The 250,526-nt window shown below is 40.0% G+C and overlaps 4 protein-coding genes and 1 long non-coding RNA gene across 5 annotated transcripts; 2 read left to right on the top strand and 3 right to left on the bottom strand.

Annotated features, from left to right (window-relative positions):
• Positions 1 to 16,721: 16,721 nt before the first annotated feature.
• On the top strand, positions 16,722 to 20,658 carry fitm2 (fat storage inducing transmembrane protein 2). Its single transcript, XM_069179566.1, has 2 exons — positions 16,722 to 16,921; positions 19,309 to 20,658. Exons 1-2 carry the CDS (start codon positions 16,755 to 16,757, stop codon positions 19,913 to 19,915), a joined length of 774 nt encoding a protein of 257 aa, XP_069035667.1. The 5' UTR covers positions 16,722 to 16,754; the 3' UTR covers positions 19,916 to 20,658.
• Positions 20,659 to 25,751: 5,093 nt separating this feature from the next.
• Positions 25,752 to 49,734, bottom strand: gdap1l1 (ganglioside induced differentiation associated protein 1-like 1). The gene is made up of 6 exons (XM_006639402.3): positions 49,231 to 49,734; positions 37,378 to 37,570; positions 30,636 to 30,809; positions 27,871 to 27,965; positions 26,903 to 27,017; positions 25,752 to 26,208 (listed from the first exon to the last, which is right to left on the bottom strand). The coding sequence occupies exons 1-6, from the start codon at positions 49,408 to 49,410 to the stop codon at positions 25,865 to 25,867; spliced, it is 1,101 nt and encodes a 366-aa protein (XP_006639465.1). The 5' UTR covers positions 49,411 to 49,734; the 3' UTR covers positions 25,752 to 25,864.
• Positions 49,735 to 53,378: 3,644 nt separating this feature from the next.
• jph2 (junctophilin 2) lies at positions 53,379 to 100,627 on the top strand. Its single transcript, XM_006639466.3, has 6 exons — positions 53,379 to 54,483; positions 66,193 to 67,003; positions 83,787 to 83,905; positions 88,663 to 89,648; positions 95,083 to 95,178; positions 97,259 to 100,627. Exons 1-5 carry the CDS (start codon positions 54,105 to 54,107, stop codon positions 95,161 to 95,163), a joined length of 2,376 nt encoding a protein of 791 aa, XP_006639529.2. The 5' UTR covers positions 53,379 to 54,104; the 3' UTR covers positions 95,164 to 95,178; positions 97,259 to 100,627.
• On the bottom strand, positions 83,873 to 208,189 carry LOC107079558 (uncharacterized). Its single transcript, XR_001480505.2, has 3 exons — positions 207,726 to 208,189; positions 107,091 to 107,209; positions 83,873 to 83,958 (listed from the first exon to the last, which is right to left on the bottom strand). It is a non-coding gene; the product is annotated as an uncharacterized lncRNA (long non-coding RNA).
• An 11,293-nt stretch (positions 208,190 to 219,482) lies between these two features.
• LOC102696009 (thyrotropin-releasing hormone receptor-like) lies at positions 219,483 to 231,554 on the bottom strand. Its single transcript, XM_006639406.3, has 3 exons — positions 231,453 to 231,554; positions 230,073 to 230,956; positions 219,483 to 225,671 (listed from the first exon to the last, which is right to left on the bottom strand). The coding sequence occupies exons 2-3, from the start codon at positions 230,868 to 230,870 to the stop codon at positions 225,255 to 225,257; spliced, it is 1,215 nt and encodes a 404-aa protein (XP_006639469.1). The 5' UTR covers positions 230,871 to 230,956; positions 231,453 to 231,554; the 3' UTR covers positions 219,483 to 225,254.
• Positions 231,555 to 250,526: the final 18,972 nt, after the last annotated feature.

Genomic DNA, 250,526 nt, shown 5'->3' with positions numbered 1-250,526 from the left:
TAAGAAATTGTACTGTATATGGCCAATAAAGTGATCTTAACTTATAAAATAACCTTAAGGTATCTGGTTGAGAGGCTGCAGTGGCTGCAGTTGTTGGTCAATGGCAAAATGTTGACAGCACTCACTTTCCCCTCACTTGTCAAGCGATTTTTAATACATTTTCAAACAGTTTCAATACAGTTTCTTTATTATTTGTAAACAGATACTGTACAATCTACTAATCCTGACCAGGGGTGAAAAAGATTTAAAGATGGTTTAAACCTTCATTCATAACAGGATGTCTTGAATTTACATTTTAGATTATGCAAAAAATCAATCTAGTCTAGCTGTATTTTTTTTTTTACTTTTTGATTGTATTAAAGTTATTGTCTTATCTACTTTGTATTGGCTAATAACCTGGTGTTTTTTTGTTCCTAAGTGCGAAGTCTTGATATAAATCAATATAATAGTTACAGAAACAAGTTTTAGTTCTTTCCTTCAAAGGGCTTTATTTTTCTCAGGTCTTTGATCTCTAAATTAATCACCTCTTGGCAAATCATCAATGATGTAAAATGAAGAGTTTGGACCCCCAGCTCCCTCCTTCTCTCTCTGCCTTAAGGACAAAACTTGGTGTGAAAAAAATCAGGCATAAAACATCTCTATAATACCACAAAACTACCCTAAAAAAGTAGTCCAATTAAGTGTAGCTTCCTTTACTTTTTGCCTCTCTTAAAAGAAGGACACACCTGTAAATCCCATACAAGAGAGACTCTTTTAATTCTTGTACAAGAGAGACTCTTGCAGCTCCAGTACAAGAGAGAGACTCCAAACTCCCGTACAAGAAAGAAACACTTGTAACACCTGTACAAGAGGGTTACTCTTGTACCTGCCAGAGGGCTGTTCTTTTTAAGTATTCATTTATTTTTAATATAATTCATATTTATTTGGGTTTGTTTCTTCTTAAAGTGATATAGGAGGTATTTTTTGTGCATTAAAAATATACCTCCCTGGACTATTTTTACTGCATAAGCAATTTTTCTCATCTGCAAACGAAGGAAACTTAACATGCTCCCCACCATTGCAGACCACTAGTTTATTTCGAAATGATAGAGTTTCATTCAGGTTCGGTCTCAGAAACTCATTCCAAGGTACATGAACCAGACCCAAAGCCAATTAGCTGTTTGGCGATATTTCTGGCTTCCCCAGTAGTTTTGATTCAAGAAGACCAAACTACATTTCATCAGAATGGGAAAAATGTGACAGGCATATGAAAACAAGAATCCGCCAGACCATGAAGCTTTCGGGAAGAAAAAAAAAAAGGTGTATGCAAAAATATAAAATAAACCTCACACATTTTCTCTATGGCTGATTCATGCTGTTGAGGTACATTTTTAAATTTTAATCATATTGCCGAAAAAGCAGCCACACAGTTAGTAGTAGAGGAAAAGTGGAAATGTCAATAAAGTGTGGAATAGAAAACTGAATTTTACAACCCAAGACATTAAAAGCGGTGTGAAGGTGAATCATTTTCCAGTAGTGGATGCGTTTAGAAAACAAAGAGAAAAAAAATTCCACAGATTGAACCGGGAGCGAAGTCCAGAATCGAATTAGTGGCCAATAAAACCCCAGCTTACGTAATTATGTTAATATTTCTTCAGCTTTCTTTTTTTCATCACAAACCCATCTGAAAGTTAGAATTTTTAGCATGTTTCTTGAAAAACGCTGGGCTGTCAGTTTCAGAAACCCGACTAGCTTGTTCCGGACTCCAACAACACATGTAAACAAGTGCCTGTTCTCAGTTTTTAATTTAATTTACAGCAAAATTAAAACTGAGAACATTTTGTTTTAATTGAAAGTAAATTCAATTTAAATCACACTTCCTTTTACCCTCTGGTTCTTGTTTCAATATTTAAGAAGTGCAATGCCATGAATTGGCTCTTCTCTCTTCAAGACTTAATAAATTAAGAAGTTTTAACCTGTCAGAGCAGGACATTCCATCCTATGGGTCTTGTTGCTATTCTCTGGACTGATTCTGGAGCAGCAATATCTTTTACCTTGGTAATCAAAAATACACCCAGCATTCAAAACGAGGTCTTTCATTTGTAGTGATTTAATTCTTTTAGCTACAAACCCTAATATTCTGTTTGTCTTTTTACTGCTTCCCCATAGACATCCCCAAGACTTCCTCATTAGGAGCCTCCTCAAGGTAGTCTTTCCCATTTTATATACATAGTTTAGTTTTTTTTTCTTCTTGCATGCAACAGCCTGGTCTCGTCTGTATTAAATGTGATCAACTAGGTATTTTCCCTTGGTGTTTTTGACTGTCTTTTGCAGCTTCTACAGCATTTCCTAACCTATTCCTAACATTGATCATTCTGCTGAAAGATACTATATTACTATTATGAATAATAATAATAATAACAATAATAATAATAATAATAATAATAATAACAATAAAAACAGTGTTTTATCTCTGTTTGCTTTCTCCCCCTTCAACCAGGCTGTTTAAAAGTGATTCCTGTAGGATTCACACATCCCTCTGAAATACAGATCATCTCAAATACATCTGAAGAATGTATGAAAGGGAGGAAATATTTGTTCTTTCCTTGACTGCACTCATCCCTAACCATGTTCTCTGCTTTGAAATCACAGTCCATGCGGACAAATATACAGATCAAAAACCTGGTCGTATCTTTACAGTTCCACTCTTTCCTTTTTCGGAGACGGGCGAGATGACCTTTGGAAACTGAAACAGGAGGTTACTTTCAGGGGTAGCACCCTATAAGCCATCTGAAGAGTACAGTACTTCAAAGAACTCCGACGTGTGAGAGGGTGGTCTGTGAGAGCGCTGACAGACCTTGTGATGGAGTGCTCACAGTCATGGGTGATCTCCTTCAAAGAGGCAGCAGCAGTGAACCAACAAGCAGGCCCTTCACCTTTTCACGTCTGGGCTCAAACACAGCTGAGGTCGCGACTGTGTGGTGGTCCCCCTGCACGCACCGTGCTCTTTCGGGGGGTCCCATGGCGTCGTTCATTAATGAAATCCCTCGAGGTAACTCTTGCTGGAGGCCTCAAGCTGGAACCGCAGCTATAAAAAGGGGTGACGCCTGAGGAGAGGTTCCAGAAAAGGAGCAGCTCTGAAGATGGTGATCTTCCTTCCTTGATCTCACTGAACTGAGAAATAAGCTGAGAAGAAAAATTGGACGTGAACAACTACAGGAGACAGAGGTTTACTTACACAAGGGGACCTACTCCATCCGCCACTGAAATGCAGCCCCCTCCTGGGCACCAGCATCCCCACTACACTGCAAATCAGGCAGAGAAGATACATATTGATTTCATCAATTGAATTCAATAAGACCTTTAGGTAGCCCTGGTGCAGTGGTAAGGATTGCTGCCTCTTGCTCATTTCTGCACCTGGGATGCTACTGTATCTTGTATGTTCACCCCATTTTTTGGAGGGGGTTTCCTCTGGATGATCTGGTTTCCTCCCACATTCTAAAGACATATTAGTAGGTTAATTGGTTGCTGGCAAAATGGGTGCTGGCATGAATATGTGTCCTTTGATGGACACCCATCCAGTGCAGGGTGTCTCCTTCCTTGCTCCTGTCACTTGCTGGGTTAGGCTCCATCTCCTCCATAATCCTGAATCGGAGAAAGCTTAACTTATCTCTTAAACGTTTTTTTCCAGCCAACCTCAGATCTTTATCACTGAATATAAGAAAATTGGCTTTTATATCCGCGTTCTCTTTGGTAGGCTATGTTGGGATGTTGCTTATTGCTTGTCTTCAATGGTGTAGGTGGGCTGAGTGGTGTCCTCTCGTTTTCTCAGTTACTTGCTGTTGAGAGGCAAGGTGGCGCTGTGGTGTAGAGGTCAGGACTGCTGCCTGACAGCTCCAGAGTCAGGGGGTTCAGCCCCGGCGCCAAAATTAAATAGCTTAATATAAAAGATACTTCTTGTTATAATTGCTATGTCTTTTATTCATCAAAGGCATCGCACAAGATTGTAATATTTTAGCTAGGGCATTTATGTGTGCATTAATATCCATATCTGCTTAAGCAGATCAAGGCAGAACAGCTGCTTACAAGCTATTACATTAAGGTTTAGGATGGCACAACTGCTATTTAGTATTGTCACGTGGAGAAAAAGGTGAAAAACTGAAATTCTATGTAACCCTGTATCTAACATCGTTCCCAACATTTATATCTGCTGCAAAATACCCCAGCAACACTACAGTGACAATGAGCCCTTTGGAAAGGCAGGCATTAAATTTAGGGACAGGCACGCCAGTGCAAATTCTATCATGTAGTTAATACTTCTGTCACTACACATGAAAGCAGTGAAAAAATGTTGAACGGCACTATAAAAGGGATTCATCAGAAATGAAGGACAGGGAAATGCACAGGAGTGGGAAGGGGTGAGTTTTAGACTCAGAATTCATTGGACTCAAAAACCTGATCAGGGATTAACTGATTTTTCTGTAAAAAAAAAACCTGCAATACTGTTTCCAAGATAGAAGATATATTAACTCCACAGGATTGTGGATATGCATTTGGGGGCTGGCCATTTCATCCAGTCTAGCCCCTTCATCTTTCGGAGATCGACAGTGGGGAGTAAAACAAGCACCTATTGTGCAAGGGACAGGAGAGAGAAGAGAAGGCACACAGCTGCTTAGAGTCAACATCTCCTTCTCTGCCCAGGAAACAGGGAAGCAACGCCTATCTCAGCCCGAAGCACGTCACACAGCATAAATCCAGGACTCTGGCTTCTGCTGTTGCCATGTAATGACACATTCTTAGTGTCAGCCGGGGCAGTTACTTTGTTTTGGCAAGCCGAAAACAAATTTGCCTTGCCATGTAGCCCCTTCGCAGTGATATACTGTATATATAATGATGATGCTGACAATAGGGTTGTTCCATAGGACATTGCTAGGCACATGTAATGTTTGTTGAGAAAAGCATGGTTTAAATATTCCATCTTTGCAGTCATCTGTTTCTGACATTGCACCTTACTCAGAAATCATATGGGACAAAAAGTAATCAACTTCCGAGAATCTATTGAAACCCTCGCAAGCTCATGAATCCGGGTTGTTGTACTGCAGCACTTGATTAGGTTAGCCTATGCTACACAGCGGTGCTGTCTTACCATCGAACCAAGGGCTTGATTCCCAGATGATGCACCAGTAGGGTTTTATTGCAACTCAGATAGATCATCTTATCACTGGCCTAATTAGAAAGGCCCTTCTCACAGCTCATCCCATGATGCTCCTGTGAAGAGATCTAGAGAACTTGCAGGCACACCAGTCCTCCAGGGCTAGGATTGGACACATTTGCTATACAGCATCCATAAGACCTTAGTTTTTCTGTGGAGAAAGTCTGTGTCTAAACATTGGTTCATCCTTGCATAAAACTCAAATACACTGGAGGTTTATTTAAAAAAATCTTCCAAATAATGCCAGTACTCTACAGATAATGGAAGAACTGCTGATAAATGTATGACTCTTTCTGTTCAGATTACCTAAGACAGGACTATTCTGTATATAACAGAGTTGCCCATATGCACTGACTATTAAAGATTCCCCAGTAGTTCTGTTTTTCTGTTACGGAACACGTTCTGCAATTAAGAAACTTATGTGGAAAGACAGAACTATAAAAAGCTGTCCTTTGTAGCATGGATGTTTGGACAAATAGTTCTTTAAAAGTCTTACAGACACATTTACAAACATTGTTTCAATTTCTTCCTCAACAGCAACCTCAGACGATTTCAGAGTCTAGGTTATTTTGTGCTTATTTATGAGGCAGGTTTACCGATGGTTTATAAGGAAGAAAAATTTTAACTATGTATGTCATTGGCTTGAGTTTTATTGGTAAGTCCTCAGACACTTGCAGGTGATGGAGTTTGCTCCAAACACAAAGTTTAGGCTTGTACAGTAAAGCCCATACAAGCAGCAAACACACCCAACTGTGTCAAAACCCTGTCTCCCACCACAGAGACCAACGGCGCTTGGGGGGAGGGTGATGTCAGCACCACAGACTCATCCTAGACTCAGCAAAGCTGTTTTATATACAGGCCATGTCTAAAATTTCTAGAATGTTTCAGAATGCTGGAAATTCACAGATGTCATTAGTAATGATATTTAAACACTCTTACAAGCTTTCCATTTCATAACAATTTTCTTGTTTCAAGGCTGGTTTTATGAAAGAAAATTGTTTATACTTCTAAAACTGTTCAAACTATTTTAACAAACAATATCATTTATAATTTTCTTAATTACATCAGTTAACTTGATCAAAGATATTCAAAACAGAGTGATGTGCTCATCAGTTTTGTTGGCAGAATTCACTCTCCCATCTGGTATTTATGTTAGATATACAAAACAAATATGGATTTTTATTGAAAATCTTAAAATCTCTTAAGGCTGAGAGATAGGGCTTTCAGGCATTAAAATTTTTAACACTTTAGAACCCTGACACAACCTCTGAGATCCTTGAAACCGATCAACACTCAACTCAATCAATGGATTGATAATGCCCTAAAAAGTGACTCAACACTGATTTCAAAGGATAAACCCCAGACTCTAAGGACAGCAGCACTTTGTGACATCACTGCTTCAAGTCTAGACACTGTGCGCGCGGATTCACCCCCTCTATCCCGTAGCGCAATGTTAGCAAGAAACCTTCTACACAGCTCCAAACGGCTTTTAAGTTCTCATGCGGGGAACATAAAATAAACCTTGCTCAGGACCTGTTTGAAGTTTCCACCACAGTGCTGCAATGTTAGCCTGACCTAGTTCCAAAGCCTCCTTGTGCGTTCAGAGGAAGACAGTAGTTTGGCAGTGGAAAGAGCCATGGCTGGCGAGCTCCACCTACGTGCGTTGCACTGGCAGACACTCTTCAAAGATTCTCTATGTACCTTTTACAGTTCCTGACGGTCTGCAGGCTCAGCTCTTACTCCTGGATGCCACTGTAGGTCTTCGGGCCAAAGGCAACAAGGCAGTAAATTGCTGAATGCCGTTTATATTGGACTGTGTTCTGAAATAGGGGGTGCCTTGTGGAAGATTATTGGATGGAAATCCACCATTCCATGAAAATTATCTACTTCTGTTCCAGAACACATTCTATTCTCCTTTAGAATTTTAGAACGTCTGCATTTTTGCACAGGTAACTGTGTAACTCTTGTGTGAAGAGTAACATTAACAAAGTATGTTAATTATTGTATGTCTTATTATTGTATTAAAGTAAATTACAAGTACTTATCATTCCACAAATTCTGGAATGAAAGTTTACCAGTGTAAATTGGCAGAGTATGTTTGCAGTTGTCCCCAACATTTACTAGGTATTTTCTTTGCTATGTTTTTTGTCAGTTCCTTATATAGTTCTGCACTATGTTACCATACTTTCACCATGTTAGTGTGCATTTAACTTCTTTAAAGGATCTCAGCATATGAGTGATGCAGTTATGTAGTAGACCCTTTTTTGTGGGTTTTTTTGTGGGTTATTCTTTTGTGCACATTTACCAGTTCTCTCTGTTCATTTTGACCATTTGGTCAGTCGGATTTCTGTTTTCATTTTCATTTCCATAACTCACCTTGTACACCTACTGTACAAGACAGGGCTGAGTAAGTTTTGAAATTTTCACTGCAATATTTTAGCCAAATAACCCTTTGAACTCTTTCTTGTAGCACGTAACAAGTTACAAACCATCAGATTTGCATTTTTGAAGCTAACATAGTATTCATTTTAAATCGACGTTGGTTTCTCTCCATTTTTCCTGCACTCTTTATAAAGTCACAAATTTGTTTCTTAGGTATCTTCAGTCCTAACAGGTTTTCTCCATTGTTCAAAGACATGTCCACGAAAAAAGTGGTTTTATACTCAAGCTAAGGAGAAGACTTGAGATTAGTGTAAGAATGCACTGTTTGGAAAGTATGATCTGGAGGCACTCAGCCTGTAATTTCTCTAGATGTTGCAGATGCTAGATGTCCTGGCTGATTCAAAGTATACGCAAGCTTTCCGAAACAGGAGTTTGAGTTAGAAACTCATTAGTAACTAATAAATTCAGAGCCTCCGGTCAGCTCCAGGCAAGCTTCACTGTTCCAGCTCTGCAGACATCTTTTCCAAGTACTGCTGAGCTTTTACAGTTTTAGAATTCATGCCTGTTACACCTAGCCCTTAGCAAACACACAAATGCCTTTTTGATTATTTCTATTCACTGGAGGGAGTTCCTGCAGAGATTGAAGGGACACTGACTTGTTTCTCAAAAGGTTTGTGGCTTTGATCTTTGATCAAAAGAAATGTGTAACGACTAGACTTGTAGTATATGGGCAAAACATTGGCAGATCTACAAATGAGTCCAAGACATCTGACCCTGCACCCACACTATAACACTGTATACTGCAGTTCAGATTGAATGAAAGCTAATTTTTAACCAACATAAAGAAGGGTATTATAAATGTGCATGAACTAACATCTGGGGAGCGGATGTGTTTGCTTCTCTGAGGCAATGTTAGTAATAAAAAATAATCCTGAGATGTGCAGTACTCCACCTCCAAACTCCTGCTCAAGTGAAGCACCAGGCGTAGGATATTCTGCGATGAAAACAGCAACTGGATTTTTACCAACATAAAGAAGGGTATTATAAATGCTATTATTATAAATATTATAAGTATTATAAATGTTATTTAGATTGCAAGTTCTGACAAAGATCTGTGATGATTTGTCCCATTTGCAAAAACGAAGGCAAGTCTAACAAAAATTGCTGGCTTTTTTTAATAATACAGAGGACTTGTCTGTGCTCTTGAGACCTGCAGGGATTTTGAACTTTTAATTTCCACCTTGTGCACATTCTTTGTGGAATTAAGTAAAATGGTACCACTTGTCCTATGAAACATTTTCATTTGGATCATCTTCATTAATCATTTATGTAACAGGGTGCTTGTTAAAAGACTTGTTCCCGAAAAAATAAATTAGCACCTTACTTTTAAGCATAAGAAAATTGTTGAAATTTTCTTGAATGCAGACAGCTCTTTGGGTTGGTACCTGGTCACATTTGTAACAGTCTGAAGAACTGGCTGCATCCCCTGGGTTTACAATCTTTCCAACATGCCCTAATCAGGCAAGCAGGTGTAGTAGAAATCTGTACATCAGTCCAACTTCCTGACCTTTCAGTGCATGCGTGGATGTGTACATAAAATATTGGCACCCTTGCACATAACTCGCAATTTTCTCTAATAATATTTGTTCTATAAACATGGAGAGGGTGTGCTTTTCCAAAAAGCCCGACTGCAATTTGCCAAAACATACTGTACCTGAACATGCCAAAATCCTTCTGGTAGAATGTCCTGTGGAAAGATGCGACCAAATTAGAGTTTTTTGGTAAAGCATACCCTCTCTGTGTTTACAGAAAACAAAATGAAGCCTTCAAAGAAAAGAACACCTTCCCTACAGTGAAACATGGAGGAGGTTCAGTGATGTTTTGGGGTTGCTTTGCTGCCACTGGCACTTGGAGCCTTGAATGTGTGCACGGCATCATGAACTCAGGAGAATAAGGCATTTTGGAGTGCAATGTCATACCCAGTGTCAGAAAGCTGGGTCTCTGTCAAAGGTCATGGGTCTTTCAGCACGACAATGACCCCAAACACACTTCAAAAATGACCCAGGAATAGTTCAAGACAAAACACTGGACTGTTCTGAAGCGACCAGCAATGAGTCCAGATCTAAATCCCAAACCTGTGGAGAGATCTGAAAACAGCAGTTGGGAGAAGGCACCCTTCAAATCTGGAAGAACTGCAGCAGCTTGCACAAGAAGAGTGGGCCAAACTGCCAGTACAGAGGTGCAGGAAGCTCATCGCTAGCTATAGGAAGTGTTTGATTGAAGTTATTTTGACCAAAGGCTGTGCCACCACATATTGAGTCTGGGGTGTCAATAATTTTGTCCATGCCATTTCTTTTAATTTTCTGTTTTGAAAGGATATATTAAGATCTGAACCAAAAACAAAGGTTCTGTAATATTAACAGTGAAATAAAGAATTGTAGAGACCAAATACTTTGGTCAATTTCAACGTATTTTTAGGAAAAATTGTGAGTTACTTGCAAAAAGTGCAAGGGTGCCAATATGTGTGTCCACTCATCCATCCATCTGAAAAGCAGAAGCATGGGGTACAAAGCAAGCAGGTGATTGCAGGACCATGGAAAAAGACGCATTTTTGAACAGTCAATCAAGCCTAGTAAGCAAAAAAAAAACACACACAACCACGGAGAGCATGCAGACTCCATACAGACAGACACTCAATATTGGAAAGAAACAAAGCTGTGAGAAAAACAGCACTAACTACCACACCATCATACCGCTCCCAGTGCTGAGATAAAGGTGTAAAATGGTAATTCAAATTTGAGGGGAAATATGGAACAAAACCTAGATTTAAACAACAAGCAACTGGCTGGGGCTACGATTAGATCAAACCTGACTCGCCAGTGGTCAACTGTAAGTAAAATCTCTGACAGTGGGTTTCCATCCGCTCTTGTAAATCTCTGACTAGCGGCAGGAAGGGAACAAGTACTTATTGTGTCTAAAGGGTGGGTTGAAGTTTGGAAAATGAAATAACCTAAATTTGGATTCTAGTAAATAAACAACAACAAAAAAACTATTTACAATATAGTTGAGTATTCCTTATTTGGATGGAGACATTTACAGACATCCATCACCTGTGAAGCCTGGTCTGACTGACAACCACCGTGACTCATTTGAGGCAGACACACAAATAAAATGCTCTTTAACACACACAAAAATAAACAAATGTGGCTTCCAACCCATGCAAAATATAAGAAACTTCAGTATTCCGGGCCATAAACCACTTTCAGATGAAAACCAAGAAGAAAGCTAAGTCAGCAAACAAGACAGAGCGCGTGGTCATGAAGACATATTTCATTTCAACCCACTGTATCGTCGGCCCAGTTACCCATCTGATGTTTTTAAGTCATAGACCTGAATGTAAACAAATGCCCAGAAGATATAGACTTGTAATTTCAAAAAGAAATAATTTAATGCCATTACAAACTCTTATAAAACTAGAGCCTGTCTCTATACTGATAATGCCTACTGGATTTTGATCGACGAGGACAGTGGGGACAGTGAACGAGAATAATGTCAACTGGGCTGCCACTGGAAAACGCAGAAGACAGTTAAAATATTGCTGAAATAAAATCTAAAAGCGTATTTCACATTATTAACATTTAATTGTTATTTTCTATTTTTGTGCCCCACTATCAGTGCCTCATGGGGTTTTACATTTGCATTATTGCATTGGAAATAAGTATCCAAAGAGAGACAATTTTCTAATTAAGTATAATATTGTCTGTCAAACTAAACTTTTTTGTTAATGTTAATTCGAACAAACATTCATCACAGAAAATATCAGTTATGTCAGTCTGATTAATTTAAAATACAGGGTGCCAATATATACTGTATGCTCACAACTCTATATTATCATAATAATTGCTTACACTTATATAGCACTTTTCTGGACACTCCACTCAAAGTGCTTTACAAGTAATGGGGACTCTCCTCCACCACCACCAGTGTGCAGCCCCCACCTGGATGATGCGACAGCAGCCATAGTGCACCAGTACACTCATCACACATCAGCTCTCAGTGGGGAGGAGAACAGAGTGATGAAGCCAGTTCAGAGATGGGGATTATTAGGAGGGGTGTGGGAAATGTGGAAATGGGAAATGTGGCCAGGACACTGGGGTTACACCCCTACTCTTTTCGAGATAGGCCCTGGGAGTTTTAATGACCACAGAGAGTCAGGACCTCGGTTTTACGTCTCATCCGAAGGACAGCGCCTGTTTACAGTATAGTGTCCCCGTCACTATACTGGGGCATTAGGACCCACATAGACCACAGGGTGAGCGCCCCCTGCTGGCTCCACTAACACCTCTTCCAGCAGCAACCTTAGTTTTTCCCAGGAGGTCTCCCATCCAGGTACTGACCAGGCTCACACCTGCTGAGCTCCAGTGGGGTTGCCAGTCATGAGCTGCAGAGTGATATGGCTGCTGGCAATTATTTTGGCTATTCATTCCAACAATGGTGAAGTACAGTAATTGGTCTTATTAGAACTTTTCCCAGTAAACTAGCTAGCTAATAAAGCTTAGACAAACAGGCACAAGCAACATCGCTGAGTTACTGACAATCCACATCATCAGCCACTGTTTAATCTGCAGCATTAAGTAGGTCTGTAATTAGTTTGGCTTCTTAACTCTGTAAACCCCAACACAGCCCAAGAGACTTGAATTATTCCTAAACTACAGTAAAACTACTGCACTGATACTGGAAGCCATTGATGGCTCATTCAGAACTGCAGTATTTCACTTCACTGCAGACAGTACTGTATAGTCAGCCAGGATTAGTGGAAACTGAGTTTTGAGAGGAGCAGCCAAACTGGAAGATGACTTTGAACAAATTTGGTTTCAGATGAAATATAAGCACCAATGGTCATTCTACTGTTTTCCAGATTGAAGAGGGGAGGCAGGGCATTGATATCATTTTTGTAAGGCCGGAGAACTATTGGGAAGGACAGAGAATTGGCCTGTCCAATGTGTTTACAATGCTGCCTACCAAATACAGTATATGTGTAATTTCAGGTGGGGCCTTTAAGGGACACTATTTTGTAATAACTGATGCCTAAGGAGATCTTAAATAACTAAATTAGTTTTGACTGCTTTCTCCCCTTTGGTGTCAGAAATGATTTGCTTCAGCTGTACTGTTGACAAGACATTTAGCAAACTGACAAGTAAAGGTTTATTCCAGGCTGACAAGAGAAGAAAATCTGTGGCTTCACAGCTGAAACATTGTGTTTCTTTTCTTCTCTTGTCAGCCTGGAATAAACCTTTACTGGTTCCTTTGCAGCCTACGCATGCTGATGCAACTACCTACTTGAACTATTTAGCAAACTGGTTGGTCTGTCCTCAACTAAATAAGCACATTGTTGCTCTCCTATGACTGTTTAAACCACTTCACCATTCATTCAATCACTCTTATAATAAGCACTGTTAATGTATTGTGTTTAGCACTGCGACCTCGCATCCCTGGGGCCCTGGGTTCAATGCCAGACCCCCATTGCTAGACTTGAACTGGATGAAGCACTTAGAACATGGATGGATGGAAATCTACATGATTTTACTATTTAAATTTCAGATACATAGTCACTGAAACACCCTTCAATAATAAGGGGGACAAGGAAAGTCAGCAGCTCCGAAGGAGATCCTGCTGATTTCTAAAGGTCCTGCACATATGCCTTGTTTAAACGTACAGGATTTCAGACCAACGGTGCAGTTAAAGGACTTCACTGATTCAGAGGTCAGATAGGTCTGGTCAAAGACCAGAGGATGACCAGCACAAAAAATAAAACAAAACACCAGTTTAAAGGGAAGCTTTTGTTGTGTTTTCCCACTGCCCAGGTCTTTGTGTATGGAACCATAGTGGATCTATCTTCATTGTTTTTTCTGAAATTAACATAAAAATGATTCCCGAAGAGATCTTTCACAGCAGAAGTATAATACATGAGGGATGGGGGTGAAAGTCAGCACAAAGCAGGTATCGGTTCAGAATTCCTCGCCAAGCAGCACGTGAAGCCTATCTACACTTGAGGCATAATACTTTTATCTGTACAAACACTTTCAATACACATTCCTCTTACTTCTTGACCTGCATGATGACCATTTACTAAATGATAGTGCACTCCTACTTTCAAGAACTGTTAAGAAAGTTCTATGAGCTCCCATTTTAATAACAGAGCCACTGTGATGTGAGCACAGTCCCCAGGGTTCGATAGCAACTGAATATAGAAATTGGTGACAATGTACTGAGTCTTATCAAGCTCCATGTTGTGAGTGCCACTTTAATAAAGCCAATGGAGGTACGAAGTTAAAGAAATTTTCCCTAGTAAAATTAATAAATTAACTCAAGGTGTCCAATATTGTGAATAGAGCATAAAATGTTTGATCCTTTACTAACAGAGACCATCCACTGTCAGTAAAGGTCCTGCACATGTGAAAGAGCAGGGGAGTGTAAGATTCCCTGGGCCACTGTAGTACTTCTTACATGCAAATCTCTGTTGCAGAAACAAGCTCACAGGAAAACAACAAAATGGAAAGAAGAAAGACAGCATTTCAAAGAACACAACACTTCTCTTAAATTCACAAGGTCTTGAGGTAAAAGTGAGCACAAAGAAACCAATTTACCACACTGAAATATGTCCAAATACATCAGTTAATGCAATAACAAACATGATTTGAATAATGAAAGATGTTAATGTTAACAAAAGGCACAAATGGTGACCCCCCAATTCATTTGTTTGTGTGAAGCTAAATATGTTTATTCTCCTTCCTGCTTGTAGGTGTACTGTTACACAGTGCCACAGCAGAGTGGAGCTCACAGTGACTGCCATCTTTGTCCCAGAACTTAGAGTGCCACCTGCTGGAGCTGTCACACATGGCATCTGACAGCACTGATCAGTCAACGCCCAGCCTGGTATTCTGTTCCAATGGGCTTTACCCTTTATATACATCAAACCCGTCTTTGAGGCAAAACAAATTGGTTGACAAAAACAAAGAATATGAAAGTGAATTACGTTTGATACATGTGTAGCAAAATACTGCAGCTGGGAAGCAGACCTGCATTTTTTCAGTGCAAAGCAATTCCATTAGAGGGTTAGAATACTGATTTGCCAGACAGGTACTTCACATTTTATTTTCAACACTCCAGTTTTTTGGATCTAGTGCTCAGTTACAGTGTACCACTTTATTGCAAACTCGAATTCATCCTTGTAGGGCTCAGAGTCCTAAGGAACTTAGAAAAGAGCCCAATGGACCACTTTATTTCCTCCAACATACACAGTCAATTGCACAGTCTGTTGGACAGGGATATACTTTAATACAGTCCCAACCTTTTCAAAGTACAGCTCTGACAATGCACATGAAATATTCCCAGCATATTTTTTTATCATAAAAATCAAGTGACCCATGAGCGCCTATTTTATAATAAAGACCAAATCACAATTAATCCTACCGAAGAATGAAGTTTCCTTCATTGAGGGTTAGAGTTAGCTCTGTTCTGTTTAAAGATTTTAGCCACCATGATTAAACCAACAGCCAGGATGCAAAAACATGCTACATCAAAGAAATCCAAACTGTTTTTAAAGAACTTTTTTCGTTCCTGTTACATTTTGAATACTCAGACACATTGCCCAGTTAAGACAGAATCCCACTATTTGGTTTCTGATAATCCTTATATACTGTATAGAGGATATATAGGATAATCCTTATATACAGAGTATTTATACAAAAGCGTATCCAATCTGGTCATTTCCCCCAGAGCACAGGGGCTGAGGCTCCACTGTCCTGAGGAAATGGGGAATAATGTTCACACCAGCGGAACACTAAACAAACCGCTGCATCTGAACCAGAGGAAATGTTATGTAACTCCATATCTCCAACAGCAGGTCAAATTCAATTCCACAAAACCAGAGCACTGGAACTACAGAATCTCTCTTGCATTCTGCTCAAGCTTTGTTCTCAGACAAAAAGCCAGAATCAACTAACCCTACAGCACAAACAGATGTATATGGGGACAAACGTTCTTTTAGAGCATAGCAAGCTACCACATTATAAATACAATAGCTTGAGATATGGTCAGTAATCTCTCCCAATAAAGGCCAGAGTACAGGATAGTTTACAGGTGTCGTTAATTCAGGAATGACTAAAGACCATGTGTAACAATATTAAGTTTGATGGGTGAAGAAAACATCCCTAGAAACCCCAAAGATCACCTCGGATAAAGCAACTCTCCTCAACAACAGAGTGCCTCAGAAAAAAAAGACATCTTTAACAGTAACGCTTCATTTTAAAAAGTACAGGGATATCAGGGTACATTTCACTTTTAATCTGTTTGAAAGCCAATCCTGTGAGCCTGCACACCTCTGTCTACACTTCTGTGCTCCGTGGTCAATCGTGGTCAATCACCTAATTGATCAATGAGCCTGTGGCTTTGCAGCTAGCTGTTTAGATGCAAGACACATCCTTAACAGCTAACTGCAGTGCCTCAGACTCAGTGATCGTCTACACTCTGCACTTTTTGCATGGTCTGGTGTGTTTTATTTCCTCACTGCTACATATTTATTGTTCTCAACAACATATTTGTTGTTCCTGTTGTTAATATTTATTATGTTTGTAATGTACTGTCTACATTGTGTGGTATTGTCTGCTGTACTGGATATGCTGGTACAGCAGGGGACTCTCACTGCACCGTGTTTTAAACAGCGCTCTTACGCAACCTCCAAGTGAAGGTTACCGGTAAATTATTTTGAGATACATTTACATGAGTTTACCCATCTCCTTTTAAAACACAAGTGCTTTTTGCTTTAGAAACCACGAACACCCTCTGCGTGCAATGCAACAACAGAGCCTCGTTAAGGCCTATAGTGCTTCATAGTGAAATACACTGCATCTTTTAATACAAAGAGATTAAATATGACAGTTATAGCCGCCAAGGCCGGTTGCTCGGACCAGCACCAACAGCCCCACGCCACCCTTCACACAAAACCATTTTCCGCATCTGAAGTTTGTGTGTAAATGAAGCTCATATCACGTGTCAGATGCGCGTCTTTGATTGGCCAGCCAGAAAAGCTGATGTATTTTGCAGCCAATCAACGTACAGAACCTTTAGCACCACCCTCCTGCCACACTTTCCCCGTTAATGTACACTACAGTCGGCAAAAATGGCAGCTCTGGGCGATTGCGTGGACCGGCTTGTTAGACTGTGGGGAAAAGCTCATCATTATTTATGTTACATGTTCATACTGATTTCATTCACAGGGTCCTTGATAAAGGAGATGCAAGTGCTCCCGGATGGGTTTTTCAGTGACAGACGAAATTTCCTGAACGTGTAAGTCAGTGCAAAGTGTGCACTTAAAATATATAGTACTCTGCGTGATCTACCTCAGACCGACATTCATTCACAATTTATTTATTCCAGTTGTCTCAAGTTTTGAATTAGCCGCTGTTGTGGACAAGGAACGGGCGTTACTCCCTGAAAGGTCCGTCGGGATTATACAGTATGTTCTTCTGTTGTCTTTAATGTGTTAGGATATGACCAGTCAAAAAGTTAAAACGTCCACAACATTGGATGGCTTTAAATCCTATGCTGTTAAAAAAAAAAGTCTAAACGATTTTTAAAAAAAAAATAGGAAATACTTTTTAAGCGATTCGATTTATTTTATTTTTATTTTATTCATTTATATGTTATGGTACCCGTGTGACACTCGGAACAGTGAGATGGGACACAGTGAGACTGTGTAAAGCCTAATTTCTGAAAATGCCCAGTGAAGAAACGCTACTAGTCCATGGATTGCTGAAATGGGTCTTAGTTGGCTACTGTAAAAGTTATTTCATCACGTACTCTAACTAAAGCCACGGTAACTATTGCATCAATTTGCTGCCTTTAGTAGGGCAAATGTCGCCACCCCGTTGTTAGACAAACTCGTTTTATGTATTTAAGTGTGCAGTATTATTATTTCTAGTGCACAATATAAAGATTTCAGTAAAATCCTTTCAATATTAATCTGCAGGTAGCACAGCGACCTCGGCTGGCCAAGTAAAAACATAATTCAATGTGCAGTATTGATCTCCATCCAGAAGAACAGCCGATATGATTACCTTCGAAATAATCTATGATCACTTCGCAAATACTGTACTTCCAAGCTAACCGGTCATATATTAAACCGCAAACACGAAAGAAGACACCTTGCACAATGGACAAACACACACCAAGGGCAAACAGGGCACGGTTATTTCTGCGCGGAGGGGCTCTGTCGTTTCTAAAAATAAAGTTGCAAAATCCGGCCTCTTTATGCAGCAGTAGCTGGTATGCAAAGGCTGTTTTAGTTCTCAGTCGCGGTGGTGGGGACGAGTACAGGGTAATGAAAACCAGACAATTGGGAATGCACATTCTGGGTTTACAGTCTGAAGAGCAGTGTATGAACAGGGCTCTCGCAATTTGACATATTAAGACAATCTATCCTTCCGTTTTCTAACCACTTCATCCAGTTCATGGGAGCCGGAGCCTATCCCTGGCAAACAACAAACGGGAGACGAGATACACTGGATAGGACACCACTTCGTGGCAGGGCACAAACACAGACAGGCTCACACCACGGCCAGTTCTCCCAGAATCCGGTTAACCTACAGTACCAGTGTGTATTGAGACAGTGGGAAGAAACAGGAGCAACCAGAGGAAACGCAGGGAGAGCATACAGTCTCCACCCAGGGCCAGAGTTGAACCCAGGGCTGCAAGGCAGCCACGCTGACTAGATTTTCAGTATAGCAGCCGAACTGGAAGAATCCGTCAAGTTAGGGAAGCTGAACCTATGTGAAAATGACATTGTTGCAGAATGAATACAACCCCTGTTCAGGTCAGTTTAAATGCAAAAACTGGAAACCATTATTTTTTTTCCATCACGATCAAAAGGATAGCAACGTCCTTTTAAGATCATTAGAATTGTACACAATTCTGGGCTGTAAGAAAATCATGTTCTGTTGCTCCTAGATACATTGTATTTCCTCTTGCTGAGCATAGCTATTAATGTTCTAAGAAGAAAATTTCAGACGGCAATATCTTTGTAGCAAACTGCCAGTGATAAGTTCTAATAATAGTAATAATAACTGCTTACACTTATATAGCGCTTTTCTGGACACTCCACTCACAGCGCTTTACAGGTAATGGGGACTCTCCTCCACCACCACCAGTGTGCAGCCCCACCTGGATGATGCGACGGCAGCCATAGTGCACCAGTACGCTCCCCACACACCAGCTCTCAGTGTGGAGGAGAAGAGAGTGGTGTAGCCAATTTATAGATGGGGATTTTTGAGAAATGCCCTGGGATTTTTAATGACCGCAGAGTCAGGACCTCGGTTTTACGTCTCATCCGAAGGACGGCGCCTTTTTACAGTTTAGTATCCCCATCACTATACTGGGGCTTTAGGACCCACATGGACCGTAGGGTGGCCCCACTAACACCTCTTCCAACGGCAACCTTAGTGTTTCCCAGGTACTGACCAGACTCACACCTGCTGAGCTTCAGTGGGGCTGCCAGTTGTGAGCTGCAGGGTGATATGGCTGCTGGCCATAATATACTGTAATGTATCCTGTGTATAGTAGTTTGTACGCTGATGGAATAGAATGTGAATTTGGTTGTCTGGTATCTAAGGAAATTACGAATTTAATTTAAGTTACTAATTCGAATTAATTTTCTGCTGGCGTTTGGCCTTCCGCAGGTACTTTGTCAAATTTGCCTGGGGGTGGACCTTGTTTCCCCTGCTGCCCTTCATTGCCATCTCCAACTACTGCTGCACCAGGGACGTGAGCTTCGCGCTGCGGCGGCTGGGCGCGCTCGCCGTGGGGACGGCGGTCTGGTACACGTGCACCCGCGCCTTCCTCTACATCGAGGACCTGACGGGCGCCTGCTACGAGCCGCGGCCCGGGGGGGCCCTGCGCAGCACCCACGCGTCCAGGCACGCTTGCCGGGGGGCTGGCCACCACTGGGCCGGCTTCGATATCTCTGGCCACTCCTTCCTGCTGGCCTACTCGGCCCTGCTGATCGGGGAGGAGATGGTTCCCATGGGGCACGTGAGGAGCGGCCAGGCGAGTGTCCCCCGCCTCTGCGGCGTGCTCCTCGGCGTGCTGTACCTCGGCTTGAACGTCCTAGTCGGCGTCTGGGTGCTGATGTTCGCCTGCACGGCGGTGTACTTCCACGACGCGGCCCAGAAGCTCCTGGGAACCGCGGTCGGCCTGCTGGCGTGGTACCTGACGTATAAACTCTGGTATCGGCAGCCATTTTCTCCGCGGCTCCCTCCACAGCCAAGAGAACGCAGAGCAGAGTGACACCGAGGCACCAGGGCGGTCAGGGCCTCGCGGGGGTCTTTGTGTAACACTACGCACATCGGAAACGTTGCCTTTTGTTTTCATAACCGGGTCCAGAACAAAACACCTTTATTTATTTTATGCCGTAGTATTATGCAAATGTATCATGGACAATTGTGGAGATGAGAATATTTGCAGTTTACTGCATTATATAAAAAAAGATAGCTAACTGCCTAAAAAGGGTGAAGAGCACTGTTTTAATAAGTACTGAGCATTGCTCCAGCTGCCTCAATTACTGGTTTTAACTAAAAATGTATTTTAATGTCATTGGGTCCCATATATCCAGTACTGAAACAGAGGGGTCAGCTATGTTTCCAAATTGGGAGTAGAAAGTTACTTTACTCTTTTGAAAAATACTCTGCATATTAAACCATTGACATTGTATCAGTGTCGAAAGTGGCAGATTGGAGTGTTGTTTTCGGGAGCAGTTGTTTCCCAGCTGTCTAACGTGAGAACGACCTGGGTAAACGTTTTATCTTGCCAACCAAAATAAAGAGTGTTTTGTATTCTTTTATTTTTTAAATGCAGTAGAGGGAGTAAGAGAGGGTAATTTGCCTTGTTCTTGTAAATAGTGGTAGGCTTCTTAAGTATGTAAAGTGCAAATGCCTGTATGAGGCAGTACTCCAAAATGAAGTGGGAACAAGATTAAATTGTAAAGTGCAGAATGGCAAAAATAAAGTCTGTGCGGTTATCAATTTTTAAAAGTTTGAAATGTGAACTTGTTTTTTTACTTTTCTATCATAATACACATGTGGGAATTGCACCAGTACACTATGTCAACAGGCAGTACAGTATCCAGAATGTCCATGGTTGGAACATACTGTAGGAGAAAACCCATGCAGATGTGTGAACGTTTTACCCTTCCACAGAGATGTTAAATCGCCTCTTGAAACACGTCTAGGTTATGAAATGATGGAAAGCCTGGATATTTGAATTTGATAGCAGATGTGGTGAAAACCTGCAAGTACCAAGTTGCAAATAATATGAATTTATTCTGCTGCCACTTACAGTTCTGTGAAGCAGAGCGCTGAATACCTAAGAATTTAAAACTAGGGTGCTGCAGTCGGCTCCAATTTATTTATAGCTTGATACAATGTTGCTGATAGCTGGTTTGAAAAGTGTGGATGTGATATCTGTTCCAAAAGTATACAGAAGCTTTCTAAAATAATTGCAGATGTATTTCTAAATATATATTCCATGTTATACATGGAGAATATCTCTGGCTTCTGATACTATGTCTCCTGCTTTCTTTAGTTCACACCCTAAAATGTCCTATTAGATTGAGGTGTGGAGAGTGACATGGACAAACAATAACAGTGATTTTATGCTCTTTTAACCATTTGACAGTAGAATTGAAGGTGTGCTTGAGACTTTTAACCTTATGCAAAGTCTTTGCAGGCTAAGCTTAAGCTTCTTAAGCAGGGAACCGGGATTCTGGATAAAAGATCTCAGTAGACTTCGGTATCCATCCATCTTTCAATATTGAAAAGAGAACCGGGCTTACAGGTGCAGCAGGAGAACTGTTATGCCTCCATACTTTACAGAAAGGATGAAGAAAGGGCTTTTTTTAACATGAACCTTACCTTTCTGTGTCAATTGTTCCACCCCGAGGCTGCCGAAAAACTCAATTCCTATTTCATCCAGCAACAATTATTTGGTCCTATTTGCCTTAGGTTCTGAGCCAATTAGTTGCATTTGTAGATTCAAACGTTTTCTTTTTATGTCGCCATGGAAATCTGTTGCACACACCAAAGGTCAACTACGAAAGGTAGTCTTAGAGATATTGTATCCTAATTATACCAGTTTTGTTGTGAACAATTTTCTATTCCCAGACAAACCATCCTTATATTTATTTTTTCTTACCACTTTGCCAGCAGTGGGCGCAAGGCAGGATCCATTCCGCCAGTCCATTGCAGGGTAAGCACCAGGGCCGATTTCCCCAAGAGCCAATTGAATGACCATCACGTCTTTGGACTGTGGGAGGAAACTGGAGCACCCAGAGGAAACGCACATGAACATTTGGAGAATGTACAAACTCCACACAGATAGCACCCAGGGCTAAAAACACGTAATTAAGTACAATTCCAAAACAACAATATCCATTTCTCATTCCACCTGATCTCCCTCATTATCTCAGGACTTCTGAAAGATTTCGGTGATTTTTGAAAGTTCCAAATAGCTGTCCATGAGTGTGAGCCAGGCTCACAAACCGCTTTTCAGCAGTTCGGTCAAACTAATTAAGGCAGACAAGGCATAGTGAGGATAATTGGGGTGACTCACCTGGATGAGGAGAAAGACAGTCCAGCTGTAAGGATGGAGGTGCTGGTCCCCCCCCCCCAAAATGAGGGATAAACCAGCAAGATGATACAAGCATGAAGCCTGCGAACGAGTAAAAGCAAGAAGCATGATGTTTTTACATACTGTAGGCAGGTAGAAGTGAGTAAGATCAGGGCTTGACCTCCACCTGAACCTTTGTTTAAAACTCCATTTCCCATCAAGCTTCAGTAAAACATTCATACTTCCTCTTCTTTATGGGAGAGCAACCACCCATTACTCTTGAGTGTCCGGATGATGGGGACACCTTAGTCAAAACTAGGATATCTTATGGCTATGGATCTCATATTTGTAATTGTCACAAGTGTCACAGAGATTGATAATCATCTATGTCAGATCTCTGAACAATCCTTTGACTCCCCCTGTGATGTTGTCTTTCTGAGTGTTTTGCATCTTTGTTCAACTTCCTGGAATACCCCATGGTAATGGGGTATTCCAGAACAAAACACCTTTATTTATTTTATGCCGTAGTATTATGCAAATGTAACTATCCAGTATTGATAGCCTTACAAATGATCATATGTCCAATTATGTATGCAATCAATACTGCACATACAGTTGTATTTCTATTTAAAACCAATAAATGGAAATTTCAGTTCAGTCTCTTTGAATCAAGGGCAAGAATACATTTGGAGCCAAATGTATGCTATGTACTGTAAGTACGAAGTCAAAATGGAAATGGGAGTTGTTTTGATTTAAATGGTAATATATTATACTGTCATATTGTATTGATCACTACACTTGGCAAACTGTGTAATATGTAAGGTTCAGTAACACTCAAGATATTACTGCTCCTTCTAACTCTTTGTTCAGTGATTTTGACCATCTGGACACAAAAATCAGATGGAAGGTTTAGAAGCTGAACTGCAAGGGAACCTGTTTCATCGAAAGATCATTCCCCTCTGAATAGAAGAGCTTTGATGAATATTTTATATTTTGCTTTGGATTCAAGATGAGATGCAGCTTCTCATCACAGATATCACAATGTTAGGAAGCAGATTTTATCATTTGTTTTGAAGAATGAACTTCTAATATGGAAAAAAAAAAGATCTGTTCCCATCCACCATGTAAAGTAAAATAGAAGAAACTGTTTGGAAGAAACAAATCCAGATAAAAATCAGTGTAACCACCCAGTTTCAGTAAAACACAATGTTTTAATTCTAGTTTAAAATCCATAGATGATCCAACTTTCTGAATTGTCAGAAGTTTCTGAATCTTCTGTTGAAAATAACTGGGAAACTCAAGTTACATTCCTACAGGAGAGTTTCTCTTCTGAGCTGTAAAATTTAAATCTAAGATTACTGTAGGTTCAATAGTATCCATGACATCAATAGACAATCACACTGCTTTTTGCCAAGGAAAAAATAACAAGGAATTGGACCTAACATATTAAATGTATAAGTCACATCAATAGCTACAATACAATCTAAAAGAACTTGTACACATGGCGATTCCTCCTTTCTGGCTTCACTAGCTGAAAACAACAAGAACAGATCATCCCAATCAATGTGAGGATTTTTTAAAATCTTAGCCATGGCTTTTCACGAACATGTCTCAGTTGGATCGTTTGTCCCCGCATGACTTGTGATAAACCCAGCATTCCTTTAAGATGATGATCCATCATCAATGACCCGGTACCGGGTGGGGTAAATCAAGTCACAGTAATGTTGGTTAGAATGCTGCAGAGGTTTAATCTCAGAATTTTGCAAAGGAAATGTTCCTGAATGAGCACATGCAGAAGGCGTTAGGTGTGACCCAAAACGACAGATCTTCATCCAGCTGTGCAACAACACATGATGAAGGGCTTAGTGTTCATTTGGGCACAAGGCCATTGAAAATACAGTTTTCAGCAAAGATGATGCCTAATCCTTGGCACATGCCAGTTAAAAGTTGTAGCACAGTGAAACGGAGATTTCTGCTGCCTGCCACAAACTCCCTATTCCAGATGATTCCAGGGATGTGACTTGACGTTTTTGTCGGACTCAAAAAATAATGGCTATAATCCATACTTTCTCCTGCAGTGTTAAAAAAAACCCTGGTTGTCTCTTTCCTGAACCCATCACATTGCGAAAATAAGCAGACACTGTACTGGCATTCAACCAAGTGACCAAGTCAGCACTAAAAAAATATTTCTTACTTGTGTATGTTACCTTTAGTTGTATGCTCAGTATGCTTTTTTATTTTTGCTTTCTGCTCTATTCCTTTTCAAAAGATGAGTATGACAAGGTAAAGAACATATGATGGTGAAGAACTGGTAAAGAAGGCAACACCTGATGACTGGGCCATAGAAGATTTTACTCATGCCCACTGTCCTTCTCGGCACTTCTTATACACGAGTAACAAAGTTCACCTGGAACCTAGTGTCGTTCCACTCCACTAAAATAACTGCAACACTTTCAGGAGAATCTGTTCTACAGGCTAGTTGACGAGTTAGAGGAACAGAAGTACTGAGAGATCACCCCTGGGGTTTATTTCACACTGAGACCATGATAGGGTTTCATCTGACCACACTGCCTATTTAGATTTTTAATTTCAAGACTGCACCAAGGCTTTAATACCTGTCTGTACAATTAATAATCATTCACTGCAATGACTACAGTGCTTCCCAAGTTTGCAATGTGCTGCACAAGGCCTGCTGCTTAATTTGTTTTAGATCCTCCCAAGAACACAAATCATCATTTCTGAGTAATAAGTCACATTAGTCAGCTTATAGAACAGTGTCTCCCCCAAGATACTGCTCCCAAAGACAAAAGCACTATACCTGAAGGACTGTACTTCCATAAATGATTTGTATAAACAAAAGGAAAAAAATACAAAACGTGTAAACTGTTCATGGTTTTACATTCTGTACCAGGACAAATTGTACAATTGGTACCTACAGTGTAAGACTTTTGCATGTCCTTGTTGATTTAAAGAACCTTACCTATCTCACAGTGCTCAGCCAAGTGCGTCATTACAATATGTCACCTGGCAAAAATAGACCAAATGTGAAACAAGAAACCCAACACGACTCAGATTCTAGTTAACAGACCTCAATGGAAAACCTGAGTGAACCATATTATTTTCAAGGAGAGGGATTTGTCAGGGAAAGTCGCTTGTGCCTAAAAAATTAAACAAAATCAAGGAGGGATTAAACCGGCATTGAGTGATATGTTCTGTGAGGCCCACTTTGGAACACCCAAAAACCGGCTAAAAACACCCTTCCTTTCAATTCCAAACACTGACTTAATTTATCCCACGCCCCCCACCTAAGAACCACAGAGAACTAAAGAGAAATGTGGCTAACTCACTGCGTTTCCCAAGAAACCACAAAATTAGTGTCTGAATCTCAAATACACAGGTTTGTCACAACAACCGAAGGCATTAATCATCAGAAAAGCATGTGCTGTAGAGAATTCCGTGTAATGGAATATACCTTTTTTTTTGTCGTTGATGTGTTTCTTATCCCAGATAAATATGACTATTATTTATTTACGTTTTTTTTATTTTTTGTCGCCGTCGCCAGACATCGTTACAGTTATTAGGCTTGAGACGTCACACAAGTACACAGACTCTAAACACAACAGGAAGCGTTTACTACATGTATTTCTTTTTTAAATACCAATAGGCAAAATATCCCATTCCGCCCAGGGAGCCCATGAGGAAGGAAGCCCCGAAGAAGGAAGGGGGCTTTCTCTTCACCATTCGGAAAGCGTTGGGCAGCACGGCCGACAGCAGGGTGGTGTGGATGTCTCCCAGGACCTTGCGGAAAGCGTAGCGTTTCTGCACGCGCTCAAAGAAAGACTGGAGATTGGGCCGGCTCCCATCCTCCCAGTATTTCTTTGAAAGTCCCAGGAATTTGAGGCGGTGCAGTGTGGAACCCAGTGAGATATCGGCGAGGGTAAAATGTGGCCCACAGAGCCACAGCTCACACTTTTGACCTGCGGGGGAAAATGAAGCACATTGCTCTTATCTGTCTCCCCACATTCCTAAGCGTGTTCTCAGTTGTGTCGTATCAGGCCAGTTAAGATTCCACACCTGAGGAGCAATGTAAAGAAGACGAGCAGGAAAGCGAAAAGAGGGATAAGGGACATTATACAGTATCAGGATATCAGGTGGTCAGACTGACAGTGTCTTCGTTTACTTCAACAAAGTGACAGACAGACACACGTCCCTGAAGTCCCACAAGGAATCCTGTGTGATTCTCTGACACATGTGAAGAACACATCGGTGAGGCGCACACTTTTCCCCTCTTAGCAAACACAGAGATGAGTTTCCTTATTAGATAAAGACATTAGGACACTAAAAGACAACAAAGATGGACACCTGGACATAAAATAACCACTGTTATCCAATGCTTTTGCTGATGTTATTATATAAAGCAATTTACAGGTGTTTCAGATACCTATTTTCTGTGCATACAAATATTAATGCTAATTTTAACAGCTGGGTTCGCTGGAGCATTGTGGGTAAGGTACCTTGCTCATTGAGCCAGTAGCAGTATCCCCACCTGGGATTTTAATCCTCGACTCTAACCCCTACTCCACAGCAGGGACAGAGAAGTACAGACAGACATGAAGCCAGACACAGGCAGTTGAAAAACTACAATAACAAACACTTCAATTAGTAACCAACCTTGATATTCTAGTTTCCTCTTCTCCAGTTCGGCTTCTACTTGATCAAGCACCATGGCGAGCTCACTGAGGATTTTCTTCAGGTAGTTCACGTTGTCATGGTCAAGAATCTTAGCCTAGACACAAAGACAGGAATAAGCGGCAGCCCTGCAATTGCACCTATCACTCCTAGATACTGTCATGCCAGCTGTCAGGGAAAATGCTTGTTTGTTTGAGCTAACAATTCATTTTAAGAAAGGCAGGGAAGTAATGCAAAATTCGGCCTTGTACAATGTCTGCTGTTGTAGAGAAAAGCTTTCCTTTCATGATCAATCTAGTTTTTAATTTCTAATCTTTAATGTCTGCATCAGAGTTCAAAGAAAATAAAGTCCCGAGGGTCTACAGTATATTTTGTGTTTTCAAGAACTTTCACCAGCCTGTAGTAATAAAAACACAATTCTGACCCTTTTTGTGGTCAAGACAGTGAAACGTCTACCACAATTAATTACTGATGCCTTGTATCTCTCTTTCCTCTAAAGAATCTCTTTATAGTTACTGTGCAGTATGGTCATATTCGATCCAGCAGCCTGTGATCATAAAAGACACTGATTGTTCTGGCTTTTCCTAAGAGCCAACAGTTGCTGCACAATTAAGAAGTGCTGCCTTACACACTGCAAAACCCATCAAAATGTCCCCTTTTCGCAGCTCTTATAGTGCAAATTGATTTTTTATAACAGAATTCAATTAATTTCCAATGGATAACAAATTCCATCTTAATTAGAGCACAAAAAGGAGTGCTTTGAATTTAAAAGGAAAAGGTGTTTGAATTTATGAGACTCTCCAAATTGCACAGAAGCAACAAGAGTTTTCCTCAAACTTAATAGCTTGAATTATGTGGGTACAACTGGATGGGCATCTGTGTATTGGTGCCTGCTGCTGCTGTGAAGACTCTACCACATGTCTACAATGGAGGATGAACCATTCCCTTACCATGAGTTTTTTTTGCTTGGATAGATATGGCTCTGTCAACTGAGGCTCCTCGTGGTCCAGCTTCATCAGTTCTGAGGCAGCGTTGGCCAGGTGTCCTGAGCAGAGACAGGGAAACCACTGTGACAAGGATCATGCCCACCTGTTCCTCAGAACACCTGGCTTGCCCTTTCAGAAGCCCCCCTCCTTCCCTGCGGGGGGCTTTGATCAAATACGACAATAATAATAATAATTAATAATAATTGCTTACACTTATATAGCGCTTTTATGGACACTCCACTCAAAGCACTTTACAGGTAATGGGGATCCCCTCCACCACCACCAGTGTGCAGCCCCACCTGGATGAAGCGACGGAAGCCATAGTGCTCCAGAACGCTCACCAAACATCAGCTATGAGTGGGCTGCAGAGCAGAGTAATGAAGCCAATTCATAGAGGGGGATTATTAGGAAGCCATAATTGGTGAGGGCCAATGGGAAATTTGGCCAGGATGCCGGGGTAACACCCCTACTCTTTTCGAGAAATGCCCTGGGATTGTTAATGACCACAGAGAGTCAGGACCTTGGTTTTATGTCTCATCTGAAGGACGGCGCCTGTTTACAGTACAGTGTCCCCGTCACTATACTGGGGCATTAAGACCCCCTGCTGGCCCCTCCCACCTCTAAAGCCATTTCTCCGGTCAGCAAGCCCTGAAAAAGTCATGGACAGAGAAAGAGGACCTGAGTGTAACAATGAGAGACATAAGTGTGGAAGCACATCTGCTGTAAATGAAGAGCTTTGGAAATGATGAAAAATACATTAGATACACAGAGCACTTGAAGGCAGTTGCAGAGAAATCTGAATTGCCCTGGCAGAGCATAATTAGGCTTTTTTGGAGCTTTATTATTATTTTATTTGTTATCGTCCAGAGCTAAGTCCCTGGGAAATGCAAAAGACTTGGCCAGGATCACACTGAAACTGAATTGATCAAGAAACCTGGGTTTCCTGATCATTTCTTTCTATGGAAATTGATAACATTTGTTTAAGGAACACCTCAATTAGACACACCAAGTAGATTTTGCCATGAAGTTACAAAACATACTGCCAACTTTGCATTTTCCTGGAAGGGAAAATTGAAGAAGAAACCATTGCACAGCATTTTTCTGAGGCTGAGCACAAGTAATACATTTTGTATTTTGCACAAGTGCTCGATGCCAGTGAGTGGGTTGTGGGCTCGGTCGACAATTCTGAAGTTGTAAACTTCTGAGAGATCTTTGCTTTAATCCAGTTTATGCTGCATTTGTCGTTGATCAATTAGAAAAAAATGAAATTAGTATGTAACTCAGTCTCTAGCACCAAATAAATTCTAAACAAATAAATAAAAAAGAGACAAGCATATATTATGTAGTATCACATTTTGTCTCGGTGCCTGCTGTCAGACATCTAACTGCAGTAAACAATGGCAGGATTTGGGCATGAGAAGGATATAGAATAATTCATTTAATAAGGAAACAACCTCCATGCACTTAACGTCATGATTTGGTACTGTCTGGTAGGTCAAATACATGTACAGTAGTGTGTCACTGTGTTATCCTTCGGCAGAGGAGGGTGCATTACGATATACTACTTGCCTTCACGATACGATATAGCAGATCCACTGCTGTGAGAACTGTTTTAACTGCTTCTTCCAGTGCAGGGTTGTGGGGCAGCCAGACACAAGCACACTTACACCTACAGTAGGACTCATTTTCCCAGAAACCAATTAACCTATCAGTATGTCTCTGGCCTGTGGGAGAACATGGGGTGGACATATAAACTCCACACAGCAGCCCGGGTCCAGACTTGAACCCAGGGTTCTGCACAGTGAGGCAGCAATGCTACTCACTGCGCCATGGTGCAGCCCTAGTCTTTAAAAACTGCCAGACTTCACATGTAGCTCACAACTACTTTTAGCAGAAAGCCCAGATAGGCAAACGAGTTAACCACAGTAGAGAATTGAACATGTACATGAGAAAGTGTCATTGCGAGTCACTATGTTCTCCGAAATATGATATGCCACTGGAAAAATAAATTAAAGTAAAAAATGTGTTCCTGTCTTATTTTTCATACAATATTATATTTCATCTAGAGTATTCATAGTGGTCGCTGGGAATTCAAAGTAAATGACCTGTCAAAGGTAGCTAAATACAACCTAAACATGATTAGTTGAAGGATTTTACCCCCACAATTCCTTGTTTGAGCAGGTTTGGATGTCCAATTGCCATTTATTCTTTTGCACTTTCAAAGCAATGAACTGGTGCCAAAAATGCCACTGTTTTCTGAATAGCGTATAGTGCATAAACATAAATTTTCCATTTTGGGAAAAAAAGGACAACCCTGAGCCACCACAAAAGACTCCATCGTAAACGACATGCCTTGCGTGCACATTGTGATCGCGCTGCCTACCCAGCCTGCTGACAAGTTCGCAGACTGCTATGGAGTTGTCATAGGAACACAAGACGTGTTGCAACTGAGAGAAGGCCAATGCAGAAGCTCTTCCAGCTGCTGAAATGCACCAGGGTGTGGGCTGCACAGCTTGGCAGGAAAATCCAGACCAACGAGTGTAAAGAACTGGAAGTAGGTGAATTTTGAAAAACTCTCCGAGATTCCTTTGTGACTGGGAATTGACGAGGTCACTCTTCTTTGAGCTTTGGGCCCGGGCAGCAGTGCCTGTTTTCCCACAGGTCGGTCAACACTGAATAGATGCTTCGCAATCGGAAGGCACTGAAGTCTGCAAACTGGCATCACTTACGACGTATTTCAGCAGTGGCGTACTTTGGGATCATGGAGTCGGTGGTCAGCTCTGGGTGCAGGATGCAGCCGTGCGTGTAAGCGTCCATGGGCAGTGTGTCCAGGAGCTCGCGGTACTGCAGGACTCGGGCATTGAGAGGAGATCCAGGCTCGGGGATCAGCTGGGGGACGTTCTCTGAAACCGAAAACAGACACACATACAGTCACGGGATGCACGACAACGTAATTTCTACTTCAGAACAAATACACTGTTTATTTAAAAGATCAAGCTAGTCTAAATAGTTCTTGTGGTTTTACTTCTTAAATTGATTGTATGTAGTATCTGCACCTTCATCAGCATGAAACCAGATGGTGATGTCCAGCACTGCCACTGGGGGATCACAGCTACTGGCACTTCCCAGGCTGAAGCTGGAGATGTCTGGGCTACAGGCTTCAGACTGCGCTCTGTAAGCGGTCCTCTGCAGCTTGAGCCATTCAGGAGTCCATCACTTGTTCCTCTTTTACACCTGTAACCCACACCTCACTTCATGGCAATTGAAGCTGCTCGGCTTGGCGGTGTGTGCAGGGGAGACTAGAAAAAATGACTTCCTATTTCTCTTCACTGCTGTGGCAATGATGGGGTATTTTCTGGTGGCTCACCTAGTAGACTCCTGCCTGCTGTAACCCACACTGTCTCTCACTCAACAATAGTGGCCATATCTGTGCCACAGAACAAGCTCCAGCAGTAGAGAGATGTCCGACCGTCTGCACAGACACCCTTGTCTAAATGCAGAGCAGCAGCTCGTGAGAGACTAGTCAACTTAGAGGGTGCAGCGATGTGAACTGTGGCTGGCAACTGCCTGGCACTTCAACTTCACTGTGTTAAAAGACACCATTTCCCGGACAGTCGTCCGTGAACGATTCACTGCTTATATTCTCATCCACTCCTTTTAGAATATATTCACTTACACTCTTGGAGGAGCTTACTAGTATATAGAATAAGAGAGCATTTACTTCCTTTATACCTAAAATCATTCAATTATTGAACAATAAAAAAAGTGTTTGCAGGCAGGGATCTTCATATTATTGATTTAGACTCTTTACAAGCACATTGTTTTTATTAATCATATGGCCCTGGAAGAGTTCTGATTGAGTGATGTTGTTGAATGTTGTTTTGTATTATGGTAGTGTACCGTGGTTTGTATTGTATTGTTGTCGTACATGTTATATGTTTATGAGCTCTTGAAGTGCAAGACAAATTCCCTTAGGGGCAATAAACGTTAATTCAATTCAATAATTCAATTGTCTTCAGAAGTCGAATGGCAAGGGGGGTATTATGGTGATGTAGGCTGACAAATAATAAGCAGATCTGATTCTGGCAGACAAAAGGTGATGAGTCAGAAATAAAGCATTTAAAACAAAAACGAAAAAAATAACATGTTGTGCCTGTTAAAGCTCTTAGCTGCTTGACTCAATAAAATAATAAGTGAGATAATTATGTAAGTTAAAAAAAATAAATTAGTAGAAATCAGAATTCTTCCTTGAGGTCCGCTTTTTTAGTAGTATTTAATGGTTAACTAATATCAAGTAATCTTGCTTGTGTACCTTAGTAAAACAATTTGTATGCAAAAATAATTGTGTAAGTCAATTTTGGATAAAAGTTTCTGACTTCTGAAGTGATAATGAATTCATAATAAAGTTGTTTACCAGCTAGAATCAACACTTAATCAACACACTCTACACATGCTGACATATATGGTGTTGCACCCATATGGCTGATTTGTGATTAAAAAACAGTGGACATTTCTCATACACTTTACTTTTTTTAAACATTGTGAAGCTATAAGATAAATGTTTCAGAAACTAAAAAATAATTTGAGGTGTGCTGCAAAATGACTTGCAGTATGAGTCACATCCCAAAACCGACTCTGGTCTTCTGCCTTCCTCCAGCTTCCACAAGTGATCTGTGTTTCTGGCAGGAAGGCCCTCATACATCTTCATTCACCTCCAGCGGAAGACCAGAGTCACAGGTGGACACCTACTTCCTTAGGAACCAGGTGTTTTCAGATTGACAAACCTCCAGATTTTCAAATGTACCAGCTCCACAAGATCGATAGTCTGTAGGTCCTGACACCTGCAGAATGATATCTGAAGTAGGGTTTGGGAAATTGCATTTCTAAATATTTTGCAAATAAAAGAAACCAACATAATATGCATTATGTGCTCAAAAAAACTCAGACCCTCTTCATAATAAATGAAACCTTGCAGATCTGACCAAATCTACTAAAGACAGAAGTTAGATCTTTAAGTAGAGATCTTTAGCTCCTTTTATCATCACTTAATGCTAATGGATGCAATTCAGGTATTTCCCAGCCGTATTAGAAATGCAGTTAGGATCCTATAAGTAGATAATGCACAGTCAGTTGAGAAAGCTGACTTCAGTCAGCAGGGATTGCATTTAAGTGTAGTCCCCTGGGTTCAGGTCCATATTTCTTCACAGCTTTGAAAATCATTAGCACAAAATAATATGAAGATTTTTTGTATATATAAATGAAAGACCTTTTTCTGAGATTTGAACGAAGATGGTGACTTTTGGACGATATCCCTAGCCAAGAGTCTAGTTAAAAATTGCTAGGCATCAAGGAGGACACTATTATACTCAATGGAAATGGATTATTGTTCATCCCTGGGTGAAACACATTACATTTCCGTAGTGCCAAATGATTCATTCATCCAACGATTATCAAGACACTGCTTACTCCTGATTTGGGTCTCAGCAAACAAGAGTCTATCAGAAGCACTGGGTGCAAACAGGATTAAACCTGGAAGAGACTCTGGGTTTTGGCGTCTCAGTTGAAAGACACAAAAAGGAACACACATAAGCACGGAGACAACAATTATCCCAGCGAGCACAGTCTTTGTAAGGTAGGAGGAAACATGATAATCGGGCAGCACACAAAACCCACAGAGACCATGCAAACTCCACACAGAAGGCTCCCCAATCTGGAACTGAACCCTGGACACTAGAGCTGTGAAGCAGCAGTTGACTTTTATGAAACCATGTTGGCCTACAATGATGTTCAGCTGACTCTTATGAAAATATTTTGTTTTGTATTCCTTCACAACCGTTGGTTTTCAAGGGTGTTCAGAAATCACAGTGATTAGAACACTACCAAATATTAGCAGCAGTTTATCAATGCCAGCTCTCTGATCTGCTGTGTCAGCTCTCTCTAATCTTACCGATTACAAGTTATTATCCATTCTTAATTTGCTCACTGATGGATTGATGAGGTGTAATAATTAAGACGCAGTCAGCGCTAAGATGGATGGTGAAGACAGACATCATGAAAATGCATTATTCAAAGCTGACAAAAGGACGTGACTTCTTCTAAATGTCTACAGTAAAAATAGTCCTTCGTGGTCCTCTCCAGAAGCATTGATGACTTTACAAAAGTTACTGAACTTTTCTCTTGTTTCTATACCCTCCCAGTGTGGAAGTACTATCTGTGAATTAAACTGTGTTATTCCTACAACCTCTGTACCAAGATTGAGGGATCAACGCACATAGAAGCATCTTCCTAGCAGGAGACTCCACCTGGACTAAGGAGCAATACTGCTCTCACAGCCAGCTCTGCCACGTGTGACTGATGGCTCACAGGGGTCTCTGGCTTGGGGCAGAGCCAGTATCTATCCTCTTGCACTCCCAGGGGTCTCCAGTCAAGTGTGCACCCAGTAACACTCAGAACACTGGTGTCTCTGGACTGCAGACAGGAGCTACAGACAAGGGCCTCTACTCGTTGAGCCATTTGGGACCACTTAGTACATTTCCTTTGGAATTAGTAATAATTTTTTATTACGTACCCACTCAATTTGTTTAATAGTTGGCTCTCAAGCTATGAGTCCTGTAACTGCGGTCAGAACACAAGACTGGATGCGAATGAGAAGAGACCATTCAGCCCGTCTATAATGTCTGGTAATTAACAGCTACAGTAATTAATTAAGGCTAACAGCCTCCTGTTCTTGGCTGGAAACACATTCCACAGAGCTTCCACCCGTGTCCCGTGTCCCGTGTGCAGTGTTTCACATCTCATTCAGAACGCAAACTTGTTCACCGACCTACCAGAACTATTCGTCTTGGATGGTTGAGTATGAGGATCTGGAGGAGAGGTGCGTCTCTCCCTGTGGGCAACCAGCAAGCCACAAGTGTTGCAGTTGTCCTAAAAGTCCAGAACATACAAGCCACGTGGCACCCATCCCATCATACTGTATTTCAACACCTCAGCCAACTGTGTACTTTTATTGGGGAATCTCTGTCAGCCTATGTTATGACCCTGGCTTAACTCACCAATATCCAGGCCACTGAGAGTTCACGCCGTGCTCAGAGTGAACAATTTTCCTGTATGAGATACTCAGGAGCTAATTTTGTAATGTTCAATATTTTATCCCATGACGCAAGAACCTACTAACGTGGGCCAGAATAAAAATCAGGAATGAAGCAACTGGAAACCCCATCTAACACACACTGTATATCTGGGCTTACCCCTTGCTGGCATTTTTATTTCAGATCTGCATAAAATACTATATCACGTCAATGGGCTTTTCTTTAAAATCCATCCATCCATTTTCTAACCACTGTATCCACTACAGTCTCTCCTGCGATCTCCGGCAAGCAATGGACGCAAGGCAGGGCACTTCCTGGACGGGACACCTGTCCATCAGGGGAAAGAAACAGATGCAAACACATACACTCACACAGGGCCAATTTGTTTCAGAAGCCAATTAGCCTACCTATGTCTTTGGACTGTGGGAGGATCCTGGAACATCTGGAGGAATCCCACGTCAACATGGGGAGAACATACAAACTCCACACAGATAACAGCCTGGGACCCCAGCACCATGAGGCAGCAGTGCAAACCCTTATATCTCAATCTTGCGCTCAAAAAATCCCTACCAATTGAATTTATCAGTAGACCGTAAATAAGAGTATTACAGTTCTTGGGTCTCTTATATAAAGAATACCTCTTGTGTAGTATATGGGGCTGGCAATGACTAGCACAAAAGCATGTGGATTCATAACAGACAGGTTAAGGGTTCGAGTCCTTGCTGCAGACACTACTCTACTACCTTGAGCGAGGTACAAGGATCAGAGTTGCTGGGGGCAATCCATGGACTGGTGGTGGACTGGTGTCCCATCTGGGGTGAGATCACATGCTTTCATTATGCTTAAAGCTTACCAGACAACCTGGATGAGCTCTGTTCCAGTGAGCCACTGTGATCTGGTACTGACTTTGTCCTCACCTTTGCCTACATAACGTAATATCTGAAAGACTGCAAATATGCCTAAATTATCAGTGATCCTGGGTTTCCCATTCAATCCATTTAATGTAAGAAACAAAATGAAATGTTAATCAACTGGGGTTGATTACAATAAATAGTTATTCTCCCCATGCAATGGCCACACCAATAAAAATTATTAGAGTTGACAAAACAATTACCTTTAAAGGTAATATGCGTGCTTAATATGCACGAGCATTTTAAAATCCAGCTCAGAGTAAAATTCTTTTGTGCCTGCAGGCACAATGATTTTGTAATCTTGGTAAAGAGAATAACTTCAGAAACCCTTAATCCCCAAATACTTTGTTTAATATACTGGATGTTCAAATCAAATTGGGACAGAAACAAGCCTTTGACCACGTTTTCCGTAGCGCTTAAAACATCAAATCTGGAAATCTGAAGCTAACCTCTACTGAAATCGGAACAATTCAAAGTTTGGCTGTTACTACAAATTGCCCTTTTCAGCTGGGCTTGGTTCACCTGAAATGACTACAGAACAGTAACAAAGGACAGGAATACTAAGGCATGCTTAAGCTACAAACCAAAACCTCTGAGGTCTTCTATAATAGAATACATAGTGTGCCAACACAACAGCAGGCTTGTGATATCACCGTGTAATTTTGTTGACTGTCGACTTTATTAAGCCTCTTGGTGTCAAGGACATCTTTCAATGTCTTAAACATTAGGGTTTTTAAGTTGAAAATAATCATTGCAAAGACTCCTAATTCAAGGTAATTTCTTGGTATATTACTGTCCTTTAGAGTGTAGATGGTCAGGGGATACATAGAGAGCTGTCTCATTTCTTTTCCTCACTCACATATAACAAAAAGAAATGAAAGGGGCATTTGAATATCTAGGAACACATAAAAGTCAATTGTGAATAGTTCTAATAGTTGAAATGAGATCTGCGTTACCTTGCCCAGTCATGAAGTTTTAGTTTGTATTGCAAAGCTGTTAAAGCAGAGCTACCTCTCTCCAGTCAGTTCTTGTCATGAGTTACTTCTTCTACAAGAGGTTCATTAGGCCTGGAAGTGTGTTGGAACATTTTAAGTAAAAAAAGATCAACGTTTCCCCCTATATTTTAGTTTTATGAACAATATCTGCTACACAACACGAATGATTATCTGTAAGGAAAATTAAATTAATAAATAATAATGAACAAAGTCAAATTCAGCACAAGCATTACATTTAAAATAAAAAAAAACAATACTTAAGTGTGAAAATACATCAACAGTTCCTTCTCTGATTCTGCAAAATTGCTATTCAGGAAAGATACTTTTCCAAGTCGACCACATTAAGGCCTGTAAATTACTGATCACTCTTGCCAAGCATAAAACAGTGGTGCTGAAGAACAGATTGCATATACTCATACAAAATGCAGAGAGAAAAAAAAAGAAACGGTAAGACTTTGTTATTTTGAATTTAAATACCTCCCACAAAGTTTTTCTCTAAGTAATCAATAATCTGGTTGTAGTCACTGACAATGGTGTCGCCGTGGATCAAGACGGGCACCTCCTCGCCCAGGTTGAGCCGCATGAACCAGGGCTCCTTGTGCTCGGTCAGGGGCAGGCTCACGTCGCGCTCGTCACACAACAAGCCCTTCTCGTTGATCACCAGACGCACCTGGGGCACAGGGACAAGAGCAGAGTCAACCCGGAGGCCAGAGCACAGACCCAGTAGCGCCCAGAAACCCAGAATCACCACACCTGAACTCCTCGAAACCACTTCCTTTTGCCTTGTTTACAAATACGCTTCTGACGGGATTAGAATTAGCCCCCGCTGTCTTGAAGACAGTCATCATCTACTCCTTCCAGTTACCAGACGCTCTACATCCCGGTTGTCTACTTTTATACAAAGTGACTTACAGCGTGTATGCTATGCAACACGATGCAAACATTGTATAGAGGAGAGGACAACTGCAAAAGCAGAGCAGAAAGAGGTTCAGTGCTTCTCTCATGGTGATGCAGTGAGTCAAGACGAAGGCATAGAAGGGGAAATTGTACAGTGGCGTGGGCATTAATCATGTCAAAAGAATTTTTTTAATCTACTTTTATCCGAGGAGCAGTCACAGTGGCTATCACCCTTTTGTTCTAGCTGGAGTAGAGGGAAGATACTCTTTATTGACCATATACAATTTCTTGAATTAGGAGTTTGTCTTTTCACAGACCCCAGCTTCCATGAGACACACAGACAAGGGGGGAGACGCTTGGGGTCAGAGCGCAGGGTCAGCCATTTATACCAGCGCTCCTGGAGCTGTTGGGGGTTAAGGGCCTTGCTCAGGGGCCCAACGGAGTAGGATTCCTCTGCCGGCTGCGGGATACGATCTGGCAACCTTCCAGCCACAGGCGCAGATCCTTAGCCACAGAGCCACTGCACCGCCCAAGAGCACAAAGAAGCACGAAGGAGATCAGGTGATGACTTAGAAACGATACTGCTGGACACCTTCTACACTTTTTGGTTGAGATGAGATGCTGACGGACGATGGCAGATGAGATCCAGCACTGGAAGGTGGTCAGGGACTGGGCAGTTCTGATTTCTGTACTGTTACAATTCAGCTCCAGCAGGATACAAGTACACAATAGCCCGAAACGTACTAACAAAGTCAACTCAGCAGATTACCCCAGAAAACATGAGCACAAAGCAGAGTAATCAGGATTAGGAACAGGAGACACTTTTTTTACATATAAGGAGCTGGGTACGTGGAATAAGATGCCAAGCCATATTGAAGTAGGGTCCTGGGAATCTTCATGAAAAGGTGGGTAAACCTCGGTAAATGGCCTCCTTTATTTGTATCCTTCACATGTACTTTGTTGCCAACAGAAAACAGGTGTGTTGAAAAACCTATAATTGTATTTAAACCTTCTTTGAAACTGTGGCCATCCAAATTAAGGCAGGCAGAATACAAGGTTACAATTTCATGTGAGGTGAGCAGGTGCCCTCAGAAGCCGACCTCATTTAAAAACACACCACTGCAGTCGAGTATCAGATTATGGATTATTAAGTCATTAAAAATTGAATTGACAGTTCCTATGAGCAGCAGGGTTTTCCACAAGAACTAAATAATTAACCCGCAACAAAAAGATCACATATTTCTGACCTACTTAAGGTTCATGTTACAGACCATCCTAAAATGTAGTCCAAACTGATAAAGTTCGTACACTGCAGGAAGATTTCAAGAGCAATTTGAACTAGAATTTCCTCTTGTATCTATAAGGATTACCTACTACACCTCTACATCCATCCATTTTCAAACTGCTGTATCCAATACAAGCTCACAAGACAACCAGAGCCTAACTCAGCAACTCAGGGGTACAAGGCAGAATGTAACTTCCCAGTATGTCTTTGGACTGTGGGAGAAAACTGGAGCACCTGAAGGAAACCCACCCAAACAAATTCAGTCGTCTCCGAAACCATTTGCACCTTTGATAAAGTTGATCAAAAAAGGCTTTATAACATAAACAACACAGGTACTGAGCTGTATTGTATGCCAGGAAATATGGAAAAACTACATTTTTCATATTGAAATACAATTGCTCGGAGAAAAAAAGTTTTTGTTAATACGTTTTATGCTCAAAAACATAGGCTTTATTGGCACCCCTGAAGTTTATAATAAAATTCAAGAAACGTCAATCTGCATTAACGTTTTAGCTTTCTATGTTCATCTTAGTCTTAAGGAACGATACTGTTACCCTCCATGGCTTCCTGCTTGTGATATAAAAATCCAGAAACAAAGTCAGATTACTTTAGTCATCCGCCACCATGGGGAGAGGCCAAGAACTCTCACATGAAAAAAGACAAAAGGTTGTTGACCTTTATAAATCAGGCAATGGGTAGAAACTTTTAGTAAAAAACTACACATACCACTTACCACTTTTAGGGTAAAAATTAAGGTGTTTAAAATCACTGCAACAGCTGTAAACATGCCTGGTAGAGGATACTAATGTATCTTACCCTTCTGCACAGTGTCACTTGGGAGGCAAAACAATCCAAGGGCCACATGCTGCTGAGTTAACTGGATTCTGGGTAAACTGGCCCTGGTGTAAGTGTGTGTGTGTGCCTGTGTGTGCCCTGTGATGGGACTGGTGTCCCATTCAGGGTGCATTGGATAAAGTACTCAGAACATGGATGAATGTGTATATAGATATAAAACAATAACTACTTTTATATTCAAATGCTAATATGCCAGGGACCTTTAAAATGTAAATGTTGCCAATCTAGGCAGATTAGCTCCAAATGGGTTAATGAAAGCATTAATCATTTCCCTAACACTCATTTTTCAGGTTACATCAAAATCGTATGGCATTCCAAGCCATTAAACTGTGCTTGTGCCTTCATCTTCATAGTAATCTTTCCCTTTGTTGGATTGGCATGTTGTGTCAGATCATGTAAATACAGTAGGCATCAGTTAGTCTCTGGGGAGACCTGTCTTTAAGGTGAAAAGCACTCTACTGAGCTCTTTTTCAACAACACAAAATCAGGCCTTGACAGAATTTACTACTAAACATTTAATCTTGTGGAGTACGACAGAGCAAACCTGAATGATTCTGAAAGATTTAGAAGTCCTTCCTGCAACTATGCCATTATTTATTAGAAATAACACAGTTTAAAAACGTCTCTGTTTTTGCTTCAAAAGACAGATCCTTTTTTCTCCTGAAGGTTTTAAGAAGGAATGGTTTTTCTCAATGTCTGGCATAACAATTTACTTTTTAGTGTTTGTCTTTTTGCATAAACCATCAAATGAATTTACAATTCAGTGCCCTGGGTGTATATTACTTGAATAATACTTTATATTGCGATGACATTTATTTTAAATGTGCATTTTGAGAGAGTGTGTGTCTTTATTATCCCCATGGAGCAATTTGTTTTGCAGCAGTGGACAACAGAAAGAAAACACACACACACAAACAATATACAAACGTGCACAAGACAATCAACTATGGCCACAGATACAGTACAAATGAGGACTTGAACCTGTTTGTTTTTAAACTGGGAAATCTGAATATGCATTCTAAGGAGAATAACTGGACATTGTCTAAAAAAGTGATGTTTGTCTGAAACCAACACACAAGTATTTATTTATAGTAGTTTAAGGAGGTAGCTACGTCAGCATGCGTAGGCTGCAAAGGAACAAGTAAAGGTTTATTCCATGCTGAAAAGAGAGGAAAAGAAAAACAATGTTTAGACTGTGGAGCCTTAAGACTGCATAAAGGAATGCACTTGGAATATACAGTAGGTATGATTTGCCAGACAAAGCCTGTACTGCCATGATATGTCACTATTTAACTTTTCCCAAAATGAGCACCGTAGTATTGGAGAAAGGCAGCACGAGCCCAGTCTATCCTAGTTAGCCACACACGTGGACTAGGAATTAGGATCACTGATCACAATGTACCTTCACACAGTTCAGATTATGATTCAAATAAATAAACTCAATTAATCAAAACAAGTTTTACTTTCAGATATTTTGGCTTATCCTCCTCGAACTAAAAGGACATGAGTACATGTTAAAGATTACAAACAAGGCCATGCCATCGAGCTTATTTGGCTGAGGATCTGAGGATCTCATCTAGCTTTGGTCTGGAAGGAAACCAAGGTGTCACCTTCACCTACTGGTCCACATTTGCTTGTTCAAGGACTCCCTGCCCCCCGTTTGAAATAAATAAATAAAGCCAGCAGCCATATCACCCTGCAACTCACAACTGGCAACCCAGCAGGTGTGAGCCTGGTCAGTACCTGGATGGGAGACCTCCTGGTAAAAACTAAGGCTGCTGCTGGAAGAGGTGTTAGTGAGGCCACCCTACGGTCCATGTGGGTCCAAATCCCCCAGTACAGTGAGGGGAAACTAATACTGTTAACAGGTGCCGTCCTTCAGATGAGATGTAAAACTGAGGTCCTGACTCACTATGGTCATTAAAAATCCCAGGGTGTTTCTCGAAAAAGTAGGGGTGTAACCCTGGCGTCCTGGCCAAATTTCCCATTGGACTTTACCAATCATGGCCTCCTAGTAATCCCCATCTATGAATTGGCTTCATTACTCTGCTCTCCTCCCCACTGATAGCTGGTGTGTAGTGAGAGAACTGGCGCACTATGCCTGCTGTCGCATCATCCAGGTGGGGCTACACACTGCTGGTGGTGGAGGGAGTCCCCATTACCTCTAAAGTGTCCTGAATGGAGGGTCTCGAAAAGCGCTTTATAAATGTAAGCAATTATCATTATTATTAAAAGAACCCCCTCTTCTACCCTGTTGTGCTCGGTCTTAAATGCACCATTGGTAACCAATTTTGTTCTGTGCGTCATGTTTCGTGGATGATCTTGAAGCTGCTCAAAAGCTGTTGCTTTGTCAACATCTCTGAAGATTTTGAATGTCTCTGAGGACATTCAACCTACACCCACTTATGTAAAAATCCTCTTTAAGGGCATTTTAAACATTTTCAAAATTTCTTACATTTTCATTTGCTATTTTCAAAACTTCATGGAGGCTTCTAATCTTATTCTATATTGTCCTTCTTTCAGAGGAGATAGCACCCTTGTTTTCTTAAGTTACTACAAAACCTGAGCAAAGTACTGAAATATCTTGTCAATGTTATCCAACTAGGATAATTTCTTTCTCTGCATACTGGAAATAGGAAAAAAAACACGTTCAATATTTGCTGATATGAAAAAAACTCTTAACATAACTTCAGCTCAAGTTCATACCTGGATACATCTTTTTTCTGTAAAAAATAATATTTTTTATTATCAGTTCCCTTCTCTGCTCAGTAATTCTGAGTTTAATTACAATAGCAGTCAGAATGTATCCTATGTTTGGTTTAAATGTTTTTAAAGACAAAAATGTTCCTTCCTGAGTTTTAACCAATATGCTCCAAGTGATTGAACAGTATAAAGGTGTTGAAAACATGCATATTGTTATCAGCAGGTCTTTAATAAGAGGGACCTGACATTAAGCTTTAAATTTCTGTTTCTCTTCCATTTGATGATTTTATTAATGTCAGCAATTAGGAGCACACCTCCACAGGAGATCTGAGACTGGAATTACCATCATCTCCAAGGTTTTATGTACAAGTAGGAGGTGCAACCAAAATGAACAAGCTCAGCAACAGCCGTTTCATGTACAGTATGTAATGGCAAACAGAATCATGTGCTTGGAGTTGAAAACTCTATGGGAATAGGAATCAGGAACCGGAATGACATGATATGTTCAACCCAACAGCAAGACAGATCACAACAATCATGTCAAAAAGAAATCTGAAACTGTCTGTCCTGGGGTGTGTGAAGGCAAGGCAGTGCAGAACACAACCTTGGGATTCTCTAGCACAGTAGCTACTGACAATATTTTGAGTCCCGAAACACTTTGAAATCAGTCCAAACACAATTAAACAAATTACTTATAATCATATTAATTGTGCATGTTAAAAAAAAAACATTTTGAATGCAGAACTACAATGCCCCATTCTCATTATCATTATCCTCTGCACTAAGACACAAGCTGATAAAACAGATTGCAGCCTGAATCATGTTTGAAGCCTGAATTCAATACAGTAAATATGGAAGGGCAGGCAGTTATTAAATTACATCTGATTTAACCAGTCAGCTGCTATTGTTAGGAATTCCCAGAATGGTACAGTACATTAGCATGGCTGGCACTGAACTGAAGATCACAAAAGAGGGTTTTAACAGAGGTATCCAGTACCATGATGGAAACAGTTTTAGCAGAGACAGAAGAACCACAACTCTCTCAGCTCCCAGACAGATGTCCATGTTTACAACTGTGTGTACAATTCTGCTCACTGAGACACGAGAAAGATATTGCTGCTCTGGAATCAACCCAGAGAACAGCAATCAGCTTTAATCCTTATCAAAGGAAGGTCCCATACTGAATCTTTTTAGTCCTGAACGGAGAAAATCCTGAGAACCTGGTTCAAGGATTCATAAGCCTTAAAAGCATTTTCAAAGTCAGTAACAAAACTCAAACCAGGAGAAACAAGTGAAATTTACATGGAATTATATTTTTTTTTAAGAAAAGAAAGCTCTTCTTTACCCAAAGGGTTACTGTATGTGTCTATGTTGTTGGAGATGATACCCTGGCTTCTTTCAAGAAATGGCTGTAATGTATAAGATGCTTGGATCAATGAGCCAAACCAAAAAGCCAATGAGCTAAATGGACTGAACAACCTTTATTTCTTTGCACCTATTCTTAGGTGTTTATGTCCCTATACTTCATCTGATTCACAAAAGACAGTTCAGTATACATTGTAAAGATCAAATGCTCTTTTTATTAGTTTGTTTGATGGTTAAAGCATACTTATGTATTTGAAGTAGTGTCTTGGAATGAAGTAAAATTCATGTACTGTATGATACTCGTACTTTTTGCCTCAGTTTTAGTCCATGAAAATACGTTTTGGAGAACACAGGGGCAGAATAATTTGAAAGGTTTAGATGTTCATGTTTACAATCTATAGTACCTGACCATGTTGATCTATTTCAGATTACCTACAAAGGCAGCTTAATGCTATAACACACTATAACCACTGCTTGTAAAACCCACAGGCTGAATGAATATGTCTGAATTGACATGTTAGCCTATTCTACTGTTACCGTCAGTGATGCACATGAAGGAAATGGACCAAAAACCTTAGCTTCTTCTGAGGTCACCTACAGTATATTCACCTCCTTGTCCACAGCACAGCACACTGAAGAAAAGGATGATCTGCTATGACTAAGATAGTCTTCAGGGACATTCTAGTTGGCTGGCCACATCCTCTGCTTTGGTCACAAATATGGAACATATTGTAACACATACGGCCTCCATTGCTTGCAAGAGCTGGCTTACCAGCGCGGTGACGTCACCGCCCTTCCCTGTGGATAGCAGGGACTGCAGCTGCCGGGCTGACGGGAGATTTCCCTTTGGCTCAAGAGGCTGGGTCCCTGTTGAGTGACACTGGAGGCCTGGGTTTGAATCCCCGACGGTGGGGGCCGACCTGATGCGGCAGTGGTGAGGGCGCCCACGTGACCCCCGAAGCATTACAATATTCTCCAATAATAATAATAATAAAAAAGCACTGTTTAACTAACAATTAGAAGAATAGGTTGATTGATTCGTTCAGGTAAAGGGCTTTTCACTAGGAGATTTCCACTTAATAACTACGTGTGGTTGATATGCAGCTCACCACCTAGTTTTTGTAAAGTGACTTTGGATTAAAGAGTCTATTAAGTAAGAGCTCTGTATCTTCTGTATAACACTGCATTGTTCTGCAGTCAAGAACGCAAAACAATTGTAAGATCCTCGAAGATGATGAAATGCAACTCCTTAAAAAGGAATGTAGTTACAAAAATAAATACTTCAATGTCCTTCAGCGCCTACCATTGCTTCAGATTTTTTTTTTTATCATGGGCTCGTCACTAAAGGTTTGACGGAAGGGCGGACAAGATTAATATTCCCCATTTTACAGAAAGATTCTTCGAGTAGTGATTTTTGGGGGTTCCAACAGTCGAAGCCATTGCAAAGGGAAGACTTCTCCCACCTAGAGTTACAGACAGTGTGCTGAAGCAAGGGGGACCTTCTGCTTCTCATACGGTCAAGATCTCACAGCTAAGATCACATCCAGTGCACGAGGATTTTAATTTTTGTTTTAAGCCTGAAGAGTTAAGCATCCTCCCCCGTTTAAACAAAATGAAATTCTACACCATTAATCTCGAAATGATGACAGACTGACTCACACTCCAGTAAGTAAGCTATGGATTTTTAACTGAACATAAAAAAACATCTAGTCACCACAGTCAGAGTCACACTCAGGTGGTTGTAATTAAAGAATAATTCTCACAGCTCACCTGTTTTGTTGCCTACGATTTGGCATTTTTAAAACTATGCACTATTGGCAAGCTATTTTCCTCAATATCTATTGAAAACATTTGCCCACTTTGTAACCTATAGATTACTGCATGTCATTAATTCAGAGGATTCTTTGAAAGCAGCCTTAAAGAATAGATACAAAATAGATATAAATAAATCTTTTAATTTCATTGACCTCTTTGGATTGTTTCACTTCTTCTTAACTTATTAGTATGATCGACTGCTGTTCCTCCTGTCTAGATCAAATACCTCAACCTTATTCATGAAAAAGGTTTGGGATTTCTGCAACATTTTACTTTTTTATTCTGAAGACGTACTTACTCTACATTGAGTAAGATTTATATTTTGTGTGGTTTAAAATCATGACAAGAACAGTCTGTCATCCACTGGTGTCTCCTACTTTCAATTGCTCAAATCGGCAGTTTTAAATGGACAGAAAAAGATGAGCGTAGTCTCACAGTCTCAGAGCCGAGCACCAGCCCAGCACACAGGACAGGGAGCCAAAGACGGAGCAGCCAGATTCACCAAAACAGAGCCTGCAGAGATCCTGCCGCTGCTGGTTAAAACCCCAGCCCGTGATCTTAGTCATGTGCAGGGTGTAAAACTGGACAGTAGAGAAAATTGAGATCTTCCAACATTCTTCATGGATCCCATCTTTTTAGACATGAGGTTTTGGTACCAGTCTTTGGGTGAACACTGAATTTCTACATTGCTGCTCTCTTATTAGCTTTGGGGTGGTGTTAGTTCAGCACCACTAACACTGTAGTTAAAGTTATAGCAAATGCAGCAGTTAAATGATCAAGATCCACCTTGTTCTATTTGTTCTTATGTTACCTTTATTTTACATGCTGGACATGGTAATAGTTTGGAACCAAGGCACTAAAATAACAGATGTATTTGACATAATTGGAGATTTTTTAATATTAATCTTTTTGTAGGGCCTTACATTTTACTTCATGTTTTGGCTTCAGTATTAGCTAAGAAACTGAACTTACTGTACATTGATTTGTGGTTGAGATGAGCATGCATTTTTAATTGTGTTGACATTCTCTTGTCCACTTAAACTAGGAGAACTGGGAACTAAATGGTGTGTTTAGTTCTGAGAATGTCTGTATTACAAGAACATAAGGTTATAAATCGGCTCATCTAGCTCATTTGGTTGCCAGCAGTGGAGCAATCCAAGAACCTCATCACTTCTTGAAAGAAGCCAGGCTACCAGCTTCAACAACATGGCTGGCTGGTTTGTTCCAAACCCCCACATCCCTTTGTGTAAAGAACCACCACCTGTTTTCAGTGTTAAATGGACTTCCCAGTGGCTTCCACCTTTGTCCTCTTATTGGTTTATGAACTTTAAACATGAATTAGAAGATACAATGCTTTGGGCTTTTCTTTTAAAGGTCATAATAATGCAACCTTTAGTCACTAGTGTAAGTGTTTGATTGGCTGGCAATAACTGCAGAAATTATTTTCATACAATCCATCCATTTTCAAGTGCTTTATCCAATACAGGGTTGCAGGGGAGCTGGAGCCTATCCCAGCAAGCAATGGGTGCAAGGCAGGGTACACCCTGGATGGGACACCAGTCCATCACAGAGCAAGACACACAAACACATACAGTACACACACACACTCACACAGCGATAATTTCCCATAAGCCTATTAATCTACCAGTAAGCCTTTGGACTGTGGGAGGAAACACTCACAGACATGGGAAAAAGAACATGCAAACTCCACACAGATAGCACCTCAGAAATTGAACCCAGTCCCTCAGTGACGCAATGCACCAATGCTAACCACTGTGCCAACATGCTGCCCTCTTTCCTTTCAATGAACATTGAATTGACCTACAGTATAGATGGCTACATTTAGAAAAATAAGAAATATTACGGTATATTATGCAGAGCTTGTTTCAGATTGTCTGCAGCTTGAGATGAAAAAGGAAACAGATACAATTCCATGCCAAGTCATGTCTGTGCCTTGTGGCAAAGAGAAGGAACTGTATATTTATGACAAGTGATAATTTTAGACAGAAATGTCTACATTTTCAAACAGCCTGCAGTGGAGAAATTTAATATCCTTACAGGAACTGTAGATGGTCTGTAACTGCAATTCCTCCCCAGGTCCAGGTAATATTAAATTATGTGGTATCTGCCACAATGAAAGACTCACTCTTCAGCAGCAGTGATACTAATTAAAAACGTTTGTCTTATGACAAAGGCAAACAACCACTTAAAACACTCTTATCTTCTGTCAAGTCCCCACAATTTACACCAAAGTACCTCCTGGATAAAGTGGTAGAGTAAGTCCTTTGATTCAAAGCTTGAACAGTTGATGAAACTTAAAAATCTTAACTTGAAAACAGCGGGTATAAAAACATTTTTTGTGCTGGAATTAATAAAGTACTACAGTATGTACAGTACCTGCGACTGAGCAGGTTGTCAGGATTCCAGGAATCCAACACAAGCTGTTAGTCAGCGTTTGGACGAACATTACAAAGCTGCATTTCTTGAAAGTTGGACCAGACCTAACTGCCTTGTGCTGAAATTATTATTATTATTGAGCTGGCTGGTTAATAAGGTTCAAAATGCTGCATCTATTTGTTACGTACAGTACAACACGATTACAAACACACAACAGAGGACACGTCGAAATACAGCATAAGCAAGACGTATCTGTGACATTTAGCCGGCCCTGCGGATAACGAAAAATATGACGGGGGACTTCCATTCATCGCTATCTTTTAAAATGTTCAGGTAAAAAAAAGCGTTTCTTTGACAGTCACTTGTAGGGGTTTGCCGGTGACAAAAAGCCGGCTTCAGGTTGCAAGCCGAGCAACAATTAGGAAGCGCTCGCCATGCTTTTCCTTTTCAGTGGCCAAGTTTGAAGTGGTCTGATTATCTGTGCTCATATGCTAGTCTTACCGATCCAGATTAATGCAATTTTAATGAAAATCAACCACTGGTCGCGGCTGTTCTGCGATGTAACGGTGCTTCAAATACGGATGCAGCACTGGTCGCTAGCTACTCCACGTACCTATTCCCAATGAATTATTTATGCCATAAAGTCACGTTTGAGGAGCAGTACAAAATGCACATCTAGGGCGTAGTTCCTTCGGGAATAAACAGTGCAGGATTTCCAAACACAATGAAGAATGCATTCCAGTGTTTGAATCCTTGAGATGCCTTTGGAATATCTGGAACAATATTGATCACGACCTTAGAGCTACGGATATTTTATACACATGCTGCAGTGATCAGCGCATCTACAGATCAACGGATGCCGGCAGAATGACGTTACCAGGTGTGCCGTAATTGTACGCCTTCGGTAAAATGAAACACACACATGTGAAAACTGGTCATCCCAGTTTCCATGACTGCCTAGTTGGAAATTTCCATGGCAAACACGAAAACACAACAATGCCACACGGCTTTACCTTTTGCGAGTTGAAAGACTGCGTCCAGTGGTACAAAACGAGCCTGTTTTTCGAGGTGGGCTTGCAGTCTAACGCTGCTTCCTGACTTTCCTCACCATCCGCGATCTTGCCGTCTTCGTCTATGGCTGAAATTGGCCACCAGCTACAGTTAGTAGGGGTAACATTGTTGGAAGACGCCATGACAGAGTGTTCGTGTGGATGTGTGGGGAGCGTAGGAGAGAGAAAAGAGCGAGAGAGAGAGGGGGGGAGACAAGAGACGGAGACAGAGAGGGAGAGAGAAAGAGAGCGCAGGGAACTTCAGCACCACGAACAGAGCATCATCGAGTCGGCTGGCCGGCTGGGGACAGCAGCATCGCAGGAAGCCGAGCAAGTTCAGCGAGGCTGTGCCGCGTCAACGTCCCGAAAGCCGTGAAAACGATCAGCGTCACATCCCTGCCAAAGCCCAGGTTCGCCACAGCACCGTGGAAAACATCAAATCAATTCTGTGTGTATTACATCACAGCGACCCCGCACAGTGCATGCGCAGAGAAACCCCTCTTTGTATCGACATGCTGTGGGCTGTACCTTGGCGGAGGGGACAAGGTCATCCTTCGTAGAAAGGAGTCTCTGCTCTCCAGTCATGATAAGGCATAGGCGTATGCTGTCTAACCGTGCGCAGATTATTTATGCTTAAAAATAACCCACGTATCATACATTATATACAGTAGTGAAAAACACTATGTCCGATCCATATACATAAGAAATACACACATGCACACGAACGTCACACTCCGTTATCCAAGATATGTTGCCAGGGGCTTCTAAATACGGGTTGCGTTTTCTATCGGTATATGTTCTGCACAAAACGTAAAGCCCTTCAGAACAACCTGTATGGGACTTGGGGAGACGGACTGGCGACCTCTGCCTTTCACTCCTCTCTCTCCTCCCTGTCTCTCTTGGCTGTCTGCTTCGGCCCATCGTATCAGTCAGCTCAAAACAGGGCGCTGAGTGACGGCGGTGTGAGCCAGACCGCACAAGGAGGCACGGAGCCAAACCCCAGACGGGTTTCTCTCGTTTGGTTTGGGAGATCCAGTCTGGACTCCAGCATCAGATCTACATCTCAACAAAAGGATTTCTTCTTCAAGGAAGAAGTAAGGCTGTAGACACTGGGATCCTCACGCACGTCTGGGACAGCTGCCATACTTCAGGGAAGGAAAAAATGAGTGAAGTTACTTTGTTGTGTACATTTGTTTTTTGCCTTTTAGCAAAATAAAAGTAAGCTGTCGTCGCACTCACCTCTGGTTCAAGCCTAATTATTGGGGTTGAATAAACAAGATTTCCACAACAGGACACAGCAGTGGGTTAAGGCATTAACTTGCCACACCAGAATGAATGTCCCTGACATGCTTTGCACACAGTGAAGATAACTATACTGTTCATAACATAACATCACATCACTTTTTTAGCCCTATACAATTTCTTGCATCAGGAATTTGTCTTTTCGTATACCCCCAGCTTGCTCTCCATGAGACACACAGACACACAGACTGGGAGAGGAGCCTGGGGTCAGAGCGCAGGGACAGCTATTGTACAGCGCCCCAGGAGCAGTTGGAGTTAAGGGCCTTGCTCAGGGGCCCAACGGAGTAGGATTCCTCTTCTGGCAGCTGGATTTGAACCGGCAACCTTCCAGCCACAGACGCAGATCCTTAGCCACAGAACCAAAATTCCTGTCCTCCTCTCCTCTCACAGTCCAAAAAGGGTGATTGCTGCACTGAACCATAAATACTGGAGAACATACAATAAGTGGAAACTACTGGGAGGTGCATCTAGCACTGAGGGTAGAAGGTTCATCTTAACACAAAGGGTTGTGGGAGTGTGCGACAAGCTTCCCGGACATGTTGTCGAATCAGATACCCTGACTTTTTTCAAGAAATGGCTGGATGAGATCTTTGGGTCACTTGACAGTACATTTCCATCATTTTAATGGGAGTGTATATTTTAAAATGACAGACCATCACCTTATTTTCCACAATAATTTGATTACTTTTAGACAGTTATACAAAAGACGGGGTTGACTGTTATCTGCATTTTTCTCAGAAGCTTGTTTAAAATGGGGAAAAAGACCAGATCTACATATTTTAGGATTTTGTTTTCCATTTTGGGGATCAGAGTCCTAAAGGAATCTAGTTATGTAGGATTTGCAGCTTAAAACTTACATTTTTCTCACAGAACTACCTTTTCAATATGGAAGCACGTAAATCGTTCCAGAAAATAGTGAAGTTGTATGATGGAATCCAAAATCTGAGATTAAAAAATATCCTGTTGTTGTAAATTATTCCATGACAGATAACCCTCTGTGAGCAGCATTAGTTAATGTGTTGATATTCTGTAAATGCAACAGGTGTGATGAGTGTATTTAAAAAAAAAAACATGCAGTCAGTAACATGCAGTCAGTTACAACCCATGACTCTTACAACCCACTTGAGTGCAATATGTTTTGTGATGTGTTATAAATGTTACATGTTGTTATGTGTTATACCGTACATGTGCATTAGAGTGATGTGCAATGTTTTTCTTATTTTTTTGTAATAGAATAATGTGCAATGTTTTTCTTTCCTTCTCTTTTTTTGTTTGCATTCTATTTAAATGTACAGGAGTGCTGGGTGTCCATAACGCAATTTCCCTCAGGGGGCAATAAATCTGATCTTATCTTACAACCCTGGTTTTCTAAATTTAAATTTTATTGTATGGTTCATTGTACATGAACGAACCTCTTCCTTTTAGCGACCTTGCACTATATTTATAGTTCTATTCTTTGTCAAACAGTAGAAAAGGAGATAATACTGTATGTTTTCGCCTGGGAATATTTCGGTTTAATTACCTCTCAGCCGCACACCTGAGACATTCTTAATGTAAAGATAACCTTTTACCACTAGAGGGGGCCATCCGGTGTGCATTCCAAAATTATAAAGAGGATCACATTTAATAATTGAAACACAGCACTGGGAAAAATTAAAATTTTCAGTGAATGTGATAAAATCTGAAAGTAAAAAGCAAGTTTTAAAGGCATTTACAAACACAAGTCACATATCAATGAATAATCGGAAATTTCAACTACAGAGTTCTGCAATTTCAATTTAACTACTGATACTAATTATACTAATTCGGGAGCTCCCCCTCTATGAACACGCAATCAATTCTCTCCATGCCACGATTTCTCTCTGTGCAGTAGTTATATTACGATCTTAAAGATGGTCTTTGTCTAGGCTTCACGCCAAAAAAACAACGGAAGGAATGTAGATTACGTTGGAGCTGCAGAGCATCAAATTATTGAACGGTGACCAAACAGCCTCTCCACTTTTTTTTAACCACCAAGGGGCAGTTAGGAGAAGCAGTACAGCCCCTCCTGAAATTTACCTGGCCTGCTGGGGGGTCTTTTTCATTGAACATCACATGACGGCACACTAACTCTCAGGAAAATGCACAGGAAAACTGGAAGTCTTTTTCTTCTCATCTCTTTAAAAACTGCTTGCGACGAAAGAAGACAAAATTCTATTTTCAAGGTCTTAATTTCTTATCATATTCCCCGTGTAATGCCTTGGATAAAGTAATCACCTGTAAATAATGCAAATATGTGGTTTGAGCATAATAACGGCAATATCAGTAGCCTCAGTATCAGTGACCTACAGTAACTCAGGTATCAAGACCAGAAGATTATCGCTGAATGCATTCCGGTAAATTGTGCTTCCTTTGATAAAGAAACTACTGTATGTACATGTATTGTAACTCTCTCTTCATAGAGAAGAAACAAGAACGGAGTTTTCCGAATTCGACAGTACTTCTTAACCACATTTCGCTGCTCGATTCAGCTACAAAACCCAGGCAAAGCGATGAAGAGATTAAAAGGGATGATTTGCGACCAGTATTACTGAGAATGGACCACTTCGTCACAATTCTTCGACACTCCGATCGTCTTTACTTTTTGAAACAAGATCTTTTTGTCAGGATTTTTAGATTTATACTCCGCTCAGTGCGATACCCGCAAAACTACAATAGCATACTTTGCCACACAGGGAAAGAAAATGATGCACTTCTCCGCATAACGTGAGATGAACTGGAGAAAAACGCTGAAGGTACAGTACAATTACTACAGCAGCGATCTTGAAATGGGCACATCCGTGCCCAGCCCCTTCGTGACAAGCGTTCTGGCCCTCGCTTTAATAAGAGCCACGCAGCGGAGAAAGGATTGGGCATTATTTTTGGAACAGCGCGGGTAGCCGATAGCCTTGTTAGGTCTGAGTTAGGACGTTTCCAACATCCCTGGTCTGGGAGCGGAGAGAGCGACAGGGGGAGAGGAGCCAGGGAGAGAGGGCAGAGGGGCTTTTCTCAGCTTCTCCTTCAAAAAGATAATAATAATGCCCGCCAAATCGACCGAGAGATTAAAAACGGATCTCTGGAAAACCATGTAGCCGAGGTGGGGGGGAAAAAGTTGTTTTTACCTTTCGCAACAGAGATCGTCTCAAAACAAGAGTGGAAGCCTGCATCTTTCTTCAAGAGGCATGTTGTGTTCTCGACTGGCGAGCGACAACCGAGATGTGCTGAAGTTTTGCAGAACTTTGCAGCTCAAGAGCTAGCAATTATAAAAGTGGAGAAGAAGAACAAAACGCGTTCAAAACGGGCAGGTTTGGAATAAGTCAAGCTAATCTGTACGCGATGGTCTCCGAATACTTTGCTTTAGCTAAAAACATCTGATATTGTGCATCGCAAATGACTAAAGGTGTTTCAATAGTGCTGCAAGCGGATTCTATATACTGTGTCTTTTAATCACGCCGCATGTAAGCTTGCACATAAATGAATAACTGATTTAAATCACCGCAGTCAAACGTTTGGAAAGCATGAGCGGGGGTCGCTTTGAGTTCGACGACGGCGGAGCCTACTGCGGCGGCTGGGAAGGAGGCAAAGCTCACGGTCACGGTATCTGCACGGGTCCCAAAGGACAAGGGGAGTTCTCCGGCTCCTGGAACTACGGCTTCGAGGTGGTGGGCGTCTACACCTGGCCCAGTGGAAACACGTACGAGGGGTACTGGTCCCAGGGAAAGCGTCACGGCTTGGGCGTCGAAACCAAAGGGCGCTGGGTTTACAAAGGAGAGTGGACTCATGGTTTCAAAGGGCGGTACGGAACACGCCTGAGCCAGGGCAGCGGCGCAAAGTACGAGGGGACCTGGAATAACGGCCTGCAAGACGGATACGGGACGGAGACCTATGCTGATGGAGGTAAGATCGCTTTTCTGATTCCGGTGCTAAATGCTACAACTGTTTGCTTTTAGAGCAAAACCACATTTTGATCCTGGTCCTTGAGTAGGCAAGGTCCTCCATTTCTGGTGACACCTGTAGTGAGACTTCCCTGTAACACAGCAAGAGGCCCTTTTCACCTTTTTCAGATTATCCAGTACCGCACAGTAATTTACAGTACGTTACAAGAGCAGAGTGGTAAACCACCTGAGTAAATGTGGATGCCCTTTAATGACTCTTCTTAGTTGGAATTCATCATAGAGCTCACAAGTGCCCTGCTGGTGCCTAGCTGACACATTGTTGAAGATCTGCTTAACCACCAGAACCTGTTCACACTGTACACATGTGAGTAGATTGGAAGCAGTTAATCAAGTGTTATCAGGTGAGCGAATACGAGACATGAGAGGTCTATTGTTAAAGTTTCACATCACTCCACTTTCAAAAGATACTGAGAAAAAAAAAACCATCTACAGTATTTCCATTTGTTTTGATGTTGTTTCCCATGTTGACTGAGCCTTTTCAGATGTTTCAAAAATGAATCGCTTCCTCCAGGTCAGGGTTGTGGTGGAGCTAGAGTCTATCCCAGCAAGCAACGGGCACAAGGCTGGATACAACCTGGGCAGGATGCCAGTCCATTGCAGGGCACACAATTACACAACAACACACGCACACTCGCACTTAGACCAATGTTCCCAGAATCCAATTAACCTACCGTATGTTTTAAAACTTTGGTCTTTCTTTTTGGGAGAACATGCAAACATAGGGAGACCATACAGACTCCACACAGATAGCACCCCAGGTTCAGAATCGAACCCAGGACCTTAGCACTGCAAGGCAGCAATGCCAACCTCTAACCAGTGCACCACAGGGCCACCCTTCTGCTGCTTCTACTGGTTTAAAATAGCATTGAGATCTGGAGATTTTGACCGGGGAAGGTAAAGGTAGTCATTTTGACTATGGTTCCTAAGAGGTGTACAGTACTGCCGTAACAGCACATCAGAACTAATCAGCAACACTCAAAGTGGACATTTGCATCACCTGTACAGTATTATCAAACAACCTTTCATCTGTCCTTCATTAGAAGAAATCAGTCAGTCAAAAAGGTGAAAATAATATATTCATATTCCTCGTGTTCATAACTCTTTAAAATTCATACAGGTGATATCCAATGGATGTCATTGGCAATTATATTGGATATGCAGGGAAACATGAGACAGTTGTTCTTTATTATACGATATCAATGTTTTAGGATTTAGTATGAAGGGAGATTCAATAATTCTATGGAAACATCCAGGCACTGCCCGTGAGCATATTTCAGAATCTCCCTGGTGATAGTGTGTGGCACAGGATAGAGTTTCATCGACATTAATTCATCTCCCTTGTCAGGAGGAATTTCTCAGTTTCCCTTGTCTCCATTTCAAGGTCTTTCTGATATTTCTGGTTGTGTACAAAGTCTAATCGATAGCAGGACTGATGGCCTCTCAAAGTTCAGATTACTCACTGCACCATGTGGACTGCTGGTTTATCGTGTTGACATGAATCTGAAAACGTGGGTAAAGGGCTTGTGAGTAACAAGAGAAAGGCTTTTTCTGTGTGTGATTTAAGCTGACGAACAGGAGAAAGGAAAGAGAAACCCAGGGAAACCCAAAGGAGTTATAGCGTGAACAAGTACAGAACAAGCAACAGTGACAATAGTTTTTCCAGAATATACCTCTGCCTCCATTTTGTCAAATATGACTTTCGATTTCGATTCATATGTCTACGATTTTGACTCTTTGATGCTCTTTCATGTTTCCTTGTGACCTCTTTCCTTTTCACAGCTTTGGAAAAAACAAGAGCAGCAACAGAGGGCTTTATTGCTGAATTATTTATGCTTTGTGAGTGATTCTGTACTGGAGGGCCAGAATGACTACACAGCTAACACAACTTTGAAAGAATGTAATTGCGACTGCTCATTTAACTCATGTTTGTGCTTGTGCTATGCTAGGGAAGTCTCTTTTTAAGACAAATCGGTACATTTCTGAGGGAGTTGAGGAGGCTCAGACTGCACACTTACTACTGGTTTCCAAAAGGATCATTAATACACAAATGTCATGTTAACTTTTTTCACAGGACCCTGGTGACTTGGGAGTTACTGAAAGGCTCGGAAAAATGTTCCATGTCTTTCAAAAGGACTTCCTGTCTTGGGTCTTCAGTTTCTCATCTCAGGTTTTCACTTACAGTTAAAGGTTTTCCCTATTGCTACAGTTAAAAACAAAACCCAGTTTGGAAAAATGTTGATTGTAACATGAAAAAATAAAAGCATTGATAAACTGCGTGAAATAGCTTTTAATGTGTACCCGTCTTGTCTTGAAAGCTGAAATTGAAGGTTGAGATTTGAGTTTTTCAGATTATTTTAGGTTTGCATCTAATTTGCAGTAGTCTTTCACCAATGAAAATGGTGTTCTATCAATTTATGGTCATTTCTTTATTTAAAAAGAGGAAAAGTCATTTTAAAAGAAACCAAAGAAATACTAGCTTTAATTGTAAACCAGAGATGCAAATCTCTTGGAGACTTACCGACAATCTGGGAAATCTGGGAAAGAACATTCATAATTTATCCTTTTATGTCCAAAAGGTGACTTAAGCTTGAAATAATGAGACATGTATCTCCACATGTTGCTGCAGATGGTCACTGGGATTTTGCCCATTGCTAGGGCAACAAACTGGCCAAAGAATAGCAGAGGGGGTAGGCATGTTAGAAGTGACAATGATTAGTATTCTCTGTGAACTACAGCTTTGAATAGACTGTACTCATTGTGCCACACAAATCACCAGTGTGCTTTAAATACCCTGTTTTCCAAAGTTCAGGTGGTGTAGAATTTTTATTTTCCTCTTCCATTTTAACATAGATCTTTCAGGATACTATATAGTTTATGCTTCTTTTATTGTTTTTTCTTTTAGTGTATATTTATCTGAGCCTCTTCTCTCTAACCCTAACAACCACGAATGTGATCTTTAAGACGTTTGTACATTTCTAAGGTTACATGGCTGACTGAAAGGTACTGCATGAAATTCTCAGTTGAGCACTCCCATACTAAGTCTTCTGCTAAGTAAGAACTTTTTTTAGCTTACTACTTTCTTTACTACTTTTGAAAATCAGTCTTTGCTGGTAGTGGTCAATTCAATATTTTTTTCAGCTAGAAAAGTAGTGGTGCTACAGACATTTCCAACTGAAAGAAGAGATGAGGTATTAAAATAAAGAAAACACAGTCTGAAATCGGTCTCTAAGGATAAATAAAGAAGAGTAAAAAAAACACTGGTTAAAGATTCTAACGAGATGGTAAGACGTGCCTTTGAACGATGTGCACTTTCTGACACAAGTTCGCTCATTGCCAAAATCATCTTAGCTACCTTTTGCTCAGATAAATACATCTTCAATAAACCCGAAAGAGATATCATTCAAAATTAAGTGTACTATAGTAACCAGTATGTGCTGAAATGAATGCATCAGCCTATGACTTTGTTTCAAATATGGGGACCCAGTGCTCACTTACACAATCTTATAAGAACTACAGTAAGATCAAAACTTTCACTTCATCACATAAATATACAAAAGAAAAACCGCTTCCACACATGATTAGATCCAGCCAGCACTGTTCAGATAATAGGGAATCCTCCAATGCTGAATACAAGCATTTGCAATATTATGTATTCTAAAGCTGTATCAATGTGCAATCGATATCTTGGGCACTGTGACTTGACCGCATTGCTGGTTTATCTTTCCAGTGTTACTGGAGACGCTAAATACGAAAATTTCCACTGCCTCGCATAGCAGGGACAGTATTAATGTGCATAAAACCAACTGTAGCTAAACACTTTTTTACGTTTACTTAGCTGGGAAAGCCCTTGGAGAAAACATATCTAATTTCCAGCCCGGATGCTTCTTGGAAGAATTTCAGTGCCAGGTCTCACTGAGACACCAGAAGGTCAAACTCTGTGCCAAACATCATGCAGGGAGATCTGTTTCTGAACAGGAGCTACTTTGCAATGAGGAACTTACAGAAGAGTAGATGGGTGAATGCCATATTTGCATTTTATGGAGAGTAGAAGCTAGTGGAAAAAGGACAATGGCGCTGTACATATGGCTATAGAAACTCGAGAGTGGATTTTCAAGAATTAAAGAAAAAAATTATTATTATTATTATTTCCAAAAGATATATCTTTAAGATCCTTTCTAATCTTGATATTTATTTATGCATTAGTCTTAACTGTCACCCTTAAAATGTAAACATAAGTTTGATATAGATGTGTCCTGATGTACCAAGGTTGATAGTATCATTTTTAGAATCAATATATTTCTACATCTCCCAGTGTATATTAAACATTTCTGAAGACATTTCTGTTAAACACAGTACAAAATGTTAATCTAATCTAATTTTAGGCGAATTATAATTAATTATAATCTAAATCAAAGAAAAATGCTATAATTTTGTCTTAAAGGGAATAGATACTCACGATTTTCTTAATTTCTGGTAAGAGTATTCAATGCTTTTGAAGTGAGAGGAAACACCACAGAATAAGTAATTGCAAAATATATTCTTGAGCTACTTTGTGGATGCTTTTTTATACTGTTTAAATTCTTTCTTCCTGTCTACAGAATATACTTCACACAGGTCTTCTGAGCTGCAGAAAGCACTAGGGATAATTGTATAGAAGGCAATGTTATCCTGTCCTGCTTAACTTGGATCTGGCGAGCTGGACATCAGGCTCATACTGTATGTGCCTCAAGCCTAACCATGAACTACACAGCAACAATTTTGAGTTATAGGAATCAGTTCATGCTGCCTCCAGAAATACAGTATGTCATTACACACTAGTCATGTGTATTGTTCCTAAATTACACCAGCAATAAAGCTGGAGGATTAGAATGTTCACAGCAATATCCTGCTAATTATGGAACAGAATAGACTGTATAGTATAGTTTAACTTACTTCTGAATGGTGAAAATGTTTACATTTGTTATCCTTTTTAAGACTAACAAAAAAAAGATATATACAACTTCTGTCTTTGAATCTTGCCAGGGGAGACATTCAACTTTTAATGGAGAAAAAATATTACTCATTTATCATTTAAGGTAGCATTTGGTCATGATGAGGATTCTCTAAGCTTTTAAAATATGTGTACTTTTATATACTTTATATACTTATATAAAACTTTACTTTTATATATTTTAAAGTATATTGCAGAAAACTGCCTAGATAAAAATATAACCCATCTGACAGTCACTAATTCTAAACCCACATTTGATGCTAGATTAATAAAATCAGGCCAAGGGTCTTGTGAATCCCTGGTTTCACACACACACCTTAGTGCCTACAGTTCCACCCAACACACACACACCTTACTGCCTACAGTTCCACCCAACACACACACACACCTTAGTGCCTACAGTTCCACCCAACACACACACACCTTACTGCCTACAGTTCCACCCAACACACACACACCTTACTGCCTACAGTTCCACCCAACACACACACACCTTACTGCCTACAGTTCCACCCAACACACACACACACACACACACACACACACCTTACTGCCTACAGTTCCACCACACACAGACACACCTTACTGCCTACAGTTCCACCCAACACACACACACACACCTTACTGCCTACAGTTCCACCACACACACACACCTTACTGCCTACAGTTCCACCCCACACACACACACCTTACTGCCTACAGTTCCACACCACACACACACACACCTTACTGCCTACAGTTCCACACCACACACACACACACACCTTACTGCCTACAGTTCCACACCACACACACACACCTTACTGCCTACAGTTCCACACCACACACACACACCTTACTGCCTACAGTTCCACCCCACACACACACACCTTACTGCCTACAGTTCCACACCACACACACACACCTTAGTGCCTACAGTTCCACCCCACACACACACACCTTACTGCCTACAGTTCCACCCCACACACACACACCTTACTGCCTACAGTTCCACCACACACACACACCTTACTGCCTACAGTTCCACACCACACACACACACCTTACTGCCTACAGTTCCACCACACACACACACACCTTACTGCCTACAGTTCCACACCACACACACACACCTTAGTGCCTACAGTTCCACCCCACACACACACACCTTACTGCCTACAGTTCCACCCCACACACACACACCTTACTGCCTACAGTTCCACCACACACACACACCTTACTGCCTACAGTTCCACACCACACACACACACCTTACTGCCTACAGTTCCACCACACACACACACACCTTACTGCCTACAGTTCCACCCCCCACACACACACCTTACTGCCTACAGTTCCACCCCACACACACACACCTTACTGCCTACAGTTCCACCCCACACACACACATTACTGCCTACAGTTCCACCCCACACACACACACCTTACTGCCTACAGTTCCACCACACACACACACACCTTACTGCCTACAGTTCCACACCACACACACACACACACCTTACTGCCTACAGTTCCACCCCACACACACACACCTTACTGCCTACAGTTCCACACCACACACACACACCTTACTGCCTACAGTTCCACCACACACACACACACCTTACTGCCTACAGTTCCACCACACACACACCTTACTGCCTACAGTTCCACCCCACACACACACCTTACTGCCTACAGTTCCACCACACACACACACACCTTACTGCCTACAGTTCCACCCCATACACACACACCTTACTGCCTACAGTTCCACCCCACACACACACCTTACTGCCTACAGTTCCACCCCACACACACACACCTTACTGCCTACAGTTCCACACCACACACACACACCTTACTGCCTACAGTTCCACCCCACACACACACACACACCTTACTGCCTACAGTTCCACCCCACACACACACACCTTACTGCCTACAGTTCCACCCCCCACACACACACCTTACTGCCTACAGTTCCACCCCACACACACACACCTTACTGCCTACAGTTCCACCCCATACACACACACCTTACTGCCTACAGTTCCACCCAACACACACACACACCTTACTGCCTACAGTTCCACACCACACACACACACCTTACTGCCTACAGTTCCACCCCACACACACACACACACACCTTACTGCCTACAGTTCCACCCCACACACACACACCTTACTGCCTACAGTTCCACCACACACACACACCTTACTGCCTACAGTTCCACCACACACACACACCTTACTGCCTACAGTTCTACCCCCCACACACACACCTTACTGCCTACAGTTCCACCCCACACACACACACCTTACTGCCTACAGTTCCACCCCACACACACACATTACTGCCTACAGTTCCACCCCACACACACACACCTTACTGCCTACAGTTCCACCACACACACACACACCTTACTGCCTACAGTTCCACACCACACACACACACACACCTTACTGCCTACAGTTCCACCACACACACACACCTTACTGCCTACAGTTCCACCACACACACACCTTACTGCCTACAGTTCCACCCCACACACACACCTTACTGCCTACAGTTCCACCCAACACACACACACACACCTTACTGCCTACAGTTCCACCACACACACACACCTTACTGCCTACAGTTCCACCACACACACACACACCTTACTGCCTACAGTTCCACCACACACACACACACCTTACTGCCTACAGTTCCACCACACACACACCTTACTGCCTACAGTTCCACCCCACACACACACCTTACTGCCTACAGTTCCACCACACACACACACACCTTACTGCCTACAGTTCCACCCCACACACACACCTTACTGCCTACAGTTCCACCCCACACACACACACCTTACTGCCTACAGTTCCACACCACACACACACACCTTACTGCCTACAGTTCCACCCCACACACACACACCTTACTGCCTACAGTTCCACACCACACACACACACATCTTACTGCCTACAGTTCCACCCCACACACACACCTTACTGCCTACAGTTCCACCTAACACACACACACCTTACTGCCTACAGTTCCACCCCACACACACACACACCTTACTGCCTACAGTTCCACCCCACACACACACACCTTACTGCCTACAGTTCCACCCCACACACACACCTTACTGCCTACAGTTCCACACCACACACACACACACACCTTACTGCCTACAGTTCCACCCCACACACACACACCTTACTGCCTACAGTTCCACCACACACACACACACCTTACTGCCTACAGTTCCACCCCCCCCACACACACACACCTTACTGCCTACAGTTCCACACCACACACACACACCTTACTGCCTACAGTTCCACCACACACACACACCTTACTGCCTACAGTTCCACACCACACACACACACCTTACTGCCTACAGTTCCACCACACACACACACACCTTACTGCCTACAGTTCCACCCCACACACACACACCTTACTGCCTACAGTTCCACCACACACACACACACCTTACTGCCTACAGTTCCACCCCACACACACACCTTACTGCCTACAGTTCCACCCCACACAGACACACCTTACTGCCTACAGTTCCACCACACACACACACACACCTTACTGCCTACAGTTCCAACCCACACACACACACCTTACTGCCTACAGTTCCACACCACACACACACACCTTACTGCCTACAGTTCCACCCCACACACACACACCTTACTGCCTACAGTTCCACCACACACACACCTTACTGCCTACAGTTCCACCCCACACACACACCTTACTGCCTACAGTTCCACCACACACACACACACCTTAGTGCCTACAGTTCCACCCCATACACACACACCTTACTGCCTACAGTTCCACCCCATACACACACACCTTACTGCCTACAGTTCCACCCCACACACACACCTTACTGCCTACAGTTCCACCCCACACACACACACCTTCCTGCCTACAGTTCCACACCACACACACACACCTTACTGCCTACAGTTCCACCACACACACACACCTTACTGCCTACAGTTCCACCCCACACACACACACCTTACTGCCTACAGTTCCACCCCACACACACACACCTTACTGCCTACAGTTCCACCCCACACACACACACCTTACTGCCTACAGTTCCACCCAACACACACACACACCTTACTGCCTACAGTTCCACCCCACACACACACACACCTTACTGCCTACAGTTCCACCCCACACACACACACACCTTACTGCCTACAGTTCCACCCCACACACACACACACCTTAATGCCTACAGTTCCACCCCACACACACACACACACACCTTAATGCCTACAGTTCCACACCACACACACACCTTACTGTCTACACTTCCACCCCACACACACACCTTACTGCCTACAGTTCCACACCACACACACACACACCTTACTGCCTACAGTTCCACACCACACACACACCTTACTGCCTACACTTCCACCCCACACACACACACCTTACTGCCTACAGTTCCACCCAACACACACACACACCTTACTGCCTACAGTTCCACACCACACACACACACCTTACTGCCTACAGTTCCACCCAACACACACACACACCTTACTGCCTACAGTTCCACACCACACACACACAGCTTACTTCCTTCATCTGTGGATGAATTTCTGAATTTATATTTATATTGAAAAACCTGGAGGTGATATTTGATCCAGGCTTGACATTGAACCCACATGTGTAAAATTTTGTAAGTTCATCATTCTTCTCTGAAATATCAGCAGACTCTGTCCTATGTTGTCTCTGGCAGTAGCTGAAAATCCGGTCAACATATTTGACTTCTCCGGAAGTCCTATTCATTGGGCTACCTCAATCCATGCTGAACAAACTTCTGTACGTCTAGAATTTGGCCACCAGAATCCTGTTCAGATCATGTGTGAGTGATGGCATTACTCCTGTCCTGGAGTCCTTGCACTGGTTTCCTGTCAGGTTTTGTATTGACTTCAAAATCCTCATGCTCCCTTACAGTACGTTCTGCTTTCAGTTCCAGTTGAAAATACCAGAGCCCTTAAAACTGCTGTAGTGACTGTCTTTACTTGGTTCCAGGCTCTGTTAGTCAAAAATTGTTTAATGTTTTGAAAGGTTATAAGGGTTTCTTGACAACGTTGTGTGAAGCTATGAAGGTCAAATTGTCCTATACAGTAAGTCCCAATATTGAAAACAGGTAAATATGTAGTTTGTTGTTTACCTGAGTACAGTCCTGTACCAATGTGCTGTTATCCCCCTTTATAATGCTCCCTGCTCACACTGATTTAAAGACCAGATGTGTTAATATAGATTGTATTTGTAAAACAATTACAGTACATATACTGCATTGGAGACCTTGTGGGCATGCAGCATACAGTACATCTAATTACAGGCTATAAAATGGCTCTCTTGTGTTATTAGTTTTGTACTTTGAAGTTTTATGATCTCAAAATGGGTCTTAGGGGGTTTGAAGTGATCCACAAGCCTGCAGGCGTTGTAGCCAACTTGTAATCATCAGATCCCCATAACTTTGACCAAGCATTTTCAAATTAAGACGTATGCTGTCCAATAAACTGTGGGTTGTAGAACGTCCAGCTCAAGGTGGAGAAGTTTTCTTTCTAACTGATCTTGAAAGGAGAGAGTTATTTGAGATGAAAGTACTTCTTGTCTCCAGAAATGGATGCATTTTCTAAATTAAATTAATTAAATAATTAAGCAAAATCTTTCTTGAGCTCCTCTGGGGTGGATATGAGGTTCTTTTTGATAGTTGGGGACAGTCAGGCAATACTCTGCTCTCCTCCTCACTGATAGCTGATGTGTGGTGAGCGTTCTGGCGCACTATGGCTGCCGTTGCATCATCCAGGTGGGGCTGCACATTGGTGGTGGTGGTGGGGAGTCCCCATTATCTGTAAAACGCTTTGAGTGGAGTATCCAGAAAAGCGCTATATAAATGTAAGCAATTATTATTATTATCATTAGGATCTGCGAAATCTGCGTTTCACAATTAATGGAGCATTTTTGTGCCATAGTTTATATAGCCTCTGAGATGTACCAGCTTAAATAATTGATGTGATGGCACTATTTTTGTTTGAGTATTAGGTCAAACCGCAATTTGCATTTCGTCCCTTTGGTGTACTAACATTAAATAGGCCATAATAGAGTGTATTTCTTCATTTGATAAAGTCCACATCTTGGAGGCTGCTTTCTTACTCAGGGGCTCTCTAGAAACAATATTTTCGCATACGGGAACAATGGCATTTCGCTTTGTCACGAGTCGTGCCACCACATCTTTGCCCTTGTTAATTTCAAAAGGAGAAGTCACATTCTGAGGCAAGGTGGTGCCTTCTCTTTTTCGTGTTACACATGGTCTTGGCTCCGTTCTTGCGTTGCCGCCAAGAACTTGGAAGATTCATACGAGTCTGGAGAGTTTTCCTCTTGTGACCGACGTCATTGACAAAGAAATCCACAGTCCTTTGCGCTGTACCCAAAGTATTTCAGTGTTAATTATTGCCATGTACCAGCATGGTTGGAATTTATCACACAGTAAATTACTGCAATGAACTCAAGTCCAGATTCTTAGCCGTGATATCTGTATAGACTGTAACTGATACCTGTTACTCTGCACGCATGTGCAATGCCATTATATTCCTCTGGGTCTCTTTCAGGCACTTACCAAGGACAGTTCACGGGCGGCATGCGCCACGGTTACGGGGTGCGCCAGAGCGTCCCCTACGGGATGGCGGCGGTGGTGCGCTCTCCCCTGCGCACCTCCCTCACCTCCCTGCGCAGCGAGCACAGCAACGGCACCCTGCTGCAGCAGGACGTCCCGCTCATCACCGCCACCAACGCGGCCGGCCAGGAGACGCCCCTGAGCCCACCCTCGGCCAACCCCACCCGCGGCGGCTTCGCCCTGACGCTCCACGTGGACCCCGAGGCCCCCAAGCCCAAGAAGAAGGGCCTGTTCCGCCGGGGCTCCCTGCTGGGCAAGCTGAAGAAGTCGGAGTCGCGCGCCTCCCTGTCCAGCCAGAAGAGCAAGGTGAGCTTCCTCAAGAGCGAGTCGGGCCTGAGCTCGGCGGCCAGCGACGCCAACTCCACCCTCAGCCTGGGGGAGGAGACGGAGGGGGGCGAGGACTTCCCGCCGGTGGAGTCCGACATCGACGCCACCACCACCGAGACGTACATGGGCGAGTGGAAGAACGACAAGCGCTCGGGCTACGGCGTGAGCGAGCGCTCCAGCGGCCTGAAGTACGAGGGCGAGTGGCTGGACAACCAGCGGCACGGCTACGGCTGCACCACCTTCCCCGAGGGCCGGAAGGAGGAGGGCAAGTACAGGAACAACATGCTGGTGAAGGGCATGAAGAAGCGGGTGATCCCCCTCAAGAGCAGCAAGATCCGGCAGAAGGTGGACCGCAGCGTGGAGGGCGCGCAGAGGGCGGCCGCTATCGCCAAGCAGAAGGCAGAGATCGCCGCCTCCAGGTGAGTGGGGCCTCGAGAAGCCGGGGGGGGGTGGTTGAGTGCAGAAATGCGAGCTTGGCTCGGCTCCAGGGTTTCCGTGCAGCGGAGCAGCAGATTTCTGGGACAAAGGATTTTGTGTGACGCTGGAGAGGAGGATGGAGCTCCAGAACAACGATCGCTTAATGGAAGTCTCTAGCTCCCGGCCTACAGGCACAGACGCCAGTTGCTCTGGCGACACGCAGAGCCATAGAAACAAGGGGAACCACGGAGAAATCCGGGACCGAGGTGATCCCTTGAACCTGCGGTGCAGCAGCCAGACTGTAAATATACCGCATGGACTGAAACAAAGTGTTTCTTTATTGAACGTGCTGGCAAAGTCCGAACAGTAGTTGCTCTCACATGTTTGGAACAGCACCGTTCTTTATCTGACTCCTCGGCGTCCTGTCATACATAAATATCCAGTTCTGTTTATTCCAAATTCAGCCTTCTTCTAACTCATGCAGAGTCCAGGTCGACCCCATATTTAGAGCTAGCTTGAACGTGCATCTTCTGGTAGCAGAAGTTTCCTAGTGAGCAGAATTTGATCCATCTATATGAATATTAATTTGTTTCGACCAACATTGGACTGACATTTGACAATGCTAGAAAACTAAACAAACCTCTAATTCTGCTTTGTGTATAAAAGTGCAAAATCAGCAGCCATGGGCTCATCGGTGTGTTTAGCTGTTCCTTGACCAAAGAAATGGGCTTATATACTGTATGTACCTTTCAGATGTTTTTTTATCAGATACTGCTCTCCCAGAAAAATAGTAGAATATTATTAATTTAAATTATTTGACGTAATACATTTTAATAGCATTAACATATCGACTCTGCAGCCACTGTGGGGTGAGGTGCACCAAGATGACTGGCTTCATCTGCACAATGCAAACCAAAGGGAAAAACAACAAAATCAATAACTTCCTTAGGTAGAACAGAAAAAAAATACATGCTAATAATTAGTCCCTTTCTTAAACGAAGCAGACATTTTCAGTTGACTAGTTCATTCAAAGTGCTGTGTATTGAGACACCCCCTGCCTGGCAATCACAATACAGGTCTTGCTTACAATTCTGGCTCATGGTAATGAAATTTCACTTTGATTAATCAGATAACAAAATACTTTTTTTCTGTCAGAAAATAAGGCCATAAACAAAACTGGTTAGAAATGAACTTGCAGGATCACTTATTTCTAAATAAAGCTAAATAATAATTAATAACTACGTATTAAATATTAACCGTGGTATTAGATTATACAACTTTCTTCTAATCTCCAGTTTCCTGAATAACCCCCAGGGTGTAGACTAGGCAAGTGTCTCAAGTTTTAGGTACTGTATCTGTGCTCTTTTCTGTCTGTTGGCTGACCTTGTTCTTGCTTGAGAGCAGCACCAGACCTGTGTAGAATCCAGGAATCACTTAGCCCTACTGCTACACACAGCACCTAATGCTTACGGACTGAGTATTCGCAAAAGGATTAACTGCGTCTTTGTGTTCACATCCTCACAGGCTGGTTGTAGAATTAGTCCACTCACCCTCTGCCCTAATACCCCTGATTGACAGCTTCTACAGTGTGTATGACGATGTGGTCACATCTGCAAAGTGGAAGCTGTTTGATCTGTTGAGTTCAGTCGTTATTGTGAAAGGAAAGTATTGGTTTGACTTTTGATTCCCTATACTGTATACACTTAAGAAGTTTTGTGTCCCCCCACTGCATGTTCCTCTTAAATAACAGCTTTTCAGAAAATTAAACTAATGCTAATTTCAATATTTTATATGGCTGCAGCGCTGAAGGAAATTTCCTCTCTTGGTAATGGAAACTAAGTATTATTCCAGACTGACTACACCACCTTGCAAAGAGAGTTTAATTCATAGCAGATTCAAGTCAGTTAGGAACTGGAAAATATGACTTTTATAGACTTTACACTTCTTCCATTGTTTTAATTTTTTTCCCCTGATCAACATGGCCATGAAAAACTGCTGAAACATAAAGACCACAAAATAGTAGATCTATGCCAAAAGCACAGGCACCCTGAATTGTGCAAGAAGGTGCAGCAGTTTTAAGAGAGATAAGATCACTTCATTGGCCATATACAATTTCTTGTATTAGGAATTGGTCTTTTCGCATACCCCAGCTTGCTCTCCATGAGACACACAGACAGGGAGAGGGAAGCTTGGGGTCAGAGCGCAGGGTCAGCCATTTATATGGCACCCCTGGAGCAGTTGGGGTTAAGGGACTTGCTCAGGGTCCCAACGGAGTAGGATTCCTCTCCCGGCTGCGGGACACGAACCAGCAACCTTCCAGTCACAGGCGCAGATCCTGAGCCACAGAGCCACCTAACCGCCATACAGGAATAGTGTAGATATGTTCAGCACTTAATAACAGTGATTAATATATTCTACAGCAGGTCTAGTAATTCTGTACCATTTTACTTTTTTTATTTTCCAGGTACTTACAGTACCTGATACACACAAAGCAATATCTGTCACAAATCTTTCTATCTTCATTTTACTAATTCATTTTGTGCCACAGTGTTTAGCATTGCTTCCTCACAGTGCTGGGACCCTGGGCTCAATTTCTGGGGTGCTATCTGTGGAGTTAATATGTTCCCCCCCTGTTTCCACGGGTTTCCTCCAGATGATCTGGTCTCCCCTCTCAGTCCAAATCCATGCTGGCAGGTTAATTGGGCTTCTGTAAAATTTGTGTGTGTTTGTCTCTATCCCTATGTCTGTGTCCCATCCCTAATGCCCAATGTTTCCCAGGATAGGCTCTGGGCCACGCCCTAGGCACTTTCACTCCGAAATCTGCAAAAAGAGGGATAAATGCCAATTGAATGACGTGGATTGACATGATGCACTTTAAACTATTCTAATGCTATACCACGTGATCGATGGAGAGAGTCGAGCGACCATCACTTCGATACTTCTAGTTTCTAGAACAGCTGCAAGATAGAGTATGGTTATTGATTTGGAGCACCTAGAGTCGATCACAAGCATGGAGTCACTAGTGTTTCCCTCCTTCGTAGGCCCTTAACATTTCATAGGCCCTAGGCACTGTGCCTACAGTGACTAATGGGAAATCTGGCACTGCTATGGGCCACTATGGTCCTGAATTGGGATAAGAGTTCTTGAATGTGATGTTTTCAGGTGAATGCATTTTTTCATGCTGAACCCCATTTCTCCACACTAGTCAACTATTATTTACAATATGGTTTATCAATATTCTGTTTATAAACTTAGAACATTGAGTAGATAACATGGATTATCTTCAACAGCAAGGCAGACTAAGATGTTAACAAGTACAGAATTCAGCTTCCCTTTGCACTTTGAATTTTACTATTGAATTGAGAAACATGATAAATGTCAAAAGACCCGTTGTGCAAGCGAGACCGTTATAAGGTAGCTGGTAGGAATTATTGATGTATACTTTAAATCTCTAAAGCTTTAGTGCAACAGTAGTGTGCAGAATTTAAAAAGAAAACAGACCACGAGGGCATGAACCTCACCTCACAAGCAATGAACAGTGGCAGAGAGTCCTGGGTTCACAGTCAACAGCAGGAGGATTTTTATACTCCAAAATTCTAAAGGCTGAAAAAATGTCTCTTCTAATTCTGCTCTCCTTACTGTCCCCCAAGCCCGTCTACATTGTATGGGTGACAGGGCCTTCTCCTGTTATGCCACCAAGCTCTGGAACTCTCTCCCCAAGGATATCAGAGAGTCACCTTCTCTAAACTCCAGACTCAAAACCCTCTTCTTCAGAAAAGCCTTTACTCAACTGGTTCCATTCTTCACCCCTCTGCTTTTCTTAGTACCACCATTCAAGGTCTCCTCTATATATATATAGTCATCCTATAAAGCGCTTTGAGAAGCCACCTTTAAAGGTGCTATATAAAATAAAGTATTATTATTATTATTATTGTTATAAGTATAGGAAAATGTTGCCTAAATTGTTTAATGGGGAGATGTTGGAAAAATCAGTAGGAAGAGAATGTTTATAGCATATAGCATATAGTATACTGAGCTACAGGCACAGCTGATATAGTAAACTAGTAGAACTGAACAGAACAGCTAACAGACAGCAAGCAGCAAAAACATGCAGCGCAACAAGGGGTTATTTATAGCTCCCAGCTAGAATATTTCAGCTGTCACTAAAAATGGCAGTAGTACTCACAAATGGAAGAGTTGCAAATCTAACACCAATTCATAAAAGGGAGACAGAAATGAACCGCGAAACTGCAGACCAATCAGTATTCTTGCTAACATACAGTAACTGGCAAAAACGGTTCTAACTAAAAAATGAAAACTTACAAAATAATGACCTTTAAAGAGGCATGCATCTCTGGATTTTTAGAAAGGGCAAGATCTGTTTAACTAATTTAGTAGAGTTCTTCAAACAAGTAACAAGAACAGTTAATAATAATAATAATAATAATAATAATAATAATTGCTTACACTTATATAGCGCTTTTCTGGACACTCCACTCAAAGCGCTTTACAGGTAATGGGGACTCCCCTCCACCACCACCAATGTGAAGCATCCACCTGGATGATGCGACGGCAGCCATAGTGCGCCAGAACGCTCACCACACATCAGCTATCAGTGGGGAGGAGAACAGAGCAAAGAAGCCAATTCATAGAGGGGGATTGTTAGGAGGCCATGATTGATAAAGGCCGATGGGAAATTTGGCCAGGACGCCGAGGTTACACCCCTACTCTTTTCGAGGAACGCCCTGGGATTTTTAATTACCACAGAGAGTCAGGACCTCGGTTTTATGTCTCATCCGAAGGACGGCGCCTGTTTACAGTATAGTGTCCCCGTCACTATACTGGGGCTTTAGGACCCACATGAGCCGCAGGGTGAGCGCCCCCTGCTGGCCCCACTAACACCTCTTCCAGCAGCAACCTTAGTTTTTCCCAGGAGGTCTCCCATCCAGGTACTGACCAGGCTCACACCTGCTGAGCTTCAGTGGGTTGCCAGGTGTGAGTTGCAGGGTGATATGGCTGCTGGCCGGGCACAGTTGATAAGATTAAAGCTTTCTAGAAAGCCTTTGATAAAGTCTCTCATAAAAAAGGGGTTTAATTCTTAGATCAGAAGTTATAGAAACCCAAGGTAATGTACTGTATGCACATGCGTAGAGATCTGGTTAATGAACAAGTAATAACATTTATACTTCAGGGGCACAACCACAAACTACGCCGATGTAAACCATGGTGTACGGATTCATTCTTGACTCATCGGACTTTCCGATCTGTATCAGTGATTTAGATTCTGGCATAACTGGTGAACGAGTCATGATACACAGAAGAGGGGAGTGTCAAAAACAGGACTAGTAACATGGGGATTAAAAAAGGCTTGATAGTTGTGATCCATACAGGAAGCAGGAATGTACGCTGTGCAAATGAGATGTGTGAATCTGAGCTGCAGGAGGGCCACATGTGATTTGAGTGTTTACATAGATCCTTCAAGATATATAAATATGTGGGGAAGAAATAAAACAATAACGAATGCTTATTTAGCAAAATGTGTAAAAATGTGACCATGACATGAAACAATTCAATTAAATCAGTGTTTTCTCAGCCTTAAAGAAATGGCTCAAACAACAAATACAGTGGGGAAAAATTTCAGTTACTTCCCTGATTTTCTGACACACTGGGTGCTTTGTAATTGATCCCTAGTTTAGCTTTTCAATCCATCTGTAAAGTCTTTACATGAATACATCTAGAACTAAGAACCGACTATAGGCAGAAGGTCTTTTTAAGTGTATCCACTTTCCATTTTTTCGTGTATCTCCATACAAGGAAGAAATTCTTCATTAGACAAGCAGCCACCGAAATTAGCATGCAATTTATAACCTCGGGAAAATTGATGATGATTCCCAGAACATGTCTTGACCATCTTAAAATATAAACATTGTACGGCTGAAGCAAACGGTATTACCAAGTCAGAAGCTCTCTTACATCATCTGTGAAGCCAAGCAGCAGACTGAAGACTCCATTAAAAGGCATTATAGTATCGTCCAAGTGTCTGTTTACATCTGCTGAACCCAAACAGGCAGACAGGAGGCTCTGTTTAATTATGTACAGTTAGGTGGTCTTCACCCCGCACACAGCGAAGGCAAGTCTACTTCACAGAATCACTGAGAAATCTGGCAGAAATTTCACTTTTGGACTGTTAGGCAATGGGTTAATCAGTACCAATCATATTGTGTGGTCTCTTCAGTGCTGAGATAAGGACATTCAATAAAAGATACATATCCATTACAAAATACTACTTTATTTTTATAGTACTTTAAGCTAAAGTACTATATTCTTGTGAAACTGTTAATTCATTATTTTTGTGCTGTTATATAAAACTGTTTAAGTTATATATAAATATTAAAAAGCATGTTTGCACTTTTCCCGTATAAAAATCCTACAAGGATTTGTCGTTTGATTTCTTCAAAGTAAAGTGTGGCAGGCTCAGGGGAGCTTTAGGATTAAGGCTGCTTAACAGCTATCTTCAATAAACATGTAGTTAAGTGCAAATGTTCAGTTTTAGAAACTGTTGAATGGCCTCATTTAATTTGAAGCCTTTCTCATATTCTTAGTAATGGGCATAGACATTCTGGTAGGTTATTAAATCAAACACATTTCACATATTGGTTGTTTTCTAACAGGAATTTTGGCACTTTTAGGTGAAAGACTTTTGAGGAGGAAAAATGCCTAAGGCCTAAGATAGCCTAGGCTGGAGCCATTATTCTCTAGACTTCACTCACAACAGCACCTGCACTTTCTGCGATGCTTCAAGAAATGCGGTGTGGGGAAACGGCTGTTCATGAACTTTTACCGCAGCACCATAAAAAGTGTCCTCATCAGTGGCATCACGGTGTGGTACAGCAATACTACCATGCATGACAAAGATGTGCTGCAGAGGGTTGTGGTAGCAGCACAGAGGATTATGGGATATGATTTACCATCAATCGGTGAGATTGCTGTCGCTATAAAGCCCAATCCATCATTCAGGATCCCAACCAACTCTGGTAAGCAGTACCGAGTGTTAAAGCAAGGACCACTAGACTCAAGAACAGCTTCTACCCTACTGCAGCTACAGTAACTGCAATGCCTCAGACTCAATGCATGTCTGCACTACGCACTTTGTGCATGGTTACCCATGTGCTACAGTACTATATATTTATTGTTTTTTTGTTATTACAGTATGGATTCAGTTTGTAAAGTACCGTCTACATTGTGTGGTATTGTCTGTTTTACTGTGTTGTCTGCTGGACTGTGATTGTCTTGAGCAAAGAGAATAAAGATTCCAATGTACTTATACATATGGCAATAAAGTCTACTGGTGACGACACTGGTTTAGGTCCTGACCTGCTCTCTGAGCTCAGGACTTCAATGGTTAAACCACAGCAGTCCTCCCACTAATGTAGAACTTTTATGAACTGTACAGTATGAGTACTGAGAAGGAATTATTGATATTACAAAAGAGAACTAAAACAGTATACCCCTAATCCGTACTATGAGGTGTATTTAAGGTATCATCTTATGCATTTTACTTTCAATATGTACAAAATCAAACTGAATTAATATATAATTCATTAATATTACGTTTTGTGCTTTATTACATGCTGTAGCAACTTCAATTCTACGCTGCAAGTTCCATCATCACACTAGATTTAGAACAGAAAAAAAAAAACATTTCTAACACTTCAACTGTGCCGGTCAATGCGGTTCACATGATGACATGGATTGACGTCCAACCCAGGGCTTACCAGAGCAAAGCAATGACAAAACACTTGGGTTACACTCAAACTGATCCATGTAGGTCAGTAGAAAATGCCGCAGCATGACCTTCCCAGCAGTAGCTCAGCAGCAATAAGTCTATGCACTGTGCTCTCAGAGGGCATCTGTACTGAAGGGACTACAGAGTATCAGACTCCTCTCTCAGGTCTGCAGGAACCCTCATCTAAAAGGTCACAGAAGGCAGACGTCCCTTCTGCTGCTTTTTTCCTTTGTTGTTTTGGCTGCATCCTGGGACAGCCTGTTTTTTAAATAGTAAAAATTCAAAATCCTTCTTCATTTGGAGATATTACATTATTGTCAGTGGCGCCCAATGCCATAACTTGTTTTGGTGGTTTGAAAAGTCGCACTGCAGGGTCAACAGTGCAGGTGACTCCAGTGGAGTCAATTTATCTTCACCTACCAGTTGTAAAGGTATTCATTTCCTTACGTATCTCACGTGAATCTGAAAGATGGACGGTGACGTGAGTTACCTGTATTTGTCGAGTCTAAGGGGAAGACTGTCAAAAACCAAAAGAACAAAATTATTGTTCCAAAGCAAATTGATATGTTCGGTATAAATCCAACTTTTGAGGCTGAAGTGAAAATCTTAGGAAGAAAGATCCATACTACTTGTGGCTGATTGAGATACCCAGAGAGTAAATGCTGTGGTGTTGGAGATTAGACCTTACAGAAGTGGGGCCAGCTGAACAAGGTTGCTTCAGCAGTCTGTGTGCCTGTGATGAAACCAGGCTGGGGTGAAACATGCTGGTGACAGGCTGCCTGGAATGCCAGCGCAGCAAGGACAACTGTGGTGAAGTCAGTGATTTATAAATACTTTCTGCCCATTCAGTAGTCAATCGAGCATTAGCTAGCAGTTCCTGTTGACGCTCAGGATTCGGAGTCACTCTTTCCCGGTAGAGGAATGAGAGACTCCTCCGAGGCTGAGAGTTGGGTGTGAATGACTCACAGAGGCCCCGGCGAGGCCTGGTGTCAGAAAAGAGGCCTGCCCAAATAAGGAAAGGCACAGGCCTACTGCGTCACAATCCCAGGGGAATGCACAACAGCTGATAGCCCTCGTCCTCACATGCCAATCTGAGCACCAGCACACAGGCGGACGTGTTGGTTGCCACTGTGGTCCGTCAGGCTGTATGAAGAAGGCTAGGAGGTCCAAAAAGCCTGACCAAATCTAAACAGAATGTGTCAGTGTTTACTGTCTGCTCCTTTCCCAAATCCATTAAAAACACTCAGTGGGTATTTAAGGGATGTGTTAAGTTGAGCCTACATAAACTTATGAGATATCTTTCACTCAAAAGCAGACAAACACTCTTCATTTATTATTTGTGCGTTCATATGCTGTACAACCTCATTTTCCATAAATGTATACGGTCAGATCCTTTGTTAAATGAAAACAAGGTTTGATTTGTTATTGTAAATGCTTGCGTGCTGTATATATTAGAGAATACAGACTGTAGCAAAGAAAAAAGAAATGCCTCACATTTCTCTGTAGTGCTCAAGTGAATCGTAATAAGCAGAAAAAAAATATTTTGTTGTCTGATCCCTTGGAGTGCCATGTCCTTAAATTGTCTGATGCATTGAAAATGGTTGAACATGTTTGTTTTTTTTTTAATAAGAAAAGTTCTCTGGACCATAAGGCCAGGAATGTGCAAGCATTTCAAAAACAGATAATCAGATAAACCTGCTGTAATGTGGCTGGTACATACAGCCACACCTTTAGGCCTTCTGTTTTTTTTTTAGGAGTAGTGCTTTGTTGTGACAACACTCCCGTTAGGATTAGTCCTGCTAAGTGACACCCAGTGCTACATAGGAGACGGATTAGTGTTGCGTCAGCAGACTTGTCACACAGATCCGTATGTACCCCATATAAAAGGCCAAGAGGATACTTTAGAAAGGAGCTAATAGGATTTCTGGCAGTAACTTTGTGTGTAGAGACTGGCAGTGTATTTGTTTGGTGTTATTGTGTTCTGTGTCGCTGGCATGTCATATACAGTGCCCTCCGGATCTATTTGTGTCTCCTCTCGTATAGATACTGTACATCCTGCTGAAGGATATAAACATGGGATCTTAATGGCCTTGCGTGGTTCAAAATCATATCCATCCATCCATTTTCTCACTGCTTCAGCTGGTTATAGGGGCGTGAGGGAGCCAGAGACTATGTTGGCAAGCAAGGGGCACAAGGGGGAACACCAGTCCATCGCAGGATGCCTACAGACACAGACATACCAGGGACAATTCTGTCTTTGGACTGTAGGAGGAAACCCACAGGAATATAGGGAGAACATGCAAACTCCACGCAGATAGCACCTCAGGTCTGGAATCGGACCCCGAGCCCAGCTGTACCACCACACGGCCCTCTAAGTCACATCTTTCAAAATAACTTTAGTGCAGAAAACAGGAAGGTTAGAATTATTCACACCTCTGTAGCTAGTATTTTGAAAATTCTCCTCTCACAGGGATTACACAGGCAGGACATCACCTGTAGTGTGCTATACATTTCTGGCACTATTGACAGTTTTTGACATGTTCTGCAGGCAGAATTGTTCTATGTCTTTTGGACTCTTTGGAAACTGCCTTCTTTGAGTTTGAACCTCAAACGTAGGTCTGGAAGTTGAGAAGAACTGTCACCTATCAAGACTTATACTTGCGTGCATCCAGGAAGGGACGCCAGTCCATCACAGGGCACACACACATGCAGACACAAGCACACACAAACTCAGACTGTGTTTCCTAGAAAGCCAATTAACCTACCAGTATGTTTTCTGGGCTGTGGAAGGAAACCGGAGCAAACTCAGGGAGAGCATACAAACTCCACACAGATAGCACCTCAGGTCCAGAATTGGCAGAGTTAGCAGTAATGCCCATTTTTTGTAAAACTGTCATTTAGACAAGGCATCTGCTGTTCACATACCCAAGGTCAAGAACCCAATTTAATCTACCCTGGCTTCAGGAAAGCAAATTAGCTGGGACTGCATCAAAAAAAAAAACTCTCTTATAACTTTAGAATCAGCCGTTCTTTTTGTTTTTCAGCTCGCAGCTACAGACCTCACAAACGCACACGCTGTAGGTTTTCAAATACGTATGCTCCACTCATGTCATGGTAATGGGAAGCTTGTTAAGAATATTGCCCACCACACAAGAAGGTTTGTGAAATTATGGCTATTTGCCACGTTAAGTACAGAATCTACAATGCAATACAATTTTTTGCATAAAAAACATATGCCTTTACAAAAATAAAGCAGAAGATAGTACCTCAGCAACCTACATTTATGAGGAACACCAAACCAAGACTTTACATTTACTTACAACCGAATCCTAATGTCACCTCTGCTAATGTTGACTGGAAAGGATGCACAGTTGAGGAGCAAGAAGCTGAATGCTCTACTTCCAACGCCATTGTAAGCAATTCGCAAATCCTGAGGCAGGCAGGACCTTAACGCTGAAATCCCTTGTCTTTCGGACTCCTGCTGATACAGTACGTGCTCAGACGGTGCATGTATGACCCAGCCGTGACAGCACACTCCACTGGAAAGTGAGTGCGATGTTTAGGGTGAGAGATAAGTCCTAGAATCAAAAGGACAAACTTACTGCTTGTTCGATAAGAAGCAGAGTCGTGCACCCTGCATGTCTGACAAGGGCTTCAGAATCAGCGTGCTGTAACCAGATGCATATGCTAAGGCTTCACCATTCGAACAGTATCCCTACTGACCATTCACCAAGATAGTCACCCTGGGAGGACTGCTGAAAAACAGGCCCCTGGACAACTCCACTTGCAGCTGGGCCAAGACAGATTATGTGTTGCCTGTTGCCTTCTTAGCAGCATAACATGACTAAACACAGACAGTCTTCTGCAGCCAAAAAGCCCAGAGACTGTCAAAACTGCCTCAGAACTGTGCGAGTCAGCCATGTAAGGCAAAGGCTGCCCCCATTGTGATAAAAAACACTATTAATTTATTAGGCTGGCGCTTTTGTACTTGTAATTTCAACTGGGCATTGTAGTGGAGCAAAGTGAGAGCAGTACAGTCCTCACGTGCATGTCAGCAGTGTCCCAACAAAAATCTCTGCCCACAACCTTCCTATTGTAAGCCCAGAACCAGCTTTCACACTGCGGCCTTGTTTAAGGTTAGTGCCTAGATAGAGGATCATGTAGTAAATACCCTCTTTCATTTTGAATACAACAGTCAGAATGCATATATTTTTATAACTCATAGTTTAATTACCCTCAAATCAGTAGACACTAGGGGCAGCTAATATTTCATAGCTATCTCCCATTACTAACCCCTCTCCCACTTTTAGTAGTACGTGACAGGAGTATTGACTGCTTTAACACTGAAAATACCCAAGTCTTGTAGTCCATGACTTGTGTTCCAGTCTAGGTTAAGCCATTAACTGACTGTAACCCTGCCGAGCGTGATATTTCTGTCTTGCTGCAAAACAGCAACACCTAGGACTTTCCATGCACCCGTGAGCTTTCAATACCAAATGTAACAGGCACACGTCACCTCTGAATCTGTGCTCACTCTCCCAAGAGAGATTCCACACCAAATCGTAGTGAAACAACCAAGAACTACAATTCTTAAAGCCGTAACAAGATTGTAATCAGTAGGACACATCAGCTGGGTTTTTAGACACAGCCCTGTAACATGCTCAGGTCAGAGGTCAGATTATCATACATTAACAAACAGCCACAATGAAACAGCCTCTCTAGCTTTACAATTCTGCTTAAAAACTGGTAGAACTGAGCTGTACTACTGTAACCTGCGTCAGTGCTGTTGCAGGTTGGTTGTCGAAGTGCCATCTGGTGTAAGCTTCACCTCCCTCTGACTGGCAGTGGGAGACTGAAGTGGCCTGTAAACAGATCACAGCAAGACCAGCGAAGTATACCATACAGGAAACACTCATGTGAGGCTTGGCCTTTTTTCAGAACACAGTTTTTACAAATCACTTTGCTTCCAACATCTGCTTAAGACTTGCCAGTAGAGGAGATGTGACTGAGGTGAGGAAAAAAAGGATGTGCTTTCTGTTTCTTACATCAGTTAATCTGCTGTGCTTTATTCGAACACCTAGGCATTATCATCGTCACATGATTTATTTAATTGTACCTTAATTTATGCACAACACTGTTGTTTACGTAATTGGCCTGTCAGATAATTGAGGATTAGTCAGAAATACAGGCCTAGAAAAGAACAAAATGTGGCCAGTTCTTGCTCTTGAACTAGTGTTTTTTGGATGAAAAAATTCCTTAGAAAGGAAAACATAATTCAAAAAACATATTTATTTCACTTAACAAATCTTGTTTCAAATACAGACCACTCATGTACGTACAGTCTGCAATGGATTTACAAATCATGTAAGTAACTTTTATCCCTAAACTACTAAACAGGATTTACTGGAACTACAGGGTTTGACCTTTAATCAAAGCTCAGTCTGATTGCATTCTAAAACTTTAATAATTGTTACCAGCTGGCACAATCAAATTGAGTTCACAGAACATACACTGTGAAATTTCCAGTCATACAGTACATAACCAGTTTGTGACGGCAATATTGATCCTGTGTATGGTGTCCTTCTTAATTTGATTATGTTGGGCCGGGCCCAACAAAGTGTTGAAACGGGCTTGGTGGAAATTAGAGTCAATGAGCCAGGATATGCAGCAATCAAAGTTATTTATTTGAAGACTGAAGACTGAAGACTACTGAGAAATACTTCTGTGGACCTGAAACTGAGACAAACTCAAGGCAGGGTTAGTGACTCAATGTCTGAGCCCTGAGGGATGATTCCTCAGGGCTTAAATACTGTGTGATGTTCCCTAATTGGCCTGATAGGCCCGGCCTGATCTCGTTGAGGATGGCCCCAATGAGTCTCCAGCATGTGCAGAATGCGCATTGGCAATTGGTGGAGCTAATGCAGCAGTGCTGGAGCTCATTGGGGCATAACAGATTAAAGGTCTGATTTCCTTTCTGCTTAGAACTGTGATTTCTAGAGTAGGACATGGAATGAGAAATAATTGTGGTGGACTGTCAGCACCATTTTCCTATAGGCCCCAGAAGAAAAAACGCGCCGACGACACTTAATTGTATTACTGCACTTCTATAGCATTGAAAAATACAGGGAGTATAGAAAAGCAAATCCATCCAGGGTAGTTGCCCGTAGGTATTCCTTTTTACTTTCAGCTGTCCATTGTTCCCCAGATTCTAAATCCTAAATATTATCAAGACTGTGCTCTTCCATCTTGGAGTGCCATGCCGTTTCAGTCTTGATAGAAAACACGATGATTTGTAACAGCCTGCTGCCCATCCATCTGATGGAGAGATTAGTGTCTCTCTAATTGTTCCATGGGGAAGTGTCTTTCCCTTCACAGACATCAAGTGGGAGTAGCTATTTCGGGACGAGTGTAATGTTACAGCATTTAAAGTATTCATGGAGTAATCACAATCGGTAATACTCCCAGCGTGACAGAGATATTGGTAATGCTGAACTTTACTTCCAAATCCGCAGAGAAACCTATAATTACACATCAGACAGCTGCTGTAAAGACAATGATTTTTTTTTTTAAAGGGGGGAAGCCATATAAGCATTAGCAATTTAAAAACATGGAACAGAATGCCAACAACTGCCTCGGCCCCAAATGAGTGTAGCTGGTAGGGAAATAAAGTTTAAATGGATTGTATGCTTATAAACAGAGAAAACGTGTGAATTTAAAGAAGAGGAAGATAAATGTATCTCATCTGACATTTGAAAATGTCTTTTCAAAGTTTGCTGCAGACACAAATGTTTTTTTCCTCACAAGCAGAAGATAGTAGACTAATAACCACGTCTTTTGTTAAACCTCAGAGACGGGCTACGCTTGAATCGTGTCAGTGTGGCAGGATCAGCAACAAAAACAAGTTCAGTGTTTGCTGCAGCAATGGTGTCTGGTATAATCTTAAATCAAACACTGAGTTAAGACAGCAAGGGCATTAATCTGAGTCAGCTATAATTAATCGCCTCACTGCATCAGAACAATTCTATTTTTCACCTGTACCTGTCTTGCTTTCATATAAACGCCAGATGTCATTTGCTTCTCCTTGGGTTTTGCACCTGCTTTGCTCCTGGGCTTCCCAGGGTGTTACTCTGACACTCAATGGATAGAGTCTTCCCTTCTTCGAAATTAGAAACACATCATCATCATTCCCATGAATTATGGAGTTTGGCACAAAGATGGGTGAAAGGGTTGTTTATGAACGCTCAGCAATACGAATTACTGTCGAGACTGGGGTGTTCAAAATGCCCTTTGTTTCAGACTGGTTGAAAAAGGACCTCCATTTCTGTCAATATTAGTGAGCCACGTGAATAGCACTTGGCCATGGAAAAGAAGAGATATTAAAAATATGTTCCCCATATGATCTATTTTTCTGACTCCGTGTCAGAGTCCTTGCAGGTACTGTATATAGTGCACTGTATATAGGGTGAACTTTATACTGCAGGCCATCAAGGGCCTGTTTACAACGCTGAGTTCAGATGGCCTGACATTCAATACAGCCGAGATCTGGCGAGGGCAGGGCTCCTGAGGTGATGGGAATGTCCTTATTTCTTTTTATAGTGCGGAAAAGTGCCGAATCGCCCCTCTTAATACAGGACCAAGGAATTCCTGAGGGATCTTTGGCTTGAGAATATTTAACAGGAGCGATAATAGAAATGGAAAATGTGGAATTCTCCAGGAAAGATGATCACTGTAGGATTGCAACTTTAATGTATTTTTTAGAATAATTATAAAATGCAGTCAATTTGTTCTGCAATTTGTCCTGTCTAATATTAGTTTACCACATTATACTATAATTTCACTTGGTTTAGTACATTTAACTGTGATTTTGTCTTTAGTTTAAACATACTGGACCATAGTAAAGCTGTGAAAAACAGGCACAGTGTCTGCTTGGATGATGTCATACACATATGAAAGATGAAAGATGAAAGCTGTGTATGACAGATAAAGTATCTTATTATATAGTATCATTATTCTACATTAGGAATAAATTAACTCGTGAATTTGCCTGGACTGTAATTGCATGTGCAATCTGTTTCTTGAACATTCCAAAACAGGTTCCAGGGGATCATTTTCTGACCCATGCAGTTTTTTCGGACATTTACAGCTTTATAAAACTGCTTACCTGACGCCCGACCTACAGTACTTTAAAGTCTCAATACTTTTACTTCTTCAGAACAAAGATGTTCAAAATGATCAATCTGACTCATTTCCCCCCAAGAGGCTGAAGCCGAATTTATTTCTTAAATGTATTAACTTAATTAAATTAAATTGTAAACTCTCAATACTTTTACTTCTTCAGAACAAAGATGTCCAAAATGATCAATCTGACTCATTTCCCCCCAAGAGGCTGAAGCCGAATTTATTTATTAAATGTATTCGCTTAATTAAATTAAATTGTAAACTTACAAATTTACCACATAAACCTCTGCTGCACTGGCTTGGTGTTCTGATTGAGTTCTCCCCTTTATGGTCAGTGGAGCAGGAAAAGATATCAACCACTCTGCAACACTCTTGACACAGCTCTCCCTGCACAAACACTCCGCTTTGTAGAAGCTCCTGTATTCCTGCATTCCGAGACAATTACCTAAACATTTACGTCTCTGCAGTGTGGAGCGTATAGGCCAAGCAGCCCAGCGGTGAAACTTCAAACAAAGACTGTAATTCATTACACATCTGACGTGTGGGAGAAGGGGGTATAAAATAAACATTTTTGCAAAGATGTGAGCTACTAAAAGTGCCAAGTGCCAAAAGACCGAACCGCTCTGCTTTGATAACCAGAACAGCAGGCTCTTTCATAAACACTGTTGCTGCATGAATGCTATGTCCTGAGTACTGTAGTACAGCACACAGCGCAGTTTGGAAGGTGCCTTTCCAAGCGCTTGACGTCTTCTCATACGGGTGATCTCTTTTCAGAGCTTATTGGTGTTTAGACACTTGACCTATGGACTGTCTCCCCGCAGGACGGCGCACGCCAAAGCCAAGTCCGAAGCAGCAGACCAGGCCTCTCAGGCAGCGAACAACGAGTCCAGCATCGCCAGGGTGGTCGCCAGGGAGCTGTCGCCTTCCTTTTACCAGCCAGGTACCCAATCTGTGACGGCAACAGGCCTGACGCTGCCAAGCTCCTCTCTGCCACTACGAATAAAGGTCCCACAGAGATACAGTCATCAGGAAGGGTGCAGTCATGCAAGCTGTGAGATTTCTGGCCTAGAGGATCCATACACAGGGGTCAGTGCTGCCGCGAAAACACACTGTCATGTTATCTGCGTGAAGCCTTTCCTGTACAGCATGTGCTTCCATTGGCTTTGAACTTTGTAGATAAAAAATGATGAAAGACCAAGGTGACAGACTACATGCTTTACTACATGTGGAGAAAACACAAACTCCCAATACAAAATGGAGCAGATGTGAACCCTTTGAAACTGATAGCTTGGAGTCTTGCAGAATAATCACACACATAATATGGATAGACAAAAGTGGGACTGTAAAAACTGACAGTTCAAGCACTTTTGAGGGTGCTTACCTCAATATGGAAGTTGTGTCCTGTTTAGCCTTTTTCAAGAAAATGTGAAAAGACGTACATATACTGTACATGATTTGGGAGGTTACTTTTGAAAAACGGGGTATTAGTTATAATTTGTGTAAGGAATTTATCAGATGTCCGTCTTGTGGCAATACTTGCACAACAGAAGCCCAAATTAATTCATTTCAATTCCACAAGGTGGTACTATTGAATAAAAACATCACATGAAACCTAACTCTCTTGGAGTGTTATCTACAGTACGCTTTAGGTTGGGTCTTCCGGCCTATTATAAGCCAGGCAAAATCCTGTTCCTCACAAACCACAACACAAAGCTTCATTGTGGATGGTCTACCTTTTCCATTGAAATTCATCACCCTCAGCCTCAGCTTCCCATGTCTTCACCAAAAAGACACCCCTGTCTGGCTCTACAGGTTTTATGTACTTCAGCCGGGCCTTGATTATCCCTGCAGCATCTATGCTCAAATAGTGAGCTGTCAGTAGCCATTTTGGCTCAGTGACTACTACCTGCCCACACAAGAGCCAAAATGGCCCCCTGTCATTAAGGCCACCCAGGAACATCACAGCAGAATCTTCCATTCATGGATATACTGTAGACTTTTGCACAATATTCTTTTTTTAATGAATAAGTTTGTGGAAAAACTTTTAATACTTGACAATGATCTCTAGTACTGCGTAGGAACTATATGAATTAGCACACTAGAAATAAAATCACTCAACCTTTTAATTATTGATAAAGAAGTATCTAATAAAAAGGAATTAACTTGCTACTGTAATGTATGACTTTTAGAGGTAAATTTCCCCCGTTCGTATTATGTAGTAACAAGTCATGAAATCTGATACACTGACTGTACACCACACAACTGTTCTGTGTTAGCAATCCCTGGACAGGTGATTAAAGACAATTAAACAATTTCTGAGGTTTTATGGATTAATAAAGTATCCACACAAATTATGAATCAGAGTTCTGTAGCTTTAGATATTGGCATTAAACTTATTTTGTAAAAGTGTAGAGAGCGCAAGTTGTTTATAATACACTTTGCTTCTGCAAACAAACATTTCAAATCATGGTGACCGTCGAGGAAAAAGGAGTACCCCTCCAGTACTGGAAGGAATACAAAAAATAATCTGTAAAGCAGAAAAAAATAGTTTATATACTGTAGTTACACTGCTTATGACAACACCCCCAAATCTTTGTGTGAGCTTCTGTTTTTACTGGCATTTGCTGTATTGTTTGACTTTCGAAAGACAAAATGCTCAGGATCTCCCACTCCTCTGTCTTTTTCCAAAATTAACTTCTTTCTTCAGTTGAGGTGAATGAAAAGAGGGTTGAAATCCTTCACCAGATGCAGCTGCCGGGGACTCAGAATGTTTAAATTGTTATACCGTATTGTCCTGAGAAAAGCTACCAAATCAACTACCACACTTGAAGCTAGTACAGTACATAAATAAATAGCCTCAAATAATTTTTGGAGGTGTTATTGTTAGTTGGTATACTTACATAATATAAAACGTTTAGTAAAAAAACAGTATTTAGACTGCACATCACACACACTTGTGCAACATTGTGCAGGGAAAACTGTGTAAAATGGCCACAGAGGTGATATTTAGAATGTCTGAAGATGGTGTATAAATTCCAGGTCTCGATTGGGGAAAAAAAAAAAGACTTTGTGTCAGTTTTCAGTATAGCATTTTCAGGGGAAACAAGGAAATAACAAAACTGAGGGTTAGTTAAGGGTAAACCACAGCTCCATCAAAATGATTGTTTCAAAAAAGTTCCTGAAACATAGCACATATATTTGTCCTGTGGAGGGACGATTTGAGATAGATTTTGAGATATTGAGAATTCACAATAATATTTCAAATAAACTTAAAGGTATGTTCATTTTAAATGGTCATCTGTCTACCTTCTCAGGATTCCTCAAACATTGCACCTTCTGATCTACACATGCTCCAAACACAACCCTGGTGTCATTTTAAAGTTCTTTACAAACCTCTTTAGATTGTTCATGTCAAGGCCCATTAGATCTTGATGAATATTAACTATCTTTTCAGTAACAATTTTGTCTTCTGAAACCATTCACCCAATATTCCTAATTCTATTTTAGCAACTACGGTAGCACTGGAGCTCTACGACACTGTTCTGATTAAAATAATTACCATAAAACGAATGAATAATTAACTAAGATACCTTGTGCATGACCTCCATTTCATTTTTCATTGAAGATATTCATATGGAATTTGTCCTGGAAGTGAAAAGCTACTTGAGAAAATGTTAGAGCACGCCGACAATAGACAGACTGACTCCTGGGTTTTCATTCTGATGCAAATATAGTTTAGAAATCAACAAGGTGACACCTCTTAATCCATCTCCATCAAAGAATACTTTCACACAGGCCTAGAAATCTCATGTAAAGTATTTGATAACTTTAATAAAGATCAGTGCAACAGATAATGTTCCATGGTAGAAGTTATTTTTGGGATGAACATACAGGGAAGGTCAAGCAGTTGGGAAAGATTTATTTTTATAAATACTGATTTAGACTACAGCTGTACCACATTCTCATTTTAAGATGCTAAAGTACGAGGCGGGGATCTGAAGATATATACAACTGCAGACCATGAGTACTGTAACCTTGTATCCTAAATTTACTGGGACCATATTAAATAACAGGCAGCCTGGTAGCAGAGAGGTTAGCATTGCTAACCCAGAGGCCCTGGGTTCAATTCTGGGCTGCTGCCTGAGGAGTTCATATGTTCTCCCCACAGTATGTGCATATGCTAGGTGCTGAAGTTTTCTCCACAAAGATACACTGGTTAATTGGTTAATTGGCTTCTGGGAAAAAACTGGCCCTGGTGTGAGTGTGTGCACAGTATGTCTGTATGTGTCCTATGATGGACTGGCATCCTGTCTAGGGTGTATAATACCTTGTGCCTGTTGCTTGACAGGATTGGCTCCAGCTCCCCTTTAACTTGTATTGATAGAGTATTAAAAATAAGTACTATTTAAAACATCTCTCTACAAAGCACTATTTCATCTAGATGGTGCCGATCCCACATCTTTGATGTTTAATATTAAGTAATGCCTGGTATCTCAATACAAGGTATTCTACTTCTAATTCAGAATGTCCTTTTGAATTTTTAATTAACAGACTACATCATCAACACAACAGCTAATGTCTGTTTACAAATTTGACTCCAGTCAGTTGTCTGTGCTTTTTTTGTTTGTCTTTTCTTGAGGAAAACAAAAAGATAATTCCATTGTATCCAGGGGTGAATTACTGTAGCTTCTTGTATTTAGATGTTTGATTGGATTGAGGTTTGGAGGTTTGTTTCTTGGAGTCAACATGTTGTTTTTGGATTTGTATGATGTTCTTGATCATTGTCATGATGGAGTGTCTATTTTCAGATTGATCTTCTTGGCTGAGGGAATCAGGTGGTTTTTTTTGTTCCAAAATGTTCTAATACTCTAGTGTTGGAGATAGCTGGAGTCTTGGGGTGTTATTCCTATCTTAACAAGAGCTCTGTGATCCGTAGATGCAAAATAACAACAAAACCTAACAGAATCTTTTATAGCCATCACCCCTGCTTATACAAGTTAATGACCTTTTGCCTGCACTCGCCTGAATTCTTTAACCTTAATCTTAGGAGGACTCAGTGTGGTTCCAGATATTATTCCACTTCCAAAGAGCAGGACACTTTGAGAGACTCATTTTAATTTTATTTTATGTAAAGGAAGACTTAGAAATTTGAATACATATACTGTACTGTAGGTCTTGTGTTTCCTGGAAATCAGTGAATTATTTATGACAAATATGTTTTAAATTCCCTCTTCTAGATGATGCTTTTTTGTTTCTGTCTCAGGGGGAGTAGGATTAATTTGGTGGGCACTGTATAGATATCTTTCAGATATCCATCCATCCATTTTCTCCCAGTTCAGGGTCGGGGAATAGCCAGAGCCGAACCTAGCAAACAACGGGCGCGAGGCAGGGTACACCCTGGACAAACACACACACGCACACTCATACCAGGGTCGATTTTCCCAGAAGCCAATTAACCTATCAGTATGTCTTTGTGTGTGGGAGGAAGCCAGAGCACCTGGAGCAAACCCACACAAACCCAGGGAGAACATGCAAACTCCACACAAGACAGCACCCCAGCTCCAGAATTGAACCCAAGACCGCAGCGCTGCGAGGCTACGAGACTACCGACCGCTAACCACTGCGCCACTAGGCCGCCTTCGGATATAAAAGCTAAAAAAAAACGCAGTTTCAAGTATGCTTTGCTTTTCGTCGTAGGCCCAGAGTACTTGAAGAGACGAATGCTGCAGGAGATCACCGAGAGCAACGAGAATGCAGACAACGCCGAGCAGGAAGTGCCGTCTACAGAGGAGCCGCCCCCCACTCCCCCCGAGAGCCCCCAGCTGCACGAGAAAGACAGCGTGGGGCGAGAATCGTCTCCTGCCCGCACCCCCTCGTCCAGCCCGGCCGGGACCCCCCCGGAGGGCCGCCGATCCAAGCAGGGCGTGCGCCGGGAGGACCCCAACCGCCTCAGCCCGGGCAGCTGGAACGGCGACCAGGGCAGCAGAGGCGGAAGCCGGGGCAGCAGTCGCCCAGGCAGCAGGCCAAACACCCCGTCCAACGCGCTCGTCTCACTGGGGGACGAGAGGACGGCCCCCGGCAGCCGTCCTCACTCCCGCCCCTCCAGCCGGCAGAGCAACAGGGGCGACCCGAACAGCGGCTACGAGCTGGAGATCAAGCCCCTGCAGAAGATCGAGGCGCCCGAGCCGAGCCCCGCCGACGTCCACCGGAGCTTTCACAGCTACCCCGTGAGGACCACCATCATCTATCCCCAGGAGGATGAAGTAGCTGTCCACGTCTCCAAAGTGCCTTCCAAACCTGCCGCCCCTGAGCCCGCGGCAGAGGTCAAGCCCAGAGAGACCCAGCCGGAGCCCCCTCCCCAGCGGCTGCCCACGCCGGGCCCCCACAAGGAACCCGAGCCCAGGGCGGTGGTGAAGGAAGACCGGAAGGCGGCACCTCCCAAGCCAGCTTTGAAAGCCGAACCCTCTCTCCCGGCCAAACCAGAACCGAAACCCCCCGCCAAGCCGGAGCTCAGAGCCTCAGTGGTGAAGCAGGAGGCTAAGCAAGTGACTAAAGTGGAGCCTAAGGCTGTGGCCAGGCCTGCTGCCAAGGCAGCCTCCAAGACAGAGTCTAGATCTGAGGCCAGACCAAAGGCAGGCACCAAGTCCCGTGCTGAGGTGAAGGACACGTCTGCAGATGAAGAGGTTTGTCTGAGAATACCGAGAATCACAAACAGGTTTACAGTACGGGAGATGTGCTGTTAAACGCAAAGAGTCTCTACTAACCTTTTTTTCCCCCACCCAGAGTGATTACTGTCCTCTCATTGCTTTAAGTTGTACACCTAAAGTAACCAGTCAAAACGTTGTACGTCTTGTGTGTGTGGGTCTTGTGTTCTCCGTTCTGTCCCAGTGACAGGGCAGGGATAGACTCCAGAGGCAGAGGAATCCTTTGTGCGTCAAAGGGAAAAAAAAGAAGGTCTTCTGCGTGCCAGTGGTGACAGAACAGTATGTTTCCTCAACTACCGAGCACTTACGAAGCCATTCTGTAGACAAAGCTTTAGTCTCACAGAGCTCTGGTTTCTGTGTGCTACTTGAACTTCTCTAACCATCCAGTAAAGCACATCTCATTTCTGTGATTGTCTTGTATGTTTACACCATGAAAGACTTCTTCCTGATTCCTTCAGACATGGGGAAACAAACAAACCGTTCAGGAAATCAGTCCTTTGTGTCTCTATACCAAGAAATAAAATCAGGCAATAGAAAATAGCTGTTATAAAAATACGGGGGAGGTTTTATTTTTCTCCCAGGTCTATTCAGTGTTTTGTACAGTATCTACATTTCCCCTGAAGCAGAGTTAATTTTGGATTGAAAAACCAGCATCTTTTCTTTCTTGTTTCCACCTGTAACACCGTAAACTAGCGAACTACCAGATATTGTATTAAAAAAACCTGATATGAAGAGCTTATTTTGGCTGCGTAAAGGGATTTAGAAAAAAAACAACATACTGTTTGTTTAAAGCTGAGAACACTCACTAAGGCTTACTTCACACTTATTTCAGAAATAATATTCACTCCTTTATTAAGTATAACACTTATTGAGTTTAAAACTGAGGTTAATTTTAACTTAATAACCTTGATTAACCATTTTGTGGCCTGACCTTATCAGATCATAGAAGCTGATCAAGGCTAGAACTGGTCGGTACTTGGAGGGGGACCTTTAGGAAAAGTCTTGTTTCTACTGTAAGAAGTGTTGTTGACCAGTAGGTGGTGCTCTTCCCTTGACCATAATTACCAAAGCAATGTCCCAGTACGATGACTGTGCTGTAGTTAGAACTATTCTGAAACAGTAGTGTAGAATCCGTGTTTAGTTTACAGTACATATGATGCACACACAATAATAGATCTGGTAACATTTTTACAAAACAGTTTCCAGTACTTACATAATAGTTTTTAAAATTGAAGGTTCCTCTGTTCGGTTTGCATGTACAATGCCACTCACCACAAAGAGGTGAAAACTGAACATCATCCCTCCGCAATTAGGTACCGTAATGAAGGCCAGCGAGTGCTCGCTGCATCTGCAGGCACTATGGTGTTGAGAGAGGTCAGTCTGAGCAAACGTCATGTGGCATCACTGTGAATGCGGGCAGGTGATTTTCTATGAACCTGCTTTCCTGTGCAAGTCTTTTCCTTATTTATTTACCTGGTGGTTTGCTGTCTGAAATTTGTTTTCACTCAAATTAATCGGAAGGGCTGTTCCCAGTCACAGGGGAAATAGCTTCTATGACTTGTAGACTGATGGGAAAGAAGGGAAAGTGACTCCGAGGTCCAGTGGCAAAGTTCTGTCCAGGGACAGTCAAAATCATCCCACACCCTCATTTGGACAGTAGCTCAGTAGATATTGAAGGAATGCAGCCCCAGATAAGCAGTGGATTGTCTGCATTCTCTGGGATCAGTTAGCTGCCTGCAGCCAAATGAGGTAGATGACTCAAACAGTTATCTCTAGTTTGTTACCTTTCCCATGTTCTTATGATGAGGATCCACATACAGTACTGAAGAACGAGGCTAACGCTGACAACCCCAGATCATTTGTAAGGAGGGCCCCAGTTCCATGGGTTCAATACAGGAAAGCATTTTGTTGTCCTGAGTGCTGGATTGAGCCTTCTCTGTCTGTGGACATCTACGGAGGTGCACTAACACACCCTACCAAAATGTTTTTTTTTCTTGTTGAAGTGAAGTGTTGAAGTTTCCCTACTGCTTGGCAGGGAACATGTGCCCTGATAACCTGGCATTCATCCTCCATCAATTTTCTAACCGCTTCAGGGTTATCCAATCCAATTCAGGGTCACAGGGGAGACGGAGCCTATCCCAGCAAGCCACGGGGCGCAAGGCAGGATACACCCTGCCTGACGGGACGTCTCTGCATCTCTGGGCAAACATACAGTACAGTAGACACACACTCACACTAGGGCCATTTTCCCAGAAGCCAGTTAACAGGGCAGTTGTATGTTCTTCCAGTATTTGCATGGGTTTCCTTTGGATGCTCCAATTTCACAGCTCAAAGACATACTGGTGGGTTAATTGGCTTCTGGGTATGTGTGTGCGCCCTGTGAGGGACTGGCATCCCATCCAGGGAATACCCTGTCTTGCACCCATTGCTTGCTGGGATATGTCCTTAGCTGGAAGAAAGGGGTAGACATTGGAAGGATGGATAAGAGGTGGAAACATTAAATAAATAAAAGAATTTCCTTGCATTCGTTCAGTGCTTTGCATATTGGAGGTGATCCTCTTCACCCACTGCTGACATGCCACAGTCACCTGGGTATCTCACGTTACACATCTATAGCTACACTACACAGTAGATCAGGAAGAGAAGTGAGCAATTCCTTCGCCAATTCAATTAAGGGGAGAATTTGAGCAAAGTGCGTTAAGCCCAGAGTGGAATTTAGCCAGGACAACCCTGCTCTTTCAAACATCTTTAATGTTTGAAATGGGATTAATGGGACCCGTGATGCCCATTTGCTCCGTGATTAACCACTACCTGCCACGTGGAGCAATAATTTAAAAAGCACAGGAGTTATTTCAAATTCAGTACCTGCAGCCATGTCGGGGGTTTTACTGATAATAAATTGAAAGCACACCTAAAGCAATGAAAATCAATATCTGTACAAGGAAATCCCATACTAAAAATATGTATTCCAACACAGTTGAATTGTTAAACTTTCAAAGGATTAAAGGTGTATAAAAAATCATGAAAAATCAAGTTGATGAAGGGAGGGGAAAACACAGAGCTCCAAGGTTTTACGTCTATTGCTTTCTCCCAGAAGCCTCAGAGTAATACAGGGAACACATCTGTGATCTCAGAATCCAACGTGTTCAATTTTATTTTATTTAAGTGAATCATCACTTTCTGTTTTTATCATCAGCTTGTAGATTAACAGTCACACGGCACTGTCACAATGAAAAACTGCCAACATTTCTGCAGTGCAATTATTTTGTTAAGGTTCTCTCTCAGACACCCTTGCAATGCAGTAAGCAGAAGACTTGATCTGAGTAGCAGGGCTCCTCGTTAAAATAGCAGCCTATCTTCTACTCAGTTAACTTTGTACCAGCTGCCAGTTTTTCCTTCACAGTTAAAAAGACTTTTAATAGAAACAAGAAAAAACATCAGTCTGAGTGTTATGATGGGAGTTTTGGCAAGGGATGAACTGCCTCACAAAAGCTTTCTTCCAGTCACAATGGCACGTTACCAGTGATCCTTGAATCTAAAATTATACCATCACACAATGAACTGAAGATCTTAGATAACTTCTGAGAGTCAGGCCTTCTTAAATGAAAGCGGCAAATGATACATTAGTATTTTACAATGGGCTTAATTGTAACAGGTTTGCCTTCCTGAAAACTTTTATTTCCTCCATAATTATTACTGGATATGAGGATGGGCATATTTCATATTAAACTGAAAGCTCATGCAGAACAAGGGTTTTGTGTAATAATGTATAATAATTTGTGTTTCATGTGTCCTGCTACTAATGAAACCCATTCATTTCAGCCACCTGGATCTGCATGTGGCATGAGGTGGGATCTGCCATCTGGTTCCAGGATAGTTCCCTGAGATAGGGTCTCTTTCCCTTGCCAGGGGAGTTGCATTGTGGAGTCTCTGATGTGTGGGTAGGAGAGGCGGATAAGTGGTATTTCAAGTCCGGGACTAAAGCATCTCCATTGAGTCTCAACTCTTCCTTACCCATTTCCTATTAGCCCTTAGTAAAGGGATCCAGGCCAGAGGTCCCAACTTTCATACCTGTCTCATTTGCTTTTGTGTTTTGGAGATTTTCATAGAAGGTGTACCAAATGTTTGCGAGGAGAAAGGAAATAAATGCCAGGCATCCAGCTCTGATGGCCTGTATGAAACCTGAAACTCAGGGAAGTCCCTGTTACGTATCCTGGGATGAGCTAGCCCTGGGATGACCCAAGAGTATCTGCTGTCACAGGTGCAATCAAAGCAGCGCATTATGGTGGTCGTTACAGCAGTCATTTACTCAAGTCTGGGCAAGGCCCACCAGAGCATTTTTCTACAAGATGACAGCACTTCCAGAGAGCACTAAGCCTTCAACCATATCACCTTATTGCCAGCAGCCATATCACCCTGCAGCTCAAAACTGGCAGCCCACTGAAGTTCAGCAGGTGTGAGCCTGGTCAGTACCTGAATGGGAGACTTTCTGGGAAAAACTAAGGTTGCTGCTGGAAGAGGTGTTAGTAGGGCCAGCAGGGGGTGATAACCCTGTGGTCTAATGCCCCAGTATAGTGACAGGAGACACTATACTGTAAAAAAAGGCAGCATCCTTCAGATGAGACATAAAACTGAGGTCCTGTGTTCATTAAAAATCCCAGGGTGTTTCTCAAAATGTGTAGGGGTGTTACCCCAGTGTCCAGGTCAAATTGCCCCCTGGCCTTTTCCAATCATGGCCTCCTAATAATCCCCATCTATAAACTGGCTTCATCAGTCTTTTCTCCTCCCTTACTGAGAGCTGGTGTGTGGTGAGTGTGCTGGTGCACTCTGGCTGCCTTTGCATCATCCAGGTGGGGCTACACACTGGTGGTATAGGAGGGGATCCCCATTACCTGTAAAGGGCTTTGAGTGGAGTGTTCTATAAGTGTAAGGAATTATTATTCTTCAATCGGTCTCTCACAGACTGCCAAGCAGCCACAGACTACTATCACTTTTACCACATCACCAATTTTTCCTATTTTAAACCACAAGAGGGCTCTGTCACCACACTGTGACAGACTAAAAAGCAAGACAGCAGTCATCCCGTTTTCATGTCAATGTTGAATGAACATTATGAAGTTGTAGAGTGATTTTGCCCTAAGTGAGTTTTGGTTGAGATTGATCCATATTAAGTGGTGTAATGGGCGATGTTAGAATATAAGTAGTGGTATTAGCATTCAAAATATTAAACACCGGCACAAATAAGGTTTGGTAAATAAGAAGAAAATGAATAAGGGGAAGATACTGTGAAACTTGAGTTCTTGAATTTTCAAACCGTGAACTTATATCTGTAATCAGAATCCTCTATTGATGTCAAAACTGTTAAAAAGGTTGAAGGTTAAAGGTTAAGTACCTCTTCTCCTCTTTCCCCAAGGGACCGAACACAATCATGATCTGCATGGTAATCCTGCTGAACATTGGCCTGGCCATCATCTTTGTCCACATTCTATCATGAGAGACTGAGATTCAGGTGAGACAACCTTCCTCCCACACACCCAGTCTTCCACAGCACAAGTAAGCAGAAGCCTTGCAGTTTCTAGCAGGTGTACAACAAAATTCAAAGGGATAAACCAGCAGGGTTTGTTTTAAAGAAAACAGCAGTTCTGCAGGGTGATTGCAAGAATCCAAGATTTTCTCAGTACCCTGTGTATCTACAAGGAATAACTTTACATTTAAATGTATGGTGAAAACCAAATCTGTTGCACACTCACTGCATAAACTACTACTTTATGCTTTATGTAGAGGCACATTTCACAAGAAAGGCCTCAGAATGCTCCTTTCTGCCTTGCATTTTCTGCTTTTATGTCTAATACAACAATATCCTTTTATCTTTAACAATATCCTATCATGACATATCCTTTGTCTTACATACAACCTTCCATCTCATGTTTGTGCAAGACAGTAAAAATATCAGAACAGCCGTTTCACAGGGATTTTATGGTCTTACTGATAAAACAAAATGGCAAGAAATGGAAGCATTGATTTTTCCCAAGAGAATGATCCTACTGGTGTAGTGTTAAAGAAACGTTTCCTTTCTTACGTACAATGAATTTTCCTGCCTTAGGTTTTATCTGGTTAGGTTAGACCAGGCCTTCTGATATTTTCCAGTTTTAAGATCTATGCCAAGACATGTGGTTTACACACGTATTAAGCTGTCATTATTTTTTTCTTGCGCTCCAAGAAAGGTGTTTATTGTTTGGCTCAGACTAAGTTCTGTCCCATTCAATACCATACCTGCCGGTCCATTTAAGGCAGTGCAGGCATACAGCACATTCATTTTCCTTTCTCCTAGAATGGCTGTGTCTCCAAGTTACAGTTGTTTATATGTAAATTCTGTCGGCTGAGCACAGACTACCTTGGGAAATGTCAGAGCTGTCACTAGAATCCTCTTGCAGCTATTACAGTAATGACTTTCAATTATGGAATGTCTCCTTCAGGCTTTTATAAACTGCAAGGGATGTTTAATGATTATTTATCCTATACACACTAGTGTGCAGATTTATTAGAATGACTCCACATTTGTTGATTACTGGTCTGTGCGTACAGAAGCATGCAGCAATAATTCATTGTGGAAATTAATAATTTTTGCAGACTCAACTTACATTACAATAATTCAAATACAAAACACACAGTTTGAACATTTGGTTTACAAGTTTTAGGTGGTCATTATCGTCTCGGAATATGAAAATCTTATAAAATCATACAGTCTGTTGTTTTTCCCCCAACATGATTAAAATACCAGCATGTTGATCTGTGACTCCATCGTAGGTAAAGATTACAGTTACAGTATCTGTGACTCCATCATAGGTAAAAATTACAGTTAAGTAAAGATGACGATAAACAGTACATTTCAAAAAGCTTCAAGTATATTCGACAATGGGTGTTCCCTTTCTATTACTGACTTAAGTTAATCACATGGGTGATTAAATAATTAAATGTTTTATTAGTACATATTAAAATTACCACAAAACAATCAAGAACTGGCCACTTATAACACTTTTTCAATATCATCCGGTCCATGCGAGCTTTAATTAATTTAGCAAATAATGTAGCAGCCTTAATCTAAAGGCCTTAATCCTACATCCAATTATTGAACAAATTCTACAATATTATAATTCTGTACACGATTAGAACAATGCAATGAGAGATACAGTAATCGAAGATGTATATTAAAGAAATGCGGCACGTGTTACAGAATGAATAATGGTGTAATGGACGAGTAAGAGGCGCGCAATGTAAAAACTAAATGGGCATCTGTAGCAGATATCAGGCAACAAAGTGCTGAAGAGGAACAGCAGGTTTTCAAACTGTGCAGACAAATCACAGGTTCTGCATGAAAAGATGAGATTTGAAAATGTCCCAAAAGTTAGACGAACTGATACTGAGACAAACAAGGAAGGTGCTTAGTGGCATAGTAAATACTCTGTAGAACAGCTCTCTATATTTGAAATGTGACAGTTTTCAGAGCTTGGACCATGGCTGTAATTTTATGCTACAAGAGCGATGCCAAATCACATCCCGAATGAGGGTTTTTCTTGTTTTCCTGGCAGGGGGATGAATGACAGTACTCGCAGCAGTACTCGGAAAAGATGGCTTCCTTCCGGTCTCTGTCCCAGACGAGAAACACCACCTGTGGATGCCAGCAGCCATGTTGCCACAGGACAGGACTACAAGCTCGCATTTTGTTTATGCATGTGTGGAGTTCACAAAATACAAAGTATGCCCTGAGCTCCTTTGTTCAAACAACAAATGGAGAGGAAAAAAGCCAGGAGGTGAATCTGGACAACTGCTGTGGTTATTACATATGAAGGACTGCCTTACCAATCATTGTAACCAAAGATTTTGAGCCACATTCAGCCAATGTGACCAGATGGATTTAATGCATGAGTAGCTACAATTGTACTAGAAAGCCTTCCTTTTGCTTCACTGAATCAAAAAACACAATTAGAAGTCCTGCAACAGAATTTATTTTTAAAGATTGTAAGAGTAACCTTTGCTCAGAAAACACTGGCTTTACTGAAGGTGAAAGCATTACTCCATGAAGCAAAAAAAAATCCCAATGTACATCTAAAACTAACAGTTTAACTAAAATACATCCAAAACCTTTAAGGATTTTGTTATCAATACAGTATAGATATTTAAATGTTTTAACAAAAAAGTTCAAACTTCAAAATGGGAAAGAGTTTTTTTTTATATTTAGTCCTTCTGCATTGAGAGTGGAATCTGAGACAAGCGTCGTCAGGGGTTTTGTCACTTCGGAGGCTGTGAAGAAGTTTGATTGGTTTGAATTCTACAGAGTTCTTGGCAGAGAAGGTTGAAAGTCAGGTGTTCTTTCAGTAGAGATGGCGCGGAATGGAGACAGAAAAGGATTATTTAGTAAATGATGTACAGAAGGAAAGATGGTAAGAATTAATTTCTTCCCAACAGAATGATAATTCAGAGGGTTAGGATAAGTCATAACTCCCATTCATTTTCCCCACTAAGATTGCTTTTCAATATTTAGACAAGTTCCTTGGGTTAAAACCAATGTGATACAAGCTGCCAATAGATACAGATGTTTGTCCAGAAGCAAGGAACTATGGGAACCATCGAGGATGGCTTCATTTTCCAAATGGACATAGTTTTTGTTTTTTAAGAAGATAGGCACCAAAATGTCCATGGCAGAAGAGAACCAGATATTCCCAGATTGGGACCTTGTTTGTGATGTTCATTAGCTAGCAATATTTTCTATAGCCTTTTAAATACAATACTGTATGTAAAATGGTACTGAAGGATAAAATACAAAATCCATAGTATGCACAGATTGTTTGAATCTAGAATATTGCCATTTTGCTGAAGTCAAATGACAAACCTCTCACTGAAACAATACATAACATAATATATAAGTGCTCAGTTTTAATTCTAACATGAAGAACAATAATACAGATGCTGTTGGATTGTGAGATATATGTAAAAGTAATGTTAGCAATGCAAACAGCATAAGTCTGGGTTTTTTATAACTGGTGTTTTTTCAATATACATTTGATATGTAAGATTTTAAAAATGGTTTCCTAGTTCAAGTGAGAACACACTACGAATCAGCTTTTGTAAAAATTTTGGTCATGTGTAAAACCTCTGGCTGGGAGCCTTTGACACTGAAGATACGCAGAGCAGCTGTGCTCAATTTGCAAGACCACAACAGAGACAGAGTTCAAACTGTCCTTATTAATGAAAGGTCATTCAAAGAGCTGAATGTTCAAAAGTGTTCTAGGGCACTTGGTGTGAAATCCAGGTACAGCAGGAACAAAACATCAGACATAACTTATTCTTTTTGAACCTGGGCACTTCAGAATACACTGAATAGTGCAGATATCAGCATAACCATCAGCAAGTGGTGCTACACACCATGTACATTAGGAATTATTGAATATTTTCTAATCATTTTTCCAAAAAGAAATCCATAATTGCTTCTCTGAAAATTTCTCATTTTTGAGACAGTCTGCAGGGTTGTGGATTATCTAAGCATAGGTATACAGTATTTGTGCTGTATGCATTTTGAGGTTTTTAATGCATTCTGAACGCTAGTCATCTTGGTTGTGAGCACAATGGCTCGTCCTCTTTTTTTTAAATCGTAGGACCTGTACAGGCAGTCATTGAGGAAACGAATTGGGCAATCGCTGTTTTTATTTTAATCCATCTACTGTATTTTCTGATCGTGCATTCAATACAGTGTCATAAGGGAGCTGGAGCCTGTCCCAACAAGCAATGGGTGCAAAGCAGTACACTTTGGATGAGACACCAGTCTATCGCAGGGCACATACAGACCCAGACAGACACAACCGCACACACGCACAAGAGGGTCAATTTTCCCAGAAGCCAATTAGCCTACTAGTATGTCTTTCGACTGTGGAAGGAAACGGGAGCACCTGGAGGAAACCCATGCAAACGCAGGGAGAACATGCAAACTCCACACAGATAACACCCCAGGTCTGGAATTGAACCCAGGGCCCTAGCACTATAGGGCCACCATGCTGCCCTTTTTATTTTAATACCAATACTATTTCCATAAAGGGTTTAATGTACTTAATTTAAGGCTGCCTATTCAGGATCTTCCTAAATTAACATATATACATGTATTATTGCACAATAAAAACTGAGCTGTGTTAAAACACCTTTTACTTTTTAAACTGTAATGTAATAAAAAGGGGAAAAAAAGATCCTACACATGATCATTTTTAACAGATTGATCATTGTGTTTTAAGAATGATATTTAAATAAACATGTTTTTTTTACTGTTTGCTATGCAAAGATTTAAGGAAAAATAGTAGACTGTGCTTTGTTAATAGTTTTTAGCTTCTGTTGGTCTGTTTATTGTGGAGATGCAAACTTTTAAAAGAACCATAAATAATTGTTCTAACCTTTATTGACTGTCTGTACCAAAACTAACCAAGTTGGCTTTCCTCTCAAATTTTGTATGCATGCAGGCACTTTTATAGTGTGTTTTATACCCCTTAAAAGCTTTTACCCTTTCTTTTCCAAAACTCCCAAAATCCTGGCTTCGTTTAAGTGAATGACATCTATTATTATCAACTAGTAGTATCCTTTCCCTTATAGAATGTATAACATTACCTCAGGCTTGAAAGGTGACAGAATATGTCGTATGTTCTTTTTTTTAACTCCAGGTCTTATGAGATACATTGAATTCGAAAACCACTCAAGGAAAAACTGAAGTCACTGTACAGTATGTGCCAAAGAACTAGGGAATCACAGTATGTCATCAAATAAAAAAAAACAACACAAAAAGCAACTGGCAAATGATGTTCTTTGGATAGAATAAAGAATTCATATTTCAGGACTGCCACTATGTATAAAAAACCCTTAAATAATTAATAAATATATAATTGTTTCAAATAAAGATTGTAATTTTACAACTTTTACAATTTTTCTCTCTTTATTCAAATAAAGCCAGCATTCTTTTTCAAATAAATAAAACATGCAATAATGAAGCTATTGAATTTGCTTGGTGTCTTCTGTGCATAGAGGTCAACAGAACACGTTTCCAGAAGAGCAGTGTTAGGTTTCTCAAACTCATCACACTTGACAGGATGACACTGTATACTGTGCTGTATGTCTGTTAGAAATACAGATGTATGAATTTTGGAGCCTGGAATGTACTGCTACTGCACATTATTACCATCAACTGAGAGGACACTGTGAGATCAGATACAGAAAGTCCATCTGTGAGGGGGCTGAACAGCACGAGAGACCTCTGCCATTTTGCAGAGGACATACAGTAACAGCAGAAGAAGAAACCAAATACCACTGTCCACTATCGCCGCCCACACCTCAGCACAAATAGGACATGTGTCTATCTCCTGGAAGACACGAAATGTTTGCACGGAATTACTTTCTGTCTGGGCCACCAGAAACTTTACTTTCTCTGAATATCTTGGCTCCTGGACTGCTTTCAATTACTGCAATTATCATCTGTTTGGTGAACAAAACCCATGTTTTTTCAGAAACTTCATCCATTTGTATCATTATTAGTGAAACAAAAATACTACTATACAGCTATAGAGTATATGTCTGTGCATATATATCTTATATACAATGCATATACCTATAGATGTACAATACAGGTAAAAAGAAACTATACAGCAATGTATGTTTTTAAAAATCCATTTTGAATATTGTTCAAATGTTTTTGTTGTTAATTTGATGAATTGATCACTCTTGACTGACCGTGATATACAGTAGCTGGCTTTGCTGGCTGCGTTAGCGCTTGGTCACCCTGTTAATGAAAGAGTTGAAATTGAACAGGTGATCAGGTGATCTAAACTGCTACATATCAAGAGAGGAACCACTTTGTATCAACAGAACGATGTCTGATGGATGCTAAAGGAATGACTCACCCGTACACATTTACTGGGTTGGATGCGTTTACATTTATCAATTTCAAACCTAAAATGTAAAATCATCATTGACAAATCATGACACCTCAACACAATCAGCTCATCATTATAATCTATCATTGGGATTGTTTTCTCTTTGCCAGTTTTACTGTATCAGACATGCCTCTCACAGCAGCAGCCTTAGCTTTCCCAGGAGGTCTCCCATCCAGGTACTGACCAGGCTCACACTGCTGAGTTTGAGTGGGTTACCAGTTGTGAGTTTCAGGGTGATACAGTATGCCTGCTGAATGAGGAATATGCAAACAAATACTTGTACTGTGTATGGAAAATAATGTTCCCCACTCTGATCTGTGTACACAAATAGTGAATATTGTTTGATACTGTAAGTTTTGATCAAATACTAAAGCAATCTAGGTAACTAGGTTCAGATAAGAATTAAAATGCAAAAAAGAGGAGTTAAAAATTACTCAAAACCAGATTTTCACAGATGTTAGTTCTACTATCCAAATCAAAAAGCTTATCTGATCCAACCTCAGTTCTCCACTTGTATCGTTTTCCTTTAACGTGTTGCCGTTTGGCAGAGGTCCAGGCAACACCTCACAACCGACATATTTTCTTACCACTGTTTCTGCCCGTGCTATTAAGCCCTTGAAAATGGAATTTTACATTTTGTGAAGCAGGTTTTCAAAGCAAGCACTATTCAACTCATGCCCCATGTTCTGCTCCACCGGTGGACTGCTGAGATATGCTAGAAACTGATGTCACCTTGCTGATATCACCTTCAGAGTTGAAAATCGTCACCAAACAGCATCAGTATTGACTATGAAGAGCTAGAGAAAGGCTACGAAGAGGAAGAGGCCATTCGACACGGTAAGCCCAGTTGGAAGTTATTACTGAATTGATCCAAGGATTTTAACCAGGCTTTTCCTGATGGTATCAACTTCAACCACATTCTCCACCTATTATTTTTTTTGCATCTTCCAAGCTTACTGTACTTACTGTAAGTGAGGGAGACATATTGTTCGTAAAATTCGAAATGACAGTGCGCCAATCTGCTTTAAAGTAACCATTTTCCTGTTTCTCTAGTCTTCTGGTCCAGCTCCTAAACCACTACAACTAGTAGCACTAATAGTAATGAGCCTGCTGGAGAAATGTCATGCTTCTATGCTCCCATGAGTATCCCTGTGTCATCAGGGCCTTTCGCTGGAACAGGTGCGATGCTTGTGTAGGCTGCAAGGATGGTGTACTGAGAATTCTACCTCAGATGGTAGCTGGAATGTGGGGTGCAACTGTATATTCTATACTGGAAGCCTGACCTGGGTCTAGTAGAACAGATTTCAGCCCAGTGCTAGATTGCAATACTCCATCTGGAGCCAAACTCTTAACCCTTTAATTGCTGGAGGGCACTGGCAAATCTGATAAGTTCCTTCCTCCTTCAACAGGAGGTAATGATGATGGTATCGTAAGTTATTCTGCAGCTCCCTTGCAAAGTTCCATGTAAATTAGGATATTCATGTATTGTGTGAAAGTGCATTTCAGAATGTCAGAAATTAGACAAGGACCTGGAATCTAAAATTTCAAAGGCAGTGGACGACTCATTAATGACAATCGGCATTTCATGAAGCAAAATCTGAGATACAAATTCAATACTGTAAGTTCTGGTCACACATCTCACTTCTGAACTAATAATCACTTCACATTTCTCCTGGTGCTCTGCAAAACAAGACTGGAGATTCAGATATAAAAGCAGTACCGCCACTGTAGTAAGACTGAGTTGAATAATTCTCAGTACATAAACAAACCTCAGGGCTTTAGTGGAAATTCAAAGGAGGTGTGTTTATGATGGACAGCAGCAGGCATACAAAAAGTCTTGTGGTCAGTCGTGGGATTGGAATTGTCTCTCTGGGAAGTCGATTTTATTACATACTTGTAGAGTACTTGGTGGGTGACAGTGGTGTGGAAGCTACAATAGCTCCGCTCCTATAGAAGTTCCAGGTCCTGGGTTTGATTTGAAATTCCTTCTGTGTGGAGTTTGTATGCTCTCACCATGCTCATGTGGATTTTCTTCTGCTGTTCCATTCTTCACACACCTTCGAAAGCCAGGCTGGTGTCTCTGCAGTTTATTGCCCTGGTGCACTTGTCTGTATTTGCCCTATAACCCATCCTGGCTGCAGTCTGGTCTTGGGTCCTGTGTTTTCAGGATAGTCGTTTGGTTGCCATGACACTTGCCAGGAATAAGTAGCTTCCTCATGATGGATTGGTGGACTGGTGGGTGAGCAATGCTTTACAATGACAACAAGTCAAAATTCAGTCACAGTAAACAATCTCTTGCTGCATTCATCCTTTAATCTCTCTCCTCCTCTGAACCAGCGATGGGAACTGAAGAGCAGTGCTGTCAATGCTGGCAACCCAGATCAACAGCTGCTGGCATTGAAACAGACCAGACAGGGATGGTGATCTTCCTCTCATTTGTAACCTCTTCTTAAGTGATATTCAATAATACTTTTAAAGACAATGAAAATAATGAATAACTAAAAAAAGAATTGAATGAAATTGCTTATGGAAGAATTACGTTTTATATACTGTACATCCACCAATCCATTTTCTAACTGCATCATTTGGTCAAGAGTTGTGGAGGGAGCCGGAGCCTATCCCAGCAAGCAATGGGCAGAAGGCGGGGTACACCCTGGACAAGACGCCAGCCAATCACAGGGCACGCACAGACAGACACACTCACACCAGGGCCAGGTTTCCCAGAATCCAAATTAACCTACCACGGCTGTGTCTTTGGACAGGGAGAGAAAAATAGAGCACCCGCAGGAAAACCCCGCAAACATGGGGAGAACAGGCAGTACAAACTACAGGTACTGTAGCACGCTGGGTCCAGAATTGAACACAGCGCTGCAAGGCAGAAATCTTAACCACTGTGCCACAGTGCCCCCAGTTTTATGTATATATACTGTTTATTCAGCCCTAATATTGATTGGATTATTTATATTGATCAGAGTCTAAAAAACAGCTGAATAAAAATAAAAACAGGCTCAATGTCGATTTGCTCATTGTTCTTGAACAGTGCTCAAGCACTGTGTCTTTGAAGAACAGTGAGCAATGAGCATGAGTGGCATAAAGGAAGAGTCCATGCTTGTTTTTAGATGTGTTGTAAAAAGGCAACAGGGGGTAGCAACAAAGGCAGTATTTTTAAACCACACCTGTCTGCTGCTTTGATAGATCCCTGCATGACACAGCACACGTTGCCAGGCCCCATTTTAGACCTGAGTTACAAACAGAGCTTGCAATATGCCTTTCAGTTTTTTTTTACCGCAGAATGTATAATTCAAACACAGGAACGGATTTACCACAGCTGGGTAGGAGAGCATTAACCAGATTATTTTGTGTAGAATCCTGGTGCGACTACACATTCTGATATTTGATATTTTTCATGACATATCTGAACAGAAATCAGAAAGGTCTGGTATAAATGTAGCCAAAGCTTTTCTGTACAAAATAAAAAAATCGAATTAACATCGTAAATGCCATTATGTTTTTCCTTTTGTTCTCAGAAAAATACTATTAAAAGGTTCAAATCTCCAAATTATATGTCTTGAATAAAAAGGGTTATATATCTAGCAGACAGTATATAATATTGCAGAGACCTACCCTGCTATTTTGAAATTTTATATTAAATGCTTCATGGCATATTTCTATCTGCAAGAATCTTCTTATATTTGCCTTTTGAAGTAGGGGGCTAGGTAATTTATATAACCTTGTGGGCTGCAATTTTGATTTAATCAGCCACCGAGTCTCATCTATTTAATATTAATTGCATTTTGAGAAAATGCTATTAACTCAGCTGCTTTACAAAACATGGAGAAATCACTGACTTCACTATACACCCAGAAGCATTTAAAATCTCTCCACAAGCTGTCACCATTTTAATCTCTGGCAGTGAAGACAGAAAGTGATCTGCAGTAGTGTATTGGGGAAAAAAAAGGTTTTCAGAAAATATTCAAACATACATTTCATTCCTATTATTCTCAACCTAATAGAAATCATGAAGCCATACAACAGTAGCTTGCTAGTGTTAGCTTAGTCATCTAACAGATAACTGACAGGATAACTGACAGGAGTTACACACACACCTGGCCTCTCGTAAGGAGACAACAACATTTTCCAGCCTGCTGCTTGCAGTGGAGTTTTCATGTGAAAGCAGTGAGCATTTCACAACTCCTAGCAGTACAGTGCTTGCAAACGTGTCACCAGTCAATGACATTCCACAAAAACATCAACACCATTTTATAACAAAGGGATTAGTACTGTATACTTTATTTGATTACAAACTGTTAATTAACAAACGGGTTAAGACAATAAATGCAATCGAGTAGACAGTAGTTTACGCTTCTGTTTGTCTAATTGTTTAATTTTTTAGCAGAAACCTAAAAATTGGGTGGTAGTTTTTGTTTATGATATACAAACATTTACATACAACATTTTCTTCAATGTTCTTATCTTCTAGTGTTGTATTTAGAAATACTGTAGTTCTATTCTTGGAGTTACCATTAAACACTCCTTTTCCTACACATACATATTTGTATGCAGTCAGCATTACAGTGTTGATGAATATGAAGTAAATGCTGTTCAGATTCAAGGCTTTCAAGATGTATGTGGATTTAAGTCCAGGCAAGTCTAGGACCGACACACAGAACAGAAATGGACCAGACCCAATGTATCTGGCAGTTCAGCAACACTTATACAGCAATAAACTTTTCTTCATGTCTTGCCATTTCCATTTATAATCATGAGCATACCCTTAAATGTTTGTATTTGACTGAATATTCTTTTCTTCCACAATTAGAATTGTTAAAATCCAGAGCCTGTGTACTTTGATTGATCTTAATACAATTCTTTATAGCAGAGGTCTCTCAAAGGTGCTCTGAAGAGCTGTAGTCCAGCAGGTTTTATAGATCAGTAGCAAATAATCAATTTCTAGAGGACTGTAACAATTTAATCGAGAACCTTAAAATGGGCGGCATGTTCAATAAAGTAACTGGGAGATCATCTGGAACAGATATCTGGAAGCCCTTCTAACCTCAGAGAGAATCCTCTGGAGCATATGGAGTCATTAAATGAACAGAAACAAAGATGCAGAAATGGAGACAGCTGAATTGACAGTTGCAATGCAAAGCATTTTAGAAAAAGAAAGGGAGCTGCAATTAAAGAGCTGAAAAAATGAAATTAACCATAAGCCAAAGGCCCTCAATACAGTTTACAAAGTACTAATTCCTCCCATGGATTAACTCTTCACATCCAGGTGAATTAACTGTGTTTGTGTTCAGTCAGAAGGTGTCAGTGCGGCCTCAACACAATTTCATTTGTAGTAGTATTTGCCCACAGACAAGTCAGTGCTTCACAAAGTTTAACAAACTGTTGTTTCAAGACAGGGCTTATGTAGTTTATGAGTTTAAGTAACGGAAATACAAAGGGTTTAGATTACCTGTTGTGGTCTTGTTTCAAGGGGTGCTTTGGTTGATTCTCGCCACCAGGGGGACCTCCAGTCTTTTGGATATTTTTTCACGCGATTCAGCTTGTTTAAATTCGGTGTTCTGTCTCCCCCTAGAGGAAAAGCAGCACATCACCACCTCAGAGGGAACAGGTCGCAAGTACAAAAGGCTTTCAGAGAAAAGCTTGACATTTTTGTGCTCCATTTCTGAATAGCTGCAAACAAAGAGGACCAACAGCCCAAATTAAAATCTGAACTAGATGGTCTGTAATACAACAAAGAGTGTTCTCCTCCTCCACTGGAGCAAGCAAGTGGATTTTTTTGTCAGGTCAGAGTACAGCCCCTTTACGCGGATGAAGGGACCTGAAAGAGCCTCGATCATTGGCAGAAATCTAGACTAATTGACTCCATATCTGATCAATGAGGATCTAGCTGTCCTTCAGTCTTCGGTTTTGGTCCAGAAGAACAGACACATGTCAACTTTGCAGGATGTCTGCACTACAAGACTAACGGTTTCTTTTACCCAGTGAAGAAAACGTTTTTAAATGTATTCAATGCAGAATTCCTCCAACATTTTATTAAAATCTTCCAATTTTTCCCAAAGGCACTTCCCTACCCAAATACATTGCATTTATCCCCTGATAGCCTAATCCTCAAGATGAGTCCAAACAACGTTAATTTTACTTGCCTTGACCTCATAGACTGCAGGGATAAATGCTTGTGATGGCACTACACATGAAACTTGTTACACACCTGAAAAGGGCATTTTCCTCAAGAGGTAAGGCAAAACAGTCCTCTAAATCATTGACAGCCCGTTGGATCTCATTAATTGAATCATCCACTGAAGTAGAGGCCAGAAGTGGAAACTGCGTGGATGTGGATATAAAAACAGGAAGGGCATCCTTACACAAAGAGATGTGGGAGTATGGAACAAGCTACCTAACCATGTTGTTGAAGTTCTTACTCGGACTTCTTTCAAGAAATGGCTGAATGAGGTTTTTGGATCAATTGCCTACTACCTGCCAAATGGGCTAGATGAATCCATCATTTAATACCCCTTATCAATCAAATGTAAAAGTTCCGAAGGCACATCTCTCACATGAAAAAAACCCAAAAATGCAAATCGAATGAATTTGATTAAACGACAAGTTTCAGAGTATTAAATTGACTTCATCTTTCTTAAAAAAATCATCATCAGGCAGAAAAAACACAAAGGCCAAAAAGATAAAAAATTCAAGGTTTTGGCAACAAAGCCATTATCAAGACTGTTTTGTTTGCCTCTCTGAAACAGTTTTGAAAGTTTGCCTGAAGGCAATATTTAATATGAACTCAATGAATCTCTCTCTTCTGGCCCTATGAAAAGCCAGCAGATACGTCACAGACATTTTACCGGGGCACCATTTCAGAGATTAGAAGGCTGAAGATGCCATTTTGTCCATGAAGATCTTTTGGGGGTCAAATTCACTACTGTCCTTAGATGTGCGATTGACATGATAAAAAAAATCATTTTTGTACATAACACATTTTCTTGTCTTTAGATCTGTGAAAATGGAAAGAGGCAAAGAATAGGCAGGACACATTCTAAACAAAAGACAAGCAAAGCCAGGTGCTTGTAATTCCTGGCTTTTGTGTTCATTAAACTACTAAACTAGAAAAACAAATATTCTTTGCTGATACAAAATATAAGTGAATTATCTTTACTGAATATTTTTGTACAGAATAATTTAATGTTCAGTACATAAATTGGCCATTTCTGTTGGTGTCTCCTTGGTCATTGTACTGCGAAGGGCGTTCTTGATTAATTTGAGCGCTATTTGACAATTTTCTTTTAGGCTCCTGTTCTCACTCCTTATTTTGGTGCTTTTAAGCACCACTCAAATAATACATTTTGCTTCCTGTCAAACTCTGGCTTACATCAAGCAATAAAAACTGAAAACTGCTGCTCATCTTTTGAGTTTCTCCCTCATAACATTCACCTGCCCACTGAAGCCGATTGGTTTAGATTGAGGAAATTACTGGGGAAAAGCTGTAGGCTATACTGTACGTCAGAAATATGACCCTTATCTGGGAATTTCATTAGCCTATATCCTCATATATAGGTTAACAGTTTTTCACAAGGATGAATCTTTTCTAGCATGTGTCACAGTCCATAATCCTAACCGCCACACTGTAATGGAATATTTCACATGCTGTAATGAGTGGTGTGGGAGACCTCTTGTCAGTTCACTCAGTGCCGCTGATCTATAAATAATGACCAATCTGGGTTATGAATTGCAGTTCCTGGTGCTTTTTAAAATGCCCTCTCCCACAACTCTCAGTTCTTTATCATTTACTTTTAAAATTAAAACATATGAGGAGACTGCTAGTTAAAACACCCTGCCTTAAAAACCGGTTTGGGAACATCTGCATCTTCTTTCTAAAATAACCAGGGAAAAGATGCCTCTGGCTTGCAACAGCAAACAGAAGAGGGGTGCTGAAATATTACCTTGACGTCTGTTTGCTATTGTTTTATGGTGATGTATCATGTCTCAAGGGGTGATTTTGTGGTTATCACTACAAAATCACCCCTTGAACCTTAGTGTTCCTCTGTAAATAGAGGAACACTATTTACAGTGTAGACACTGCCTTTTTCAATTAAATTTTTTGTTCATATGCTGTTTGAAAGTTTAGAGTACTTTAGTACTAGAGTTTATAGTATAAATCAGGTGTACCGTCTGTCTTTAGATCAGCATTATCTAAGGAAAGGAGACAAAGCTGTTCAGCTGCTTCAATCCAGCCAACAAAGAGATCTTTAAAAACTGGATGAAAAAGCTGCATAATGGTGTTCTTAATATTTAAATCTTTGCTAGTGGCTGTTGGAGCATGACACAGTTTCTTTAGATTTGATTAGTTCTAAAATACATGCAGGGCTCTCACACAGCTGTGCATCTTTTAACCTGTCTGGTTCTGGAAGTTTATTTTGCACCTGCTACAAAGATGTTTGACCAGGAACACCAGAGAAAGGTTGGTCTGGAGTTCTGTTCCTCACATTGAAATTGTTTATACAGTAGTGTATGATGGACTAGCACACACACACAGTATATATTGCAGATATTTCCAAAATTCAGTCAGAAAAATAATTAAATTAAACAAATCAGAAAACAAACATTCTTTCAGATGAAGACTGCAAATGCAGTACAGTATGTACTGTACAGTACTGCAAATACAGTATTTGCCAATCCCTAAAAAACTCAAGTTATATCCCAATAAAGCTTTAAGATAAATATCACCATGTAAAAAAATATTTTAAATAAAGCCCATATACTGTATATTTGGTGATTTAAATATTGGAACAGTATATGTTAGATTTAAGTTACATAATGGATTTAAATGCCGAGTGCTTGTTAAACATTTTCAGCTTTCTAAAACATATCCAAAAGCTTAAATTAGATTTAAACTCATGTTTTCCCTTGAGAGATATGTACTGTATTCAGTTCAATCAGACAAAACAGCTTCTCAGTTATATTTGATATATAAGGCAATTTATGATAAATGCTGAAGTTTCCAATTCAGAGATCTAGAAAGGTCCTTGAAATTGGCTGTTGGGATTATATGTATCGTATATATTGCTCAGGTGTCAAAAGTAAACCTTCCACTAGGCTGGAGATTTTGCCAGCGCTGCTACACAGTGTTTGGCTCATTGACAAATGCCGCTTGCCAAATGAAACAGCTGGCGAGCTACTGACCCGAGCAATCCAATGTAGAGTAAAAAAAAATGATTTCGTTTCAAGAAATGCTGCCATGATCTTGTATGAGTGAGAAGTATGGACACATTACTAGAGTACTGTGCCCCTTGTAGCTGTAGGCTGATGAAGCAAGATAACTCATTCTGGTTGCCTCAGCAAATCAACTGTGATAACAGCCAAACCTATGATGAACTATCACCTCACCAAAAGGGAGTTTTACTGGGAGTCCACTACAGAAACCAGGATGTCCTTGGTCCTGTGGACTGCTGGTTAAAGAGTTGTACCACAGGCAGCACCAGATGACCACTGTAAACTTCAGCTCAGGTGTGGAGCAGCAGAAGTCATTGCAATTCAAGATGGATCACTCAACATGTGTTGTTCATTGTAGGCCCCAGACAGCTTAATGGCCTGCTAGTGTAAGGAGGAAACAGAAGTTAACTGGTTTATTCTACAGTACCCGGTACCGATTTTCTTTCCAGTGATACCAGCTGTACGAGAACTTTATTCAAACATGCAGCCACTTTCTAAAAGCAATCGAGAATATAAGAAACAAGGAAACTGAATTTATTAGTGGTATGTTCTTAAGGGGGAGTATTTCATCCTTTGTCCCAGTGAAGTTACTGTAAGTGGCCGCCCACAGGCTTTTCTGACACACGGACAACACCCTGGACAGTGCCAGTCAAGGGTGTTTCATGGAATCGAAAATTTAAAGAACCAGAGTTTAAGATAATAATTAATATTGAAATGTCTTACTCACTTACTCAATGGTCTTACAGGTTTGTTTTACAGGTTCACGGGCTTGGAAAATGATGTTGAGAAACAGTGATACTTGAACAGATGAAAGCGGGTGTAATGTGTAACGTGTTAAAACAATTTACTACGTGGAATTTGAAATTTGAATTGACAATTGTCTCCCAGTGAGCAGCAAACACAGCATACAGAACAAATTGCATATGTACACAAAAGGGGAAATAATATCTAAAAAACTGGACAGCAACGGACAACAAGAAAACAATAATTTAACTGATGTTTAAAATGAAGACAATTTGCTTATTAAGATGCTGTCACATAGCCTAAGACATACAGTACAGTACAATGGGACCATCACACAGGTGGCTTTCTGAGGTACTTTCTGAGCTTTCTTGTGGAAAACGAATCAACTATGTTGAAAAATCAACTAATTGGAGCCAAAAGATCTGAAGCATCTTCAATATTCAATATTCAAGCAATGTCAATATTGTGATCGCAGAGAGCAAGGTCAGGATAATCATATCAAAAGATAATGTTTAGATAAGGTTTCCACAAAGACTAAGGTCTAACAGAAATTGCACATTCTTTCATCTTTTAACTTTTTCACTTTGTGAGCTTATGCTGCTTGGAAAAAAAAAGTCAAGATATGTATCTGGAAGTTTCTGTATTGTGAATAAATGTTAATTTGCTCACTTTCATATTGGACGTGATTTTCCAAAGCTGGTAATGACTTTACTCATGCTAAGTAAGCACATCACAGTTTGAAATGAAAGTGAAACATTTTTAAAAAATCTGTCAGGACCTGCAGGTGTGCAGAAAAAAAAACAGTCATAAAAGAAAGGTATGGTTAAATATAGAATACATTTTTAATTTTAAAAAAGCAAAGAGTAAAGAAATTTACTCCAAACCATTTTTACAGTAAGCCTTTCGCCAGATTTTGACCATCTGGGCCATTGTGTATATCCTCTTTTATATAGGAAATTTTAATAAGATTTTACATCAAGGTCACAATAATAAAATTACTTGCAGACCATTTTAAACCTTTGTCCTCTTTAAAATTCTCCTCTAGCAGTTTTAAGGTACAGTATTTCTTTTGTTGTGCTGGAGAAGTGTATATTTCACCGATGGGGCATGGTGCTTTCATTTACATTCAGTAAGAATCCCTGATCACATTTCCATATGACTGTGGGTATTTTTCATTCCTCTAATCTCGTTGAGGAGTTCCACAGATGCATTATCTGACCCATGAAAAATTGTTTCTATAACTAAGTTTTTAAATACTGAGCTTAACATTGAAAAGAAAAGAATATCTGACAGTTTCACTTTGGAATTAATCTGTCTTAGAAAAAATGGATACCAATATTAGGCATAATTAGGAAATCAGGTTTTATAATGGTAATGGAAGTTGTACAGACAGGGAACACACTTTGGTTAGACTAAAACCATTAAAATGTTTTTATTTTCTCATTTAATTGTGGAGATAGGCCTCTGAGTGGAGAGCCTATCTTGTGGTAATAATACAGGCCCTCAGTTTAATTAAATTTATTTTGACAGAGCATTTTATTTTACTGGTACTGTTGTTTCCAAATTAATCCCTTCGCTAAACACACTGTCTTTAATGTACTTCTGCACCTGTATTTGAAAATGTGATAAAATATGAAAATGTGGAAGCTTTTCCTTCTAAATTTTTGTTGCTGGAGCAAAAGAGTAATAGGACACAGGAGCCCTGTGGGTACAAAATACTACAAAGTCAGCTGAGAAGAATAAATTGTAGCCAAAACTGGGAAAAATGAAAGGAAAAGACTTGTGATAAACTTGACTGTAATTGGACTTTTCTATAATTCTTATTTTGCAGATTGTCTCCTTTACGATTACAAGTTTAACTCATTTTGAAAGACACTTTGAAGGCCAACAGTCAGTTACAAAAGTAGTTTACGATTGCAAAACTTGTTTTTCTCCAAGTTGGTTTGACACCCACTGTACAGTATGTGTACATTTTCAAAAGCAATTCACAGTGGCTCAAAGCCAGAGCCTTTTCTGGAATGGAGTAGTCCTTTCTGTCTTTATTTCTGTTATTATTTAATCTTAATCTGCATGATGCTTTAAAGTTCTTTGCTGGGTCCTGACATTTTTTAACTGGGAAGGTTGCATCTAGCAGAATCTTTTGTCAAACCTGAGTCACAACAGAGCTAACATTCTGGTTGCTATTTCTGTCATACATTGGATAAAAAAAGTTCTTTTAGCATTCCTTCCTGACTGCAAGAGCAGACACAGACTTTCAAAATAGCTGTCACTGCCCAGGACTTCAGACAGCAGTTTCTGAAAAGCAAGCAGTGGTACAGAAAGGGCAGCGATATTCTGATTCTACTGTAATCTGCTCCACACGTTCCTTTCACAATGAGCTGAAACACTTCTCCCAGAGGTATTTGGACAGCACGATGCCTGCTGGAAGGCTTAAAATAAACTCATTAACACCATCCAAAATTCAGGACTTAGTCTCATACTGTACCAACGGATTCAGCTGGGATTTGGTAAACTCAAATGATTAGAGCATTACAACAATTTCTCTTTGAAAAAAAAGGTGCTTTGAAATCACTAAACATTTGCAGTGTCTTGAAAAAGAAAAAAATAATGTTTTAAATATCTCAAATGCCCCATGGGTAAATATACACTTACTGTAAATGGAGTGAAGTTTTCCAGCTCAGTTGTTATACAGTAGCTTGTCTTACAATGTTGAGTTCCTTAGGGTTGTGTACCGTGTAATTTGCCTATAGTACAGTACTGTACATGAGGCTAGGTTTTTCTCATGTAATTCTTAAAATGTGAATCCTCATGCTTGCTTTCTGTAATCAGGTTTGGGGAATTTATTTAAAAAAGCTTCTTCTTTTAACATTGATTCATCAATACTACTAAAATAATCAGGCCAGACTGATTCCTTCATTGTGGTTTCCAGGTAGAAACACCTTTGCTACTCTTTCAGCCCATACAGTACAAATGTGAGAGATTTTGCTTCCAAAAAACACCAATAAGGTGTCTTAACACATTTGTAAAACATATACGGTATCTAGTAAGGGGTTCAGGAATTCTCAGTTACATTACTGGGCCTGAAGTATTTAACCCAAAAAGTACAAGGCATTGCTTTGTTATGGAGATGTACTGTATCTGACAGCAACAAGCTCTACTTTCAATAATGTACTTGTATATTAATATTAATTAGATGCCCCTTATTTTAGCTTTTTCTTTCTGTTTCCAGAATGGCGAAACTATAGACTTGTTACAGTTTATTTGTTAAAAGTTAAAAGTGATATTTTAATTTCCATTCTGCTGTAAAAATATGATAATGCTATTATATAATGATATGATATTATCAAATTAATTTACAGTAAGTTTTGGATATCACAGCTGTATTAAATTTAGTCATATTTCATTTATAAAACATGTTTAACTGCCTACCTAATTTACCAGATTAAGAAGTTCAATTGAAGTATTTTCTTTTCCCTATCAGGTGCTAAACAATTACAGTAGACAGTAGTCAAACTGGATAATAATTACTGCATTTCTATGTATCATACAATTAAAACTTAATCAATAAATTACTTTTTAAAAAAGTTGGTTACTAATCAATCAAATAAAACCAGTTTATTTATCAAGTGCACAATACAGTGTGCTACAGTATTTGCTTTTCTGCTAATGAGATTTTAAGTAGTTTAAGATCCAGATTATGCAGCCTCATACTGATATTTTTGACTAACAAAACCAGTTAACGAGAAGACCTTTGGAAAAGAAAACAATGCAAAACATAATGCAGATAATTAATTTGAATGTTGATTTTTTCAAAAAGTACTTTTTTTTTAGAAGGGAACCATGCACAACAGTCTTAAGAAATCAATCAATAACTAAAACATCTCTCAGACTCTGCATCAGATTCACTGCCTGAAGAAAAATGAAGCAATGGTTTCCATATATAATTCTTCTGTACTTTTCCCATAAGGCTTTGTGCTTTTAGTCTCCCCATTTCGTCAGCCTCATGGTTGAAATGTTTCAAAAATTACATTCCCAGCATACAAAGTAGGTCTGCTATGTAATCAGTAAGAGTCTATTTTGTATTTTTGCTTCTGAGACAGATGCAAAAGCAGATCAGGAATTGTTTCACGCATCAAAGAATAGAGAGATCTGACCTTTAAATTACACATCTATTAAACTTTTCCATGTTGTGTTGTTGTTCGCAGACGAAGCTGAGCTTTATTTGAAGAGATGATGTCTTTTCAGAACAGAACACTATGTTCCAAAACGGATCACCACTCTGTAACTGGTCCAGAGAAGAGAAAACATTCCCAGTCTTAAAGACATATCCTACAATGACAGGCTAAACGAACTGAATATCTTGAGTCTTGAATAGTGAAGAAACCCGGGAACACAAGTAGAAAGTAACGGCACTTTCTCACACGAAGAACGGCGGGAGTCTAGACGAGCTAACCAACCATGTTGTCAAAGCCGATATCCTAGCTGCTTCAAGAAAAGGCATCGTTCGATCCTTCGATCAATCAGCGACTAGTAACCATTGAGTTTGTTGAGCCTTGCCTTGTTTGTAACCTTTCTAATGTCCTTGAATTCTAGTGCTGAGAAAGACACTCTAGGGCAGGATTCAGGCTGGAGTGGTCTTTTGGGGCACAGGGTAATTATGCTCAGAGCACTATCTTGGCTGGAAGTGGCTCAATGACAGAGCACCAGGTCATTGACAGATCAGGGTTTATATATCCTGAGCTTGATGGAATTAACACCCATTAATTGGAGGCAGGAGGTTGGGACAAGGTACAGAGTTCAGGGAGGTATTCAGCTCTGTGTACAAATATGCCTGGTTCCCAAGGAGACCAAGGGCTGTGAGCTCTGGCTCGTCCGAGCTGAACACTTAACAGGTGTTAAATGCGTATCTGATTGCACTCATGGGATTAAAGATAATGAACCATATATCAAAAAATCATTAAGATGTCCTCAATATAAAGACAAAATATCCAAGGTCTCAATGAGCCACCAGGCATAATGTTCATTTCATAAGGATAAATCCTGATGGTTTGTTGACTGTGTCAAATATTAATATGCGTAGGGGAAGTGTTATTGTACTAATAATATACATTAGTAATACAGTTTAAGTAATAATCAGATAATAGTCATATACAGTATTAGTCAGTCCTGGCACTGGCTTGAATTCTAAATGTTAATGAGCTAATTCTAAATGTTAAATAATAAAAACACCCTCACTGGTCATTGAATACTGAACAAGGACATGAGGCTTCTTCAGTTTTCTGTCCACATATTTGTAGTTAAGTCAAATGTTAAGGTTTTGGTTTACAAGACAATGACTTAATCAAAACTAAATCAAGAAATACTAATCCAGCCTTCACCTACTCACTTATTAACTTCAACCAAACAGTACAGTAAGTTTTCATGAAGTAATCTTCCACTTCCAAAGGTATGCTTTCACTCTCAATTCACTCCCAAACACCATCCAATTACAAGCAATAGTGACAAACATAAATAATTCCACAAATACAGAAAATGCAGCTCCTTTCCCTACAGCTATGCTGCGATCTTCCGTTTCTCAAAACCTGCTTCACAATGAGGAGTCGGAGTGGTAGAGATTAACTATGGATTTGGAGCCCCGTCACCCCAGTCTTCTCTTCCACTACCCTCAGAAGTGATCAACCCACTCAAACAAGGTTTGCTTCTATGATCAGAGACCCCTGAGCTGTGCAAATACACTCTGTCCATCAATTCAAATTAAACCAATTCCTCCAGCCAATTACGTTTTTGATCAAGTTCACACAGAATCATAAATGTGGATAAAAATTAGAACTTATTCCAGTTTAAATATTCTTAAACTACTTTAGTGATATAACCATGAGCTGAACAAATACCTTCCTTTTAAAAATTCAGAAAACGGGATCTTCCAAACAAATCTTTAAAGCGAAAGTGTAAAAGGAAGGAGACATGGAAGAAGAGAGAAACCAGCTAACAAAAACAACTAAGTCTGGTCATTCCACTGTGCTCCCAAACCTGTTGCTTTGACTGACTTAGCAGCACTATGAGACTTAATACAATCCCAGTGAGGTTAGTAGGATTTATAGACACACCGACAACCCCTGTGGCTTATTGACTCCCTTTGCTTGCAGTGTTATAAGATAAGATCACTTTATTGGCCATAAAAAAATTATTAGGAAGTTTTTCTTTTTGCATACCCCAACTTGCTCTCCATGAGACACACAGACAGGGAGAGGAGCTTGGGGTCAGAGAGCAGGGGCAGCCATTTATCTGGCACCCCTGGAGCAGTTGGGGTTAAGGGCCTTGCTCAGCGGCTCAACGGAGTAGGATTCCTCTGCTCGCCGTGGGATTTGAACCAGCAACCTTCCAGCCACAGGCACAGATCCTTAGCCACAGAGCCACTGCTCCACCTGTTATCAGTAAGAACTGGATCATTTACATTTTAACAAATGTTTGCCTTTTTATAGTGCTTTGCATATAGGAGGGGAAACACCTCCGAAGTTCTGCACTCAGCTGGAAGATGTGTGGCCCCCCATTGTGCACCAACTGCCCCACCAGACAGTAGATCACATACTGTAAATTATCCCCCTGTGGAACTGAGGGAGATTTAGGGGGATAGTGCTTGCTGAAATTGGAGTTCAGTCAAAGTCGGGGAAAACTCCCCTATTCATATGAACAGTGGCATGGCATCTTTAGCGGCTAAGGGGTTAGGACATCAGTTTAACCTTTCATTTGAATGAGAACCCCTTTCGCAGAACAGTGCCCCCAGTTACCATGGTGAAGCATTGGTTTGGAAATTCTAGTCCAGAGGGAAGAGCACCAGTTACTGTTCCCCCAACACCACTTAAACATTAACCAGGTTTTCATCAGAGGTTCCTTATACAAGGCACAACCTTGATTAGGTTCTGAGATCTGATTGTCTGTATGGTTTTGCGTTCTTGTTCCGTCAGTAAATGGTTGGTTTAAGTGGCTTTCCACTGCTTGGCTTGAGTTCTGATGATCACGTCTCCAAGCACACCTCAGCAGCACTGAGAGAGGTACATACTAGAAGCTAAACTGCAAGCAACAGCACAACAGACAAGGCAACAGCATCGCAGACAAAATGGTGGCAAATGCTGACCTTAAAAGAGCAACAAAAGACACCTTACTCTTTTTACTTTTTCAGGTGAAGGAAGAATATCAGAGGAATGGTGCAGATACAGGTTGACAATGGTCAGGAGTCACAAGGAGCACCAAAGCACTGAACTGAAATGATGTAGAAGGCAGCAGAAGTTAAACAGAACTGTCAGGCTGTATTAAGAGATTACCGAGCACAAAAAGTGAGAACACAAAAAGTTCACAACTTCTTCCTTCAGCTGGGCCTAAGCACGTGTTGCCTCAGTAGCAATAAATCAAGTGGGAAGATTGTGTATGACAGCATACAGAAGAAAATTATGGACAAACCTCTCAGGCTGTTTTAAAAAAAAAAGCAATGAAAAGGTTTTCATCTCAGTTAGAACTTTAGAACTTTGATTGGAGGCTTTTATAGAGATTCTCTCTCTCATCAAAGAGAACTAGATTGAGCCAGCAAATCCACAGACAGGTTTCATAGACTGGGGACACATGGCATATTTATTGGAAAAAAGGTTAATTACTGAAAGATACGGCTCATCTCTTAAATTAAGTTAAAGGCTAGTGAGATCCTATTCACATTTTGAAAGCAAGCCATTATCTATGTACTAAAGCAGAGTAGGTCTTACTAATACCAAGACACCATAGCATAATTATTTAAAATCAGTAACACATTACAAAATCCCAAAGGTGCACTTAAATGTGTGCCTTCAAATACATTAAACAGCATCAAAAGCACATTTGAGATTCACACATCTAATCTGAAGGAAAAGCTCTTTGAAAATACAGCATTAAGGTAGTTTTCTTAAATAAAAAGAGACTTAAAATTGCCAAGTTCAATTTATCATAATTACTTTCAAGATTTCTAGATACTTTCTCAAATGTGCAGCAGTTCAATATATTATATTTATAATGAGTACTGTACCTGTATATTATGTAATAAGCAATATATAATCCATTAAGAAGTTTCAATTTTAATTAGATCAATTTTTCTAGGCTCAATTAATGATTATATAAATCATATTAATCTGATTTAGACTTTGTTCATAATGGATACTATTGTGAGCTGATTAAAGGTAAGATGAGGCATGAAAAAGAAGGACATTTTATTGGTATAAAGTAAAGGCTGTGTCTGTGGATTTCTCTATGGGTTTCCAGAGCCACTCAACTTTCATTTAAATTATATTAGTATTTCAATGTCCAGAGCACAGAGATTTTATAATGACCCCAACTATTGTATGTGTGACTCAATTTGTGTGACTAGAAAACTGTATTAAACCAGATGGAACTGCTTATTTCAGGAGTAGCAGAACAATATGCTAAGAGGGTAATAGAAATGTCTTCTTCGGACCTCCCTTGTGGCGACCATATCCTTATTTGAAAAACGTGCATTTTTTTTAGCTTCTCGGCACACACCTCACTAGGGCACAAGAATTGTTTTTTGCTTAAACATTATACTGTACATTGAATGTGCTTTATAATGGTTTATCTGCCCCAGATGTGTTCTGATGGTGTGAAACTATAGCAGGGGTGGCCAATCCTGGTCTTAAAGCTGAAACGCCCATAGGGTGGGCAGAAAAAGTAGTCAATCTGCTAGTGTAGCTTGTGAAGAGAGCTTGCATGAAGAGCTGCCGACACATTAGTCCTCCAGGATCAGGTTTGGACAACCCTCAACCAAATCGATTCAACCAGGGCCTCGAGGAAAATGAATAATGTCAGACAGAGGCCAAGGCTGGTGTCGTTTTTTTTAAGATAGGGATCGGAACAACTGTTCGGGAAAATGAGAGACAATTACAAAATGAATGTCTGTTTTTTTAAGGACGAAACATTTAGAAACCTGACTGAACTTTGCATGCTGCACAATACATGACAAAATCATAAACATGGTTAACGGCAGGTCGTCAAAAACCGTTGTTCGCTGAAGATGAAGACTAAGAGCTACAGTATGCAGGACATAACTCTTAGGCCTCTGGCTATGATGTTTCAACACCAGTGATTTTGCACTGTTAAAAATCAAGGGGTTCATTGAGGCATTTGTGATAATTGGTCCCATCTTTTCAAATGTGCTTTTAATAAATGTATTGGGAACATCTGTTTAATTGAAGGGGAACACAAAATCACATTAATAAATCTGTTCAAACATACAGTACATGAAACTAAACTGCCGTGGAACTAGAAAACTGGTAATCTGTTTTCTGAAAAACAAAAACAATAGAAAACAGCAGACTGTGTGCACGAAGTGACTTTGCACATTCAGTATTCGGTACAAGGAAGTCTGTTAGAAATCTACACTTTATTTAGAACAGCTTTTCCAATCAAGTGTCTCATGAATAATGTTCTAAAATGTAGTTTGTAAGTGCAGCACTCTCATACAGTGCTGGAGTTCAAGCCTCCCCTGTCTCTTACTCTATATTGGTAATTTCTTCTGGGACCCTTGTAAATGAAGCCCAAAACAATGACGATTGACCTGTCACTTTAATTCACCGGTTTTCCTGCTTAGCAGAAATTGATGTTGATTAGAAAAGATAAATCAATGTGGAAAGGTATGTTACTGTTAGTTAATTGCATAATTATGTAAGATGTTTTTGATCTCAATGCATTTACTTTGTGAGTAATATTCTAATTTAAACTGCTTATGCATTGGTCACGGGGAGGTAGAACTCTTGTACTGGTTTGAGCCCATTAACACCAGTTTGTCATTCCTTTCTAACTGAAAAGACTGAACCACAACTACAAGGTGCTGAATGCTGTCCAAAGCCTGAATCTCCTGCCAACTAAACAGATTAGTGTATTAGTTTTGTAGCTCGATCTGGTTTGCTAGGAGGAAGCAAAATGTAGGTTATAGAACAGAGCGTATTAATTGATTTCCTTGTGCATCAGTGCCCTGTTGATTCCAATTATGCAATTAAATTAAGATAATTACTTTTATAAAATCTGACATTTGGTTAAAGCCAATATATTAAACCTGAAAATGAGAGCAATGCCTTTTTGAATACCTTTGATTTACGGACAGGAAAGTCCCTTTTTCGACACGGAGTGCAGGTGAATCGAAACCGTCTCACAGATCTTGATCCACTTCAAATGCTAAAAGCTTTATCCAGTGTCACTGCAACCTTATTCCTAGATAACACAAAGGGAGCGAGAGAATCTTCGCTTTGTACAAATCTAATATTGGAAATCCAGGAGGCTCGGGCTCAAGACTTCAAGAGGTAGATTGCCACACATTGTTGAAAACAATTGTGAAAACTCTTGGATGACGGAGAAAGAATACATTGAGGTCACTGCTCATGTCACAAAGACTTGGCTGTGCAAGAAGATATATTCAAAAATATAGTTAATATTAACTTGGATCTGTCGATTGAAAATGCAATTTGCAATTTTAAAGAGCACAGGATACAATTTTACATTTACACGGCGATTGCCCAAAGAAGTCTTTATTTCATTTCATTTTGGGCAAATTCTTATCCTCCATGTCCAGAATTACTTTATCCCTGTAGCCATCTTTGGCAGAATGCAGTGCAAAGTCAATATTGCTGCAGAAAGGTACAGAATATTTAAAGTTTCATTATATCTGGATAGAAAAGATCCTTTTTTGTAGTGTGTTTGTCAAAAGTCAAGATTCATTTTTCTAGGAGAAAGTACTGCAGTAAATTTGGAGGGGTCTACTCTTAAATTCTAATCTGGTTCTGTACTGTCCACTTCTTCTGTAATTTCAATTCTTATTTCTTTTATGCCGCCTTGTGTCTGTGTAGCATCTCACCATGAGATCAATAACTAATTCAAAAATTTTATTGAGCCAAGAACACTGTGCAACCCTGAGAAACTTCACAATTTGGCATTTTTCTCCACATGTTGTGGAGGTGGAGTATTCCACAAGCGCCCTTTAAAAATGAATCTGCAAGAGATGTCCACTTCGGTATTTTAGCGGGTTAAATCCAAAGCATTAAAAATGTGAAGCGTGACGCAAGTGATAATGTGGATCCCAAGAATAACAGGACACTTATGTAATTAAAAACGTGAAAGTGATTATACAAATTACATTAAGTCTTAAATTAACGGAAGCCATGCAGTGCATTAAAAAGTGAAAATCTGATGAGGAATGAAATTGACAGAGAAGAAGCAGATCAAAAGGGATGAACAGAAAAAAGCACAAAGAGCTGTTTACATAGAAAGATGAAACAGTAATTGTAGACATGCTGTAGGCCCACAAAACCCCCTTCCTCATCTTTGAAATAGCACTTTGGTATGGGCTGATGAAACTTGCTTTGTTATTAATCTTTACTGTGGCTTCCTTACCATTAGGAGTGATGTGGAATTCACAGTAGCAGACAAAAGTATTTGGGAATACAGATTTATTAAATACTCTATATACAGTAAATATAGGCAGGCTGTAAGATTGGTTTGCACTAATCAATTGTGAGAAAATAAGGAAAACAGCATTTTCCTGTTGCCATCTTATGAGCTTTAGCAACCAATGTCATTAAGAAAAGAAGAGGCATCCTTTCCTTTTCTTAAAAACCCCAATACCTTAAAACCTGGCATACAGTAATCTCAGATAGGGTGTTATCATTTTTAAATATTTCTATCGCTGGGAATATTCAAACTCTTGACAAGCACCACATCTTCAAACTGCTGTTCCTAGATCCCCAACACCTCTCAAAGTCGAGGACAAAAAATCGTTTGAGCTGCAGGTAATACAATGTGATCAAGGTCACCAGGTCATTATTGAAGAAATATTGACCTTCTGAATGCTGACTGGAAAAGAAGCATAAAGATGCTTTCTAAGCTTAAAAAAAAGTAACTCGTGTCCCCATATGATATACAGTTCACAAACAAAACCTCTGCAGGCTCTTAGATAACTGGAAAAAAAACACGAAGCATCATTTCCCTCCAGCTCCTTTTGGGTATGAGTTTGCTAGATGCAGCTTTAATCCTTCAGAGCAAGAACCAAAAAAATAACTGAATAGTAAACTTTCATCCCCTATCCCCCAAAGCCAGTTTCTTTTAACACTCAAAAGTCTGAAAGTGGATGTAACACATGAAATGCTCTAAATTTTAGAGCCAGAATAGTAGGGGATTTTTTCTCCTAGAGCAGACCAGGCAATATTAGACTTTTCTGTGTTTTTTTTGGCTGGTTGTATCAGGATTGCCCAAATTATTAAGACCACCTTGCTTGTTTTTTTCTATGCAATTCTTCACTTTAACTGATTGCTCGCTAAATCACTTGACCTCCAGGACTAGAATGGGGGAACTGCTGATTCAGTTGGCCACAGATATCTCTAGGGTTCAGCGATCTAAGACCACACTTTGAGCACCATTTGCGTGGGCGGATGTCTAGGTTTGGAAATGGAAAGTGATGTTTAAGCCTCAAAAGGTGTTAAAAATCAGGGCTGTGACATGTGTTGTTCGTGAGAGAAGAATGACCATGCTTCTATTTTTCTATGCAGCTTTCATAGAAAAGCTCCATTGATTCATGGGTTCCCAGTCCTGGTGCTAAGGATCTACGCCTGTGGCTGGAAGGTTGCTGGTTCGTATCCCACGGCCGGCAGAGGAATCCTACTTCGTTGGGCACCTGGGCAAGGCCCTTAACCCCGGCTGCTCCAGGGGTGCCGGATAAATAGCTGACCCTGTATTCTGAACCCAAGCTTCTCTCCCCGTCTGTGTGTCTCATGGAGAGCAAGTTGGTGTTTGAGAAAAGACAAATTCCTAATACAAGAAATTGTATATGGCCAATAAAGTGTTGTGATCTTATTGAAGTCCTAATTGAAATAACAAGGTGTTTGATTGGAATATTTGGAAGTTTTTTTTTCCCCTCCTCAGAGGTAGCATAATTTCCTTATGAAACCCTGTTATTAATTAATTAGGGATTCATTTGAGTAACCGAGAGCTCGGCTGAAATTAAAACCAAGCTGGGTGTGTGGGTCTCTGGAATTCGGATTAGGAACCAATTCTCCATAACACAGCCTAACTCTCTTTCCCAAAAAATTCCCTATCTAAGCCCGTGGTGGTCATTTACTGGCTTCCGAGCTGAACGTGACCCTGGTTGTGCCTCACTCTTAGAAGGCCACGTTGGTCTTTTGAACTTCAACCCCAAAGACTGGATTTAAGGGATTTCAGGCCTTTCAAGAACGCAGGTTAGTGATGTCATCCTAACAAGATTGTTATGGGTTATGCTATAAGTCTATAAACATCTGAATAAACCGTGGGCATAAAGCACAGTTCCTTTGTCAGTGCTGAGAACATGTAGTTCTGAGACTGCACTGGCCAAGTGTGTTTTTCGATTTCAGTGTCCTGTTTCTCTTTTGCTTTTGATATCCTCATTTATGCAGGAGTAACAGATGAATATCAATGGCATCTGCTGCGAGGTATTAAATTTATAGTTGCCTCTGCACAGCTGAGAGGCAGCAGCATGGCTGTGTCACTCTGGCGAGAGATGCTTTCTTAAGAAGGGTCAGGGAGAGATGGCAGGATAGGCACAAACGGCTGATTAAAGCCATCAGAGATGGGGTGCTCTCTGCTGCATTCATTACCCTTCCATCTGATGAATTCAGGTTGGGTTGCTTTACGCTTCAATAAGCGTAAAGCAGGGATATCTGTGAGAAAATGAGATGCAAGCTACTATCCTTGCATTTTTTTTTTGCAAGAAATGTTTTTTTTTTCTTCCAATTTGATTCAGCACAGATATGACAAACCTTGTTATTTACCTGACACACAAGCAAAATTGCATGAGGCCTCAGCTGGATATATTTCAGGACTAGTCTCAATCTGCATAAACAAGAACAACGTGAGGGCTCATAAAGGCCATGATTCCCTCTATTGTTCCTGTATTTTCCTTTGTTGAAGTGTTAGTGTGGCATGATGATGCAGTGGGTAGCACTGCCGCTTTCCAGGATGCTGGACTTAAATCTGGGTCTGTCTGTGTGGAGTGTGCATGTTCCCCTCACATCACCGTGTTCAGGTGCCCCGGTTTCCACCCACAGGCCAAACACATTTACCCTGGTGTGCATGTGTGTGGAAATGTGTCTGTCTTTGTGGCCTGTGAAGGACTGGCATTCATTCAAGGATGCAGGCTCCAGATCAGTGTGAACGTCTAAGGATATAGAGGTCATTGATATGGGGTGGTGGTGGAAATGACCTGTTTTTAGTCACTAGACTCAGGGCGGTATCTTTCACTAGTTGCCACAGCTGATGAACTGCCTTTGGCAATGCACACTGAGACAATGTTGTGCCCAAATTGTAAAAACAAATGACAGAAGATGTTAGATTTACTGATGTGCTGCAGGCTTGTGCATGATCACTGTGGTATATCAGGTTAATCTCAGAGTAAAGTGATACCCAGATACCCTGGTGAGTTCAATGCAAAATACTGTAAAGCAAAAGTATGGCTAAACCGGAAGCACTTTTCAAGATATTAAAAGAGTGAAAACTGGCCATGTTTAACTCCGAGGGAGAATTAAAAAATTCTATGGGATCAGCCAAGGAAGAAATAATGTATCTGGGAAAAGGAAGACAATAGACACTTCCTGCATTTTACTTAATTTTAAAAAACAAAGGTCCAACAAACACAGAGGGCTGATTTTGTCGCCATAGCACCTGTTTATAATGTACAGTATCTTTCCCTCTGAAGCGAGACCTTTCATTTATGAGTAAAACAAGTAGTTTTGATTTTAGTGCTAGACCCTGCAGGTCTCTGCCCCCTGTTGATTAAGTCCTGTCTATTGTTTGCCCCCCACAGTCTCTATCATAACACAAAAAGGAAACACTGTGAAGTTCTATAATAAGATGTTTTGTGGTGACAAGTCAATAGACTAAAAGCTCATAATCATGATTAAATTATTTGCTAGACTTTACAGCACCTAATCCCAGACCAATAGCATGTTTATAGCAGACAATGTCCTGATGAGAAAGGAGAAACAGAATGCCTTTGATATTTTTTTCTTGTCTTTTGTAACTATCCACAGTCCCATTCCCTCCCTAGATGCTATTGACTATAAACAGTAGGTTATATATATATATTTTATAAACATTGTAGACAGAATTGATAATTTTTGATTCCCCTGCACAGGAACTATTTCTCCAAGCAGACTGTGATCCTATGAAGAATAATTCCTTTTAAGACTTCATTCCACTGGCAGTTCTTTAAAAAGCAAGGCTCTGACTAGTCTGGACCAGGGGCTAGAAATGACAGGTTATCTGCTGTACAAAGACAAGGTTTAACAGTGGATGTATTGAAGCTGCTTAGAGACATGCATTTGCAGATGTCTAAACTGCCTTTGACTCCCACAAAGGTTGTTGCCTTGTCCTTTAAAACTTCTTGTGCTGGGCTGTTCAAAAGATAGCTCAGGTCTTTATCAGAAAGAACGAATGGATGGATTGCTAGAGGAGTAAGTAGAACTTTGTGGTAGGACAGAAATTAAGATGTTCCTGTATCAATTACTCCCATAGCACCACCACTGCACTACTCACAGATGGTCAGTCATTGTCATCAAATGTGAAATACGCTGGAAACAACACGCTTCTCTGTGGTGAGACATTTCTTTTTTCTGGCTGCAGGTATTTTTTTTTACTTACAATGTTGCCTTGACAACATTTTAATTAAATATGAAACAAGTAGCCCAATGCCTAAAAAATGTCAGTCAAGTTGTTATTAATCGCCTTGTGATTCACCACCGCAGCCCTGTTTCTCTTTTGTACAGCGTATGGTTGAGACTGTCCATCCATCCATTTTCTAATTTCCAATTCAGTGCTGCAGGGGAGCCAGAGCCTGTCCTGCAAAGCAAAAGGCACGAGGCACCCTGGATGGGATGCCAGTCCTTTGCAGGGTACACACACTCATGCCAGCACCAAATTTCACAGAAGTCCATTAACCCACTAGTAGAGTATGTCTTTGGACTGTGGGATGCAACCGGAGCACCTGGAAGAAACTCTTGCAAACATGGGGAGAAATACAAACTCCATGTACAATGTACCCCAAAAATTGAACCTAGGGCCCCAGAACGGAAAAGCTCTACTGTACTGCCCTGTTTGAGACTAATAGTCTTCAAAAGGTGGTGTAATTCAGTTTTTAGTGGAGATTCACTGCAAGATGTGATGAAAATGTCATGTAGAATTAGTTTCCACAAGAGCCCCAGGCAGTACAATAACCCCACAGCCAAAATCTGTCTCATAGAGAGTACCAGCCCATTGATTAAGGAATTGGGAGGATATCAGACGCATATACAGTACTGTATACTGTGCCTTACAATAAGCGAAAATAGCCGATCATATGCTGTACATCTTGTTTTGCAATAAACCTAATTTTACAGCTCAAGCCTATTTGGTATCATAACCCTTTGTGGTTTTCTAAAGCTCTCTAAAAATATTCCCAGTGATCATTATTAGATTGTTTATTATTGCAAAATACAACTTCATCCCCCAGTCCTTTCGATTTCTACTCCCTGAGACTTTCCCGCAGGCCCTTCGAGAAATATCAAACTGGATAATTTCCTATTGACTCCAGGACTTCCGTCACACTGCCTAATTTGCAGTCCCTGACACATCAGACCCCTTCAGAGAACTGCTTTCTCGGCTTGCAGGATCAGAGCAAATTAGCTGTGAATAGGTTTTTGGAACTGGGGGAAATGGAGAGAATAGGGTTTGATTTCCTTCTCCCTTGTCTTATCTCTGCTCAATTGATTTCCAGTTTTCTCTGACCCTCTCGACTTATAAACTATAATACCAGGGAAAACACTCTTCTTTCTCACAGAACATCACAATAAGAGACTGCGAAAGTATTTATAATAATAACCTACTGTAGGTTACTTATAATAAGTAACCTAAGAATAATAATGGCAACAATGTAACTCACCACCAGTCTTATTTCGGTGTAATACCATGTTTCCTGTATCCTCCTACAATACAATATCAGTTTCCACCTTTCCTAATAAAAATAAGTACTCTGGTAAATTAACGGTGAAGAAGTTGCTAGCAATGAGCTCCAACTCAGAATGCGCAGGCCACATTCTGTGAAGTCCTTATCAAACACCCTGATCTGCAAACTGCACACTTGTAGAGAGGACAAATCAGTGGGATCTACATTAGCAGCTTAATCAACAGTGCTCCACAGCGAATATATTGAAGTATAACATCACTTGTCACACAACTGGTGATGGCATCCTCTTTCCTCAACTCACACTGCTCCTGTTTTGTTGTGATCTTTGCGACCACAAATAAATCAACTTTATATTTATTTGCAGTGGCAGCAGTGTTGAAATTAAAAGAGACAGATGTAAGGGAAAACAATTTTTCAGTCTCTTTCCTGTCAGGTTCTGCCATGTTTTGTCATGCCCCAGGTGCATTTCTCTGAGTGATTAGAAATGGCATTTTTAAAGGGAATGGGGGGAAAAAAATCAATGTATAAACTTATAAATCAACTATTCCCTTCAGAATTTTATCCTGATGTTAGAGATTAACACAGGTATTTCTTGCTCGTCATGAATTAATTCTGTGTGTGGAAAAACGTATCAAGAAAACATTAAACCTTAATTATCATTGTGGAAAAGGCCAGCTTCCATCCTACTGTAGTATTTTAGCCTTAACACTGTCATACCACTCTGCTTTGGCTTTTCATTTTATTGCATTGAAAATTTTGTGATAAAATGTGCCTTTTGTGTGGTCTACCCTGGAATCCAGTCACATTCAACCAGATATGAAGCAATGAACAAAAAAGTCCATTCTTGAGAAGCAATGGCATTTTCCAGTCACTTCAATTTCTCTTTTCCTTCTTCTACCTCATTTGGATAATTCAACACTGACCTTCTGAAACTCACCTTTACATTTTTGTCTGAACCACGTGGCTCACCCAATTCTCTCAAAAGAAGCTTTCTGTCTTTCGGTATCTTCTTTGTGTGTAAGCTATTGGTCCTAGTATTGTACTACAGGTATTTGCTATGAAATAACTTATGAATTAATTGAAAACACTTTCAATTTCATTAATTTAAAAAAGAGGCAACATAGATAACAGTCCGTTTGAAGTCAGCCTTACTGACAAGGTCATTACCTTTACAACTCTTGCAGAAATGTCCTCACTAAGTCAATTCTCAGTCTTGAGAATATACTTGGAAGAACTGCCTGTGATATTTTATTCACGTGTTACTTTTTCACAGCCTATAAAGGATAGATTAATCTCATGAGATAAAGAGCTAGTTGTAAGCAGGACATGAAACGCCAAAAAAAAGGCAAATCAGAAGCTGATCTTGTAGAAAATTCTCACAAAAATCCTACAGAATAAATCCAATTGTTTTGTTAGTCATAGTGTACTAATCACACAGTAAAATCTAATCACACTGCTGTTAGTTTGAAAGCCACAAATTACAACATGTTGAAAGCTGACACACTTTTTGCCAAAACTGGTAAATGTAGAGGATTTTGTTAGTGTTGTTTAATGGTTTCATAGCAGCAAAATAACAGAGTGATGATAACGCAAGTAGTTTATTTGAATAAATTGCTGCTTAGAACACCCTATATTATCTCAGCAATATCTCAGTAATTTATGCCTTCTTGAAGAATTGCTTTACAACATGTGGTAAATTACAATTCACTGAAGTTATGTATAAAAAAAATAAAGTCTGAAATTTACAGGACAGACTTTCTAGTTATGTTTACTCATATGCTCTTTTACACAATGTACCTAAACCCTTTACACAGTGTTAATTTTACAGTCCAATTTTTAAATTTAAACATGAAACCCCAAAATGTTACCAAATGAAGGTAAATGACTATTTATACAAAATAGTATATACAAAATGGAAAATAGAAGTGTCAAAGACATTTGATTCTGAAAGATGTGTGCAACTTCTGAGCTCTTTTTGTGTTATTTTTGTGGAAGGAAAAGACAGGTGTTGATTTAGCGTGATGGTAAATGTTCTATAAACAGAGTGTCTCATTATCATTTTCCCAGACTCCTTGAGTACAGGTCATGAGAATGTTCTAGTGCTGCAGGTGTGAAGTAGCACAGGATAGAGACCCTGAAGTAACTTTACAGTATAAACAGTCTCAAGTTGTGGTGATTACTGCGGGAGAGCCAGGAGGGTGAACCACATATCTGAGTTTTTTTGTTCCATTAAATGACATGGTCTCTCACCTTGCCATTTCAATTATCAGCCAAATGCAGGACCATCTGCAAGGCTCTTTGCCAAGATTCAGTGTCATGTCTTGAAAATCACGTCTGGAACCTTTTTAATAAGATTCTGTCAAGTCAGTCCTTTTGTCCGAAGATCAAAGGCTCCCTTCCCGTAGGCAGAACAGAAATTTCAGAGAGTCTTACTGCTTTATTTTAAAGAGCAGATCTGGCAGGTGTCAAAGCAAAACTGTCTACTTTCTGATTGAATTCCGCCAGCCTGCACTACCAGGCCAGTGACGATATGAGTGGCGTACCATGATGTCTTCAGAGAAAGTGGGTATAGGCTTTTGAAGAGCAACACTGAAGCTCCTCAAGTGCAGAGGCTTGTAATACAAAACATCAATGGCAGAGATATACAGTACACGAGGGACCCACTTCTTCCACCAAAGAAATACATCTTATCCACCTGGGTGTTCTGTGACAGCCATTATGTACCAGCTGCCCCACTACACAGAAGATCAGGAGGATAAAGGAGAAACTGCTTCACCGAGGACATTAAGGAAAGGAGTTATTACTGGCCAACCCCAGAGAATGATATAGCTGTGAGTCTGGGTTTGACAGCCCTACTTGTATGGTGCGTGCAATGGGATCTTTAATGCCTAAGTAGTCAGAGACTAGGTTTAACATCTCATCTGAAGGACGTTACCACTGACAATAGAAATAAAGTTAACCTGTCTTCTCTTAATTTTGTTAGACTTTTGTCACCACGCTTTCCCCCTTAAGCTTTTAAAATGCAGATCACCTGTTGTAACTCTTAACTCTCACCAAGGCCCTTGAAAAGCGTTGATGTTTGTAAACAGCTGGTGATTTTTGGTAGAGTTTGCATTTTAGCGCTAGTGGTTAAATATGTTTGTTCTTTCTTCATGACACACATTCCAGTCTTCCATGGTGACTCAGTTGACACAGCTGTCAAGGGTCGGTATCCCTCTATTCAGCTCAATGGGGGTGGGCTATATAATAATCTTATACCAAAATGACAATGAACTACACTGTGACTTCTTTTGTCAGTGAAAGTTCTGCATGATGGCCCAGTTTCCAGTCATAAATGACTAGTCCCCTACTTGACAGTAGGTGTCCATGTAGCTCAGGTGGGTAGCTGCGTCAGCATGCGTAGGCTGCAAAGGAACAAGTAATAGGTTTATTCCATGTTGAAAAGAGAAGAAAGAAAACGTTTCGGCTGTGGAGCTTTCTTCAGGTGTGAGCGTGTCTATGAAACCTAGTTCTTTTTTGCCTCATGTCACGCATACTGTCCGATGTATTCTTTGCACAATCCTGTAAAGTAAATTGCACTATGCACATTATGTACCCTGTACCTTGTCAGAAATGTCTATGTCTACATTGCCTATAGCATTGTCTTGTCTGTATTCGCACCATAGACCTGGAGAACGATATCTCGGTCCTCTTTAGACTTGTATAAAGGCTATAAATGGCTGGATTGGCAAATAAACGAACTACAGTATGTGGAAGTAGCAAGAAGGCTCTGTTGAACATGCTATCATCATACTTTTGTGTGTGTTGCAACTGGTGCTTGGGTAAAACTTTTGATACCATTAGTGGCCTCCTGAGAAGAGGTCACGGACTTGATTCCAGCACCAGGTTTCTAACTATAAATGAGTTTTACACTTTATTCCATTTGGATATTGGGATCAGGCAGAAACAATCCCAAACAAAGAGTGCTGGAGGAGCAGTGAGCCTTGGTGAGAGAGGAAAAACAAATTGCTGTCACACAGATCCAATCTCAGAAATAGATCAGAGACTCACAAAGATGGAGTCAGCTTCTGAAATCCCATTCTGCTTGGAAATACTGTCTAAAACACAGATTGTATCTACAGTATATATGCACCCTGCTCTTTTAATTCAAAAACCATTATGATATTCCAATACTACTGGCCAAACTGTAAAAGATACAAAGCAACATACAAAAAAATGACCTTTGTCAACTCATCCCTGAGCTTCTCCATTGACCAGGCATCAATCTGTGCCAATTACAATGAATTCTGCACACATCACAGACACAATTTGTTTTAAGTAAAAGTAAAATGCCAGGGTGAAGTTAGAATAAGTCAGTTTATAGATTTTATTGAACAGAAACTAATTTGATGGCTCATGTTGTGGTTTATTGCATTAGGAGAAAACAAGAGAAACAGCATTGTGGGGAACAGTTAAGTTTGGCTCTATAGTTAAATATTGAATCCAGCAATTTCAGGATGAGTGAGCAGAGTGTTCATAGCTTCACTTAGCACAAGAAATTACAATACCTGGCTTCTCAGAGAAATATGCAACCAATGGTTAATTTATGGCTATATCACTCACCAAATGAATTCTATATAATGCAATTTAGATTTATTTAAGACATCTTGTGCTTTGATGTACTGTAGCATCAACATACAAAGTTATAGAAATCACCACTGTAATGTACAATACTATAGTTAAGAAAATAAACATTTAACTAAACATTAAACACCCAATCTCTCTTTAAGTACTGTACTGTACGTTTAAAACTTTCCAGAAGTAACCCTTCCATCTCCTTTGAGGTGACCCACTGAAGCACATCCTTCACTTTTAATTTCAGCTTCACTTCCAGCAAAGTTTTCAAAGAGTCCTTTTATCTCTTATTAGGGGAGAAATTGTAAGCGCTTCACCATTAAAAAATGACAGCGTTTCAGTATTTCAGAAGGATCGTTTTTACTGCTTATCTAACCTTTAAAGTACAAAATTAAGCCTCTTCTTTACATTCTGATCACAGTATGCAGGAAATTAACATTCAGTACAATATTACAGTTCTAGGTTAGTCTAGAGTTTAGTCTACAGCGTCTTTCACACTCATATATATACACAGTCTTAAGGAGATGTCATTCCTTGTGTATGTTGATACAAAGTGACCCAACTGGCTATGGAGCTTCCCCGATTGCAGGTTGAGCACTACAATCAAGGGGGTTACGGGTTTCAGCCTGGATAACGCTGCTGGCCGACCATCCGATTGTGAGCAGAGATTCCCCAGGTGGCACCTCCGAAGGTAGGTTGGGGTTTGTTGTCCAGGCCTTCCTCAGCTCTTGGAGCCACGGTGACCCCTGCTACCTCCTGAAGGCCTGCAGGCACGTGGTGCCGTCAGTGAGGGACGTGCCCCCCCCCTTCCCCGCGGGACTGTGCTGCCTGTACCGTGTGAAAAGACGAATGGAGGTTCCACGTCCTCCCACTTTTTGAGGTCACTGAGGCTCTGCGGCTTCGCCTTCGGCGGTTCCAAAATAAGGTGGGAATTTTAAAAAAAATGTGGTTTTGCTAATGAAAAAAATTTGCTTAGAAATTAGAAAAAAATAAATAAGAATATTTACCAATGTCCTTTTTTTTTTTTTTTTTTACAAGTACTGCTATAAGCATGATCACTTGACATTGACAGGAGTGACGATCAAAAATATACACCCTGTGCCCACAGATTTAAATCACATGGATGAGTGTGCAGGGAGCCATTTAGGTAGAAGGCCAAATGTGGGAATAAGTGTATCAGCAAAAATCAGTCTCACTTAATGATAAATAACCCACTCAAAAAAGACCAACGTGTTAAATAACGTCCGTATGGGAGTACCTGAGTTATTGCCTTTTCTCTTCTATCTGTTCAATTTTGCTTTCTTATGATGGCACAAAGCCATTTATGCACTCATTTATTTTGTTTCTTTGACCTCACCAGTCCAGCCCTTTTTGCTTTTAGCACTTGGTAATTTTAAGTATGCTGTGTCTAATATAGAACACGCTCAGGATAAACAATTTAATTACAATTACAATTTAATTACAGTACAAGCTGCTTGGCTCTTCTCATCACCAAAGTACAGGGTAGAGTTGTTTTTGTTATGTTATTGTGTGTTACATCATACAATTACTATTTTACTGTGAATGTCATAGTTAACTTCAACTAAGGGAAATTCTCAACATCACCTTGTACTTGTGATTGTGAAGGATGTGCACACATCCAGGTGTGTTTTCTGAAGATAATTTAAACTGTAGAATAAATATCCTTATGATTTACTGGTAATGTGGACATGAGCCCTCAAGCATAACAGTTAAATGTGTTTAGAACTGTTACATATTTTAAGCAGTCAGAAAACATGTCCCAAAATTCTGGAGTTAAAACTCAGTTTATTAAAAATGACAGGAAATGTATGTTTTTGGATAATATTTTCCTGAAGATATCACACAGTGATGCCATATGGTTTTGCAAAATGTATTTAACAAGCTTCTACTACTATCTTTAAAAGAAGCGATTCTTCAAATGAAAACTGAGCACATTCATTATGCTGGTTGGTTTTTATGTTGGGCTTTAACATCATCCATTAGGAGCTTCTGATGTTAGGTGAAGGGTTAATATGCAAGAAACTAAGAGCCAGTGGGAGGAGAGACATGTGCACACCTACTAGGGGACAGCAGCATTGACAAGACAGGAATGATTCATCCGCTGAAAACAAAATTCATCTGCACAGAAACAGAGCATTTTTTAACCCAATGCAATTCTGTACTGTATGGAAGTAATATTAATTCCTCAGTATATCTGACAACGATTTGCATCGATCACCGAAATGAGTCTTTATGCTCACTGTATTTAGCCCAGTGCTACTGTAACTGTGTCCAGACAAAGCTATGTGCATGTACCCCTGTTGTTTCAGACCTACCATCAGGTTTGAGGAAGAAACCAGCAAGATGGTGTCATACGATCTCCTAAGCCCACTTGCATGCACAACTACAGGTCCCTGGCTCTGGATCTGACCCTTCAGTGCCTTCAGAAGGCCTGGAAGGACAGTTGTGATAGTCAACTCTTGGTACAGTTGTGCCAGATGAGCTCCCCTCCCCTTGCCTTGCTGTTACAGCCTTACTCTAACTTACTGGTGAGTAGGGAACCTCAGCAAATTGACTACAGATAGTGATCTGGTACTCTCAAAGCAAACCTGTCAATGGGAGCACTTTTCAGCAGCTGGGCTCTTGCGCTTTAATCCTGCCATGAACCTTCTGAGCTGGAGTTTGTCAATCTTCCGTGCTGTAGCCATGAGAATTCTGCTCGTCTGACCCCGATGTAGTGGCCCTCATTTTCTTTTAGGAAATGTGTTGAAAGAGTTGACAGGGTGGAGAATCCCTGTACCTCTTAGAATAATCCCTTAACTGCTTAACTGGGGCATGCTAGCCACTGAGGGCGTTTAGCAGAGCATCCACTTGCACACAAGGCATATATACTGTATGTTAGTGAAAATGACATAGTACTTATCCACCCCATCCCCACCCCTTTTGTAGGTGAAGAAAGATAAGCAGTTCTACAAGGGGGGTGGGGGTGGGGGACAGAATCAGGCATTAGTACCCACAGCCAAGACCCAGGGGTGGAACACTACAATACATATACTGTCCTTGTACAATGAAGTGAATGATATGTAGCCATGTGGCCAAAGTGGCTCATTGGCAAAGCACTGCCATACAATATTGTATGTGCACAATAGACTCTTGGACACAAAACAGATGCATTTTATTCTCTTATGCATTTACTGTACCTACATCCTTTATTGTTCCTGCATTGTAGGCAGGTAAAAGTCATATCACAATACATAACATCTACCACAATATGAGCCCATTAACAAATACATTTACAAGTATTAGATGGAAATGCTTGTAACAAAAAATATAACAAGTTCGAAGCTTTATGCAATCCTCACAATGTAGAAAGACAAATTACTCAATTTATCAGTACTGAGAAAAAGGCTGGTGCACAATTCACACTGACACAGAGGCTGAGAGAGGATGCATTTAGTTCTATTCTGCTAGTGCGAACTGAACACTGGATCAGCACACAAGTTCTAAAGCCAGGGGGAAGAGCAAACAAACACTAATCCATCTAAAATTCCAAACTCCAGTGTAAAGCCAGTTTGTCAAGGCTATGTAATGACCAGCTGTCAGACAGGTACCTTCGTGAAGTAAAATGCATTGAGAGTATTATGCATCCATACTAATGTTCTGTAGTAGAAATGTAAGAACCTGTGCTCTAGCATTGTTTAGAGACTGCGTGATTATTTTCCCTATTTCCTATATACTTTCATAGAAACTGCAAGGCACAATGCGATGCAGAAAACATTTGTCTATATACACTGTATACAGTATATTATACTGTTAGTTCTAATGCTCATTAAATTGACTTAGTATAGCTGCTGTACATGACCAATTAAGCATGCTAGCAGATCATTCTAATCCAAACATCCCATACAGGATATGCAACTCAAAACCGGCACATGTTCTCAGTAACAAGTACAAGCACTGATGTCTCTCTGCTTCATTACAGTGAGCAGAGTGCTGGAGCATTGCAGATCCTGATCTGGGGGAGACAGCAGATGCATTGCAATCGAGGCTCTAGTGCGTGCACAATGCCACCTGTCTCTACATAATGCTGGCATCGCTTAAACTCATGCCATGGCATCTGTCAGTACAAGTGGGCGGAGCCTCACGGAACGAAACAGACCCGTGATAGGCCGGAAGAGAAGAGGGGAGTGGCATATGGCAGAGCCAGACCTGTGTGCCATCACTATTTGTGCATTCTCTAGAGTTATGTTTTTCTAGGAGACATTGAATGCTGAATTCAGGAAGGTGTGCCATAGAACCAAGGACCATGTGGCTATGAAAAGAGCTATAACTCATACTCACTAGTATAGTTCCAAGTTGCTATACTAGTGTAAGCACTGATGCCACTCTCTCTTCTCCATGTGCGTTGAATATTGGAGTAGAACATGCTAATACTGGGTTGCCACACAGGCCTGGAGGTCAGAGAGAGAGAGAGAGAGACAGCCCGCCCTTTCTTTAACCCGGCATAAATTCCTAACTTCTCTTGAAAGTCTGTTTTTCAGAGCTCGGATACAAGTTGCTTCGTTTTATAAGGCTTTAATCAAGCAGGATTTCTCCTGGGAGTGCTGAAAGCCAGAAATAGATCCTGTCTGGAACATCTGAGACCTCAGATTGATATTCTCAAGATTGTGTCTTAATCCATCACATAACAAATGAAACACACAGAGGCTTCTGAAATAAACAACATCCTTTTCCATGAGTCATGTCAGGAGAGGCAAATGCTGCTGGTTTGTAGGCATCACATTAACAGTGTATGGACTGGGTTTGTTCTTTATTTTCTTTTCCCTTAAGGATTTACACTTGAACCAGAATAGTAACAGCTACACCAATCTTAAAAATACAGCATTGCTCAAAGTTCGTATGTTCTCTTTGTGTTTTCTCTGGGTGCACTGGTTTCTTTCTGAGAAAATTGTCCCACCATTGGAAGACGTAGTTATAAAATGGATGGATGGATGGATGGATGGATGGATGGATGGATGATTATTCAAGTTTTCAGACCTGGTTTCTTACAGGATAATGCAAGGAATAAGACCGCAAGCATTTGTTTCAAATGACCCAAATGTTTGAGAGGGGATTAGCATAGAATGCACAAATATACTGTAGACCTAAAGGTTGAGGGTTTTTTCAACATTTTGAATTCTGTGCATTAATTTTACTGGATCTACTAGGAGGTCATTCACAGCAAGTCATTCATAATACTGTGTTGAATTTGTCTCACTTGATATTTTGCTTTCAGTAAGGTACTGCCCTATTTGATTTCAATAAGGTCTACTGACAGCAGATGTTTTACAATTGATCGATTTTATTCAAATACTGACTAACATGGATAGAAATGCTCCGGGTTGTTTGTGCAATATTAGTGGAGCTAATTTAATTGGGACTTCCAATGATCTCAACATCTTTAGGTCTTAGACAAAATCTTAGCCCCTTGGCAGACAAGGCTCTTGTTTAACTAGGGGATAACCATATCTGCGTACAGATTCGGTAAAGAAAATGTGTGTTACAGTCTTAAAAAACAAGTCTTTCTGCACTCATTTAGGAGATTTTTCTCATTCAATTGTATTGGCCATGTGGGAGGCTAAAAGCAACATCTTTTCTGACATTTAAGAAAGAGATTTACATCTTGTGGGAGAAAAAGGCTCCCTGGAGTTATTAGATTAATTTCCTTGCTTAATGACTCCTACTTGAAGCTGGATAATTAAGTTATTATATACTAAAAGAGAGAGTGTCTTCAGAACAGAATACAGTCTTTGTTAAGGTGTGAGATCGAACAGTAATTGGATCAGATGATATTATACGCTTCTTGAAGACAGCTTAAGCATGACTCACGCATTTGTAATCCAGGACAATGTGTTTGCACTGTGTTTCAAAAATTAAACTAGATGTTTGGGTGAAAAGTCAGAATTACATGGAAGAAATCCAGCATAGAGGAGGAGGGATCTGTTAGCATGGACTCTGCCTTTTTTGAATTTGTTATCTGGGGTATATATATATCTTTATTATTTTTTATAAGAATACAGATTTATGTTCCTTTTTTGTAACACAAAGTCACACATGCAGTACAAAAGTGCTCATTTCATCAACCTTTACAATGCTGCAAAAAACATTTGGTGATGGATTAGGTAGCAGCAGTACTTCTGCATAGCAGATCAATTGGTAAAGCTTAAGGTTAAGATTTGTGGGGAGGGTAGATTGCACAGAGTGTAGTTCAGCCAGGATCCCTGTGTTAACATCCCCATTCTCACTGTGCCATGTATTTTTAATGTCTAAGCAGTCAAGAGCTCAGCTTATCCAAAGGTCAGCATCTCCTACAGCACACGGTTCCTGCTATTCAGGCTGAGGTATTGGTTTGGTAATTGTGGTCCAAAGAGAACAGTACCGCCTACTGTCCAACATCACTACTGACGGCGGTAACCTGGCTTTCTTTTGAAATCCTCCATCTAATTTATTTGGTACAAATGGTTTTCAACTTATTTATGTTGGATGAAGTATGGCAGATGCCAAGTTTTCTTGTTAGAACTGACACCCACCTTTCGGTTTAATTTTCGAAGAGGAATGATGTCCCGATGAGAGAAAGCATTTCTCCGATTTCTTCTCCAGCAGTCACACCATGCGAGCCAGGAAACGTGCAGCTGCTCCCACAAAAGATCTCAGGCTAAAAATATTTCTCCGGGTCTGGAAGGGAGGTCCGATGGGAAGACAGACATACTGTGCACAAACACGAACACATGCAGTTACTTTCTTGCTTTTATTTTAAAGCCCAGTGGTGGGTTAAAACTAAATACAATGTGGCCTTGGGGATTAATTTAATTCTCTGTGTATGAACATGGACCCTAGATTCAAATCACTATCCTAAAAATAAAAAAAACATTGAAAATTGAGTTGAGATCCTGTCATTCGACCTACAATGCCCATTCAGTTATTTGTAGCTTATTGATCCACAAACGTAATACAGAAAAGAGCTTAGAAAACCCTAAAATAGCAACACTAGTCCCCTCTGACAACTGAAATGTAACAGTAAAACTTTTCCATTACAAGAAACAAGCAAAGAGTGCCTGGTTTGCAGACAAGCATCTCTATCTAACACTGCTAGTTTAAGAGAGACGTACTTTTTTGTTTTTACAAAGGAAACATGAGAAAGACTCCTTCTCATCCCTCCAGCTTCCCAACCCAAACTTCTGGAACTGTTAAAAGCACTGACATTTAGTGAAAAGATGTTTCATACATAATTCACACCACACAGTAGGAACATAATGGCCACAAACATCTTTCTGCTTTGTGAAGTTGCAGCTCGGGACCTGCTCCTAGACTGCCCGCTTGGGAGTGTGGGGGGAGAGAAATTAGGATGTTCCCTCTGCTAAGCGCCTGTGGAGGTTTCATACCACCTGTCACGTTTCGATGTTTAATTAATAAGCTGAAATTCTATCTACGAAACAGCAGGCAAGGCAGTCTTGAAGAACAGAAGCTTATGTGGAATAAACGGTGGCAGATGTGCTGACCAGGTCGCATGAAAGGCTTACAGCTCAGAAAGAACATGCTGACAGCCCATGTGTCTCGTCACTGGAGAAGACGTCTCTTGCTTCATAAAGAGCACTATTTCTATGAACTCCACATAAATACCCCTATTTACTCCGAAATCCATTGCCTGACAAGAGTTTTGTCTTTTGTCAATTTTTTTTATTAGATTTGTACTACTGTCCCGTAAATATTTATGCATACTGTATAATTCACGCATTAATAAAAAAAACAGTTGAAAATCCTGACTGAAAACCTATTACTTCAGCCTAGCCTACTCACACCTTACATCATAGCCTGCTACAACCATGGCTGCTGGTGCTGCTGTACATGCCATTGTGTGTCTCTATGTTGGCCCACCAGGTAGATACATCTGTTCTGACCAAACTATCCTAATCTCCTCCCCACATATCCGGATGGCGCCCGGGCTGGGTGCTGCATCACTACCATGGATCCAAGAGGGACATTGTGGACATAGGTATCGTTTAGAAGGAGTTTGCTGGTCTACAGAGATCTGCATGGAGTACTGACATACAGATGACATGATGAATGGATTAATACTCTCATTCATTTATTCCTTTTTTTGATTGTATAATCTTAGCATGCCCAAAGGGGTTGGGCAGCCAGTTGACCCTGGACCCCTAGAGGTTTTTTCTCCTTAGTAAGGAGTTTTTGGTTCTTCTCATTCATTGTCTTCTGGTCTTTTCCATATTGTATTCACATGTGTGGTCACTTGCTTTGTTAAGTGCCTTGGGGCAACCTTGCTGTGAAAGGTGCTATATAAAAAAAAACATTGAACTGAATTACCAATTGTCTTTCACTAATGGAAATTTGAAATTAAGCCATGAAATGTGATTCTCTCCTCAAATACACATAAAATGCATCAGTGACCAACCAGATTTATTTTCTTTTTTATGGACTCTCTACAGTATGTCCTAAAAAAAAGCACAATATAAAACTGCAGTTACACGCGTCTTCTGTTAGTGGAAACATTCTGGAATATGCCTCCAATACAGTTAAAAAAGGACATTGAAAGAATGTGCAGAACTCCAAAGATGGGTTAAAACTGCAGTTTCAATAAACACCAGCTACTGTGAGTCTTTAATGGGAAAGCACAAGTGCTTCTGCCTCTTTCCTATTTAGATTCATCCACATCTGAATACCTATGTTTCAACTACTGTACATGCAAGTCAAGGATTACTTGAACAGCACTGCAGAGTAAAAGCACTGAGTCAGCAGAAAAACGTCACATGACTACAGAAAGACAAATGTCATTTGTTTTCCACAACACCTGCTGAGCATGTTGTTCCTCTAATGTGTATGATTTCTTTCTCTCTTGCAGCAACATTCAAGTCAATGTTGTTAAGAGAGAGAAATGGGGGGACAGGGAGAAATAAGATCAAATATTACCAACAGTTATTATATATAGTTGGCTACAAGCAATATGGTGTATTTTATACACAGTATATTTAAAAGTGATTTAAAAAAGTCATACTGAGTAAATAAATGACAATATTAATACTAGTAAGAAGCTATTTACCAGATACTTTTGTCTGAAATAACACACAGAGATGAAAGGAAGAACATGAACATGATGTACTGCTGCAGTCACTTATAATAGTCTTTAGGTATTAAACCTTATTCACCTGGTCTGAACGAGGTCACACATTCTACAGAATTTCACACTGTGAGTCATTTACAGAAACTAGGGCTTGGACTGGCAACCAAGATTCTCTGTGTAACATTCATTAACCCCAACCGCTTAAACAAACTGTGCACAATTTGGGTTTATATGATTCTGTTCAAGATGCTGCTTGCCCTAACACAAAATCACTACTGCAGGAAACTCAATTTGAGTTTGTACGCTTTCAACCAGAAAAGCGCAAAAAAACACTTGATGAGAAGTATGTGTGGAAGCCAACTGGACAGGGAACTTGATGTGAGCATAAAGCAGGAGATGGAAGAGATGGAAGTTGTTTCTTTACCATATCGTCAAGCAGTTGTTATAGTCTGCTGTATTCTCAGGAGCTTTTTACAATATTTTGGTACATTTTGCACTTTCATACAATACTTTAACACTAAGTATTGATTGATGGATTGTAAACAGAGTACAGATAAGGGGTGAATACTCAGATTGTGGTGATGTTATTCATCATTTACTGTCTTTCTACACATGGCACAATACAGTATTGCATTTAAAGAGCTAGAGTGTTTTCCTGAGACCAGTTGATTAAAATAGCACTTCTGGTGCACTTCCCCCTTATTTTGTACTACTATGAAAACATACAAATTAGTACAAATAATATTTAGCATGAATAAGACCTCCTTTTGAACATAGTGTACACCGTCACAATAAAATATTGCTGTCCAGAGAAGAGTGACCATTTACATTCTGAATACTGAAAATTCTGAAGATGTGAAATATGGTCTACTTTTTGATTGAGGTGAAGAATCACGTCTACAGTATTTACAGTTACATAGGATTTCTTTTTCTCCACATTGGTTTTTCAAAGAATTTTCTCTTCATGAGCATAACAGTAGACTTTTTTTCTGTCTGGACTGGGACATTCCATGCTGTTTAATTATAATTTAACCACAAATGTTTTCTCTCTGACAGAAAATGTGTTATTCAAGAGAATACTTGATGTGGAAGATGCATAAATTATAATGTTGACAGTTATATTGTTGCTTGCAAAGTTTGTGCTAAAATTTTTAATACTGAATGGACTGGAGTGGGTCAAGTTTTACAACACCTCTGCTCTGTGATACAAGACCCGTATTATAAGATCTATGATTTGTGCCTTGTGTGAAATTACAACTTCAGGGAAAAATGACAAAACAGCACTTCTTTTATAGGCTACAGTATATGTTTAGTTTTTTTAATAACATTTTTATTACCATTTAATAAACTTAATTTCAGACACTAATTTTATTAGTAGATAATAATCTACTGATAATCTTTCTTTAATTTCAGAACCTTTTTTGGCTGATAATATACTGGACTTCACTAACTTGTAGAGAAATGGCATACTCCTGGTAAAAAAGCTGCCAACCAGACTGCTTTGAAGATTTCCAAAATCTTGTCAAAGACAGTCACAAATATTCAGTGCTCATAGATGACTACTAGTAGAAACATTTACTTATTAAATGCAAAATAAGGAGAAAGACCAAATTGTTTAATGGCGTTTTTCACCATGTCCAGTTGGGAACGAAGATTGCCCAAATTCTAAGGATGCTAGATCTGTCACAGTATTGGCATGGTGGGAAAGTCTGAATGTAAACTCAACTGCGTTCTGCTGTTACACTTTCCTGCCCATCACTGTCCACCTCAACTTCCACCCTGGCTATGAAGCTCATGCTGAGCTTCTGTTTGTGCTGTCTGTTGTTTCACATGTAGACTATATGCCCAGTGATGCTAATTACTGGAGTATTGAACAATGTGCAATAAAAAAAAACATTTCAGTGGCTAGGAGTGTTCTTCATGTACAAGTGGCCTTCAGGCATTCACTAGGACCACAATGCTGTAAATGTACAGTAAAGCAGGCAGGTGGTAGGTGGAGAAAGGAGATTGTCTGAATAACAGTCCCCAGAGAGCAATGAGGAATTACCTGCCACTTAGACATCTGACCAATTAGTGAAAGACTATTGGTAAGGTGACATTTAAAAACAAGGAACTGGAGGCTTTCAGTGTCTTCAACCTCTGCTATTAAGGAAGGAGAGCCTGTTATGCACTGAGAGCAGGGAGCAGGCATCTGACCAAACAATGAGCCTATGGGCACATTGGAGGATAGTGCTTTGTGAGTTTTTGTTTTAAAAGTCCTTTTGAGAAGAGTTTGGAAAACTTTTTTTTGTTGTTGTTCTTGTATGAAGCCAGTAAGCAGCATAGAGGACCAGATATTTATTGATTTTAGGTGGAGCTCATCAAGAACTACGATTTTGTTTTGTTTTTGTAAGTGTTTCCCCACATCGTGTCAAAAGAAAACACTTTGTTTTTTACCTTATGGCTACTGCATATGTGTCTCTTTTCCTCCAGGACCCCAAGGTAAAGATTCTTTATGGTATTCCTCACCTGAGTATGACAAAATATTTTTCTCGCTTTGTTAAGGTGTCCAAAACATACAGTATTTCAATTTCTTTATCTTTTCTACTTCTTCCTCACTGCTTTGTCTTCTGATTAAGGCCTCATTACTGTCACTGCAAAGCTTGTGTTCACATGCACTGGGATACCAAATACCAAACTAAATACAAATACTGCTCCTGATTTGTACATCTCAATTTATTTTATTTTGGTAGGAAGAAGCATGTTAACCTTTTGTAAAGCCAAGACTATTTGGGAAGGGGGTACGCACTCCATTTCCAAAACACTTATTTTATTTCCCAGGAAAGACTAAACAACAGATTCAAATTTTACAGGCATTATATAATGACCAAGCTCAAGACATGTTTCAAAAAACAGAACAAAAATTAACTCGCATCCAAATCCTCCTCACCCTCTGTTAATCTACATAATTATCTGATGAATTATTTGATGAAATTTGATCATAATTCAATCCAAGTCTCAGAATCAGGTTTTGCCTGTGCAAAACACTATTTTTTCTTGATTGTTGTGTTTAATACTGTCCTAAGACCTCTTTGCCTTTGATACAATACACACAGATGCACAAAACCCCTACGCAATACTGTCTCACCTTTCTGTGCTTTTGCATTGTAATCAGTTCATTAGAGCTGACAGTGACAGGGCAAAAACCTGAATAATCAGGGAGAAAGTAAAATCGCAGCACACCCATTATTCTTGGAACACAGAAAGTGACCATTGGGCTATGCACATCACACCTGTCCACCAGGTATTGGAAGTCACCAGGATTAAACAATAATGAAGGGAAACAGAATTACAGTGTAACTTCTGACTGGTTAGCAGGAGAGCGATCTGTTGTATTCTTTGCTCTTATCTAGTTGCTTCTACTATTCTCTTTGCTTTTTTATCCTCTACTCCAAGTTGACTTTGACCACAGTTCTGTTTTAATAACGATAGGATTTGAGGCTGTAGGACAATGACTGGAATGTACAGTAACTGGATGACTTCTGCACCAGATCGAGACGATGAGGGAAAAATCTCCTTGGAACCCTAAGATGACGATACAGCCATGTTTTTCTCCATGTGAGTTGTGCCGTCTTTTTATTTGTCCTGTTAGAAAGGTAACTGTGAGCTTGTCTTCCAAAACCAGTCTAGTCTTGAACATCAACCACATCCACTGGTCAATATAGCTCTATATTAGGTAATACTATATTTTAATTTTTAGACAAGAAAGAAGAATTGATCATGAAAGCCTCCACTTGTTTCTCCTACGATTAAAATTTACTACAGCTTACTGTCAGTTCATAGAAACCAAAACCTGTCCTTTAGCAATCTTTAAGTCATATTAACCAGAATACTGTAAATGATAAGGTGATGAGAAGGCAAAGGTACTGTCAAATACTCATGGCCAATCACGTGAGGTGTTTTAGTAGCTAATCCACTATTTACCAATCCAATCAAATTGATTCACCTGAAAAAGGTTTAGGTGTTCTTTGCCATTTACTCATCCATAAAATGAATGGATTTTTCTGTCACAGCAGAGCTAAGAAAACAGTTGTTTCTGCTAGATCTATAAACACAACAACCAATATTTAAGAAAGAAATCACCTTATCATTGTTTCTGGATAAAAAGGAAATGTTAAGAATGTTAACACTGAATGCTAAGAAAAAAGCAATGAAAGATAGACTTTTGCACAGCAGTGTATATTTAGCATAGCCTGAAATAATGAAGTATCACCTGTTGACAGCCACAGAACCATCAGAATATGTGGAGAACAAATATCCTGAAGCGATACTAAGTGAACCTGCAGAGAAGCAGAGAATGTCCCATGGCATATTTTGGTGTTCCATGCTCTTCTCATTTAGATAGCTTTTGCCCAGTAATGGGCAGCCATGTAAGACTTTTCTAGGCCCTTCGACAGGGACACAGATTGACTGAATTAATTTCATCTGCTCACAATCCCCACTGACTCTGACGTAGCACCTGTATGGACGAATTAGTCACTTCTGCGTGAAGCACAATTACTCAGCAGAACCCCGTTAGGATATCAACACGATTCAGATGATGCCAGATGAGGCTCAGCAATGCACAAAATGACCACTGTCAGTGTGTAAAGAGAAAAGGAGGGGTATATACAGTATGTGTGACAAAGTGAGTCATTGAAATAATTCGCACTAGCTCCTCTGTACGAGAAAACCACAGTCCGTATTCTGAACATTTTTCTCCGATTGATGCAAAGCGATCTTGATGTAGATCAGCGGATGTGCCCAGTGAATTGTTGCTAAAAAAAACTCAGGGAAATATTTAGACTTTTACAGCAGAACAACGCACATATTGTAGGTGAATTTCTCAACGATCAGAAACAATCTTTTTCCTGTATTCGGTCTGGGCAAATCACAGAGCTTAATGCTTTCTGACAACAATCAGTTTTAAACAATGTAGCAGTGGGATATGGACTAGCAGAGTTTTTCTTACAGAGCTGCAGAAAAAGAAACATGATGAAACTTGGTATTTGCTTCTTGTAATGTGTAAAAAAATAAAGACCCTCACTGTCACAAGTATATACTGTATAGAACTGCATTGTTACGAGCCGAGAAACACATGACAAATTTGGTTGTAAACATTTTAGAACTTTTTCACAACTTCAATAAAATGCTCTTTGTTTGCTTGCTGGGTCTACAATATTGTAGCACAAAATTGCAACTGGGAGCCAACTTTTAACATTCTCTTTAACAGCAAATATTCCAAATAAAGTTCCCAAGGTAGAAAAAAGAAAACCACTTCAGTCCTGGGTATGTAAAATAAAAATTGTCCCAAGATTAATTACTGTTTTCTACAACTAGCACTGCTCTACTGCCAGAAAGAAAAAAGCTCCTTGATTTTATGAATATGGAATTTATCAGCTTCAGGAAGTAGACAGAATGTTTCATTTTCTGCCCCATCTCTCCAATATTTTAATTATCTCTTAAGAAAATACTGGCGGAAACTATATTAATAATTTTAATTGTATATAGTATTACTTATATATTACAGTACATACTGTATATATAGTGATAATGTATATGTATTAGATATACTTTTTATTTTACAAAATCTGCACAATGCACTTTAAAAGCACTTCTGTGGCACCAGAAGCACAGTTTTGCAATCAATCTTGCTAATTACAACCTAAATGAACCCATTGCCATGCAAGTTAACAAAACTTCATATTCTGTTGTTAATGAGCCAATTGCGGGGACTCTTCAGGTATGTCACTGACTTAGGTTTTGGAAATAATTGCATCTGCCTTGCTAGTAGGGCAGAAATTTTCTGGTGAACAATTAAGTAATTTATCACTAGCACTCTGCCTAATGACGAGATATTTCATGTCTCTTTGGCACGGAGAAGGTGCTCACATTCAAAAATTCACCCCACTGCATTTCAATACGAAATACATCAATTCATGTATTTGGAACATACATGGGGAACAGGAAAACACCCTGGATACACAAATAATTTAAATACAGGGAGACATTATAAAGCTCTCAAAATAAGTCTTAGAATTAATCTAGAAAACATAAATTCAATTTAAAAATAGTCAAGCAAAAGCCAAATGTTAAAATGTTAGTTTTAAAATGAAAAAAAAAAACTCCTAAACCTCCTTTTTCATAATTATATCGAATTTTAAATTGCCTAGTATAATGCAGTATCCTTTCTTATAAATATTCTTAATGTGTCCCTATTTTTGAAGTGCTCATAATATTAGGTTCTATACGTGCTTTCTGACATAACGCAAATATTTCTCTAACTCTATACACTCAGGTTTTATGTCTATCACAGACTGGCAATTCCAAACCACCCCCCAACAGCTTCAGAAGAATTACTTCATCAGCAAATTTGTACTTCAGGCTTGTGTGATTATATGATTGTTTCACTATTGTGAAAGACATGGGGAAAGATAGTTAAAAAACTGAATATTACAAGCTATCACTTACACTATAAAGAAATTGGTTGTATGTTCTAGGAGAAGACTGACATGTGTGGTCAGTAATTTTAACAAGCTCATTTGGTCCTAGATATTAACTAAGAATTTCTGTGAAAGGAGCCTAATAGCTCTATCAACCTTTTGAGAGATAGAATTAGAGTTTTTGAAATGGACAGCCTTTTGTTTATTTTACTGTGCAAGGTTGTATTATATTTGGAAAATCTGAATCCATAGCAACACTGCTGTAAAGCAAAAATGACAGTACTTATTTAAATACTACATTATATTAGTGTACAGTACAGTATGTGCAGTCACTGAAAAATCTGGAGAAATAAAATTGCATAAAAATTAATTAAGAAGTTGAAGAAAAAAGAAAAACACAGCTATTTTTGTTTTACATGATTCTTCTCCTTAATTTATTTTTCCTGGTAAAGTGGCTAAGGGGAACACAGGCACCATACCAAAAATTATAGCATTTTATTCAAAGAAAAACAATGTTCTACTGAGCGAACTAATACTGGCTGGATTCCAAATGAAATTCAGTAACTTTTAGCGGATCCAAAGTGATTAATCATAAACAATATGGAATAAAGAGAAAATCTTGCATTTTTCCCCAAGTATAATTATATTGGAGACACAGACACATCAGGAGATGTTACCAGTAACTTCATGACTTATCTTCATGAAAGTATTTCATTACAGTAATACATAAACACATTGATTAGTGTATGCACCAAATGGAATTGCTTTACTAAACAATGAAGGAAATATCTATGAAGAAGCCAAAAATAAATGAAAAGATAAAAACTGTGGAACATTTATAATAAAGGTCTTACATTGTTAATCCAATTATAAGCTTTATTTTCAATTTCACGCTTTATTTGTTAAATCAAATAAAGTTTATTCTAAATGGGATTCATTCTTACGAAATTCTAACTAGACAGCTAGCACCAGAAAACTGCGATTGTTTTGAAAGGAAATATACACTATACAGTACCTTACTTGTCTTTTCTGATTTACTAGTAGGCTGTCAGTAATTTGACTTAATCTCTTCCAATAACTATAGTGTTTGGGAAAAAAATCACTTTCATGGTCTACCTACAGGATTTAGTTATTGTTTTTTTTTATTGAAATATGTAAGGTGATTAATTTCACCATTTGACATACTGTTAGATACATGTATACATGTAATCTAATCTGAAGTACCTCAGATGTAATTAAACTTTTTTTGTCTGTATATACTAGGCAATGTTTGATCAAATACTCAGTAACTGAACTTTCAGGAATCCCTACAAGGAAAAAAAAACACATGGACTCAGAACAGGAAAAAAAGGGGTATCAGGTCAGTCCTCCACCAGGGATATCAAGGAGCAAGTTAGGAAACTCTAGAGCCAGAGCTGTGAATTTCAAATTCTCCATAGACATTTTTTTCAGCACAGTACAGTTCTCACTCCAAAAATACAATTTTGTTTTCCACAAAGAAGACTATTTTTTATTCACGATGTATGATGTTATCTTTTAATTAGCACATTGACGTCTGGGACACCAGCTTCTGAAGTTGTAATTTTGTTTCGTTATCTTCAGGAGACAAAATTGCTCCTCCCGTGGCTTCATACGTTGCAAAGATTTGAACGATTGTATTGCCGAGATGAATAATAAGAAAATAAACCACTGTACTCGTCTGTGCTGGGGAAAAAAAAAGCCATTTAACCATCATACAGGAATGATCACAGCCAGGAATGAAAGTTTATAGGCAGGAGACTTGAAAGTCAGCAAGCAGTAAAAATCCTGGCCTTTTGTCTGATTTCAGAATCGCTGCTGAAGAGAATCATGGGTGCATTATAGTATGGACCTCCAACAGAAATGATGGATTCATCAAAAAGACTGAAATTTCATTGCAATTGTCGCTGTGTATTTAATCAAGGAATGCAGAGTTGGTATTAGCAATACATCACAGGTCCATTTGAACATTTATAAATCACCTAAAACAGTTTTAGAAGGTGCTTAAAACCATTAAATCTTACTTTAGATGTCAACAATAATATTTTACGTTTCTAATAATCAAAGCTTTCGTGATCCTTCACGATTCTGCTATTATTATAGTTAAAATCCTCTGCATTCTTTTCTCATAAATGGCATGAACTAAACAAGAAGTTGCCTTTTTTACACCAATACCTAAATACTGACTCCATTCAAATATATCATGATTACAGAGCTCTAGAACAGAAGTCCTTACAAATACTATCTTTGAAAGTTTATGCAAATGCTCGAACACATTTTTATCAATTAGACTCATACTAATCATACTATATTTACTGCAGTATAAACTGCACCAGTGTTAATGTGTTAAAACTAATATGTACTTTAATACCTTGGTGACACAAATGGTGTTAGGTTTCATAACCGATGTCTAGACATAAAAGTAAAAAGCAGACATACTTAGAAATAAAAAAGCACTGCAAAGACACTTAAAATACCAGGCATCTGCTCAATAAAATGGAGATCAAATACATTTCTATTCTGCACTTACAGCACAGGGTACACTGCAGGGCCTTCACATTATCTGAATATTGCAATGCTAGTTTCAAGCTCAGCAAAATAGATAAATATGCAAATAACATCAGCAGCCCAATGAAAGTGGTATTTCTGTGGGAAGGTTATTGAGTTAACAAACATAAGCAATTGCAACAAATACAAGGTTGCAGTGAATCGAAGTTTGACAGGAATTCTCGAAATCCCTTAAAGAATTTGGTTCAGGAGAGGTATATTTGCTGCATCCTGCATTACATCTGACCTCTGTTCTACTTTGAGCACTGTATTTGAGGTGTTAGCCCAGGCAGTGTCATGAGGCATCTCTCATAACCTCAAATTCTGGTTAACAAACATACTGTATATTGTACAGACTCAGAACTGCAATGTGTGCACACGCAAGTTACAGTACATAGATTCTGAGTCAGGTAGCAACAGGCTGACATATTAATGCGGACTGATCACCGTAATCACCTTTTCAGACCCAGTAAAGTCTTGCCATTTCTGCTTCCATAATTAATGGAACACAATTTTTTTCTGAGTGACACAGTGAAGCGGCACTTGAGGAGGTTGCTGAAGCCAAGTACACTATTTTTTTTACCAGGAATAAAAGTCACAGAGTCTTGGGCATTTCTACTTCAGCAGCCTGTCTCATAGCAACTGTCTTTTAATGATACTTCTATATCTGATGATTGATCGCCAGGGCATTGTGATGTTAATGATTCCAACTGCACAAAGGTCTTCATATGGACAGTGTTAAAAGAAAATGACATGTTTCTGCTTGGCAGGAACTTTAATAACAAACCCCGTCATCATATTTCAGCTTTTTTTTTTATCAAGTCAGAAGGTAGAAGAAAAAGTGTCAACTGAGACCAAAAAGACAAAAGTAAAAACAGAATCACGTCGAAGTTACTGTACATATTCATGGAACATAAGGATCAGATTTCTTCACCAATATCTAAGGCATCAGTTTTCTGCAATCACTTACAAATTTAAGGCTAACAAGGTTGAATTTACTATGTAAAGTTTATTGATACTATTTGTATAATAAACAGAAAATGTTCCCCACATCACTTGCTTATTATATTGTATAAAAGGAAAGTCAGTTCAAGCTACACATATTTCACTTTGCTACACCTGTATTAGAAAAAAAACCTTTTCAACAAACCATGTCTGGGCATTTTTGCGTTTTTAAAACAAATCAAATTAGCTAGAGAGCCTACCACACAGAGATAGCAAGTGAAGCATCAAGCACAACACTACTAAATAAGTCACTACACCCCACCATCTGAAATAAACCTCAACTAATTGGTGAGGCAAAACATTTAGAAACATTGCTGAAGATAGATGCATAAATGAGCAAGCCTGCAGGAGAAATTGTGCACCAAGATGTGCTCTCTCCAGAGAACCACTTAACGTTTAAAGCACATTTTGACCTGGTGGCACTCTTCAGAGAAACATGCCAGCAAATCTAATTATCTTGTTTTCAATTAACAAATGTTTATCATCTTTACTAATATTGTCATATAATGCTAATATTGCCATCACTGTTTTTCTTCATTTATTTTCTTACTGGTCGCACAGTAGACTAACTACTGTATCAGTGCCAATGTTCCAGAAATGGCCGTTTCGAGCACTAATTCAACATTAGTCACATTCCGCGTTACTACCAATGACAAAGCAATTCTGAACTGTACGAGGAGACCGATCAGGTCAGCATGGGAAATTCTTGAGTTGTGCTTGCTGGTCAGACATACAGTATAGCAGGGTTAAGAATGACTGGCAAGGAGCACAAGGTGTTTAATTTGAGGACCACGCATGACGCAGAAGCACAAATTATTTTCCAAGAATCGCGTGAGGGTTGTTACAGCAAACAAATCTGGGAGAATTTCTGAAGCTCATGGTGTAATTGTGGGTCAATTAAAGTGACCTGAGGCCTGAATCCAAGGGCACCAAAGTCACTAAGGACTTCTGAGAACGGAGCTCGAAGTAAAAATAAGGCACACAAATCAAGGACTTTAGTAAAGCGCAAAGCTAAGGAAGGTATAATTAAATGGGGGTTTAATTTGCATACTGACAAAATACTGTATCTGTGTATCTTTAAATTAATAAATTCTCTGGCAGCATTGGGATAAGAAATGAAGATCGCGCATTCAAAACCTTATTTTTACAATCCTTTATTTAACCACAGAAGTAAATTCAGAACAAATACTTAAAAATTGATCTATTCAGTAGGTATATAAATATACTTTCACCATCAGCTGGGAATTTGAACCCATAACCCTGTAGTGAGGAGCCATGATGCCTGTGGTTGTTTGGGGTAATGAGTTTGTCTCTTGCTCGTCGGGGTACCAATCCCAGATTCTATGAATTTCCAGAAAGTCCTGCAGATTTTCAGACTGGGCAAAGCATCCTTTTCGCCACTGTTCATTAGAATACTCATCACCCACAAAAGGCAGTTCTAAAACAAAAACTTTCTTGCAAGCATACTGTATGTATCTAAATATAATACAAACTTGACAGGGTCAATTCATAAAATAGCTCTTGCTTGAACAAAAGCAAAACTTTAAAAACCAACTTTGACAGAATAAGGATTTAGTCCGGAGATAATTGATTGGAATTTAACACAAGTACTTTAATTCAAGACAAGCCTTCTTGATATTTTCAGAAGTAAGAATTCTCAGAAGTAGAGCAATTTTGAAACAAAGTAAAGTTTAAATTAATTCCACAGCAGCTCAGATATCTTAGTGTCTCTTACTGTAAGAAGTGGTGTCAGGCTTGACACCAAATTTAAATACCAGCCACAGGAACAGTACAGTCACCACTGAAAAGCTCTGAAGTGATATTTCATAATGCCAGTCAGTCATACAAAAAGACTACAATTTTCTGTAAAGGTAGCTGTCAACTTTTTATTGAGTTAATGCATTCAAATTTATTTTAAAAACTTTAAGATCCCCTTCCAAACTATTATGTACTACTTTTAATTCTAGATATCATAATCCTCAAGATCCTTCCACTGAATGTACTGTATAATACAAAGTTTGATTTAAACATTTGAGCCAGTATGGTAGGTTTTCCTACAGTAGGTCAAGCAATAACAAACTTTACCATGTTTCTGCTGCAAATGTCTCTATCAGCCCCAAATCTGTTCCTTTACAAGCACCTTGCTTCTCTTTTTCGGCATACAGTAGCTTTCAAGCACTTCATTTTGACTGATTGCTCACTTAATAACTTAGCCTTTAGGACCATGATTGGGAACCTCAGAGTTAATTGGCAGCAATATCTGTAGGATTTAGAGATCTAAGAGCATACTTTGGGCACCAAAGGTCTATGTTTGCAGCTGTATAAACAACTTAAATAACATTTAAGTATCAAAAATTGAAGTCGTGACGTGTTTGGTCACAGGAGAAGTATGATCTTTTTTCCCCCCAGTTTCAACACACGAGTACTAATAGTTGTATTTGCAAAACACAACCACACATAAACAACTTAAACATAATTAACAAAAAAAAACACTGACAAGATCTAGAAAAGATCAATATTCTCTTATTGAAATCATACAAAAGGGGATACATTTCCAGATAATTTCAATTTGCTTCTACTGTCAAAATTAATATGCATTTTTCTTACACTTTCTCCATTTTAATCAACATCTTTTCTCACAATGTTGGTCTCTATTTTATCATGGAAGGTAAGATTCATTTTTCACACTCCACACAAAAGTGGAATTCCCCTGATGTATAAGAAATAATTTTTCCTAAGATAAATACAGCACAAAATGAGCCTGTGTCAAGCATGAAGTCATTATGCCTGATTTCTTTTAGATAAAAACCAGCAAATTGCCAATGTAATTCTTTTACTGCCAAGCGGGACATTTTCACACCTATTCCCTTCTGAACAAGTAAAACACCATCATTCTTAGACACTGCCAAAGGTTTACAATGAAGCCTTAAAGCATGACCACATTTTGGAGTGTAATATTGAAATAGTTAAAACGCAATGTGTAAGTCCTCATGGACAGAAATCAAGACCAACTGGTAGAGAGCAACTCTTCCAGGGACCCAGGGACTGGAGAACTGCTAATACTGTATAGTGCCCACTCATAGGAAAGGCAACAAAACTGAACCAAGTTAATTATAGACCAATAAGTCAATAAGAGCTCTATTGATATAGAAACAATTGAGAATTAAACTAAATGATTACCTACAGCATATCAGAAATCAGACACTAGGGAATTATCAAGAAGGATTTAGAAAAGGTAGACCTTCTCTAACATGTTGATAATACGTCTGAACAAGCAGCATCAGTAATGGATAGACACAAAGTATAGTCCAGGGCTTAAGATAATGTCCTGTACTGCCAGGGTGAAGAAACAGAAGCTTTTCAGTCTTGAGTCTTCTCCTCTATTTGTAAGCTATTTCTGAATTGTCAAAGGCATGGGCAACGTCAGACAAAAGGATTTACATTGAGTCAACAGTGAAGTCCTAAACCAAAGAGGCTGGAGTGGTGGCTCTGTGTCTAAGGATCTGTACCTGTGGCTGGAAGGTTTCTGGTTTGTATCCCACGGCGGGCAGAGGAATCGTACTTTGTTGGTCCCCTGAGCAAGCCCCTTAACCCCAAATGCTCCAGGGGTGCTGTATAAATGGCTGACCCTGCGCTCTGACCCCAAGCTTTTCTCTGTCTGTCTCTCTCACGGAGAGCAAGCTGGGGTATGTGAAAAGACAAATCACTAATACAAGAAATTTTATATGGCCAATAAAGTGATCTTATCTTATCTTAAAGGAGACACACTTCATTGAAATACTTTTAAATCGGAGAACTACGTTTCCCATGGAGGGTAGTTTAAGCTACACGGCCATGTTGTTAAAGCCAATACCCTGACTTGTTTCAAGGAACTGCAGCATGAGATCATTGGGTCGATTCACATCCAACACCAAACAAGATGGATGTATTAAACCTAACCTGTGGACACAAGCATAGGATGAGAATCCAGGGAGCCACAGCCATTCAAACATGAGCTCAATCGGCTGGGACATCAACTACAGTAGGTAGCAGAAAACAACACTAAATATGAAGCTCCACCTTACATAAAGTCGTGATAAAATTCATACAGTGCAAGCATTAAAAAACATGAAGACAGCACCTTCACATCTGTGCACCGCTAATTACCCCCATGATAACTATAACCGGCTCTAATTAATCCCCCCATCACTGTTAGATGTCATTAATGGCCCAATCAACAGAAAGATGGTATTATCTAATATATGCTTATTAGTTTGTAATCTTTTAATTGAAATTAATCCTTTAAGTAGGGATCTTTCTCTTCTTTTTCAAAATCCTAACCCATTTAAAATGTATTGCGAAATACAAAACACTGAATTTGAAAAAAAAAAACAGTTTAGGGTAAAGATAAATCTATTTTCAAGACATGGGCACAAATTTTTCATTTGGCTTTTTTCAATTATAATCATTTTAAGTGCAATGATTTAAACCTAAAGCAAAAACTGATGATGAAATTCTGTCTCCTGCTGCAACTTAAATTTCATTTTGCATCAGCATTTCGGGCTGTTAGGTGTAATTTGCTTCAACGACAATTTAGCACATCATTTCCTTTTTTTAGACTCTTCTTACGACTTTGTCAAATAGAACCTCCTTCCCTTAGATAAAAATAACCCTTGGCAAACACCAGAAATAAATGTACAGCAAAAAAGCCAAAGTCCACTGTGTAGTGTTTCTCTTCAGTATGAAGAATTTATACCAGAATACACAGAGCTCTCTCAAGCATTAATTAAAGAAAGGAACACCTTCCACATTATTTTAACATCGACAACGGTGCTGAACGACAGATAGATAATCTTATTTATGAGTAGTTTCGTTTTTTTTCAGGTTATTAAAAAAAATCTTCAAATTTCTTGTTTAAATGATCATGGCATTCATGCTTATGTAGAAAAGTTATACCCTTATACAGTATATTAATGTACGCTATAGTGATGTGATGTTTAGGATAATTAGAAATTGTAATGGTAAATTGTGAGAGTGCTTTAAGGCAGTTAAGAATTAATCGGACAAAAGGAAAGAGCAATATCTGTACATGGATTTGATATATTCACTATGCAATTTATTAATACAATAGTGAAGAGCTCACAGTAAACTAACAAGGCATGGTCCCTTGAACTAAAGGATCATGGGCTTGTAGTCACATGGCTGAGGCGTTTATTGCCCTGCAATACCAACCAAGCTCATTAATCATGGCTGGCATTGTTGTCTTTTCCCAGTCCTCAGGTTCTTCAACTGGTCATCTTTTGGATGACTGACCGTGACCTCCAGCTAGGATTATCCTGCAGGTATTGGATGATGGCCTTTGTCTCTACAATCAAGCAGATATCAATGGCTGCCCATCTTTCATAAAGAAGTGCCAACATGGACTCTCTTTACAATGCCCTAGTTTGTTTTTAGGACTTGTGATATGCTGCTGATCAGACAGGCCTCTTCTGGACTGGTTAAGGCAACAGAAAGATTAATAACCTTTAAAAACACTTAATTCTAAACTTAATATGTCATGCCACTACAACACAGAAGCCACCAGACATGTTTTCAGTGTAAAATGAGGCAACACAACAAATCTGGAAATTAACAAATAATAAACATTTTGGAATTCTCTCATTTTGAACGCACTATACATTTTGTGTTTTTGAGAAGATACTAGAATGTGTTACCAGTGCATTGTGATACAATTATCTGTAATTTTTACATTTCTTTAAGAGGTAATTCTTTATAATGACTTTATAAAATTCAATGCTAGGTCACACATTTCTTTCGCACACTGGTGTATATACTGTAACACTGTAGTTCAGCTATACCTTTTTCTATATAGATTGACATTCACCCTTTAGGCTTTATTGTTGGAGTGCAGTGACACTAAGAGCTACTTTCCAGTTTATTTAAGCCTTATTACTCCAGTACACATAACTGTATAAACTGGAACCAATTTTGAAAAAACAATGTATATTTTAAATCAGTAATGGAGATAATGCAATAGTTAATAGGTAATAATGGTACTGTAAATAGTGAATCTCTGTAAGTGTTTGGACAAAAGTATGAGCCAATTAATAGTAAGGTACAGGGCACAACAACATCCATTTGGTTAAGGAGGCTGAGCTAATAATGGTGTCAAAACGACACTGGGTGCATATTGCCTTTTGCTCTGCTTCAATTGTTATGAACTTTCCTGTTCTAGAATACATTCTTCTAGACAGACTCAGGAAAGCCCTATGAGAGGAACGTCACTACTTAATGATTATATCTATTTGTGCAAAATTACCACAAGACAGAATTTTGAGAATAAACACTACAGAACGGGAAGTCATTAATAGTGAGTATGAGAGAATATAATCAATCCTGTTGAACATCGGTTGAAAATCATTTCTGTGGACAATTCCAGTCCTTTCTGCCTTAAAGAAACATCCTGCTTAAAAGCTTAGCTGAAAGGTCATGCAATTGCAGAACATAATACTGTACAATTAAGTAAGGCAAAAAAAAAAAACTTCCTTATTTCTGCTCTGGATGGGTCTCAAAATCAGGATTGCCTTTCATGAAACAGAAATTTGCAAGACCCCTTTATTTGTTCCACTGAGAAAATTAACATCCCACTCTTACCACAGAAAGTATTTTTCTTCTTTTCCAAGTTAATTAAAATCGGCTACTCGCTCATGGTTTTACAGGCTGTAGTCAAAAGATAATTGTTATTAAGGTAATGGACTCAATAGTGCTACTTTTCTTACTGGTATAGTTCTCTTAGGAAGACACATGCCAAGCTGTTGTTTATCATGGTTTTTTTTTATAAAGGGGGAACAATGAGCTCAGGATTACTTTTTGAAGAAACCTTGCCTTGTGTGCAGTAAGTATGAGAGCCCAAAAAATACGTTTTTAAATGTGGAAGAGAGTTTTTAAGACTCTGCTTTCTCAGAGAGACTAGCTCCCCAGTTAGTGAAGTCCCACTCTCCCCAGTTTCCTCTCACCTCAAAAAACCATGTTGGCTTGGTCAACTTGTATCTTTGAATGATCCCTGTGATGGACTGGTGTCCTGTCCAGAGTGTGGTCCCGTTTTGTGTTCTGTGATGGACTGGTGTCCTGTCCAGTGTGTGGTCCCGCCTTGTGCCCTGTGATGGACTGGTGTCCTGTCCAGTGTGTGGTCCTGCCTTTAGCCCTGTGATGGACTGGTGTCCTGTCCATGGTGTGGTCCTGCCTTGTGCCCTGTGACAGACTGGTGTCCTGACCAGGGTGCGGTTCTACCTTGTGCCCTGTGACGGACTGGTGTCCTGTCCAGAGTGTGGTCCCGTCTTGTGTTCTGTGATGGACTGGTGTCCTGTCCAGTGTGTGGTCCTGCCTTGTGCCCTGTGATGGACTGGTGTCCTGTCCAGTGTGTGGTCCTGCCTTGTGCCCTGTGATGGACTGGTGTCCTGTCCAGTGTGTGGTCCTGCCTTGTGCCCTGTGACAGACTGGTGTCCTGACCAGGGTGCGGTTCTACCTTGTGCCCTGTGACATACTGGTGTCCTGTCCAGGGTGTGGTCCTGCCTTATATCCTGTGACGGACTAGTGTCCTGTCCAGGGTGTGGTCCTGCCTTATATCCTGTGACGGACTAGTGTCCTGTCCAGGGTGTGGTCCCATCTTGTACCCTGTGATGGACTGGGCTCCAGACTGTCATTATCCTTACTAAGAATAAGCAGTTTTATGGCAATGGATATTTGGAAACTCTTCTTCCTCAACATTTCTCTCCACACAAGAAAAACCTTTACAGGCTTAAGAAAGATTAATTCAGACAACTTCTGCTTTGTACTTAAAAGGCCTTCATTTTGCAAACAATTTTAACCTCACAAAAACACAATGAAACAGAATATTAAAATAAAATTGAAAACAAATATTTCCAACTTCATGTTTGTTGAGAGACAAAATTGCATTTGAAATGAAAAAACACAACCTACCTCATCTCAGGATGGCCAAGATGACTAGTCACTTCACAACCTTACAAAGAATGTTTTACTGAAGAAAGCCATACAGTAAGTTTTGGAAATAAAGAAATGGTAAGAATAGCTCTGGCAGAACAACTCGAGGTTGTGCGATGTACCTTAAATCAAAAGAAATCAGGAGCACAGGCACACATTACAGCACTGTAATTAAAGAGCGCCCTGTGCAGAGAGAGGGGAAGTCTGTATTCACTCCTCTGAGCTCGACAACCAGCGAGCTCGTTTTGCATTCATGTTTTCTGTGGTATGCCAGGGTAAAAAGCAGGGTGGGAAATGTGGTAAAGCAAGGGAAAGTACGATAATGTGACAATGTTTGACACACACCATGGAGAACAGTGATAATGCAGAGGAAACACGTGTGACAACAAAAGTGAAACTAGAGCACAATTGCAAAACCTTTTTCTGACTGTACTGGATGCAACTGATTTTCAAAGCAGTCTGCAAAACTGAAAAGTGAAGATCCTCACTAGGATGTGGTGACATTCGATCAGTACAATGTGAAACGCAGACAGCATATTAACCTCCATTAAAACAGCAGCACAGAGAGACAAGTTAAAATCAAGACCGGATAATAGCCTGAAAAGGGAAGACTTGAAAAACAAGCTAGCTGCAGTAGATCAGGTGAATTCTCAAGTACCAAAAAGTCAAGGGGAAAGGAGACAATCAAATCTGTCCTTAACCAACGAGCTGGCTCATGTGAGTGTTGGTGCCTGTAATACAAACATAGTGCAGACTCTGTGCCCATGGTGAAGCTGCTTTCAAGGGAGTCAACAAGAAGCTGATGAGTTTCATCCATTTCACCCATGTGAAAGTTAATGCAATATCCTTCACGCGGTTCACAGCAGCTTGGCATGGATTCTCATAAGCCACATTACCAGGGGGACGGGGATACTGTATGTACATTTTGATGCACTCTCAAGGAAGTGCTCATCTCAGCACTTAGTATACCGTTTCTATCACTTTAGAGAAAATGCTTTCAAAAAGCATTAAAATGCACGCAAAACCACCTACAGTTAAGCTCATAAAAATGGAAACACCACTGGCGACAGAACTTTAGCTCAAGACAGATACTCTTTGCAGTAATACTGTGCCTAAGGTGACTAATCAATCCACCGCTGCCACACATCTCCTCAGTTTATCTCTTTTAACTCATGGTAGAAACAAGGAGATAAATGATGTCAGAATCATGCTGAGGCAGATAACTCCATACTAATGTATAACATTATTATAAGAAATTCTATGCTTGCATATAGCATTATGTTCATCTTTTACATGCACTTTGTGTGTGCACAAGTGTGCTCCACACTTTTTTTTTTGCACTGACAATCTGTGAAAGCATGTCGAAATACATGAGTCAGAACGATTACAGGCAAATTAAAGCCACTTGCATAAAATACCATAAGTGAAATTTCTTATTAGGTTGATGGAAGGCAGTGATGTGTTTAATTTGAATTATTTCTAATTCCATTTGGCTGGTATCCATAGGAGAAGCATTCCAAAAATGAGATTAGGTTCCCATGAGACTTGACCAGTAAAAGCTCTCAGTCAGACTGCAGGTGGGGGCCAGGCACCTCTATTCTCTGTCTGGGCTGTATGGTTTGCCGATTCTAACTGGTACAAAATAGAAAAACAATTGGGGATACCAGAATGTTTAAATAATGGAGTGCTTGAGACTTTGGATGCTTAATGCTTTGAGACACTCGTTTCTATATACTGTATATATAATGGCTGCTGAGCGAATGATTCATGACTTGAAACTTGCTCAAAGTATAAAGTGAGTGCCATAATTCAAACATGTGGGCCTGTCAAGTCATGAGCCGACTGTGACAGGGATCGCCCAAGTGATGGTGCACAGCTGACAGAGTGGCAGCAGAGAGGGCTTGGAATTATTCGATGAGCATCTTCTTGACTTTTCAGCAAAGAGTAATGCCAGTGTTGTGCGCAGAAAAGACACAAAGCGCCTCAAATCACACTAGTAAATAGATTGAAAAGGAGAAAACAAGATATCCATTGGAGATATCCACCCTGTCGTAACTAATACAGCAGCTGCCAAAAAAAAAAACAGTATACCAAGAACATAACAGCCTGCAGCTGTCAGATGTTAACTGGCTTGTAATGTCCTAGGTGAGAGTTGTGCCACAATTGGTACTAATGCTCCTTAGACCATTAATACCAATTGGTGTAGATCACAGAGCTTGCAAGGTTTCATAAGATTTACTGTGACAGATGGGTATGTCAGTGGAGCCAGGCTGTCCTTTCTCATTCTTCTTGAGCAGTAAAGGAGTTAATCCCGTGAGCTGAGATGTAGAACCATTCATGGTGTAAGGATCTAGCAGCTAATCTATACTGTAGGTACTGTCCGCAAAGCAGCATAACTAAAAACAAGTATTCTGTACACTGCCATGTTATACAATCTGCTTTTTCTTCTACAGTATTTCCACATGAGTGAATAATAGAAGGCAAAACTTGTCTTCTCTTACTAAGCTTACTAAGGTTAATAAGCAATTGCGAGAGAAGTGATGAGTAGCTGCTCTTTGACTTGTCTCCTCTGCAGTAAAGGGGGCAAAAAGGTTAATGTTCGTGTATTGAAGACAGTGAGCAAACAGTTCCATGGGAGATGGCTGTTATTTCACGTACTTAAACATGTCTAGGGAGAGATATATAAGAAACACAAAAAGAGTATGCACTGTGCGACTTCTTGCCCGCCATAATTATAATAATTGTACAAGGTGATCTGAATCAACTGATTGTTCACCATACTGGTTCTTTTCAGTGAAGGAGGGAAAAAAAGCAGGAAACAAAGAAAGGTATTTTTCTCCATTAAAGCATTCAGACCCTCCTATAATTAGTGTTGTCTACTTCAGACTTAACTAGAAAAGCTAGAAAACAATGTGGTGAATCTTTTCATTTGAATACTGAGTGATGAAAACAATGCTCTGGATTGTGGCTGCTTGCTTGTTACATGTTTTGGTGTGCTTACTCAAGTATCCATTAATAATCATGCTAGGGTAACTCGCAAAGCAGTGCTTAGAGATTTCATTTTAAACCTATAGTTACAGGAAAGAAATGCAAACTTCTTATTTAGACCCAAGGGGCTCCTGGAGTTAGGCCTAATATGAAAGCTACATTGTCACTCAGCTTCTGAAAGTCTTTTGTACGACTGCTGATGAAGATAATCAGATCATTTATATTGTATGCTGTTTTCTTTGAATTTGGAACCAACAGCAGCTGACATTTCCTTTACTTTCCTTTAAGTATTTTTCCTTAAACCTTAAAACCCATCAGTGATTGTTAAATAGTGGGGCTCTATGATCCTCATACTAGCCATGGGCTCAAGGGGGATAGTGCCTATGTCACTCTCAAAAGGGCACCTGTCTGGTATCTGCTGTTTTTCACTAAGTATACCACTGACCGTGCACACAGCACCAGACGCAGTCTTCATTGACAACTCTGCAAGTCCACAGGTACAAGGGATGGCTGATGTTTGTCAGGCAGACAGAACTAGGCAAACTCAAACCTGCCCAAAACGCCAATGCTTACATGAACCTTGGCCACATTTGACAAACGACACTGCCCACTTTCCTATGATTTGTTTTGGAAACAGGAAACATTTGATCTTCACGTGTCAAAACCGGAGTGGATTAGACAGAAATATATTTATGCTTTCAGATTTGCCATTTTCATCTTGTGCCATCGTCAGATTGCTCATTGAAATTGCACCTTTTCTTGAATTCCTTTTTTTTCTTCACAAATTAGATGATGGGGAAAATATAGTATATACCTCAAAGTGTTGTTAGGCTTTGTACCACTTCTACAGAACACAAGCTGTTCATACCTTAGAACCAAACCGTCACAAGTCATCATGAACCGTGCTGCTTTCATCTCTGTGGTATTTCTAATTAGAGCAAAGTGTGAATGACTTCTACGCAATGCATCATCTCGTTATAGCATTTAGATAATGAGAAATTTAGGGGGGTTGGGGGTTGCACAATCTGCATACCAGAAGAAAATGACTTGGAGTGAGTCTATGTGACATGTCATGCACAATCTGGGATGTGAATGAAGTCATTGCTGTTACATAATCAAATTACCATACCAAACTATATTAAGAAGCTCTTTGGTTGTGCATTTAAAGCAACAGGACAATCATCCATAGCTCTGATTATCCTTCTTTTTCTTTCAAATAGATGCAGCAAATATGCAGGTATTTTACATTAAGATCTGTGTCAGCTTTTTGACTGTTGTGATCAACGTTATCATAAGAGGGTTTATTTTCAGTCTATAAATATGTTCTGAAGGTTCTCTGGTTTTCTGACCATAAATCTGTTTTATTCTACAGGCAAATTTTGTTTAATGTTGAACTGTTTTGCTGTAAACTAAACAAATACAACACTGCCCTTTCTTGAGAACTTAGTACTGTAAAGATAATGTACTGTTAACATCCTCTGAGATGTTTATGGATAGGGTGGGAGAAGTTTTTTCTTCACCTTTTAGAATTCCTCTTGAATAAAATATGTTCAGTTTAGGGGTCTACTAGAAGCAGAGCTGGCTGAAGACAAAAAAAAATAGTAGCCAACTCATGACTTAGGGACTGCCTATAAAACTCTGGATTCTGGCTTTATGGGGACAAAGTTCTTTTGCTCATGCAGTACAGGGAAAAAACCTTTAAGAAACACTGAGATTTTGAGAAAAGATAACAAGCTCTGAGTGGAAAGATGAACCCCCTCAAATACCTCTAAAACACAGATCCCAGTATAGTGGAACTAATTGGTACTTTGAGGGGTTATAATAATAAATAATAATAATAATTGCTTACACTTCTATAGCGCTTTTCTGGACACTCCACTCAAAGCACTTTACAGGTAATGGGGACTCCCCTCCACCACCACCAATGGTTAAACAACTCTGGCTATTAGATCCCTATGCTGTATCCTCATACCTCCAGAACTACAGCACTGTACAGCACAGAATAAGAATTCTACTACGAAAACACTACAGTACTTCAGTGCTTTGGATTTCAGACTCAGAGCTGAACCTATAAGTGATGTGCACTTCGTGATATGTGAAGCCATACATTTAAATTTATTAAGAAAAAATGTATGAGCAACATTTCACATACCAGACCATTAAGAGAGGTCCTTATGATTTAATATACCTTCCATGGCATTATGATGTGTATGCTAATTCAATAGGGTAGCCTTCCAAAAGCACTGAAGATCAGATGGCCTCTCTTGAATCATACCAATTAGCATACCCCTCACCACTTCACATGGAATGGGTATTGACAACCCAGAGCAAGCCAATGATTGAACCAAATACGTGATCACCCAGCACAGAAAAGCTATCCTTTTTACTCAAAACAAGGACTAAGAAGATTGATGGCTGTCACTGGTACAGCTGTAGATAACAGAGGAAAAATACACGCTTGTGACAGTGTTGGAGAGCTGAATATTACAGTGTGTAAATCAAAGGTTTGCATTCTGTTTTGCTGCATTGCATTAGCATTTTAAAGGAAAATGGATTTCTGTGATTTTGAGCTGCAGCCTAATGAAGTATAATTTTTGAAAAATGCAGACAAGAGTAGGCCATCAAGGGAATTGCAAAACTGGCACATGCTGCTGTGTCTTTGTTTTTCTGTGAAAGCAGATGAGTTCCCCTACAATGCCTTCCACTGAACTAGCCAGATGAAGCCCTTTGAAATTCACACTTTGTGCTCCTGCGTATACTGATGCTGAAGAACTAGAAATTTAACAGTCTGTCTCGGATCCATATTAAAGGAAATACAATATGTTGCCAATGATCTGCATGAATAAGGGCTCAACCCTAACATGCATGTTGCAATAAATCTAGTTTTATTTGATTGAAGCACTCAGATGTCTAACAAGTTATTCATACGGTCAACCTGAAGGACTGGTTTGAGCTGAACACTGAAAGGAGGACTCGAGACAGCCATTTGAATATACAGTATTAGAACAAGTTAAGTGCTGAAAAAGGATGTATCCTTACAAAACGAGCCACCGTCATGTAAGTAGAGCTACTGGTAGCTACACAAGCAAAATTTGACTGAATGATCTCTGTTCATTTGTAACCCCTTCTCCTTTTGTTACATGTTAAAAAAGTACTGCTGGTTAGGACATTTTATGTCTGTCTTTAAAAATAACCATACAAAAGGGAAATACTGCATGCAATATGGTTTATAACCAAAGCTGCATGACTTATAGAGGGGAACGTCACCTATTATGATTTTGCTCTATGCCTTTTTCCAAGAAGATATTTTGCTGGCTATAAACTAATTATGCTGCAAAAATGCACATGACAAATGCAGAACATAATGCAGGAGACATTTAATGAGAAAATCAGAAGAATCAATTGTTCTATACAGTAACTGAAACAATTAGGATATAGCAGCTAAAGTAAATAAAGAAGTTCTAAGGATTAAAATTCACTGTACCTGAATTGCAAACATGCTAGAATTAAAATCAAACTGTGATCTAGCCTGACAAAAAAGGCCCACATGCAGATTTTTATTTTCCCCGTCCAATCACTTTCCGTGCTTCTAACAGATAATTTTTTTTAGGAAACCTATACATGTATGTCCAAATGCACTGCAGTCCTGGTTCACTTGAAAAACCCATTTTTAAGGACCCCTGTAAAATGACGCCTGTGGAAAACAAGGTGTGGTTGTGATCGTTCTGACTCTTGTCATGACCCCACTTTGAAAACAGCTCAGAATCTGACCACATTTTTTTTAAAAGGGGGAAATATGTCCCCTGATATCTCAGAAAGCTAAAATGCTTACATTAGGCACCGCACCTTCTGTAGATGAAAGCCTGTGTCTGAATACAGCCTGTTGGAGAATTTCAAAAAGAACCTTTTCATGTAAATGTGAAGATATCCATTAGTCTCCGGGGAACTCCAGTAAAAACCTTAACACTTACAAAACTTTCAGTGTACTTTCACTGAATCCATGCTTATGCAAAGTCAAAAAGTTACATTTTTTTTCTGTCAATGCCTACAGTATATTCTGTATTGAGTATATAATTGAAGTAGTGGATGGCATCGTTGCACAGTAGTTAGCATTGCTGCCTTATAGCACTGCATCTTTTCAAGACAAATCAATGTTTAACAATACAACTCTCAGAAGATGGCACAGCGCACAGTGTTTTGCTGTTGTCTCTTGTTTCAAACCCCACAACTCTAATCCTCACAAAAGGTTTCCAGCTTGAAAAGAGGCACCAGGTAGTTTCTAAACATACTTTTTATTCTTATGCTTAAGTATGTGCTAATCATCTGCCAAATGAAAGAAAATGAATCTATCAAGCACAATAATAATTGTAAAATTACAATCTGAATTGCTATCGAACGGTAAACAGTTCTGAAAATATAGTTCTGTAATAATAAGCTATCCTCTGCAAGTGACCCCTGGGGCTACAAACAAATGTACTATTCACAAAGCCTTGGAATATCTGCACAGGTCAAGCAACCTATAACATTTGGCCTGTGAAGTCCATTGTTTCCTTGTTGACCTGGTTCATAAGCCTGGTGTGTACTGATGAACCGTGTTCCTTCCTGCAGAGATGTCTTGCTTTGATCCAAGTAGCTTTCCATAAAGAACTTCACGTAAGATGTTTCATTTCATGTGGCCTTTATCATTTCTTCCTCCTGAGCCCCCAACACCCTGTGCACTACAGAAATAAGCTTTCAATAATTTTGTATGGTTCAGGTTTTCTGCCAAAATGAAACTGCCTCATATTGTTTGGATAATAAGAATGACCCGAAATGGCATTCAGAAGTCTTGATGAGTCCCAGGATTTGTGTTGAATTCAAAAGGCTTTTCAGTAGTTTTCCCACTTTGGCAGTGAAAACTGTGAGAGGTTGTTTTAGGACAGTCATAGGGATTCATTTTGTTTAAGAAATCTTCACAGAGATGAGGTTATGTCCTTTATTCACGAGTGTGCTTGTCACACAAGTTTGTTTATTAATTTGGGGGAGAGCTCAAGACTCTCCTTGGATGGGCTGGATTAATCCACTGTACAGAAACCTTCTGGGAAATGCTAGGAGCTATTAATATGGCTGGGTGTACTGGAGCACTAAGGGGAAAGACCGTTTTTCCGGGGTGCAACCGAAAGGTATACAATACCTGAAAAAGGTCTTATGATGATAGGTACTATCTTTATTAGACAGAGCATTTTTCATTTAAAACCACTCAAAGCGCTGCTCAAGGGAAAAAGCATTAAAAAGGTAATCAAACCGATGCCAATAAAATAAAAACATGATTAATAGGCACTGTAATACCAGCAAAAATAGCATTCACTTCATAAGTGCTGCAGGAGTTTAGGGGGGTTTTAATTTGTTAGAACAATAAGAAATTGTAACAGTATATTAAAAGAGTAGTTGGTGGCTTTTAGGAACCAATCAAATATTCTTAATATACAACAAAGTTTGTTGAAATAACCATAACATGCATGACAAGCAACAATGTGCTGTAATAGAATATTTATCTGTGAAATGATCTGCAATGAACACGGAATGCTGATCATTCACTCAGGGATTACAAAGATCAGAATTAATAACTTCAGAGATAGAATAGGCATCTAGCATTTCTGTCTAGCTGGTAGATTCAATATTCAAAACTATGGGAAGAGACTATTTCATAAGTTTTCCAAATACCACAAGTAATGATATAATGAACAGTATTGTGATACAAACATAGTCAGATATAGTAAAGAAATAAGCTCATGTTTATTGGACAGGCTGGAAATTAAGCTAAGCCTGCTCCAGAAGGCTGCACCATGGGTTCCCAAAATGCCACTTCAGTAAACCTTGTCTTACACAGTATATAGTATGGATGAGTATACAGCAGTTCGTAAGTGGATAGTCTTTGTTCATGTCATTTATCAGCTCACAGCAAGCCACAATTATTATAAAGTGGACTGTAAAGTGACTATTTATAATGTGGACTCTGATCCCATACTGTAGGTCTCTCTACTTCTTTTGAAAATTATTTGAAATTATCCAAAGCCTAACAGTTGACTGCAGCCCCTGTCAAAGGAGAGGAAATCTAGAATGAAGGTGGATCAGTTCACAAGGACATCACCCAAAAAAAACAGGGGAAAATGAATTTGCAAAGATTTTTTAAAAATCGATCCTTTCACAAGGATCTTGAACATTATATTTTACTAGTACTTTGTTGTTTAAGATGTTTGCTTTTAAATAACTTTTTTTCCTGCTCAGTCTCCTAATAGAACAAAGACATCATCTTCATGGAAATCAATAAATCTGTCTTGAACAAACAACTATTATGTTAGTTTTGTGACAAAGAATTTGGATTTCAGCACTGGTATATTTCAGCATTTTCTGGGAGTTTCCTGGCAATCCTTATAATAGGAACCCTGTTTTATACTGCATCTTCTTTAAGAAAATTCTATTATCTGCAGTAGCTTTAGTTATATCTCTTTAATCGTGTGGTTTGTGAAGACACATCTGTCATTTAAGAAGAAAATTAACTTACTGTAAGATTCAGAAAATACATGCCTCTTGCACTACTGACACCTAACATTTATTTTTAAACCTTCTTCTATTTATTAAAATGGGAAGCTGGGGTAAATGGAAAATGAGTCTGCTTGAAAGAATAATGAAGAAGTACTTGAACATCAGTTACAGTCAGCTATGAGTTATCCAGCTGTACAACTGGTTATTGGGCCAAAATAGACTTTGGATCGGGAAGAATGCTCCGTCACCCTAAAATATTCCCATTCATTTTTTCCCCACGGCAAAAGAGAAGAAATTATACCTGTATCAAACTAATTCACAGTGTTTGACTGCTTTATCTCCTAGATACAGGCAAAAATACTCTTTGAAACCATTTTACATTCAAGCTCAGTACAAGACATACTGTACTAGTTGGTTTTGGGGGGAATCAGCAGAAGTACCCTATCTCTGCTACTGAAGAAGCACTTTGAAATGTTTCAGGTATTGCACTTCAATATGAGAGATGCCAACAGCTTTAGTCAGTCAGCTTCACTGGGTCAGAGCATTTCCCCATGAAAAAGGCTGCATTTTATAGTGCAACACCTTGAAATCTAAATGTCAGCTCTCTGTACACAATGATTACATTTGTGGTTTGAATGTGTAGATTAAGATTTTGGGGGGTAAATCACATGTAATGTTTCTATATGAATACAGAAATGTGAATATATGTACACATATATAAATGTATTTGAATATATAATTATAGTACATTATGTTCTGAGCTGTGGGGAGAAATAACACTAAATAGTGAAAAACAAATGAAAAATAATACTGTACATATTTGCTAATACCAGCATCTTATAAGCAATATATGAGTAGAATTGCATCATCTGCTAGTAATACAAATTCAGCATAACCATAGCCAGTACATATTCATACCAGGACCTTAAATTAAACCTTAATATTCAGGTTTGTATGTTTTAGAGCTTCACAATGATTTTAAGGAAAAATGCTGAAACTGATACAGTACATTGAAATAACAGCTGAATTCAGAACACTGTGGTAAAGACCGAATCTTTTTATTGATTGCCTTTTCTTCAAAAGAGATAGGTTTGGGGGATGCAGAAAAAAAAAGCTACTGTGTACCCATGCACACAGAAGGCGAAAACTCCCCAAAATATTTTTGTTTATGAGTAAGGATGGCCTCCCATCGGCAGGCATTTTGCTTCAGGCTGTGCCTCTTCTTTCATGAGCTGATTGAAAACAAAAACTAAAAGCAAGAACTAAAAAGAAAACATTTCACAAATGATAGGAGCATCAGAACACTGTTCTCCGCCCACAGAATGTGGCTCATATTCCCAAGTTATTTGGCTTCGGAAGTAAAAGGAGGAAAAAAATCTCAGTTTGGGAAGACACAATCTGCCATAGCAGCCGACATTGAGAACATCAATTCTTTCTGTAAAAGTTGAAACGGAAAATGGGAAATGGACTTTGTACATAGTCCCCTGCATTTTCCTTGTGTCTCTAAGGGCCCCCCTCTTGGCTGATGGTGTCTGAGAGAAGGGGGGTCTCTTTCGAAAATGGTAAGCTGTCTACCCCAAGAGTCACTGGGTGGGGGGTGGGGGGGGCATGGACCTACAATGCCATGGAGTTTTGCGGTCTTCTCAGATTAGAGGTGATGCTTGTCCTTGGGGTATTCTCCTTATGAGAGCTGCTTGCTTTTAAAAGTTAGGGCTTCACTGGAAAAAACAGTTTTTGAAAAGCAAATTCTTCTTGAAGACACAACTCCCTCTCTCCCTCCTCCCCGATAAAAATCGAACAGAATCACCAGCAGTATTTCAGATTAAAAACAAAAAGCAAATTACATACCCTTATGAGGTATTACATTCAATCTCCACTTGTGAACACTTTCAAATTCTCTAACCCAAATGGGATTTTAACCTCAAAAACAATAAAAATGTAATAGAAATAAAATTACACCTATGACTCACTGGCAAAGGAACATGTGGGAGTCTCATTTAGAAATCTTGGAAACAAGTGCTGTTTTATTTCCTAACACAGTCGACCTTCAGTCGTTTGTCTGTTGTGTACGATACATATGGTAAATCAACTGCTGTGCTTCTACCCCTTTTCTATGTAATTTCACTTCGTGAGAAAAAGTTTCAATCTGGCAGCTGTCTAGAGCAGCATAAGCCATCCCAATATTAGAATAAGCATCTTGGCGATCGATTTGAAGTGTGAGGAATATTGCATAATGTGACTGCAGAGCAGCATCTTACACCAGAAAACAATGGATGGATGGGCTAAGACTATATACAGTAGATCAGCAGAATTTTATTAAATATTGTTAAGTGGAAAACGGTTATTACTTTGTGCACAGATATCCTAAATCACTGACCGGCTATACTCTGAGACTGATGAAACAATAGTACTTTGTCACATGTTGTGAGTGTGATCCAAGAATAAAACGCTTCACGATCTGTAAAGATCTCAGCAAAGCATGTAGCAGATTCAAAAATCAAGCTAAGGATATGTTTCCATTTAACCGTTTTTAACCTGCCACTTGTTTCACTTCGCTGGTTGTTTATTCTTCCCACTTATTGCAGAACTCGGACCTACAGTAGCACCAAAAAATTCAGATCTTTAAATCCTTTTAGTGTGCTTGGCCAGTCATCAGGAGCAGGCTGTTATAGCTAGGGTACAAAGATTGATTTAACGTTTTCAAGTAATGTCAGGCTGAAAAACAATTGAACTATAACTGAAAGCCTTCCTGGCAGTGACCACAGCTAAGGATTATGAATAAATCAACTCCTGTTCCTCAGTTCCTCAAGGTCTGGCACAACACAGCCAATCCATTGTTGTAATGATGCTGGTATATTTTTAAACTTCAGGCACAGGGCACAAGACACAGCAACACTTGTGACAGAATGCCTGTCCATTTGAATTGCATGGCTGTCAAGTGTCTAGGGGTAAAGTGGTGTAACATTTAGGATGGTTTTGGACGCAGGTGGATTTCTAGTGAGGGACTTAGGAAGCTCGACAAGTTTGGTGCAAAAGGGATTTATTTTAAAGTGAATACGTGACTGGTACGTAATTAAGACACAATAACACACAGGGAAAGGGAACTAGAGTGGTGCCAAAGAAAAGAAAATAAACAAAATGGGGCTGGCTAACAAAAAGAGGGAAAGCTGACCTATCTACCAAGACAAAACCAGAAACACTCGGTCTTCGGCGTCTCCTAACGCTCTAGCTAACCTACACTGCCTACCCAAAACCATACTAGACAAAAGGCACTCACTCATCCTGAACTAGTGCTACTAATACATCAATACAGATCAACTACTTGTGTAGAATGTGCCCGACCACCTAAACTAAGCCTTAACACAAAAACACAAATACGAATACAAATAAGGGAAAATCGAGAGTAGACAGAAGGAATAGGGTACAAAAGAGCACAGAGGTTGATACAACAATTTTGGGCAAGGTGGTGGCGAGATGCAGGATAACAGAAACAAACGAAAGTACAAGGAAGACGAACGCAAAACCAACAAAGCCGAAGCTATACGGAAACACATGAAGCGAAATGAACGAAAACGGAGAGAAATGAACCCGTAGCAAAACAAAGCTGAGCCGAGCATAACCCAAAGTCAAGCTAGAGGCCCCTTCGTTCTGAAAACCTCCAAGTTAGATACCAAATAAGATGAGTCCTGATAGGTTGAGAAGCGGATTAGGAATGACGTATAATATACAGCAAAGTGGATGCAATGATGGACAAATGGGAGGAGGGGTAGCTGAATACAGGAAGTGGGAAAAAAACAAAACATATGGACACACACGGAGATGTAACAATGGCACACATACAGTTGCGTACAAGCATCTACTTACTCACACATGCATATGGGTGTAGAGACTATACCCATACACATGAAATACTAATTAACACGGACAGCACGTTGCTGGGAGTAAACCAGAGCAAACTGCAAGGAGATGAAGATTTACTGCTCTTTCCAGTCTTAAAAGAGCAAGTCTGCAACTTTTAATTTCTATATGCTGGACAAACAGGCCCATTTCTTATCTAGCTATAGTTAATATAAAAACTAGCAAAAGATCAAACATAAAGGACATTTTCTACAGGGATTCAAAGGTAGAGTTTAAGCTTGGGTGAATCTGTATCTTTAGGACTTCACCATTTGCATGGCATAACTGGAGCAGATGGTCATTAGAAAAGCAACTCGAATGATCCTTTGCAACACATTCCAAACTGGTTCACATCTCACACTGAAGCGCATTACAAGGCACAGCAAAAAAAAAAAAACGCTTCAGAATTTGCTCATCCATCCCATATAATGTCCTGAGCATTTCAGCAAGTCCTGAAACCTGAAAAAGTCAGACTTCAGAAATTAAGAGACACAAATGAATATAATAACCATTGACGAGAACAGTATGAATTATTTTTTGCTGCCAGAGGAAAAAACTAAAATATGATTAGGACTCAAATCTGTACTTATTTTCATCAGTTTCTTTTTTATGTTAAGAGGCTGGCAAAAGCAAGCATTGCCTTGTTTTATGCCTACAAAGCAGTGTCCCTATTTCTCCTAAAGATGATCAGAAGCTTCATTATTGGCAAAAAATAATTTTTTAATGCATTTTCATTTTTACATCCACACTTTATAAAAAACATTCTTTGGTCCTCTCCTTCAAAGACTAATGGAGAGAGTGTTTTTTATAATTTCAAGAACTTGAAAAAATATTATGAAGTGCAGGTGTGCTTAGTATAGAACATTACAGGCCCATGTGTTTAATGTAACTTTGTGAAAAGATGCCATGGTAACCACTATAACTCATCAATACAAAATATGACATCAGCGTCCATTTTCCATTAGTTGTCATGACAACAATGCCAACACTTAATACAGTACCTTTATTAAGAGAATTTAGTACCAGTCACCATTACTCAATATGCATGAAAAACTTTAGGTTACCCATACCGCAACTATTAAACTATACAGATTCACCTACTTTTCATCAAGTACCAAGCTTACCAAATCAGAGTGAAGCAAGCATTGAATTAATGCAGACTGAATTCAAAATGCCTTTAATGATTCCAATGATTTGATTTGTTTTAATTGTTTCTTTATTTCTTTGCTTATTGTACTGAAAATGGTGATTTGTTGAATTTGAAGGTATTCAAAAATACCCATGTGTAAGATGACAACCTTGGACTCGTTTATTTTTTACAGCTTGATGATTATTAATTAGAAACCAGTAACATTTGTCTTTTAATTTGCCAGTTTATAAATGTCAGTCTGGAGTTCTGCGGGGTGACTGTAGAGTTCAAGACCTTACAGACACCTATGTGTCTCCCTACAGGTCCTGCTGTTTTATTAACTAATTTCACCCTTTCACTTCCACTGTGCAAACACCAGCAAGTTATTAATGTGAACAACAGGTGCTCCACAAGTCATTAAGAACCTCCAGCCAGACCACAATGCTGGAAAAGTTGGAGATGTTCCCTTAAACAAAAGACTGAGGCTATTAAATCACTTTCAAGCATCTGTAGGAACTATTTTTCTTCCAATAATTTTAAAATACACCATCAAAAATGGATCCTTTTATTGAAAATTCTATACATTTATCACATATGTCTTTAGTGCAAAGATCAATAAGAATAAGCTCATCTACATGACTAGCTGAATAAAATGAAAATGGCCAACAGACTACAGTAGTTATGTTTATACAGCACTCTTCAGTCCACAGAATTCCAAAGCACTTCACACCCTATTCATCCATCACCAAAGGGCAGCGACACCTGGGTGACCTGCAGCAGCTACAGCTATTTTGTACCACCAGCCCTGCTACTGTACACAGCATTAATAATAAATTATTTTTTTAATCCGTTTTTTTGTCAGAGGCTGGGAAAAGCAAAACATTGTCTTATTTTCTGCCTACAAAGCACAGTATCCATATTTCTCCTTAACATGATCAGAAGCTTTATTAATAATAAAAGCCCATCCATCCATTTGCTTAGCGCTTGTTCCAATACAGTGTCGCTGGGGAGCTGGAGCCTATCCCGTCAAACAATGGGTGAAAGGCAGGGTACACCCTGGTTGGGATGCCAGTCTATCTCCATTTAATAAAAAATAATTTCAAATAATGATGTACTTAATAAGGAGCCCAGATTGTACAGTAATAGTACCATGGGGTCTTTAATGATCAACTAGTATAAATCTGGAAGGCATTCAACTCATCTAGCTCCTTTGGTAGTTAGTTGTTAATTAATCCAAGGATCTCTTCCCGACAGAAACCAGTGTGCTCAACAGTGAGGCTTGTTCCATAGTCCCACAACCGTTTGCATAAAGAGGTGCTTTCGGGAAGTCTCAGCTCCCATCTGAGGTTTAAATCCACAACCAGCAGGTTCTACTTGACAGACTTCCCAGGATTCACTTTACCATTGCACACAGTGGGTTTGATTTGATCTGTCCTGCACCACATTTCTAATGGTCAACCATCAAAACAGCAGGAAAAAATAACTGGAAATAACTAGGATTAAAACCATCTTTACTTTAAAATGGGCAATACTTTCCCTGTTTATTACTGCTTATTGAGCACAGAAGAACACTTTAGGATAGTTCCAGAAACGTAGCATCAGTTTTCAGGTAATTATCCCATGAAGATTTGATGTAATATTTCTGATTAATCTCCAAATCATTCCAGACTGGGAAATCATGATAACCCTAATGCCTTGGTCCCTAAACCAATAGTGGAATTAGATCAGAAAAACCTTGTTTTTCTTTCCATCTGTTATTCCACAGATCGCAGAACCCCAATTGCTTGACTCCTCAACTTTAACAAGTTGTGGTTTTTAATAAAACAAAAAAAGGATCCAGTGGGATCTCATAAAGTAAGAAAGAAAGGAAAAGGAGGCAAAGGAAACAGGTTAAAATCAGAGAAAACTACGATAAGCGGTAGACCATTCAGTCATGTTTTTTTTAATCCAGAAAAACGTAACCTAGTCACACTGCTTCCAGGAGAACAATTTCTGTGAATGAACACATCTATGTGCAAATTAAGGGTATCTCGGTCTCCACTCAGCCTCTCAAAAGCCAAAGCCTGTTAAAAAGCCTGTTCAACCCATCATGCTTCCTGCCTAAAAATGAACAACCCCAGACACAGTGAGAAGACCCAATCTGAGCTCAGTCACCCCTAGAAAAACAGAAATAAGGATAATAATAAACATTGCACAACAAAGCAATTGTAAGGCAGCCCCACTACATAGCAGATGAAGCACAGAAACGAGAAATCTGTTCCCCCGGTTCAGGGTGAGTTTAGACAGGACAGATTGTTCAGGCCCAGAATTAAATGTATACAGGACATGGAAAAAACTCGGAAGTTTCTCTAACATGGGATCGGTGGGGATCAGCATGAGGGAACTTGTTGCCCTCCAGAAAGTCATTTATAGTTCCCTGCAAAAACGGCATATCGAACATTAAAATGCTGGCTTTACACTCCTGCCTCCTCACCTGGGAGAAGCATTATAATTAAACAAATGCATATTCCTTTCATATACTACTTCTAGAGGTTACTAGAAGGTGTAACATAATAGAGTAAGGTGGATATAAAGCAGAATGGGCATAGATACATGGTCCAAATTAACACAGATTCCTGCCTTGCCTAACCTCTTCAACAAAAGACACTGTGCTCCTTATCACCTTTAATAAATCCAATCTGGATATCCTATTGCAGATTGTATAGGCATTTCAGGCTTAAAAATATGTACTCTGTCCACTCTGTATGATGCTGTTTTACCATTTATGATCCATCCACCCATTTTCCAACCACTTCTTCCAATTCAGGGCCTCGGGGAGCTGGAGCCTCTCTCGGCAAGCAATGGGCAAAAGGCAGGGTACAGCTGGGATGGGATGACACTCCATCTCAGGGCAGACACAGACACACGCACCAGAATCAATTAACCTACCTACCCAGAGAAAACTGACAAACTCCCTTCAGAAAGCACCACCCCATGTCTGGAATGAAACCCAGACCCCACCTCTGCTAGGTAACAATGCTAATCGCTGCACCTCATGCCACCCATTTATGATGTGTCTCCCAAACATATTGTTATTAATAATGATTAGCTTTATACATCACTCTACTGGATAAGTTCTTAGTCCTAATCATAGTCTTTATAAAATAAAATGATTGACTGGAAATGAGAAAACTGAATAATTTAAACTGGGTAAATCCATTTTCTGTCCTTAATAATTATGTGTTCAGCTTGTCTGTCTTTCTTTTGGAATGGTTTTGTTCCAATGTAAAACTGTACTGTCTATCACAGGAATATTGAAAGAGAATTGTAGGAGATGAAGGCATATTAATTTATATTCCCTTGGGAATATTTTGAAATACAGTGTGCCCTAAGAAAACTATTTGAAAATATAATGAAGTGAGCTCTTCCAATCCAGTTATTTCCCATTTCTATAGCTACTGTAGCATTAGACAACAGCTACAGGAAAGCAGTCCAGCAGTTTATTTAATATTTTATGAAGCAACTTAGGTTTATAGCATAGGTTTGACACCCCTTCACACTCTCTAATTTTTTGCAATTGGCAAGGACTTGTTTGGAATATATCAGGCAGTGACAGACTGCCTTTAGGACTGGAAATAAGGTATTACATTCTAATGCTGTTGGATTGCTGGAGACCCTTTTAACAGCTCATATGCGAGGTCTTTCATCATAGAATTTAAAAAGATGCCTTTTAAGCAGCATGACCTTCTATAGGACGAAAATGAATGCTCTATTCCAGATAGCTTACCCTGACACGTGTGCTGAGCAGGCACTGCATCTTACTAAACAAGAGGAACAAAAACCAGCCAAGGTGCGAGGAGGAGGAGTGGGCACTTCTCTTTGAAAAGGAAATGAGTTATAATGTCTCACTCTCAAGCCAGCATTTTTTTTTTTTAAATAGTACCTCTTCAACACAAAAAAGCCTGTTAATAACCTCTGGTGATCATCATTCTCTGTATTTTTTATACCGTTTGAATGAGGCTAGTGGGCATTTCACAGCACTTTGTCTGTTTAGATTTCAAAGCCTATCTGGTACATTCCACTCTTAAGATGCTCCTTTAACAGTCTTTAGCCTGTGAAGTCCATGAGCGAATGTCAAATTTGCACCAGCCAAAATAACCTCTTTACTTTGTATTAGTCTCCCAAACTGTACATGTACAAAGTTTTTAGAAAGTATAAGGATTTTGGATATTGATTAAATTTGATATTACTTTGATTAACTAAACTGTGCATTACTGACTAGACTAGATGACACTTGAGTGACTACCTGTTGTACAAGCACTAAATCACCTTGTTAATTTTCTTTCACTGTCTGTGTTGTTCAGTTTTTTAGCCTGGTAAGACATTACAGGCAAAACAGTCAGCCAGAGACAGACCACAAATCACAATCCCTTGCCAAGACTGAAATGGAGGTTCAACTGCAATGGTCTGGACAGATGTGTCTAGTCACTAAGAACCCCAATTTTACCTGACTGGTGCTACACTGATCAAGTCTTGGGATCAGGGTTGGCTGTTGCTGCTGCAGACTGATCTTGACAAGACTTTCCAATAGGACAATGCGCGTCCTTATGCTACTAATACACCTACAGCGATCCCAAAAGATGAGATAAGACTTAAAGAATCAATTCTTTTTTATACCGTGAACAGCGTTCTAGTTCACATTTGGAGTTCTGCGCTTTCGTCTTACACAACTCTTTGCAGCACAAGAGCACACTTTGATGGATGATTTCTAAAGTCATTGCTGTTGTTAATGACTCCTCATTACTTTGCACAATAGTGGTAAGGGCTTGAGGATATTCCTCAGATTCAGGACTATACAGTACAGTAGTACAGAAGAGCAATGAAATATCACTGCAAAAGGAAGCACATGCAGAAAAGATGCAGGTGCTTAATTCCAGAGTTTACTTAGATGTTCTGAATGGCTTTCAATTGCTAGGAACTCCTCATGTCCTTGAAAAGCAATGTCATACAGTAGCTGTGTAGCAGAGGCAGGCGGTATGTCTGTTATCTACAGTAAGTGGTGTCAATATTAACTGTACTATTGAATGCTCCCTTGATATTTGGTTTGAGTTACTGTTCCACACAGTAAAAGATAGCATGGAAATGCGAGAGACAGCCAGTGTGAGTAGCAATCCCAACTTCACATATTTTGGATCTAAAAATCCTGAGATAATTAAAAAGTATTGCAAGTTATAAATACCTCTGTGATAATGCCATGAAGAAACTGTGCTACAGTACCTACAGCACCACTGTGCCACTGCTTTTACAACTTGAGGATGTAAATAGCCATTATCTAACATACGTCCCCAAGGGTAGTATGTGTGGCAGGAGTACAGGGCAATACTTGAAGCACCTTACTGCAGGAATCCAAGTTCACATTCAGGTGCAGCTGCTCTGTCTGTGTGGGGAGTGAATGTTTGTCCCATGTCTGCACGCCTCTAAACCAGACGTGGATCATTACCATCTTAAGATCAAAGTCACCTAACATTTCAAGCCCAAAGCCTTCTAAAGACTGATCCTTTGACAAACTACTTAATAGCCTCTGGTAATCTTGCTTTCTTCAAAGAGAAAGCAAGAATCTGCTTTATTCAGAGAGCATCTCCGAGGCCTACATACAGTACTGTATGTACCATTTTTTAGAGCACTCATACTTCAGTGTCACTAAAATTATCTGCTACAGCATCTGAGATGTGTATCATTTCCTGTATGATTACAGCTAATTACAATGTAATCAGCTCCACTGAGATGCACACAGGGGTGGATGCGATCAGGTCGTGTATTGTATGCAGATGAAATCAAGCTCCTGATTAAGCTTGGGACTTGTCCAGCGTGTGGGGAGAAATATCTACTAATCTGAGTAAAATACAAAGTACTGTATAAAGATGCAACACAAAATGTACTAAGTACAAATAAGTTCAAGAAAACTGTAGATGGGAAAGGCATTTCAGATAAGAAAAAAATGTGTCTTGCCCTTGGTACATTGTATCAAAATCAGAGGCAACCAGAAGTAGAAAACTTCAATACAAAATATACCCGAGCCATTTAAAATGTGAAAGCAAACTGAAAATGAAACCAGTGACCAAGTATTGTTTATTGGACATTAATTATTTTATTGTATAGTACATGTATAGAAGTTGATGCACATGTACCGTATGTCAATACTGTACATGTACTGTATTTCATTAACTCCAAAGTTCCTTGAAAAATATCTTCATAAAGCTTTATCAAGTCATCAGTTAACAAAAAAAATTGAATTAACAGAGTTGATATACAGTATTTCAAAACATTCTATCAATGTTTCTGTATGCAAAACATGCAAACCCACTGATGTTCAGTAATGATACAGCAGATATGGCTTAGACTAAAACACCTTGTTTGTTTTGTGCAAAACATTTGTTTTTCAATGTAAAACAAAATGATTCGAAGCACCTTTATCAGTACAGTAGCTACTTAAATCAGCAGTTAGAGTTGTGTATAAGTCATTATGTGTTTAACAAATCACTATTCTGGTTTAAAGCCTTTTAAGCCTTTGAAGTTCATCTGTGATGGACAGATTGGTCAGTTTACACCCACCTGTGAGATTGATTTGGTCTGATTGGCTACACAATTCCACTTTGCCATTTTCAGAGTTTCAATCCCTTGAAAAGGTCAGGAGGTCATAGGAGGTATGGCAGAAGTTGTAAACCACACTGCTAAGTACAAAATGTTACAATGACCAATTAGCACATGATAACTTGCAATCAGCAATCAGAAAAAATGATGTGTGCCTGTACTGTATCTGATACAACTGTGCTGAGACATCTCTTCTACTGAGGCAACAGGAACATACCAGTTTTTCCTCAGTATTAAACTCACTCACATCCTGCAAATCACTCAAGATCAATCATTTTCAGCTGTGGTTAAGGTTAGGGTGGGGGGTTGCTGTGAGAAAGAAGGGATTTAATGGAATCTTTCAAGGGCACATATAGTACAGTATGTACCTTTTCAGTAATAAGTTTAACACCAAAATATATTCTATAGCTTGGTTAGATACTAATGGATGTGATCGAAAGACATAATTAGGATAAAATCTTTTGCGTGACCCACTCCCACCAACCTCATTATTGCAAGGTTGGAACTAGGGAATTTGCTGCAAAAGTGTAGGTGAGGAGGCAGGGAGAGAAATCTGCACAAAAGGAAAATGAAACACAAAGGCGAATAGAAGTGTATGTAATTAGGATCTAACCTACCTCCCTAACCTCTGTAATAAACAGTAGTAACCATGAAACAGTATTCGCCAGATTTAAAAATATAGCCAATGTTGTATTTGCATAAAGAACCGTTTTATTGTATTAACTCCTTTTGTGTGGAATTATAACACTACGGATGAAGAAGGAAGACCGATAAAATGCAGTGGCAAACTATTGTGCCACCATTCTAGGGCAGCTCTATGGAAACCTTCCATTTCGTTCAGATCTTTGGGATTTAGGATACACTGCACAGTGTTAAAAAAGAACTTGGCCTGTTGATTTATAGAAGTGTTTGGGGACCGTCTTCATTCGGTGGGATACGCCATGCTGGCTGGAGGTCTCAGTCGGATCTCCAGATGGGGCTCCACACTGATTGGTGTCCAATACTCCCCAGAGTAAATATATTAAGTACTTCTCCACAACAGAATCATTAATAAAATTTTGACCATTTAGAAACTTGGAAAAAAAGAAAGATACTGCCAACAGCACCAGCAACAACAATATGGTACCAATTTAAACAAGACCACATGGACTGCAAGGAATTTGCCCTATGTTTGCTTCACCACTGAATGGATGGCCACCTCAAGATGGCGCAGTGTGCTCAAGGTGCCACTTGCCTATGGAGTAAAGGACCATGGTTACAGATAGAAAATGTTGAATACTAATTAAAAAATAATTCAAAGAATCCTAACCAGCTGGAAACAAAGTCTTAAATATTAGATTGGCAGGTGTGTACAAAGATGACGTTTTGAAAAACATGTAAGTACTGTACAGCATGTACCTCCAATTGAGTATCACCACATCAGATTAAAGCAATATACATGTGTCCCACAAAGTGTGGACTGTCAGAGCATTCTGCTTCTTTTCCCCACACAGCCAGCTCACAGGGGCCTTAGGTCGAGTGCAAACCAAGGACAGGTGACGATAAGATCTATACCGGAGCCACAATGGCTTGCTGACCCAGTGCCTATCCTGGTTTCCGTGGCACTAAGAGGACTCCTTTCCTGGATGGGATACCGTAGCAAGCAAAGGATGGATCACTCAGGGAATTCTAGACACAGGGAACTATTGACACCGCCCAGGTCTGAAACAGCGATGCAAGGTCTTTTAACAAAAGATTTGGGAAACTTTTGCAACTACTGGCGACTCATAAATGAACAATACCGTGATGTTTTGATTCTTTATTAGCAAAATTCCCACAAGAAAAATATCCATGTGGACAGGTGTCCCAAGATCAAATTGAAAAGTGCTACTAAGCACTGACCTACCATGCTGCTCAACAATGAAAACTTTAATTTATGGTACATTTGAAGTACAGCATTCGGTGTTGCCGTTAATACCAGAGTATTGGTCTTCAGTTATTTCACGGAACTCACGAGTGACACAGAAATTATTTATTCCCAAGCTAAGCAGAAAGACATTCAAATGTGGCAATAACACCCTTCTCGAAGTAGCAATTACCTCTGAGTGTAAATTTGTAGTTGAACATGACTTCAATGAATCAATGAAAAGAGCTGTTCAATGAAGAGGATAATTATAGATCTCTTAAAAAAGTGCCTTATTCCAACAACTACTGAGGAGGATAATATCAGGTGCAAATGAGAAAATAAAACAAGCTTTGTTAATTAGGAGCAGGGTAGCTGACATTTCATACTCTGATTAGGGGAACTGCTTGAACGGTCGGTTTTTTAAATTATGTGGATGCAGGTGACAAAGAATTGACATTCTAACAGCATTTTGTCTTATTTTAGCAGGTCGGCATTATAAATTTCAATTTAATGTTGAGAAGGTGGGAAGAAATGATTACAATCAATTTTATTTGGTTTTCTGGATGTGTGTCTAACTTTGGCAGTAAATGTTAAATGTCTTAAAATACCCGTTGACAATATAAATACACATTCATAAATGACTCCTGCCTATTAGGTCACTTAAACCAATTTAACAATGTTCAACTTTGACAATTGAGGTCTGACTTCACCAGTATTTTCAAATATGAAATAATGTAAAAACACATACTGTACATAGCCAGAAGCCTAAACTACAGTACATGGATTTCTTTTGGTAAAATAAGATGTACAGTATATGATCAAATAAATGTCCAACATTTTCCTGGTGTTGAATCAGATATGATGAGCCCCGTCTCTATGCTAAGAATAAAACTACACAAGAAAGGCTTACAATCAAAAGGAAATTAGTCCAACATATACAGAAACAACAGTTTCTGCATTAGATTAATTACATTTTTTGCAGAACAGAAGATTTTTTATCTGAAGAATTAGACAGATAAATTCATGAAGATACACTCTAAGTGACAGTATATGGGGAGATGTATAAAAGTTGAATGAATTTATAGTGCTCTAAAATTGGTTTAGATAAAATCGGTGTTAGAATGATTACATACTTGAAGCACAGAAATTGATGTCTCCACAAAGCCATTTTGCAGCACACGGTTCTAGTCTGTAGGAGTAACATGCGAGTATTCATTTCTGGACCTATTAAACAAAAGTCGAGAGAATTCATTAGAATCAATATTTGACACACTATAGCTGAACTGAATTAAGTAGATGCATTTATCACAGTCTGTCTTGGGAAGGAAAGGAAAGGACAGATGCCATTTAGTCCATCATGCATGTTTACATTAAACCTCCACACCAGATGAAAATCTTATCATAAAAAAAACAGTCTAACATACAAATCCTAAACTAAAGAATTTTTAGAATCTCCCTAAGACATTCTTCCCTTCTGAAATCTTATAGCTCCAGGTCCAATATTCATGAACTAATCTGAAATTTCCAAAATCATTTTAAAGCTTTTCCCATTGCCTGTTGAACAGTTTGCATTAAGGAACAGCAGATAAACCTGATCTTCAATATGCCTAAACGCATCTTATTTATCACCCATATGACAAACCCAGCTTGTCCCCTGCTTTCATTTCTTCTTCCTCCAGTCTGTTCTGCATGATACTGTATGTCAATAAGGGTCTTCAGTTTACCTCCCCCAAAGAAAACATGAGAGAGGCAGGAGAAGCCAATCAATGATAATCTACAGCCTGTCTTCCATAATGAAAAACCACATCAATGAAAGTATAACTGAAGGGTTTTGAATAAAAACGGTTATAGGAAACTCCTATGAGTGAAAACCCAGAGAGCAAGATACACAATTACCCAGTGATTTGTAGAACACACTTAAACCACCTACTACATCCTATTGACAGATTATTAAAGTTCAATTCATGATTGCGTGTACTCACACTGGGATGAAAAAGCTGTAATTTCTAAAGGGCTTCTGAAAAGCTTACAAAAGGCCATTTTCAAAACTGGAGTTATCACCCCTTTGGTAAACTTAACTCCACCTGCCGGGATGAGAGAGAACGAAATATTTCTTTAAACGTGCTTCTCTCCCTTTCCAGTGCAGGTTCTAAAGAAGACTCTCGAGTTGTCTCTCTCTAGACCAACGTCAAATCTTTTGCTAGGTCATGGGCTCAAATTCATCATTATAGGAACTACGAAAAAGTATCCATCTCAAGGTTTGAGAAATGAACGACATGGGTAGGTCTTCGCTCCGTTTGCACAGAAATGGATGTGTCATTATTTCAAGAGCTGGCTGTCGCATCCTTACAAAGCAGAGAGAACCCAGCGCCCTTATTAAATGCACTTGAAAAGAAGACTAATAAGAAAAACCCCAGCTTCATTCTGCACCTCTGAAATGACTGAACCGGTTCAGCTATAACGGCAGGTTGGGCTCTATGACTATTGCTGGCTGACGCCGACTGGGAATTTTTTTAACGTGTTGTACATTGAGCAGAAAATGCCAACGTGAGAGTGCCTAGGAAGATCGACTTCAAAATATAACAACCATTGTTGTCTGTTGAGCTTCTGACTCCACAATTGCACCAATGAGATACATCATCAATCTTTTTTTTAAACCACTCCATCCGATTTAGGGTCATGGGGGAATTGGAACCTTACTCTGCAAGCAACGGGTGCAAGCTGGGGTACACTCTACATGGGACATAGTCCATTGCAGGGCACACACAGACGCGCATACCCTCACTCCAGGGCCAATTTTCCGAGACATCAAATTCACCTACAAGTAATTACAAAATGGGCAGATGGACGGATTATTCAGTCTGTATATCTTTCTTAAATCAATCATCAGGGATATGAATAAATCCGAGGTCACTGTATTAACAGCAGACTGTAATGAACACTTTCACCAGAAGGAAATTGGAAGCTCTAGTATCTTAGCAGTTCTTCTGTTGTGCAGACTAAGAATTACAGAAGAGAAGAGGCTTTTCTGCTCATATAAACCTGTTCTTTTAGTTTGTATCTACTGTAATTGATCCAAGGATCTGATCCAGCCATTTCTTGAAAGATGCCAGTGCACAGGGTTCAACAAGACAACTCAGTCATTTAGTCCAGATGATTTTTCCTTCTGAAGAGGTTTTCCACATTGACCGTGCCTTTGAGAATTTTAAATGCTTCAATCTGGAGTGCTTTCGATCTTATCTGTTCAAGACTAAAAAGATTAAATTTCTTCAGCCTGTCAGTCAAGGGCTTTATGCCCCTGTTGCTCTTACTTGGATTGATTACAAAGCAACACTATCCTAAGCATAGTTTTCCATTTGGTATTTATAGATATTTAATTTTGCTACCTGCATGCAAAACCCTGTTCTTGTCTACATTAAACACCTTTTGTCACACGTTTGCCCCAATCTGTAAGTAAATCAATTTTCTGGATTTCAAATTTTCCTTCCGTTTCTGTTCCTCCTATTTTGTTATCTGCAAACTTGACTGATATAAACCAGGGAGAACAGTGATCCTAGAGCTGTATCCTGTGGTTCTCCATCCACACACGCATGTCTCTGAATGCCTATGGCTTATACCTTTCAGAATGAGGAATGTTCTCAATCCTGAAAGCCTATACATACACCCCTTATTATTCTCTAGGTGAATCCACTACTTGTGTTTCTTGTTCAAAGAACTCAAACAAGGTGCCCTTTCTAAAGCTGTGCTGACTATTCTTGAGTACTGTAGGTCTTTTCCACATATACTGTATTATGCTCTTGTTTAGTTCTAGCAATTGTTTCAATAACCTTGCATGTAATCCTTTCAGACTTTGCGTCTCATTTCCACCCTTGAGCACTAAATCAGCAATTCTTCGAGCGAGGGGTACATTCTCCTTTTGTTCTCTGAAGTCACAGATCAGTAAAAAGCAGAATGGAAAGTCAGCATGTCTGAGGATGCACATCTGGGTTGTAGCCAAGATGACTGATTTCAAATGAGGGTTAAATTTTTTTGTACAACTCCAATATAAAAAAAAGCCACATTCTTACTTGGTGGTACTACTTAAAAACACGGTATACGAAAAATTACTTGTGCAAAAACTTGCAACGCAAGATCCTACAGTGGCAGATTGCTGTTGCAGGAGAATGGCTTCACATTAAAGGACGTTAGCTGCTAACAAGGAATTAGGTGCAAGAGGAATAATTTCTAATACAATTAACAATGTAACACTTGTATAGTCCTATCTGCATGTAATTAGCAGTGTGCTGGTTAATGTTTAGAATGAGTGAAGTGTCCATCACTTTTAATCATTTTTACTGGTTGCTGGCTTGAAAAATAATATAGGATTAGCCTGTGACTGAGTCCAAAGAGATGTAATACACAGATCCATTTCAAAGAAAGGCTGTTTGACACACAGGACGCAGGCTGCAATTATGAAAGAAGCCTAGTATAAAATGCTTAAGAAATAATTGTAAATTGCTGGCCCATCAGTCATTTATAATTGCTTTTTGACAAAGCTGTGCCATATCTATTTAATATTTCATCAGTCTTTTATTAAAGACAAAAGAAGGTTAATCAATCATTTAATTATGAACCCGTTATTGTTTCCAGCAAATGGATGAGATAGATGTTCCAAGCTGCATCTTACTCTTTTGTCTTGTTTGAATAACAGATGGGCCTACAGCCTTATTTTGCAAAAAAAAAAAAAAAAATACCTTCTAGCTATCGAGTTATTTCTTATCTGCCTTGCCATCCTGGTTTCATTTTAAAAATCACCGCAGCAAGGAATGTGATTTGATACCTAGATGCTGCAGATATAATAACGGAAGGGGTCACATTTTACACTTGCTCCAGGATTAACTTTATTGCCATATGTAACCAGTACATGTATTGGTACAATGGAATTCTTACTTACAGAAAGTCTCTCGATTGTTAAAAAAAGGTGTAAAACAAAGTGCAGACAGTACATCAAGACAACATATAAGCGAACAGGAGACAATTTACAAGTAAACAATGACTGCAGATGTGCAGTAAATAAAATTGCAATGAGGTAGAGTAGCTATGCTGTCCATACAGCACCCTGCACCCTTCATGCACCCTAGACTGCTGATAGACTTTGAAAGAACAGATCATAAGGAGTTCAATTCTTTCAATTCTGTCCTTTTGTTCTCGTCTTACTGCTCCCAACAACTGCAATGATATGTCCATGGAAGGAACAGCAGGCACATCAATGCAATGAAAGACTAAAAAAAACATTCTACATCAGGGCACAAATGAAACTTTTTTCAAGAAAGAGAAAAAGGTCCAAGCACGAAAAAAAAAGTACGGCAACAACAAGAGAGCAGTGCTGTGCACTGCAGACAGTGCTCTCTCCTCACTGTTATATCAGCAGAAGTGATACTTGGATGAATTATTCATTCAAGAAAGAGGAATTAATAAACACAATGTGAAACAAAATGCAGCCTCTCAGCACATTATAATAAGCATCCTAAAATCAAGACTAAATGAATCAGCTCTTACTGCAGGATATCTATTGTTCTCTCTGCATTTGTCCTTTGATTAGGCCTGTTTGAATCTTAAGAGGAGACTGAGCCCACCTGAGAGGGACAAATCACCTTAATTATTATGATTCATATGGTTACATGAGAAAAGTTTAGAAGCATTGAATTTTGTTTGGCATAAACAAACCTGTTTTTGGCAGAGACCAACACTCCTGTCACCATGTAACCAAACTAATTTTATGCTGGCTATTTCAGAGAGTCCAGATGAAAGATGTTTTGAGCACAAGGCTAAGACTTCTCCAGAAATAGTCATGGGGTCACTTTATCCTTCGATTTTCACACTGACTGAGCTCTCAAATGATTAGCTGGTCAGTTCTTGGCAATACTTAAAACTGAGAGGCAATTTAGACTAGGTTGAATTGATCAGTGCCATTGAGGATTCTGAATACTTAGATCAGTGGCCCTTATAGTCTTCCTTTAGCTAAAAGGCTAAAAAAGTTCTTCAGGGAACCAAAGTCATAGATGTAACCTAGCATGCCCTTTCATTTCATAGAGCAGCAACCAGTCACTGAGATGTTATACCAGTGATGTTTGGAAGATCCAATGAAAAGCATTGCACACTGAAATGCAAAGGGAGCAGCAATCTGGGCAAAGACCAAGGCAGCCTTGAAGTAACTTTGGGCATCAGTCACATCCAAATGGTAGATCTTCCAGAAGCGTGTGGAGCAGCCTAGCTAGCCACACCAAGGACATAGCAGGGTTCAGTTCTGAAATGGAACTGGAAACTGCTGTTAAATTTTAACTCAATTCTAGACTTGGATGGGAAATAGTCTCAATTATCCCAAAATAATGGAATTCTTATTTGAATTGGAATGAAAGACAGAGGAATCTAATTCAATGAGACTCATTTTCAAATACCTAAATGCATCATTTAATTTGTACCTACAGAAACTACACACAATACCGACTGGAGAATATATTTACATATTCTTGAAAGTCATTAAAGGATTACGGCAGAACCTTAACATTGCATAACAAGAATAAAAGCCTTTCATTCATTTGTAATTGATCTAGTGTTTGGAATGGCATTCATTAATGTGTATGAACAATATTACACTCCAGTGTTGTGTGCAAAGATAAATAGCAGAATTTGGAGGCTGGCTGAAGCTCATCTGTCAAAATAAATGTGACAATCATTTTTAGAATAAGTGAAATTATACTCCTACCTCCTTTTCAATTCAAATTCCAGTGCATGAACCGAATTGGACGCCGCTCCAAAATTCTAAATTGACTCCAACGTTGCCAGATGTCCTGAGATACGACCCATGAAGTGGTCATGCTTTTAGACCAGTGCACTGCCCCCCCTTCTCCCGGTTGATGGCCTCCACTCTTGGAAACCACTAAATGGCTTCTAAGCTGCTGCTTTTGATCGGGCCTAACCAAGCACCCTAGAGGATTATCACCCAAAACTGGCATACATAACAGCACAAGGACAGACAGTCAGATGGTACCTAGCTGTAGGCATTGGACACTGTACTGACGTATGTGCCAGAAGGTCACTGGCAAACATGGAGGGGCCTCACATCTTTAAGATAACCGATTTCCACTAATTAGTATCACAGGATCACCTGTGTTCTGACATACAGTAGCATGCAGGAATAGTGCAAAGGAACAAGTAAAGGTTTATTCCATGCTGAAAAGAAAAGAGAAAATTTTTCAGCAGCGGAGCCTTTGTCAGGTTTACAGGGGCAACACAACATTAATAAACTAATTCTTGGGATTGAAAAACTAGTGAATAACTGCTCTAGGTGCAGGGTGCCAATACATAGTCTGCGAACGCGCCTCAAAAAATTGGATTGTCAAAAAAGCTGCATGCTCAAACTACAGTAAATATAACAGTCATGCTTCACAGAATGCAGTTCAGGCTCTGAATTTGTTTAATGGTTTCAGCAAAAACCAACTAATTTCTGTGGCACTTCAAAGAAACAATATATTTATGCGATTGTGAGTCATCAAGGGAGTTGGTGTCTCATCTGCTGAAGAGGGGATGCTGTGGTTCATTTCCAAATTAACTTAGGCTAGTTATTTTTAACAAATCAGCCCTTCGTGTTTCTATAGACAAGAAGATTCGTATGTACATGGGATCAAAGATGATAATTCTAATTCGTCTTCTTTAGTTGATGCTCCTATCAAGATAACCGACAGAACAATCACTGAGATAAATATGGAGTGCAACGTGTACTGTATATTGTTATACAAAGACGCAAGAGGATCTAAAATGAGACTTCATACAGTACAACTGAGATTATATATAAATACTGTACTACTTTATCATGGTGTATTTACGTGAAGATGTTTCTGTCATTTTGTAAAGTATATCAGAATAACAAATACCTACACGGGCTTTGTTTTGTGCAGCAGTTATTCATACTATAAGTTCATCATGACAGACTAGTACTTCAATGATTTGATGTCTTATTGTTACACTGCCTTTTGTTACATGCTGTCCCATCCATCTGAAACCAGGGTTTGTCAGACATCCCCACACATCGCAGTGCACTACAGTCTTGCCATTTCTTTGAGGCCTGCTGAAGTCAAAATCATTCTATTGAGACCATGTGCCAAAACAGGATGTCTAGCATGGGCTCCTTGATTTTTGACGCAAGAGTGACGCAGACCCAATGCCTGCAGCTATTTTTGTTCGGATAGCTTCTCAGGTTGATTGGTAGAGCACACAGTTTGAAGCATGAGGCCGCACACATGGCCACAGGATCCTGTTTTCTCACTCACTCCTTCCAGCAATTAAATGTTATTCTTTCAGCTTCCCCACGGAGAGAGTAGGAAGAACCCAAAGAACTGAATTTTGCTCCTTCTGGTTGTCTCCGATTCCAGATCAGCAGAACTGTATGCATTTCCAGCAATTCAAATAAATTAGTCAAACTCAGTACAGAAAATATATGACACACCACAAGGTTTTAAAGCCAACTCAGTATAAGAACTATCAAAAAAACCCAAGTCATCATGCATAAATACTCTTACTGCTGCTTAATGTTGACTTCAACTGTACAATGAAAACAATTTTAGGGAATAGGGCAGAGGCTTCTTTGAAAGCAGTCAATGACACCCCCAAAAAAAGAAAGCTTAGCATACAGAAAACAACAGTATTTACAGTATATAGGATTTATGACCCTTTGCATTAGAACAAACAGGTTTAGGACACCAAATCGTTCTTTGGTAATGATAAATGGTAAATGTTGCTTTGAAAATGCTTCAGAACTGGGCGTGTTATTTCCGTGGTAGAAACTAGAAGAAATTAAGATATGAACATGCATGGGAATCCCAACAGAAAATGGCAATACCATGCAGTTCCAACAGCTGATCATTAACAGTGACAAATGGCTTGAGCCAGAGTTCTTCTCCCTGCCATAAAGCTCCTTGGTAATAAACACGATCAAAGAACATTCTCATTGCACTTCATGAGTCCCAGGATGATACTATCTGCCTCCAACAATAGAGCATGAAATATTGTTACATTTTTTAAAAACCCAGAAACATTGCCCTCGATAAACCCAGACCTTCATACAGACAACTAGCATGATCCGACAATGCTTTTCAGGAGATAATTCATTTCTCCCCACACTGTTCTTTGATCTTTTTGTGCTTCTAGCAAAATGGAAGCATCCTGGATGGTATCTGAACTAAGTGAAGCTTTGGGAACCCGCGAGAAGAAAACAGCTGCCATTAGAAAAATTATTTTAGTCGCACAGCCTACACAGATACAACAGTGTGAAGCTATTGGAGAAAAATGATAATCGGATGAAACTATAAACTGACAATTTAGGGAGATTATTTCGTAAGGGAGGTATTTTTTTTATTTTAAGGATGCCCCCAAAGTATATTGATACTAAAAGACAGAAAAAATTCACTGGATGTCTCAAAATTGCTGCATTTCAGACTGAAAAGTAATTATCACCCACACAGCTTTAGCTCCGATACGATCTTGGATTTAAAAAAAAAAAGATACACTGAGCGTGGTGTAATTTTTAGTTTTCTCCCCAACGTTTTCTTCTGCTTTTGTATCCCGAGCTTATAATTCTTATGTGCAAAGATTGAAGTTTTCTTTTTTTGTGGGGTTTATTATGCGTACCTTGTAAGGAATACCCATTCAGCAGATCTAGGACAAATCCGTTGAAACAAGACCTATCCTACAGCATGCCAGTTTAAAGCCCTCGTGTCAATTCCAATTCACGAACCAAGTCAAAATATGGTTTATTCATTTCAGTGTCCAAGTAAACTCCCCGATGGAGTGCTACCTTTTGACATGCCAATATAGAAACTGAATGAACCAGTTTGCAAACCGTATTTTCTTTAATTTGGGATTTTCATAGGAACCTCAGCTGCTAGTCAACAGGCAGGAAGAATAATCATCCAAAGGTTGACCAAAGTGTTTTATGTACAAGAAGGGGCCCATTTCATCCAGCAATGCAGCAAAAAATGTTGCACTTACAGTACCTAGATGACAAGTGACAGTCTTTCTGCACCACAGCAGATCAGATGAAGAAGCAACAAATCACTTCATTGAACAAGCCTGGAGTTAAGTTGAGACAGAACACCAGGGCTAAAGGAAAAATTACAGGAACATTAGAGGAATGACTGACAGTAGAAAACAGAGTGGATAAATATCACATTTATATTTCTTGATTAGTCATGCATCTGCTGGCAATTTAGAGCACAGGATCATCAATCCTGCCATGTCGTGCCTCAATTCATCATTATCCATCAGCACAAATGTGCTCCCTTATTCGGAATGCACACATAATTAAAAATCTCACTAGAATGGCAAAATGATGAAACTTTCTGGTTGTTTAAGGATTAAAAGTAGCTTGTGCTTCTCAAATCATCAGGCTTAAACTGATTTAATGAATTCATTTGAAAAAAAAATGCATTAATTTTCTATCATTGTTCATTTGACAGTGGTTAATGATTACCAGAAAGCTGAAGAGGGAAGAGATATCTTAGGTGAGAATATTGATCTTTAAAAAGAGAACTAGATTCTAAAGCATGGGCAACACAGGGTGGCAGTGGGTAGCATGTCTGCCTTGCAGTTCTGGGCCCCTGGGTTTAATTCCAGACCTTAGGTGCCATCTGTGTGGAATTTGCATGTTCTCAATTTTTTTACATGGGTTTTCTCCCCATTCGCCATTTTCCGCTTACAGTCCAAAAACATTCTGGTAGGTTAACTGGCTTCTGGAAAAATTGGTTCCAACATGCGTGTGTGCTCCTGCTCCTCTGTGACCTTGAATTGGAAGAAGCATGTAGAAAATGGAATGAAGGAATTCCAAACCATGTCGCAGGGGAAATATTAAACCTTGTAATCGAGGAAGTCAATAGTCAATCGATTCTATAATCCAGGGGTTCCAATCCTGGTGCCGGGTTTGTTACAGTGCAGTAGTCAAACTTTATCAAATCTGGTGTCCTGGCCAAATTTCCAATTGGCCCTTACCAATCATGGCCTCCTAATAATCCCCCTTTATGAATTGGCTACATTACTCTGCTCTCCTCCCCACTGAGAGCTGGTATGTGGTGAGCGTTCTGGCGCACTATGGCTGCTGTCGCATCATCCAGGTGGGGCTGCACATTGGTGGTGGAGGGGATCCCCATTACCTGTAAAGCGCTTTGAGTGGAGTGTCCAGAAAAGCGCTATATAAGTGTAAGCAATTATTATTAAATCTAACAACAGGTTTAATTTTAAGTTCTTGTGTTAAATTCCTAAACATGTAGAGACACGTCTGTAAGTAAAGATCTCCAACCTCTGAGCAGAAAAAAAAAACCTTGCATGAAAACAAATTACAATTAAGGAATCATTTCAGTAAAGGGCTCAGGTACAATAAAAGCAGCAGGTGAGCAGGTTCCCAGCACTGGGAACAACTCCACTAGTCAGATGAAGGGGCAGGTCAAAAAGAATGTGCATGTTTGCAGCTCACCAGTGTGAGCTACTGATCCTTATGCAGATGAAAAACCAAACTCCATGTGTGAGTTTACAGCACACGGGACCAAATGTAAAAATTACAAGCAGTTGCTTATTGTGTCAGGCCTTATTGACAATATTGTGGCCAATGCTTTTGCTACGGTGTCACAAAATGGACACAGCTGCTCCTCAGCGAGTTCAAGGACAAGGTCAAAGTTAATTCCCCACACTTGCAGGAAGGCTGAAAAGACTTCAATGAACCGACTCATTTCGGTTCAAACAGAGCAGACTACAGCACAGCTTAATACAAGCCCTGAAGACCTTGAAACCAGCCATCCATCCATTTTCATCAAAATGGCTTCTCTAGTTTTCTTAATGTTAAAAGCAAATAAAAAAAAAAGAAATGAATATGTTCCTTGGATCGATACATAACCAAGCAAGCAAAGATGGGCTAATTAACTTTCTCTTGTCTGAAACATTTATTAAACTTTTGGCGCCAGTACAAAAATCTGTACTATTCCTGAAACGTGTATTTTATAAATGCATGGGGGAAAAAATTAAATAAGAACCCATTTTTTTCTTTATTGCTAAAACCTAAAAAAAAAAGGATCTGGTAATTTTATTGGTATTGGTCTTGCAGGCTGTTCAATGATCTAATATTCTTTATCCTCGCACAGATTGGTGTACACATTTCTCCTCACTATTGTGGATACTTCACGTGAATTGGTACACCATGGCCTTGAAGGAATTTACTACAGGGGCTTGCTATACAGTATCTCTCTGCTGAATACAATAGAAACCACTGTTAATTTAATAAAGATTAAACATAAGCTGTATCAGATTAATCTTTTAAAGAGCAATTCTGTGCAATTGTGCCCTTCATTGGCTGTTCATACTTTAAATGTTATGTTCTTCTATTTCTACGTGAGCTACTCTTAAACTTTAAATCTAGCAAAACTGACTTACAGTATACTTTAGTGGGATTGCCCACCAAAACACTGGAAGTGTACACAATACGCGTGTGTTATACTACATTGCAACCTCAACTTCCCTTTTCAGATTTCTTGAAGTGTTCAGGATCTATTCTAACATTTGGTGAGCAGTTCTGCAAAGAATGCCTGTGCATCCATTTTACTTCTAAAAACAAAATCGTACACTGCACCCACAAGACCAGGCATGGCATGCCAATGGCCATAGGTTAGCATTCAACACCAGGTGGTGCTACATTGCTATTCCAATGAAGCAATAGTAAGGCTGGATGTAGTGTATAATAAGACAAAATAAATGAGCACTTCTACTTGCATTAGTCTTCTTTAAGAGGAAACCACTTCAACTGATGTTTCCTTTTTTTTTTCTAAACACTATTAGAGGAAAAGAGTCACTTTACTGCATTATGGTTTTGTTTTTCCTCACTGGGAAGCCATTTCATAACAACGCAGGAAACCGCAAAAAAAGAGCCCGTCTGAGTTTTTAGTCTCTAATAAACCGCATTCATCCCAACAAACCAAGGCTTTTCTAACCAATTTCATTAGTCAACTAAGGAAACCAGAGGTAGGTCAGATACAGGACAATATACTTTGCTTTTAATTAGTTTGTTCCCCTTAATTCTCATTACCGTCGTGGTGAAATATCTTACCACGCAAAAGATATTTAGCATCCAAGGAATCAATAGTCCATTAGACTCCATTGTGCAAGTGTACCAGGTGTCTTTTCTGTTTGCATTTGCTTGGTTCAGTGCTGTTTTAACAACTACAGAAAATCCAGCTTCCGAATCCATAAGTAACCCATCATACAGCTGCTGATGATATACTGATTGCCACACATTACATCACTTGTTTTCCCCATCTTCTGTACTATGTCAAAGTAAAAACAGACAACTGTAGCCTTCCAAACCTTCTTTTGTCAAAAGAAGAAACTGCTACACTCCAGTTTAATTAGGATCTTCTGAGATGGTGTTAAAATAATCAGTTCACTTTCAGCGAATCAGCTTGACAGTTTAACAGAGGTGTTACACGACTTTTATGAAGCCTGCGGCCATAACAGTGGTGAGATTTTGAAACTGCAGTTGAGGTGGGGTGATGATAAAATGGAACAATTGGCTCACTAATATCAGGATGGTAATTGGCCAGCAATGATGAGAAAGGCTAAAAGCTGGGGTTCCATCACCTTGCACAGTAAATGAGGTTCAATCACAGCTCTATTCCAGCTCATTGAGAAGATAATCATCCGCTTGACCTGTGATCCTGCCTGCTTCTGAAATTTAACGATTCAATAGAAGTATCTTTTCTATTTTTTGACTAATCTGTGATACAGGCCTGACCCCTGGCCGCCCGAGAGGTTACGATCGATTTGGTCGGCGATTAAAGACACCGCAGTTATCTGACAAAACTCACCAAGGTCAAAGCAAACATTTTCTCATCGTTCTTCAGCTGGAACCTTTCCCTGACCTCATTCATGAGCTGAATACAGCTACCAGCACAAATTTTAGACGTGCCTTCTTCCGACATCAACTCACTGAAAATACATATGTGGAAAATGCAGTAAACGAGATGGTTAAGCCCATCCCTACCAACTAATTCTAATTTACTCATCTTTTACAGGACATTTGCATATTCATACATTGCGTTTTTCTAACCAATACGAGAAAGAGGTATATTTGCAAGAAGGCAGACTATTTGACTGTAAAAGATGTTTACAAAACTGATTACTATTAAAAATGGCCATAACTGTGCGTGAGTGCTACATCGCTCAGCATTCCAAAATAAAAAATACTTTGGAGCGCAAGAGTAGGAACAAATTGGTCTTTTGTGATGGGAACCTGCTGGGGGTCTTTCAGTTGCCCTTTTTCCTCACAAACCTTCACAAGTGGTTTCATTATCTCTCCATTTGGACTTGATGAGGTTCATTATAACAGTTGGAGATGCCCACTGTGAAACCCTCATTTACCGGTTCAGGCATTGAGTCTCCAGCTCTTAAATCCCAGACATAATGAGCCTTCAGTGCCAGAAAGAAGAACTTCCCCCTTTTTCTTCACTTAAAAGAAAGCTTAAAAATTAGTGTACATCATCTCCTTTAGATTGCCTGGGCGATAGCAGTTCACTGGGAATAACACCACCCACAAGTTATATATGGGAAATATTTGAGTGTTCAGTCATAGTAAATTTGTCTTAATCTGTTTGGATAAGGCACAGCCCCCTGGCCATGAGGTTAGAAAGCTGGGACCTCTGAGAGGTGTGAACCAAGAGGCTGCTTGGTACAGGTAGAATTAGGATACAAAAGACAGATATGAAGGACTGAAAGGGCTTACAGGTACTGTGTGTACTGTGCAGTTTTTTAACTTAAGAAAACAATGTCAGTAGTAATTACGATTTGGGACAGCTGAGACCAGCTGAATTTGGCTGCCGTTATCCCTCTTGAATTTTTGTTGTAAACGTTTTGACAGCTGATCCTGAAGATCTTGTCAAGAAGGATCTTTCTTGAAGGATCATGGAAGCTACAACGTGGTAGAGTTTGCTCCACAACTGCGTGTGCAAAGGAGATCCTCTTGTTTTTGTACTCCTAAATATAATTTTTAATTTCATCCTGTGCCTTTGCAACCCAGAATCCCCCAAAAAGTTATTCCACCGATGTTTTTGGATACTTGGTTATTTATTTTAGAAAAATGTCTTATATGCTCATTTTGTATACTATCAGCACAGAATTATGTTTAACATGGATTATTGAAGTAATGTTAATGAAAACCAGGGAGAGATTAGTACTCATACATCCACTCCATGCACTTTCCAGTATTTCAAACCCAACTGCATGGGCAATAACAGTTTGCTTGAAAATGCTGGTTCCTGTTCTGGTGCTTAAGAAAAGGTGGAAATTCCAGAATTACATTTGCATTGATGCATTTGAAATGGGGACCTTGGAGCTCAGGGGGAAAATTAGCTGGCAAATCTCCGACATCGGAGATGTACTGCAGAGAAAACCTGGCTGATGGATGAGACGAGACGGCCACATTACTGAGCAGCCTAGCAGACGAAGATCCTGTTGAAAAATGCATTTGCACCTGGAGAAAGTCAAACCAAATTATGCAAGATCTCTGTGCTACTGTACATTTGAATTGCATGGTTTCAAGATGAGTTGTGCAGCAATTATTTGTTAAACATTTGTCAGCACCCCAGACAGCTTATCACCTCTGTTTCAGGAGAAAATAAAATGCACCGTTTAAAAAAATATGAATGAATTTTCATTCTTATTTTTTCAGGCATACTCAATAGCAAAGTTTCAAGTCTTAAATGAAAATCCGAGTATAAACAAAAAACAATATTAAGAATGTCACACACACCAGCTATAGCACAGCTCCAGATATATAGTACATATACAGCTGAAAGCAGTTAAACAGTTGTGACTTCAAACAATAGTGTAATTCTATGTCATCATCCACATGTTAAACCAACAGATTATAGAATGAACTACAGATTTCAAGTCTGAAATGGTTTTAATGCGAAAAAATATTAAGCAACATACTTTACTGAGTCTAGAATTTAGACTCTAATTTATTGTCATAGTATGCAGCTACAATATTTTTACATTTACTTTTTATCTACTTGGTTAGTATCCCCTTAAGTATTTTCAGTCAAAAATAAATACACCGACACTTTCAACTACAACTTTCATTTTCAAATACATCATTTCCTAATTTCTTCTATGAAAATGTTTCACATAAATCATTACAAAGTGTTTGGGTTTTAAATGTTCTACCCAAGGCAAAGGTTTTTCAAATACATTTTACATACTATTAACAGAAAAACAGAGGTTAAGAAAATGTAACTGAAGATCTGAAGTTAAAAACAAGGTATTACAAAAGGTGTGCCCTTTGAAGTTGGAACAGCAGACTGAAAAAAAAAGATTAGGGTGAGGTGATTATGTATTTCAGTCGAAGGCTTTCTAAAGATTTATGCCATACTAGGTAACAAACTGGACAGATAATCAATATCTAGCTCATTGTAACATACCTGCTGTATATATAACCCTAGACTGAGATGTATTAGTATGGATTTTTGTTCAGACCCTGGATATAAAGTAATCACTGCACATACCTCACCCCTGCTATTTATACACTTTATTAATTCTCAATAAGGTTTTGTAGCAAATCTCCTTAAGTGGAATAATGGTAGTCAAGATACAAAGCAGAATGCGCTGAAGATCGGCACTCCTAAAAAATAGGAATTGCTGTTAAGAAGGGTGGAAGAGAAACACCTGCACTACTTCTAACAAAGGTGACAATTAAGTGAATGCTTCAGCCATTTGTGTGCATGTGTGTTACTGTACATTAGCAAATTTTCCCCTTGCATGTATTGTTTTGGAAAAGATACTGCATATGAATGGCCTAACAACCACAACTGTTGTTGTGGAATATTGTTTCCATTTGAGAGAGGGGGGGATGTGCGTGTTGGTGTTAGCGGAGATTAAATGAAATTAATAAACTAGAATTCAAGATTACTACTGAGGTCCTTGAACATTGCTACAAAGAAGAGCAGCAAGTATCAGTTTTGAAAGTTCCTCAGCTTTATAGAGAAGAAGTTTAAAGAAAGAGTACGAGTCTCAGTTATGTTCGCTGAAGGACTCTAGTGGCATGTGTGTGGGAGGCTGTGCTTCCTCCATTTCTCTACTTGTTCAGCCTGTTATTAAAAGGGACGTCTCAGAGAGGAAGGTCCTCATAAGGCCTAGACAATATGATTATCAACCTCCGTCTTCGTGTCTTGTATGAAAGACACTATTCCACCACCAGGGGCGTTTCACATCAAACTGCACTCACCATTTCATTAGCAAAAATGAAAACTCTCACCCAAAACAATCCAACATGACTCCTTCCCTCCCACCTTTAAGATCGCAGTCCTCATGAGAGCTTAAAAATGGGAGAAATACAGAGAGACTTAGAGCAAGAGAAAAGCCCTGCTACCATTTGCTCATAGTCCATTTCTTTCAATTTAGATCATAGTTAGACTTGATGAGGAGCAATTCATTTTTCCATTTTCAAAGTTGACTTCAGTATCCTCTCATCTTTCAAATCTTCAGTTAAGTTTTGATGATGTTATTATTAGGGAAAACTTGCATTACATTCTGCTGCAGTCAAACAAATACAATTTAAGAGCATAACCACAACTGTTTGGCGAGACTAAGAAGTGTACTGCAATAAATACCTCACTTGAGTCAGTTTTTTTTTTTTTAACATTACTCAGAGCTCTCCATGAAAATCTTAATTGACAGTTTGATTGACTGATCGCTGTCACTTTGTCTCTCTTAATGGGTATAGGTCTGAAATTGGTCTTAAGTCTGGTGTTCCTCAGGGCTCAATACTGGGTCCCTCACTCTTCAGCATTTACATGTTTCCACATGGTCTTTTTTTAAGATAACATGGCCTCAGCTATCATTTCTATGCAGATGATACTCAAATATACATCCATACCAAAACTGACACTGATGTGGCTGTCTCAATTCTATCTAATTGCATCTCTGACATACTGTAAAAACTTGGATGAATTAATTGCATCTTAACTGTGACAAGACTGAAGTCACAGTGCTTATTGGCACCCCCCCATCAACTTTGTAAAGCCAATCCTGTAACCATATCTGTAGATGGTTATCTGTAAATTGAAAAACCTTGGAGTGATATTAGATTCTGGCTTAATATTTGACCCCCACATGCAGCATATTGTCAAAACATCTTATTTCCACCTCATAAATATCACGAGACTACACCCTATGCTATCACTAACCATGGCCAAAAAGCTGATCGCCACATTTGTGTCGTCTCAAATTGACCATTGTAATGCTCTACTCGCTGGGGTATCTAAATCTACCTCGAACAACTGCAATTTGTCCAAAATTCAGCAGCCAGAAACCTGACCAGGTCTAGTGCAAGTGACCACATTACTCTTTGCACTGGCTTCCTGTTAAATTTCATGTGGACTTTAAAATACTCATGCTCACCTATAAGGCTCTGCATGGCTTGGTACCTTAGTACCTGTCTGAACTATTATCACCCTGCTCCCCACCTCACAACCTTTACTCTTCTAATTCTGGTCTCCTAACTGTCCCCCCAAGCCCATCTACACTCTATGGGTGACAGAGCCTTCTCCTGTTATGCCCCCAAGCTCTGGAACTCTCTCACCAAGGATATCAGAGAGTCACCTTCTCTAAACTCCTTTAAATCCAAACTCAAAACCTTCTTCTGCTGTAATTCTGTAAAGCACTTTGAAAAGGCAGCTTTAAAGGCGCTATATAAAATTAAGTTTATCATCATCATTGAGGACAGTTTCATTGACCAAACCTATCCCAAAGAAAAAAAAAATAACTGTTTGCTTCATGTTTATATATTCTAAACAGCAAAAGGTGCCTCAATTCCAACCAAGATAGTCAAAGGAACCAACAACTACACAACATACAGTACTACACATTTAGTAATTCAGTGCACTTTTCTTTCCATAGTACTTAATTTTCATCTGGTTATTTGAATAAGAGTATGCAGGGGTTGCTCTGTTGTTAAATTGTGTTTATCTGTTGTTGAAGTGTAAAGCTGTCTGCCATGTGCTGTGTGCACATATTGTAAACGTGTTGTGATCTACAGTATGCGTGTCGTGGATTCTGGTAGAAAGGCAAACTGTGCCCGTAAGCACTATAATATTTCATATAGGCAATCAATTAAATTAATACCACACTCTAATAAGAATTCATTTAGAAAACTGCTTTCTGGTTTGGATCCCGCCCCATCAAAAGGATGTTACAAGACTAGAAACAACTCAGAGAGAAGCAACAAGAAAGACACTTGAGCAGAAGAGATAGAGACACGGTCAATCCATTGGTAAAACAAAGACACAGGACATTCAGGAGAGAGGCGTTCACAGACCACACTGGCTTTGGATCACATTTCCTTTGTTGAATCACTTTAGCTTCAAAGTTGTTTCTCGAGCGATCTCTGAATGCTGAGTGATACAATTACATCTCCAGAAAGTGCTAATTTGGGACATAAGACACAGGGGCAAAAGCATAGATATACAGTACACAACTGTCATCGACTCTACCCATCACAATATGCCCTAAACCATCATTCTTTTTTTTTTAAAAAAGGAGTCTGTTTTTGGGATTAAATGGCAGATCTAAGAAATGTTATTAGATGAACCATTGCTTACAATCAACAAATCAGTCATTTTTCACTGTGCATCTTTCTCTTCGTTATTCCTGGTTGACTTCAGCAATTCTATATGATGCATAATTCTGAATCTTTTGCATTCCCTTGGAGACTCACAGTTAGGCAGCAGTAAGCACTGTTGCCTTGGAGCTCTTGGGTTGTTTTTCAGCCTGTGGTGGCTTTGCATGTTCTCTCGCTTGCTTGCATGGAAGAAAACTGAGCACCTGTTCAAAACCCACCTTCCAAAAACCCCCTGAACATGCTGGCTAAGTTAGTGTGCTCCTCTGACACTTGTGTGGCTCTTGCCTTGCACCTTGTATCTCTGAATCTGCTCCAAGTTGTTCCGATTCCTGGGAATATGGATCTTTCCAACAGCAGATGTATTCCTTTGATTCTTTAGGCAAACAGAGACCCCAGCACTAACAGACAATTATTTGAGGGTGGCATGGAGATGTAGTGGTTAGCATTGCTGTCTTGCAGCTCTTGGGCCCTGGGTTCATTTTCAGATCTGGGGCATTCTCCCTGTGTTCGGGTGGGTTTCCTTCCACAGTCCAAAAACATACTGGTAGGATATTTGGCTTCTGGAAAAATTGGCCCAGACCAGTGTCAGCCCTGTGACGGATTGGTGCCCTGTCCAGGTTATGACCTGTCTTGTACCTGCTGCTTGTCAGAGTGGGCTCCTGTTCCCCCATGAGTCTGAACTGGATAAAGCAGTTAGAAAATGAGTGGATGGAGGGGATAGTTAATGGAGGATCTTAATAAACACGTAATAGAAAATAGAAAAACTACACAGGAGGCGTGATGTGTTAGAAAAATCCATTCTGAAAATAAACTCGCCCGGTGTAATTAAGATAGGGACCTATTTAAATCCTACAGGAATTCATTTTTTTGCTGCTGTCTGCATCACGATGGGATGACTCGGGGCCTCCGGTTTTAATAGAAAAAAGAAATTCAATGTCCTTTGCTTAGCACTAAATCAGAGACAGTACACGGCAATGAATATGCATTGCATAAAATTGACGTGCACCTTCCACTGCATAGACTGCAGCCCATTAGACTAATTCACAGGCAGAAGAGAACAGACATATCCCATATGCATTTAATTTAATTTATATCATAACACCCACACTGCAGTCCATTAAGAATATCCCTTCATCATTTCAAGGAAAAAATATTATTGCTCTTCCAAAGTGTTGAAGAATCTGGAACAGGCAATACATACTGTACCATGATTGGTCAATGTGGTATAAAAGTGAAAATTGGGTCAATTTGATTAGTAAACGATATTACACTAACAAAAATTTGAAGCCGGTATTACCAAGATATAATTGTAAAATAATTTTACTCTTGTGCCATAGTCACACAAAACATTTCCAGTATATTTCATTTTAGGAGCATAAATTTACCATCAGTAAATACCCACTTATTTCCAAACAAGGTAAATTATATATCAAAAGTTTCTGTTGTTAGTTTCTTAGGCAATTTTAAAAATAGCAAAACCTTTTTTTTCCTACCATAATTGCAGAAGTTCTCACAGTTCTACCTTTCTCTCCGTTTAAACCTAAATTCAGGCCTCATTTTGATGAGAAAAAAAGCTGACAACACAAGTCTGACATTGCTGCATTAGTTCTGCATTTTAAAAAAATGCTATAGAGTGGATCACTAAGGACTAATTTGCCTGTTAAAAACTGTAATTATACATATTTGAAGAGCTGACTTGTTTGTTTTTAACAGGCAAAGCAAAGGTATGCATGCAATATTAAAATTACCATCTCTGACGGACTCTAGGCTTGTCATTCTTGAACTTGTTATAGAGGGTGTGCAATAATTCTATTCCCGCAGCCCCCAGAGCAATCTCAGGATGCCTTTAGCAGAACGTTAAATAATGCAGAATTATAATTGTTAAATTAGCAAGCAGATGATAGTCTTGCCACTTGTCAAGTGCACCAAAAGTTATAAACACTTATTCACTGCCTTTGGCAAGCATTAGTGCACTGTTCAAATGAGTTCAAATACAAGATTTTCATTATAAGGACAGAGAACCCAATGAGATGTCAGTGTTTATTTTCGCAATTCAGTTGCTCATGATGCGATATAGAGAACAGTGTTTAAAGTAATTTCATGGTTACTTGTTAGTTTCAATAGTGAAACACAAAACAGTCTTGCTTAAGGCTGAACTGAGATGGGTAGCATTTCTAATATTTATTCTTTGCACTTAATGCAATTTCTGTGACCTGAGAGCTTACAACTTGCCATATTTCAATTGCAGCCATGCCCGTCTTCATTATTATGATGTTGCTCTGTAATAAAGACATTCTCCTTTGTTATTATTTCATATATCTGTTTATAATGTAATCTAGTAGTGGCAACATTGTTTTGTTTTCAAGATACATTACTTTATAAAATCCGATTTACATTTTTCACCCTATCCTCTTATAAACTGCAATTGAAGCACAAATATAATTATATTTTGTATTGTGCCTTACACATAGTAGCATTTTATGTAAAAAAAGCCTTACATGGAACAGTGTGGGATGTAATTTCCTACTAAAATTGTGAAAAAACAAAAGCTGAACATTAACAGTAGTTCCCAACAAGCTCAACTTACTTTTTTCTTTTGTTTTTTTTTAAATAGGGGGAGTTGAGGACTACTTCATACTTCGACCCTGAGAGGAATACAGTATGAAAAGCATTTGCAGAAACATCTAGGAACAATGCAGGTTTCTTTACTCCATTAAAGAGCAACACATTCGACTTCCTCAGGATGTACTCCAACGCGATACAAGCGAGTGATCTGAAGAGGCATCCATTTCAAACAGCAGTGGCTTGATCAGGCAAGCACACTCGGGTACTGCCGTAACGCTGAAGCCTTGCTTTTGAAATGCCCTACATTTGGGAAGTAAGCACTTCAGAATCATCAATTAGAGTAAGAACGAAGAGGCACTCCGAGAACGGAATGTACACATGCAAGATGGGCATGCAGAAGGAGATGTGCAGCTGCCTTAATTATAATGACAGAAACCGGCCTCTTGAAGAAAAAGCCTTTCGATTCTAGCTAGAGGATGTATCAGCGGTAGCCTGATTGTGTCAGCCCTGAAGTGGCATCTGGACTCTGGGTGCTCATGGACCTATTTGTTCAGTTTCCTAGCAAACTCATGATTAGCAGTCCAGCAGTCATTTTAATGGATGTTACACAACACTTCCCTATGGGAGGCCTGTACTTAAATAACTTGTTACAGTATTTCCAGCGTAGGCTGACCTACAAGTACTGAATTAACACAGGGCAGCTACAGCTTCCACTGTACATCTACTTTGAATTTTCTGAGTTAGAAGACAGCCCCACACGTGGGATATTTCTCCACAAGACACGTTGCCTTTCTGCTTTATCTGCAAGAGGTGGACTTGCAAAGCCTGTTGCGAGTTTGGAGTCCTATTGTTTCACTCTTAAGACACCCTGTTGTGCATAACGTCTGTGAATTACAAAGCAAACTCTGTTGATGGCTTCCAATATTTGGCAGGCAACCCTTAGCAATAATGAGGAAAGCTAAACTTCAACAAAGAATTTAAATCAGTCTTTCTAAATATCTGACAATACAATACTTATGCACAGTAGTTAACAACAACTTTCCCAAAGCTAGGCTCTTCAAGAATAATGTTCCACATTAGGTTATCGAAACTGCTGGCAAGCAATTCAAATGAGTATTAAAGGAACCATAGCCAGCATTTCTATCTTTATTGCTTCTGCAAATGTGGTCTTAGAAAGATGCAATGTTTCTGAAAGAAGCAACCCTGTATTTGTAGGTGTTCGGTTTTGATAAGGAACATAATAGCTAGAGCTTTCTTGCCAGAACTCCTTTGTTAAAAGCTTTTTTGGCTTGCTTTACTTTTTCAGGGCCCCTCACCAAAAATTGGGAGCAGTAACCTGGCACGGCCAAATGCAAGTCTTTCGAGATGCATTAAACCAGAGAGTGGGCTGCCACCAGCATTTATATGCTCAATCTGCAGATGACATCAAAACTGAAATAAAGCTCTCAAGAATGCATCCAAATAGAAACTGCAATCTTACAGTTTTTAAACTAGGACCCCCATTGTTTTATCATTTCAAGGTAGAACTGACAACCCTCAGCCTTCCGAAATTTGTTTTCACATTGAAACAGGTAGAGGTTCATTTTACACAGAAAAACAGAAAGAGAGTCAAACAAAACGTTGAGCTCTTCATCCAAACCTCTATTTCGGCATCTGTTGAAGTTTATCCAAACACGTTCCATCTTAGCAAGCAACAGAAAGTGAGCAGAGAGATGGACAAGAACAGGTACAGTATGAAACGCTGAAATGAGGAAGATGCATCTGTCTGCAGGCTACATGTTGTACAGCAGGTGCTGAATTCTGAAGGTTGATGGGCAGTCATTTCCAAAATAAGGCCCAATCTGAGTTTGGAGCAAGTATTGTCAGCTGTTTGGATGGACAAATTGAAATTGACTGTATACCAGAGAGCATTGGTAACCAATGGCAAGGGTAGTGGTAACTGCAGAAAAAAAAAAAAAGATTTCTGATCAAATCCAGATTAAAATCCAGATTCTGATGTTTCTTTGTCTCTAATCACCTTGATATCAAAGTGTACTCAGTGAAGCCTGTTTTTTTTTTTTTTAAAAGAAAATGGAAAAACAAACTTACCGTGTGGTCAATTGCTCTGTTCTCCCAGAGGACAAAATCTGGACCTCTTCAAGTATGAAATTGTGACTTGTAGGTTGTCAAGATGTTTTTTTTCCACTTCAGAGTGTTATTTATCCATGTGGCACAAACAGCAAACAATAAAACAAGCACACCTGTGCGATGACCTTCACTGAAAATGATGATATTCGACGAGAAAAAGAAGCAAGTTCTCCTTCTTAGGTTTCATGCTTATGAATCCTTTCCAAAATCTTTGGAATATTGATTTGTGTTCATAAGACACAGCACTCTACAGCATGAATCAGCAAAATCAGAGAGAAAGAGAGATGTGGAAAGGCTCTCCAGCAGCCTTGCTGTGATAGTGTTTTATTCTGAACCTTGTCTTATATCAAGAAGTCTATTTTAACCTCTTTTTAGGATAAAACAATCCTGCCAAAATACCACAAACAGAGAATATGCAAGCTGATCAGAACAGCCACCACAGCTGCCGTAAACAGACTAATTTCTATCACCTGAGGTTTGAGGAAAATTGACATATCAAGGCTCTCATTCAATCAGTCCTAACATCCAGCAAAATCGTTCACATTTGGATAATGGATGTTTAATGGCTGCAAGGTCTCTGGGGTGTTTGTCCAAAGCAGTTAATCTGCTGAACCTTTATATTAATGATTAAAATAACATGTGTTCTCTGTCATGATTAAGCCTAATTAGCATCCACCAAACTCAACCTCTTCCATCTTTGGTCTTTGTTCATAAAACAGGTGTCTGATAGGTTAATTAGTTTAGAAATTCCTTTCTAAAATCACTCCTCCTACTAAACTGAATGGAATTGTATATTTTGTATTAGATGTATTTTTATAAAGGGTATAGCTTACCCTTTAATTACAAATTGATGAAGGAAGAGTGAGAAGGGATGTTTCAGTATTTGTGGATGTGGTGGCTCTGTGGCTAAGGATCTGTGCCTGTGTCTAGAAGGTTGCCAGTTCAAATCCTGCAGCTGGCAGAGGAATCTTACTCTGCTGGGCCCCTCCAGGAGCACCATATAAATGGCTGACCTAGTACACTGCCCCCAGGCTTCTCTCCCTGTCTGTGTTGGGGTATGTGAAAAGACAAATCCTGATACAAGAAATTGTTTATAGACAAAGTGATCTTAATCTTAATAATTAGTAACATACTGGACCTTACCTGTAATGGCGACTACACTGATGGTTGTTTTTAATATTATACACAACTTTCATCCATCATAAGCCACAGCTGTAATTATGGCAGGTAAGGGTGGCTATTAGGCTACAGAAAAGCTCAAGACTTCTTTTTATCACTTGTTGTTAAAGAACAGTAACAACTAGCAGCCCACTGAATGTAAGCAGGTGTGAGTCTAGAAAATACCTGGATTGGTGACATCCTGGGAAAGCTAAGGCTGCTGCTGTGTTAAGAGGTTTTATGTGGGACCAATAGGGGTCACCCTGAGGTCTGTTTGTACCCCAGTATAGTGATGTAAAACCGTGATCCTGACTCTCTGTGGTCATTAGAATTCCCAGGGTGTTTCTTGAAAGCGGTAGGGATATTAACCCTGGTGTCCTGGCCAAAACTACTCCTGGCCTTTACCAATCATGGTCTCCTAATAATCCCCATTTATGATTTGGCTTCATCACTCTGTTCTCCCCTGGTGTATGGTGCGTGTACTGGTGCACTTTGGCTGTCGTTGTGTCATCCAGGTGGGGGCTACACATTGGTGGTGGTGGAGGGTAGTCCCCATTGACTGGAGTGTCCAGAAATGTGCAATGTAAGTGTAAAAATTATTTTAAATTATTACAAATACTTTATTTATATACATGTATATAAAATTGTATTGTATAATATTATTATCATTAATAATAATAATACATATTATTTTATTGTTGTTGTTGTTGTTGTTATAGTACTGTACAGTATATCACCTTCCATGATCAACTGTTCATGCCCCCTGTGACTGATCAGCCCAGGAACAGCTGTTCAGATCGTACTTGATCTGGAGGCACAGTGCAGATCAGGGTTATATATTACTATTCAAAAGATAGTAAGAATATAAACTTGCAAGAATGGAAGAATTATATGGAAGAAAAGGGAGCTGTAAGCCTATCTGATTTTTTAGCAGCTTATTGATCCAAAGGTTTCTTCCAGCTACTTTAAGGAAGTCAAGATTTTAACCTCAACAACATGGCTGGGTAGTTTGTTTCATGTTCTTACAACCCTTTGAATAAAGATTTTCCCATTCTCAGTTTGAAATGCTTGTTCTGCTCAACTTGATGGATTGTCATTCAGTATTCATGCTGAAGAAATCTTCTTTGTTAATCCCTTTAAAGACTATGAATACTAAGATCAGGTCTCCTTGTAATTAAGGTTTTAACTTTTTAACAATGGTACCGAAAAGTAAAATAATTTAAAGATGCAATTTAATGTTTTGAATTTCGTATACTGTACCTGATGATATCATGATGGTACATGAGCAAGTGACAATGACATCCTGGAGCCTGATGTCCAACTCTGTAAGAATCCCCTTACCTCTCCTTCCTGTCACTGACCTCAATGTAAAGACTCACAACCTTCTCCAACAGCGATGTATTTATAAGCGAGAAGAGACATCCGCAGCCTTGAATCTTTCTACAGGGCCGACTCCTTCGTCTTTCTTAACAGGTGCTTTTTAAGAGGTTTGAGTAAAAGCTTCCCCAGTAGTCTGAAAAGGAATCAGCACCGAAAGGCACTCTAACAGGGATGACATTTTTTGAGTTAAGTTTGGCCCAGTTTGTGGAAATAAAGGCATAACTTCTACATGACAGCATGTTCCTTTGTAGCTGATAAAACAATACGGGTGGATTGTTCTTATTAAGCGGTCGGGTTAGCTAGAGGGGCTTTTAATACAAGTTATTTTAAGAATTCTTTTATTCATGTTTGGCTTCTCCCCCTGATATACTATAATTATTTCTTTTTCATCCTGACTTTATTTAAAGTCTTCACTTCATTAACGCCAGCTGGAGAGTGTGAAGCAATAAATGTGCAAGCTGACAGATCTCTGTATAATAAGTGCTAGTTATCCTTCATGGCAGGAACAGTAGCTGGGTGAGTTAGGGGTGGGGGAGTGGCATCTATAGCAACCGCAATCATTTCTTCACATGTGTGTCACCTCAAGGGAAGCAAAGTGGCTCAGTGGCTGGCATTGCTGTCTTGCAGCACTGAGCCCTGGGCTCAGTTCTGGACCTGCAGTGGTATCTGCATGGAGTTTGCATGCTCTTCCCATTTTTGCATGGATGTTCTCCTGGTGCTCCAATTTCCTCTCACACTCCAAAGACATACAGTACTTGTACATTCATTGGCTTCTGAAGAAATTGGCCCTCGTGTGAGTGTGTACACTTCCGTGTTCATCCGTGCCCTCCAATAGACTGGCATCCCATTGTAGCGGCGAGGCTTAATAATAAGGCAGAACTAAGTGTTTCTGAGCTTCCCAAATGAGGCCCCATTTCTCTGTTCATCTCTGTGGTGCAGCCACAGAGAAACCATTCATGCAAGATGTTTTCTTTTGATAAGGACAGCTCCCAAAGGGGGATGCACTTAGCTAAGCCTGGCTATCATGATCAATGGTTATCCATTGGCGCCTATCTGTCTAGGGAGTGCCAGTTGGACATCTGGACTGCATTACTAAGTGTCAGGAGTAAGTGACTCATATCTCACCTTGATCAACCAATCAGGGTCCGGTAGGGCCGAGTAACCCACGTGGGACTCTGATGCCCATGGAACTTTCAGCCAATCAATGAGCTGAAGTTCCTCCAGGTAAAAACAGGCAACACAGAGAGCCTGAGAGATTCAGATTCAGATTCAGATTCAGATTCAACAAGATTCAGTACAATTCTAAAGGGAATTCAAAGGAGAATTCCAGGGCAGGACGGCCCAGGAGCAGAAGGCTCCCAAGGGCAGGACATTCTCGCAGCGCGCCTCCTGACCATCCTGACACTCAGCCCGGACAACCACGGAACGGCCAGTGTGTCCGAGTGCCAGAACTTTCCTTTGTTCTAAGAGTCTAGAGTGGAGGTTGCCAGAGAGTAACCAGCAGCAGGCCTCGTGAACAGGTCGGAACTGTGGACAGCTGAATTACTATTCAGAACTAGCTCTTCATCAGGAACGAACCGGTCCTCTTCCTGACTTGCTGGGACCCACAGTCATCTTTTCTCCTGTGCACAAACTTTGCTAGTTAAAGCCAACAGTGAGCATCAGCAGCGCACCGTCACAAGCCGCACAGCACAGCCTGGCACGGAGCCAGAGAGCGCGGATTGGACAGCAACAGCCTGCAACTCTTTCTTTGTCCCCGCAGGAGATCTGAATCCCCAAAGACTGGATGAGTATTCAACTTCAATGCATTACAGCTCGAGAATTCAATTGTTATCCCAACCAGTTGATATCAATTTAATTCCTAAGAGTTATGTACTTGTTTGAGTATCTAATGTAGAAGTTGTAACCAAGTTCACTTTACGAAACGGTCTTAATAATTGATATACTGAACGTATGTCCTCTTGATATGTGTAACACTTTGTAACTGATTGAATATATATCTTTTGTATTCTGATAACCCTCTCGATAAGATCTGTTAGTTTTATATGCATATTCTATGTATTAATAAATGTATACTCATGTATTAGTACCTGTGTGTGCGCGTTGTTTGAGTTATGTCGCATGGTTGGATTCTAAAGCCATCAAAAGAATCAACTTTGTGATTTACTGCTACAATTAATAATTGTCTCAGTAAATGCCCAAACCCTACAGAACTGGTGCCTTCAGAGAGCCACTATGATTACATATTTGGCGTCCCTGAACCGGTTTTCCCTACACCATCCAGGATAAATCCCACCTTGTGCCCATTACATGCCAGGATAGGCCCCAGCTCCCCTATGACCCTGAATTGGATAAAGTAGAAAATGGATGGATGTGTCTTATATTTCATGGATAAACTGGTGCCCAAAATATTTTCAAAAAGAGATGAAAACCGCTGTTTGCTATCGATAACAAATGTACAGTACAAATTAGTCTTTTAACCATTAAGACACTCTTACAGAACCTAACTGTAACAGTTCTCTGAACACCGTTATGACACTAATCCCATTAGTTCAGGCTCACACCTGAAGAAGGCTCCATGACCGAAAAGGCATGGAATAAACCTAATACTAATCCCATTATGCAAGTTGTGCAATTGGGCATCAGAGGACAACAGTGGTTTGGACATGTCTGTGCAGTGTTTTGATAAAAACGACCACTTCCTATCAAGCACTCTGAAATAGGACAATTTTCTCACAACTTTTCTGCAGCTACCACACAGGAATCTTACTTACTCCCTTTATTGTGCCAGACGGGAAATTTGATTTGCCGGCAGGTACAAGACATAACACAACACATTATACATTTAACACAACAAGAACCCATTTACAAATTAGAAACACAGGCATAAGATGAGAAGAACAAGTTAGGAGCTTAAATAATCTTCACCACATAGGAAAAAAACTAGAAAGAAATTGCGTCATCAGTATGTGAGATCAATACATGCATGATGAAAAAGAAATAAAAATCAAAATATACAATCAGTCGTTCAAATTAAGCTTAATTAATAGCCAAGGTAATAAAGGATAACTTGGTTCTATTGCACTTCAGTCTAGGTAGTTTAAGTCAACACCCTGATGCAAGAAGCTCAAATTCACTGGGGAAAGGAGGGGTCAAGACAATCAATGGTTATATTGGCCTCTTGTACTGTTTGGTTTAGATCTGTCTGTACCTGCACAAGTCCAATCTCCCAGATACTGCTGTGTTTATATTCTGTTTAGCACCTGGTGTTATGTCATGGGCATTATTGCTGATCTGAGTTCTATTCATTTAATCCTCTGTGGCTCTGTTCGTGTTTAAGCCTCCAGCTGTAGAAGCAGATGAGAAGACGAATTGGATTGTTTTAGTCATGTTCATGGTTTCTGCAAAACATATCACCTGTATAAAACGAATCTTAAAGTGTGCAGGAAAACTGGGTTGAGCAGAAAAATTGTCAGGTATTTGACTTCTATGTACACCAGTACAGAAATGACTGTTGCAAGTTTTTTTAAACCCCCTGTAACAATAACAGAAAAGTTGAAACAAATTCTGCAAGCATCCAGTATTCTCACCATGAATATACTGTACAGTATACTTTTCAGGCAAACCGTGTAAGGCTGGTTATAAATGATATCAGAAAAGATAATTGCTTTAGTGTCACTTGTACTTATCCAAGAAGCCTTTGTCAGCACTTTTTCTTGAAATGATCAGCCAGCCAGAACCAAATCTTTCTGACTTGGTTTCCATTAGCAATAGAGATAACACAGTGTCTTTCAAATTCGAAATTTAAAGCAAAAATGAGTTTTGAGTACCTCATTCTGTGTATTGACATTCAAAATCAATCCTCTCTGTCTCATCTAAGCTTGAAGGGGTAGTCAACTGCAAGGAAAATTTGTTGCCACACTTTTATTTACTGTCACTTAAGAGTTTCACCCTCAGTTATACAGTATGCTCTCAGACAGGAAGCAAATACTGTGCTGTTATTAGGAGATGAAAAATTGACAAGATACAGCAGGCAATAGTTTACAGTTTAAAAAAAAACACACAGAGACTACAGTTCAGTGTTCACAAAATCAACAATGATGCCAAAAACATCCACCCGTTTTCGAACTGCTTTATCCAATACAGACCCACAACTTGATCCTGTCCTGGCAAGCAAGGGGCAGGGTACAGCCTGGACAGGACACTAGTCCATACCAGGGTACACAGAGACATCCAGACACTCACAGCAGGGCTAATTTATGTCTGTACTGTGGTGGGAAACCATTACAACCAGAGCGAACCATTGCAAACATGAGGAAAACTTTCAAACTGCACGCAGTGAGTACCCCTCTGGCCGAGAAAGGTCTGTGACTAAGTCTGTTATCCCCTTTGTCCAAAAATCAAAGTGTATCTTCATAACAAGTCTTACTAAAAAATTTGGACAATCTGATTAAATATTTAACAAGACGACAGAATATAAATCAGGTTATTTGATTAACAAAGTGATCCAACAGTAAATATCCTCCACAAAGTAAATGTTACACAGCTGCTAATAACAAATATTTTCAGGTTTTTCACACTGTGCTGGTGAACTTTCTGAAAACCATGTACTCTGTTCTTACATACTGAAACTTCAAACCCAGCAAATGCTGGATTTGCCCAATCAAACTGTTCAACAATGGCTTACAAAAGTTCATTTTAATTCTTACCAGTTTGTTAACACTGTGTTGGTGAAGTTACAACTTACCAAACAAGATAAATTCAACATATACAGTACTCAATATATGTATTGTAATACATGTTCACAATGTACTGTAACTGTTGAACAGCTAGATACAATCTTTTCAATTACTTGACACTGTGATACTTGTTCTTCTGCAGTACACATTCTGCTTCCTAAACATGTCAAACTCAGGATAAAAAATTGAAAATGAATGTTTTGCATGTCCACAATGTCCAGCCAGTTAGAAGTATAATAATTTCTCAACACTATGATTATTCATTTTGTGAATAACAACGTGGGATATTCAGTATATGATGGTAAATTTTAATGTTCTGTATTCCCACAGTAATTGTTTCTTACCATTATACAGGACATGGCTCCCCAAACGCATTCTAACTTCCCCCTTAATTGTGCTAAGTAAATTGGGGTTCAATTATCATTTCACATAATGTGATTCTTAATACGTTTTTCTACTTCATTTACCATTGCATCTCAAAAATCATTGACTTGGTAAATGTAAATCCTTTTGGTTAAGAAATGACAAGTTTTGAATTAGCAAGGCTGTCACGATGTGAAAGTCTAATTCCCATAATAATGTTGGGGGGTTCACAAACAATTTCCTGGCTATATGGACAGGTTTTTAAAACTGCAGGAGAAAGCTTTGATATTTCACTGTCTTGCCTTATGACTGGAGGGTGTTACTGATAAGCACAAGGAGCAATGTCAGATTACACCCTGAATGTCACACAACTCCATTATAGACACACGCATGCATACAGAGTGCAATTTAAAAACACCAATGATCCTGGAGAGCATGTCTTTGGGAGAAAGGCCTGTGCACCATTATGGCTGCTCTAACAACTCCCAAGACAAGGTGCTTGTCACGATTATTGTCCCCCCTCCTTAAGGGTGCTCCAGCCCTTTCACGTGAGACTTTATTCTGTGCACCTGTTTCCTATTCCCAGCCCACCTTAAAAGCCAGGCGCTGACGCTCATCCTGGCTCTGCATCTGATTTCCGTATCGTGTGAGTCCGGGACCTGGAAGCGCCTGGTCCCGTTAAGGTTTTAATCTCGGTTCCCGTTCCTGTTCCCTGTCCGCCGGTTCCGACCCGGCCTTCGCATTTTAATTCCTTGTTCTGATGGATCTCCTGGTTTTGGACTTACCCTTGTGTTATGGATACTCTCTAAGGACTACTCTTTTGGATTGTTCGCCTCGGCCACACCTCCCCCGTGCACCAGCGCACCTTGGACACGCCCCCCTGTCTTCAGCCCCGTATTCCTGCATGACGTTTCCCCAGTGTTTCCCCACTTCTTCGGATTGTGTCGTCCGCATAGGGTCCGGAAAGAACTGTTCGTTACAGTGCTCCAGTCAGTACCAAAGAGACATGAAATAGCACTGCTAAACGCCACACCAGCATGTGAACATTTCTTAATAAGATACATACAGTAGCAGTCAGGTTCTAACAATCACAAAACAAGCCAAAGGATATAAATGGATATGCTGTAACTCGCCTGTCTGAGGAAGTGCTGTGTGCAGCCAGTGAGCACTTACACAGTACTGTACATAGCAAAGTGGAAGAACAAGGTTAGAATTCAACCTTTTTCCAAACTTTGTAAGCACATAATGTATATCTTTTCGATTTTGAAATATAAACTGTTTGCTTTGTTGGTATTGATGAATGTAGTCGCCACTTGAACTTAATCTAACAAATCCTCCGTCAGATTTATGAGATTAATGATATTTCTTAATCCGTGAGACCCTACCAATTAGCCATCACTCTCACATGAACGCATTATAAAAGCTTGCCTATTTCCCCTGGGGCTGCAATTGAGAAAAAATTGACAAAAAACACAATTTCATTGAAAAGGTTAAATTATTTTTTTACGTTCTAAAATGAACAAATTAAATGACTCCGCAATTTAATCCCAAAGGGTGGCAAGTTTCCACTGGGAAGGAATAAAAACAGATTTTGTCAACCTTTCAAGCACTTTGGCTGGTTCTGTTCACTTATTCTGTTAACAGAACACATGTTTATTTCCTTTCATATTTTTATTAAGCGTTATTAAGAACACCCTGCTGTCAAGGGCAGTCATCACGAAATGTCCAGTCAAACTTCTAAGCAAGAGGGATTATGGGAGAAAAACAGATAGTAGACCAGCAGAGACCATGCAGACAACTCCTTTGCCATTAGTTCCTGGAGTACTAACTGGAGTGCCAGCTGTGCTCCAGAGATCATTTTTTAAGAGAGAGAAATCACTTTATCAGCCACATACAATTTCTTGTATTAGGAATTTGTCTTTTCACATATTCCAACTTGCTCTCCATTAAACACACAGACAGGGAAAGAAGCTTGGGGTCATAGTGTAGGGTTGCCCAATTATACAGCACCCCTGGAGATGTTGGGGGTAAGGGCCTTGCTCAGGGGCCCAACAGAGTAGGATTCCTCTGCTGTCTGCGGGACATGAACTGGCAACCTTCCAGCCACAGGTGCAGATCCTGAGCCACAGAGCCCAGCACCACCATTTGGATGAGCCATTTGAATCAGTTGGAGATTCCCAAAGCAGGAGATTACAGAAGACTACTTAGTAAGCAGATCGCCTTACTGGACTAAGCAATGGAGAGAGACATGGTTCCTCCACCAAATCAATGACATGGCACATCTAGCGTCATCAAATTAATATTCAGTAATATTCTTGTAACCTACCAAAAAACCTATCTTGATCCTTTCTTGTTCTTTTATACTTTATTTTAGTAAGTCTTCTGACATGTGCTTTTCACTGCACGCCATTGGAACAACATTCGCCTGCAAGAGCGTCAGGAATCATCTTTGTTAGACCTGATTTTCCAGGACCTCCCACTAGCTCACCCAGTCCTTATCGATTGGGGAGAACATGTCACTGAGCACGTGTCACCTTGAAGTCTGATACGTTTTTTTTTTTTTAATCCCCACAACATGAGTAAAGCTGAATAAAGGAGGAGATGACCAGAGTTTCACCCTCATGGCTGTGTCCCTTACTACTGACGAGAATTCCAACACCTCTGTCATCCTGGATACTTAAGCAGCCCCTGACCTTCTAAGTGCTTGGCTTAGCTCAGTTCCTGTGCTTTACAGCCTGCGGTTTTCCCTCCTTACTGCTGCTGACACAATAAATTACAGGGCACATGAAAATAACATAATTTCACCTTTTTTTTCCCCTAAGCCCAACTCCACTACACGATGCCTTGGTAAATAGTTGTTGGCAATATGCCCAGGACATACTGTAATGATCAGAAGGTGTAGGTAGTGCCATTAGCACTTCAGAAAAAAATGAAGATATTCCACAGGATTTTTACTACGATCAGCACCTTATGCGTTGTATATAATTCCCATGAGGGCAATGGTTCAACTCCTTGCATTCAGCCTAGCTTTGAGGCTTGGAGTAACACATGCACACCTTATATCTCTGTGTGAGGCTGTAAAGAGCTGTAGCAGACTCAGGAGCAAGAAACAAAGGCAACGGTCGTTTAGAGTCTTTTTATGTTGTTTCGTTCTTTCAGAAGGATTTTCAGTTCTTTTTTTGACCAGCTTTAAAGGCCTTTCATCTTGATCAAATTCCCCCTGCTTTACTTTTTTTTAAAAAAAGTACCGCTCTTTGAACTATTTACTGTCCAGAGTTAGCATACGTACTGAGATAAGACTGTATCCGAGTTGAACTGAAGGTTCCATTTACTTGCGTAATGTACACTCAGTATGCAAGCGCAAATTGTGTAGTTAGTTTTGGTGCCACCAGATGGAGACATGGATATTTAGTAGATTGTGTGTTTTATTTTTTTAACAGCAACCCCCAACCCCCAACTTTTAACTTTGGAATCTAAAGGACTGAAAAGGATATAGGAATGAAAGCAGTGGTGGTCAATACCTTGTGTCTTTGAGAAGGGACAATCATGTTTTTCAGATATCTGCAATTGAAATACACTGAGAAAATACCTGCTGTCCTGCAGTGTGGCCTTGTCCACTGGTGACTTAACCTAGCTGAATTAAGTGGAAAAGCAGTTACGTCCTCTAGCAGACCATAGGTGTGTGCTGCATGCGTAACTCACTGTATTTCAGATGAAAAAGTAGGAAATGAAGATCATTCATCAAAGCTTCATGTAACTGATAAAAGGCTGATTTAGTTCTTAGACATCAAATATCATCAGTGTATTTTAAGAATGGAACATGGAGATTTACAGTACAATGCTAGTATCCCTCTCAGGTTAGATACTGTAGGTGATCATCACAGCATTTTTCTGCATCTAACATCAAAAAAGGGCAAAGCAAAGTCTATCACTGCACAACTGTTGTGGAAGCTTTGGTAGAGCCCAGTAGATGAAGTAAAATTTAATTATGTGAAAATGTAATAATGTTTGTAGTAATCATCTGACAAAAACGCAATGAGAAATGGAATCACATAACTCTCAAATCAAAATACCATACTTATTTACTCATTTTAATTTATTGTTTTTTTAGCAAGTAAAGCAAATGTTTAGGCACCAGAGACATGCTGACAAAATTGAACAATAACCAATATGCAGAAACACATGGCCAAACTAGAAATGAAATAAGCCAAAGAAAACAGACAGTCTACAGTGGCATTACTTATCCAGGCCAAAGTGAGGTTTATTTACAACTACCAGAGCACATTAGCAACAGAAGCAAATTTGCAACACAATTAGGCATAGCAAATCCTGGTTTTATTTGCATTTCCTTATCTTATTTCTCTCCCACTATTGCACCGTACAAGCCAAAGCAAAGAAAAAAGTGGGAATGTGAGGAGAATTGGCCCTTTATTCCTTCATTTTATTTTTTTAACCTTAAATAAACACAAATGTCTCATCCCAGTAAGTATTCATTAATGCTGGGAAAAGGTCAAATGAAAATTGGCACGACTACGAAAACCCCAAATCAGTACCTTCGTATCCAGAAAGCAGAAGTAAAACTACTGTTATATGAAAGAAAAAAATGGCCATTTTCAGATTTAAGAGGTTTATTATTTGTCAATAAATAAATATCAACTAGATACGTACATCCAAAACAGTTAAGTGCTAAGTCCATCACAAAGGCACAAAATCCTTTATATTTCAAAGACTCTTTCACCTTTAAGGCCATTTATACACAGACTAAAGCAGCAGCCATAAAGAATACCGCCAGATACAGCCTTATATGCAAAGCTAGACGCAAACTGACACATTAGATAAAAGAGGCATCAGCTTCTAATTTGTGAGTAAATTTATTTGTGAGCAAATTCAAAAAATGTCTGATGCAAAACTAAGACGATGACAGACTTATCAGATACTGCATTGATAGCATTCAGATTTCACTGTTGCAGTTCAGAGGATTATTGATTCAGCTTCCCGATTTAAGTCTTCACCATGAGGAAGAACCGATTATATACAGTAAAGATGTTCGAGCGGAGGAGGCTGGCAGCAAAGGAACAAGTAAAGGTTAATTCCGCGCTGAAAACCCTGAAGAAGGCTCTACAGTCGAAACCCTGTGTTTCTCCTTTCTACTTTTCACATGGGAATTAACCTTTACTTGTTACTGATCATGCGAATGCCAAAGTACTTGTTAATATCCGATTTACTCATTTGTTTCAGCATGCTCCGCTTTCAAAAACATTGCCCTTTCATCTTCAATCAAAAGATCAGCAAAAATGGCTGTCTTTTTACCCACGATGAACAGCTTTCTAATCCTTGTGGCCGTGTTTCGAGACACATTTCCCCGGTGTTAATTGTGATTCAAAGGTGCAATATCTGTAGGAAGGTGAAAGTTATACTTATTCGGCTGTGTTTCGAACTACACACTCTCTACAGTCACCAAACTCATGCAGACTGTGACCCAGCTTTAGGGAGAGAGTGGATTCATTATACAAATTCAATTTAAAACCGAGTTTGACTTTGATGAATTAATTTTCTTGGCTGAATGGTAAACAGCTGCCTGAGCCTGCACAGCTGAAGCACTCCTCACCAAAAGCATGCAGCCAGCCTGCAAATTGAACCCCTTTTTTCTGATGGGAAAACGTATCTCTCTAGCTTTACAATCCAGCAGAATCCAATTGAGGGGCTTATCATGGTAAATTTACATTAACCGACTGATTTGCTGGTTGCGGTGGTTGAACATGCTGCTCATGGACATCCCAAGAAAATAAGAGCAAATCACACTTCACAACTATCATCTGCAATGATAAAACGTGTTCTCATTCTAGGGTGCATGAATTAGCCCTAGTCTGGACACAATTTGCTTTCTCCTGATAAGGTTATTGGAGAACCTTCTGGTTAGAGTTGTATTAACAATTGAATGTATTATTATTAGCCAAAAAAGTCCTAATAAAACAGCTTCATTGTATTCATTAGGCAAATCATGACTTGAAAACAGCCCTTAATATATGCCGACTATTGTGTAACAGTGATGCTCCCCTTATCCTTTCAAAAGATACTCAGTCTTTCTGAACCATTGGTAAAATATAAAACATGTACAGTACAATACAATTTAGCCCTACAAAAAAACTCTTGGCAGGGTACGAGTTTTATGCAAACTCATTTGAACGTTTCAGCTTGATCTTTATCTCTCCTACTGTTTTCCAGGGTATGCTTTTTTCATTTCATACATCCTGTTGAACTAAGAAGACAGTGAGTTATGAAATATGCAGAAGGCCTTAAATGCCATATCTACTGTTTATATGACATACTGCACTGTATATACACCTAGAGCCTGTGAACAGCTCATCTTTTAAAGTTCCACAAATTTGACACCTGTCACTTATTAACTCACATCAACAACATGTTGCTGCTGCCAGCAGGAAAATTCTGTTAATTATAGCACCTTACAGGATCACAGTGCAAACAAAATTCAGGTAGGGGTGGTAATACTTGGAATGAACAACTGTGTATTCTAACACTGGGTGGCATGGAGGGAGAAAACCCATTGTCAATTCTGAGTTTTAAAAAACTAATCACATACTGTACCAAGTGTATATATTCAAGAGAATGCAAGTTGTACCACATTAGTTATGAACAAGACTCACTATCATGCTGATGAGCCCCAAATACAGGCAGCACAGTCTATTACGTAATTTTTAAATGAAACAAAAACATAACTCACAATAATATATACTGTACAGCTGCAGAACTGATTTTATGTACCCCTCAAAAAAAGCAGACATATCTTTTTGCAAACTTATTCCGGAGTGCTTCCAAAATGAAACAAGGTACATTAAAAAGGTATGCTCATTTTCAAATATGAAAGTACAGGAAATTAATGTTTTTTTTCTCCACAATAAAGAAGGACGTGAAACACAAAGGAGAAGGCAGTCCTCTCAGAGTTTAAAGAGCTCTCTGTGCTTGTTCTGCTCCGCCTGAGTCTGATTCAACTGATGACATCATTGTCCAAGTTGACATTTTAAAAACAGAGCAATAGGATTCTAACCATTCTGTTTAAAAAAAGCAGTGGTGTAATGGCTTAATGAATGTAAGAGGTAGTGTCTTTCACAATAAATGTCCAGCCCTGTAGACAAACAAGAACATGGAATGGAAAAAACACCTCCCTGGATATAACCAGCACTTTTGACAAATAGGAAATGCAAAGTCACTATAGTAGGTCTGTGTTAAAGCAGAGAGATAAACATCCAAGCATGCAGGAACTACTGTCCATGTCAGGGCAAGACTTAAATCCTAACTGTGTTTTGTGTAGTAATTTATCTAAATAATTTCATTCATAAGCCTAATGAATTTAATTAATTACGCACAAACTGAAACAATCACTTGGAACAAAACCCATCTGGACATCTGGACAGGGATTGCTGGTGCAAATCAAGATCTTATCGACTTTGCACAGCAGGCTAAATCAGCTATCAGCACACCCCTTTATAATACAAGCAATAAATAAGCACAGCGTGGCTCAACCTTTTTAATGTTTTTTTTTTTCAAAAGAGCCAGGAAAGTACACTTCTTGAAGTCTGGTCACACTCAGATGCAGGCACACTTACGTGAATTCTCTGAAGTGATCTTCAGAGAAGAGTGAGAAGAGACAGAATTTTGAGATGTGTGAATGAAATGTGACAATAAATCACACAAAAACGTTGTGGGGGAGGAGGGGGTCTGGTATACACTGCCCTGCCATCTTCTTGAAGGAGACTCCCCAGGGTCCTTCAAGAAAAGTCAGGAAGAGACCACACATCCACTAGCAGTCATCTTGGGGACTGAATGACCACTTCTCTTTTCTACCTTTAGCTGAGTTCTTACAGTACATTATTTATCTTCCCATCTTACCAAAGGGTCTAGATGGGCTGAACAGCCTCCTTCTGGTTTATAACCTTTCTAATGTTCATTCTGTCTTTGCAAAATTGAACGCAGCAACTTAATTACTAAGTGTACAGACTCTCCCATATCACATCAGGAGCACTCTAGAACAGGATTTAATTTCTTCTTGCCATATTGTGATTGGACATGGAAGAGCTAGTACACTCAGTAATTATGCGTCAATATTCAATATAGGAAAAATGATCAGCTGTTCCCTTAGGGAAATAGGCAAGAAAACATACAGTAACTGATTTGTATTGATTACTTGCTGTGTAAATTAACAAAAACTTAGCAAAACATCCCAGTAACTACAGGGCCAAATGGATACAATCTTTGCAATATAAAAAAAAATAAAGACATTATGTCCTGGGTGGAATACACAGCTTGTTTCACCAGACAAGGCTGCTCATTATTCAATGTTTTACAGTAAAACTAGCATTCTGTACATGTCTGTACAAAATGCATGTAGCGCTACACAAAATATTTTAAGAACAACATCCATATGCATTGAACAACAACGCAAAATAAATAAACCACAATCTGTACATTATTTACACAGTAAATACTCACTTCATTGAGAAATAGGTTCTCACATTTGGTTTCATTCATTCCAGGACTGTTGTGGGTTGTTGAATAGCCAGTTGTCCTTCCCATTCTTTCAGTTGTACTGTTTCATGTCAATTTCCGAATCCATATATACTAAATATACAGTAAATCCACACTAGGTGAAAAAGGACTCAAGTTTTTTTTTTTTACCACGTAAACCAGACATTACATATATAGTTTATTTCCAAATCCTGATCTCATATTTATTGCAATATGTTACATTAAGCTATGTTTTTCTGTAGACAGTTATTTTTAAATAATTCAATCACCTATGCTCAAAGATTTTATAGCAATGCCATTCAAAAATATAATGTATTTTCTATCGATCTGGATCTTTAAAGCTGTTCATTCAGATGTGTTAAAGTAATCGCTTCTAATGAAGCAGTTCTATAAACCATATACTGTACATACACAGGAACACATACTGTACTTATGTATAAATACGTGCATCACCAACCATTGTTTGTGCATTCATATTGTGCAAAACATGATCCCCAATGGACCAGATTGTATTTGAGAATGAAAACTGAAATATTTTGTAAAAAGATTATCTTTTTTTTCATTCCATTTTTTTTTATTCTGCTTAAGCTATAACCAATTTCTAATTGTAGGAGACTCACATTCCTGTAATAATAATGTAGAGAAGGAACAAGTCTGAGGTTTTGCTTGGACCCAGCTTTCATAGGGATGCAGGAAAATGCCTTCCTTAGCAACTAAAGCTGATTTTCAAAATCTCGTATAAATCATACATAGTGATGGACAATATAAAAAGTGATATATTCCTGTCTTACATAAAAGAAAACCTTTAAAAGAAACCTTATTACTGTACATCAATTAAGGACCGTGAGTCTTTTAACAACATCTTGTCCGCAAAAAAAAAAGTTAAACTTGATTTCTTTAAGGCACCCATAAATGTTACAGCTTTTACTTTCACTGAATGAAATGTGTTAATTATCTATTAACTAATTAGATTTCCTGTTAACATAGAGTATGTAAAATGCCTAGTGAATCTCTATGTCGAATTGGGTTTTTTTTTCTTTGATTCGAGGCAATTTTATTACAAAATCAAATACCAAAAGTCACATTTCCCCAGGTGTAATGTTTGACGATTACTGTACCTTCACCAGTTTTTAAAATGTAGCTTATATGTCGACTGTAAATGTTAAAGATAACATCTAGGAAAATCTTTTTATGGTACTTAAACAGGACCACGGACAAGCATTAAAAATCTCTGTGTCTTCTAAATCTAACATGGACTCTACAGACAGGTGCGTGGGGGTAGGCGTGCAGTCAAGAGGAGGTGGCTTCAAGCAACGCTAAATGCAGTGTTGGTGTCATTGCATTTGTCCATAAAGTTAACTTTCTTGCTGGGAATGGGGCAACCGTTCAAGTCCTCTTGCTCCGTGACATCATGATCTGGGCTCTCGTGAGAGGAGTCCTTCATCACGCTGTAGTAAACAGGCATGTTGTACTTAGTAACCTTCTCAGGCCTCGGCTGCTTGCACTTGCACAGCTTCTTGAAGGCAGCGCGGAATTTCTGGGACATCAGGTTGTAGATGATGGGGTTGATGGCGCTGTTCATGTAGATGCACATCCTGCAGAAGAGCACGAACCAGGTGTTGAGATAGGGGGGGTTCATGAAGGAGTTCACCACCACCAAAGTCCGGTATGGCATCCACAGCAGGGCAAAGAGAACTACCACCACCGCCAGCATTTTCGTGACCTGCAAAGGCAAAACAATGTTATTCACAATCCCTGTGCTGAGCATCTTCAAAGCCACTAATGCACTAATTTAGCACCAGTTTGCTCCACATCTCATTATCCTTCTTTTCTATAATTGAGAAGAAATCTGGTCTGAGTCACGACTACTCCCACCACGTTTCTGTGTGATTACTCACTGTAATGGTCAATGTCTCCACAAATTAAAAACTCTATGATAGCGAAGCTTCAATTGCACTGGCTAATTCCAGAGAGGACTGCATCTCATTCCTGCATTTTACAATCTTAGGAAAACTGCAGTCTGAGCTACAGTAGCTACAGTTTTATCTGGCTGAATTTTAAAATGTTTTGAACCACAATATGTTGCTCATATTGACTATGTACATGCTGATCATAGTTTAGAAAGGCACAAGTACATTAACACTGAGCAGAACACTAAAAATATTAAAACTTATGCAGTATAAGTCAGGAATCAAGAAAACAAATGTTACATTAATAATACTTACATTTCTTATCTCTGATTGTTAACTGATTGTTAATTGCTTAATTAAAAGATTTAATAAAGTTTATTAAGCTTTAAATTAGTATTAAAGCCCTGTAATGATGTGAAGCATCTTCCTCTTCCTTAATTGTTCCCTAATTGACAGTTCACGTCTGTGAGTACCATGAAACTAAATGAACTCGGTTATACTGTACATCATGGACAAATTTAGATCCTTATTAAACTGGAGAATTTAAACCTTTCATTATCTCAAGATGTCTGGAAGACATGTAGGAGGGGTACAGCCAATGACTGGACTGGACCACCGTTAATTATCAACACAAAAACAAAGCAGTACTAATGGATAAAAACAAGCTACATCCCATGTTCTCTCAGGTGTCTACCCACAAAACAGCTCCAGGTGAACTGGGAAGAAAATGCAGAATCTCAGATTTACACTTTCACATTTGTGAACAGGATTTTCATATTTCAAAACTAAACACATTTTTCTTCATCAGCTATGAATCCCCTGATCATATATAACAATTTAAATTCCTCCATGAAAAATAATTAAGTTTTACACTTACATGTTAATTACATGTAATTGAACTGAATGTAAGTAAAGGCAATCATGGTTGCATATTAATTGTAATTCATTACCATTTCAATTAATTGTGCAAATAATGTGATTAAATACAAACTTACATTTGGATTTAAAATATTGCAAAGTAACTTTCAAATATGCTTGTGCTCTCTCCAGTGTAAGAGTCCTTTGAAAAAAAAAAACGTTTTGTAGATTAACAGCAAAAAGTGATGATGCGCCGAAAATCGAAAAAGCTGGAAGCAGCAAACCTGTCAAATTTACAGTCAATAGAAACCACAGAGTGAAGAAGGATCAAAGCTTCTGATTCACATTCCCCTGCTGGGTTATATTTACTTTTAATATCCATAACAATAAGAGTGTCAAACCTATTTCATGTCCTCAATAGCCAGCAGCCTGACGTCAAACATGACTGGCTTTAAGAATAAAGAGTACAGTGCACTTCCTCAGCTTTAATGGAGCAACACATACAAGGATTAACATCCCAGTGTATCCAATGGCTATAATACAGCTGGGATAGGGACACTAGATAAGTCCAGTTTTATCTTAACACAACACGTCTTCATACAGATGTGGTAAATCAAGAAGTCTACTCTGAAAAGCAGCTTCCGTATTGTTGAGTCAGCAGATGTAGACCATTAAAATCACTCCATCTTCACCACAGATTCATTTATGCAGTTTCTAAAAACAGGGCTTTGTGGATTTCTCCTGAGTGAAAAGAGACGCTGTCACTCTGGGTGCCATCAGGAGTGGTGTCAGGAGAGACAGTACTGTACAGGGGCTGGCTGTGTGCCTATGTCTGACTTCCCTTTTGCCTGTGACATTTTGAACATTTATATTCACTGTATCTACCACAGTGGCATTGCAGTTAGTGCTGTTGTCTCATGCCATTTACATCCATGGTTTGATTCTGAATTAGGACACCTTCTGCATGTAGGATACATGTTTTCCTCATGCTCAGGTTTCCTTCCATATTCCACAGACAAGCTAGCTAGGTTAACTGTTGTCTCATAATTGTTCATATATTCTGTATGAGTCATGTGATGGACTGGTGTCCTGTCCAGGGTGGGGTGCCATCCTGTGTCCTGTGATGGACTGGTGTCCTGTCCAGGGTGTGGTCTTGCCTTGTGCCCTGTGATGGACTGGTGTCTTGTCCAGCATGTGGTCTTGCCTTGTGTCCTGTGATGGACTGGTGTCCTGTCCAGGGTGTGCTGTCCAGGGTGTGGTCTTGCCTTGTGTCCTGTGATGGACTGGTGTCCTGTCCAGGGTGTGTCGTGCCTTGTGCCCTGTGATGGACTGGTGTCCTGTCCAGGGTGTGGTCCTGTCTTGTGCCCTGTGATGGATTGGTGTCCAGTCCAGGGTGTGTCCTGCCTTGTGTCCTGTGATGGATCGGTGTCCTGTCCAGGGTGTGTCCTGCCTTGTGTCCTGTGATGGACTGGTGTCCTATCCAGGGTGTGGTCCTGCCTTGTGCCCTGTGGTGGACTGGTGTCCTGTCCAGGATGTGGTCCTGTCTTTTGCCCTGTGATGGACTGGTGTCCTGTCCAGGGTGTGGTCCTGTCTTGTGCCCTGTGATGGACTGGTGTCCTGTCCAGGGTGTGGTCCTGCCTTGTGTCCTGTGATAGACTGGTGTCCTGTACTACCAGTATGAGCTCCAGGTTGCCATGACCCTATCCAGGAAGAAGCAGCTTTCTGCTAAAAGATGATTTCCCATAAACAGAGGAATACCCAATTTGTCGTGCAGCCAAAGGAGCATACATAATATGATAATTTTATCCGTGTAGAGCCTGACTGAACTCCCTGTCCTGTCCTGTTGGATATTCCCCTGCTGTAATCACAGAAACACGTAACTAACAGCTCTGGTCCTCCAGTACCAAGCAACTTGCTTGTTTTCATTCCATCCAAACTTCCAATTATTTCCTTGGACAAGACACAGCCTTCTTTTAGGAGATGTTTTTAGCTTCTTTAACAATTTAAGACAAAGATACAATACCCTGAAGACCCACAAGGCTGGAAATGTCAATGGCTGGAATGTTGCATTGAATCTATTTACAGTATCTTTCGTTAAAGCACACATAATTCAAGATGCTGATCCTTAAATAAAAAGTAACAGAACAATAATATTTCTAAAAAAAAACAGCCTTTCTTTGATGCTTAAGTCTAGGAAAAAGGAAGAAGATACAGAGCCATAAATGTACACCCTAAAATTATTTTAAGGAAATGCATTTTTCATTTCTCATACCAAGGACTGTCTCATACTGTATTTCCTTGAATCCCTTGACACAAAGGTGGAATTTTCAAAGTTCTCAATAAAATATGATGTTTTAATTTATTATATTAATTAATACATGATAATATATAATAAATATATGATTGGACCTTTCTAATGCTTCTTATCCAAACAATTTTACATTCTTAATTCTGAAAATTACACCTGTCATCTCTCATATTGACACAGGCTCAACAGCATTTCTTGATAAACGGGGACTACATTTGACCATTGTTTCCTTTATGGGCTGTCCTGCATAACCGAAACAGAGAGCAACCTTTTTTTAACTTCACCAAATATAAACATGGTTATTAAGGCTGTCTTCGGTTTGGTTAAGGCTTAAAACACAGTTGTTTGCTTAAATGTGTGCTATTTATTACTAATCTGAACGAGCGCAGGTTTTGGAGGAGCTTATCTCTAAAACTTAACACGCCTGGGTTATTACAGTAGCTGAAAGGAGATTCAAGGTCTACAATGCGTATTTGTTCTGAAACATAACTCTAAATATATTTCCTTAGGTCTTCTTGCTGTACAGACAATTTAAGTCTAATAGATGGTCTTTTAAAAAACAAAGAGAGCCCCGCTGGGAGGAACTTTCCGCCTCTAAGTAAAACGCCAGCATTGTCGCACACACAGCACATGGAAGCGACTTCAGCATCCACCAGTCGAAACAAATGCTGATTCGGTAAGAATATAAAACTCATCTCCGCGTAAAACACTTGTGAGCTACTGGAGTGATTGCGATAAGGGACCAATTCCTTTTTCTTGGGTATTGAGGTGCGCTTGCTGGCTTTTGTTTTTGTACCTTTTAATGTTTTAAAATAGAACACTGCTCCATGCGAATGTGAAGTTTTGAGCAAGTCTTAATCGATACGGTAAGCTACTTTAAAAATGCGATATACAGTAGCTTGCTTTGTCAATTTATCTTGGTCCAGTCATACTCCTGAGCAGTCTACAAGGGGTAGCGGAACACCGTTCATTTACTTCTATCCCCACACCGTTATCACACGTTTGATTAACAAAAACCTTTACCTTAAAAACCGCGAGTACACCCTACCTGTTTTCTTGACGACATGGCCCCTTTATTTGACTTGCAGGACAGCTTAACGGCGTTGTTCGACCGCCCCTGGTGAATGGAGTCATGGCCAATTCTGTCGTGAGGATTGGTAGGGAGGGGATTCATGAATAAAATCCGGGCGATGAGACCGTAAAGCACGGTAGCCAGAACGAGCGGAATGACGTAGAACAAGGTGAAGTCCAAAAAGTATATGGGCATGTAGAGATTGCGGGAGACGCGGTAACCACACTTGACCACCACGCCATCTGCGTAGACCTTCTCGTTCGTGTCCACCAGGAAGAACCACATGATGCAATAGACCGAGGTGAAAATCCAGACACCCGCGATGATCTTCTTCGCCCGGGACACGGTGCAGATGAACTGCGCTTTGATGGAGTGGCAGATGGCGATGTATCGTTCAATGGTAAAGGCGGTGATGGAGCAACTGGACACGTTGATGCCCAGGTACTGCAGATAGGTGATACAGAGGCAGCCGGCGTAGCCGTAGACCCAGGAGGCGACCACATCCGAGATGTTGGGAAGTCCGGCAGCCAGTAACACAATAAGGTCTGCGATCGCCAGGCTCACTAGGTAGCAGTTGGTTGGTGTCATCATGTGTTTGGTTCGGACAACGACCAGCACGACCATGATGTTTCCCGCGATGCCCACGCCACATATCAACAGCGCCAGCAAAATAGTGACCACCTGAACCTCCAGAGAGTTCTGGGGCATTTTGGTCAGAGTCTGGTTGACAGTGGAGTTGAATTCTATGTAGAGGGTGACGGTGGAGTTCTCCATTGTGCAAATCACAGCCTTGCTGGGTTTTTCCACAGACTGGTTCTCCTGATCCGCCCTTATTTGCTCATGGGTTCCGAAAAGTATTCCTGTCGAAAAAGTTTTTAACAATAAAATGGCAATACCCCCAGGTGTATTGATTGTGAATATCCAATTGCTTTTTATAACTTGAACTAATACATTACTAAATGCATAATCAAAAAATTAAACGTCAAATTAAGTAGCGTTTAAATAAAATGCAACTTCATTTAATTAATAAGTTAAATTAACTGTAGGATTTAAGATTATCACGTTTTCTAGTTTTAGTATATTTTGAATATAATATCTTTACATATATTATATATAAGACTTTGTCAAAGTAGCAGTAACACTGTAAACAAAATATTAAACGTTTGTAAAAAATGATCATTACAAATACAAAACTAGGAGTAGGCACCTGCATTTTTCTAACGCTGATGCACTAGAATGAAACTTTACTCTCAAATAAATAAATGCCTTTTCTAGAAAAAAATATATACCGCAGGAATATTTTTTTTCAAAGCGTATAATAAAAATCTAGATAAAAACAGCAGTTCTGCTGCTTACCATGGCTTAAGAAGTTTTTCGATTCTTGGAGAAGCGCAGTATCTGTGCAGTGCAGCTACTTATAGATGCTCGGGAACCGCTTGCGATCCTTTCAGTCGGTGCGACACCGTAGCGACTGAAGGGAAATGTATTCCAAAGCCTTATTTTTATCTCAGATTGGGAGGTGCTGTACACCCCCAGCCAAAACTGGGTCCTAAAGCCTGCTAATGATCTGAGGTGATATAAATCGGCGGGTTTTCGGATTTCACTAAACGTGCTGCTTGCGACTCAGAGGAGCGGCTGGTTTAACCGAAGGAAATTATGTTTCTTCTTGTTGTAAAAAAAAAATCACATACAGTTTTAAAACCCAGTAATGAAAAAAAAACAACAGATTAAGGAGCAAGCAAGGAGTTTTGCTTCTTTCTCCTCTTTCTCCACCTTTGAAGAAATGTTGTTTAGGTAATTACAGTTTTAGAATAAAACAGTCGATTGTTGGTTGCTATAGTTTTGGAGTGTGCTGTGAGAATAGCTTTTCTTTTGTTTTAACCTTCAAGACAGATCTCACAAATAATGGGAGGGCTATCAACATGTAAAATTAAAACGAAAAAAGAAATAAGCTCTTTAAAATAACATTTGTTCTAAAATAAATATAGTGTATAATCTGCACAATAATCTGTGCGAGACGTGTCAGCTACTATCACGATGTTTAATATGAAACAAAATAGCAAGCAAGAGGAGAGAACCATTATGAGTGATAGTCATTAGAGCGATAAAGGGTAGCCTAAAACGATCTGACAGATCTGCAGTTTGCTGACAAAGATTCAAAACCTTTCTTTCCTCATTGTATCTACTGTACAGTGTATCCTGAAGCCGAGTCAAACAGTAGAGCACACAGGGACCTCTCTTGGAATCCAGGTTTTCTGTACGTGATGCCGAGGGCATCCTCTGAACCAAGTTCACTGGGCAGGACTAAGAAAAGTCAACTTTGAAAGGTCCATCTAGGAAGCACAGTGAAGCCTGCATTTACTGTGGTGTTCTCAATCACTTACACAGTCAGTGGCCAAAACCTGGAAACTCACAGCTCAGTGACTAGACGCTGTGGGAACAAGCAATTGCTTTGAAAAGCATTAGACAGACCCCTGACATTTTCTCTCGTGAAAATATTCCCCAGATCTCAATCCTGCCAAAAAACGACAGCTCTACAGATAGGTAGATCTGCAGGGAGGTACGGTACAGCCAGCAGTTAAATAACCCTGCAGCTCGCAACTGGCAAACTCAGCCGATGTGAGTCCGGTCAGTACCTGGATGGAGAGACTCCTGGGAAAAACTAAGGATGCTGCTGGAAGTGGTGCAAGTGGGACCAGTAGGGGGCGCTCACCCTGCAGTCTGTGTGGATCCTAATGCCCCAGTGTAGTGTTGGGGACATCAAACATAGTTCTACTGCCCATTGATAGCTGGTGTGTGGAGCATTCTGGTGCACTCTGGCTGCCATCACATTGTCCAGGTGAGGGCTTCACATTGATGGTGGTGAAGATGAGTCCCCGTTGCTTGTAAAGTGCTTTGAGTGGCATGACCAGAAAAACTGTATATTAGGATAAGAATCATTATTATTACTAATATTTACAGGATGATAGACATGTTAGATGTCTGACCACACAAACACTTTCCATTCACCTTATCCTCCTCTCCAACTTGGACCAGTCCCTTTACTCTAGTTTTCTTCAGCTTCATACACGACTCATAATTTAAGGGTAGTTCAAAGATCTTGGCTCTTTATTAGGTTTATTTGCAAGTATGTTTTTTTTCTGTTCGAAAAAAACCTTCCAAAGCAAAAAAGGCAGATTTTGAAATCACTGGAAGTTCTGCTATTGGCACAACTATTTTACAGCTCATGTATCACAGCAGAAGTATATGCTTAAAATATTTGAAGGGAAACGCGATTTGCTTTTAAATGGGCAAAACAGAAAATCAAGAGGCAATTATGCAATGTTTCCTGACACTTTCTTTTATGTTTAAGTGGATTTATTTGACTGCATAAAGCGAGACCCCACATCTCCAGCTTGCAATGTTAGTGTTCAACACCTGCAGAAGATTCCATTCCAGTTCCCTGCCTGAGAAATTGTACTGTAGGTAATCATCCCTAGTCGTTCAATCAGTTTTTTTAGTGTGACCCCCCTAAATACACCTCTTACAAAGTGCTGTTCAGCCCTGAAACCTCTCACAAAGAACACTGGTGAGCTGGAATTGATGCGCTTTCATTATCTGTAAGAGCTGAAGGTACAGTATGAGCCAAAGAGCAGACAAGTAACTAAACCCTGACCTGGATTTCTGATTCCGTGCATTTTACTCCTATATCTACTGTATAGTTAAGGATAATAATTGTTCTCCTTGGACTGAAAAATTAACGTAGTGACAGGTCACATAAATGAGAAAGCACCCTCCAGTATGAGGACATTTGTATGAGCAAAACGAAGTCTGTGAGCAAACGAGAAAATAGAATGATCTATAATTATTTGTTTCACAGACTGTTATCACATGACCTTAAGTATTCAGCTGTAATTCAGTGACAGGCTCCCTTACTACTTCAAAAAGTGTGAAATCCTCTTCTTTTCCATTTTATTTTGCTGTAATAATAAATTATTCTTGTTTATTGTGCATTTTTTAAAATCCCCACAGAGTTGTGGGAAACAGGTTTAGCTGAGCACCTGTCTTGGAGAACTGGAGGAGGAAAATGCTGTTCAATCTACAGCAGATAAAAATTCTTAACTGACGTTCAGGAGGGATAACAACAAATAAGCCACTTTCAGCCAGCTGCTCAAAATCCTAATCATTACTGACATTTGACAGCGTATATCTTCTGCCAACACCTCTTGTTTCACATTTCTGTTTCAATTGCATTTCCGGGGGGTAGGTTGATGCAAATCTTACTTAAAATATTCTATAAACATTCACAGAGCATCTGATCACTATTCCTCGTGAAACAAAATTAAAAAAAGGCTTTGGGATAAAAAAATAATGTGCTTGGAAGCATGGCTTTCTGAAAAGTTTCCCTTAAACTAAGGATCTTTCTATCTGAACTACTGTATTCGTCCATTATCAGGAAGCTGTTTCCTGGTAACAGTCATGGCATCACACAGCTCATGCTAAAAGCACAGGGGACAAGGTGGGACTACACCCTGAATGGGACTGTCAGTCACACACACACACATGTGAGGACAATTTGGAGTCTCAGTTCACATAGCCAGTGTACTGACCTGCTCCCAGGGCTGGACTTAAAGTGCGATTCAAGAGTGTTAAAGACCGCAGTTGCTAGACAAAAGGGTGGCTGATCTGGGGAGCCTGCAAACAGCACACATGGAACACCCAGGGCAGTGTGTTACTAGACCGGAGGGAGTGGGGAACTTACAATCTGGGATTGGGGAGCAGGCTCCTTGCTGACTGTGGCCACAGCCACAGGCAGACGTGGTGCAGTCTCCAGCAAGGGAACCAGAGCATAGTGTGGGCAAACACAGTTCAGGGCCAAAATCCATAAGAAGCAAGGGTCATGACCAGGATGACGCTGTGACAAAGCACAAGGCGATGTCCAGGTTCAAAGCCGAGGCTGAAACCAAGGGAGACACAAAGTGGGGGGAGCGATCCAGGGTCGAGGCTGTGTGTTGATCCCCTAACACAGTCGGGAGGCAGGGGTCAGGGCACGAACCAAGCTAAACAGGAACACACGCAGAACAGAAGCTCGAGGGGCTCGGTGATCACGCTCAATGACAGAGTGTGAAGCCCTGACGAGCTGCAGTGTTGTGGTATTAACACCACTTCACATTCCACACGTGGAAGGCTTATCCACTTATTAACTCACTATTTAAGCCCTGAGGAACCCTTGCCCTCCAGGATTCGCCCTCCAGGGACTCTTCCCCAGGATTTCTCCTGGACTCTCCAGGACACTCCCAGATTTTCTCCCAGAACTCCTCCCATCCCGATTCGCCCTATTATTGCATTTATTGCTCAATAAACCATTTCAACTGCTCCGCTGAACCTATGCAATTATTGATTCGCCGTGCCCTATTTTCCATTCATGGGCACGGAGAAACACAGTCAGGGTCAGGGTCAAGTACTTATTGTGAAGAGCTCCTGGAATGGACATGGCCATAAACAGACTCCAGCTCTCCAGGCCTCTAGGTGAGGAGATTCTGCGGCAGCCGGTGAAGGAAGACAGGCAGATGATGACATCGAGCACAGCACTCAGCATTCCTCTGAAAGATGAGAGAAACCTCTCTTTGAAATTACATCTGGATAACTGTGGCAAACCCCATATCCATGATTCTCCATTAGTGAACAGCAGAAATCCATACTATTCAGATGAATCAACCAGTACAGGTTTCTTAAGGTACCCATCAATCAGAAATACAAATTCTGTATGATTTGCACTCAAAATTAAAATTCTTGGGAGAAGAATTGGACAGGATCTTCAAATACTAATGAAGGAGAAACTGTGTGTGAATGTTTAGACTTCCTTTTAGGACTAAAAACAAGATGACGGGCTAAAGAGCCGACACATCCTGATTAGAACAATTGGCCTGGAGTGTCAGACACTTAGTGATGGTGACTGATTGACTGGCATGAGAGTGCAAACACATTCCTGCATCCTTCCTGTCTTTCCAGTGCCCCAACCCCTGCTATAAAAGTCTTCAGCAATAGACTCACAGATTTCAGGCAGAGAGACACTGCAAGGCAGAATTCTATGCGGGCCTCCTATTGTGTTTGAACTTTTCTCTGCAATTTTGTCATTTTCTGTCATTTGCCTTCATAAAGTCATTAGTTTGCAGCCACGACCAGCTCGACATTTGCTTTCCTCACACGTCCTAGGCATAAACCTTCTACAGACAGCATTTATTATGAAAACCTAACAAATAAAGCCTCAGGTCTGATTAATGTGCCCTAGATGGCAATGTGGTGACTGATGAGCTGACAATAAACTGAACCAATACCCCTTCATGGCAGCAAACAAACTGATACACGAACCAGACAGTGAATTTGTGTTTACTTTAGCCCCGCTCCCTGTTTTATTGTTATGCAAAGTGGCACTTTCTTGGCTGTGATGAAAGTAGTTCAAAGTGGTACTCATTGCAGAGTGCCTTGCTATCAGTCTCGATCCATAGTGCACACTTGAGTACAAATACCTATCCTTTAACTACTTCTATAGAAAAACAATCAAGCAGGGGACAAAGGGAGAACGGACCCTTATAAAGACATATTAGGCTGTACAAGAGACCGGAAACATTTACTGTTAAAGGTGTTATGCATTCTGACAACCCAGTAGTAAGAGCATATCATAGATGGTAGGATCCGGAGGGGAGTGAGACAAACACGGGGAAAGAGACTAGGTTTGGAGCTGGAAGAAGAACTGGGGGGTGTCCAAGGTGCGCTGGCGCTCGGGGAGATGCGGTCCAAGGCAAAAAAGTCCGAAGGGAGTCCGTGGGAATGCTCATGGTTGATCAAAAGTCCAGAGCCGGGTAATCCATTCAAGATGAACAAGACAAGAGTTAAAAGCCGGAGCGGGATCCGGCAAAGGGTCAGGGGGTAATGGGGCCAGGGGCTCCAAACCCCAGACCCAGATGGTCAGGACGCCGTTGTGAAGCCGATGCCGTCGAGCCTCTCCTGAAATCGCTGGTAGGCGGGCTTCCGGGCGTCCACCTCCCAAAGCTGAGCCTGGAATGGTGGGAGCATCTGGCCTTTGTAGGGAAAGGGCTGAGACAGGAGGCTGGTGCAAAAAATTAGGACAAACAAGGAAGACCTGGAGCGTCCTTAAGAGGAGGGGCTTACGATCGTGACATCAGTGTGTTTGCAGATTTCCTACAGTAGGTGTCTTTAAACCAATAGCACGTCAAAAGCTGGCAAAAGCTGTAAAATGATGTCAACTGAGCCTGTAACTAGCTGACTTTACAGATACTCCCAATCACCAGGCGCAAGATTTGATGGATCTTAATGGACCTACTGTAACATTGAGGTTAGAGGGCAGCATGATGCGCAGTGGTTAACATTGCTGCCTCACAGCGCTGGGGACCTATATTCAATTCTAGACGTGGGCTGCGGTCTGTGTGGCGTTTACACTGTATGTTCACCCCATGTCCGTGTGGGTTTCCTCCGAGTGCTCTGCTTTCCTCCCACAATCCAAAGACATCTTGGTATGTTAACTGACTTCTGGGTAAATCATCCCTGCTGTAAATATGGAGAATGTGTGTCTGTCCTGCAGTGTTGCTCCACTCACGATACTGGAGATCCAGGATAAACATAAAAAACAACCAAATTGAAGGCGATACCACTCAGCACAATCAGAAGGTCCTGCAGGAGCCTATGAGTTCATACAAATTTAGAAAGACTGGGGAAATCGGGTTAAATTATCTTGTGTGAGATTCCAACAGCAGTCTCTGCACTAGGAGCTTGAACTCATAATACTGTCATAGTTGAGAGCTTAAAGCACTGTAAAAAGCTTCCCCATATAGTCCTAGAAAATACAGTTCTGCAACATAGTATATTTATCACCCTCTTGACAACACCGTCTATAGAATTTTCCAAAATTATTTCTGGAGGTCTGAATATCTTTTTCCCCTAATGCTACCAGGAAATACAATGTGCGTATATTATTGTTTAACCAATGAAATTGTATTAAAATGTTATTTTCCTCATGATTAAAAAGCACTCCATAGTACTGGATGATAGCTCTGTCTCTAACAGTTGAAGACAGGGAATTTAATAAATGAAGTAACTATAAAATAAAGTTATCCAGTCAGCCAGTGAAGCTTGTTTATTTCATGACATGGTGCTCTGATATTCATCATAATAAATGCAAAGCTGAGAAAACACCAGGGAGGCATATTATCAAAATCCTGACCAGTCCATCTAATGTTTAATGTTCGATGAAATGCATGCCTTGCATTTGTCTTGCAAATCATTGCAGAAAATGGATTGCTAGATTATCCCTGTGCATAAAGGTGGTAAGTGAAAAAAAAATTAAGATGATTTTAAATGGGTATTAGTCTGTCCTCTCAAATTCTGTGTGAATCTACCACCATTATCGCCCTGTTAGAATGACTCAATGTCATTTTTGCCAAATCCTGAAGAATTTAGTTAAGTGTGTTTTTTTTTTACTTTCAATTGCACAAAGCTATTCAATAATACAAAGAGATCCCAACTTCATCACAGTAGCATTCTATCTATAACATTGATTGGTCTTTACAGGCCAAATGGCTCTTAAGCAAAGCACAGTTAGCAATATATTTCAATTTTTCTCATTTTAAATCACTAATTGTCACGATCGCTACTCCTCCTCTTAAGGGCGCTCCAGCCCTTCCTTGTTCTACCTCATTCCCCACACCTGTTCCTTATTCCAGCCCCTCTTTAGTTCCACCTTAAAAGCCAGACGTAGTCGTTACTCGAGGTTCCTCATTGAATCCCGTTTTGTGAGAGCCCGGTCCTGCAGCGTCTGGCTCTGTTATGATTTTAACTTTCTGTTCCCGATTCCCCTCGCCGGTTCTGACCTGGTTCTTGTTCCTTATCCCCCCAGACGGATCGCCTGGCCATGGACTTTTGCCTCTGATTTTGATTACCTGTTTGGATTTGCTATATGGATTGTTCGCCCCAGATTCACTTCCCCTGGACACCTGTTCTCCTCGGACAAGCCCCCTGTCTCCATACCCTCTCTTGCATGACTTTTTCCCCAGTGTTTCCTCACAAATCCGGATCATGTCGTCTGCATAGGGCCCGGAAAGAACTGTTCGTGACACTAATAATTGTACCTGCCCAACAGTATGTTCCTATAAGGATAAGTCTACACTCTGGGAGAGCATTTGTATTAGTAGTGCATCTCAAGAGTTTACATTGTCACCAGTTTGAACCATTATTTCACACTACTAAGGAAACCCAGGAAAAAGGAAAGACAGAGGGTAGCAGACATGAGCTGAAAGTGAATTTAGTTCTTTGATAATCAAGCAATGCTTAGCAAAACCACCAAACATCATTTTCCTAGACCTGAACAGGGAAAAAGGAGGATTTGTTGCGAAAAGAGAGATAGCAACCTTTGTCAATGAAGTAATTAGAAAACTGAAAATTAAAAGATCTTTAACTAAAGAAGAGGGGCACTAACTTGACACAAGCTGCACAAACACAGACATAAGGAGCCTGCTTTCCTCACAGAAGCCAAGCTCATGCTCTGAAAAAGAGTTATTACTAACCAGATGTCAACTGCCCTAATTTTTTGTAAAACAGTACAATGGTAAGAAAGCGCGATTTCATGTTTGTTACATTTTTTAAATGAAAAAATAAGTATATATCAGTTTTACTTTGACACTTATTTTGCATATACAGTACATTGAACTTCAAACCTCACATGCCTTAAATATTTTGTTTTTCCTATTCACAATACCAGCGGAAAAGCCATGATTACAACAAGTGTTAGGGCAAAATCAATACTCATTTGATGACAGCACACAGGATAACAGAAAATGATGTGGAACAACTGGAATCATTTAGACAAGTGTAACAAACATGTACTGTATACTGGCAAAGAAATTTAGGAAGAAAACAAGCAAGTCATCTTTGTGATTACACTGTATGGTCGTTTAAAGTGACCCATCAGTGGGAAACGTTGAACACCACAGGTGCACAGTAGCAAAAGAGATGTTAAACCCCTCTTGTTGCTTTGTGCTATTCCCATTTCAATTCACATCAAAAATGCAGGCAGTGGCCTTAGCAATAACAGCTACAGTATGTGTTTGCAAATCCTTGAAATGTAAATCCAGCTGCAATTAAACACAAGGTGTTCTGGGACCAAGCAACTGACTTAATGTATCTCTCTATCTTCTCTTACAGGGTGGAGTGGTGGCTAAGGTTCTGCGCCTGTGGCTGGAAAGTTGCTGGTTCAAATCCTGTGGCTATCAGAGGAAACCTACTCATTTGGGGTACCTGAGCAAGGCCCATAACCCCTTGCTCCAGGAGTACTATATAAATGGCTGACCCTGCACTCTGACCCCAAGCTTCTCTCCCTGTCTGTGTGTCTCATGGAGAGGAAGTTGGGGTATATTAAAAAACACAAATTCCTAATACACCTGTTGCTCGCCAGGATAGACTTCGACTCCCCTGTGACCTGGAAGTGGAAAAGGCAATTCAGTTAGAACATGGATGATTGAATGGCCTATTAGCACGCAAGTGAAGTATTATTGTATTAGGCTGATGATTGTATCCGTAGTGATTTTATTCTGGGCATTTTAGGGATCATCCTAAGTAATGTACATTACTCACGGGTACAGCAGCCCACTGTGGATTTAAACCTGCAACGTTCTAGTTATGAGTTCAGAGCCCTGACCACAACTTCACATGTTATCTCAGTGAAGAAGGCAGCTCGCATCCTCTCACCTCATTTGTAACTTTTGTAAGATCTGAAATAGTTAAATAGCTGTTCAATGGGAATCTGTTACCCTTTGTTTATTTATTTAATCCTGCTCATAAAGTAAGACGTAAATCCTTAACTGCAAGACTTTGTTTGCTTCTGAATGTTTCTGAAAGAAATATGCTAACAGGAAAATAAGCATGTTTTTTTTCTCCACTGACTGAAGCTGTTGTTAGCTGGCGATCTGGCTCACAGAAAGTGACTCCCTGTAATTATGGCTTTGACAACGAATGAGAGCCCTCCCAACAGGCCCAAGGCCACTGCAGTGGGCACCTTTTTTCATGGCTTCATGCACCGCTGCCAAATGCATTCTGCCGAGTCCGCAACAAAACATTTCACGGAGCTGTAGGAAACAAGCTGCGAGAGCCCAACACAAAGGCAATTATGACCCATCAGCCATGGGGGGAGAAAAACGTCATATCGAAAATTGTTCTTATAATTTGTCTTTCAGAGACGAGACAGAGCAGGCTTTTCTCTGCAGCTCCTGTTACAATTTAATTACAAAACATATTAATGAAACAATGGATGATGAAAAATCGTCACAAGGAAAATAATTTGCAGTGTGTGGAAAAGTAAGAGCTAATTAGTAGTGCCATTACACATGCTCAATTACAATGCAGATGGGTTTTTGTGGATAAAAGCTGAACTTTATTCATTGCATTCATTGGCAGGCTCTGCTTTTCTGCTTTATATACATTTTTAACACTGCAAGGCTATTAGTTTTTCACCTCCTATTAACTGTGCCTCTGAGGTGATCAGGAGTTTGAGCTCATGGAGGCACTCTCCTTCTCTCCAGATGGGCACAGCGAATCGGGATGCATTCACAAAGGACTTGGCTTGTGGCACATCAGACCCTGTAATGTGTTTGAAACCTGTCAACACAGCCATTTTGGGGAAAAAATGTCCTGTGGAGTTTGTAACAGAAGTTGCAGGAGGGAGGTTAATTCCTAATCTTCCACACTTCCTCATGCCAAAGTACATAAGTCTCGTGTCCAGGTCTTTCCTTTCGTGCATCTCTCTCGAATTCCCACCTGTTTCCCTACTTACACCTTTACAGCGGCTCCCTAGTTCATTCCTTGCACTGTGCAAGTCAAGCCATAGACTCACTTCATAATTAATTATTATTTTGTCCCTCTTTCACATTCATAAGGATCTAACCAAACTACTGAAACAATATTTGGAAGACAGTTTGGCACCACAACATTATTAGGCAACTTTGTAATACATTTTGAAGGTAACCCATGGATGCCTTGATATTCTTCTGTTGTGAAGGTTTTTAATGCCCTTTTAATGCATTTAATGCTTTAGAAACAGTAAGATGATTCTTGTGATATATATATGCAGGTATCCCTTAGAACCTGCATACTTCCATTTTCCTGTCATTGCTTGCTGAAAATGTATATAATACACTAAGTCATTTGTGACAAAGAACAATTATTTACTTATTAATCCACTAACATTACTTAAGGCATGTTTGTGTAAAGCTTACTAGTAAAAGACTTTGATTTTGTGTTGTTATGAGCACTTAAGGAGACAGAGGTGGAAAGGTCTGTTAGCTTAAAAAATAATAATTTTAGTTCTCTGCAGATGACCCTTCAGCAATACTGAAAGACCTTCTAATATTCCAGATTATACAAGTCCTGACATGTAAGATTGGGCTATACTCAAGACGGCAATCACACTCGTAACCTCTGTTTTCACCCCATCATCTCACCTTTCTTGTCTGGTATTCAGATCTCATCCTTAACAATCCTTGACAGCCCACGCGCTGCCGCAGTCTCCTAACACCAAACACAAACACCCAAAGGATGAGGTTTGATCTGTCTGCCTCTTGACAGGGCAGGCAACAGACCTCACTCATTTATTAAACTCAAATGCTTCGTACATTGCTGGTGTATCAAAATCGTGTGCATGAACCAAGTGCAAGATACAGCCTGTAATTATACTGGAACAAGAAAAAATCCCAAGACTGAAAGTTAATGAGGATAGCAGCTGCGCCAGAGTATTCATTCACGTCTGTCTGGCAAAAAGGTGTGTATTACTGCTCTTCCAAAAAGTTAAAAGGATTAACTTTCTAGTTTTAACACTTCATCCTTTTTCAGCATAAAGTTAATACCTTTATTGATAAAAGAAAAAAAAACATGTTTCTATATTAGAACTTTCCTAATAATCTCTTTCAGAAAAGAGGGCTTCTCATCCAATTAATTCAGAGGATATTGAGCTTGATAGCTGCTAATATGGGTAAACAAGCCCCATAGAGGAAAACAATATTTTAACGCAGGCCTCAGAACTGGAACACTAAATTCACATGCTTAGTGGACAATATGAAGAATGTACTGTAATTTGTACCCTGAGGCGTTTATAGTATTGCATCTCATAGTAGCTTGGTCAGCCTCAAATCAACGTTGCTTGATCGATTGAGTCCTTGCTGGGCTTGTTTTAATTACAGACAACTGATCTATTGTTGTCCTTCACACCAGGTAAATGCAGATAATATTTTAGGGGGTCAATATTCCTACTGGAATCCCAGAAAATCACTCACAGCCTTTTCTGCAAAGAAATGTCTCCTAGTCTGAGCCCCAAGTGCTGTGCTTCTTCATTTTAAACTACGTCTCTGAGTGCAAAAGTATTTTATGGAAGACTGAGAATTGTAGCTAGGGAAAATTGATTGTTGTCATTCTGGCAATCAATCTTCAGCTTAAAGAGTTTTTCTTTTATATACTCTATTATATGTTTTATATACTCTATATAGGACTCACTTTGTACTCTTTCAAAGTAAAGACAAACGCAAAATCTGTACAAAAGCCTCAAGTGCTGTATGTTGTTCCAGAGACTTGTGGAGATTAAAGGGCTTGCCTACAAAATTTGTGCTGATATCCCAGTGCAATAAATTAGTCTTTTAGAACATTTAGAAATTGAATGTACAGTAAGTCATTTTTTTTTTAGTTTTTAAGGTCTAGATCTAAACAAAAGGATAGATGTAGAGAAACAACACAACCTTGGAGTGTTCTCTCATAACAGGCGATTCACTGGACACTGTCAGGAATATCTTAAACTGCCTTGTCATTTTAATAAAAACAATCTCACCGGCAACGTGAGTGTTTCATCAGTATGCTGCTCTGGAACTATGACCTTTCAGGAGTGACAGCTACATACAGAGTGCTAAAGAATGTAAACTAGGTAGAAAACAAATTGTTTTTCCAAGACATATAACTGGTACAATATTCAGAAACTGACTACGCAACCCTGTAACAGCATTACAGGAGGTGCTCACTTCTGCTTGGACTTTCCCTTGCCTTGATGTTTATTAATACAAATTTCAGCTTCAGTTTCAAAGTTTGACAGCTTTCTCAAGCAGAGCAAGGTCGGTACCCATGTTTCAGTGAAAAGGCCGAGTTTCAAGGCGCTTCTGGAGACATACATATGACGGAATGAAACACTGCACAAGAAAAATAGGCAACACAGGTTTTCACTTCTACCCTTATCAGTTCCTTAATAAATTCATCTTCTTACCACTTTACCAGTACAGGGTTGCAGGGGAGCCAGAACCTATCCTGGCAAATATCATGAACAAGCCCAGGTCATGATTCACCCTGGACAGGACATTGCAGAGCACAGACATAAAACTCACGCAGAGGCCATTTTTTCCCAGAAGCCAATCAACCTACCAGTGTGTCTTTGAACTTTTGGAAGAAACCGGATCACCCTGAGGAAACCCACACAAACAAGGGGAGAACATTCAAACTCCACGCATATAGCGCCTGAAGTTTAGTATTAAAACTAGGGCCCCAGCACAGTAAGACAGCAATGCTAACCACTGCCCCACTGTGCCACCCAAGATCTGCAATTTGATTTATGTTCTTAGTTCACATAAACAGAAGAAAATCTATTTTAGAAGTATTAAATGAGCTGTTAATAATGAACTTTTTCAGAAATACAACGTTGGGACCGGGTGTCCCAATCAGGGTGTGTCCCACCTTGTGCCCATTATAGACCGTCTCTCCTGCCACCCTGAATTGGGTGAAGTGATGGATGGATGGAAGGAGGAACATACGTTTTTGAAAAATGAAAGAAAGTGGAATTAACTGTAATTCAAGCAGAGCTCCGCAGGCCCTCTATGATTGGGAATTTGACTATACAGTCACAATCATGAGTGAAATGAATTCCCTAATAGGTATTATTTTTCCCTTAAATGCAGTAATTCATTAGGATCCAACTGTTGCCAGCTCTGTTCAAACAGAAACACATACCATAAAAGACAACCTGTTTACCTAATTAGATTGCATAAGAAATATTCATATACTGAGAGGCATTACAATTGTAACAAGTGCTATTGTCTCTAATACGCATTTGTTGCTTTTTCAACACCTCTCATTACGTTCTAAAACAAAATAAGGGAAAGTGGCAGTAAACTGGTTAACTTTGCCGAATCGTTGAGGCAAGTAAAAGAGGCATTTGTAGGAAGCACATGGGGGGTAGCTGAGCTGTACAGTGTACTGTAATTAATCAAATTGAGAAAATACAGTTTCAGACATTCTGGGGGAGATAATGTCTAAAAGGCTGCCTTCTGAATCATATCTGAGTGGAACAGACTTTCAGCTCACGTTGAACTGCACCTCACTTGAAAACAACTAAGAGCTTTCAAATGTCTCATTGTAATAGCAATCAGAGCACCTCATAACTAGCTATTCACCCTTGGAAATATTTATAGAATACGTTCCTACCTAAGCTGACCACTGGTCTGCATGCTTGAAAATACTAAAGGAGCTTCCTCTGAGCACAGAAAGAGATCAAGAGATGCAAGCATCCATGCGATGCATGTACTGTACACACGACCTAAAAATGTGGATTTGATTTCGGATTGTAAAAGCAACCTACAAAGTGGACTCAAATGCAAGTCACAGGTGTTGAGACTCTGCCCCAGGTGGCACTATGGTACTGAAAGAAACTGATACGCAGTTAATGCTGAATGGATCTAAAACAATACTGCATTAATTGTGTAGTGCCTCTTAAAAGAAGCCAAACAGGAGCTTACAACACTGGCTTTTAAGAAGCCTCAGAAAGCATCTGACATCATAAAAAAATGCATTTATTTTTCTAAAAATAATTCATGATAGGAAATGGAAATGTGTAAGGGAAAAGGTTTTATTTAGCCAGTTCTAGTACTACTAAATACGTAGTATTGTTTTCTTGTCGAGGAACGGTTCTATAAACGTAGGGACCAAAAGACTGAGGGCACACGCTATGTTTACAGGAAAAAGTTAATGAAAACAGGACTCCGTGATGCATTACCCAGAGGGTGGGGGTTCAGAGCTGTTCCCGAGAAACGCATTGAAGTCTTCATGACGTACCAGGTTAATTCTGGTCTCTGCAAAGGTAGATAATGGGCTCAGCTCTGCCTGTGTTAATCAGAATAGGTAGAGAGGCTCTCATTAACATCAGGCTTCTAATTATAGAAGAGATGTATTCCTTCCCTTTCTATTTTGCTGTGCTGAATTCAGAATTAAATCATTCAACACTATGGCTGCAGCTCATTTTCATTCTTAACAACTTCATTGAAGAGGCAGATATGTAAATCCGTGCTCCCAAATTTTTTTTTGAGGTTCCCAACAATAAAACCCCTCCAGTGTATATTAATTCACTTGAATATACTGTACATTTTTTCCCTCAAATAACAGGATTCCTCCTTTCTATGTTAAGGCAATTCAGGATATCCATGAAATTCACTGCACACATGCTGTAACTCACTAACACAGTGCACAGCTCCTAGACAAACAGATGCTTAAGTATATTTCTCCCTGTATGTGCAGTACTAGTAATTCCCTGACAAGCACTGAAACTGCTGACAGTAGAGTAGTGTTTGTCAGCAGTGCCAACTGTGCAGAAGCTTTGCACAGAAAAACAGATGAAATAAAAGCACTCATAAACATTTTTGACTTTGACATTTTTTGATTCTTGGAAGATCTTGATTTCTCTGTAAAATCGGTTTTACTTTGCTACGGGATCATTAAATTGCCACGCAGTTGTGTTGGCAAGCTCTTATTTTCACACTTCCGCTTCTATAACACCCCAAACATTTTATCACCAAGCAAACTGGAAAAGTTTATTTTTAATTCTGTGTGGAAGAGAATGAGTCACAAAGCATACTGTAGCTGTGGTAAATATCATGGCTGTCACTTTTGATTGACAATACTGAGTCTTGGCTTTAGAGTAACCTTTTTCTTTGCTTTTTCCTTGAAAATCACCATTGCCTTATTTATAATTCATGACATTGTCATCAGGTAAAAGATATGATGCTGGACTGTGACTACCTCTCTATACACAGCTTGTGCCTGCAGGGGAATCAAACTACAGGGACCTGGACCCACAGAAATGTATTATTTCTCCTTATTTCTCGCCTTGCTTCTCGCTTTTACATGACTGATGGTTACTCTGTTACTTATGATATAGCACATTAATCTACATTCATTAACAATAATCTCATTTTGATTTATTGTGTTGCACAACCCTGCCTGTCTAGTGCATGCAAGTAAAATAAATGTGAAAGCATTCTGTGACAACTTGTTGTGAAGAGCTCTATGCAAAAAAAAAATGAATATCAATTGTACCAATAGTGCTACTACTGATAATAACAATAACAACAACAATCACTGTTATTAGATTGCGCTTGTCCTTGCCTTGGGCATTATGCTGAAAATACTTATAATCATTCTATTTCCACAAGAAATGTCAGTATTATAAATAGTTGGAACTTCACAGTTAAGGAGAAGTCCAGATTACAAGGTCACACTACTGCTCTCCTCTGTATAAAAGCACCCTGGCTCCCCACAAGTCTGCACACATCTTTTCTGGCTCCCCTCCCTGCACCCCAACTTCGCCCTTGCAACTGTCTCCCTGGTTCATTCTTCTTAAGTGAAGGAGGTTATCATAGCTCTGGTCTTTGTTCCGTATTATTTTCTCAGCCAGGTGAGTTTTAAGTACACTTTTTCTTTATATTTGACAAATCCTTTCATTGACTATAAATATCACTTGTTTCTTATGCAAACTCCAAAAAGTAAAGATCTCCATGTATATCAGTGTTCAATGACTAGAGAATCACACTATGGAAAAGGATTATGTAGGTGAAGTCTCCTTTCCTTCTACAGTTTCAGTTTCTTCTCTCTTCCGACCTTTTTATCATACAGATTACACAGCTTTGTTGGTATTTCACAGTAATGTCCATTTTCCTAAATCCCATGTTAGGCAACACCTTGTTTTTTCTTCAAACTGGTACACCTCATGGGTTTAGCCTGCTGAAGCTCAAAACACATTTTGTTTCTTTTTTTCTGAGCTCAGTAATCCCTGCTTCTATTTTCTAACTCTGAGAAAAAGATTAACAGGTTGACATTCGAAGAGCTGAAAGTGCATGTTACACTATTTCCAAAGCTACTGTCTATGGAAGGAGGAGATATTTATATATATTTATATATTTCTACCTTTGTTTAGCTAGATAAAAGGTTATAAATAAGAAATAAGAGGTTAGTGGTAGTTTTTAACATGAACTCTAATCCCATGTAACATGATACCTAGACTCTTTGACAAACTGAAACAAGACCATGGACTTCAGGTGACACAGTACAGTATGTTCACTTGCTATCAAGCCCATTCCTTCACATCGGGGGTCTTCAGGTGTGATGGGGCTTTGGGAGCAAGCGAAATGTGTTTGCCGCCCCCCATTGGGAACTACCTGACATGGCATCTGTCTAAAGCATTCTGTTACTTCCTCAAGAGTCAATCCCAGGAAATAGTGGCAAAGACTGTACCGATTCCAGGTTAACCACTCTAGCAGACATCTGGGTGATCCCTAATCGTATCCCTCTTTTCTTGTGAATGCTACAGCTAATAGGAGCACTATATAAAACGATGTGCAGAATGTAGATATTTACAGTTGAAAGGCATGTGTGTCCATTCAAATAAACAGCCTTTAAGACAGAATATTCATCCAAGTACTGGAAAAAGGTGACTAACCAACCATGAAACATTTGTTAAATTGGTATTAACCCTTATTCAGCATTACAGTACATTTACAATACAATGGATAACAGCACTCCAAAAATGAAAGCTGCTATGAATCAGTTATATGTTTTAATTTATTTTCTTTGGTCTGCAAATCCAAAACCTAAAGTGAGGCTGTCCAGTCCTGACTCAGTGGGATTTACAGGTCATCTTAAATGATTTTGTTCTGAATAAATTGAAACAGCCTACCTACTGAGTAACTTATATGTTAAATAAAATACCTTACAACTGAATGGGAACACCACACAACCCTCCTTACATTCTTGTGGGTCCGTATGGTCTGTTTATCTGCTTAGACCTACAAACCCTGCAGGTCTGTGCTTCTTCAGTACCCAGACTAGGCAGCCCATTGTTTACAGTACTCTAATACAGACTAATTTTCATTAAAGTCAGTAGCAGTTTAGGAAATACTTAATGTTTAATTTACTCTTTAATATCTTTCAGTTTGGGCCGATTTGAAAACCCCATTACAAGTTGTCAGTGTTTCCTCGGGAGTTTGAGACCATCTGGTCGCCCAACTATTTGGCAGCTTCTGCAAAACAGTTTTGCTGCGAGGTTTAATCTTGCATCACTTCCTCTTCTTCCAAAGCAAGCTGTAGCATGGATGGCACAGCTATTGTTAAACACATAAAGCTAAGGAGTATCTGCGATAGCTTTGCTCTTTCATATTATTGATTAACTCCCTTTTTCGGTCATTCCTATACTGCTTTAGGTTCAACAGTCACAGGCAGGCGTTATTAGTACACGGGCTTCTCCTTCTTGTTAAAGAATGTGATCTTAAAAATGCCCAAACTCAGCTTCAGCGCTCATTATGAAGCTAAAAAAAAACCCAACAGGGATCACACATGAGCAGACAGCCATCATTACTGGTCCCGTATGTTTCCGTTCCTTTATATGTGCTGCCTCTTCTGTGCAAGCGATTCTTTAAGTGCTGCCTCAGGAACGGCTTTTGTTCTCTGCTGTGTAATTTGATGTTCTTCTGAGGGGTTTGTTCTCCTCTGAGTGCTGTCATTATGATGAACAAATAACCACTTTTCAAAGCAAACATTGTTGACACGGGAGCTCTCGACAATACTTACTCAGCTCATATCCTAAAGCCAACTGCAGCCACACTCGGTCTTCACGTCTCTGACTTCGTTCTGTGCTTTTCCAGGCAATTCTCACAGCAGGGGAACTGGTACTTGCTGTGCCAGTGGATTTGTTTCAAAGCACACATGCAGGTTTCCAGTAGAAAATAAAAACAGCAACTTTTGCAACACTTTACTGCCTCGGTTCCAGGGAATGCTTTTCGTTTTCACTTAATGCTCACATAACCAGATGAGCCTGTTCATGAACTAAAAAAGATGGCTAATTCTGTAAGATAAGCAAACATTAAAGCAAATGGTACAAATGAAAAATGACTGCGTTTAGACTAATGGCTGTTTAATTATTCATCCCCAAAATACTGTCAGTACTGACTCTGCTGGAAGTTTCAATGCAGTAACAATACAAGAGAAACAAGACCTGCGGCTTTGTAGGAGCTGAAGACAATCTCCAAAACGTTTTGTCACATTATTTGTCCAGTTAAAAGGTCAATTAAGCAATGGAGAGCTCACTTGAAA

This window comes from Lepisosteus oculatus, chromosome 16, assembly GCF_040954835.1.
Source record: "Lepisosteus oculatus isolate fLepOcu1 chromosome 16, fLepOcu1.hap2, whole genome shotgun sequence".
In the NCBI taxonomy this organism is placed as follows: Eukaryota; Metazoa; Chordata; class Actinopteri; order Semionotiformes; family Lepisosteidae; genus Lepisosteus; species Lepisosteus oculatus.
Note: the sequence above shows the minus strand (reverse complement) of the source record. Positions and strands in the feature narration are given on the sequence as shown.

What these genes read in the sequence shown, in the direction of transcription:
- jph2 (XM_006639466.3), top strand. Translation starts at nt 54,105, where the DNA reads ATGAGCGGGGGTCGCTTTGAGTTCGACGACGGCGGAGCCTACTGCGGC. An exon ending in GGAGACCTATGCTGATGGAG is followed by an intron (nt 54,484 to 66,192) that starts GTAAGATCGCTT and finishes GGTCTCTTTCAG; the next exon opens with GCACTTACCAAGGACAGTTC. An exon ending in ACACGTCTGCAGATGAAGAG is followed by an intron (nt 89,649 to 95,082) that starts GTTTGTCTGAGA and finishes TCTTTCCCCAAG; the next exon opens with GGACCGAACACAATCATGAT.
- gdap1l1 (XM_006639402.3), bottom strand. Translation starts at nt 49,410, where the DNA reads ATGGCGTCTTCCAACAATGTTACCCCTACTAACTGTAGCTGGTGGCCA. An exon ending in AGTCTTTCAACTCGCAAAAG is followed by an intron (nt 37,571 to 49,230) that starts GTAAAGCCGTGT and finishes CCTGTGCCCCAG; the next exon opens with GTGCGTCTGGTGATCAACGA. An exon ending in CGCCACTGCTGAAATACGTC is followed by an intron (nt 27,966 to 30,635) that starts GTAAGTGATGCC and finishes GTCTCTGCTCAG; the next exon opens with GACACCTGGCCAACGCTGCC.
- fitm2 (XM_069179566.1), top strand. Translation starts at nt 16,755, where the DNA reads ATGGCAGCTCTGGGCGATTGCGTGGACCGGCTTGTTAGACTGTGGGGA. An exon ending in AGACGAAATTTCCTGAACGT is followed by an intron (nt 16,922 to 19,308) that starts GTAAGTCAGTGC and finishes GGCCTTCCGCAG; the next exon opens with GTACTTTGTCAAATTTGCCT.
- LOC102696009 (XM_006639406.3), bottom strand. Translation starts at nt 230,870, where the DNA reads ATGGAGAACTCCACCGTCACCCTCTACATAGAATTCAACTCCACTGTC. An exon ending in CCATGTCGTCAAGAAAACAG is followed by an intron (nt 225,672 to 230,072) that starts GTAGGGTGTACT and finishes TTGCCTTTGCAG; the next exon opens with GTCACGAAAATGCTGGCGGT.